Below are 209,057 nucleotides of genomic sequence, written 5' to 3'. Positions count from 1 at the left end.
CAGCCTTTTCGCTGCCCCCAAGTGGTAGAAAAAAATAAATGATTGCAGTTTTAAATATAGTTTGTAATGCTTCTTATGCAATGCAGTATGTTTGCATTGGGGTACTGCTATTTGTACTTAAGTGAATGGTCTTCTTCCAGCCCTGCAGCTCAAACGTCTACAACAATGTGTATATATATATATATATATATATATATATATATATATATATATATATATATATATATATATATATATATATATATGTTACATGATATCAGTAAATAAGGTGCAACCTTTCTCCACTTAAATGACATTACATAGATAACAAGTTCAAGGATAACATAATTCCAAAAATATTGAGTGTTTGGAAAACGCATTTGTGCATGTCAGATTGCTAGTACCGACTGTATTGCGTGGGACACACACACACACACACACACACACACACACTGGTGCAGCTGGCGTGCACTAGCCAGCCTCCCTGACACCGACGGTCATGCAGCACATTGTCCTTCTGAGAGGTTCATCAATCTCTCTCATGCAGCGCGGCGCTAAAGTCGGCCCATAAAACTGCTAAAACACAGAGTGGCATGTGTGTTTTTCCCCAGAGGAATTTTTACTGAGCTTTCCTTCTGAAAGACCAAATCCCTGCCTTCACTTTCTTTACTTACCACCTCTTTAACACAACCCCCCCCCCCCCTTACCAATACACACACACACACACACACACACACACACACACACACACACACACACACACACACACACACACACACACACGCCGACAGACACACGTCACCTGTCACAACGTAATGTGCTGAGTACCACTGGAGGGTTTTTATCAAGTCCTTTTGCAATGTGACAAAAATGGCACCGGGAAAATATTGAGGTTGAAACATGAGGTCACAGAGCTCTGACAGTTTCCACATAAAAGGTTAAAGATCTCTCTTGAGGGACAGATATAAAAATGAATGCGAGCCCCCCCCCCCTCCCCCATCCTAACGCTCGGCACTGTTTCACCCATGCGGCCTCGGGGAGTCAAGGGGGAGAGATCATGGAGGAGCTCAGTCCAGGAAGACGAGGCGGTAGAGAAGGTACATGAGGGACTACAAAAGGGTAGGTGGGAGGGGTCTGAAGGAGACTGATGAACCCCTCACAGAGGCCCAGTGGGTCAAAAATAAAAGCCATGAATACATAAATGATGCATCTGCTGTTTAAGCCTCTTAAAGTTATGCTTTTGATTCTGTGATCCAATGTGGGATGTAGCAGTTTATTTACAAAGACTTTAAATGCTATCAATAAACCGGCAACAGTTAATCTGCTTTGCAGCTCAATAAATATATGATCATTTCTGTAAATAGATGCAATGCTATCTGCTCCAATCAAATCGCGTCGGACTGGAGGTGCTGTGGGCCATCAGAAGTCTGGGGCTGCAGGAACCAGAGAGGTACGGTTCTGTCAAAAATGACATGACGTATTGCACTGCTGCTCTTTTGTCATGTGGTGCTTTTAAATTTGCTTTAAAAACCCATTTTCCTCTGACTCAGATGTTACATTTGAAAATGGAATGTTCCATTCCCTCTCCCCATGTTGTACATCTCTATAAAGGCACGTTAACATGTATGTAGCGCCACCAGCCCATATAAAAAGGGCAGATGAAGTGGTTCGGCACTGGAAAACGTGAAAGAGGGGGATGTGGAAGAAGCAGGTCGGTAAGCAGGAGTGGTGCCAGAAGGAACACAAGTCAAAGGAACACCAAACAAAGGAGCGCTGCAGCCTCACAGAAGGCTCCTCTCTCCTCTCAGTGGTCCAGTGAATGAGTCGCCTCTTCAGCCTCGCCTCACTGAAACCTACTGCTGCCCATGTCAGAAGAGGAGGAGCTGAACAGAACGAGCATCCGAATCCCTCAGAGCAAATTCACATACATGAATACAAGACCTCTAACTTACTGCTGACGTCTCAATCTATCTATGGACACCAATCCATATCAACGAGCGCAAGAGGTATTATTATATTATGTTTGTGTTTATCTAACATTATGATTCTGTCCCCCCCCCCCCCGGCAGACGGTAACAGTTTTGTAACTTGTGCTGGAGCTCACACTTCTAACACCACAAACATAAAAACCACATCTAGGCGTTTGGCAGAGTCTTATCTTTCTTATCACTGTTTACTGTAACGTTTCTTAATCAGTCTCCCTGTAACACCAGGTGCGTCATCACCATGGCAACCAGTAACACACACACACACACACACGCTCTCTCTCTCCACACACGCACACACATGACTTGGAGATATTCTGTCAAAGGCATTGTTAGACCTCCTGTCTGTCTCTCTGTAAGTCTGTCTGTCTGTCTCTCTCTGTAAGTCTGTCTGTAAGTCTGTCTGTCTGTCTCTACACACTCAGTCCATCTATCTTTCTGTCTGTCTGTCTGTCTCTCTCTCCCAATCACTCAGTCCAACTGACTGTCTGTCTGTCTGTCTCTCTCTCCCAATCATTCAATCCATCTAACTAGCTCACATTTTTAACACCACAAAGAATAAAAACCACATCAGAGTGTTCAGCAGAATCTTGTCTCTCTTATGGTCCTCATATTTTATTGATTGGACTCATGGTTTTGGTATAAAGTGCATATGTTTGAATGGTGGTTTTGTTGAAAATCCCTGTTTACTCTAATCTCTCATAATTAGCCTCTAACGTATGGGGTCAGATCAGTGTCAATAATTGCAAATGCACACAAACTCACAAATGCGCACAGAACAATTCACAAATATGTTCAATTTACAAATGCACACAGAAGGATTTACAAATAAATTTGACTCACAAATCCATGCAGAACAATTCACAAATATATTTCTGCATTTGTATGTATTTGTGTGTAGATGTTTTCTATTTGTTTGTGGATTTGTATGTAATTGTTTGTGGATCTCTCCACATTTGTTTGTGGGTTTTTTGAGACTCCCCTGCTGTGGCCGGATTCACAAATACGTTTTTTTCAACATTTGGCACGTTTGGAGCGGCGCGTTTGGAGCGTTTGGAGCGGCGCATTTAGAGCGGCGCGTTTAGAGCGTTTGGAGCGTTTGAGGCGTTTGGAGCGTTTGGGGCGTTTGGAGCGTTTGGGGCGTTTGGAGCGGCGCATTTAGAGCGGCGCGTTTAGAGCGTTTGGGGCGTTTGGAGCGTTTGAGGCGTTTGGAGCGTTTGGAGCGTTTGGGGCGTTTGGAGCGTTTGAGCGTTTGAGCGTTTGGGGCGTTTGGGGCGTTTGGAGCGGCGTTCCTCCCGTCATCACTGACGTCCTGTTGTTGTTGAATCAGGAAGTACAAACTGTAGCCGTCTGTGTTCACCCAGAGCTCTACAGGGTGTGATGATATGTGCTAAAAAAATAAGTAATTTCTGTATGATTCCAATCATTTCAAGCATTTGTATAATCAAAATCGCTGAATTAGCGCATGTCCTGTTCAAACAAAGAGGAGACAGTGAGGTGAGGCAGCAAACAGCTGTTCCTCACCTCAGATTGTGAATCCTCACTAAGTGGGTTGAGCGCGTGCCCTTTGCTGTCTCATTCCTGCACACACTGTAATATTTGTACACACTTTTATTATATGTCCTTTCTTTCCATATAATAGGTAATGTATTTCACGACTGTGTAGAACATATTTAGTGTTGCTGATCTGACATGAAACCGCAGTGAAAAAGCACAGAGGGGAGGCAAACACTACTCTGCCTTAATTAATGACGGGTGCGCGAGAGCCCACGGCTCGGGTTTATCGCGTCAATTTACACAGAGCAGATCGACCCAGACAGGAAGTCAGACACCGATAAGGGATATAGCATCCGGTAAGTTTTCAAAATAAAAGCGTCAGCTCCCATCATTTCCAAAGGCTTCTCAAACAAAGATCTATATCTCCAATACAGAAATGATGGGAGCCATTTGTGGACTGTCCATGACGAACACAAGATTCAATCCAAGAGTGTGAATCTAAAATGCAGAAAAGACTTTATGCAAATTATTCTGTGCCAACGCACTTGTGTGTTATCCAGACTTTATGCAAGTTGTCTTTCTGTCTGTCTGTCATTGGTTTAACTTTTTCAAGAGTATGAATCTAAAACGCAGAAAAGAGGGAAGCGTTATCTCAATTGAACCTCAACGATACTACCGGTAACATCGGCGTGTATATTTATATTGCGACGTCTTCGGGCAGTAGAAGCCACACTGTCAAAATTAGCTAATGTTAGCATGCTAAATGCTAATTGCGTGTGTGGCCCCACGCATTATGTATTGTGAAAAGTTGCCTTCTCCTTTAAGCCCAACAGACCCAAATCCGGGTCCGTCGTGCGCAGATTAGTAGCATAATACCGTCGAAAAAAGTCCATTTATGCATGTGTACAATTTATGAATGTGTACATGTTATATATCAAAACAAATAAAAATTCTGGGTAACACAAAGAATCTAAGACATTTTTACAAACTCCAAACACAATTCTACACAACTAATATAAACAACTAAAATATTTACCACAATATCACGTATTTTTAGCCATGACTCGGCAAGCTACCGCTCCTCTCCGGGATACCATCACAAAGCTAACGGTTAGCACGTTAGCACGGACAACCGAGATAGCAAACAGCAAGAGAATTCGACACAGATTCCAGAGATAACTTCAGAATTTCTCTCCGGTAAACCCTCACAAAGCTGTGAGCAAACAAACACCAGAAGCACAAACCGCAATATCCTTCAAAATCATACAAAGCTCCTTACCTTTTCGTTGTTCTGCTGTAAATCTCCGCTTAATTCCATCGAACACATTTCTACGTGTGTCCTGTGCGTCTCTGAAATGTTCCCGTGTAGAAACAAGGGTCTTTCTAACTAGGTCTTTTTTCGGCGAATCTTTACGCTCGTTTCAGGCGGAGCGCCACGTTTTTAATTTTGACTGGCTAACGCTTCTGTCAATCAAAAGCACGAGGGGTCTGTTCAATAGCCAGGACTCAGACGCTTCTAAGGAGGGTCATTGACTGAAATCGACCAACCATAGGCTGAGCTAGGAGACCTGGACTGGAAGCCAGACGAGAAAATCCCATGGATGACAGACATAAACAGGCTCAGAGAGGATCCAGGCTCTCTAAATGATGCCAAACTGCTGCATATGGATAGATTGAACACTATTAGTGATAAAAGAAGTGAAATATATAATTATATACTATATAAAATTACAATGGAACAGCTGGAACAAAATGACATTTTGGTTGACCTCGCCTGAAATCTCTGTACTTTAACCTCTCTAGCTCTTGAATGCTTCACTTTATCAAAGAATACATTGTGCAGAGAGACTCTCAACCTATTGGGCTATGATCTGGAGAGGTTTAAAGCTTTCAACTACAACATTAAAAAATAATATTGAATTAAAATTGGATTATTTTATCGGCGGAAATCCAAATCTTCAATTTGTGCTGTGTTCCATCTTAATTTACTCTTAACCAGTAACGTATATACTGATATTTACAAATCTGAACAAATCTCACAAGTGTTTTATTAAAACACCAAAACTATTAAAATACACCTTGTAGTTAGACGAAATACGCTCTCTTTACTATGGGTATGCAATGTTCGAGTAGAGACCTACAAATAGGCTTAGGGCTTAAAAGGCTAATAATTACGAACGGTTAACCTGATGAAAATGTTATACAATTCATCCTGAGGGAAACACGAATGTCGGTGCTTGGAACATTTTTGTTCATGGCGTGGGGCCGCGCTGCCAGCTTGGCTGAGAACAGCGTGGAAGCAAACTGTTGAGCTACAAGGATTATTCTCCCAGCTGAAGTGTTTGATGAGCTGCGCCAGACGCATGTGTACATTCTCCGAGGGGACAAACAGGACATCGCAGGTGAGAATAAAGCTCTCGTGTGTGTGAAGCACAGCCATTATATGACGTGCGATTCGTCATCCGCTAACTCCGCTCAGTTTGAAGCCATTAATGAAAGACAGTCTGGTCTCTGACAACGTGACTCACCTCACATCTTTGTCTGCTTTTTGCACACGGGGGTAAAACAAGTGAGAAATGGAGATCACGTGTGGGGCATTTATTTCTAGCAAACACACGGCGAAAGAGAGATATCAAAGCTCCGAGATAAAAAGGTTTCGCTCTCGTCCCTGAGAGTAGCCTTCACCCAGTGAGCTCATTCCTCAAATTCCAGTCAGAAGCAGGAGCGAGCTCATTTGGCGTGATTGACGTTATTTGCTACCATTAGCCGCTAGTATGCAGTTGCCCTCTGACCCTCTGGCAACCATGTTGTTTGAAACAACTTTAAGCAGTACGGTTTAATCTGCATGGGAAAAAAAAAAAGAAGCTTGTGGAACCCGCCTGTCCTGGGCCACTTAGATCAATCAACAATTAGAGGTGAGATAATGGTGGCCGTATCTCCGGGGTCAATGATCGTACGCTCTCCTCCCAGACCAGCCTGGCTTAGCCGAGGGACTCCCTCCTGCTCCGTCACCACAGTTGTGGAGGTTATAGATGCAGGGGTAGTGTGTTTTCTTGAAGCGGTTTTGACGCTAATAAAAGCAGAAACGTTCTACTTTTCTCTGAGCGACAGAAAAAAAACCCGTTTTGAGCCAAGGAGAAGTTCCTTCGTTTGCAGCATGGCGGCGAGGCAGAGCCGGCTTAAAGCGTGAGCTATGCACAGGAGCACTTTGATTGAACAACTTGATCCACGCGACGAAAGCTTGTTTACCATCCACTGTGCGGATGTCTGTGGCGGCGCTGAGACATTTACCCTCAATAAAATTAGTTACAGTAAGTTGACGGTATCATAACACAGTTAAATGAAGGATACTCCAGCGACTGTGACGGATTTACTGTGCCACGCAGTCAGAGAGGTCTACTTCAGGAAAGACTCGTGGTATTTTGTAAGAGGAATAAAATGCACAATATGGATTTTTGACGAACTGTGCAGCATTTCTTCCAACAGTAACTCCCTGTTTTGAGTGACCCCTCTATGTCCCGACTCGGAAACATGTAAGTAAGGCCAGTGCATGTCCATGTTAAAGGGGTGTAGAAGTGAAGAACACCTGAGGTATATTAAGTTTGCAACAGGCTGAACTGTGACCCTCCCGTATTGAGCAGCTGGTGTGAAACAAGGGTTAACAACATCTAAACCCCCCCCCCCCCCAAAAAAAAAAACCCATCTTCCCCCCTGGTGAGGAGCTGTGGCCCACATGAGGCGAGGAAAGGGGACCTAAGAGAGGGGGCGAAGAGGACCCTGTTTAAAAGCTAACAATAGCTGCTACAATGTCATCTGTGTCAATGTAATTAGAGGCGATTTCATTTCTCAGAAGTGTTCTAACATAAGGAGAAACCATCCAGGTGAAGGCTTCTGAGAAGACTTTCCCTGACATGTGATATCGATTTGCTCTTGTCTGTCAGTAAAGTGAGTCATTGTTTAACTTCCTCTCCAACACCCAAAGCCGTCTCTCCACGGGACGAGGAATGTTTGGATGTTGAAGGATGAGAGTTCTACTGTTGGTAATAATCCTCCTCGCTGTGTTGGGCTGCACAAACACATCGGACATATCCGTGATGACAGCTCCGAGCCACACTGAAAGTAAACATATGATGCTATTGTTCCAGTCAAAAATTCAAACTATTTACTTTTTTTTTTAATGTCTGGAGTGGTGGAATGCAACATAGTACATTTACGCAAGTACTGGCCTTCATTGTACTGGAGTGTTACTGCTATAAACTACCTAATATTCCAACTCTAGTACATTTTTCAAGGGGAATACTGTCCACTACGTACACACTGTATTTAATAACTTGAGTTATGAGTGATAATTCATGTTTTAAATACCAGTATATATAAAGTAGTTAAAAATGAGATCCACTTTGACCAACTACAACGGTAGAATGTCCCTTAAACATTATTAATGATCCAACAATATGATATATAATATGACTCTCACTAGGACTGTTCTTATTTTTGAGTGCACTGCTAACAATACATCTGCCTTTTTTGCTTTACTTATAAGTACAATTTTGAATGTAGGACTTTTTTATAAACTTCTGTTTATTGGAATTTTCGAATGCGGAGCTTTTACCTGTATTGTACATTGTGGTTACTTGAGTGAAGTATCTGAGTACTTCTTTCACCACTGAAGTACAGTATGTCACACTGTGTCCACATATTGCTAACTGTGTCTTTACCTATTGTACTCAGCCAGGGAGCATCTCCAGCACAAACAGAGATGTTAACATTAAACGAGGTAATGGTTAACGTAACCGTAGTGTCCCGCTGAGACAATCAGTAACACGTCTTTGAGACATTTGCCACGATTCTCTTCGGGAAATTCTCAAAATACATTGTTAACGTGAGATACATCAATCCGGTTTTCTTAAAATGCGATGAGCAGCATGCGAGAGATCACATGTCACAAACTAACAACGAGAGGCGCTTCTTACCTTGATTTCGTCAAACAACACCCGCTTCAATGAGTAACTACTTTCCATTCACACTGCACCGCATGAAGAGCTTGAGGCTGTTGTTTATGTCATGCTCAACATGTTCCCTCCTTCGGGAATCGACACATTTTCCTGGGCAGTTTAAGCACTGCAATTTAGGATGCGTCTTTATGCGCCATGGACTTACGGTAGCCTGATAATTGTTTAAATGTGTTTTTTCTCCAGAGAGCCCTTTGCCTTCTGGTGTGTGTGTGTGTGTGTTTATGTGTACTATAAGGAGGTTAATAAAACAGCATTTCCTTACTTCAGGGAACATTCCCTGTCGAGGGAAGTGTTAATAAGTGCACTTAAAACCTGCAGAGCCTTTCCAGAATGATACCAGGCAATAGCTCAGCATTCGGCCGACCGTGCACAACAGCGTGGCCCTTTTGTATATTGTTTTGTGCTTGAAGCTGAAAAAGTCTTCGACGTACGGAAAATGTAAGTAAAGCATCACTCTGACACAGAACCGTTCCAGGTCTTACAGCTGACATGAGGACTTGTATACAGTAGTGGGTAGTTGCTGTGAACACACGTGTCCCGCTTCAGACCTGTTTGTCTCCTCTCTCTGCGGTGCCAGATGCTGCACTGATGTGTTCTTCCATATGGAACCACTCGGCTAAGCAAACAGAGAGGAGGCTGGATCACCACAGTGGGAAGAGAACCGTCCCTCTGAGTAATAACATTGAAAAGTAGGCTAACCATACGCCAACGATCCCACATTTACAGCAGTCTCTCTCCCTCAAACCCTTCCTGTCTGCTCCTTACCTGCCATAATGCATAACAGGTTCACAACAAGTGCACTGAAACTATTGGACTGGTGTGGGTTTGTGACAGGCTATGTGCATTGTTGGTGCTATTTTGTACCAATATTGAAAAATCTATATTTAATAGATAATTAGTTATTGTCTGGCTCAGCCTTAGAATAAAAAAGCAAGGCACGTTTATAGGTATGTATTTGTTTATTTGATAGCAATAACAATTTGGGAAAAATGCGAGAGAAAGCGACTAAGTACATGATTTAATTAAATATGGAGAGTGTAATATAATATATGCTCTAAACAAAAGTCCCTTACAATTCACCTGAAATCCAGGCTGCAGTTTGTGAAAGTTAGGAGAAGATCCTGGTCATGCAGCTGCGCTAGTGGTGCTGTGTGGCTACACTCGGTAGCGACTAAATGCTAACGTCATCATGCTAACACGCTGCGGATTAATCCGCTGGGCAACCAGGAATGTCTGTATCAAATTTTTCAAAAGATGTCAAGATATTTTACTGGATAAGTGAAAACATGAACCTACTGGTGGCAATAGGGGGAAAGTCAGGGAATGCCAAAAGTCATCCTCTGGGGACCATGAAATCAATGTGATTGCACATCGGGATGCAAATCATGGTCTCAGGGGTCAGAATCAAACACTTGGAGTGTTTGTGGCGATACAACATTGTCATGGTGATTCTACATTAGCCTTTACAGGAGGATGGTCATTATATCAGGTTGCCTTTATCAACAGGATGATGACGAAGGGATGTTGGTTTTACTGGTCTCATATTTGTCCAGTGTGAGTGTTTTACAGGGTTGCATAAGCCTAAAGGTCATGGACTTTCGCTCAACTTGTGCTCACAGATGAGCGTGTAATTATTCAACTGATGTTAAAACCTAGAAATGCGCAGAATGAGAGCTTCTATGTACAGACGCACACACAAACACACACACTGGCCTCATCGTGATCTACTTTACAAATGACGATACAGTAAAACAAACTCAATTCCCCGTGGCAGCAACTCTTTGATCAGAGAATTGGCTTCTTTCAGCCCCTGGTGACACATATTTATGTGTGTAAGTGTGTGTGTGTGTGTGTGTGTGTGTGTGTGCGTGTGTGTGTGTGTGTCTCAGTCTGCTGCCTTGGGGGTCCCCTGGGGTGAAATTGAGACGGCTTCATATCAAGACATACACACCACTGCTCTCCTAGCCAACGGTCCCTCTATCCACCTATATTACAAAATGTGATTTATAGCCCCTAAATACAGCAATGAGGTGCTTTAATAAGACAGGGAGCTTATAAAGAGGGACGTGTGATTAAGAGCAGATCCCTGATCCTCTTGGGTCAATGAGGAGCATATAATATGGTTTTGGGGGGGGGGACAGGACAGATGTACAGAGCTCTGGAAGGTAAGGCCATGAGATCTCATAGGCTGTTGGACACAATCCAGCCAGAGCACCTTACCACTCTGAGCCCTGCAATGATCCTCCTCTATGGTAGGAGATATTACAAAATACAAAAGGAATTCTCCTTTACAATTAGAGTGGCGGTATTTATCTCCTGGTGTAATGAACAGAGACGTAGAATCATGTGCAGGGTCAAGGATTTCTACTAGACCGCTGAGGAATAAATAAAGCCTCTCTGTACGGCCGCTCCTGACGGAGCGCTTTACAAACTGAGCTTGTTTTACTCTGAAACAATTACAAACGCACCGTGTGATATGATCCAGGCTGCACTTGCACTAATTGTGGCATTTTAGTCAAAGGGTGGGGTCTGTGGGATCCTACGTGAGGCTAGAAGTACACACACACACACACACACACACACACACACACACACACACACACACGTGTCTATCCCTCCCTCTGCTCTTTACCTACAGGGAACAGGGTTGAGCTCTGGCTTCAGTCAAAGAGCTGGACCCAAACTAAAGGCAGTGTCCACCCTGTGCTGCCTGTGTTGTATGTGGACAAACAAAAGCACAAAGATCTAAGAGCCTGATCTGGACCCGGCATGCCCAAGGTAAGAAATAGGCTGTAGTATACAGCCGACATCGTCGAAAATATTGACAACAAGAAGTCGAGTTTTGCCCCAGCCATTCAGGCGAGTCAGCTTTAATAAACATGAAATCAAAACTGTCTGGTTGTTGCATGTTTGATTGTCACAATACATATTTTAACAACAGACTCAAGTTCTAAAGAATTCCAACAGGATCACAACTGTTTCAGAGAATCAGGTGTTTCAGTTTAACAAATGAGCGCGTTAACAGGTGACTTTCAGCCGAATGAGTCCGTGGTTGCTTGTAGTGACTGACGTAAACGGTTGGCATAGATAAAGAACACGGATGAGTCTGTATTCAAAATTGATTGGAGGCTTCTACAAGGACACCTACATGTTCTGTTGTTGGTGTTTTCAACAGGTGTCAAGAGACTGAGAGTCACCAGTTAACACGGTCACTCGTTAAACTGAAACACACTACCACTGGAATGATAAAAAATGCTTGCGTTTGTAATGCCCATTTTAAAACTGAATAAACTAAAAACTCATGGTATTTGACGTTCTGTGCATGACCACAGATAACGTAGTTGGAAGCATCTTCCAAATACATGTAAACATGTATATATCTGGCACTACACTTGCTAATGTTCTACCTTCTCACTAACAGCATACGGATCTGGAAAGTCCAATTCATTAGTTTGCATTTACTATCTTTGGTGATTAATGCCCTTACATAGCTTGACAAGATATTCCACTCCGCTGTACTTCCGTTGCCAACTATTATGCCAAACACATTGGAAGTGCTCAGTTTTCATTTGTAGTCTGAGTGTAGACTCTTAATGTAGACTCGGAATCCATCAGCCATCGTCCGATGAAAACTTTTTATAAGCTTGGCAAAGTTGGCTAATTGTCAAACAGTCCGGTCGTATCCATAATCCGGATATTAATTAAGGAATCAAGACAACCAGAAAAACTATATGAGAAATAAAGCAAATATTTGGTCTGCATTCCTTCTTTATAGAAGCGTTTAAGTGTCCAGGTGTTTTTACATCAGCTTATATGAGTCACTCACTTGTAATGCATGGACATGCATGGACATACTGAAGTTTATGTGCCATTAAGGGCAAACAGTCTGTAAACAACAGCATCTCTAAGTGACACTCTTCTTTTTTTATTCGTCCTTTTGGCTTTTGTTTTTCCAGTGGCTGTTACTAAAACGAAAAGTCGTGAAAAGGAAAACTTTAATTACATGAAAAAACATTATTACCAGGGGGCAAACATATTAAATGCTTTAATTCCGCTGCTATTTTACCCTGGATGCTCTGTCCCAGTTCAGCCGTGTCCCAGACTCAGCTGTGGAGCTGGGGAAGCCATTAGCATCAGAGAGACTTTAACAGAGACGTCCCTGCAGCTCAGAGGTCTGCTGAAGTCCAGGCTCTGACTTGGATTTCGACCGAGGCGTGTGGCAAGCAGGCAAGGTCTCATCATCACCACCACTCACTCTCTCACTCTCGCTCTGTGTGGTCCAAAGTGTTGACCATCTGGGAGAGATGGAAGAGGAGGACAGGCTCCCAATCCAACTAACTCTGTCAGCGAGGCAACACGTTTTCCCGCCGTCTGTCTACGAAAGACAGAGAAAGGAAGAGAGAGTGGTGTGAGACAGAGAGAAAGAGGGGAGCCTGTCCTCTCTCCGACTAGTGTCTGCGCACTGCTAACCTCCCCAGGTCCTGCATTGCCTCATCCTATATGAGCTCAAAATGGGCTGGGACCCATGTGTCAGGGGTCGCACTGTGGGGACTAGGCTTGGCCTGAAAGCCTGGGAAACGTGTAGATATTTGGCCATATACATTGTAGCTGCCAAGAGCAAATACTGCATGCATGCGTGCTCGTGCACAAACACGGAAATAGACACACGCTACATTTAAAACACATGGCTAAGCAAGTGGGTGCAAAACTATGAACAAAAGGGAGGGAGGGGCCTGCTGTAGGTAAACAAGTCGGGAGCATCGTGGTTGTGCAGAGGGGAAAATCCCCCTGCAGGATCCCATCCCCGTGTTGTCCTTCCACCACACACACCTCACAAATCATAGCAGAACTCAGCAAAGTCCACATTCCTCAAGATTCAACTTCATGAGAAACATATGGCTGACGTGAATCACGTTATTCCTGATTAAGTGAGTATTGGGGGGGAAAAGCATCCTTAATAAGCATTTTGGGTATTCAACATGAATTCATTAGATTGCTACAGTGCATTGTAGAGTAAAAATAACGCCCTGCCACAGGTAATGCACTTGGATGGGGTTTTACGTTTCCTGGCATGGGAACAATACATTGTTCCAAAGATGGTGAGAGATAAATGCAAACATAACATTTATGAGGCATTCGGGTTCCAGGTGATACTTTCCACAGCATCAAAGAGGGGGAGAAAGAGAGCTTATGTCACTTGTAATAAATAAAGAGCTTTTATACAAAAATACAAATGAAATAAATTACAGGGTCAGAACCGAACAGTGGGCAAGAGGATAAGAAGCCACTAAAACAGAGAGGGCCCTGTAGGCTCATTACAATGTACAACCAAAAATAGCACTACCAGTCAAAAGGGTAAATATAGAAAAAAAAATTCAATTTGTTGCAGCTGATGGTGTAATATTTTAATATCAGTGGAGGCTCTCGTCATGGTCATGTCCTTTTCACAAGCTTTAGTAACCCAGCACTGTAATAATCGTTCAACACTCCACTTGTATGCAGATGACACTATAATATTTACAAACGCAGACACACATTTCATTGAAATACTGTCCATTGCAGTTTTGACTGTATACAAACATTGCATATCAATCTGAAACACAGTTCATAGCAGTGTACCCAAGTGCACCACAAAATATCTTTTTAATGTCAAACAGTGTAAAATAACAGTTTGTTCTTCTTTGTACGCTCAATATGTTCCATTCCCTCCTATTTTTTCAGTTTTTTTCTCACTTAGCGTTTTCTGTTGTTAACCCATTCCTCGTGTTTCTAGTTTGGTCCCCTGTTTTTTCACTCTCTGCATGTGTGTGTGTGTGTGTGTGTGTGTTTGTTTGGGCGTGGCACTTTGTCTCACTCCTGCAGCCAATCCACCGGCACACCTGTGACCCATCCACTCATCACAGTAACACCAAACTCCAGTCTTCGCCAGGTAATTCCGTTTGCCAGCGTGGTTCCAACGCCGCGACCGGTCTCTGGTTTCAGTCAGTTAAATCCTTGTGTTTGCCTGAACTCTGTATAATCTTGTATTTTCCATTATCCGCCTGCCTCGCCCAGTGCCTCACCAGTCTGCTTCACAGCTCAGCTCTCTCTCTCTTTCTGCTACGCTCCCCTGCAATCCCTCTGCATCAACTCTCACCACACATTTCTTAAATAAAGCTGCTTGTTAACTTTTACAAACCTCTGTACGAGTTCTACCTTTGGGCCAAAAATCCACTCCATACAACAAATACACAACTTAGTTATTAATTAAAGAGCTTATACAGCATCGACGTACAGTATTTATTGAAAAGAATGACAACGCCCATTGAAATTGAAATACACAAAGCATTTATTGCAAACACATACCAACGGTTTCTCTCTCCCAACTCATCAAAAAAGGCGTCTTGTTTAGTGGCCGTACCTTACGTAACCCAGCCTAAGTAGCACACCTACGAAGGCTACATTACGTATGTCTTTAAATGAGCCAACATTGACATTTGGTTTTAACACGAGACACACTGGTCTGCCCGGTGAAAGTCCTGTGTTTTTGGGACCCAACAAAATGCTTCCTTGCAGCGTTTACCTACGATAAAAGGTGAGTACTTATGCTTTGACTTGTCAGAAATGAATCACGGAGATTAAATAGTGTCGGAGATGAGGCACAGCCAGTCTGTTTGGCCTGCAGGGACGTCGCTGAAGGCTTCAGGAGTCATTACACGAAGAAGAGATTGACGTGTAAGTGATGGCGTGGCATTTGGTCATTGAGCGCGCTCTACCCTCCAATTCACACCATCCCACAATCAGCTGAGAACACAGATGAAAGGAACAAGACAGTGACAACACGGCAGAGAGGGGGGGGGGGGGGGGGGAAGATGTATCGAAAGAAAACACAGACGGGGGAAGAAAAAAAAACTCCTGCAGCAAACATTGGTGGAGGATAATTAGAGGGCAGGATCTTGTCATGCCATGCGATTACTCAATTCCTGTGATATCCTGAGAAGCTCCAGGCAGCTCGCTCTATAATCTAAAGCTCAGCCAGAGGACACTGCAGAGGAAGAAGACGGCATAGGAGACAGACGGATGCAGCGGGAGAGTTCACGATGTCACCAGTAAATCATGACTATAAGAGGATTTCAGGAGGTGTTTTTCCTCATATTTTGACACAGAAGTTCATAGTTACACCTCAATCACCACAGAAATTAGAGCATAAGGTGTTCAGCATTATATTAAGCCAATATTTAACAGAGCGATACAAACCAAAAACGTGTTCAGTGCATGACTCATATTGCCCCTGGGATGATGGGAGTATGCAACTTTATTAAGAGCCCTGTAAACCCGGGGCACCCTTTGATTATTAATTACCCCAAAAAGAAGCCATCTATTACTGAAAAACACGTCATTCTGCTGTTGGCGGAGAAGCCAGCCAGTGATTCAGAACGGTGAAGCACAGGAAACTGCTCCGGCAAAATTACACAGAGGGCAGGAGGAGTGTGAAGCATGTATAGAGGAAAACATTGTCCAGCCTGCAGTCATTGGGACCGGGTGAAGCGGGGTCATTGCAAAAGAACCACGGCTATATTATGAATACTACTGTCACTGTCGTCCTGTCGCTTCAAATGCTACCGCCGTACATTTGATGTTACCACTCCTATTTAACGTGTGGCTGATATGACGATGTTGATGACGTTTTTCTTTGTGAGTAATAAATACTGGTCTGCCCAACAAGCCCATTTATACTTACAAGACACTTATTTTCATAGTCATTGGCAGTATTTCATTAGTTATGAGATGACATTACTCACTATAGTGTTGGAATACAGGGTGCAACATGTCAATAATGATGAGCGGTCACATGATCTAAACCATTTTATTTGGTAGGGAAACTCTTAGTAAGCCAACCTCCTGCAAAATGTTGAAGGAAACATATTTCCTGCCGCATGGCGCTCGCAGTTGTGAACCGTTTTTTAACACGTCGTTAACGTAAATTGAAACGACAAAAAAAACCCTATTTTGTTCAGTTTAGTAGAAAAAATTTAATTGGCTTAAAATGATTGTTTGTTACATTATCTAAGCCATAGACGTAAATCAATTTAAGGCAACGTTTGCTTTGCTTTTCGCACGCGACACAAACTGCTGTCTCCTGTGTGACAGTCTTGTGTTTGTCTAAATGTTTCCATATATTTAAGTAGGTTTTTTTTAGATCATTTTCCATGTTTCTGGTCCTCTTTTCACACATTAGTGTCAAGAGTAACCACATTGCATTTTTTTTTTTTGTATGTAAGTGACAAATAAGAGGAAGGTAAAGTAAAATAATCAGTTGAGACCTGATGTATTTTTGTAAGTAACAGAAAGAACAAATAAAGAAAACAATTGGAATCGAGCTCCGCTTGTTCACCAGTGACAGCCTCTTTTATAAATCTGCTGGTTTGATCCAGAACTTTTCGACCTCAGTCGATTAATTAGCACTTTCCCTGAGTAGCTGCTGCATCCGCTCCGTCCGCCTGGAGATTTATGTCTGAAAGAGGGAAAGACAGCGAGGGAAAGCACTCTCTGATTTCAGACTCTCTTTTTTCTTTTTTCTTTCCGCTTCCTCCTCTCAGACCGAGTCCCAGCTCCTCTACCCTCCTACTGCCGCCCATAACAGCGCTGATCTATGAAAACATACAAACATGACACTGAGCCTATGATAAACACCAGGTCTGTATTTGGGGAGTAGAGGAAATCAACTCCAGTTCAGGATGTGACCACTACCTCTGCCCAGATCAATCATACTCCAACAGACCTGCATGTGGGGGGCAACCATATCAGTACAAGGGGGGGGTGTACACACACACACACACACACACACACACACACACACACACACACATATAGACACACACATACAAACAAAGGCTCTGGAAGTCTCTGTGCAGTGCAATGCATACATGGGCACAGCACACACAAAGTTAACAAGTCTCCCAGGCAGGCAGGTAAAGAATAAGCCCGCTGCAACTGGATTCCAGGGCATTGGTGCTGGGTTTACACTTTCAACTCCCCCTTCCTTATCTCCCAGATTAGCTCGATAAGAGAATTATGAAGCCAGACGGACATCTAAAGCTTCCTGGGGGGTCAACGGTGTGATGAGAGACAGCCCGCGAGGGGAGACCGCCGCCTCTGAAACGCTTAACCCTCCCACAACATACATGCGCACACACACACACACACACACACACACACACACACACACACACACACACACACACACATGTGCACTTATATGCACAGACCCCCACTCCAGGGCTCAACTTATTCATTGCTCCATCATCCCTTCTCCCCTTTATCAGAAAGAGAAGGAGCGGGAAACAAAGGAGGAGGGAAGTAAAGGAAGGGGGTGAGTACAGATAGCCTTGCTTCTGTGACTTCCTTCCTGAGCATTCCAGGTTTTGTGACCCTCTTTCAAGGACAAAGAGCTGAAACTCACTTCCCTCCTTCTTCTCAAAATCCAGGGGAAAAAATGAGAGTTCCTCCCCAAGTTGCAGGAAGTAAAGAGCGATAAATTATGGAGGTCAGGAAGTCACCTGGTCACAGGAGCGACTCAGCACTGTGCAGGTACGAACATCTGGGTATGGAATGTCCATGAAATGGGGAAAAACAGGGGGAGTGAAATATTTTTACAGGTTTTTGGAATCGACATTGACATTTTATTTCTGCAAAAGAGCAACTTTTTTTTAATGCAAAAACACAACACAACATCCATTTTTGGAAAAAACGACAAATTATGCCAAAATCTCAAAGTTATGCGATGGCAGCACTTTTGAAAGCATCGTTAAATAGAGTCAATGAACTGCTTGTAGCTGTATTGCCACACAGTGATAATGCACTAACACTGAGAAGGTTTAAATGTCTTTGGAAGTCAACGTGTTTGTGTGATTTGCAGTTCAAGTTGGAGCCGTAAAAGCGGCGTCGTTTAAAGTTGAAGCGCAACAATAGTTTGAAGTATCAGTTGAACTGCAAGAAGTGAAAGGAATTGAAGTGCTAGAGCTGAAAATAGTTGAAATCAATTGAAGTGCAGTTGCGGAAAGTGTGTGAAAGCTTAGTTTAAGTCTTGTAGGACGCCGAGTCGTCAATTTGTAGCTCTGAAAGTAGTCGAATTAACCGCTGAAGAGTAAGACCTGAACGCAGCCGGTTAAACTTTAAACAATGAAAAAATGTTAAAATGAATGTACATGCAAATGTAAATTATTGTTTATTGTGATGGCAACCTGTCATGTCAAGGTTTATGGTTATACTTGATAAATATACCAAATTGAAGTGAATGGAATTATGTTTTTGTCTTGAAAGTAGGGAATTAAAAAGCCTTATCAGCAATAATATTAAGGATTTGGAAAGTACGGCAAGTATTGGATTTATAGTTAAGGGCCTAAAACATGCAAACCCACATACAAAAGTAGTGTAGGATTACAATAGAGCATCTTGATTTTCATACTAAATTCTCTATAAACAGTGTCCTCTAACTGTCCAGCCACCATAGTCCAGATGAGAGAAGATCCGAGTTGATGAAGAAAAGGTTCCTACACACATTTGAGTCACTCTGCCGTGTTGTCGCTGTCGTGTTCCAGTTATTCTCATGCACTCAAAGCAAGGAGCTTGACGAGCAGCAGTGAGTGTTTTGCAGACTTTGTCTCCCTGGGTTTTGTCTCCAGGGGCGACATACAGGCTGGTGAAGGTTGCTGGGGCTGTGTGCCGCCTGAAAGCAACGTGAGACCCGAGACACAACTCAACGCTAACCAGCTTTGTGTTCTGGTTAATAAGACATCAGGCAAAGCACCCTGCTGTTTGTAGTAAAGATGCAAAATATATCATGATGTCATATCAAGTATTAGATCTACGACGGAAACTAAAAATGATTTAGGATGGCATAGCATTTTTTTTTTATATTACTACCATAATAATAATAAAACTTCTTTAAAGGTACATGCTAGATTATTTTAATGTATATAAATGAAGATAATAAATAGCATGTAGAATATATTCACCCATACGTTTGGTGTTTTTCCTTCCCACACAGGGTTTGCTGTTGGCAGAAGGGAATCTGTGCCCCCTCACCGATCGCACATCGTCCGTCGGGCGAACACCTACGTGATGCCAGAACCTAAGAGTCTCAAAGAGGCTTTAAAGGAACAACAAGCACTACCCCAACCGCGCCCCAAACCGCTCCGCGTTTCCCCCGCATCTCAAAAAAAAAAAAAAAAAAACGGCGAGTCTCGGCGTCCATCCATCCCATGATTCATCCTCCAGCTCTGTCATCTGTGACTGGTGACGCACCACGCTGCCCGGGGCACAATGAAACCTCTTGCAGAGATTGCAGCAGCTGCGCCGACACTTCCCCTGCCATCCGATCCCCTGCTCTGGTATCATCCTCACCTATGAACAGCGCAAAAAATTGCCCCCGTGGACCCCTTAATGCAGACCTCGTTCACACTTGTGCCCTCACCCTTGGCTCAGGCCGGCCAACCTCTCATGCCATGCTAATTTAATCCAAAAACACTTCCTATAGCAGCCTGTTAATGTCAGAGTAGATTTCCTCCGCGTTCTCCGTAAGCCAGAAAAGAGCACCACCCTGCCACTTTGCCAGGACCCTTCCTTGGTTTAGTGTTTCCCAACAAACGGCAAATATGCTTCAAAACCAATAAACCTACCCCTGATATTTATTAGGCTGTTATTCAAGTATTCCCTGCCTACTCGGCCAAATGGAGACACACACACACACACACACACACACACACACACACACACACACATGCAGGCGGTCACACACCTTTCGTCAGCTGCAGACGTATTAGTAATTCTAATGAGGAGCAGAAGATTAAAGAGTTGCGTTGTCTTGGGTGTTACAGTACGCGTCTAGCCTTACCAAGAGGACCAGAGGTCAAGAAGAGGAACACGGAGGGAAGAAATTGAGAACATTTCTTGATTAAAGGCCTCTGGAACATCTAACCTTTGACAGACTCGCCGCTGCTCCGACTACATATGCTGCCTGGCCCAGGTCGGGGTTTTTTTTGTGTGTGTGTGTGTGTGTGTGTGTTATAGGACCTGGTAAAGGAAAGAGGATAAAGGATTATATTCTAGAGCTCACATCGCTTGCCCAGACATCTGTGGACAAACTGGTAAAAATCAGCAGCCAGCTTGGCAGCGGCGGTCATTGTTTGGCTCATGTAGAATGACACCGGCATGTAAAGACTGCTCTGATTTTGTATGGAAACAACAGGCACGCACTGAACATTACATTTCCTCCTTCATGTCCCTGCTAATGCTTGCAGAATTATTATTTTTTTGAGGGGGGAGTATTGTGGATAAGTGTTTTTCAAAACGAATAATTATTCTGAGGAGCATGTGATGCACTCACGTCAAACACAATTTGAAAAGGTAAAGCACTAAGTCTAGATTTTAACGTGTGATTTTAACGATGTTGAAAACAAACAATTCCCATGCTGAAAACAACTTTATGGGGCGCATCTCCACCTTTTCCTCTCATTCATTCAAGCCACTGTTTCCTCCTGTCCCCTGACCTTACAACTGCCTCACCCCCACCCAGCAGTTTGCTTATCAATCCTCCCTCAGCTCCGTCATCAATCTCTCAGTGAAAATCTCCTTGTTTCTGCCAGTTGTTTCCTCCACTGCCAGCGTATTTGCTAAGACCCTGCAAAAAAGCTCCCCCTTTCCTGCCGGGTGAGGCTAATAAAACTGTCTTGGTCAGTCATGAGACACCCAGAGAGAGAGAGAGAGAGAGAGAGAGAGAGAGAGAGGGAGAGAGGGAGCGAGAGAGAGAGAGAGAGAGAGAGAGAGAGAGAGAGAGGGCTGGTGGGGGGGAAGCAGGGTCACGGCTCAGAACAGGCTCAGTCGGACCTTACTGGCTCAGCCGAGGGGAGGTTCTCGCTTTTTAGACCTCCAAACCTTGAGGATGATAAATGGCATTTAAAGGAGACAGTAAAACACAACTTTTTGCATAAAGTCATCAGTTAAAGTTAATTACAAAATATATGGGGGTTTGATTGAATGGGTCCCCGGGGAGTGATCAGGGAGAGAAGCTGCAGGCGAGCCGTAGACAGTCGCCCGATGAGCGGCAGTGACTCACACACATTCCCTTGAAGTGGAACCTGGTCTGTGTAAAGGACTTCAGTGAGCCGGGATGATTCATCCGGGGCCGCCATAAAAGCCAAAAAAAAACACGAGCGAATGTTGATCACCGCCACGGCGATCCTTGATGAGGAACCTGGAAACATCCCGGCATCCATTTAAAGTCATGTTTTGTATTTAAAGCTGCAACGGTAAGATTTTTATGTGACTTCCAAGAGCAAAATCCTACACTTGTTTTTAAGAATGAGCGTGGAAATGACTGTACCTGCTTCATCAACACCACCCCAATCAAGAGGAAACTGAGGTCCAGTAACATTACACTTTACAGACGTAATACATTGTATCAGGTTTCAGTTTGCTCTCGCTTTAACATCAACAGATTCAGGGTTGCAGGCTTTCTCTTACCTCTGACAGGCCTGAAGGTTTCAGGCGTTCCCACTAGCTTAAAGTTATATCACAGCAACATAGTTGGTTGCATTCAATGATGGAACATAAACAAACTCAATACGGGCTGTCATTCCCCGGACAAGAACCTTGATAAGAACATTGAAATTGGACAATTCTGCAAAAACCCCAGATCACAATAAGTAAAATCTTTTTTACATCCAATCCTGAACGTCCAACATGCATGCGTGTCTGTCCTTACCCCAAGCTCCCGCCACAGGAAGTAAATTATGAACTACTGATTGTTGACATTGGACATACTGTAAATTGGGAGGTGTGGAATTGTCAAATAAGGACATCTTTCCTAGCGATACTGCATCGCATTCGTGAACGTTAGAGGAAGGGCAAGTCGGACGCCTTTTACGTTTTCGTCCTGTTGCATCTCATGGTTTGAGTTCATATGTGCTAACGTGGCTTTAGGGACAAAAAAATGTATTTAATGATCTCATGCAGCTTTTTAAAGTTTAGTGAAAATCTGAAATTAACACATGAATGTAAAATGTCTTATTGCAGGTGACCATTGTTTCCTTGTAATGCACACAAGGCCAATATTATTAGATTACTATAATTCATTATTATAATTATTGCACTGGATCAGCCATATGGAACAAAAGATTATTTACTCAAAGTCATATAACATATGCATATAGAAAACCTGGGAACAGTGGTATAGAGGTTAGTATGCATGCTTTATGTAAGTGGTCACGTCTGTGTTTGTGTGTAGGTGTGTGTGTGTGTGTGTTTAGTGGGATCTGTTACTTTTCAGACAGAGGGCTTTGTTACTGCTTCTGAGTGTTGGGGTGCAGCCGTGCATTCAATCAGTCTGTGTTTCTTTATCATTTTTTCAATCATTTTTGGGCCTCCTATGCCTCAGCGCCAAGTCACCGACACGATCACACGTTCTCAAAAACGCACACACACACACACACACACACACACACACACACACACACAGAAATGCAAAAACAAAAACACTTTTGTACACCATTCCAAGCAAAATGATTTAAGCCAGCTCCTCATTCAACCAGCAGACGCCATGTGTTCCTCATGTTGCTCTGATGTTTTACTTCAGAGTAAAAGTGACAGAAAGACTATTCTCTTTGTGTCATGTTATAAAGTACAAATCACAATGAGGGGAAAATGCTGGAAAAGAGAAGAATTAAAGGTGTGTGTGTGTGTTGCAGGGCTGCTGATGGTGGTGGCGATGGTGGTGTGTAAATCTTCATGGGGTTTGCAGGGAAGGAAACTCTTATGCTGAGGAACAAGAAGCACATGTAGCGAGCAAGCTACCAGGAAATTGGTATAGTCTTGTATGATTTTATAGGGATCTTGGGCATGCCCTTCACATTAATTAGGATGTGGAGTGCTGAGGTATTTTTTACAGGAAACTAAGTATGGAACCCCTGCTGTCTGCCTCGGGGCTCCTGAGTCTAAAAAGCTAGAGGACTCTGTAACCAAAGTAAAGCAGGATAATGCAGGTCATATGCACACAAACACGATGACACACACCAACGCGGCACAAACACACACATACACAGAAACATCCTGTAGGATCGCAGGAGGGACGCAAATATTTGTCGGGAACAAACAAATGAGAAAATAAGCTTTTGGAGGTTTTAGTGCAGATACTGAAATTTTAAAGTAAATCTTTTCTTTTAGTAATTGCACGACGTTTTTTTTTTTTTTTTACTTTGGAATCATGTTGTTAAGAAAAGTTTGCTAAGCTCTACTACTCCACAGTGGCAAGAAATACTTTCATTTGGGTTTACTTAGTGTGTACTCTTTTTTTTATTTTACTGACATTGTGGGGACTATGTTTGCATAGCCACGTTATGAGGACTCGTTTCCTATTTGGGGACAAAAAAACGTGATAGACACAAGCTGAACTTGCATTCTAAAGCTGAAACACTTACCTCAGATCTGCATTCCCCTTCTTTTCCCCTTCCCCTATTTTAGCCCAGCGTGTGTGTAAGTGTGTGAGTACGGACTGCCTATTTGCAAACTCCTCTCCTCTGCCCACCCAGGTAGCTCTTCAAAAGTACACCGTGGTAACTTCATCCTCTTGTCTACTTGAATATGGCACTGCTGAAATGCCGGCGTTCATTCGCCAACCTAAACGAAGACCAAAGGGAACTCAAAAAGATGTCCTCAAATTGTATTTAACACCCCAACCTATGTGGATATGTATTTCTGTATCCAGACTGCAAAATAATCTCTGAGTTCCATAATTTTTTCCATAATTCTCTGAAATTTACTCCTTTAGGTTAAAATACTAAAGATTATCATGAAATCAAACCCACTTTTTGACGCTATTTATGGTCAACATTTTCTTGCAATAGTCATACAATACAGTTGTATTCTGTAATGAACTTTAACTACCTCTCTATAAAGTAGTCTCCATTGATGTAGGTGGAGTCCGCCTCTCCCGCTCTACATGAATTTAATTATTTGCGCACAAGGGATTCCCAGGAAATGATGCAATGGGAAGCATGAAATAAGGTTGTCACTGCAATTATTATTGACCAACTTGGTTATCAACACAACAGGAATGTGTTTGCCGCATAGGAAATAGTTCCACCGCTTATTTCTAACACAATAGCTGCTCATCGAGTGTTTTCCGTTGTCTTAAACCACACTTGACGTCACCAGATCAACCAGGACTGAAATCCTGAAAAGGATTATAGCTTTATTAATGTCACATTACAAGAACAAGTGAAAAAATCTGCTAGCGCACAGAAATTATTCAAAGTGATCTCACAGAAATACGTGAAATGACCACAACCTCTTATTACGTGCCACCACCACGGATACAACTCAACGTTAAGTTTAGGTAACAAAACTACTTGGTTGGCTTTAGGGAAGAAAAGTTGGTTTGGGTTGGAAGACTGTTACATAGCTTCTTATGTAGGCTACGTATCCAAAACAGCTCAATGTTGAGTTTTGGTTTCACACAGGACACAAACATCTGACTGCTGGGTGAGAGTCCTGTGTTTGACCCACCTGTTCACCCCGACTTCCTCCATACAAGGACTTTGATTAAAACTCATTTCTGTTGAACCTGGGAATGTGTGCATCCACCACGACAAAGGATCTTCATTTACTTTTAATTTGCATTGTTTCCATGGGGCCAGTACGTAATTTGAACACATTATGTGCCACAACCCTAATGTGCATTGTCCTTTTTATGCTTCAAGAAATGTAAACGGACCTTTTTGTTTTAAGGTATGATTTCTAGTGGACACAGATTGAAATATGTTTCCTACATTGTCGTTTAAAATGAAAAATAAGGATTTTGAGACTTAATTTAGACCAACATTTATAGGATGTCCATATTTAGCAGCATATATGCATTCATTCATACTTTGCATTGTCGACAAAAATGCAGTATAGCAGCGGTTCCCACCTTGAAGATTTTGCTTGACAAGAGTCATCTAATGTTAAACAAAATACATATATTTCTGATATACAAAGTAATGCTTCTTCTTCAAAGACCTTCTGCTAATCTTTGCCTTTTCTCATAAGATACTGATCTTTGAGGCTTTTTCTTTTTTCAGTTGAAACGGTCACAACCACATGCAACCGATGACAAGTTAACAAATAGTAAATGCTTTGTCGGAAGGCGGCACAAGCCAAAAATGTGGGGAATCACTGCTCTGTCGGTGTGGGAAAAAAAGAAGAGAATATCCCACTCTTAATCCTCTAAATACTTTGCTATTTGCTTTTATTCCTGACCGTTTGCACTCCCACACAGACAAACCAGAGGTTAGACCTGCAGTTCCCGGGGAGTGTGTAGCACAGTGTCAGGACAAGCTGTGTCTAAACGTCTCGATGTATGTTTACACAATCTAATGCACAAGTTCAAAGGTGAAGGGGAAAAGGCCTTTTAATGTTTCCGGGTTTATTTGTTCAGCCTAGTGTCTGGCTAAGAGCTAACTCCCTCCCACCCTCACATCAGGCCCTCCCACAAGGGTTCCCACTTCAAATGACATCGCGAAGCTCGCGATATGATTGGTGAGGAGCACAATGTGGTCTGTGTGAGAGAGGGAGGTAAAAAAAAAAAAAAAGAAAGAAAGGAGCTGTAACTTCTATCCACATGTTTTCCAAGGCAAGTTAAGTACACACAGTAGTATATAAGGGTGATAAATCAGCAACAGTCCCGCTCATTTCTGCAGAGGGACTAGGGAGGTGTTGGGGGGGGGGGGGGGCGGTGCTATGTTATCAATTTCAAATAGCTCATGTAATTTTCTTTACAGGCACAGGGCCCTTTTGCTTTATTGATAAGTTAAGAAGAGAAGTGAAATCTGAATTATGTGTGGAAACTTGTCCATCTGTAATGCGTGTGTGTGTAAAAAAACTGAATGTTACTCTCACTCTGAGCAGATGTTCAAACAAGTATTAAATGGGCACACGCACACACACGCACACACACATATGCACACACACGCACACATACGCTATAAAAAAAACAAAAAATTGCGTCAGGTAGGCAGACGCAGAGTGCCAAACTTTAACTGTTGTTCCTGTGAGCAGTCAATCATAAACAGTTGAGCCATTTTATTTGGCCAACTCGCTGTTAGTGGAAAGTGTTGGCACTCTGGCCAGAGGCTCATAAAATTGACATGTCTGTAAATTCATGCATTTATTGACACAAATTAACAGATGCAATGCCTTTCTCCGCTTTTTCACTCCGCGCGTCTCTCAACCGGTCGGACGGTTTTTTGGATGAGGTTCCCAAAGTCTAAGGGAAGTGCTTTTTTCTTCTTCTATTTTTTATTTTTTGTTTAAAAATGTTTTAGTTGAATGTCGTGGCCAGACTAAACAGAAAACAGAAAAGTTTACTGTGCACAGATGCACTCAAGTTCAGTTTGAGTCCAGGAACTCAAGCCAAAGAGTCATGGCTGGCTGTATATTATGGCTATCAGGGGACTCTCTTCTTCAGACAAGGACAAACCATTACATTATGCAGGGGAGAGAACTCTTTTTTTTGGAGTGGGACAGTTTGATAGTCACTGCTGGTGCTTTCTGCGTGGAGTCTGCATGTGTTGTCTGTGTGGGTTTCCTGCAGGTGATCCGGTTTGTTTCCCACAGTCCAGACACATGCAGGTGAACTCAGAAGTTCAAATCCAACCTTTTAGTGACGCTAATTAGGAAAAAAGCAGGTGTTGAAAATAAAGAACTAAAATAGAAATATGCTTTTGGAGCGAACTCCTCCATGTATATCTAATATTAACACTATTTCAGATCTAATTTATTTTAATCGTGTCCTCTTTAACAGCTTAAAAAATCTGGTTTATGAGTTTTCCTAATTATACAAGAACTGTCAACTAAATGTTTCAGAAGTCCACTACAGGACATGATGCATTATGTAGTTCTGTTTGGGGCATTAGAGACCTCAACTGTTAATCAAAGAAACATACAATGAATCCTATTCTGTATGTGTGTGATTGGTTTTCACAGTATTTGTTATAAAGCACCACCTACTACTTTGATTTATGTTATTGGACAAACTTCATTTCTGTATTTGTTGCAAAGGAACATTTGACCTTTTCGATACGTTTCTCCATGCTGGGTTTTACCGAGGTCAGAGAAAAACAAAAAACCCATTTGACAGAAAAAAAAAGAAGTATTTTTACAAATACATCAGTGAGGCCTGCGTGACCCCAGTCAATGAGGAAGAAAGGCCGATGTCAACAAAACACAAGGGTTTAGAAAACACTTATTTCTAAAGTGTTTCTGTGGGGTATGTCCAGCTGTACAAGAACACAACAATCTGGATTCTGATCCACCGGTGATCCCACCCAGAGACAGGAAGCACTGTGCGTTATGGGTTCAATGTGCCATGAATTATGGGTTAAGGTTTTAGGCCGGAAGACAGTCTTTTAATGTCCCAGATAGCTGGGCAGTGAGGGAAGGAATGGCTCTCACGTGGCTTTCATTGATGAGTTATGGTTCTTCAGTAATTTTGCTGATTTAAACCAACGCAAACAGGCTGCAGGCTTGAGAACAAAAAGAACAACTAACTCTGCTTTTTCTAAATCTAATTTTCTCAATTTCACCCTCTCTCGTCCCCTCCTCCCCGCGCTAACGAGACGTGCCAGTCACGGGACACCCTGCTGGCTGCAGAGAGCATTGCCGCTGTGGGACAGGTCCTCACCTGTCCCACAGCGGGCTTTTGCCGATCAGCCTGGCTGGAAATCAGGAATGCCCTCCTCCTCCTCCTCCTCCTCCTCCTCCTCCTCCTCCTCCTCCTTCCCTTCCTAATGGCTCATACTAAACTCACCAGGAGATCTGTGACCGCACCATCCCCGGGACCACGTGGAGACCGGCCACCAACTTCCCCTCAGCGGTGGAGGATTATGAGCGCAAATGCTTTGCATCTGTGCTCTTTCTATCTGTGCATGCCAGACTGCTATTTCTACAAATGCTAAATGTAATGGGAGGCGGAGGCATGTCCCCAGAGGTCGAAGTTCCATGCAGAGAGCGCCGATGTTTCCGATTTGCGAACAGAACAAGACGAGATGCTCAGAGATGCTATTCATCTCTCAGAACGCATCTGGCGTTTCCATTCATAAACTATTGATTATAGCCTGTGGGGAGGCACTGGCCCAATTTGAATGCCGTCATACACAAGTGAATGGCACTCTGTCATGAAACTGTATCCATCAATGCATGCGCTTGTTAAGAGGTTTTTATTAAAAAATGCTGAAAAGATGTTTCACTACTGTTCTGGTATTTTTATTATTTTATTTTTATGAGAACATATTTCTTTCCTCCCTTTTCCGTTTTGTTTCTTTGCCTCGGTTTACATTCTCTTTACCGCCTCTTCGCCGGAGTTCAGCTGGAAGTGCTCTGTTTTCTCCACAAGAATTTTATGACTCTCTCTAACAGAGTGTTGAGACACAAAACACTTGAGCAGCACTGGAGAAGACGACGGGACAGGACCGACAAAACAGGGACACAAAGCCTTGAGGAGGAATGAGGAGGAGAGGGATGGAGGCAGACAGGAAGAGAGTGTGTGTGTGTGTGTGTGTGTGTGTGTGTGTGTGTGTGTGTGTGTGTGCAACAAATTTCAGCCTGATGACCAAGCATTTCTACTTTATCATTTAAAGTCATTTCCAAATCTCACAGGAAGCGTGTATCTGGCTTCCAGAGGACATATGGTGTTAAATGTACCTGCTCTGCCCAGTTGTGCTCCAATTTTTTTGACGTTGATGAGCCACATCTCACGTGTTTAATGGTTCGCAGCAGCCCTGCACGCATCTGTTCAATGTCCGTCTGAGGGTGGATACACACTTTTAGGGCCAATAAGTGCACGAGTGACAGGGGTGGATGGAATAGTTCGGCCCAGATTAATCGGATTCAGTGCAATAACCCTGCAATCCTAGAAGTCTGAGGAGAAACCCTGGATCTTAATTCAGACTTTTCAGAACCCCTCTGAAGTAGACAAAAGGGGTAATTTGCAAAAGCATCTGGATCCGGTGGCGAAGCCGGGCCGAGCAGCGGAGTGCACGTTCCCATCCACAGCCCCTCTCCCACAACCTCCTCCCCCCCCCCCCCCCCCCCCCCCCCCCCCCCCTCCCCGCCACAACCCCCCTTTTTCCCCTCCAACCACCACCCTCGTCTGTTTATCATAGGATCTCCAACACACAATCAAACATGAAAGGATGAGTGCTCGCGAGAGCCTTTTTAGATTTTGTGGAAATGTGACATCTCTGGAAACATTTAGCCTGTCATAGCTGCTGCTGCTCTTCAAAGAGCGCGGAGAGGAATAGATTAATGTCGCTTCTGTAACAAACCTTCTTCCTGTCTGTCCTTTCCTACTAAACACGCCGGCTCCCTATATCTACTGGAACCATTCACAGAGATTACCGACTGTATAGTAATAAGGCAGCAAATCATTTGAAGATGTGTGTGTGTGTGTGTGTGTGTGTTTCAACATTGTACCGGCTGAGATTTCAAACTGATAAGGCATTTGAGCTTAATTCTCATATCATGAAATGCTTGCTTCTGTAGAGCATGATGTAATCTAGATTTAATGTAATCTATACGTCTTTGAGTTACTCAAACTAAATAGGAAAGGCATGTGAGCACATTCTGTACGCTTGTATGTCATAAGGGGAGGCAGTCTGCGTATTATATACTGTATGATTTCTGCATCAGCACAGGAATTGTACGTAAACATTGTTTTGCTGACTCTCTAGCTTTTCCTGAAAGATTTAGCGTGTCACTTCTTCTGAGTGGAGACGACATCAGATATTCACATGGGCGAATCTCAAATAGCAGCCCATGTGTGTGTGTGTGTGGTTTTTTTTGCATTGGATGTGTGTAATCCAAAAAAATCAATATCCCTGTCAAAATGTTTTCACCAAAATATTTATGCGACGTGGACTCTTACTCCCAAGTCATTCAGCTTAACTGACTTTTCGACTCATAGGAGACTCATACAAGCAGCGTTTTCTGCACACAACATCTGTATTGTTGGAAAAGGGTGCAGACTGTATTTGACTTTAATTCACATGACGATCGCACACATTTCTTCATCAAATGCACCTGAAATAGGTACATAGTTGTTGTTTTTTGTATTCAGGAGGCTGGTCAGAGGTCAGATGAAGAAGTGGAAAACAGGCAGCAGATACAAACTGGGAGGCGAAGTGCTTTTGCTAATATAGACAGACTATAAGAAAGACGAGAGAGAGAGAGAGACAAAAATAGGAGGCAGAGAGGGTCAGACAGAGAGAAAGGAATGCTGTTTACTCATTGCACTCATCCATAAGAGGGCTCCATCTCAACAGTCAGTCAGCCGGACGTTGCCTTGAGTTCAGCACCACATCCAGACAACAGCCCCCCTTCTCTCACCCCAAACCCCCCCCCGACCCTAAACCGCCACCACTTTACCAACACAAAAAGATGCAGCACGGCACTTTCCTTTTCACCCTAGCATGCAACTCCCCCCACCCCACCCAACACACACACACACACACACACACACACACCCCTGGCCTCCCCCTTTCCCACCTTTGTATCAGTTGAAAGGCATATGGTTACTGCCATCCGATTCCCCTCGGCTGAAAGTGCCTTTCACTTTGCCGCAGTTCACAAAGGGGTCAGACTACGGCAAACAGAAATATTGTGTGTGAGCTCACTTTTTTTTTTTTGTGCCTGAGCTGAGAGATGTGAGAGAGACAAGAGTAGCAGGGGAGAGAGAGAGAGAGAGAGAGAGAGAGAGAGAGAGAGAGAGAGAGAGAGAGAGTCCCTGATAAAGTTACATCTGGTCAAACAAACCTCACTCCATTCCTCATGCCAGAGCGGGAGAATTTACGTTGCAGCGAATAAAGAGCGGCATTCAAGCGAGTTGACGGGAGCTAACATGGAACAATGGTCGGCCGTCCATCCTTCATTTTCCTGATGCGGCTCAAAACAGCTGCGGCAGAAGTTTGCAGTTTTGGAGCCACGACGGTGTCGTTTTTTGTTTTTTTTTACAAAAAAGTCAAATCACGAGACAAGGGGCGACTTGTCCGAGGTGACCGTCACAATGAGAAAGTCAATCATTCTTGGGCAGGTAGGGCTGATAGGAGCGAGGTGTCAGAGGTGTCACAGTGGCCCGGTGTGTGTAACACGATGAGGCGGTGTTTCAGTCACAAACCCCTGGGTCCTCTGGGCTATCTAGTCTCTCCAGCTCTCTTTGTGCTCCTCCAGTAAATCATTAATAATCACTGTTCCTCTGCTGACCTTGTTTGTTCGAAGACTTGTTCCTGACAGCTTTCCACAGTTCGTGCACCGAATGAAAACTGTTTCCGACGCAGACAGGGACCTACTCCTATATCCCATTTGCACGAGTCATAGAATAAATTGAGCTCTTTGAAGCTTTCGCGATCTCTACCCCAGCGTCCCTATTGTTAACCTTAATAATTGTAGCCATGAGTTGAGCATACATTTTCAGTCCGCAGCCCTGTAATTAGACTGCCTGTTCAGGCACCAATTTATGGCCGATATTTTTCTTGGCACAAAAGCTACTGAGCTTAAGACTTGATTTCCAAGCGGGAACTCCGGGGGAACCACACCAAAACAGCCTCTGGAAAGAAACCGCACAGCCAAAGAGTCTTCAGCACTTCAAACACTCTACTGCCAGCGAAAAAGAGATTCATTCTGAAAAGCTAACCGGTGTTTACTTTGCCCTTTATGATGGTTCCCTTCAGCAGGATAACATTTGGTGAGAAAGTGTCAGACTCGGTTTTACTTGAGGCCAGCCGCTTCCCCCCCCCGCAGACCAGGGACTCTTCGAGAAGATCTTCCCCCAGCAACCCCCCCCCCCCCCCCCCCCCCCCCCCAACCCCTTGGGTAACAGACTGACGACCGGCCTGGAAGTGTGCCTTGTTCCGCGGGGGCCATCAAACATTTATTCATCACATAAGCTGCTGCCAACAGCCTCACTCACAGCCGTGGGCACTGCGGTGAGCTGAAGTGAAGGCAGGTCAGGCTCACAGTTGTGACAGTCATGCAAAAGATAATAATGCAGTGAAGTTATGTGCATTTCTGTTTTTCGGTGTGTGTTTGTGTATTAGGGAATGCGGTGGTGAGGTTTTTTTTTTTTTTTTTTTACCCCTGAATGGAAGACTGCCTTGCACCATAAATCTGTCCCTCATTGGGGAGACAAAACGAAAATGGCCCCCGTCATAAAACATCTGTAATGGCTCCATCCACCACCAACACATAATGGGGCAATTACCAAGAAGGGGGCTGGGACAGCATGAAGCCGTTAGCTCTCTTTGGTACACCACACAATGCTTTGGTGTATGTGTTTGTGTCTCATATGCATATGTCTGTGTGTATGCATATGTTGGCGCTTCATTCCAGCTCAGGACCGTAATGTGAAGATATTGAAAGAGGCGCAGAGCGAGGTCCATTGCACCCCCCCCCCCCTTTTACCGGCTCATTGAACCACTCCGTCCATTCGGCACACTGACAGACGGGCACATCTAATCTGAAATTGCATTATTGATGCCTGATCTTTTGCACCGGGCCCTGCGTCTTCCACACCTCGTAATCAAGCATAATTGAGGTTAACTGTACGGCACGGCTGAAACGCTAGACAGGTAAGCCGCAGCCTCTCATGATTAATGTAGTGCGTTAGTGTTCTGGGCTCTGACCTTTTGAGATAGGCCAGGCACCATTTTTAAGTGAAAGCTCTGCCTCTGCCGAGCTGCGGAGTTGTCCATCAAGTCCTCCTGCACCCCGCCGCCCTCCACCCTCCGCCCTCCGCCCTCCACCCCAACGCCATCCCTCCTTCCCAAGTCAGATCCTTGTCTTGCTGCCTCATTGCCCCTGACCCTTGTTTGTTTGCCTACATGTCTCGCTTTACAATACAGAACCGAAACCTCGTTTTTTTTTTTACCACCCAGCTCCCTCTTTAGATTTGGGTATGTTTTGTATATTGAAGAGAAAAAGTTAATGGGCATTGATTGAGGAGAGAGAGAATTGTGCCTTTGACTCTTGAGATTCTGGGGTTTTTTTCCTCACTTTTAGAGCCGTCCCAAGCTACCGTGGAGCGGCTTTGCTATTCAATTTCAGTTTTTCCCTTTGACACTGCGAGCCAAAGCATTCACTTTAGTCCTAATTTGTCCTTCTCGCGGTCCGAGTGCTCAGACCAGTGAATGCCATTGTCTGGCCCCTGTTGGTCAACGACCCTCCCTCTCTTCTCCACAAGCCTCCGCGGATGTGAATGGGCAGCGAGGTCATGTCCTCGCCTTGCTCCCAAACACGAGCATTGTCAGAGTTAACTGTGTAAATTTACTTTTGACTCGAGCTCATTCAGACCCTCACACAAACACACAAAAAGATGAACTGCGGGCATATACAAAAAGACGAGCTTCCTTTCTGCGGAGATTTGCAGGAGAATCTAAAGGTGTACTTGTTAATCAGGGATGGCGAGGACCCGGGTCACCATCTGTAACATAGACCAGGGGCAGTAAATGGATGAGGAGGGGTGAAAGGGCACCCTCAGACATTCCTTTAGAAAATAAACAGAACAAAAGCAGGCTTCTCTGGACAGGTATTCCAAGCAGATCTATCAAGTTGACTTGAGTCTTTGCTGTTTTCCAAGTACATAAATGCATTTAATGCATTTTTTTTCCCCCCCAATTACAAAATCACATTAAAGTTTCTAATGCAATGGGGGGAAAAAAAAGCAACACGGCTTCATCCTCACATTTCAAACGGCCATTTGGGAGTGAGTTTAATGCAATTAGCAGGTTATCTGTGGTGAAGTGGAGGTGTCCGCTCTCTTCCTGTTACCGTATGGTCCGACAGGAGGGAGGGATGGCTTTCTGTGGGACCACAGAGGAAGAGACGGGCAGATGCCCCGTTAGAGGAAACACCCTGATCTTTTGTTACACTATGGCTGCTGTGTTTGGCCTTTATTATCTGTCTCTGCTTAAACAGCAGCTGCCAAGTGCAACCAACCGCCACTCTCTTAAAACGTCTTTTCAGTTTTGGTTCTCGTTCGACAAGTACTTTTCAAAAACATTCTACGAGGCACATCTTTGATTTTTTTTTTTTTTTTTTTTCAAATCTGACCGCAGAAGAATAGAAAAAAAAGACAGTGACCTCTGGCATCAAGGCACAAGCAAGTGTATTTAATGTTTGGGGCCGCCCCTGCCTTTTGTGTTGAAGCCAGTGGTTCAATGAAAGGCGGCAGTAGGGGTCACTTCAGGCATCTGCTGCTCTCCTGCACCACTCAGCTGTCCATCTGTGTACGCTGCTGCCCTTCTGTCCACTCATACGCGGAAAAAAAAAGAAGCATACAGAAAGAGAGAACGCTCCTTAATGTTGCGTGTGAATGTACTGTAGGCACGCACGTCTGTCAGGGTGGTTTTTGTTTTAATTCTGCATCTGTTTAGCGCAGAGAAGCACCACCTTGCATTGGCCCGTGTTCTTGGCCGGAGGAAAGGTGTCAAGCTTTATTATGGAGGGAACTGCAGTATCTGCAAACCATAACGGTGGGAACTAGAAGAAACCAGAGAAGGAGGGACCCCTCTAGAGGCAAAAAAAAATTAAAAAAAACCTACGAGGAGAGAAACAGTCACAGAAAAATAAATAACTTCTTGCTGGATTATATCAGTAGCAGTTTGAAAGTCCGGCCTTGGCAGCGTCCAAGGCTTCTCTTTTCTCTTCCCCTCTCTACATTTAAATTGCATTCGTTCAACAAATCAAAGCACAAGATCTAAATCCTCGCGATAAATTCTCTAATGCTCTTTTAATGCCGGTTTGACAAATTTCTGCTTGCTTCGAGGTCCTCGCCCGTCTGAAAGATTCAGCGCGATTTATGCCTTTCCTGTCGCTGATGAGGACATCACTGATAACGGAGCGGTTAAGTATGAGGATCAGTCGTGCCTCCGTATGAGCCAAGGCCTTCTTTTACACCTTGGAGAGGCTCCCGGGACCTTCCTCTCGGAGCAACACCTAGTAGATCTTCACTTATGCAGCCTCGCCGATCTCTAAATAGGAGCCTCCAATGCACAGATGTGGGGTGTCAGGACTATTTGTGTTTCTGATGAAAAGGACCCGTCTCTTTGCCAACTTCGGGTCTGCTTAGACTAATATATTAGGGCCGAGTTTCAAATAAACACGACTCTCTGCTTTTGCTCTCTCTGCCTCGGCGTAGAGCGGAGGGACAATAAGGCGGTTGTGATGAAGAACTTTATAGGAACATTTAACTTGAGAGTGAGGGATTGAAGCGGGTAAACAAAGCATTCCTTTCCCTTTCATCACCATTTAACTGTTCCCTTAACATTCGGTCTCACCTCCAGGCCAGTGCCCACCAGACCGGGGGAACTTGTCAAATAAATATAAATCAAAAAAAGGAAAAGGTTTATCCCACGACGTACATGAAGCTGCTTAGAAATGCAGACTCCACTGTGCAACATTACAGTGTTTCTAATCTAGAATCAGCCGCTACAGTGGTGCACAGTATATCTCCCATGGTGCACTTGTGAGCAGCAGGGATAGCGTGGCTCGCTGCAGCACCCCGGCGATGGTGCTCCAGACACATAGCCCGGAGGGCCATTTGGTTACACTCAGGGGAATGGTTGTTGTGTCAGTCATTTGCTGCGACCGCTAAAGAGTGCACTTAGCATCCTCTGTTTCCCCCTAGCAAACATGTGGGGAGTGACATGATACTGTACAAGAGCCTGGACAACATATACCATTTCAAAGCAATTTCCTAATTGTTTCCAGGCCAAGGTCGATAGACGATATGGAAGCAATCCCTTCTTTCAAACTTTTTTTTTTTTTTTTTCATCCACAGATTGGGAAACATTAAAGTGTTAAGTAAACTTGACCCAGGCAGGCTAATTCATTGGGAAATAGCTGGGGTTCGTACATTCGCTGCCATATCAATGACAGTCAGTCAGTGGATTTCTTTCTACTTGGATGGCCACCATATGTTTATATGGCGCATACCCAGCCAGTCACTGAATGATGACATTTGTTGTCTATGATGAGAGACTGTTTACAAAAGGGAAGGATAGATTAGCTTGCATACCTGAAGGCACCATATGCGCATTAAACACATCTTATTGGGGAATTCTGGTGTTGATTTTGAAAACCTCAAGTTTAGAAAGTCTCTATAACTACGAGGAATGGTCTTAAATTGACAGAATATAGTCTTTTTTTTTCTTTCTTGAAAGGCTGTTCACTATGATTTTAAAAGCATGTGTTTTTAAGTTCTGTGTGCCATTCAAGCATAATCATCCAGGAAGAAAAAATATTCTTTTTTGAATGTTATTTGGGCCTACATAACGTATTTATAAATCCATTGATTAAAAAAAAGTATTTCTTGGCCTCTTATTCCCTCATAAAGAAATATGATACTTCTTTTTTGTGCTTTCTGGGGAAGTGAGAATATCCTCAAAACACTTGAATGTATGAAATGAATGCCAAAAAAAGAGTTGCATGAATCATCAGAAGTACCAGGCTGGTAGACTTTGTTTTGAATTTTATTTGTACAGTAATGGTGTGGAATATTATCCAGTAATATATGTATATAAATGATCTTATATATCATTGTAAAAGCTCTTTACACTCTAACTGAATGCACCTCAAAACTCAGATCCTATATGCAATTATGAGGTAGACATTAATAATGGTATTTTCCACCCTCTGCAAAAAAAAAAGACAATATCGAATACACCTTAAATTACTCTTATCAATGTAAGAAATATATGATTATCATGGAACTCTGTACATCACAAATAATAAAATAATTATAGAATAGAAATTATACCGATTTGAGTGCATTTTGTATATTTACAAAGAAATGCCTTTTTCTCATTTCTTCATTCGTTGCACTTTGTAAAGTTTTCGACTGTACAAATATTTACAGCTCAAAAAAAAAAGAAGTAATGAACAGCAGTGCATTCAAAGCTAATGTGCATTTAAATATCGCCTCGTTTGCGAGTCTTTTTTTTTTTTCTTCTTTTTCTTATGTTCGTCATCAGAGAAGACAAACTCTCTCGCTGACCCTGACCACGTGTCCTTGGCGCAGTCAGTTGCGGAAGTGCATTTCGTAAAGATGCAGACTTTTGAGCAAAAAGTTCGCCTCAGTAATGTGTGCTTTTTTCTTCTTCTTCTTCTTCTTCTTCTTCTTCTTGTTTTTTTTTTTTTTTTTTTTTTTTACAAGAGGGCTCCAGTCAGGCACAAGTCTGGTTTTGTGTCCTTCCTGTCCACAAAGGCGCATGACGCCTCTCAACTGGTCTCCAGTAAGGCAAAAAAAAAAAAAAGAAAATCTCTTGAAGGCATTACCACCACATCTTATCTCCTCTCCTCAGGCCAGTGTGTGTGTGTGTGTGTGTGTGTGTGTGTGTGTGTGTGTGTGTGTGTGTGTGTGTGTGCGTGTGTGTGTGTGTGTGTGTGGTAGATTAGACATTCACCCCCTTGATTTGGATAACAGGGCACTAGCTCTGGCCTGTAATGACTCCAGCTGGACGGTGGCAATTACGGCCTGGATGCACATACCCAAAAGAGTCCGGCCTGTGCTGGCAGCATCACGCGGCAGAGCTGCAACAAAAGCCGCTGACAGGCAAAAAGCCCGCTGTCCTCTGGCCTCGGCACGAACAGGTGCACGGTCGGACTCAATGGGCCCCCATCATCTCGCCTCGTAGAGAGTCACCCCCTCGTGCCACATGGACACGGTCTCGCTCTCTCTGGGGAACAAAAGCCTGTTTGATGAGCGACGACTTGTTGCGTGGATGGGACTGAAGGCGTAACACGTTAAGGCAGAGAGTGTGAATTACTGTGACTGTATTCGTCTGAATAAATAGCAGGTATCGCCTTTGTGTGCATCCCTTTTGAATAAAGACGAGGCGCGTCAAAGAATCTCAGACCTGCGAGGGCTTTATATCTTCAACCTGGGACCCATCGAGACTCATCTTTGATTTTTTTTTTTTCTGTCTTTTAAAGTTGTTGGTGTTGTTGTTGTTGTTTTTTTTGTTCATGCGTAAGAACCGCTACCTGCACCCGCACTGCTCCACCACCATGTCCTCGTACTGCTTGTACACCACGTTATTGCCTGAGTCTATGTACAGGATGCTGATGGGGCTGAGTTTGGTGGGGACGCAGCAGCTGGGCGGGGTGCTGTTGGGGTCCATGGAGTTCATGAGCGTCTGTATGATGGCGTGGTTGGTCGGCTCGAGGTGCGACCTCAGGGGGAAGTCGCACACCCCCTCGCAGTGGTACGCCTCGTAATCCAGGGGCGCGATGATCCAGTCGTCCCAGCCCAGCTCCTTGAAATTCACATGCAGCGCCTTTTTGCTGCACCTGGATTTGGACTTCTTCCCGTGCCTCTTGCCGTGACGGCTGCTCAGCGCGGTCCTCCGCCGCCGCCGGGGGCCCTCCCCCTTGACCCCCCTCAGCGACACCCCCTCCTCTCCCGCCGCCGCCGCCGGCTTCGCCGCCTCCTCCTTCTCGCCGGCCGACCTTCGCGACTTGATCTTCTCCTTCATCTCGTTGAACAGGTTCTCCCTCTTCTTGGAGCGCGTGTAGGCCACCAGGATGGCCTTCTCCTGCTGGGACCGGCCGCTCCTGTCCAGCCCCAGCTGTCTAAGGTCCACCTCGGTGTCTGATTTGCGGAGAGTTACGCGCAGCTGGAAGCAGAGCTGGTTCCCCTGCTGAAAGTGTTGCTGGTGGTGATGATGATGGTGAGGGTGGTGGTAATGATGCTGGTTCGCTTTGAACATGTCCCACGCGTCCAGAACCTCCCAGCCGGCCTTGGTGGAGTCCAGCGGGTCCAGAGACCTGGAGTCCAGCAGCCTGTCCGAGTGGCAGGGGTAGAGCTGGATGTCGTAGAGGCCCGTCGTCTGCAGGGAAGTCTGCAGATTCCCGGGCGCTCTCCTGAATATCCTTAATTCCGCCCCGACCAGCTCCTCTTTGTCTGAAAGGGTTGAGACATCAAACAGATACTTTTGTCTTCGCAGAGGAGAGTGCAAAAGATCGTCTGCAAGGATAAAAGAAGAAAATAATTGCAGTCAGATTCACTTAGGGTGTACAGTGTTCAGAGGGGTGGGGGGCGCATTCTCCCACAGAGGCATCTCTCGCTCTCTCGCTCTCTCTCTCTCTCTCTCTCTCTCTCTCTCTCTCTCTCTCTCTCTCTCTCTCTCTCTCTCTCTCTCTCGCTCTCTCTCTCTCTGCCTCTTGTTTTTCAAATGTCCACCCTGAACCTGCCTGAAACAAACTACAGCTGACAAGTCCTCAATTTGGATATGAATGGAAAATAAACACGTTAATTATTGATAAAAAAAAACTGACTAAATCCATGATTATATTATACTTATAAATCCAGTATTTCCCTCTAATTTGATTTGATTTGACTCCATTCAAACAAAATTATCTTGATAATAAAATATGTTGTAATACTTAAGGATATGTGAGGGTTAAGTTCAACCTGCTTTACGGTTTCTTAATTTAATTCCATACATATTTGTTGCTTGAGATTGTATTGTGATCTTCATATATATATATATATATATATATATATATATATATATATATATATATATATATACATTTTTTATCCACCTGTTATTCCAGGGCTGAATTCGTTTTTTGATATTGCAGTGACAATAATCCAATAACATCTGAGTAAAATGTAATGCCACGTCACTTTTAATCAAGGCAGGATGTTTTAATGCAAACGGCTCTGCTTTCATTCCACTTGATGACAGATTGATTACTAATTTCAAGCTCTTTGGCAGAGTGGAAGTACAGTTTTTCCCTTCTTTGCGGTCTCAAACGGTCTCAAGAAGCAGTCAGAATATCACAAATGTGTTCTCGCAGCGTCGTAAGGCGAAGAAAGAAAAAAGGAAAAAAAAAAACAAGGGGCCTAGTGATTTGTAGGCCCCTTGGGTGCTGCCAGACACAACGGACCAAAGGCGACATACTGTACACTCAACTGAACAATACACAATTAATGCATTATTCTCTGCTGGAGACCGAGGAGGTCTGCAAATATTCCATCAATGAGACTGGAATATAACACTGTGGGACAATGCATGAAAAAGAGTTAGCGTTTGCAGAACACGCTCTATGTCTGCATTTAAGAAGTCCGAGTGTTTTTTTTACGGAATGCATGTTTGATCAGAATCATTTATGTTTGACATGTGTTGTCGTGCATAGAGAGCTGTAGCTTATTAAAGTAAAGACGCAATTAAAATGTTCTTGGTTTTGCTCCAATATCAACTATAACAAGTTCTTCTTTTTTTGTATCATTTTCCGTTTATATCTTTTTCTCTCGCGTAAAACGGAAAGAATTCGGCAAGTAGGAGTGAAACCATTTTTGTTTCCTGCGTTTTTCCCTTTTTTTCCCGAGATTTTGATAAAGTAAATGCAGAATGTATCAAGGAAATGTATCAAGAAAATTGCATAAAATTAAAAAAAAATCTTAAAAGGTGTATTAAGGGATAAATGAAATCCTCTCTTTTAAACGTCACATTTTCCACTCATCAAAAACTACAAGGATTTAAACCTAAAAAGCGGAATTAAATTGCTTGTTGAGATGAATGATGTGTGGTCTTTTCTTTCTTGTAAAATAAAAGCATGTCGCCTCGATTGATTGTCTCCATTTCTATCTGACATTTAAACAAATCAAAGTGGCAAACCTAAATCTCAGAACCCCTGTCATAAAATGAGTAAAACTTGCTCTTAAGAGATATTTGAATCTAGTTGTCAGTTTCCCTCCGTGAACCCTGCCGAGTGAAACAGTAAAATCAGATTGAAACCTTGTGCTCGTTTCAGTGACTTTGCCCGTATGGTCTGCATTAGGACTCTTTTTTTTTTGTTATAAGACCTCAAACAAATCGAATGCAAGTTCACCAAATAATTAACAGTTCTGAATTCCCAACTTCCTCATTAAAGCACTTCCCCTCTTATATTTCATCTCATCCTGCCAACGACAACATTCCCCTTAAAACGCGCCTGCACGGACCGACTGACTGACTGCACACACTGTTGGAATTATTGAGAGATATTCGTGTTGACAGTTAAAAAAATGTAGAGAGTTTTCTTAATTTCATTATTATGTAAAAAGCCATTTTTTTTCCATTACGCGTAAGATGCTTGACGGCGGATAATTAGGGAGAGAGTGCGGTGGACTTTATTGCTTGGTCAGAATGGCATCCTGTGCACTTTAGTTTGACCTTGTTGCTTGTATTTGATCCAATGCAAAACATATTTTTGTCATCTATGCCTCTGTTTAGAGAGAGAGAGAGAGAGAGAGAGAGAGAGAGAGAGAGAGAGAGAGAGAGAGGCCGGGGTGCACCATCTGCGCTTTAATGAGTTACCCCAAGTGCCAAAACGAATTTTGTAATTCGGGTTATTCTTTTCTGATCTTGCCATTTCTGACCTCCAGGAAACACCCTGCCTGGTTTTACAAGCAAATTCCATTTACCTACAAAAGTGCGAGAGCCGAAGAGGCCGTAGATCATAGGTGCACTCAGTAAAACCTGTCTCTGCGCGCATGAATAATGCGTAAAAGACGCAAAACCTGTTACTTTACGCGTCAAAAAGCTGCCCCCGTGTGCATTTCTATTCCTGATGGAGGCGGTTGAACTAACGAGAGCTCCCAGCTGAGGTCCATTCTGCAGGTTCATGCAATACAACACTCAGAGGATGCTGGGAGGAATCCCACAAGAAACCAAAGGCGCTTGAGCTGAAAGAACGAGAAGAAAAAAATAATTTTCCGTAATTAAAGTGGCGCTCGCAAAGGGAGGTTCCGCAGTAAAAAAAACAAAAAAACACTTCACAGCGGAGGAAGTGCTCTTTCATTTTTCGCCCCTCGTCGTTTTTTTGGTGATGTGCCCATCGTGGCCGAGCTGGGTCATTATGGAAGAATAGACAGTGTTGGATATGTTATGACATGAACACTCAATTAGATCACCGAGTTCAAATACTCCAATCAGCCGGTCGATGCCAAGCAGCTCTCAGAGGGTCCAGCTCGGGGTCAGGGCCAGTGACACATCACATCAAAATCACAGGAGAAAGTGAGGCGTTTTTCCTATCAGATCAGTTCACACTGCAAGAAATGGCCCCACGGACGAGCCTTTTAGCTTTATATTCAGTCTTTAAACGTTTCTGTGAAAACGAGCAAGTGAGAGAGAGAGAACACCACATATATAAAATATAGGTTGTTGGGGGTTTTTTCAGCAAAATGTATCAAATATTATTAATCAACTGTTCTAAATTACATTTCACTGTCTTGAAAAATAAGTTGCGCGCTGGATATGTCTGCAGTTGCACCTCACCATGTAGGCAGATGACAAGTGGATTCAAGCAGCCGACTCCGGACTAAATAAGTCGTGATGATGGATATTTTTTGCAGCGCACAGTCTCGGAGTGTTCCAGACCGGAGGGAACGCAAACAAAGATAGCTTTTATTTCTCCTGCAAAGATTAACTCGGCTTATGTCCCTTTGTGTGCGCTGGATGTGTTTGTGTTTATCAGATTGTGTTTGTCCTCGCAGGCCGAGTCAAATCACTTGGTTACAACACGTTAACTGACCCAAACACCTGCTTCTCACACCGAGCCGCTCTGCCTTGGCCCCCAACTCCCTTTGTCAGCACGAGTTGGCCAAACCGGACAGCATAAAGGCAACTGATGGGTTTTTGGGGATGTTAGCCTCTGTTAGTATTTGAAATGTTTTGGGGATTTTTTTTTTCACTGTCTGCGTTTGTAAATGAAACAACAACTGAAGTGAAAAAAAAAAAGATTCCTCTGTATTCACGTGGAGGGAGCAGATCAGTTGTTGCTGCAGTGTCCACTGACAGTGATTTACTGCCTTCATTTACAGAGCGCCTTAATTAGTGTTTTACTGTCGTGTTATCTAGAGGTTAATTTAAGTGTAATATAAGTAAATACTTGGAACAAGTTACGTGTTTCGGCGGCTGTGCGGTAAATTGATCCCAATACAGTCACAACAGTGCTCATGTACAACATGTAATCCTGCAGCGTCCCAACCTTTCTTTTGATTAACACTTATTCGTATGTTTTATTGATGTTTTGTGCGCGTAAAAGTGCGCTTTCACATTATATTTGCCTGCTCTAAAACGTGCGTAAAAGTTGCCGCTGCGAGCTTGTTTTTCTGTACTTTAGTATGCGTGACTGTAGTTGTAAGCCACAATTCATGAACATCTATACAAGAGAATATTAGACCAGAATGTTAAGGAAAAACTGTGTCACCGAATTATGCAAGAATGAGCTGATGGAGCTGGCAACGGACTGAAACCAACCTGTTCCTCTGTCCACAAAACTTGTTATGGTGTTGGCAGATTTAGAGGAGCGGAAAAAGCTTGCGTTTAGTCCGAGCTTCTCTGCAGCCGAGTATGTCCTGTATATGGAGAGCATGTATTCATGCGGCACAATAGCGTCCTTTAGGTCTTCTTTGTGATGGCCCACGACAGGGTGCGTAGACGCGAGGATGTCTTTTAGGATCTTGGATGACCTTTGTCCGTCCCGATGAGAGATCCGGGCTCCCCGGTTTCTCCTCGGCGCAGAGGGAGAGATAATAGCAGCAGACTGGAAACACGGTATATTCCCAAGGAAAGTAAGGAGCAGGCCCAGATATAGCGTCACGAGTCGAGATGCGTCCATGGCTGGAAGAGTCACCGGGAGATGTTAAGAAACTCCCGCTTAGTAAAGTTGGATTCGTGGGGCCGCCGGAGTCGGAGATGGTGTGCGCGTCAGGGTCGGAGAACTGCTACTTTTGCGCCCTCCGGTCGCACCAGAAGAAGTGCGTTTTGCGCTCTGGACTCCACACAAGAGCGGAGACTGTTGGGCCGAGGGAAACACGCCCACATGGTCGCTCAGTGCAGGGCTTCTCAAACCATTTCATGTCACAGACCTCCAAACAGACGCGCTCGCGAGCCAACAGACCGACACAGACACGACAGTGTCCGTTTTTGTTGGTGGTGGTGGTGGTTTAACAGCCAATTGCTGAACTCATCTACACCGTTCAGAGAATTGTGGTTCCCTTTCATTTCGGATGACAATAATTCAGATTGTGACGTCTATTAGTAAACAATAAAATGAAACTGTTTTGCTCCTTCCTCAAAGAGTTATTTTGGACAAATGGTTTAGGCTAAAAGCACATCTGAGCAGCATAGAGATACTTCCGTTACTGCAGGTGTATAAAGTTTACCAAAGATGCAGGTCCAAACAATTTTCAGAAACACTTGAACAGAGTTAAAGTGCTCCTTATCACAAAGTCGGAAAGCTTCCAAGGACACGTCAAATCAGATTAGATTAGATTTTACGCACAGATAGACTGAAAACACGCAATGTGCACCAGGTGATCATAAAGCAGCGGCTTTTTTAAAGAAACATGCCTTGTTTTCTACTCGATTTAATGCATGTATTTGAGGAATACTGAATAATATGATTAATATAACGAATCAGGTGAAATGTCAGTATTGCTATTGTGTTGAGCGGATAGCATTTTAAGAGGAGAGAATTAACGGAAGGGCAGAGGTCTCGTGCATTTTAATTGTAACTCAGAGGTGACCACAGTAAACTCTCAACATGTTAGCCTAAATGTTGAGTCACTCAAATGCACCAAACATGTTTTAAATAACACTAGTGACCTCTAGTGGACATTGTCTTTTATTACAACCCGATGTGAACCAGAAAGAAACCAGGACAAATGCTGCATTCACGTCCTCTGGGAAAATCTGATTGCTTGTCTGATCATTTGTTATACTGATTTCAAGGTGATCATGTAATTCCCCCAAACTTATGTTCAATGACCAGTTCTGACAATGACAGAAATATCAAGTAGGAACATGTTATCTCCATGTTACCTGAATGCATCATCAAGGCCAGACGCGCGTGCCACCAACCAACAGATTTGTACTTTTGTGATTTCCCAACTCATAGTGCGTTTGGTGAACTATTTCTGTTTCTCTGACTCTTTAAAGTAACCGGACCATATGAAACAGCTTCATATTGTACCGCATGCAGTCACTTGCCATATTACACGTGTTCGTAATATTTTGTCTGCTCCTAAACAACTGAAAGAAGACACAATGACGTGAAAGATCAACAAAGAAAGGTAAATCATAAAACATTTAAGTTGATTTGCATTAAGACCAAATAATATATGCATGGATTTAAAGTTGTGAGTTTGCGATGATTCGGGTCATAGTGATGGCGGTCTTTATGTCAATCCATTTAGTTGCGTTTAACTGTGTGACATTATCTCGTTCCAGCAGAGGGCCTCAGTGATAAGAAGACAAACTGCAGCTCATAAGTCACATGCTAACGTTTGATCCAGTACCAACCAGTGTCCAGCGCTTCTTCGGAACCCAATCTGACGCAACGGTGAACACCTCCGCAAACACGACACTAACGTGTGGCCCGACGGCTGCGCTTCAGAGAGATGCGTGGCACTATTTGCTTCCCGGTGGCGCTGAATATAAACGGCTATAAATTGGGAGAGGAACCGCGAGCGCCTCCCTGATTTCAGCACCACGGAGAGCACAAACTCGCAGAGAGGAAGTCAACACGCGCACATGCCCGTCTCTGTACACACAGACCCCCTGCGTGTGTTCAACACACATGCTCGGCCTCTATGTCACGTGTTTACAGCTGGCATCCCATAATGTGACTCAGTCAGCAACATAAGAATTTAAGACATTCTATCCACAAATCCACGCCAGAGCCGCTCGGATAAATATTCTGAATATTTAAAATGAGGATATGTTCATATCATATTAGAACGTGTATTTATGAACAATATATCGAGGCGTGTGTCATGTGGTAAAATGTGCATGTACATTTATATCAGGTGTGTCAGTTACATGTTGATCATATGCCAGATTGCCAAACAAACATGTCACTGCATATAGCCATAGTATACGTCAGCAGCCGGCTCTATGTGATGGAGGGGAGTGAGTGGTTAAGTAATGCCTCTCGCGTTATGTAACACCCTCGGGATGGTATAGTCATATCGCGCGTGCACTGTCAGTGGTCTCGCTTCCTGTCCAATCGTGTGTGTCCTCCTCTCTCCGCACGCAGCTCTCTCTCTCTCTCTCTCTCTCTCTCTCTCTCTCTCTCTCTCTCTCTCTCCTCCACCCAACATACAAACAGCAGATCGGAGGCTGCCACCACCGGAGCACCAGCACAAGCAGCGGAACGATCCTTTTGTGCTTCACCGACCGACGCGCATCCTTCTGCGAAGAAACCACCGTCACGCATCCAGGCAAGCATGTCATTAATTATTCTTTCACGAAAGATCATTTCTAACCAATCCATCATTACCGGTGGGTTAAAATTAAAATATATAGACACATTCAAATTAAACTGTTGACAGGGTGGGAGCAGGTGGGCTGAGGAGAGGAGGGGTTGTTTACAAGTCCAGGAACGAGTCTTTTGTCGAATCACCCACATGTACGCACTTACCGTCACCCGTGTTTTGGGTGGTTCTGGGTGAAATGAGGACACGCGAGGTCTGAAGTTGGATGTTTACATCACCTCCATTGGTTACACTCACATGTATAATTCGCGTGCCTTTTATTCTAGAGGCATAAAAAAAAAAAAAAAAAAAAACATTCTCAGGAACTGTGGGTGCGTCAGATGAAACAAAACCAAAATCCCCAATCGCTGCCTACGTCATGATAGAATATAACACAAGCCATTTGAGGGCAGTGTGGGAGAAGATGTTGTCATTGTCAGAGGATATCAGGAGTCAGAAACCTGAGTCTTTATAATGAGAATGGCTTTGAAGTGAGATGTGGAAAACAGAAGGGAGGACATGTAAACATGTAAACATGTGGGAGGGACTTCTCAATGGATGGAGCAGGTTCTAATTCGGTGGGTGATATTATTTGTTGAATATAGTTTATTGTGAGAATTGCAAGTGTTTTTAAAAGGGTTAAGCACCGTAAAGGTCCTGTGTGGAACCATTTGGTGCGAAAACAGAGAGAATGATGACATAGGGTGTAATCATAACAGTCAGCTGTTTATGTATGAACCTAATGAACATATTTTGGACTATCAGGAATCCATTTTATCAGTGTTGGCATTGGCTTCACTATGCTTTCTGCTCCCTGGGATGATCACTGAAAGTCAAAGTGATTACTCAGTCTTGATGTCATGCAGTGATGACTGTTTAAGGGCTTGATGAGCTCCGAAAAAGAATGACAAATGTCCATTTTCAGAGCACAGGCTTCCTGCGTTTGGACATAGATGCTCAGTTAAGATCACACAGTGTGCGTCCAACGTCGTCAACACTGACATTACACAACTTAACAGATGGAGTGATGGGGTTAATGTCAAATTGGAATAAACAGCTTTCACATTAGTCCGTGTGCGTTATCAACATTAAAAAGCACATAGACTGGGATGGATTAAGGGGAATTTATCATTCACGCCCACGCCATGCTGTTTTAAAAGCAGACCATCTGGACACGGGAAATAGATTCAGCGGAGGCTTAAAGTCTTGTTTACTAGTCATGTACACATGATCTCAGCATCCCACCGACATGCATGTATCCAAGTCTACCTCACCCCAGTTCATCTACTTCCTAATCAGGTAGATTGGAGCAGTTCTTCATGCTCAAGAGAGCTGAAAATCCTGTGTTTGCAACTAAGATAATGCTTAGCCTGTCGCCCAGTGGGTAGCCAATCAACATTGTCTGGAGTCATGCAGAGGATCCGGGTGCATGATCCTGCTTTACGTGGGCTAGTCCAGACACAAGGGAGACGGGCACAAAATGTCACCACAGCTCAGATGCATGGGCAGGCGTCCGCATCCAAATACCTCAGGGTTTCATGTCACAAGCTGACACTATTGAGTGACTTTCAGCATATTATGAGTACAAATAACATGAGGCGATTCCTTTTTGAATGATTTGGCTCATTGATGCCACAGTCTGATCTCTGACGCTTCACTGCATGAAGCCTTTTGCATTTCCTTCATAAGGGTGCTTAGTTGCATGAATTTATAACAAAAAAAAATCACTTCCTAAAACAGAAAAACGCCATTCTCTCCTCTCAACCACACCCTGTTTGTTGAATTATTTCTGCACCTGTTCATTCATTTGCCTCCGATCTCATTTCTAATTCTCTAGTTTCTTTTCTTTCCTGAGCTCACAAACGCTCGCTCAAGGACACAATGTTCATTCGGTGTGAGAAAAACACAGTACGGCTGAATGGCGAACACCCCCACACCACTTCGGCACACTCGAGATATTTTCTCAGTGAAGGACAGCGTCTCAGGATGAGCAGCAAAAGTCTACAGTCTTTTGCAGATTTACACGTAATTGGTCCCATCTAGCTGGAGTCCTTCGTGCAGCGCTTTGCCCTCGGTTGCTAAGACTGTTGCTAGGGCACGGCTGTGGTTGCTCTGCCCTGTTTGGTGCCTATAATCTGATTCTGCTGTGCCAGTGCGTCAGGCAGCTGTGCAATGCCTCGGTATGGTGATACTGTGGATGCCTGGAAATAAAAGTGAAAATTTAGGCAAGGCGGTGCTGGCCACACGGCACGCAAATCTATTTTTGAGTCTGATTAAAAAAAAAGGAGGTTTGAGTTTGATTCCCAGGAGCCTCTGCTCTATTTTTGCAATCCTCTGTGGTTTGAAGAAAGAGGATTTTGCACGAGTCTAGGCTGCTCATTCAGGGTGCGTGGCTTATATTAGGTCAAGCGGTGATATCATTCTGCTATCGGCAGGAGGTTGTTTGGGGAATCCAGATGATCGAGGCAAAATCTTATAAAAAGTATACCATCTGGATGAAGCAAGTGTTCGGGTTCACCGACGCGGCAGCAGCACACAGGCCTCGGGGTCAATTACATCATCCCCAATGCAACAAAAAAAAAAAAAAAAAACACATGGATGCTGTTACGCAACTGACCCCCTTAAGCAACGACGCTGAGAGGAAATCAACAGGCGAGAGGACGTGAAGTGATTGTATAAAGTTTATTCAAGCGTGAGAGAAATTCTGCATTATTTAGCTTCAAAGCATCAATAAGATATGTTTCTTCCTTGTTTGAATTTGCATTTGCGAAAAGTTTTGACAAGAGTTCACCACTACTTTGGTCTCTGCATGAGACCCTTTTTTTTTTTTCCGAAGAGGATGTCCTATTATATCGCTCCATCGTCTATTATATCCCAATGATAGAGGCACTTTGTAGCTTTTGGCCGGCAGCCCCACAGTTTTGGCACAGGAGGATGATAAGGAGAGTTAGTGCAGCGCACTGAAATGGGACACCTTTCATCTAGCATTGTGCTGCATTTGATCATCTGAAACCAAGATGGCTTTGACGAGAAGCAAGAATATGAAACGATTAATACCAATCTTTCGCCTTTATAGCTGTATCTGTGGCGACTCTGAACTCCACATTTGCATTTGTCTTATCTCTTATTCGGTTTTTAGCCACGCTATCATGGCTCTGTGGAAATCTATTGGTCGGCCCACCACTTTGGTCCAGACTGAAAATCCCAACAGCTGGTTGATGCATTGCAAAGCAATTTTGCACAGACATTCATGGTCCCCAGAGGCTTTTCCTCCAGCACCACCACCATGTTGACATTTGTAATTCAGAGTGAAATATCTCAACAACCACTGGATGGATTGCTGTGAAATTGTGTACAGACACACATGGTCCCTTGAGGATAAACCTGAATGACTTGACATATTAACTTTCATCTAGTGCTACCAGCAGGTCAACGTTTTCATTTCATTCAGGGTTATATCACAACATACACTTGATGGATTGCCTTGCAATTTTGTACAAACATTCAAGGTCCACAGACGATATATATCCTATGAGTTGGAGAAGCCCTGACTTTTCCTCTAGTTCCCCCGCAAGGTTGACATTTCTGTTTATTATTGAAATATGTCGACAACTAACCAAATATGTGCAAAGGCGATGACATTCCAAGCAGCCTCAGCTGTACGGGCGTGCTAACAAGCCGAGCTAAGACCTGCTAAACGTCAACATGCTAGCATTGTCATCACTGCGAGCATGTGAGCATGTTAGCACTCAAAGCACAGCTGTGCTTAAGCCACTAGCGTTGCTACGTACTTGTTGTTATGTCACATTTTTACACCTTCTTGTTTGTTTTTGCTGTTAAATGTATTTGTCTTCATTTGACAGTTAAAGGACTTGACACATTCTGATTTTAAAAGGTTCTTGGCTGTTTATTTTTAGGGTTGACATGTAGAATTTCTCCCATAAATTCAGTGTGTGTTGGTCGTGGCTGGCTCTGGGCTTCTTGTGCCGTCTGTACCAGGCAGGATGTGTGTGTGTGTGTGTGTGTGTGTGTGTGTGTGCGTGAGGGGTCTAGTGGCGTAACAGAGTTCAGACAGAGGGCCCTTGTTTGTAAAGGGTTTGAGCGCCACGTCGAAACGCTGCCACATACACAGACCACAGAAAAAATAACTTTGCTGATATTTCTCCTCGTTTTTCATTTGACAGAGGAAAACGCTGAGTGAAGCACAATGGGACCGTTCCAAGAATATGAGGTATGTCTTATCAATTACTTCTAGTCACTGTTGACAGATTTCTGCACGTTGAAATGAGTTTTTTTCCCAAAGAAAAGTGTCTTTTTTTTTAAGCGATGCAATAAAGAAAACCATGAATAAAACGTGACCTTACAGCTGTCATCATGAGGCACACAACCAACAATAAATCAAAATCCAGTCTTTTATTAATTTGAAAACAAGCCATCGTGAAAAAGAAGGTCCACTGAGTGAAGGTGGGTGGCTACAGCCCTGCCTGCAGCTCTGACAGATGTTGCTTCGAACAGGAAAAGAAGTCGCCGGAGAAAGGAAGCCCCCGCAGCCGCATCCCACGTTTGGTTCTCCATCCCTTCCGACCAAAGGACAAAGGTTCGCCTCTGTCTGATTCGCCGTTTTCAGAGGAGGAGGGGAAGGAGTGTGACATCAGCTCAGACCACTCCAAAAGGACCATCAGCACCAACAGCTTTTGCTCTGGTAAGAAGTTCAGCTCCAGTCTGAGGACACCAGATGCTTTGAACTTTGAATTTACAGGCTTGCAGGTGCAAGATTGTATCGGTTGGTTGGGAAAACGTGAAATCCTTACTGTATGTGTGATGAAAGGTATTCAGGTCCTTTACTTGAGTAAAAGTATCAGTGCCACAGTGTGAAAATATTCCAGTAAAATAGTAAAAGTACAGAAGTGTCATCAGCCAAATGATTTTAAAGTATTACAAGTAAAAGTACTCATAATGCCAAAGGGCACTTAGAGTGTTTTCCATTTGATCATGTGTGCATAAACATGTGAGCAGCATGTTGTTGTTAGCTGATCAAGGTGGAGCGGATTTTAACTGTTTTATATGATGATCGTTTTGTGATTATTCCCTAAAATGTATTTCCTGAGTAAATTAACTGAAATACTTTCCTGCATGCTGGATAATACGACCTCAAACTAAAATAGTGAGGTTTTTTTTTTTTTTTAACAAACACAGGAAATTAAAGACATACAAGGCTACACTCCAGAAAATGCCTGGGTAAATGTGCATGTGTGTGTGTGTGTGTGTGTGTGTGTGTACACTGTTAAAACAACCACGCAACAAGCACACTGACAACTTTCTGAGCAGCCGTTGTGAAATTTGTCAGATCTTGCTATCTGTCAGATAACAGCCAGACTTGAACCTTGAGCTCTGACTGCCTGTGTTCGCTGCCTGCCCCGCGCCGCCTGTTCTCGGCTATTACTGTCTGTGTGCCTGTCTACAATAGATGACACCGGCTGCCCCACTAGTCAGTCTGTGTCCCCCTCCAAAACCCCGTCAGGCTCAGAGCGGAGTGCCCACGGCTCGCCGACGCTGCCCGAGCGCAAGACCAAAGTGAAGAAGGTGAGGGTGATGGCCGAGTGGAGCGGCGAACCACGGAGCGCCCCGAGGCACAAGAGGGAGCTGAGGTCGGCCATGAAAGCCAGAGGTAAAGGGGAATGCGCGGATGAAAGATAAACGCATGAATATGATTTAGGTTTTTCAGAAAAAGCAGAATGAGTATCAACAACATTCTAAACCTTACCTTGGGCCTGCACTACCATGATCTGATCCTATAATAAGAAAATCATTTGATTTGGGTGTGTTGATTCTTGCATACGCACTGACTTATACACAGCACACTGCATATATATATATATATATACATATATATATATATATATATATATATATATATATATATATATATATATGTATATATATATATATATATATATATGTATATATATATATATATGCTTGCCAGTGTTTCCCCAAAGACCAAATTACAATAACTTAGTTTTTGTCGCCGGGAAGCAGCTGCTTGCCTAAAAGGAGAATAATAACTGGAGTGAAACCGTTATCCCCAAATCTCCCCACTTTAAATTTGAGGAAAGAGAAGAAGAAGAAGAAAAAACTGCTTGATCATGAGTCAAGATGAGGAGGACAGCTGATTGGTTGAGGAGAAGGTTTGGGAGCTTAGCCAATTAGGCTGATTAGCAGGAGGTTAGTTCACTGGTTGAACGTGCGCCGAGCAGCAGTTTGACTCACAAAGTGGTGGCGGAGGATCACATTGGTTTCGAAATATTTTCCGTGTCACAGTCGTCACAGGATTCACTAATATGGTTTTGTTTGATGGTAAAGGATGCTGCTCAGGTACGACTTTGAATTTCTTCTTTAATAATTTCATCACAATAAATTTACTGAGCAGTTTTTCTCTGCTTAAACAATTAAGCTGGACATGTTCTCGGCTTCTGCATTGTGCCGAGGCCTCTTGCATACAGCGTCTGTTACACACAGTGACTGGATGTTATCGGCTAATTCTGCAGCGTAAATGGTATTCGTAATGAACATGAAGGGGTTTACCTGTATGTCCCGCTCTTCAAAGGTTATATTATGGGATGTAGGCCATCCAAAAGCTGCTGTCTTGAGAATGTGTCAGGCTGTTCTAGTTGGTCCCTTCCATTAGGGAGACATGATGGAAGTCATCTTTACAGACACTGTAACATGATAGTCCTGCTTTAATCTGCACTTGATCCTAACAGACGTAGACGGTGCTTAGATGGAGAAAAATAAAAAATTGAAAAGGAACGTTTGTGTTCATGTTGGGCTGAATGTTGAGGCTTAAAAGTAAGACTAAAGCTTTTCTGAACCGCAACCACTGAGGGGTGGTAGAATCAGACCACAAGCAGGCGCCAACAAATGTGCTTCTTTTAGTGAAGCACATTGTTTTTCCTTTGCTTCATACATTTTTAAATACTCACTCGGTCACACCCGACCAAGTGAGGCTGCAGCAGGAAAAACCGTGTGTGTGTGTGTGTGTGTGTGTGTGTGTGTGTGTGTGTGTGTGTGTGTGTGTGTGTGTGTGTGTGTGTGTGTGTGTGTGTGTGTGTGTGTGTGTGTGTGTGTGTTGAATTGAGCAAGGGTGTTTTATTTCTTATGAATTCAACTTTTTTTTAATTTAAAGAGGAAGGTTGTATGACATCACCTTTTCAAAGTGATGTAGTGTCGCTAAAACACTGATGGTTCTCCCTGCAGGTAGTGAGGCCGACTTCAGCTCCTCCAGCAGCACAGGCAGCCTGAAGACCAGGGAGGGCCTCGCCTCCATTTCAGCTGGAAAGAGAGCTCCTTCACGCAGGTATGAGGTTCATCCGTATGGTCTGCTAGAATAAGACACTTCTAGCTTAACTTAAAATCATTTCTTCCTCTTTCCTTTTCATTAACAAGTCAGTGACTTATTTATTTTTTTGATTCTCTAATGCTTTCTTTTATCAAGTCGCGGCTCCCACACCAGACCGCTCCCAGTGTTCAAACCACCCGGGAGCCCTACAGCCAACCGCAATGCAGAACTCTACGCTCCCTACAAGACTCCACCCAGAGCCGCCTCCTCAACCAACAGCAGCAGCTGCAACTCCAGCCCCACCTCCAGGTATACCAAACACGGCTCTCACGTCAAGCAGAATAACAATGGTGGGGGGGGGGAGGTTTTGGAGTTGAATCCTGGTCATGTCTGACCTTTCCACATTTCTCCTACTTGGATTCATTACAAATCCAACCTTCCCTAGTTGAAACAAGTGGATTTTTGGAGAGATTTGGACTGTGGTTCATGTGCAGCATAACGATGAGTTAGTGGGTGAGTGAGTGAGTGGGTGGCTGGATTAAACTCGGATTGTTTTTATCAGTTCCTCTCTTGCAGCCGTCTGGGATTATATCGGCCATGATTTGGCTGTGGTTGGGATTAATGAGGATTTAATATAGCAAATGTCTGAATATGGTAACCAGACAGTGACCCTGCGGACTGCATCCCATTTCTAACAGGATTACAGAGATCGCACCTTGGTTTGGAGGAGAGAACGGGGTCATAAATATTTAAAAATGCCAGAATTGATGAGTGAACTGAATAGCCTGAAGCTCCAAAGTGAAGCCCATTGATTTCTGACATGGTGCTCCAGGCTCTGCATTACTTGTAAGGTTTACTTCTTAGGTCTGTTGGCAGCTCCGACCTGCATACGGCTCACCCTGAAAATCCTCTCTCAGCAGTATGAATGACACAAACTTTCAACCCACAGCCTTGAGTTTTTATGCAGTAGCGGAATCTGCCCTCTTTATCTCATGTTTACAGCGCCCCATAAATGCATCATAACCCTCCACTCTTGTCACTTCAGGGCGCCGTGCTGTCGGCTTCTCTTAGAGTCATGTGACATCTTTTCCTCTGGCATGCTACCTTCTCCTGGGCTGTTTCTATTTCTGGCAGGGAAGCAGGGCTTCGAGTATCCCAGGTTGCTAGGATATTGTGCTAGTGGAAGAAGGGGCTTACATGCTGCTTTGCATATTGTCCAAATCCACCCACTCATCCTGGGGGGGGGTAGTAGAGAATCACGAATCCTTTTATCAGTTCTCTTTGACAATGATGAAACACAGATTGATGAAACGCAGATCAGGAAATGCAAAGGGCATTTGAATGCAAATGCAATTAGCATCTAGATTAAGGTGTTTTTTTTTCTTCTAGTAAGGTGATTTCCTTGCCAACTGTGCTTGTATTTAGATAAACCAGCGTTTTAGTTGTTTTTTTCCCTCTAGTCTACATGCCAGTAATCCTGTGTCAGACAGTAATTCCAGGCTTCAGAGAGCTTCTGCCCTGACAGCACTCTCTCTCAGCCAGACAAATTACCGTCTGCAGGGAGCGATTTTACCTTTTTAAGCGCCAAATTGGTTTTTCTGCCGTTTCTTGGAAACTGATGGGGAAACCGTTGGTTCTAAAGGGGTAAACTTTGCCTCTTTTTTATTTTATCTTTTTAATCAACCTAATGGTCTCTTTCACCAACAGAAGAGTGAACCCGGGCCGCTTCCACTCCTGCGGGGACAACCATGGCATCAGACCCCCGAACCCTGAGCAGTATCTTACCCCTCTACAGCAGAAGGAAGTGGCCATCAGACACCTGAAGACCAAACTGATGGAGTCTGAGAACACAGTCCGCGACAGGTTAGTTCAGCTTTAGCAGCACAGAAGCTCCTGGGATTGTATCTGTAGCTTTTTTTAAAGAATTTGTTATGGTTCTGAGGAATGATGCCGGTGGCCGTATTGATGGAGGAAAAGGTGAAACCATGGTTGTGACGTAATGCCTACATACTGCAGCCCTGCTCAACTATTCCAATCCTCTGGATTGTGAACCCACTGGGAAATTACTATTATGTCATCTGCATTGATGCTACTTGCACAAAACGTGCACTGTACATGAAACGCACAAGGCAACTTATTTAAATCTGATTTATGAATTACTTTCTTGCCGAGAGTTGGGTGAAAAGATCGATGTCCTTCTCACTTCGAGTGGCATCAAATTCCTCATCCAACTCTCGGCAACAAAGGGAATACCGACAAGCAGATTTTTCCAAAATGTCAAACTATTCTTTCATTTCCTGTGGACATTTTCTTCCCCTCTTCGTTAGAGAGACGGCGGTCGAGGAGCTTAAGTCCCAGCTCGGCAGAATGAGGGAAGACTGGATCGAAGAGGAGTGTCACCGGGTGGAGGCTCAGCTGTCCCTCAAAGAAGCTCGCAAAGAGATCAAGCAGCTGCGCCAGGTGGTGGAAACGATGAAGAGCAGCCTGATGGAGAAGGATAAGGGAATACAGAAGTATTTTATCGACATCAACATCCAAAACAGGAAGTTGGAGTCCCTGCTGCAAAGCATGGAGCTTGCCCAGAGCGGCGCCAGCCTCCAGGACGACAACACCTTGGACTTCATCTGCGACAGCCCCAGCGGCTGCGGGAAGAAGCTGTTGGGGGAGGAGGAGGGTGGAATAGAGCTGGGTAACCAGGGGGCGGAGGCGTTGGCGGACAGCGGGCTGCTGGTAAACGATGAGATGGCCAACAGGGCGGACATTTTGGAGCAGGTCTTCATGTCCACTGCGGTGGATTTTAGTCAGGACTGTAGTGGCAAGCTGGGTGCGGGGACGGAGTCTGGGCCCGGGGTGTCTGCGCTGTCAGAAGAGGGACAGTTGATCGATGAATCTACTGCACCCCCAATGGCTCCACCAAACACGGCTTCCACCACCATCGACATCGCCTCGAGCGTGCCCTCCCAGCAGAACACGGAAGATAAAGGAATCCAGACTGACACAATGTCCATGTCTCCAGACGTGCAGACCGTGCTCCTCCAGCTGCTCAAGATCCATGGGGCAAAAGGGGGGGACACGGCTCTGTCAGCCCCCAGCAGTCTTCTGGGTCTCCCAGACCTGCACACCTCCACTTCCACCACTGCCAGTCTCCCCGACTCAACACCTCCCCCACCCAGCGTGCCCGGTCCTGCTGCCCCAGAGAGCCCCGACATCTCCGCCGATTCCGGCCTGTGCTGCTCGGAACCCGTGGAGAGCCGACGGTTCATGGAGGAGCTGGATTTCAGTGTCGGCAAGGAAGAACCCTGTCTGTCTCCGGGACTGGATGTGGTCGGCAAGCGCTACTGGAGCAACAGCTTCCTGGTGGATCTGGTCGCGGTGGCAGGCCCTGTGCTACCGACGGTGGCCTGGCTGTACTCGCGGCACGGCGTGGACGGGAGCGCTCCGGTGTACAACATCGCCGCTCTCATCAGGGGCTGTTGCATCATGGGATTGCACTCTCTTCGTCACGTCACTCGCAGGCCGGATGCGTAAAGGCTTCAACCCCGCATGCACACGCCTGACCTTTGAACTAAAAAGCACTTAAGCATCTTTTCAGTATTTGCGAGATTTATTGCGCTTTCTGTTAAACACTCGGTATTAATGCGGTAATTTTTCTTTTCCGACACTGTTACTTTTGCACTGTACAGTTACCATGAGTTGAAGCAAAATGGTGACATGAAAGGGATTATTTATGAAGAGGGTTATTTATATATTATCATTGACATGTTAAAAACTGATCATCTGGGTAGATGGTTGTGTGTTATCATTGTCGTGTGGTGTCCCTAGTTGTCCTTGTGTATAAAAATTAAAATTAAAAAAAAAAAATTTAAATTATTATTAAAAGTTCTTTATGTTCGGATGAGATTTTAGGGTGAAAGATTGAATGTTAGATTCTTTTGGATGGGTTTGGAAAGTCAACAGTTTTGAGTTATTGTTCTAAAGAAACCTTCAGCCAAAGCTTTAATGTGAGTTCACTGCTGTTTTGTGAAGAAGTGTGTGTGAATATATGTATTTTTTTATTTATTTTTTTTCCTCCCTGGGAGTAGAGCTTTATTTGGTACAGCCTGTGTGTATTGTTCATAGAAATAATCTGATGGGTTAAGAGCAATTGACACTTGTTATGTGCCTGAACTATGTGCAATACTGGTCATGTCCTTGTATCTTTATTAATAAAGCATGATAAATTCTGGCCACGCATTCTGACTTTTTTATGTCGTTTTAATTTGGGGAGGAAATGACTCAACAGGGACAATTGTTAAGTTTGACTTATGTAAGACTCCTTTTTAAAAAAAATGCTAGTGAAGACTGGGAGAGCCCAAGTTTCTTCATTTGCACAAGATGTTCACATGAATTAATAAAAAGCAAAACTATCGAAGCGGAGTGCAACGAAGCGGCGTTCTCATGACGGCTCAGCTTACGTAAAAGCTTTCCTGGCCTGTGTTTGCAGACGTCCCTTGGGTTGTGGAGCTGACAATGTGAAGTGCATTAGATCCACTTAACTGGGATCTCTCGGCTGTAAAATGTCATCTGTGCCTTTTTTTTTTTTTAATACTAGTGAAAACTGGGTCAGTGCCAGAGCAAATGTTAGCCTGCAAAAACTACCACTGCTTTCTTTAGTCATTGCATAACATATTCCCATTTTCACTGAAATCTGGGTGGGTTGGGGAAAAAAAAGTGAATTAAGTCTAAATGAACTTGGCGTTTTTTGCCGTGATTACTGCATATCCACACAGCCATATGGTGATGTGTCTTAAATTGCATAAGCGTGACCTCTCGGTTCAAAAAGCATCAGACTAGTGAGTCGTCAGATGGTGTAATCCCCGCACTACGTGGTCCGTGGATGCTGGAGTGGGAAGCGGTGGTTCTAAGTGGAACCAGCTGAGAACACACCGGTTTTGTACCATCGGTATTCTCAAAGTCTTTCGGGACAATCATTCAGCCGTTTAGCTCGTCTCCTTTCTGAAGACTAATGACGTGCGCTATCCGTTTCTGAAAGTGGGTCGGTCTCTGAGAGGTTTTGGCAGACAGGCAGTGGCCCCTGACAGATGGGAGTGACATCATTATGATGGGGGGGGGGGGTCAGATGAGTGACGGCAACATCCTGTCAATCCAAATTAAAAGGCCACATTGGTGTTACAGTGATATGAACAAGTCTAGAGTGTATGGTTACAGCTCTGAAAGGCTGTACATGGAAGCTGTACTGCTTCAAGCTAAATGCTAACATCAGCATGCTAACAAGCTCACTATCAGTACGTATGTTTGTGTGTCTGTACCAAATTGAATGGCACACCGTCCAAGATGTGTAGAGATATTTCAGTCTGAGTGTTTGAGTGACTGACTAAAAACCCTGGAGCCACATCACTAGCATAGCTGATAAAAAGCCCAAAACCCTTCTGTTGTAGCCAAAGGGTACCTTATGTTGTCACCCTATTGTGACAACACTTCATCTAGTGTTTCCCAAATTGCACATCAAGCAGCAGACGCATGACCAACGCGTTTCATCTCTACGAGGTATGAATCAAATCAGTTTATTAAAAACATGTCGGACTGATACAGCAGGTGTACAATCTGCCACATCCTTCTGGATTGATCGAGCTTACGGTCCTCATTGGTGCTCAATCATGACAAATATTTTAACATGAAGTCTTACACATGAATGGGGAAAAAAAAGAAAATAAATGGGCGAGAAACTGATTCATTTTTGTAAAACTGAAATGTGCAAAAAGACAAAACTTGCAGCTTTACTCCATGACAAATAAGTTGGACAAATAGTTTGCCAAATTCCCTTAAAAAAACCCCACTTTCAATTAAACCTGATCATGCACTAGTCATTTAATCATTCAAGTTTCAACAGAGTATGTCATTGCTTGAGAACATCAAGCCATCAATTAGCTTGTGAAGCATTTACTTTTGGAATATTCAGTATAGAAATTCACCTCCTCTATCAGGAATCATTGTCTATACACATTTCAATTTATAGAAATGGCCTTTTTCCACCTTCCAATGTTTCCATGACAACAGCTTGCCTATTGGCAGTGGTGCCGATTTGTTTCCAACACTGACTGGTAAATTCATTACGACGACGCATAACGGGATGATCAGCGAAAGCCGTTGTCATCTAGTTATATCGACGAGGTAAACGCTCAGAGACCGCACTGTGATGATCCGGGTTTCAGAGAGACGCCGTCTGTGCAGTGAGAGTAACAACTATTTAGGAGCACAGTAACATTCCCACCACCTCGAAAAAGAATTAAAATCCCCCCCCAAAAAAATGAAAGCAGTGATCACTGGAGGTTTTTCCTTCAATATCAAAAGCTGACAAAGGAGGAGAATAAATGGCAGATCAGTAGCCATGAGATTACCATAGGAACCCACAGCTAACATTTACAGTTGGGCTAGATTCTAGTCTATGGTCCTTCATCCTTATACTCATAATGAAAATCTTCAGCCTTCATTCTAATAGAGATGTCCAGTGTACGAAGGGCTGCACAGCACAGGGGGGTAATGTGAAATATCGAGCAATATTCATTAGAAAAGAAAAAAAGACAAAGAAAAAAGAAGTTTTCAGACAGTGAAAGACATGAATATAAAAACACAACAATCAAGCAAACCAAGCGATGTCACTGGTATACAGTGATGCTTAAAATTAATTTAACGCCTTTGTCCTTTGAGATTATAAATACGACAAAGAAAGGGATATGTACTCCCTATTTGGGTTTCAAAAAAGGTAGGTACCTGATTATTTACAAATGTTCCTGGGAAAGAAACAAAATAACATTTTTCTACGCTACCCAGCAGATGTTAATCAGAATCTAAATGGTACCCGCTAATGCCGCATGTGACCTTTTAACCTCAGATGAACCGGATCGCATGAATACGGCGCTCCCCTCGAAGACCAAAACGACCTCGCCGCGTGAACAGGAGGAACACCAGGGAGCGATATCTGACCTCGAGAGTGATGCGTCTCACGCTGCTGCAGCTGGGAAACAGACTAAAATGGCTGCTGCTGGAAACAGGGTGGCGTAGGACAGATTGGCTAAGAGATAAGTAGTGAAGGGTGGTAATCCTGTTTGGTATGATGACTTCAAAGACAGAGTGACGATTGATTCAGTGTCCTTGCGCGCCCCCCCCCCCCCTCCCCCCTCCCATCCCTTTGGCTCAAAACTGAGCATTTCTAATAATGTTACGAGAGCTTGACGGCAATCTTCTGCTCCTTCTTCATCATCCTCTGAACATCTTTCTCCATCTTCTTCCTTTGCTGCTCCATGGACCTCTTTTCTCTCTCAGCCATCTTCTGTTGTCTGTTGGATAGGAAGGAAAGGCAAATTGCAAAGCAATGTCACTACAGCACATCAACAGACGCGAGGCCAGCTGGGAGTGGGGAAAACAACATCTTGTTACTTGCTGTGTTGTAACAATGGCCTACACTGCCACCCGCTGGTCCGTGTGTGAACCTGCATCCCCTCCAACACAAAAGGGAAAGGGAGCTTACAGTCTCGTCATCATTAGAAAAGGTGGCCAGGACGCCTACTGTAAGTGGTCTTTTCAACAAGAGACGAGCTGACCAAGTCCTGTGTGTTATGGTACACTGATACCAATACCGGATGGTTGCAGACTGCCTTATGTGAGAAAGCTTAATAGTCGTTATTTCCCCCCTTCGTCTTACATACAAAACACACAACTCGTGCAACTGTTCCTTTAAATGACTGGTGCATTATTAATGATGAACAATAAATTTGGGCAACTGAAAAATGCTGACAAACCGGTACTGGTGCGTGTCTCCGTACTGTGTATAGGCGGGGGAACTTCTTGAAATGTTACCTGAGCACCACCTCTGCCTCCCACGCAGCATCAGACTCGTCCTCCCAGGCGTTCGAGTCCCCCTGCCAGGTATCCATTTCTCCCAGTTCAGCCTGCACACACGCATTTACAGATTATACCCACGACTACAGCGTTTCTACTGCAGGAGCTACACTTTCGGGGAACTGGGCCAAAACTGCCTCTTAACTAAACAATTGTTTTGGATGTCTCCTCTAGCTTTGCCAGAGATGAACGATCTACAATTCACATTGTTGCATCTCTGCTACTTCCCAATGTAAATGTCCTAGTTCAGGTAATCACCCCTTGACTGTAATCACCACACAATCTAACGGGCAAGCATGACAGGGAGATGAGTTAGTGATTGACCTTCTACTGAAAAAAGACAAAATTCAGATTTTGTATTTTAAATCTCTGGTGCATTAAATAAATGTAATGGTTATGAAGCTGTAACTTACTGAGGGGGGACTGAAGGTCATCATATCCTGAGAGGCTGCCAGTCTGCTGGAGAAACCTGCTGAGCCATCAGGCACCAGGTAGTTCAGAGGCTCCCGCTTCTTCAGCACTATCTGCAACACGGGACCCAGAGAGACAGCGGCTGAAACTTAAACTGAAGCACTTTGTGACGCATTACAATCCCACTCGGATCCGTCAAATACATTGACTAAATTCAAGCAAATTATAATGTAAATACATACGATTTTTTTTACTATGCAGATACGCTATGTCATGCGCTTATATGATATCTATATAATGTCTTGTTATTATATGCATCTCAAGAAAACTTTCCAGAAAAAAAGAAAGGAAAAAAAAGGTGAGGACAGGAGCACTGCAATCAGTCAGCTGATATATTCCTTTTACCCACTGGTCTAACCTCATATTTCAATAAAAGTTCTAGAAACAGAAAATGCAAGTTTAGTGCATTATGGTCCATGTTTTTATGTAAGCTATCATTGCAGAATCATTTTTGTTTACTTCTTTGGAAATGTGTTATTTGCCGCCGAGCGGTGTTTTACAGGCGAGGCCTGAAACCAAGACCAACTCCACTAACAACATGGAGACACTTTTATGAAATAAAACATTAACCTTAAGGAACAACGAGCGTATGCACTATTTCAAACAGGACCTGCTGCACCGTCTGCGGACATACCTTCTGTGTTTTCCTGATGGTGGGCGTCATGTCTTTGAAGTAGTCGGGCTCTTCGTCCATCTCGTTGCCTGTGGGGGAAACGTTTCCGTTGCCACCTTCGATCTTAATGCTTGTAGGAGCCTCTTCATCCCAAGAGCTCCATTCTTCAATCTCTGGCTGTGCAGAATAGACGATAAAAACACTGTTTGAGGTCAAATGCATACAAGGAATTCAAGAGCAGGAGTTTGTGTAGTTTATAAGCAAATATAGCACGGTCTGGAATTGTTGTTGAACGCTTATATCTTTAGTTAGCGTTGGCACAATGTTGACTGTCTGACGTTCTCAGGGCAGGTTGATTTGATTGATACTGACCTGTTTTGGTACCGAGGATGAAAAATCCACTGTTGTCGGGAGAGTTATTTGATCACCGCTGAGCTTGCGACCCCGTCCGGTCCTGGAAGTCAAAAGGTAACAAATTTAGCATTGGAAATAGCAGCAGCAACGTTGCTACCAAACACTAAGGCCAGATCGCTTTAGTGTAGAGAGATTGATCCACTGACAGGGATGTAAACTCTGCCAATTACATTTTCAGCATGCATGTGACCCACGAATCCAATGATCCACCAAAATGATGAACAAGCACTACATATTAAAAGTTAACAGCTATTTGGTTGTGGCTCAACACTGATCAGTACATCTTGTCAATTGTTCAAAGGTATTTGGTTAGATTGTTTTGACGTTTTTATGTTTGCATTGACAAGATCTTCATGAAAAGAGAATAGCGTGTCTCGGGGGGTACTTGTTCAGTTGTGCTCACCTGCATATCAACCGTTTAAAGAAAGACAGTAAGGTGGCTAGACATGTGCAGATCTTGAAAAGACGGAACTGAGTGATGGCCATGATGAAATTGAGCTGGTGGGAAAGGAAAGAGAATATATTAGGCATTTGGATTCACAACCATGACTTGTTTTGCGCCAAAGCACCAGGATGTATAGTAAAGCAAGCCTCCAGTAACGCTAGACCGATTAATATGCAGGGTAGCATGAAATTGAAGATAGTCTGCCGGGAATCAGTCCTTAAAAAGAAACGTGCTGGCGTACGTGAACGTTACGTCCCAATAACGAGCCATATTATCCATCATGTGGAGAGCTGAGACACTAGCATCTTATTCAAATGCTGCTTATGGGCACACGGATACACTTAGCTAGCTCGTAGATTGCATACAAATGTTAACGATAGATGCAATGAACATACTTAAACACTAATATATGCAATTATACTGACAGATACGCGATTTTCACCATACAACAAAAGATAGACCTAAGGTTAACGCCAACTGTTCGCTATAAGACAAGTTCTGCCAACATTTAGCTTATGCTAAATTAACGCAACAGCGTAAACGTTATGCCTTCACAACACATGTTGGCATTAGATTCGCTAGCCATCACACAGACACTCACCTTGCAAAATGTCAACACACCGTATGCCGAGCAGCTGCTTTCTTCTTGTGTGGCAGAAGAGGCAAGTTCATGTATTTGCTAACCGTTGCTTGCTAGCTTAGCCCACAGAAAAACATGATATTTCTGAATCCTTTAATTGACTTGGTGAAACGACACATTGGCAGTGACAAATTATACCGCTGTCATTTTAAAACCATGCATGTATCAGCTGTACCCCCCATGCGGTTTCATAACAAAACTCCTAAATTGGTGTCGTCTCTCATCTCTGTCCCATGGCTGCCATCTTTGAGCTGGGAGGAGCAGGAACCAAGGAAGCTAGAACAGGGAAGTGCAGCGTGGAGCTGCTGCATTCAAGTACTGTCGGAATATGAGCGTGCAACAACTTTACTTAATCCCCATGGATAAATCAATGACAGAAAACCTTTACATTTGTGTCTGAATATGTTATACACATTATCATTGTCATTTTAAGATGATCTTTGTTTACATTTTTTTGTGAAATCTTTTAATCTGGAAAGCACGTCGTGCTTAAGCTTGGAAAATAAATATAAATAAAGTTATCATTATCATTGTCACGCTGATATTATTATTAGTTTATTTTATTTTTACAATTATGGGAGGTTCATGAAAAACAGTCACTGCTGTCATTTTTCTATCGAAAATAATTAACTTTATTGATAGAAATAGAAAACCTGAAGAATGAAAATAAACCATAACGTAACTCTAAATATATATAATGTATTATGATAATTAATTGTAAACTATGTATTACACATATTAACGTGACTGTGTGGAAACGTGTCTTGTGTCTGAGGGTAAGCGCTAGTTTGTAAACACAACCAACGCTGTCGTCACCACAGACTATCCAATCAACACACGACTGGGACGGAAGTGGCATATTTGAAAACTGGCAGTTGAAGGCGAACCTTTTTTCGTGCTCCAGTGAAACAGGATTAATATCATCGTAAACAAGGTGAGGTGTTTCTCAATAATAATAATATTCCTTTAATGTGAATGAATGTCTTTATACGTGTTTCTTTATACTTCTTGAGTTTGCGTAGCCCATAGTGGAACCAAGTCGCTACCTACTAACACGCTAACAAAAGCGTTAACAACATGTAGCTAGCTAGCTAGCTAGCTAGCTAACTGAGCTATTGTACACACGAAAGAGTAAATTCGTTTGTAAATCTAGAACGGTGTCCTATAATCTATCTTGCATATGTCAGTGGAACTCTGACTTGCTTCGCAGCGATTATAAATGCCAGGTATTTTAAGAAAGTTAGTTAATACGTGAATAAATAAACGGTCCATAAAGCTGCATGTCATTGTGGTAACGTGCAATATATTTATTTAGTTCTCTTAACGTTACTCAGTTAACCCACATCCTGGCTGATATGCTAAATGTCACTTATAATGTTACCGGTTTAGCAGAGTGTCCTATTAAAAGGTCTAAAATCGTGTCATCACATCACTTATGCACTTTGTCACCATACCAAGTAAGGAATCATTAAATCCTCGTTCTTTAAACGGGGTTTGGCGTGCTTTCTGTTCAAGACAGCATGCATATCCGGGCTAATGTTACGTATCTGCTTCTCAATTTCAGATGGAAGAAGAGGAGCATACAGACAGGAAGCAGCGGTTTGCCATGCTTTTTCAAAAGATCAACAACATTACAAAGGATCTCCATAAAGGTAACGACCCAGTAGTCCCGTCACTGTAAGCTCCATATGCACCAGTATCCATATGTACATACTTCATCAAATCATAATAACACCTTGCACTTGTTACAGATGACACAGACAATATTAAACAGGTTATCGGCTCAAACTCGCCTAAGTCGTGCCTCTCCTATTTGACGGACCTGGAGAAGAAAGGGGACCCTCACTTGGATCGTAACCACCTCACCAGACTTATTGACTTTTATACCAGAGTATTCTCCAATATGCCGCTGGGAAAACACTGTCAGAATGAGAGCTATGCCCGATTGTTGGTCAGATTTGCAGAGCTAAAAGCGTGAGTAACCACGTTATTACTTCAATATACAATACCTTTATCCTTCTTCTACTTTTTAATTCTGTATTCATCAGTAGATTGATTAGGCCGGATTAAATAAATCATCTGTAGGTTGGACATTTAGTCTGTTTTTCCTGTTTTTTTTTTAAAAATTAGAATTCAAGACGTCAATGAGGCAGAAGCCAACTTCAACGTGGCAAGATCTCACAGCCAGAACTTTGCATTTGTTCACATTGCACATGCGCAGTTTGAACATTCTCAAGGTAGGTTTGTTTGTTGGTCTCGTGCATATAAGCACATTCTCCTGACACGTTCTCTGGGGTATTTCAGTGTCTGCTATATCATCTGACCAGGCAACACAAAGAGAGGCATTTACATATTGCATAATGCTATTGAACTGGATGCCAAACCAAAGGAGCTGCTGGAGGCTGCCTTGCAAAGCATGCAGACGGGGAAAGCACTATTATTCTGTTCAGAGGATAAGGAAAATGTACTACGTGAGTTTTTTATTTATTCCATGGAATTACATTGATTGCTTGACTGCTGTACAGCCGTTTCCAAAATACTGTTCCAATACTTCTCATTGTCTGATTCTCTGATTTTTTTGCTGTGTTTTCTTCCTGCCAGAGTTGTCGAACAGTAATGTCCACGGTTCTGTCAAAAAGGGCTCAGTATTCCAAAAAGTATGCAGAACATCGGACGGCACGGGCGACTTGCAGCTCTCCAGCATTTTTGGTTCAGGGTAAGAATAAAACGCCACTTTCCAGCATTTAATAAGACCTCAGTTTGATTTAGGAAGTATCACATCTCACGTCGATCTCTGCCCTGCAGGACGGAATCCCTCGGTGGATCATCAGATGACCAACTACCAGGCTGGAGATCTGGATCTCATTGCAAGAGAGTAGTTGGCATGGTGAGCGTTCCAGTTCATCCTACTTGTGTTCTTACGCATGCTTTTTTCCCCCCTGTGTGATCCTTTAACCATGTTTTTTTTCCTTCCAAAGATCGTATGAAATTCACTACAGAATAACCCTTGAAGTTTTAGCGTTGTAAGCTGTACTTTTGTACTCCAGCCAGGGAGAGTTCCCGTAGTACCTTTCTCTATCCCCGAAAAGGATGATGATGACGACATTAATGAGAAGCCCTCAAAGAGAAATAATGCATCAATCCACACCAGCATGTCCAGGTAATTCTTTATACCGACATTTATTTGCAGATGTGTTTTAATTGTGTTATGTCTTGAGGAATACTGCATGAAAACACTGTTGTCGCCAAATAAAATATGATATGCCTCCGGTTTCATTCTTTTAAATGGCCACCAGGGGGCGACTCCTCTAAATGGAAAATGAAGTCTGATGTTTGTTTATAAGAGAAAGACATTGATCATTGTAGATATACCTGTCACTTACCACGTTCACTTTGGATGCAAATTCTTAAATATTTCAAATGTGTAATCATTCATTTCAAGTGTTGTATGTGTTACCGATACTTCATTTGTTTCATTTTGTCTCAGGCAAACATCTGGTTCGAGCGTGAACCCGCTATTTGGGCCGTCGTCTTCAAAGAAAAAAGATGTCGATCGTTTATACTATAGAGTGAGTAAAAAAAAAAAAAAACGAGCTGCAGAAGTTTGGGTCGAGCAATATCCGAATCATCACAACATTGAGTTAAAGAAAGAAGTGTTCTCTTGTATCGCTGTGTTCCCAGCCACCAGCTGTCAGTCCCGAGCATTGCCCCTGGGAGGACCAGGCAGCTGTGGACTCCACCACCACACTCCTTCACACACACGACACGAGGGACGCCCCGAGAGTGGACGGTACTACACTACTTGTTGAGTTGCCAAATAAAACGTTCAGAGCCGTGGGAGCAATGTGCATTTAGTGTTTTGACCGTTTCGATGACATTTAGTTTTTTCTCCCCCCCTCCTCTCCCCTCACCTGGCAGATGTGACGTTCATCTTCGACCAGGTCGTCAATTCAAATTCCCCCGAGTCGTGTTGGACATATCTGATGGACCTGGAGAGCAGAGGCAGCCCTCACACGGACATCAACCTCCTGAATAAGCTCAAGGACTGCTGCTCTAAAATCTTCTCCAGGCTGCCGATAAGACAATTCAGCAAAAACGCCAGCTATGCCAGAATACTGGTCAGATATGCGGAACTCAAGGGGTGAGGAGAACAAACGTTAAGATTGTGATTCACAGCATTTTATCCATCAATGTGTGTAATCGCGATCACTTAAAAATGCACGGTAAAAAAAAAAGTTTTCAGCGATTCACTTGAAGCTCAGACTCTACTTTTTAATTATGTATTGAAGTTTTCTCACGGTTGAAGATTTTTGGCAAACCTTTATTTCTGATCATTCAGAATCATTTAAAATCAGGGCATACAGCACTTTAACCCTCTCAAATAGAGTTGTGGATTTTAACATGTTTATTCTAATAAGCTTTGTCAACCGCTTTGTCAACCGCTTTGTAAAGTATAACCACATTTCTGTCTTTTTTTTTGTTTTGTTTTGTTCCTTTTGCAGGATTGAAGACCCAGATGAGGCCCAGGACCACTTTATAGTTGCGAGATCCAACTGTAAAGCCTTTGCCTTTGTCCACATAGCACATGCCCAGTTTGAGCTTTCTCAAGGTAGACTGGCTTTGTATTTTACTTTCCATAAATCTCATCTGACACGGACCAAATGCACAGATTAACGCAGTTATGAGTTCACGTTTAATGGAATACATGCGGGTTTACATTTGGCAACATTCATGTGACGAACTTTTAAATGAACTTGAGTTGTTTGTACAGATGTGCCAGTGTCCTAATACTCGTACAAGCTCTGACTTTATTTTACAGAGAGGTTGACTAGACTTTACTGATTAAACAGTGAAATTACAACAGTTTTTTTCCTCCTTTCCTTTTAAGGTAATGTGATCAAAGCAACTTCGATTCTGCACAAAGCCCAGGCGTTAAATGCCAGGCCAGCAGAGCTCCTGGAGTTGGCCATACGTAACCTGAAAGCTGGGGAGAACCGGCTCGTGCTCACCAGGGAGGAGGAACGTCCCGCAGGTAGAGATTAACTGAGGAGAGTTAATAAAGTTAAAACACTGAGATGGATTGTAACTGAAATGGTTTTCATTTCTACGGTCTTTTCTCGTAGATTTGCAAACATTTGCTGCGCTAAGTGCGTCTAGTTGTGGGAGAAACCCGGAACTTCAGCTCCCTGCTCGGGTCCCTGTGAACCGGTCGGCTGAACAGCCTAAAGCTGCCAGCAAGGAGCCTTCATCCGAGTGGAAGATGCCAGCTCTCATCAACATCAACCGGCACGTGTCTCCAGAGGTCTGCTGACACTCGTTACTGCTGTTTTCTGTGCAATGCATTGAGAGCAAATGTGTCAAATGTTTCATAAACTGCTCTTTCTTCCCGTCAGATTTGGGGACTAATAACTACTTTCCCTTATTTGTCAGTGTTTCCTCCAAGTTTGCCGTCTCCATTCCACTTTTTAAATTGACCACTTCACATCATTTATTTATCAATTGTAGTCTCATAAAGGTACCCTGGCGCTCATCAAATCATTCCAAATTATTTTCCTCCTAGGATAAACGAACGACACCTCCTGACCCCAGACCTGCTCCCCGTATGCTTGAGTCCCTCCCCACTCCATCCCTCCATCTTCCTTCAAGAATGAACCCACAGACAGTCTGTCAGACACCAAACGGCTACAGGAACCCCAGTGCTAGCAGGTATTATCTTGACCTGGATGTCTGCTGGTCTGGAACCTAATCAGCTACCAATAACACCTTCTCCATCTCCCTCCCCCCTCTCAGCTTTATTACTCCTGTCTTAAAGAGAGGCCCTGAGGCGTCTTCCTCTGCAGTGGCAGCACACAGAGCTGGACCCGTTCAGCAGCCGTGCACACCGCTAAACCAAGTGCCATGCTTCCAAACTCCACAGGTACGACATGTTCATGCCCTACTTTTGCTCTCATCTTGGATACTAAACTAATTATTTATTTTTTTTAGGCTCAGAGGACATACTGCATGTGTCCACAATGTTTTCCGTGACACCAAGCACCTGTCGTAACAGATTTGTACTGTTTATACAGCAGAGATGAAATGCACGATACATCTGTACATGTAAAGATGAACCTAGCTTGTCTTGAAGTATGAAAAACGTTTTCTGTTTGGAAATGGCCGACACAATCATTTGAAACTAATGACATGATGAAATGACTTTTGCTTGAATTCAATTCTAGGCGTCCCTCTCTGCGTTTTCAAACGAAACCATTACCATCAAGGGCAAGCAGTTCTTCATACTCAAGATGATTGGACGTGGTGGATCTAGTAAGGTAAAAGAAATCAGTCGGAAATTCATATTCTGTTGCAGCGATCATCGGCTTTGTTTGCAACTCTAATCGGCGGGCGTTGTTGTTCCGCTCGTTCCAGGTCTACCAGGTCCTTGATCACAAAAAGCAGCTGTTTGCTGTGAAATACGTCGACCTCGAGGAGGCCGACGCCCAGACAATAGAGAGCTACAAAAATGAGATTGAACATCTGAACCACTTGCAGCAGTACAGCGATCAAATTATCAAGCTCTATGACTAGTAAGCACATATCCAAGTCACCTTGAAACAGTTTTTTAAGTCACATTTGTATACAAAATAAAGAAATATAATGGGTCATATAACCATGACGAATGTTTGCGTGTTTGCAGTGAAATAACCAACAGCTACATCTACATGCGGATGGAGTGTGGAAACTTGGATCTGAACACTTGGTTGCGAAACCGCAAGACTGTGAATCCGCTGGAGAGGAAGTTCTACTGGAAGAACATGCTGGAGGCCGTCCACACCATCCACAAACACGGTCCGCCTTCCTCCAGAGCTCTCACGTCTCTTCCCTCAATCTCAGTGTTGTTTACTAAATGGCACGCGAATGCGGTCTTCATTTCTAACAATCCCCCAAATATACTAAATGTCCTCTTTGTGTCTTTTTTATGCAGGCATTGTCCACAGTGACTTGAAGCCGGCAAATTTTGTCATTGTGAACGCTTCGCTGAAGTTGATTGACTTCGGCATCGCCAACAGAATCCAGCCAGATGTTACGAGCATTATGAAGGACTCTCAGGTAAGAGTTCTGAATGAACACGACGAGTCTCTCGCTTGTTGTGTTAACATGCAGCACTCGTGATTCGATTGGTATTAAATGTATGGAAGTGAAAACACATAATCGGGCTGTATTGGATCTATACCCCGGGTGGAAAGGTCTCCACACATGTAACGCATGGTCGTTTGTCAAACGCAGGTCGGAACCTTGAACTACATGCCCCCTGAAGCCATCAAAGACACCTCGTCCCAGGCAGGAAAAGCTCGCTCAAAGGTACCAAGCGTAGTCGATTAAACATTCGGAGCGATCCTTTCTGATTGCAGCGCTGTTGTGAAAACACTTTTTCTCTTTTTTGTTTCTCCCAAAGATCAGTCCCAAAGGTGACGTGTGGTCCCTTGGGTGCATCCTGTACTGCATGACTTACGGGAAAACTCCATTCCAAAGCATCACCAATCAGATTGCCAAGCTGCACGCCATCATCGACCGGTCTCATGGGATTGAATTCCCCGACATCGCCGAGAAGGATTTGCTGGATGTGTTGAAGGTGACTGAACTATATTAGTGTGAAGTGAACACGAAAGATACATGTCAAGTGTTTAGAGTTGTTGAAGTGATGGTAAACTAGCTCATTGTGGTTCCATAGTGGAGGTAACCCTGCTGGTATACAAGCTTGCATGTTAGTTGTGCTTCCACTGTAGTGACCATACACTCATGGTAAATGGACTGTACTTGTATACTGTAGCTCTTTTCTAGTCTCTCGACCACTCAAAGTGCTTTAACACTTCATGTCATTCACCCATTCACACCCATTTGTTCACTGATGGTAGGGGCTACCGTGCAAGATGCCACCTGCCCATCAGGACTAACTAATATTCACACATCGTAGGACACAGCTACGGGAGAAATTTGGGTGTCTTGCCCTTATGTAGTATACAGTGCAGATAAATGTAGGGTGCAGGTCAATCTTTAAATGTTTTATTAAATTAATATTTATCCTATCAAATACATTTGTTTAAGGGTTAAACATACATTCATGTATGTTACAGGTTGAACTAATAATATTGATGTCCATAGATTAAAACTGGCTACTTTAGAAGTGCTGTTGAAGTGATGTGAAATACAAATCAGTTGTTTTTATCTGGTTGTTTCAGAGGTGCTTGGTACGAAACCCCAGAGAGCGAATCTCTATTGCAGAGCTGCTGGAGCATCCGTACCTGCAGCTGAAGCAACAAGCATCACCTGGACCAGGTATGTACACACACACACACACACACACACACACACACACACACACACACACACACTCTCATCAAACTGTATTTTTGCCGTTCACCATGTGACGCCGACCCGTACTCGACTCAGCTGTTTCAGAATGTCCGAGTAACCGTGATCTCCAGAAGATCCTGACGGACCTCGCAGCCCTCCGGTCTCCAAACAGCATCGTCCGAGCTGCTAACGTGAGATTTACGAGGCGTAACTTTAGATCTTTGACTCCGTCCACGAGTTTCTGAAATAATAACTCTTGCTTTCTGCTTTTTCACAGAATCTGGCCAAAATGTGCAGCAGCGGCAGGAAGTTGGATGTGGCAGAATGCGCAAAGTCCTCAACCTTTAACCCCTGTTAACCACTTCAGTACAGTAACAGTACTTTCTGTGAGATGTAGAACTAACACATCTATGTTTGTATGTTTGTGACTTTGAAACAAAGTCATTATATTGCTTCATTTTTACTCCTGTCCTCTGATAATAAATGTAAGCATACACCACAGTCAAATAGAAGTTCTGTATCCTTCGGACTTGTTCATTTATTTGTCTCCACTGAAAAGAAGGATGGGCAACCTGACAAGGTGTGCTATTTCAACGCATGTCTTTGTGATAGGAGAAGGGTTCATAATGTTGAGTTTATCAAGATAGTCACTGATTTCATACTCAAACACTTGTAAAACTGACATGAGGTAAATAAAAGGTTCATGTTAAACATTTTATCAAATGAGCCAAAGTGATTTTAGATAAAACAAACTTGAAGAACTTGTAAATACATGAGAAACAAATTGATAGTCATATGAATTTATGTGAACAATAAGTTTTAAATGACAAAGCAAAACTTTCTCACAGTGCAGCTGATTGTAAAAACAGAGCAGAAGTCAAAGGACAAAAACAATAAACTCAGGAAGATCAAGTTATTGACGCACACCGGTCTTTTGACAATCAATACAACTGATTACATGTTAACAGGTGAGAGCAGAACAATCCTGGGACATAACGGTGGAAGTCACATGACTATAGACTGACTAACGGGTTACGTGACTGATTACGTTTTTACTTGTGAACAATATGGTTATGTTTTGCAAACAAATTTTAAATGTAAAAATACACCTGACACACAGAGATGACCAATGAGAAACTGGTTTGAGTTTCAACGTGTCAGGATGTTCTAAAGGTCAGGGGTCTTCATTGAGAGTTCAACTGTATCACTCTTTCTTTTGTTTCATGACTTTTTGCATTATGGCTACTTCTCCTGTTCCTACTCCTATTCCTACTACTGCTGCTACTACGGCTCCGACTACTGCTCCTGCTCCTGTCCCTGCAATTAAACCTACTACTGCTCCTACTACTACTACTGCTACTGTTCCTACTATTGCTCCTGTTCCTACTCCTTTTCTAATTACTGCTCCTATTACTGCTCCTGTTCCTACTATTGCTCCTTTTACTGCTCCTACTACTGCTCCTACTATTGCTCCTATTACTGCTCCTTTTCCTGCTCCTGTTCCTACTACTGCTCCTACTACTGCTCCTACTACTGCTCCCACTACTGCTCCCGCTACTGCTCCCGCTCCTGCTCTTGCGATTGCTCTTGCGATTGCTCTTTTTACTGCTAATATTGCTCCTACTACTGCTCCCACTACTGCTCCCACTACTGCTACTGCTGCTGCTGTTCCCACTGCTCCTGCTCCCACTGCTGCTCCTGTTCCTGTTCCCACTGCTCCTGCTCCCACTGCTCCTGTTCCCACTGCTGCTCCTGTTCCTGTTCCCACTACTCCTGTTCCTGTTCCCACTGCTGATGCTCCTGCTCCCACTGCTCCTGTTCCCACTGCTCCTGTTCCCACTGCTGCTGCTGCTGCTCCCACTGCTGCTGCTGCTGCTCCCACTGCTGCTGCTGCTCCCACTGCTGCTGCTCCCACTGCTGCTGCTGCTGCTCCCACTGCTCCAACTAATACTGTTCCCACTGCTGCTCCTATTCCCCCTGCTCCTGTTCCCTCTGCTCCTGCTCCTGTTCCCTCTGCTCCTGTTCCCACTGTTGCTGCTCCTGTTCCCACTGTTCCTGTTCCTCCTGCTCCTGTTCCCACTGCTCCTGCTCCTGTTCCCTCTGCTCCTGATCCCACTGCGGCTGCTCCTGTTCCCTCTGCTCCTGATCCCACTGTGGCTGCTCCTGTTCCCTCTGCTCCTGTTCCTGATCCCACTGCGGCTGCTCCTGTTCCCTCTGCTCCTGTTCCTGATCCCACTGTGGCTGCTCCTGTTCCCTCTGCTCCTGTTCCCTCTGCTCCTGTTCCTGATCCCACTGCGGCTGCTCCTGTTCCCTCTGCCTCTTTTCCTGTTCCCCCTGCTCCAGCTCCTGTTCCCTCTGCCTCTGTTCCTGATCCCACTGCTCCTATTCCTGTTTCTCTTCCTTTTCCCACTGCTCCTGCTGCTCTTGCTCTTGTTGCCACTGCTACTGCTCCTACTACTGTTCCTACTGCTACTGTTCCTGCTCCTGCTACTGTTCCTGCTACTGCTACTGTTCCTGCTAGTCTTCCCTCAATCAACAAATAAGGCCTGAATGTTTTCCATACTGTTTCTTTCACATCACCACCGTCAACATTCTGGTTCCTTGCTTCCCTTAAGAACGTCTCAGCCATCCTGAACATGTCATCAGTGAAGTGTTGTCCACCGTTAGCTGTGACCATCTCATCTACTTTATTCAGGAAGGTTCTAACCTGCTCTCTGTTTCTTTTTGCTTTGTTGTCAAACACACAGTATCTACCACCACACAAGGAGACCAGATCTGACACCTGAGGGTTAGACTGGATCAAATCCTCCATGTTCTGGTCCTTCAGCTCGTCTCCATGAGTAAAAAGGACCATGGAGTACCTCAAAGCATCACTGTTGAACAGTTTTGTAAGCTGCTCAAACAGTTGGATGTCAGCGTTGGTGATTCTGCCTATTTTGACCACAATGATGAAGGCATGTGGTCCAGGACTGACTGTTATTGTCATCTTCATGATCTCCAGGTGCAGCTGTTCAGGAGTCAGAACTTTATCAGTGACTCCTGGATTGTTAACCACTGTGACCTTACAACCCTCTACGATGGCTGACTTAGAAACACTCTCAGTAGTGACTGAATCAAAGCCACAGCCTGATTTGAACTGATCTGATCCCAGGATGGTGTTGCCTGAGGAACTTTTTCCAGCTCCAGGTAGACCGAGCAGGACGATCCTCCTTTCTTTGGAGACATCAGCTAGAAGAAAGAAAACATTTAAAAACAGATGAGTTTACCTTCTCATTACTACAGTCTGCAACATGGGAACATGTCAGTGAAACATCTCCTCAACAATAAAGAAATGTTTCTGAAACACGTTTAACCCAGAGACAGACACACATCCAGTGGACATGAGGGTTAAATACATTAAATCAGAGTTGATCCAAACAAACTGTGGTCAGTGAGCAAGAACACATCAGGCTAATAACATGGTTGCTATATTGACCACCTGCCAATGTTCAAACCTATTGTTCTATTGTTGTTCATTGTGTGAGATGAAGGCTGTAACTCCAAACACCACCAGCTGTGAGAGTTCATTCTTATCTCTGACAATGAGGACGCTTTATGTCAATCACTACATAACGTCATCCAAAACCCCGGCATTACTTCAGATAAATAAATGTAAGAATTAGATCACACGATACCTGGTGAATCAGGTTGTTGCTGTGGTGTGAGGTGGCCAGACTTCAGCAGCAGCTCTCTGACTTGTTCTTCATTGTCATCCTCATTGTTGAAGAGGTGACACGCCCCCCCAAACCATTTAACAACATCTGGAAGCATTTCTTTATCTTGAAAGATGAATTCATCCAGTGACTTGTTTTTTAAACCATCACCACCAGTGAAGAGCAGGTAAGTATTTTTCAACCCCTTTTCCCCGAGGACTTCCATGGCTGTCTCCACAGACTTCTGGTCTTCCTTTGTGAACTGTCCAACTCTGACCACCACCAGAAACAGACAACGTCTGCCGGACTGCAGGAGCTCCTGACAGTACTTTTTAATCTTTACCTTATTTTCCATGGTGTCAAATATTCCCGGAGTGTCGACCACTGAGATCTGTTTCCCGAAGACATTTCCTTTTTCTTCAGAGATGTCTTTTGTAACTGGTGCCAAGGCATTCTCTGACTCAAATGCTGGTCGTCTCAGGATGGTGTTCCCTGAAGCACTTTTACCAACTTCTGCTTTTCCAAGCAGGACAATGGTGAGATCTGGATGCTGATCAGGGTTCATGTCTGACGATGAGAAAACCTGCTGGAGAAAAGAATCAGATTCAGGAAGTTAAAAAGGTTTAAATTGTATTTTGTGTAAATCTCCTTAACTGGTTGTTACCTGTCTGCTCTGATCATATGGAACAAAACATAAGAATATGGAATTACATTTAATATTTTCAATGGAGAAACTTCAACCATTGTTGTTGTTGTAACATGTAATGTGAGATGGAGTGGAGTCAGCCGACCCTGTCAGGCCTGAACAGTGGCTTCAATCAGATCCCCCAAGGCTGTAAATGAGGATCAGGTACTTTGTGACAGAAGTGGGGAGGTAACACAGTGGTGCTTTTTGGAGCTCTTCACTACCAAAACATGAATACTTCTGGAGTTATTTTAACCCAAACGAGGATCTTTTCTAAAGTTGGGACTTCACCATGTGGCTGAAACAAAGAAAGAGGCCTAAAATGAAAAAGTCTGAACTGGTTTAAACCACGCTAACCCCCATCAGGTGTCACACATAGGTGAGATTTTAACACCTGATGGGGGGGGGGGGGGGGGATCTGCCTTGTTTTGAGTGCTTTCATCTTCAACTAACACACACACACACACACACAAACATTATTTTGTGTGTATGTTTGAGTGTGTAGTGATGATAGCTGGTTGTTCAAACCTAACTGGGTAGTTTACTGAAGAGTTTCATAATACAATAATATACATTATGATCACACATTATACATACATATATCGGATACATGGATACATCATCATGGTAGAAGAGTTAAATAAGATGAAGAGTTAAATACACAAATAAAAACTAAAAACACACTAAAACTCACCTCATGATTCTACTAAGAGGTGGAATCTGTTATTTGGACTTTAGCTGAAAACCAAATAGAATTCTGAAGACAAATCTTTCAAACGTTTCACTGACAGCTGATTTCAATAATTCACATTCATTACATTTTTTTGCTGTGTCACTACACTCATGACCCCGATCTGCACTTATTGATCCTGTTTGTGTGGAACGACTGCAGGTATTTAATGGACAGATTAAAAGACTAATTAATCTATCCTGTTGAACCATAACTGATGAAACATTTTGGACAAAAGAAGCACAAATTAAATGTACATGGAAGGTGTTTGTAATGTTTATGGATCAGATGAAACATGAACTGATCCATAAACAGTGAGTTGATCTGATGATCAGATCCTCTAGCTCACTGAACCGTCAAGGAGTGTCTCTATGACTTCCTGTTGTTTGGTGAGACGAACATTTACGAACCCTCAGAACATTTAATGACATCATTCTTTACATGTATCATTACATCAAAGGGTTTTAAAAATAAAACACACAGGCAGTCAGTGACAGAAGTGAACATGAGACGCTGCTATATGTACTTATTGTAGTAGTACACAGTAATATGAGACGCTGCTATGTGTACTTATTGTAGTAGTACACAGTAATATGAAGGTGAAACAAGATAAAACCTTTAATCACAATCAGATGTTTGCTTCATAAAAACATAAAAACATAAAAACAGCTTTCAAAACTGAAAGTAAAGTACACAGTGAAAAAGGAAAAATAAAAGAATAAAAAGTAATAAAACATTCATATATATGATTTATATGATGACATATTGTTAGATTTACCTGCTCAGATGTAAAAACAACAGAAGAAGACTCACCAGTAAAACAGCAGCGACCACGTTGACGATGTCTCTTTCTCTTCTGAACTGCTTTCTGTTTCTCTCTGAAGTGATGTGAACATATACAGAACAAGGTTACCTTTCAAAATAAAAGCACCATACTCTAAACTCACTGTTGGGATGGAATATTTTACTCAAGTAAAAGTGCTTTTGATAAAAGTTCAGATGAAATGTGATCTGAGAGGAACAGAGAACAACAATTTACAACAGATTATTTACATCTGATTATCATCTATGAATAAAAACTGTTACCTTGTTTTGCTTTGTTTAAGTTTAACTGAACTATTTACTGTGTCAGTGTGTATTTTAAAGATCACTGAGTCCCGTTCACTGTTGTGCATCATAACTGTTGCGCTTGTTGCTGCTGTGCTTTGTTGTGTTTAGATCCACCAACATGAGTAAAGTCAGTAAACTACTTTATTAGTTAAAGGTCCAGACTGCTGAACCAGTGATTTGTGTGATGAAGTGACTGTTACTGCACCAGTGTTTGGTTTGAACCAAATCTCACTCATAGGAGAGATTTCAACACCTGATGTGAGTTGTCTTGGTTTAAACCAGTTCAGACTTTTCTTTTTACATGTAGACCTCTTTCTTTGTTTCAGCCATTTATTTATAGTTATAGCTATGTACTTCATGACGTGATTACTTCATGTGATAACGTCCTCTCTCTCTCTTTCCTCTCTCCTCCTCCATTAAGTCTAGTGTGGCGTTATCACTGATGAGACTATGTCTGCCATCTTTCTTTTTTTCTCTGTCCTCCCCTCCTACACACACGCACACACACACACACACACACACACACACACACACACACACACACACACACACACACATTATTTTGTGTGTATATCACTGTGGATGATAAAAACAGGATCAGTAAGATGATCAGGAAGGATGGCTCAGTGATTGGCCTTACCCCAGACTCACTAGAGGTCACTGTTGAAAAGCGAACAAGGGCCAAGTTAAAAAGAATTGTTTATTTTGAAGGTCATCCACTATACAGTGTTTTTAATGGACTCCGAAGCTCATTTAGTGAGAGACTCAGGATGCCTCAGTGTTCTACTGAACGACTAAGAAGGTCTTTCGTTCCAGCAGCAGTTTGATTTTTTAATGAACACCTTTAGAGGTTTTTATTATTCTTTCTGATGTCAATCATGTTTTATATTGAATTTTTTGTGTTATTTATTCTTTGTAAAGTGGTTTTGTCTGTTGTGCACTGTGGACTGTGTCTCTTGTTGTTTGTATGAGTCTATCGTTGTTTGTATGAGTATATTGCTGTCTGTAAAAGTTGTGGTTGGCAAATGAGTTTCCCCACTTGGGGTTAATAAAGTTTTCTAATCTAATCTAATCTAATCTAATATGTGTAGTGATGATAGCTGGTTGTTCAAACCTAACTGAGTAGTTTACTGAAGAGTTTCATAATACAATAATATACATTATGATCACACCTTATACATACATATATCTAATACATGGATACATCATCATGGTAGAAGAGTTAAATAAGATGAAGAGTTAAATACACAAATAAAAACTAAAAACACACTAAAACTCACCTCATGATTCTACTAAGAGGTGGAATCTGTTATTTGGACTTTAGCTGAAAACCAAATAGAATTCTGAAGACAAATCTTTCAAACGTTTCACTGACAGCTGATTTCAATAATTCACATTCATTACATTTTTTTGCTGTGTCACTACACTCATGACCCCGATCTGCACTTATTGATCCAGTTTGTGTGGAACGACTGCAGGTATTTAATGGACAGATTAAAAGACTAATTAATCTATCCTGTTGAACCATAACTGATGAAACATTTTGGACAAAAGAAGCACAAATTAAATGTACATGGAAGGTGTTTGTAATGTTTATGGATCAGATGAAACATGAACTGATCCATAAACAGTGAGTTGATCTGATGATCAGATCCTCTAGCTCACTGAACCGTCAAAGAGTGTCTCTATGACTTCCTGTTGTTTGGTGAGACGAACATTTACGAACCCTCAGAACATTTAATGACATCATTCTTTACATGTATCATTACATCAAAGGGTTTTAAAAATAAAACACACAGGCAGTCAGTGACAGAAGTGAACATGAGACGCTGCTATATGTACTTATTGTAGTAGTACACAGTAATATGAGATGCTGCTATATGTACTTATTGTAGTAGTACACAGTAATATGAAGGTGAAACAAGATAAAACCTTTAATCACAATCAGATGTTTGCTTCATAAAAACATAAAAACAGCTTTCAAAACTGAAAGTAAAGTACACAGTGAAAAAGGAAAAATAAAAGAATAAAAAGTAATAAAACATTCATATATATGATTTATATGATGACATATTGTTAGATTTACCTGCTCAGATGTAAAAACAACAGAAGAAGACTCACCAGTAAAACAGCAGCGACCACGTTGACGATGTCTCTTTCTCTTCTGAACTGCTTTCTGTTTCTCTCTGAAGTGATGTGAACATATACAGAACAAGGTTACCTTTCAAAATAAAAGCACCATACTCTAAACTCATTGTTGGGATGGAATATTTTACTCAAGTAAAAGTGCTTTTGATAAAAGTTCAGATGAAATGTGATCTGAGAGGAACAGAGAACAACAATTTACAACAGATTATTTACAACTGATTATCATTTATGAATAAAAACTGTTACCTTGTTTTGTTTTGTTTAAGTTTAACTGGACTATTTACTGTGTCAGTGTGTATTTTAAAGATCACTGAGTCCCGTTCACTGTTGTGCATCATAACTATTGAGCTTGTTGCTGCTGTGCTTTGTTGTGTTTAGATCCACCAACATGAGTAAAGTCAGTAAAGTACTTTATTAGTTAAAGGTGAACCAGTGATCTGTGTGATGAAGTTACTGTTACTGTACCAGTGTTAATAAAGTTTTCTAATCTAATCTAATGTGTGTTGTGATGATAGCTGGTTGTTCAAACCTAACTGAGTAGTTTACTGAAGAGTTTCATAATACAATAATATACATTATGATCACACATTATACATACATATATATAATACATGGATACATCATCATGGTAGAAGAGTTAAATAAGAAAAAGAGTTAAATACACAAATAAAAACTAAAAACACATTAAAACTCACCTCATGATTCTACTAAGAGGTGGAATCTGTTATTTGGACTTTAGTTGAAAACCAAATAGAATTCTGAAGACAAATCTTTCAAACGTTTCACTGACAGCTGATTTCAATAATTCACATTCATTAAATTTTTTTGCTGTGTTTCTACACTCATGACCCTGATCTGCACGTATTGATCCAGTTTGTGTGGAACGACTGCAGGTATTTAATGGACAGATTAAAAGACTAATTAATCTATCCTGTTGAACCATAACTGATGAAACATTTTGGACAAAAGAAGCACAAATGAAATGTACATGGTTTTTCAAAATAAAACACAGAGGCAGTCAGTGACAGAAGTGAATATGAGATGCTGCTGTTTGTACTTATTGTAGTAGTACACAGTAATATGAGACACTGCTGTGTGTACTTATTGTAGTAGTACACAGTAATATGAGACGCTGTTGTGTGTACTTATTGTAGTAGTACACAGTAATATGAGATGCTGCTATGTGTACTTATTGTAGTAGTACACAGTAATATGAGACACTGCTGTGTGTACTTAATGTAGTAGTACACAATAATATGAGACACTGCTGTGTGCACTTATTGTAGTAGTACACAGTAATATGAGACGCTTCTATGTGTACTTATTGTAGTAGTACACAGTAATAGGAGACGCTGCTGTGTGTACTTATTGTAGTAGTACACAGTAACATGAGACGCTGCCGTGTGTACTTATTGTAGTAGTACACAGCAATATGAGACGTTGCTATGTGTACTTATTGTAATAGTACACAGTAATATGAGACGCTGCTGTGTGTACTTATTGTAGTAGTACACAGTAATATGAGACGTTGCTATGTGTACTTATTGTAATAGTACACAGTAATATGAGACACTGCTATATGTACTTATTGTAGTAGTACACAGTAATATGAGATGCTGCTATGTGTACTTATTGTAGTAGTACACAGTAATATGAGACACTGCTGTGTGTACTTAATGTAGTAGTACACAGTAATATGAGACACTGCTGTGTGCACTTATTGTAGTAGTACACAGTAATATGAGACGCTTCTATGTGTACTTATTGTAGTAGTACACAGTAATAGGAGACGCTGCTGTGTGTACTTATTGTAGTAGTACACAGTAACATGAGACGCTGCCGTGTGTACTTATTGTAGTAGTACACAGCAATATGAGACGTTGCTATGTGTACTTATTGTAATAGTACACAGTAATATGAGACGCTGCTGTGTGTACTTATTGTAGTAGTACACAGTAATATGAGACGTTGCTATGTGTACTTATTGTAATAGTACACAGTAATATGAGACACTGCTATATGTACTTATTGTAGTAGTACACAGTAATATGAGACGCTGCTATGTGTACTTATTGTAGTAGTACACAGTAATATGAGACGCTGCTGTGTGTACTTATTGTAATAGTACACAGTAATATGAGACGCTGCTATGTGTACTTATTGTAGTAGTACACAGTAATATGAGACGCTGCTGTGTGTACTTATTGTAATAGTACACAGTAATATGAGACGCTGCTATGTGTACTTATTGTAGTAGTACACAGTAATATGAGACGCTGCTGTGTGTACTTATTGTAATAGTACACATTAATATGAGATGCTGCAATATGTACTTATTTTAGTAGTACACAGTAATATGAGACACTGCTATGTGTATTCATTGTAGTAGTACACAGTAATATGAGACGCTGCTATATGTACTTATTTTAGTAGTACACATTAATATGAGACGCTGCTATGTGTACTTATTTTAGTAGTACACATTAATATGAGACGCTGCTATGTGTACTTATTGTAGTAGTACACAGTAATATGGAGGTGAAACAAGATAAAACCTTTAATCACAATCAGATGTTTGCTTCATAAAAACATAAAAACAACTTTCAAAACTGAAAGTAAAGTCCGCAGTGAAAAAGGAAAAATAAAAGAATAAAAAGTAATAAAACATTCTTATATGATTTATATGATGACATATTGTTAGATTTACCTGCTCAGATGTAAAAACAACAGAAGATGACTCACCAGTAAAACAACAGCGACCACGTTGACGATGTCTCTTTCTCTTCTGAACTGCTTTCTGTTTCTCTCTGAAGTGATGTGAACATATACAGAACAAGGTTACCTTTCAAAATAAAAGCACCATACTCTAAACTCACTGTTGGGATGGAATATTTAACTCAAGTAAAAGTGCTTTTGATAAAAGTTCAGATGAAATGTGATCTGAGAGGAACAGAGAACAACAATTTACAACAGATTATTTACATCTGATTATCATCTATGAATAAAAACTGTTACCTTGTTTTGCTTTGTTTAAGTTTAACTGGACTATTTACTGTGTCAGTGTGTATTTTAAAGATCACTGAGTCCCGTTCACTGTTGTGCATCATAACTATTGAGCTTGTTGCTGCTGTGCTTTGTTGTGTTTAGATCCACCAACATGAGTAAAGTCAGTAAAGTACTTTATTAGTTAAAGGTGAACCAGTGATCTGTGTGATGAAGTTACTGTTACTGTACCAGTGTTAATAAAGTTTTCTAATCTAATCTAATATGTGTTGTGATGATAGCTGGTTGTTCAAACCTAACTGAGTAGTTTACTGAAGAGTTTCATAATACAATAATATACATTATGATCACACATTATACATACACATATATAATACATGGATACATCATCATGGTAGAAGAGTTAAATAAGATAAAGAGTTAAATACACAAATAAAAACTAAAAACACATTAAAACTCACCTCATGATTCTACTAAGAGGTGGAATCTGTTATTTGGACTTTAGTTGAAAACCAAATAGAATTCTGAAGACAAATCTTTCAAACGTTTCACTGACAGCTGATTTCAATAATTCACATTCATTAAATTTTTTTGCTGTGTTTCTACACTCATGACCCTGATCTGCACGTATTGATCCAGTTTGTGTGGAACGACTGCAGGTATTTAATGGACAGATTAAAAGACTAATTAATCTATCCTGTTGAACCATAACTGATGAAACATTTTGGACAAAAGAAACACAAATTAAATGTACATGGAAGGTGTTTGTAATAAATAAACATAAAAAAACATTAAACAGTAAACAATAAACATTAAACACTAAACATTATTCATTATACATTATACATTATACATTATACATTAAACATTTTACATTAAACATAATAATTAAATATTATACATTATACATTGAACTATACATTATACATTACACATTAAACATTATACATTATACTTTGTATATTAAACTTTAAACATACATTATACATTAAACAAAAGGTAGATTAAAAATCAGCAGCATCATTCACAATACAAAGAACCAATGTGGTGCTTTTATTGTGTAGGTACCATCCCTTCTTCCGCCGAATGTAACGGTTCAAACCGTTACCTTGATGAAGTTTGTGAAACAAGGAAGAATAAAGGGAAAGTAACACCGACGTCGCGCTGTTTTCACGTGAGTTAATCGATATATTCACACACACATATATGTATATATATATATATGTGTGTATGTTTATATATTTTATCTATATGCATATATTTATGTATATTAACCAAGGAGAGAGAGAGAGAGAGAGAGAGAGAGAGAGAGAGAGAGAGAGAGAGAGAGAGAGACAGACAGACAGACAGACAGAGAGTTGGTTTCCTCTCTGACTTCTGGATTCACAAACAACAACAGATGTAATTAATATATAATTTATATTATATATATATATATGTATATGTCCGCTTATTATTAGTAAGTGGTCATTTTTAACTCAAGAACCGCAGCGTGCGGTGTGTGTGGCGTCTCTTGCTGCTGCCCCCCCCCGGGGACACGCCCGGTCCGGAATCCCCCTTCACTCCGTCACCGTCGTCCCTCCTGTCTCTCTCTCACACACACACACACACACACACACACACACACACACGCGCGTGATCGTCTCGTTACAGGATCAAACGTGACAATATCAAAATACATATTGTCGTGTTTTACAAACATATAAGCACGTGAGAACAAACTGCTCTTAAGTGAACTCTTTATCAGCATAACTTCCACATGCATGTTACTGCCACGGTACAGACTCCCTCCAGGTTCTATGATTCACCTACATTCCCCTGGGTCCTAAGTCCCTTCCGTACAGTTTCTTATCACCCTCTATATACCAACGTACATTTATAGCAAATACCACACATATTACACGCTAATCAGTGTTGCATATGTGTCTGACCCAAATACCAAAAAAAGCAAAAATAAATTATTCATTTAAATAATTTAGAGTTTTTAACGTGTTTTTGTTTGGAATATGTATAATAAGCAAATCATTTAGTTATCGCTACTGAGAATTTAACAAACATAAAAACATGACGTAGATAGGTTTACAGTATTCAAGGTGTATATTTCAAAGTGCATCTATTACACACATGAAAATAAAGTTGTGAACACCGGCTGAATATCTATTATCAGATATTAATGATCTGGATCTTTATTACTCCTCTATATCTTTATATAGATGATAGTTATTGATCAGATATTAATGATCTATATGTTTATTACGCCTCTATATCTTTATATCGATTATAGTTGTATCTTGGTCCCTGTGAATTAGCTACAGAGCCCGGAAGAGTTCTCCTGACGTTTCATTTCTTCAATCATGCTTGTTGGATATTCGTTTGTTTCATTACAGCTTTTATGATCAGTCAATAATGTGAGAACAGAGATCAGAGTGATCACTGTCACTCAAATATTAACATGGTGGATTCACCATCAGCTCAGAATCAAATCTTTACATCGTCCTTGATAACTCTGAGTCTGTGCACATTACTGCAGTAAAAGTCTGCATGAAGCTTTTGACACATGACACGCTGATCAGTTAATAATTATTCATCATGACGTGATTGATTGGACTGACTCCTATCATAGTTACCATATTGATCCATCAACCATTAAGTAAATTCAAGTCTGGTTAATGATGAATGAGTTATTGCCTCTTTTCTTCAACTTGGATTCTTTCTCTGCTGTTTTTTAAATGTTAGAGTCAGAATACACACATTGATATTTCTGCTCTTGACATGTTTACCTGTTGCCATGGTGAGTCGTGCTATCGAAGCTCCATTGATGATGAATATTTATTTCAGTGTCTCTTCTCTCTTGTCTCCAACAGGTTTATTGTTACCCAGCCATGGATCCAAGTCTCACCATCGTCCTTCTGGGAAACACAAGAGTTGGTAAAAGTGCTTCAGGAAACACCATCCTGGGACGACCAGCGTTTGAGTCAAGACAAGCCTTCAGCTCGGTGACAACACAAATCTCTGAGGCCACTGAAACTGTGTTTGGGAAACAAATCTCAGTGATCGACACTCCAGGAATATTAGAATCTGAGAGGGAGATTCAGACATGGTGTCAGGAGCTCCTGCAGTCCTCCAGACCTTGTTTGTTCCTGGTGGTGTTCAGTGTGGGACGGTTCACCAAAGAGCAAGGGAAGGTCCTGATAGCAGTTAACAGAGTCCTCGGGCCTCAGGAGTTTAAAAAGTGTTTCCTGCTCTTCACAGGTGGTGATTCTTTAAAGGACAGGTCTTTGGAAGACTTTATCTTTGAAGATCAAGAAACAAAATCACACGTTGCATCATTTTCAGGGAACTATCATCTGTTCAACAATGAAAATGGAAAACGGGAACAAGTCAGAGAGCTGCTGATGAAGTCAGACCACCTCAGACCTGATTCAACAGGTATCATCTTAAATTATTTTCACATATTTGTCTTTAGCCAGAGCCGACAAAGCTACAAAGTAATTCTCTTTGTAGTCTTCTTGAACCTGAGAGAGCTTGTTGAGTAACGTTTTGGCAATGAACTGCATTTGGGTCACCACAAACATCCACAACACGATTTTCTAGCAACATGCGGCCTCGATAGCTTCATCATACTTTTTTGGTGATTCATTGTTACATTTGTGTTTAATTTAAGTACACTTAATTGAAGACATTTTTTAGCTCCTCCAAGAACCAGCACCTAAACGTTGTGGAGGGGTTTGGGTGCCTCTTTGACAATGTGTTGTTGGGGGCAGTAGCTCCTGGTCTCCCAAGGCAAAGTGCTCCAAGGGGAGGGGCCAGATTAAGTGTGATTCATCAACCCTAGATGAAATGGCCATAAAAGAGCTGCAGCACCTTTCCTGGAACAGGGAAAACGAGGTCCCCTCCTGGAGCTAGACCTGGGGGGGAAGCCCTTGACACATAGAGCTGGTTTTGCACAAACCAAAAAATCTACTTGGTGCCGCTGCCCTCTGGGTCCACCACCTACAGGGATAGGCTTTGGGGTCAAGTGCATTGCCAGCCAGGCGGTAGGTGGGGACCAAGGTGTGCTGACCGCTGTCATCACAGAGTGGCTCTCGGGATGTGGAACATCACCTCTCTGGCTATATTTGGATATGGTTGGGCTCACTCTTTCCCATTATGCTTATAGACTCTATAGTGTAGCTGGAGTACTTCAACAATCCCTTGGGCAACGAGGGAGAAACCTGGAGGAATGACCTGCCTGATCTGAACCAGTGTGGTTCTTTGTTATTAGACTTCTGAGCTAGTCATGGATTGGACATAACAAACACCATGTTCCAGCATAGGGCAATTCAAAAGTGTACTTGGTACAAGAAAACCCTCGGCCAAAGTTCTATGATCGACTTTGTGGTCATCTCATGAGATCTGAGGCTGTATGTCTTTGACACTCGGGTGAAAAGAGGAGCAAAGCTGTCAACTGATCACCACCTGGTGGTGAGTTGGATCAGATTGTGGGGAGGCTGCTGGACAGACCTGGTAAACCCAAACGTGTAGTGAGGGTGAACTGGGAACGTGAGGCCCATGTCTGCGAGATATAAGGTCCCACCTCTCGAAGAAGAAGGCAGAGTTTTAAGATTTTGGAAAAGACTCACCCAGAGGTCACTGAGGTAATTATGAAGCTCCTCAGCAGCAATGTGCCAGAGTGGATGAGATTTGTCCTAAAATGCTGAAGGACATAGTCAGGCTGTCTTGGCTGACATTCCTCTTCAGTCGCATGGGGGTCGCAGACACTGCCTGTCAAGAGGTTCCCATTTTTAAAAATGTTCTAAGGTGCTGGAAAGGAGGCTCCGACCGATTGTTGAACAACAATTCTGGTTGTGGAACAGTGGACCAGTTCTTTACCCTTGAAATGGCGGTTGCAGGTTTGCCCATTGAGTTCACATGAATTTTGTAGACTTTGAGAAAGTTACAGGTTACAACAAGGAGCTATCCGGTCCTTGTGTTTTGTAGTGAGAGCTGTGTCCATATTCTTGTCAGGAAGTCAAATGTTTCCAGTGGGTGTTGGCCTCCACCAGGGTTGACACTTGTCACGACAGAAAAGGGGTTTGGGGGAACTCCGAAATGCATTTCTGTGTTTGTGGTTGTGGTTCTGTTGGCTCCTTCAGACCTTGACCTTCAGCAGTACTGGGGCGGTTTTCAGAGAGAGTGAAAAGGTCGGGATGAGAGTTAGAACCTCCAAGTCTGAGGTCATGGTTCTGCACCAGAAAACTGAATTGCTTCCTCTGGAGTGAGTCAAGGAGTTAAAGAATCTCAGGATCTTGTTCACCAGTGAGGGTAAAACAATGCATCAGATCAACAGGCAGATTGGTGCCATTCTAGTACTGGACCGATATAGTTCAGATCATGTTGATGTGGTTCAACATCTGATCAGGATCCTCCTGGGCGACCTCCCTTTAGAAGTTTCCCAGGTATTTAACCTCATTTAACTGTCTATCAATGGGACCGGCGCCAGAAAAGAGGCAGCAAATGTATAGAAAGACATTTGTTTGTAATTAAAAACTGCTGGTGTTTCAGCATCTGGACACTCACTGTGTTTTCTTTCTTCCAGCTAATGCTTTCAGAGAAAGGAGGGTCATGCTGCTCGGTCTACCTGGAGGAGGAAGGAGTTCATCAGGCAACACCATCCTAGGATCAGATCAGTTCAAATCAGGCTGTGGCTTTGATTCAGTCAGTACTGAGAGTGTTTCTCAGTCAGCCATCGTGGAGGGTTGTAAAGTCACAGTGGTCGACACTCCAGGATTCACTGATGAAGTTCTGAATCCTAAACAGCTGTATGAGGAGATCATGAAGATGATAGTAACAGCCAGTCCTGGACCACATGCCTTCATCATTGTGGTCAGAATAGGCACCATCACCAACGCTGACATCCAACTGTTTGAGCTGCTTCCAAAACTGTTCAACAGTGAGGCTTTGAGGTACTCCATGGTCCTTTTCACTTATGGAGATGAGCTGAAGGACCAGAGCATGGAGGATTTGATCCAGTCCAACCCTCATGTGTCAGATCTGGTCTCCTTGTGTGGTGGTAGATACTGTGTGTTTAACAACAGAGCAAAAAGAAACAGAGAGCAGGTTAGAACCTTCCTAAATAAAGTAGATGAGATGGTCACAGCTAACGGTGGACAACACTTCACTGATGACATGTTCAGGACAACTCAGTCAGGCGGTCGTGGTGGTCGCAGTTTTTTCAGAAGATGGGAAAGAATCTGGCGTTTTGTAAAGATTCATAAAATCAAAAGTTTATCACTGTTTCTGATTGTAGTTGCACTAATAGGCATCAATCAAACAATAAACATTAACACTTGAACTGTTTAAAACAGTTAGTGGGCAAAACTAAATCATTGTGTTCTCAAGTAAAAAGTGAATGTAATGGATAATAAATAATGCAATAGTAACAGAGGACACAATAGATTCCCAAATCAAAAGATTTTATTTCCATTCCTGCAGTTATTCCAACATGTATTCTATATGTAGCTGCATTCACATTACATCTGGCTCCAACTGAAACTAAATTAAAACTAGCAAACACAAAACTAAAATTAAATTGAAAAGTCAAAACTTAAACTATATAACAGAAATTAAAAGTCAGAACAGTTACTACCTCAGTGACAGCTGAGGTCGACACTTAGAACAAGTGATATCATATTTAAACAACATCACGTCTCCTCTCACTCTACGTTACGTCTTTTCTCAACTCATTTCTCTCAGACAACACGCTGTACAAACCAATTCTTTTGTAGTTCAACCAGTAACCACCAGAAACCACTAGTAACCACCAGTAAACAGTAACCGCTAGTAACTGTTTTGGAAAAACTTCTAATTATAAATCGGGAGAAGAGTTTTGTTCACAGATTCAAAGAAAATAATGAAGTCCTCAAATGATTCAAAGTTGTCCCCTTCTATTTTATTTTGCTTGCCAGGGAAAGATGCACCACAGCCACCTCAGTCAGTGTCTGTGGTGAAAAGTTCAACATCGTACAAGATACCAAACCATTTTATGCACACATGAGTTCACGCCCTGGGATAAATCATAGACAAGGAGTAGATGTTCTCGTACCCTGGCTATCGTTCTTATCTAACCACACGCCAAGTGTGTTTACTGGGAATCAGTGATGGTTTTATGGTCTGTCTCAAACTTGTCAGACACTGTGTCTTCACTTCCTCTGTCCGAAGTGGGAATGTGTGACCAGCCGTGAGAAACAAGACACTGTGTTCAATAAAACTGATTAACTACTTCTATAGGACTGCTGTGTTATGTCAGTATTTGTGTTCCTCACCTTACCTTTCAGTTTTACATCTTTTAAAACATTTCATGATATAAGAATATATTTTTTCCCATTACATAACCACCAGTAACAAGTAACCACTAGTAACCAGAAACCACTAGTAACCAGTAACCACCAACCAGTAACCACCAGAAACCACTAGTAATCACCAACCAGTAACCACCAATAACCAGTAACCACCAACCAGTAACCACCAGTAACAGCTCTGCTCTTATAATTAAACTTCACTCTACATTACGTCTTTTCTCTCCACGTTCACAACTCATCTCTTTCAGACAACACGCCGTACAAACCAGTTCTTCTGTAGTTCAACCAGTAACCACCAGAAACCACTAGTAACCACTAGTAACCACCAGTAAACAGTAACCACAGTAACCACCAGTAACCAGTAACCACTAGTAACCAGTAACCACCAGAAACCACTAGAAACCAGTAACCACCAACCAGTAACCACCAGTAACCACCAACCAGTAACCACCAGTAACCAGTAACAGTTCTGCTCTTACAATTAAACTTTTTTTTCTTTTCTCTCCACGTTCACAACTCATCTCTTTCAGACAACACGCCGTACAAACCAGTTCTTTTGTAGTTCAACTAGTAACCACCAGAAACCACCAGAAACCACTAGTAACCACCAGTAAACAGTAACCACTAGTAACCACAGTAACCACCAGTAACCACCAGAAACCACTAGTAACCACCAACCAGTAACCACCAGTAACCAGTAACCACTAGTAACCAGTAACCACCAGAAACCACTAGAAACCAGTAACCACCAACCAGTAACCACCAGTAACCACCAACCAGTAACCACCAGTAACCAGTAACAGTTCTGCTCTTACAATTAAACTTTTTTTTCTTTTCTCTCCACGTTCACAACTCATCTCTTTCAGACAACACGCCGTACAAACCAGTTCTTTTGTAGTTCAACTAGTAACCACCAGAAACCACCAGAAACCACTAGTAACCACCAGTAAACAGTAACCACTAGTAACCACAGTAACCACCAGTAACCACCAGAAACCACTAGTAACCACCAACCAGTAACCACCAGAAACCACTAGTAACCACCAACCAGTAACCACTAGTAACCACCAATAACCATTAACCACCAGTAACTAGTAACCAGTAACCACCAGTAACCAGTAACAGCTCTGCTCTTACAATTAAACTTCACTCTACATTACGTCTTTTCTCTCCACGTTCACAACTCATCTCTTTCAGACAACACGCCGTACAAACCAGTTATTTTGTAGTTCAACCAGTAACCACCAGAAACCACTAGTAACCACCAGTAAACAGTAACCACTAGTAACCACCAGTAACCAGTAACCACTAGTAACCAGTAACCACCAATAACCAGTAACCACCAGAAACCACCAGTAACCATCAACCAGTAACCATTAGTAACCACTAATAACCAGTAACCACCAGTAACTAGGAACCAGTAACCATCAACCAGTAACCACCAGTAACCAGTAACAGCTCTGCTCTTTCAATTAAACTTCTTCATCAAAAATAAACCAAACTCCTCCGTCAGTGGCATGTGAACAACTCCAATAGAGACTAATCAGCCAATCAGCACCTGTTGACTCCGCCCCCTACCTGTCCAGGATTGTTCTCTTCTCATCTGTTAACATGTAATCAGTTGTATTGATCATCAGAGGACCCTGTGTGTGTTAATAACTTCATCTTTATGAGTTTGTTTTTGACCTCTGCTGTTCTGCTTCATCATTTAAAACTGTTCACATCAATTTGTATGATGAATTATGAAGTTATTGATTTGAGCTTCTATTGAAATGAATGATCCGTATGAATCAATGAATTAATAAATGTTCATTTTTTAGATGTTTATCTTAATTAGTTTGTTTGATCTAAAATCACTTTGGCTCATTTGATAAAATGTTATTTTCCTCATGATGTCACTTTTTATGAGTGATGATGTCATCACAACATAAACAATGTCAGATGTTGATTATTGATAATTTATTGGATGAAATCTGATGACGTTTCTGATTAAATATAATAATTACATTTATAATAACATAAAAGTGAAAGTGTTTAACTTTGTATTCTGTTCAACATGATTCTGATAATAATAAAACAAACAAACAGCAGCTTGATGTCAGTCTTTATGAAGTAAACACACATCACAGAGATCAGATGTTCAACGGCACTGAGGAAGTCCGGTTCACTGGGAATCAAACCAGCAACCTGGTTTAGGAGCCTGAGAACTACTTCCTGTTTAGCTTTTAAAATAACATTCAAGTAAATAAACGAAGGATACTTTAACGGGATAAAACTGTAAATAATAAAAGAAAACATATAATGAATATAGATAATGAAAGATAAAATATTAAAAGATAAAATAATAAAGTAAAAGATAATATATGATCAAATATAGAAAAGTAAAAAATGGTGAAAGACTCATAATGTGATGTAGTATGAATTCATATTTAACAACATAATTTATATGAAGACGTTCCACACTTTATATTTAACATGATCAATAATCTGTGAACCAAATGAACTGTGACTGACCCGTTAGTCAGTCTATAGTCAAGTGACCCGTTAGTCAGTCTATAGTCAAGTGACCCGTTAGTCAGTCTATAGTCACGTGACCCGTTAGTCAGTCTATAGTCAAGTGACCCGTTAGTCAGTCTATAGTCACGTGACCCGTTAATCAGTCTATAGTCAAGTGACCCGTTAGTCAGTCTATAGTCAAGTGACCCGTTAATCAGTCTATAGTCACGTGACCCGTTAATCAGTCTATAGTCACGTGACCCGTTAATCAGTCTATAGTCAAGTGACCCGTTAATCAGTCTATAGTCAAGTGACCCGTTAATCAGTCTATAGTCAAGTGACCCGTTAGTCAGTCTATAGTCATGTTACCCGTTAGTCAGTCTATATTCACGTGACCCGTTAATCAGTCTATAGTCAAGTGACCCGTTAATCAGTCTATAGTCAAGTGACCCGTTAATCAGTCTATAGTCATGTTACCCGTTAGTCAGTCTATAGTCAAGTGACCAGTTAATCAGTCTATAGTCAAGTGACCCGTTAATCAGTCTATAGTCAAGTGACCCGTTACTCAGTCTACAGTCAAGTGACCCGTTAATCAGTCTATAGTCACGTGACCCGTTAGTCAGTCTATAGTCATGTAACCCGTTAGTCAGTCTATAGTCATGTTACCCGTTAGTCAGTCTATAGTGACGTGATCCATTAGTCAGTCTATAGTCATGTTGCCCATTAGTCAGTCTATAGTCAAGTGACCTGTTAATCAGTCTATAGTCATGTTACCCGTTAGTCCAGGGGTCAGCAACCTTTACTATCCAAAGAGCCATTTTGCCCTATTTTTCACCAAAAAAATTTCGTCTGGAGCCGCAAAAATCTATTTGATATCACAGCTTATAAAGTTATATATTATATATATACAAAAACTATAGTTTGTTGTATTTATGAAATTATAGAACAAGCATAAAGACAATTCTTGACATTTTATTGCTATTTCACCTGTTATAATAATATCAAACTCTTATGAAGAGGAGAAAAAACGTGCTTACATTATATATTAAACATTATACATTTAACATTAAACAAAAGGTAGATTAAAAGTCTTCCCAGTGAAATTTAAATTACATTTTTCAAGATGTTGATTCCTGTAAATGTTCATATTTAGAACATATTTGATAAATGATGATATTTAGATGTTTTTCATTTGTTTTATTTAAATTGTTATTGTTTTTCTTTACAGTCATCATGAATTATGATATGTTATTTGAGCAGTAACATCTTTAGACTCCTGATGAAATATGGAGCTTCTGTTTCTCTTTGTTGTGGATGAGCTTTACTTAGAAAAGTATGATAAAAAATTTCAAACAGGAAATCCTCCCCTTCTTCAGCCTCCTGTTGCTGAGGATGGTGATGATGATGAAGAGCGTGCTGATGCTGACGAGGGTGATGATGATGAGGAGGTCCGTCCTATCCCAGCGAAAAAAAGTCTTCCAGGCCAGGACTTCTGAAGACATCTGAGAACCAAGCAGGGTTGTCCACACCTTCAGCCTCTTCTCCCTCATCTTCGTCACCGGAGGAGAGAGGGGCGATGCACACAGCGTCTTCATCTTCAGCAGGGTCGTCCACTTCTGTACCTTCAGGGTCCTCACCTACAGGAAGAACAACAACGTCAACTTCCTCATCATCAGAGGAGACATACATTGGGAGAGTCTTACCGTCGTGGTCATAGTTGATGATCCTGTGCACCTCAGGGATCCCTTCAGCTGCAGGACGTTCAACGACGTGCGAAACACCTGAGGAAAAAGATGAAGAACAGAAAAACTGAAGTACTCCTCATTACTGTAATTATTAGTGACTCAATAAATAATAATCAAAGCAAATGTGTTTTTAGCTATGATGTTGAAAATACCTTAAAAATGACTTAAAATAACTATATAAAACCTTTAGCCTCTTCTCCCTCATCTTCATCACCGGAGGAGAGAGGGGCGATGCACACAGCGTCTTCATCTTCAGCAGGGTCGTCCACTTCTGCACCTTCAGGGTCCTCACCTACAGGAAGAACAACAACGTCAACTTCCTCATCATCAGAGGAGACATACATTGGGAGAGTCTTACCGTCGTGGTCATAGTCGATGATCCTGTGCACCTCTTCTGCACCTTCAGGGTCCTCACCTACAGGAAGAACAACAACGTCAACTTCCTCATCATCAGAGGAGACATACATTGGGAGAGTCTTACCGTCGTGGTCATAGTCGATGATCCTGTGCACCTCAGGGATCCCTTCAGCTGCAGGACGTTCAACGACGTGCGAAACACCTGAGGAAAAAGATGAAGAACAGAAAAACTGAAGTACTCCTCATTACTGTAATTATTAGTGACTCAATAAATAATAATCAAAGAAAATGTGTTTTTAGCTATGATGTTGAAAATACCTTAAAAATGACTTAAAATAACTATATAAAACCTTTAGCCTCTTCTCCCTCATCTTCATCACCGGAGGAGAGAGGGGCGATGCACACAGCGTCTTCATCTTCAGCAGGGTCGTCCACTTCTGCACCTTCAGGGTCCTCACCTACAGGAAGAACAACAACGTCAACTTCCTCATCATCAGAGGAGACATACATTGGGAGAGTCTTACCGTCGTGGTCATAGTCGATGATCCTGTGCACCTCAGGGATCCCTCCAGCTGCAGGACGTTCAACGACGTGTGAAACACCTGAGGAAAAAGATGAAGAACAGAAAAACTGAAGTACTCCTCATTACTGTAATTATTAGTGACTCAATAAATAATAATCAAAGAAAATGTGTTTTTAGCTATGATGTTGAAAATACCTTAAAAATTACTTAAAATAACTATATAAAACTTTTAGCCTCTTCTCCCTCATCTTCGTCACCGGAGGAGAGAGGGGCGATGCACACAGCGTCTTCATCTTCAGCAGGGTCGTCCACTTCTGCACCTTCAGGGTCCTCACCTACAGGAAGAACAACAACGTCAACTTCCTCATCATCAGAGGAGACATACATTGGGAGAGTCTTACCGTCGTGGTCATAGTTGATGATCCTGTGCACCTCAGGGATCCCTTCAGCTGCAGGACGTTCAACGACGTGCGAAACACCTGAGGAAAAAGATGAAGAACAGAAAAACTGAAGTACTCCTCATTACTGTAATTATTAGTGACTCAATAAATAATAATCAAAGAAAATGTGTTTTTAGGTATGATGCTGAAAATACCTTAAAAATGACTTAAAATAACTATATATCCGTTTAAAAAAAATGGATAATTATTCACAGGGACCAAACAGAGGCATCACAAGAAATAGTACCGGAACCGAGTTCAACAATTTGAATGATATCACAAGATTTGATATTTGAATAATATCACAAGATTTGATATTTGAATAATATCACAAGATTTGATATTTGAATAATCACAAGAAGGTTTTTTACATATCAATACCACTAGATTTCACCATGACTAATATAACATGAATCATACACGTAGTATTATTAAATAAAGGTATTGCTGGGTGATAATTAAACGTGATAACCACATGAAATTAATCATAATTTAGTTTGTCTTACCAGGCTGTTGCTGTTCTTCTTTGACTGGTGCCATTTCTCCAGTAGTTTTCGTTCCTTCCTTCTTCTTCTTTTTTGGTGTTTGACTCTCTAACAAGATCTCGTGTTTTTTCCGGATGCTTTCAGGCGTCAGAGCTCCATACAGTTCAGCTTTCCAGCGATCAGGTTTTTTGCAGGTCAACTCTTGTGAAGTCCAAATGCAAAGTGAGAAAGTGCACAGATCTGCTGAACTTAAGTGAGCTGTCAACCTCGTCAGTGATGTCAGGGACGTTCGAGGAGCGTTCTGCTTGAACGTCCCTGACATCACTGACGAGCTTGACAGCTCACTGATGCATGTGTCTGTAGCCTGTATATATATTTTCATAAGTAGCCTAATAAATGATACAAGTTGTCCGTCTTTTGTTTCTATGGGTGTTTTTTCATGTAGCTAATCATTGTCCATACAGAGAAGAAGCTATTGTATCTTCTGCTGACAATATGTCAACTTATGTTCACAATATATTGATCTGTCTCGCGCAGGAAGAGTGTAAAATCAAAATTAGAAATCATCTTTCAGGACGTGCAGCACCTGATGCGTCCATACTGAGCATGAAGGCATCATGTTGAGAAGAGCCATCTCAAAATGAACCACGTGTTAACGCTGTGTGACTGCGCAATAACGGTCCGTGTACGTTTTCATAGTTTGTTTTATCGCTTAATTGAAAACAACGAAAATACATAAATACCATGGACAAGCACAGCCGGTTTTCTGTTTTTGTTGTCTGAATCCGAAAACGAAAATAAGAGACAACAAAACTCAAATAACGAGCCGATTTTGGTTTTAGCAAATCCCTCTTTTGTTTTTTCTTTTGAAGAGAGACGTCAAGTAAGATAGTACGGAAGTATGAATATGTCAAAATAAAAGTCAAGGCAATAGAATGACCGTATGCGAGAACAGTGTTAGTCTGTGATGCAAGTACATACCTAACATTAGAAGATAAATACATATGTATAAATAAATAAACGTGGCTGATGGGAGTGTGTTAGCAACAGTATTTGACTACATGCAGTTTAATATGCATTTATCCACGTGCACAGCAAGAATTAGGTTTTCGATTAATCGGTGGATTGTTTGATGCGATACAGTTCATAATATAGTTTAATCAAAGTCATTCTTGTGCACAGAGTTGTTGCTGTTAGCACTGATGGGTATTGTTCCACCGTATTGTGCTGTTGCTTTAGTGAACGCAGAGCACAGACTGTAAGGAGACGCAAAGTAAAAGTGTTTCCACCAGTAGATGGCAGTATAGGTGTATTCAAACCATAGATTTAGTCATATTCACCTGTGCCTTTGTTAATTATCTGGGTTATTGATACAGATGTATTTAATGCAGTTTATTTCATCTGATATTTGATGTTTATGGTTAATTTGTTATATACATCACGTATTTACTTGTTATTTTTATGTCAGGGAAGAGTGAGCATGTGTAGTTCATGAAGCAATAAATAACAATTGAACAATAAAGAGACATTTGGTTCATTATTATTAAACACTAAGCATAACTTTCCTACCTCACTGATTTACTGTAACATCCACTGCCTATAGTCTTTGTGACGTGTGACAGTTTATTAAAAAACATGAAATCTACTCAAACTGAGGATGGATAAAACGTCCACGGACGGCGCTGATGCTCACTTGTCATAGTATGAACGTAAACACCCGAGAATGAAGCTGCTGCTTGACAATGACGTAATTCGGCCACTGCCATTAGAGTGCGCTCTAACTGTATCCAACACCGCCCTCCTTTTTGACCAATCACGATCTGCGCGTGGAGGCCGGCTGGCATAGAGAAAAAGCAACAGGAGGTCTCACTCTGTCACTATTCCTGGGTATCACAGAGTACCGAAGTTCCTTCTCTTCCGAAACTTCTCTTTCCACTTTTCGATGGTCTTTCGGCAAGATAAATGGATTTCTATCCCCAACCATCGCAACATGTGTGCTTTAATACAATACAATTTTATTTCAAAGATATTGAATTCAATTTAATTTGCATAGTCTAATAAAAAAAAACACAAATTAGCATTAGAGGGCCTTCTATCTATGTGATGGATGTGTGATAGATGTCATGTGTGCAGAATGAACAATACAAATAAAATGATATCGTCAATCTATATGTCAGAAAGGATACATATAACAAGATTAAAAGCAGTAGTAGCACAAATATTAATTTTAATACAATGATAATGACAATAAACGTAGCAATATATGTTACAAAATATATTGTTCATGGGACAAAATTGTTGAATAATGACAAAATATTATTATACTTTTTTGTTTTTATCCGGTACAGAAATATAATTTGTGAATTTAATTTTGAGTACTGATAGAAACCCCGTGTATCGTGCGTCAGGTGTAAAAACGACTGTGGGCGGATAGATAGCTTCTGTTGAGAGTGATCTCCTCGCTTTAATAGACGATCTTCGCACTTTGCCCTTCCTGGTTAGTTATAACAACAGCGATGGCGGCCGCTGCACGGTTCTTCATCCGAGGTGCACACTCGAAACTTTCCATCTCTGGCGTTGGCACCGGCCCTCAGAGCTCTTTTGCAGCCACCCTGCTGAAACTGTCGCCGGGCTCCAGCTCCCGTACAAAAACACAACGGAGACATGTCGCGCACTTTACCTTCCAGCCTGACCCCGAAGCCACACAGTACGGTGAGTGGCTGGTTAGCCGGCTAACGTTAGCTACTATAACAGGAAATACTTCGTGTAGCGCTGGAGGCTCTTCACAGTTCAATTGTTAAAAAGTAAAGCGACTCGCCAGCATTGACAACTAGATATGAAAGGGTTGTACTTGCGGTATTTACTCAGCTGTCAAACCGGGAAAGAGACACAGCTAACGCTTTGTGGAGACAGCTCCTCTCCCTATTTCAAGATGTCAAGTTCTAGGTGAATGCGCATTGTTAGGTTTTAAGTGTCCTCGTATGAGTTGCACGTTAGACCACTATTGTCTCCAAACTATCTGTGATGTCACAAAAAAAAAAATCACCAAACAGGTGTTCTATTTCAATTCAAGGTGAGCTCAGAGAAACCTCCCCCCCCCCCAGATGAATGAATGTGAAAACATCCCTCTGCTGTCAAACTCTTCACGCGCATCATTCTGCTCAGTGCAGCTCACACAAGCTCAAAGTAACGACAAGCTAAACACCGCGCGTTTTGACTGCAGAGGGAAGTATTTGTAACCAGGGTGCATGCTGCTCTTTGTAGCAATGATGGTGAGCTGTGGCTAACGTCACATTCTGTCTTCAACCGAGAGAGAGAGAGAGAGAGAGAGAGAGAGAGAGAGAGAGAGAGAGAGAGAGAGAGAGTGAGAGTGTGTGTGTGTGTGTGTGTGTGTGTGTGTGTGTGTGTGTGTGTGTGTGTGTGCGCGCGCGCGCCCGCTCATAGTGTGAGACGGTCCCATGAGCTCATTGTTTTCTCTACAGTTCAGTCGACCAGGATGTTGGCACTCAATACATTGTTACTGGATCCAGTCAAACAACCTATTGGAATGTCACCTGTTCCTTTTGAATAACAAAGAATTGTTTCTTTGATTGAAGGCAGTTTGCCAACAATGTTCTTTTTTTTATTTTTTTTTCCCAAATGCAAAATAATGAATTGTTGCTTGTGTTAAGTCCTTTTCTTTTTCTTTTTTTTTTTTTTTCTTTTTTTTTTAAAGAAATGTGTTTTCTCTTTCTTAAAACCTTTTCTAGGCCCCACCGAGAAGATGAACTTGTTCCAGTCGGTCACAAGTGCTTTGGACAACACTCTCGCCAGTGATCCGACAGCAGGTAGATGTGTTCTAGTGTTTATTAGATGGACATCTGTGAAGGGTCAACCCCTTTTGACCTCAGAACGCTTTTTAAATCATTCTCCTATCCTTGTAAGACGAGACACGCGAGCCATGCAAAATGCTGCGCTACAATACGATGCTTTAAATTTGAAGGCTGGAGATATCTAACAAAATATTGCATCTTTAAAAGACTTGATTGTCTCGCTAAATGAATCTGAATCTGTGTCACAATGACAATTCTTAAAATGCATTCTCATAGTAATGAGGTGAGGATACCATGGCTACCTTTTCTTTTGGATGACTTAGCTGGTCAGCACTAGTTATTTTTCCCATTCCTTGAATTCAGCAGGTACTTTAATCCCACTGCTGACGGTGTTAAACTGTATTTTTTCCTTTTATGGATCTCTGAAAGCAGGACTAAAATCTGTTTTTTCTTTGGTGCCATGTTCATGAATGAAGACGTCTAGACGTACAGGACAGGACGCGTACAGTACATGGTATTATTGAGGGTTAATTGTGCTTATTTACAATTCTCGTGAGCGTGAAGTCATTTATGCATTCATAATGTTCACACAGTTATCTTAAATGAGGAGCGTTTATCCGACATGGCTCGCTCGTACGAGCCCGGCATACGAATAAAAGTAGGAGAAAGTTAAGATGAAAATGTTCTCGCATGATGCCCAATGTGTTATGAGTTCTTCATGAAGGGTGGATTTGTAGATCAGTCAGTTCTCTTAAGTAAAAAATAATCCTCATTTTCTTTTTATCCCTTCTCATGTGACTTGCATTTTAAACCGTTGACTTCTTCATTCTGTTCTTCAATGCTGGAGAAGAGAAGTTGACATGCTGTGTTGTGTGTTTCCCTGCAGTCATCTTCGGGGAAGACGTCGCCTTCGGCGGAGTGTTCCGATGCACAGTGGGTCTGAGAGACAAATATGGTGAGACGATCCGTTCTCCGCCTGCATTCGAAGAGTTTTGCCACTAGGTGGCAGCAGAGGACCGTGAACAACCTCGCCACTTCCCCTCTTGCAAGGTCACATTACTGTTCACTGTTCACCTAGAGGACCAGAAGGATCCGTTTGCACTTATTTGAGGAATGTCAATGCCCACGTCTGGGTTTGTTTTAGGAAGCTGCTTCTTATACTCTGGTGCTCAAATGTTGCTAAAATCAAGCCCACCGAACTAGTTTGCATAAATCAAGTGTTCCTTTTTTTTAATATGCCTCCAAAGGGCATATTAAAGGGTAAATCGGCTCTGAGTTGCATACAGGAAAGACTGCTCTGTTCTCCATGGATCCATTCTTTCCAGCAGGTAGCAGTCGTGGCACATATTGGCTTATTACAGATGGATCAGAATTGGCGCATGTGTCTGCTAACGAGTAGCAGGAAACGGCAGTGCAGACGTGCCCCGAGATGCGTTTGAGTTCATTTGGGCCTTTTTCACAGCAGACATTTTGACTTGTCACAGTAGGGGAAAGCGCAGGTGCTAATTATAGATTTAACAATGGCTCCGTTCCATTCAAGTGTCCCCGAGCAAGCGGTGACATTGAGCCGGCGTGCCCGATACCAGGAAGCGGAAGCTGAGGCAGCTAAATGGTATTCAGCCATCACACACCTGCGCTTCTCCCATGGTGACGTGTTAAAAAGGCGTTTCGGCAGTGAGCTGCTACTTCTGGAACCCACAGAGAGCACTGCATCGGCAGTTTGTTCCATTAGTAGTTTGTGTCTTCCTGGTTTTTAGTCGGTGAGGATTTTCCCTTCAAAGGAAACTGGCAGTTCCAGTTGGAGGCACCGACACCATTTTTTTTTTTCAGACCAATTACAAGTACTTACATTTGAGTATTTTTCAATATGAGTACTTAATAGAATGACTTTAAAAAACATGTTTTATCAGATGTTCCTCACTTTTCTGACTCTTACAAATTCAATTTACAACAAGATGCTGTTGCTGATATTTTAACATCCAACACTGAGTTGAAACAAATCATAGTTCTTTGCATTAGGGGTGTTAATAATTAACCGCTGCTATCGGAAAACAGTTACAAGAAATATTAGCGATGAACCCGCTTCACTTCAATCAGCTGGCTGACGAGCAAGACGCGGGAACTCGGCTTGGGTCTCCTCCCGATTCTCGAGGAGCAGTGGCATTTATTCACCCACAAACAAACTGTACACACGCCGCACCGCTACATTCACAGCTGTGACGTTACTTCACACGAGCGGACGCTCCCTAACGCTAAAGCTTGGGGTTGCAATAACGATTATGCCGGGCAGACTCCCAGCTGACAACCTCACAGCTCATTGATGAGACGCTGCAGCCGGTGAGAAATGATGGATACAACCTGTTTGTGCATCAGGCCGTGGTTACAGCAGCTCATCGGGCTCAAGTGACGAGAAGTTAGGGTCACATTGCTGTAGAGGTGTCGGGGTGCGGTTGTGTCGGATGTAGTTTTACAACCACGAGCACAGTATCGAACCCCGTTACCCAAAAACTGGTATGTGTTGGTAACCAATTTTCTCTTGATTTATTAAAAAGTCTGTTATGTTTCGACCCAAATGATTTTTGTATTCAGTAAATCTGGAAACAATCATTTTACAGCCCAATGCGTCTTCAGCTACATTCAGATCCTCTAAAACTAGATCCTATTTTGAGTGTGAGTGTGTGTGTGTGTGTGTGTGTGTGTGTGTGTGTGTGTGTGTGTGTGTGTGTGTGTGTGTGTGTGTGTGTGTGTGTGTGTTTTCTTCAGTCACATGGAGTGTCATAACCACCCCACAGTAGCTGGCTTCGCCTTTTGTTTTCATTGACGTCAGAAGTGTTGACCTTTTTGGAGAGGGATCATTATCTTCCATCTCGTCCTTGTTGTACAGTGACGAGCGCAAATCTGTTTTTATCCCTCTCACCGCTGAAAGGGATGGCGCACACCTTCGCCACTCACATCCATTATACATAACGGAGGTTAATGCAGGGCGGACACTATATGAATGGCTTTTTTTCTTTTTTCTTTTTTTTCTTTACGAGGCGGATGCTTTCGCCTTGGTGATCCAGCCTTCCCGATGCTGACCGCCGGCTGTTTCCCTGAAATCAACAGCACAGATTGACCCCCAAATGCTCACGACGAGCTCTGCCTGATGTGTGCAGCCCTTCTTTTTTTTTTCACTGAAAAGCAACGTTGCCCAAACATTTTGACTCAAGACTCGTGTGAACAGCTGTAAGCGTCACCCCAGCGATGCACGTGACGGTCACGTGTTGTTTACGTCCCTCGGTCGTGTTTTTCTTGTCATTAACTGATTTATTTCTCATTGCTTTGATGACACACACACACACAACCACACACAACCACACACACACACACACACACACATGTTAGTTGCTGTCACTTTCACATGGAGCTGCATACTTGAGGCGAAGCACGGCGTTTTGATCGCTTCATTGATCGTTCCTCCTCACAGGGTTTTGGGTGCTAATGGAACCGCGGGGCAGAGCAAGGCACGTTAAGGGCAGAGCTTCACCGCTGAGGAGACGGAATCTTCCCAGCGAAACAGAAAAAGACCGGATTAGCAAATGAGATGAGAGCAAAAAATAACAACTCTCGACCCAAATTTAGAGTCCCACTCTTGCGGCTCTTTTTCAGATTATAGGGTGGAGGATGGAATTTTTAATTTATTTCTTTTTGTATGTGTGTGTGTGTGTGTGTGTATATGTGCGCATCACAGGCTTGGTTAGCTACAGCCGAGGAGGAGTCATCATTTGTCGCTTCATTTATTTTCGTCATGTTAAGAGAGTGTTCTCTGCGTTGTCATTAAGTGTGCCTTGTTCCGTTTTAAGAAGACCGCCTGTTATTCCTTAGACACGCTCTAGAGTTGTGGTCGGTGTTCTCAATTACACGATGAAATCCAACGGGCCGTTTGGTGATCCCAGCCTGCAGTGATCGCTTCCTCCCTCACCCAGTAGCCACAGGTCCACTTCCACTGCTAGTACTTCATTTACTTACACGTTTTCTCCCCCCCCCCCCCACCACTGTCTCCCCCCCCCAGGTAAGGACAGAGTCTTCAACACTCCCCTTTGTGAGCAGGGGATTGTGGGATTTGGTATTGGCGCGGCTGTTGCTGGTGCCACAGCCATTGCCGAGATCCAGTTTGCCGACTACATCTATCCTGCTTTTGACCAGGTAAGTCTAACGATCAATCTTTTTTCGATTTTGTATTTTTTTTTTATCGGTCTCTTTGTCCGTCAAATGTCTGTGGAAAAACAAAAAAATGTGAAAAGTGCCATTTTCTTCATTTCTTAAAGCCCAAGGGGTCAAATGTCAGCAGTCTAAAAAATCTAAAGATCTTCACTTTACACGATGACACAGAAAATGTAATTTCTTTCACATTTTGGAAGCCCAAACCACAAAGCCCAAACAAAAAGTAACAACAACAAAAAGTGACTGAAACGATCTAATAATCAAAGTAGTTAAACTTCCTGTAAATCGATCAATCGTTGCAGCTCTACAGGTTCATGCTATCGCAGATTAATACAGTGCAACACGAGAACTATTGACGTCGTAGAGACAAGAAGTCCCCTAGATATAACTACACGCTGCAAAGTAACTCATGAAAGTAGAAATGTAATTCATAGGCACCTTGTGCTTGTTTTACTGGCGATGAGGTCCAGGAAGAAGCTCTCTCTTTGCAGTGGCACGTTGCACGCATTGTCGTTAAAGGGCCGGGTTAGAGCGGTGGAAAGTACGCTGACGTAACTCCTAAAGCCTGCCTTGTGCATCACAATCCTCCTCGCGGTCATGACTTGGACTACGAACTTGGAAAACCTGGACGCGCAGACATCATACAGTTATTGTTGGATCAGAACACTCTTGATATATGATATCGCTCAAGGAAGAAATTAAATATAATGGAGCCCCTAAAAAACCTCCGATTATATTATTTAATGAAAAAACAAGAAAACATCCTGTTTGCATCCCCCAAAGCATGATGACGACTGCATTGGCAAAAATCAAAATATATGAATCACTAATGGGAGTGGGAGAGATGAAAAACATGAGTGGAAAAAAAACACTGAACACATTTTATGTTGGTACAAAGGCTAAGAATAGCCCATCTACACGGTTATTAGATATAGTTCCCTCACACGCTAGATGATGGCACATCCGAGTGACCTAACTATTCCTATAAAACACCAGCGGGACGGCTAGCCAAGACACTGAGTGACTGCGCCATAGGCCAGTGTAAAAGCAGCTTTTTTTAAAAGGCTGAAAATGTCAACAGGAAAACACTGTGGCAGATGTCTCTGAAGAAGGTTTTATATTTACGTGTGAACATAGAGCTGAGCTGTTCTCTTCATACCTGCCTGGTCTGTAAAGGCGCTGGACTGAGAGCAAACAAACAGTGTTATCACTGAACCTGAACGGCATGGTCCGAGTCGGTAAAGAATATGGTTATGTAATACATCTTTGCTTTGCGTCCATGTGACTCGTACCAGACCAGTCCTATATATGTGATGACCCCCCCCCCCCCCCTATGCAGATGTAGGTTTATTTGCATAGGAGGGGGTGAGGCTTCCTTGCAAAGGTTGCAAAATTCAGTATCTACAGAAACACTTGGAAAAAAATAAATAAATTGTCAAAAGCAGAATGTGGCGTTAGCAGGCGGAGCAGGACGTTGGGCGGCGCTGCTGTTTTACCGTTCACCAGCACACATGCTGACACTCGTTTCATTCCGAGTATCCTTTGCCCCTCCACAAGATGAATGGGAGAGCCCCCGCTATGTCGAGGCAACATAACAGAACGTGTGATAATGGGGCCAGTTTCTAAGAGAATCCTGCTGCGATGATCCAGAGCCTCAGTAGATCAAATCTGGTGCCGGGTCTCTCTCTCTCTCTCTCTCTCTCTCTCTCTCTCTCTCTCTCTCTCTCTCTCTCTCTCTCTCTCTCTCTCTCTCTCTCTCTCTCTCTCTCTGCTTCTGTGTTCTCGCTTAAGAACCGGCGCTGTCCAAACTGACCTGAGAGAGGCATAAAAGCTGAATTAACAGCCCACCTGAGTTTCAGGGTGGAAAACTTGGGACACCTTTTTTAGGTGGATGCCCAGTATCAGAAACTGAAGAAGTAGGGTAAAAAACCAGACACTTACTTGAGGTTATTGTACTCGTTAAAAATAATACACGGTTTGTAAAAGCTTTAAGGGGAACCGCAGAGAGAATGGCTCGCCACATGAAGTACCCACAGGTGTAGGGTTTTTATTCATAAAACCAGAAGAAAGCTTCTCGGGGACTTTTTGCTAAATAGATCTGCAATTGATTAAACCAGCATACAGTTGAAAGAACCTCATAATGTTTACAACCCAGATGTCCCATAAGGATCAGTAACGTTTCTTCTTCTTCTTCTTCTTCTTATGTCAACCAATAATGTGTGGTTGTGTTAACCTGAATTGCATTGGTCTCCTTCCAGATCGTCAACGAAGCGGCCAAGTACCGCTACCGGTCTGGCAACTTGTTCGACTGCGGCAGCCTCACCATCCGCGCTCCGTGGGGGTGCGTCGGCCACGGGTCGCTTTACCACTCCCAGAGCCCCGAGGCCTTCTTCGCCCACTGCCCCGGCATCAAGGTCAGCCACGTGGTTCATTCCAGACTCTCTTTTCTATTTGATTTCCTGTTTTTATCGAATTTTTTTATTTATTTTTTTCCTATTTTTGCAAACGTCTTGCTCCCAAACATGTGGAAGAAGGTATTCTGGGAGAACATCAAGGTGTATCCGGCGCTCTGTTTACATTTGTGAAGCGCAGTCCCAATTTTAAGTCCTCAGTTATAGCCACAATAACACAACCACGATACTGAAAGCTACTCGACAGAGTAAAATACAGAACGGGGCGAAATAAGTACGATCAATTCTAATTATATTGAACGTCGGTGTTCCAACAAGTAAAAACACGAGAAGAATGTCTTCAAGCTGAAACAACAAGTTCCTGGTTTCTCATTCTTGTTCACATATTGTTGGCACACAAAGAGGAAAGCTGCTGAGCGTTCGGAAAAAGTGCTTCTTTTTAAGTCCCCTGCAACATCATTATCATCCACAAAAGACATTTTGAACCGTAGAATCAGTTTTCACTACAGTTCCTCGTTAGTGCTGTCCACTCAACCGTTCATCCCCTGCAAAACTCCTCCAGACTCAAATACTGGAAGCGTGACAGGGTGTTGTTAATTGCTATTAACAAAACCTTGAAAGAATATTTTGGAAACGCCCCACGGCAACTTCCAGGTTCAACATATCTTATCTGGAGACGACCTGTCGTGTTTGTTTTCATTTGCCAATGGAAGCTCAGCTGATTTCTGCGCCAACTAAAGCTAAGTCAAAACTAGAGGAAGAGCAAAAAACGATATTTAGAAAGGGATCACCCGGGGACAACGGGGTTGTGCACCATTGTACTGGCAGCTGGAGAAAAAGAGCTGTCCAGTCACTTAAATATAGTTGTATCTTAACTTCACACTCGCCGCTAAACACACCCGTAAGAGAGCCTGCTGCTTTGATTCTGTGCGAGAACAATAACTCACTCACACACAGACATCATAACTTCTCATAGAGGTTTGATGCAGGATACGGTTTACTCTGCTGTTTCTCTGAGATGTGCTCCAAGTAAACAAGTTTGAATGTCAAGATATAAATTCCCTTCCTGCTTTTAAAAAAAAAAAAAAAGGGAAAACTAAGCATACATATAATCATCATCAGAGTATCTCGCTCGCCACAGAGCGGGAATGACTGTATGGTTTACAGCTCCAGTTCATCCACTGTGAGTAACCACCACCGAGAGCAATAAACATGTTGTCTGGCAGCAAATGTCAGGCTGATAAATGTTAATATTTGGGCAAACAATCGGCTCTGTTCGCTCCGTCTGGGAGTCGGTCCCACCACACAGTCTGACGGGCTTGATGCAGCTTTGGACCAGTGTTGTCCCCGATAGCCCGAATATACCATTAAGAGACTTAATATCTGACACGTTGATGTGAAGAGTTTAGTCTTAGTCCACTCTGTACATGAAGCAGTTCTTCCTCTGGAGCCCTTCTACGTTACAACATCCGAGTTGGTTATTTTTCACACATAGCAGTGTAACTGAGATTGTTTTTACATCGTTACTGGGTCTAATACAGTGTGTCTCGTGTGTCCCTCAGGTTGTAATACCTCGTAGTCCAGTGCAGGCCAAGGGACTGCTCCTCTCCTGCATCGCTGACCAGAACCCCTGCATATTCTTTGAGCCCAAGATCCTGTACAGAGCGGCAGGTAAGCTTCACCTGCGAATTAGATGATTTTAATCAGCAGATCTGTAAAACTGAGTCTCTCCGCAAACAATCGCCTAAAAGCACCGCTCTAAATCCGGTGTTTACCAGAGATGTGCTCACGGCTTCCTCGGAAAGCCATCGCGACCTCGCTGGACTTCGATCCGTTTGCGCAGAAACCCCTTATTGAAATGTTCGCCCCCCCCCCCCCCCCCCCTTGCGAGGCAGGAAACCAATCAATATGCCTGACTGCAAACAATGCGAGTTACATCAGCGGGACCACGAGTGCGAAGCAGGCGCTCTCAATGGGCTGTGAAGTGTTGACGGTGCCCAGCTGAATCCTCACTCTCTGCGGAGGGAACGTCAGCGTTGAGGCCAGCATGGCTCTGGGCAGGCTGCCTGGCGAAAACGGTGTCCAGCAAAGTGGTAATAAACTCTTTAACGGTCGTCGGCAGCTGTTGCAAAACAGCGCTGCCTTGGCTACAAGATGTTAATTTGGTATGTATGATTAAGACAGCGTTGGAGGCTCCTAGATGATGACCGAGTCTGTTGCGGTAATGAAAGACAGAACTAGAACAGATTGGTACTACCAGCCTCCAAGCAGAAATATCAGTTTTCACAAGTTTTGCTAGTTTTCCCGCTTTCATAAAAGCCAGATGAGATTGGGGAATATTGCAGCCAACTGCTGCGATTGTTTCAATTATGGCACGAGGTTGGTGATCATTGTCCAAAACATTTCTCATGTCACAGTGCAATCGGATATTAAAACCACTCCTCGGCTCAAAGGGAGTGACTCCAATCATCGCGTCTCCTTAATTTTCAGGGGGTTTTTTTGTTGGTTTTTTTTAATCAAAAAGCAACATGATGTATAACTTTTAAGGCCCAATTATTGCTGTTGCAGCTTTCCCGAGAAGCGCTGATCCAAACGACTTCACACTCGACACTGAGCTTCCTTGGGTCCTCGGCAACACACGGGCCAAGTTTAAAGTCGATCGGATGAACGGTTGTCGAGAAAATCACTAACAAACATGTCCCGTAGATCTTAGGTCCATCTGGCGTTCAGAATGTACTGTAGTGAGCGGCGGAGAGCAGCCATTAGGAAGAGTAACAGTGATCAGAGCCCTCTCTCTCTCTCTCTCTCTCTCTCTCAATACACTACACAGTGTACATAAAGCATCTCCGTAATACTAAGTATGTACTTCCTTGTGTCCTCTGCAATACATCCGCCAAGTGTGAAGTCGATCGGATGAACAGTTGTCGAGAAAAGGCCGGACATAACGACAGAGACTCCTTCCACTGTAGTCGGATGTGTTCGTACTCCAGAGAAGCTCGATGAAGACCGGATCGTTTAACAGAGATAATAAGTTGCGATAGCCTTCATTTTTTTTTTTCTTTTTCTTTTACTTTCTGGCTCCCCGTCCCCTCAAAGGTCAGCACCGTTTAGACAGCTTGCTGTGGATCAGTGTTGAACTGGAGGATTTGCTTTGCACCTGCGAGCAAATACGTATTGCAGTGAGTTCTTTGGGATCAATTTATTTTGCTGCGAAATTTCTGCAATTTAAATTCCTGTGTGGCCTTTAGATTTATAGACTAATAGTTACATGGTAATAGTAGAAAAAAAGGCACGACATCATCTGTTACGAAACACAAAGTGTAGCAGTAGAATATATGAGGAAACATAAAGGCAGACGCTCGATGTCTTTAATACCTCACAGCTGCGGTGGACTAATAGACTTTGACTAATCTGTCAAAGCCGTGTATGATTCAGAGACTGGAGGAAAAAAAAGAAAAGAAAAAGAATGAGCTGTCGTTTGATTGGTCCATTTGTGAAAATGCACAGCACGGTGTCCGAGCGAGTCACTGGGCACGATAATACGACACAAGAGCGATGCCTTGTGCCGATGTGGTTCAACGAGGCAGCAGAGAGCAGGTGTGAGTCCTTGGCAGTGTTTTTGTTCGTATTGGCGCTCGGTTGATGTGGATCTTGTTTTATTTGCCCCTCGGGAAGCGATGAGATAGCACATGAGTAATATGCTGTATGTAAGAGAGGGGCTTGCCTGCCAGGTTATTCCTTCCAGCGTAGAATGAACATATCACTTAATGCTTAACATGTGGTTAAAGGTTTTTTTATGTTTTGAAAGCTGTGTGACAAATCACTCATCCGTCTGACACAGGGGGGGCTTAGTGCTGGTAGCGTTTCAGGAGTTACTTTGGTTTCCTTGTGGGGCAGAGCGAGCCAGGTCCACATGCCTGTAATGATCTCTGCCTGGATTATGAAGTCATGCTCTTAATTGCAGCGGCCTCTCTCTTTTCCCGTGCAGAAGAGGATAAAAAAAAAAACACACACACACACATTTGTCTCGTCAAGGCCACTCTGTTTTAGCAGGGCCTGAGGTTCCACTTATTAAACCGTAACCTAGTTTTCATGATTCAATTTTGACGTTTCTGCAAAATGCTATTATTCCACTCCGAGGGCCTATTTTCTGTCTCGTCTGGACGCTTAAATACAGGAGTTGCGTATGATTCACGCGAACCCCCTTTATGTTGTTTTAATACAGTCGTCCGCACGGGCAATTTTTCTTTCCTCTTCTGAAGTCATTCGAGGTTTCCAGAAAGGTCTCAAACCCAGCGTCTCCCCAGAGCAAAACGACTCCGCTTGATTGTAAATTGGACTTCATGCGTTGCCGTGTAGGAATGCTTTCAGCAGTTCGGCTCGAAGTCCTCTCACACTTGAAGATCCCGTGCGCTGCGTGTTTTGCAAGCCAAAGCCGTAATGGTGAATGAGATTCAAAGATGGTTTTAAAATGCTTTAGTGATAATATGTTGTCTTGGCACCGTGAACGGCGCTAATGAGCTGCATGTTTAGAAGCGATGGCAGTTTGAGTTTACGATAAGTTTTTGCATTGTAATCATTTCCATAACCGTGCTTCAGTTTTCCAAGACATTATTATTGACTATTATTGAAACCGTAGACTTACATGCACTTTGTCTTGGACTCCGGATCAAAGAGAGGCTGGCTGCGAGGCCCCCCCTTTTTGGACCGAGGCCCCGTTTATGTGGCCGCTTCTCTGATTGATATCCCGTCCCACCGATGTTTTGTTGTCAGGATTAATCAGGGTTAGGGGCTCGCAGCTGGCAGAAGACACCGTTGGGTCATGCATCAGATTGTGCCGATAAAAGCACACCATGTCTTTCTGGTGAGGGACGAGGTCCTGGAAAAAGCACGAGAAAGCATTTGTAATAAGCCAGATCCAGTGTTCTAGAGTGGGAATTGTGTTCTTTGGTGAAATGACAGACCGTCGGTTTGTCATCTAGTCTATCATTTAGGATCCGGTCAGCATGAAAACCGCCGGGGTGCATAGTGTTCAGAATCGACCTCGGTTTAGTTTTGCGTGTGAGCTTGCATGTAATGTGTTTGCACGTAAAGCGCTGATGGAATACTAATCTGTCATTGAATATGTGTGTGTGTGTGTGTGTGTGTGTGTGTGTGTGTGTGTGTGTGTGTGTGTGTGTGTGTTTCCTCAGTGGAGCAGGTTCCCGTGGAGGCCTACACCATCCCTCTCTCGCAGGCCGAGGTCCTACAGGAAGGAAGTGATGTCACTCTGGTTGCCTGGGGGACACAGGTAGGCGTTCTTGCGTATTACATTGTCATCTATCTTTGGATCATTTTCCATGGCCACAGGAAGAAAAAAAAAAAAGGAGCCTCATCTCCGCTAAATGCCGTTTAAAGCCACAGAGGCGAGCGGTGGATTAACTTTAAGTCCACCAGAAGCCCCCTCTGTCTCAGCCGGCGGTCTTCGGCCGTATCTGCCCAGACATCTCCACATCATCAAGGCTGTTCTCGTCTCTCTTTTGTGCGTCAGCGCCGCATGTCCGCCGCACACTTTCCATTGTCGCCCTCCTTTTCATCCGAGAGGTTCTATTTTCTGCAGCTCTGTATCAAGCGGCCTGTAACTCAGCAGGTGTCCTCCCCGACTTTGATTGAACCCGGCCACTTTAACAGGCTTATCCAGGCCGTAATGTACCCGGAACACGGGAGGGGGGTCGGAGGGCATTGAAGGAAAAGGTCTCCATCAAAGCCAGCATTATCGTTGAAGGGTGCACTGAGAAGAACGGGGATCCAGTGAAGTAGTGGTATTTTTTGAAATACCACTCTTCTCTCCTTTCACCTCATTAACCCCCCCCCCCCCCCCCCCCCCCCTCCTGTCTGTCTGTCTGTCTGTCAGGCCTTTGCGGACGAGAGTAAAGAAAACAACTTTTACAAGTCGGAGTGAAAGCTTCAGTTGCCAATCCGCAACTTCTGATCACCCAGAAAGAGGAAGTTATTCCCCGTAGTCTTAACAGTCCCTCTCCCTCTCTATCAGCTGGAAATAACGTAATGGCACCATTCCATCATTAAACTAAACCAATAAAGTTATTGAGCTTATTTCAGTGCCTGTATCTTTCACACTGGCTTGACCGTTGAGTGTTGACGCTCTAGTTGTGATGATTCAGATTGATCACAGTGATCGTTATTTAGAAGCTACAATGATGCCTGCCATGAACTCAAGTACTTTACTAAACAAATGATGAATTAATGGGAATAACTTGCATTCCATGTTTTTAACTTTTAGTTCATTCGGCTGTGATCTGAAAGAGGCTCTGCGATCCTTAACAGCAATTATAATAATGAAACGATGCTTTATCGTTATTATTTTTGTTCTCGCTGCGTACCAGCGGAGCATTTCAAAAAGTAGCTAATGTGACTGTTACGTCACAAAATACCAGTTTGTTTTAATATCCTTTTTTTACATTCAAACTTATTATTGCTCTATTTAATTATTGATTTATCTATTTGTTATGCACACACGCTAATATCTTTATGTGTAATGCAGTGCCAATACTTTACCGTGGATATAGTTGGAGCAATTCTACAGCAGTTCTGCATGTCTTTGATTGTCCAACTACATAATTGCTTGTTTGCTTTTTTTTTGGGGGGTGGATTTTGCAACAGCATCTCGAGTAGACCGCTTGGGTTCTAATAAATATCGCAGCATCTGGAGGTAATCAATCCCACTAGATATGTTAGTGCCTATTGGAATTGAAACGCGTATAATGCACAATAGCTGTTGGACTGTTTATGTGGCAGCAGGCATGACATCCTTGATAAATTGCAAGCCGCGTCAGCTCATTAGATTCAGAGGTGTTCTTTTTCTTTTCTTCCATTTAGATCCACGTGATGAGGGAGGTGGCCAACATGGCTCAAGAGAAACTGGGAGTGTCTTGTGAGCTCATCGACCTACAGACCATCCTGCCCTGGGATGTTGAAACGGTCTGTAAGGTAAGAAAAGCACGCATGCGATCACAAACACCGGAGAGCACCAGCAAAGGCTAATCCACAAAGACTCATTCTCGTTTCATTTTTGTGGCATTTCTTACCACTGTTCTCCATCACCCTCCTACCGTAGATGTGTTTTGTCGTGGTACAGAGGCAGGACTCCGTGGTTCTCTTTGGTGCTTGAAACTGGATTCCTTCCGCTGTTGGCAAGACTTGACTACTAGTTTATGTTGCCTCAGCTTAATGGCACTCACCAAAACAACATATTTAACTTGGGAGGGCTTTGAGATGCGTTCCAGTGGATAGTCCTTATTTATTATTGTTAGGGGGGAAAAGGAGCACAATGCAAGGCAGTTTAAAGAATAGTGGCATCTTTTCTGGTCACCATTGGCGAGTGTCAGAAGACCAAAACAGCAGGAGAGAGTCTGAAGTTTTGAAAACCAAAGTCGTATCTACATCCTCTTAGAACACTGCTTTTTTTTTTTTTTTCTTCCCCCAACGGTCCTTGAACGTGTCACGTTCTGTCAAGCAATACGTTTCCATTTAACAAATGCATCGTCCGATTTTCACGCTCCTCTGGTGAAACCTACAATGTTTTCGGTGAGCGCCGCGCTGCTACCGGCTGCTACCGGCTGCTACCGGCTGCTACCGGCTGCTACCGGCTGCGGAGCAAACCTTCTAACCAACAGTTAGAGCGCAGGGTGAAGCTGCGGTAGCAGAGTAGTAATTTAAGAGGGACTCAATTGGAACGGATGGCGGAGACTGTAGTGTTGCGCTGCCGCTGAAGGATTTGCAACTCAAAGTGAGCAGTAGTCAGTTACACATTGTTTGCTCAAAGAGGAGACTTGAAGTGAATGTGGTGATTTTAGTTTTTTGTTTTTTTTTTGTTCCCCATTAAAACCACTGCCATGAAATTGAATAGAGTGTTTATGTGCTGCTCAGTGGGCCTAATGCCAGGCCTGCCACCTCGGGCTTGTCAACAACATCTCTCCTTGTCATTTCCTCCAACCAAATGCCCTCTTTCCATGTCAAACCCATAAACCAGTTTCTCCACAACCCTGCTACACACACACACACACACACACACACACACACACACACACACACACACACACACACACACACACACACACACACACACATATATGCACTCACTCGCATCCTGTGCCCTCTTTTGTTTTTGGCAGCTAAGTCACTGTTGCATTACACCGATACGCCGGTATCCCTACAGTATTCTTATTTTTTTGTCCCCCGTTGAGACCCCCCTTTTTTTTCCCCGGCACGTTCTGCCGGGCCGAGCAGAGAACGAGCCGCTTTCATCAAGCTATTATCAAATCTCAGCGAAGGCACCATTTAATTCTAGGCTGAATCATGGATGGTTCTCATCACCCCCAGCTAATGCACAGGAATACACATTAAGGGCCTTATCTTTTAATTGATCTGAAGTGTGTCGACAAATAATCCGGACGAGCATTAGTCAGAATGAAAACCAACGTGAACGCTCAGTGCTGTCAATGCAAAGAAAGGTGTCTGAAGATAACCTCCGGTGTCCAAAGGTAGACAGGTCTGCCGTTGTTCATTTGCAGCGCTCGGCATGAACTTCGCCTGACACCTCTTGAGAATGAATCCACGCGGGTTACAGATGCTCTTTGACGCGCATAAGAAGGGTTTGTTTTTGTGCTTCATGTTTAGCCTGTTTACAATACAATGGAATGAGTTGGATCGGACACAATTGGTCCATTGATTGCCTTGTCAATGAACAGAAACGTAATTGCAGAAGAATTTGTGAAATGACCTTCAATTTTGTGTGAATTATTTCTCACACATAAATGTCTTCCAGCTGTGAATCGGCTTAATTTCTCTGTATATTTTAAAATTGAATATCTTCTTGTTTTGGACTGTTAGTTGGACTCGGCCCCGGGAAATTGTGATGGGTATTTGTTTCTTTTTTTTTTCATGAATTTCTGACAAATTATAGACCAAAAAAAATGAATCGATCAATGGGGGAAATAATAATAATGAATAATTGTTCGCTGCAGCCCTAGAATGAGTGCAATCTGCTTCGTTCATACAGTGTATTTCTTATGTATACTTACTTAAAAATGTACCACACTGATTTATATTCTGTCATTTAAAAAAAAAATATTGTTAATGTATTCAAGGATATACTCCAAATGGACATTAGTTGCAAGAATCGCAGCCGTGTGTGTGTGTGTGTGTGTGTGTGTGTGTGTGTGTGTGTGTGTGTGTGTGTGTGTGTGTGTGTGTGTGTGTGTGTGTGTGTGTGTGTGTGTGTGTGTGTGTGTGTGTGTGTGTCTGTCCTCAGTGACCCTTCACAGTGGTGCCCTAACTACTGGGTGCTGCTGCTGCTCTGGGCTGGCATCTGGTTGGTTCTGTGGCTGCAGCTTTGCTGATGCTCAGACATTTTAGAGCTTTGTCATACAGCAACCCACCCATGCAGATACACTGCTTTAGGTGGAATAAGCTATATGCAGCACCATATTTCCCTTACAGTCAATTTATTGCACAGTCTGATGGTAGTTCATTGATCTTTTACTCGTACCCACTCCTTGACGTTGAACATTTTTGACACTTTCTGTTTTTTGATTGACTGATCTCATCAGTCCTACAGAGTTTGTGTGTCAGGATCAGTGTTGAGCATGTATGACTTTTAATATTTCTTGGGACATGTTGTAGCTCAATATGGGCCATGTTTTATCTTTTTACCTTTGCCTCTTTGGCTTTGTAAGTAAGGAGTTTGTGGAGGCTTTTGTAAAGGTTGCTATCTTCTGATGAATACATTTTTAGTGCGATCCTGAGCCGTAGAACGGGAGTAGCCGAAACATTGCGTCAACTTCTTAATTCAAAAGATTGGACACCTGGTGTCAAGCTTTTACCGGCAAGCACACGTCCCTGTAGAGCTGGCCTTTTTTCTTTTTCTTTTTTTTTTTTGGCGCTTATTAACCGTCCGTCAGATGCGGTGAGTGTGCAGACAGTGAGATAGGCCACAGACACGCATCCGGCCGCTGGCAGCCAATTAAAATTCCATGCGAGTCACATTTTACCTTGTGCGTCTTTCAGTCAGGGATGCGTGTGCATGTGTGATGAGCTGGTTTCTATGTCGCCGGCGTGTTGTTGTTGTTGTTTGAGCGTGGTTCATGTATCGCGTGAATGAAGAACGATGAGTCGTTCAGCATGAGGGATCATTAAGGAGCACGCCACCTCTCTGTTTCCTGAGGAATCCATTCAGCCACCAGCTATACTTGGATCTAAATACATCCAACCCTCTGGGTGACGAGGGGGAGTCACGGGCAGAAGTTGCCTGTAAACGTGGAGAAAAAGTGAGTGACTTTTCTTTTGACGCGCCGTCTAGAGCCGAGCGGTCCAGCGAATGTAATAGCTGTTCTTTTTGGGATGAACAAAATGGCTGGTTTACCTCTGCCAGACCAATGGCTCAGATGATATGCAGTGGAAAGTCTCCCTGTGTAAAGATGCTCTCGGGCGCACATGGCTGCACAAGAGCTTTTTGATTCCTCACAGAGTGGTCTGCTTCACTCACTGTTGGTTCATGGCTTTTATTGTTGTTCAGATGCCTGGTGAGCCAACGTTTCCGTCCGTCAGATTTCTAGCAGTTGGCCAGTCAGCAGTATAAAAACATCTCTCATTACTGTATTAGTCCATCGCTGCTGATTCAGCCTCATTCTCAGGTTTTCCAGATTCCAGATCGGGTTAGTGAAGTATCGGTGGCTCACCGGGGCCGGTCCGCAATACAGTCATCGGTTCCTTAACGGCGACTCCCTCTGCGCCACACACAGGACCCACTGGGCAGCGGCTCGTGGACCTCGACAAAAATAAAGAATAAAAAGCTTCTTATTTTCCCGTCGGTGGTTCTCAACCGTCTGTAACTTCTCGACTATGTTCCAGCTGTAGCACATCTGTCCTGCTAAACATCGCCCCTTCAAAGACAAACCCACTAGCGTCTGTTGGCTGATGTAGCCAAGTCGAAGTTGCAATACTGGGGAAAGCCCCACAGAAGGCTCAATACAACCAATGCCAAAATCTTTCATTCTTTGATTTCACCAGAGGCTTGTGGAGGAGTTGGATTGTTTCCCAACTTAGTCATTTTTTTTCAAAAAGTCATGTTCGAACAAATTGTAACTAATGCGTTAATCGTTCAGACCAATTTGAATGAAACCCATGTAGCTTATTCTGACAATGGGTCCCGAGGATGAGCGTGGAAAAGTAGGCGGGTCTATTGAGAAGTACAGTTAACGTCGCTCCACTCATCTCCGTTGCCTCACCTTTTTTGGCAGCCGCCGGGCGAGTAATCAGATTTGTTGTTTTCGTTGAGCGAGCAAGCTGCTCCGTATAAAGTGGGCAGACAGCCTCGTCTGTGTTTGCTGTCTGCGGCGTAGAACCCAAAATGCTTTCTCACACTGCTTCTCAGTTGTTTTGGTGTCGCGATTATCCGACCGGCATGGCATTCCTTGCTAGTTTCCTCTATTTTATTTACTCTCTTAGGTCAACCGATAGTTCATGCAATATGTCCAGCTGAGCATTTGAAGAACGCCCTTTTGATATTAAAGCAAAAGATAAATAAATAATAATAATTCACAACTCATACATCACCATTTGTACAAATGCATTGTCATATTTTGACATGTCTTGATGACATTCACTCAACTTAGCGTTTTAGAATGGAAATGTGTTTTTGGTTGCTTTTGGCCTACTTCACCAGCGCTCTCCAGTAGATGGCGGTAATGCAACATGTATGGATGCCAACTGCTGTTAAAAACTTAAAAAACTTTATTTACAGGGCTGCCAACTTTTCAATTTATTTGGAGCGAGATCCGGTATGAGTAGGTCCTTCTGGTTCCCACGGCAGGAGTCGAGGTCGTCACTCCTCGACCCCTGGGAGTTTAGTTTCAAAGGCTCACCAAGCAAATTCTCAATGATCATGGTCAATGATGAATAAGCCATCGTAACCTCGTTAACTTAAGAGGTTGTTACCGGCAATGGAGAATCATCAGCTAAGTTACGTTTTTTTAGTAAAATGTGTGTATATGCTAACGTGCTGAATTCTGTTTGGTGCGTCGCGATGCTTTCCCGTCATTACTGTTTCACTAATTCTATTTGATGAAATGGATTTATGACGCACGCTGATTGCTGCACGAACAGAAACTTTAATTTGCAGACAGGAAGTAGTTATGTAATTTGTTAAATTTACCAAATTGTTGTGACGGCAACATTAACATTTACAACATGGTAATGCTGTGTTTTAACCATGGCATGGCATTAATACCAGCCAAGCAGAATACATTTATTTATTAATAATTAGCTGTAATATTAAGTTTCAGATCTGTCATCTGTTCACTCAAACCATGAATGCCCGTGCATGTAAGCTGTTGCATGTACGTATCCAGCCATAGCTACTGTCAAGCTATCGGTTATACGTTTTTTTCCTCTGCGCCATCACGTGTGTGTGTGTGTGTGTGTGTGTGTGTGTGTGTGTGTGTGTGTGTGTGTGTGTGTGTGTGTGTGTGTGTGTGTGTGTGTGTGTGTGTGTGTGTGTGTGTGTGTGTGCGCAAATGGTAATATACAGCGTAAATAAAGGGCTCAGATATAGATTTTCAGATACAAATCACTCATTTATTTTTGCATCGTGTTTTACAAGTTCCATAACTTGACATTTGTTTGTTTTTAACAGCACAGCTCTCTGCTGGACTGCATGACAAAGGGCATTACAGTTGTGATATTACATTTTTTCCCCCATGTTCAAATGAAAGTTGTAATATCAAATGTACGGTGACAACCCTAATCCCTGTTTCTCAACGTTTTGCAGTGCTGAGAGTGAGCTATAAACTCTGCATGTGTGCAGTATTGTACAACCACCTTACAATAGAGTCGAAAGAGTACTTGTGTTTCTTCTTTTTCTTACTTTGATGCATTCAAAGGGTCAACTTTACGTCTCTAAAAGGTCACTGCACCAGATGCAGTGAGCCCAGAGTCTGTTACTGTAAGGAGTGGTACAAAAAACATCTGGTTTTATAGCCTCTGTTGTGTTGGTATCTCTTAGTTACTCGATGAGCACAAAGCTCGGCCCGTTTTTTTTTTCTTCCTCTTCTTTATTACCTCTGCCTTTCACTCTCAGCGTTACTCATCCCTCAGATTGTTGTTCACGTTGAACCACAGAAAGTCGGAGCATGTCCTCTGAGCAAGTCCGTGCGAGCCTGCGAGTGTGCAAGTCCCATCTGCGCCCATAAAATCATAATCCATCAAAAAAAAAAAAAAAAAAAATCCACCTTAAGTATTAAACACTGTTCCCCTGCAGACTTGAAAGGTGGATGGTGAACACTGTAGTTTGTATCCCTGCACCACATCACAGCCATCATGTGGTAAGCAAACAAAAACCTCACCAAGCCAAACAATGGCTGCTTTGCTTGGGACTTGCAGCTATTGTTAAAAACCTGTCAAGATGAATGTCACGTCAAAGCAGTTTCTGAAGTCGTTTAAAATCGTGCCGCAGTGCGTTTCATTAAATGTTTGGCGGTGGGACATCTCGATTCGCTCAGATGTATATTTTGGAGCAGTTCTCACGCTATTCTATCAGGACTCGAGCTGGCCTGCTGGGTCCCTGGTGCGCCTGGTAACGGTCCTCCAGCTCACGGTCTTCTCTTAACCGTCTGTGAAGCCCCCCCCCCCCCCTCGATAGATGTGTCTCCTGGCCTCCTGCGCTCCAGCTGAAGTCTCGTTGTGATTGCAGCGCTGCCTCGCCGTGATGCAATTTGGCCGAACCTGTTCAACCCTTTTTTAAAAAAAAAAAAAAAACACACACATGCAGAAGGGAGTCGCCTAAGGACTAGAAGTGCACCAATATGTCAAGTCTTACAGCATAATAAGAACCACGTCTGTCTAAGCCAGAAACAAAGGCAGAGTTTAGTGGATGCGGGGGTGGTAGTGGGGAGTGTGCAGCATCTGTTCTGATTCTTGAAAGTGGCGCAGGTTGCAGTGTCTGCATGTTCTGAGTGCCGTGGAGTCAGTTGACTCACTGTACAGATAAGACCTCCTTATCAAGGCCCACGCTCACCCCTCTCACTTTCTCGTAATGGGTTCAAGCCGTAATGTGTGTCCCGAGCCCAAAATGGCCCGGTGAGTAGAGTGTTCTGGAAGCAGACGGGAGTCGGGGCGGGACGCGGAGCGCACCGGACGTGTTTGTTTGTCGTGCGCCGAGGTGGAAACGGGACGCGAAAGCAAACGGAGCCAGGCAGCCGCCAGCGACTTGTGCTCAATGTCAAGTTCAACCTGTTGTTTTAGTCCTGACGGCTGTGGTTGTTATTCTTTTAATACCACCTACCATAATTATATGGGGGGAATAATCTGTCACACGAGGTTGCCATTGAGAGATTTTAGCAGAGCAGTGCCCCATGGGCCGACGGAAAATATTCCAAAAATTGCTACCAAACCACAGATGGTACATTAGAACACATTTGATTGTCTGTATTTATGCAAAACTGATTCAGGCTTCCTCAGATGGAAACAATCTTTTGATAATGAATAAAAACTTGCTTTTAACATTCAAACCATAATTTAAATATTTATGACCGATAAAGTAGCCTGTCTGTTGCTTTCAGAAGGAAAATCAATAGTGATGAGTTTTACTCTCCGACCTCACTCTTCTCAACCTCGTCTGAATATGTTTTGGAGAATTTGATGTAGTATTAAAATGTTCAAGTGTCGGGAGTTATTGTGGTGAAGTGAGCTTTCAAATTGATGATTAGTTTTCCTTTGGAGAAAGAATCTGCCAGGTTTTTTTTTTTCAGTCCCCCCCCCCCAAATTTTGACACAGGATTTGTCTGGCACATCTGGCAGTAGCGTTTTTTAATAGTAAACATCAAGAGTTCTGCTCTGTTCATAAGAGACCCTGAGCTCCGTTACAGAGTCAATTATGATGGCTACGATTTCACAACTTGAAGCATTTATTTTTTGTCATTTGGTCAAGTGTGATTTTATATATATTTTTATTTTTTTTTAAATTGATTAATAAGCCAGATAATTTTTTTCAAGGACTGGATACTTTCCTTTATCTCACCACTCTGCTTTGACATCTACCTCATAGCAACCTCATTATCCTTGTGCTTTAGCTACAATCATGTTGAATTATGAAAACGTGTGGCGCTTTTCCAATGAAACCAAGGTTTCTGAACGGCCACGTGGAAATTGAACCAATTGAGTCCACTGGCAAATGCTGGTTCAGAGCACACTTCCAGGTTTGCACGTTTGAACGTGGCACAGCAGCTTTTCTTTAAGACGTGACCACACTTGAAAACACAACTTTTGAACTTGTTCGCCGATTGTACTCCACCAGCAGAGATCAATCTCTCCTCGTCGGTGAAGATGCGGCAGTGTCCCATGACATAATCACTCCTCATCCTTGTTTCAGGCACAGCTTCCTGTGACCTTTACATTTCAAACTGAAGAGCATACAGTAGAAATGACTTCCAGTCCTTCTTGCCTCATTTCCCAGTAAGAAAGATGAGCCTTGAGCTTTGTCATTGGCATCATGAACATATTATGGCTTCCAACAGGTGGTCTCCAGATGATGGCCTAGGAGCTGCCTGTTTCTGCTGTGAAGAAGAAGAAGAAGAAGGTTTACACTGAAATCTAGACTAGTGTTATTCAAATAAGAGCAAGGCTACAGCAAAAACGATCTGGACAGTAGCAATGGCAAAGTAAATGAGCTTCAGGGAAATTTGAAGCATTAGTGTCTGATACAAAAAAAAAATTCTTGCAATAATTGCTGAGAATTATATAAATAACAAAATAATTCATTGCTTTAATGTCAATCAAATCAAAGAAAAACAAGTAATGAGGAAATATGAAATGTTTTGAAAATTGTGGATACGTTTTTTTCTTTTCATTTTAGTATTATTTTTAAAGGCACTGTTGGTAATCTTGAGAAACTAGCAAGATTACACTAGATTAAAAAAGTGATCAAACCTAAAATCAAAGTGTTGACAACTCTTTTCCAATGAAAGCTTGCAATGCTTGCTCCTAAAGTTGCTAAATCTAGCAAGACAGGTAGACAGGCAGGTAGACGGACAGGTAGGTAGACGGACAGGTAGGTAGACGGGCAGGTAGACGGACAGGTAGGTAGACGGGCAGGTAGACGGACAGACAGGTAGACGGACAGACAGGTAGACGGACGGGCAGGTAGACGGGCAGGTAGACGGGCAGGTAGACGGGCAGGTAGACGGGCAGGTAGACGGGCAGGTAGACAGGCAGGTAGACGGGCAGGTAGACGGACAGGCAGGTAGACTGACAGACAGGTAGACGGGCAGGTAAACGGGCAGGTAGACGGACAGGCAGGTAGACTGACAGACAGGTAGACGGGCAGGTAGACGGGCAGGCAGGTAGACGGGCAGGTAGACGAACAGGCAGGTGGACGGGCAGGTGGATGGGCAGGTAGACAGGCAGGTAGACGGGCAGGTAGACGGACAGACAGGTAGACGGGCAGGTAGACGGGCAGGTAGACGGACAGGCAGGTAGACGGACAGACAGGTAGACGGGCAGGTAGACGGACAGGTAGACGGACGGGCAGGTAGACGGACAGGTAGACGGACGGGCAGGTAGACGGACAGGTAGACGGACGGGCAGGTAGACGGACAGGTAGACGGACAGACAGGTAGACGGGCAGGTAGACGGGCAGGTAGACGGACAGGTAGACGGACGGGCAGGTAGACGGACAGGTAGACGGACGGGCAGGTAGACGGACAGGTAGACGGACAGACAGGTAGACGGGCAGGTAGACGGGCAGGTAGACGGGCAGGTAGACGGACAGGTAGACGGACGGGCAGGTAGACGGGCAGGTAGTCGGGCAGGTAGACGAACAGGCAGGTGGACAGGCAGGTGGATGGGCAGGTAGACGGGCAAGTAGACAGACGGGCAGGTAGACGGGCAGGTAGACGGGCAGGTAGACGGGCAGGTAGACGGACAGGCAGGTAGACTGACAGGCAGGTAGACAGGCAGGTAGACGGGCAGGTAGACGGACAGGTAGACGGACGGGCAGGTAGACGGGCAGGTAGGCGGACAGACAGGTATTCCGTCCAGTCATTATTTGAATTATTTAAATTGATTTATTGATTGCTATCAGGATGTAATGACAATTTCAACAAAAATATCAAAATCTATTTTTGAAAAAGATTACCCACCCTGCCTTTAATGTTGCATCTGAAGCTATATGAAAAAAAACAATAACACAATTCACTATTTTTGCTGCTTTGTTCTCATCTTACGTTAGTAAGTTTAGTTTTAAGCTTTGTCAGGCCGACTGCACACAACACGCCTCCCAACAAGCTGTTGTAACAACTTAACAGCTCCTGCTGTGATAAAGAGTCTGGTAAACTAGATAGCAATAGAGTGCAAGTAGAGAAAGGGTTGGAAATGCTTTTGCCACTCCAAGTTCTAGCGGCACCAATGGCAGCTTGACCAAGTCAGCCGGGTCGAAAAAAAATGAGACTAAGCATAAACACGAGCAGTTACAGGATTCTGTACGAAAAAGGCTTAGTAACAATTTCCATTTTATGTTTTTAATGGTATTAAATAACGTCATGTTTGAAATCCGTTCAAAAGAACACTTTTGGAACATCGTGGTTTGTGTTGGTTAAGTGATAGTTGAGCTCATCTCACAGGACTGTGGAGATACATCGGACAAAGACCCCATTTCCTCTGAGTTACTTCATGCTCCTCCAATAGAGTAACTGCTAGGTACTAAGTAGCCACTCACCGTCTGATTGTCTTAATGCATCTATGGTCCGTCTCCTCTGTCCATCCTATGTTCATTGGTGGTTGACCATAAATGTCTCATACTCCTGCATCTGTGTGCTATGCGTTCTGTGCTTGCATCCTTTGCACACGGCAGGCATACGTAGCACCGCGGCAGACATGTGTAGCAGCATGTCATTTCTTTTTGTTTTGGACCTGTGGTTTTTCAAATTCTTTTGTCAAGCGGTCTTTGATTTATTCGATAGGCGTGATTCAATAGTTCCATACAAGTTCGTCCCAACACAATTCCAGGGCTGGAAAGAAATTATGGATGAGTTGGATGAGTTGGAGAAGCTCTTTTGCCTAGAATGAATAAGATGGTGGTTGTTGTTGTAACAGGACGGGAGGTACTTATCCAGAAAACCCATCTCTGCGGCTCCGCATACTTCTGCGCAGGCTTTTTCCTCAGAGGCATGAATTAGGCATTAGCGTCTAACGACTGTTCTCAAGGTTGGCTATTAGCACGTCAAAAGCTTGCAAATTCAACAGATGAGAGTTCGACATAGAGAACGCTGTAGGTCTGTAGGATGTTGGAAATGGAAAGGAAAAATATTTCTTGAAATGATGGGAACCCCTGCTGTGTGCCAGAGGATCATCCCAGGAAAAACAGACCAGACAGTGGTAGTTTGGTGGGAGAATCCAAAATGGATTTTGTCATGGAATTGTATTGTGCGCCTACATTATATTTAGATTCCCCAGCCTTGATTCGACACCCGGCACGGTGGTGAGCAGACGTTGCCTTTATCGGAGTCTGTGGTCTGCAGCCGGGCCAGGGATGGGCCAGGCAGCCTGCTAGCGATTAGCACACAGACGGTCCGGGCTCCTGCCTGTGTTGCCCTTTTAAGTTGTGGCTACTCTGCCAGTATCTGCTCACTGGCCCACCACAACACTCCTAATATCTTTGGCCCGCTGTCACACACACACACACACACACACACACACACACACACACACACACACACACACACACACACTGGAAACAATCTAAAGCGGAAGAAAATTGGCACAGGAAGAAAGTGGCCAGAGGTTTGGGCCGCACTCCCTGCGTTCTTATTATTGTAGCCCACGACTGTAATTACAATGTTAACACGGCGTTCTTTGGACCAGACCCGCAGGACTTTGTGGAGAGAAGGGAAGAAAACATGGGGCAAGAGAAACCCGGTTAAAGAATGAAGTCATGAAGGGGGGGATTTTGGGGCAAATGGGGGGGGGGGGGGCATATTGGCCAGTCAGTGTGTGAGTGCGTGTGTCATAACTCTGTCATGTGTCGTGCCGCAGCGCAGTGTTTCGATGGTTATATCAGTGGAAAATTACTCATGGTTGTTTTTCTGTGATGGGTCCAGCTCCTCTGTCTGTCTCTGCCGGTGTCGCTGGTGAAAAGTATGGCGTAATGCAACACTGCAAAAAGAATAAAACCTTGACCAGCACTTCAGTTTCCAGTCATTTATCTAGGTTAGATGTGTACATCACCAAGTGGACGATGAAGCCCATTTGTGGTTCACCCCAACGTTTTAAGGTAGAGTAATCTCCCCCTCTGTGTCGCCTCAAATCATCCCCACCCCCCACCCCCTACTTGACTGTCTGCTACTGACTTCTTTTCCATTCTTCCTCCTGGCAGTAGCTCGTGCTCACATTCCACCGCTAGGCACTGGAGATTTCTCAAATTCTTCCCCGTGTCACTCACCGGAGAAATGTGGCCAAGCCCACACCTCCTCCACGCATTGAGAAATCATATCGGCTCACGACGGACCGCTGACAAGTAGGACGCATTGTTAATATTAGCCAGGGTTGTTTTTGTAAGAGACACACTAGCCAGTGATTACCACACATCAGCGCCCTGTGTCACTCATCTCAGGCCTCCCATACAGATCAAACAGATGATATTAATTACCAAACACTGTTGAAAATGGGCTGAAACATCAAAATGAGGCAGAGAAATCACGATGAGGTGATAATGGCCAAACACAATTTTTGGTACCACATGATAATGATAATGATGATGACAATGATAATGATGATGATTTTGATTATGACAGTGGCAGTCGCAGTTTTTGTTATAAATCAATCTCTCTAAAAGCAAAAAACTCACTTTGGATTGGACCGTTTCTTGTTTTTTTTTTTGGGCCAGATCGTCAGTTTTCCACTGCAGAGGACGGGTTAGTTAAGGAGCCTTGGCCGGAGGTGTGGGCAGATTGAGATCATCGAGGTCAGCCTGTAGGCCGATAGCAGGACCGAGTGGAAAAGTCAGTGTCTGAAGTCACGAGGACACGGAGACATCCAAGAGGTCCGCACACATACCAGCGGATAGATCTGTTGCCCAGGGATTCTCCAGGTCCTTTTTATAAATCATGGAGTCTGTTGCCTAACCTGAAACCAAACCAAAAAGTATTAAAGACTTTTATCATTCTTAGGAGTTTTTTATGTTTATCTTTTCACGGCGGCTCTTAAAATGAATGGAAAACACATTTTTGAATGCGTTATGCATTTCTTTTCATGCAATATTTTTGAAATTTTCTATCAAAATTAATCATTGGGAATTGGTAACAATTATTTAAACTCTCAATTCTTTTTTTTTTTTGCTGTAAATTTACGGTGGATTGAAAACGGTATCTTACAGTATTTCATAATACATACTATATAGACATATATGTATACATACATATATATATGTATATATATATATATATATATATATATATATATATATATATATATATGTGTATATGTGTGTGTATATATATATATATGTATATGTGTGTGTATATATATGTATTATGAAATACTGTAAGATACTGTTTTAAATCCACTGTAAATTTACAGCAATTCATTAGTGTATTTTGTAAACACAGTTTTTGGACGTCTTGTTGTAAACCATAGGCCTCCTGGTGAGTGTTTCCCACAGCATCTGGTGACTGACATTTTAGAGCGATTGTTTTTAGGAGATGCCTGTCAACCATTTGTCCTTTTGCAACATTTAACATTTGGAAGGACCAATTGTTTGGATAAGTCTGTTTTCCACAAAGTGGAAGCTAGCCAGCTAGGCTAACTAGCTTCCACTCGGAAAGATGAAGCAATTCAGCCTAGCTTGCAAACATTTGCACTGATTCCCACCAGATGTTACTTTTCGAAGAAAACAAGAGAAAACAAAACAAAGCTCTGCTGGCTGAGCGGGAAAATTGTGTCGAGCCAAAGTATTTGTGCTCTTAAGTGGAGTGTATCATGTCGTAGCACCTACTGCTCTGCAGCTCTTGCATTGTGTTAAATTGTTGTCGGCATTCGTCAGACCAGGGTTTGTCACTTTAGAGTATGAGATCTGTGTGTAATTTCTGCATTCGTAGCCAAGTCCATCACTGGATACGGCTGTGATGAATGCAAATTAGTAGAGAACACTCAACCTTTTGACATACTGTATAAAAAAAATAAAAAAAATAAATTATTCCCAAAAATGCATGGTAAATTAGTTAGACGGCTTTGCAACTGTCACAACAGAATGGATTAGTAGTCACTGTTATAAAAGAGATTAATAGATTTGGGACATGAAATCCTTTTTTCCCCCCTGAAACCTCACTTTGCACAGTATTGATGGCAGCCAGATGATGATCTGTGATGTCCTCATGCTCCTGTAGGAATGCCACAGGCACTGGGACCCATTTATCAAGCTTCCTGTTGTGGAGGTTTGTGTTAGTCTCCATAGCTTCCTCATATTGTGTCTTGTGGTGACTTTTGAGGTGGTTTAATGAAATCGTGGTGTTGTATTTGGATGCTACTGCCACCATAAAGCGCCACTGTATGCTAAGTATTTGCTTTCGATTATTGTTTTTATTCCCATAAAACGTCCTTCTTTTCATTATCCAACACTGTGTTATGAGTGCACAAGCAGGAGACATTCCTTCCTTATCTTCATTTGTACAAGGTCAACAAAGTCATGAGCTGCAAAACCAAAGCAGTTTATGATGGAAAATTGTACAATATGATGTAGGCTCGTCATCGTTGTAGAATTTCTTACACCAATGCAAGTTCTATCTCTTCTGATATCCTCAAGGCAAAGAAAACGGTCTTTGCCTGTAGACTTTCATATTTCAAACAGAAACACAAGTTTCAAACACACAAAAAGGAAAAGTTACCAGAACACAGCCAACCACAGTTTAATATTTCTTAGAAGGTGATTTCTAACAACTGAGACTCCGCAGATCGAATAACCACAAGCACTAACTGTCAACATCGATTAAGTGGCTGATTATTTTCTCAAGCTCTATGAAAGGTAAGGAAACAGTGATTTCTTTCCAACGGTACATGACCCAAAAATATTCAATGAAAAAAAAAACGTGTCAAAGTGAGCGAATCCTCACTTTGGAGAAACTGGAATTTAGAAAACGTCAATTAATTATCTTCGTCTAGTCAAATCAACACTGTCACATGACTTTAGCACAACTTGGCACTATAAGCTCCACGTGGGTCATTTGTACTGTAGGGCTGCGGCAATGAATACTCAGGGACAGAAAAAGAGTTTGTTAAAGTAATATTTTACTCAAGTAAAATGAAAGTATAAACGTTTCTGCATTACATAATACAAAATATTACAAAGCCAAACCAACAGTGAATTCCTTCTCTGTAGATGGCACCCTGAGCATACGACTGATACATTATGAACAGCCTTCCTCTAGAATTATCCAGAAAAGGGTACAAAATCACACAATCAAACAAAAAAACCCGACAGTAGATGTTTATTATTAGTTTGGGGGGGGGGGGGCGTGCAACAAGCAATATAATCTAAAGAAATGAACAGCATAGAAATACCAGCAAAATAGATAAATGATTCACTAAGGCAGCCATCTCAGAGACGTGTAAAGGATATAAACTCAACAGCAGATGCAGCCGACAAAGTCAAAATCAAAAAGTCTTTTTGCAAAATCAAAAAGAGAGACTACAAGTTTTTACTTTGCTTTACAACTTCTTTGCTTATTAATTTGCTCATTGACATTTTTAGCAGAATTAGCATCCTGCCGTATGCTTTTGCACTTTTTGACACGGCCGCCCGAACCTCTGATATTTTCTAGCAACCACCGACGCGTGAGGTCAACTCGCTTATTTCTACTACTATACATGTAGTACAGCCTATATATTTTGCCATATATCAGTTTTATGTATGCAGGGCCACTTGGAGGAGGGCCTCTGGCCCATTGGTGGCCCGCCGGCCTCTAATTCAATAGGCATGGTTTAGACCGTTTTACAGGACCTCTGACAGTAATTGAACGTTTTTTACGACCTTACCGTCCGCTCAAAACATGCAGCGGAGCTGTCACCACGCTGGAGAGTGTGCAGTAGCAGTCGTGCGTCTGTGTGTACACACCGATGCGGCGTGGTCGCAGGGCGTAAAGGTAGAGAGTGCGCGCGTGTGTCGGGGAGTAATTGAGATGAATTGGTTTTAATGGGACTTTATGGGATGTTTGGAGTTATTTCTGTCTGAGGTCTCCTCTGGCGTCCTGGCTCCTCTGGAGGATGGCTTGGCCCTCCGCCTAGCGCCGAGGCTGTTCTACCCTTTCTGCTCTGCTCTGCTCTTTCATCCTTGCACTCTCTCTCTCTCTCTCTCTCTCTCTCTCTCTCTCTCTCTCTCTCTCTCTCTCTCTCTCTCTCTCTCTCTCTCTCTCTCTCTCTCTCTCTCTCTCACTGGTTCTCACTTTCCTTCTCTGTCGTGAGAGAGAGAGAGTGATTGTATGGCAGTGAGTAAGTGAGTGTTTGTGTTTCCTCCCACCCTGCTTCCCTCCCAGCACTGTGATTTTACAGGGCCTCCGGTTCGCCGAGCACTCACCCCTCTCCGCTAATCGCAGAGTGCCACTTTAAAGGCCCCAGCCAGTAGTCGAGCCTCGTCCCCGGCTCTCATTTGTCACGGAGATCACATGGTGGCGCATGAGTTAGGACCCTGTGGTGGTCACGCAATTACAGGGTCGGCGGAAAGGAGCGAAGCCAGCGGATCCAGCGGCAAGGACGACTCCTCGGTGGCGGCACAGAACTTCAACTTCCTCCTCGTGTTGCGTTTTTGATGGACAGCCTGGAGGGGAAAAAAAAGGAGGAGGCATACTCTATGGGAAGGCGGTGTGTCACTTACAGTCTACGAAGTGTGTGCGTGCGTGCACCGGTACAGTACAAGCACAGAAGATTTTGTTTTTGTCATCGCCGCTATTTTAAAGTTTTTCTGGACCAATTTAGTGGTGTAAAAATACAGATCCAACAAATAAGTGTTGGCAACTTCTTCTGGAAGGAGTCTCGTGTGTTTTGAAAACTTTGAAAAGCACGTTATGGGATTCTGCACCAGTCAAACCGCGGCCCAGTTTAGCCCCAATTATGGACTGTTTTTATTCACTTCTCGTCCCCGTAGTCTCCACACTCTACAGTGAATTAGTGCTCTGTATATCATACACTCCATAAATACGTCAGGTTTTTATTCCCCTTTATGTACGCGTCTCCTTTTTTCCTAAGATGACACCTCTATGCCAAAATACCACAAGGGCATTAGCAGCAGGAAGCAACCTGTGAAAGTAACTCGCTGTCACTATCGCAAAATGTAAATCAATCAATCCTGAGCGAGCGCCATGTATGAAAAGCATTGTGTGTCTGCTCCTGTGGTGTACTTGAGAACACATGCACGTGCATATGTGGCTGTGTGGTCTGTGCGCACAGCTGCACTTGTGTGTGTGTGTGTGTGTGTGTGTGTGTGTGAGAGAGAGTGTGTGTGAGTGAGTGTGTGTGTGTGTGTGTGTGTGTGTGTGTGTGTGTGTGAGTGTATATATGCCATGGGAGAGTGACAGCTCTGACTTGAGCCTCTGAGGTCATGCCAGGTCGTTGGCCGCTGGCCTCCGAGTGGTGAGGACGCATAGTGGGGAGCACTGGGACCGGGAGCATAGGCTTTAGAGCAGAAGGATAAATGGAGGGTTTCAGGGATGGATGGATGGAGGAGCAAAGAGGGAAAAAAAACGTATTGATGAGAATGAGACAAACCACAGCACGGAGCAACGACGGAGTCACGGGGAACGGGCCGGAAGGAGCGTGATGGCGGAGGAGACAGGTGTAGAGTAGGTGAGGACGGCGTGTATGCAGCAGGACGAGCTCTACGTCGCTCATTACGTTTGGGTGTGTGTGGGAATGGCCGTAAACATGACGTTTCCTCTGCAGCCAGCGGAACAACTCTGGCATGTAATGACAGCCCTGCGGCACAAAGAGCAGTGAAGCTGCAGCCACCAGAGCTGTCGCCGGGCCAAACTACCACCAGGAGCCACCAACCAGGAGTTTTGACTTGGAGCCCGGGTCAGGGAGGACGATGTCTCGAGCCAGCAGCTTACAGAAGCGTACATACAGAGTCGTAGCTTACCTCAAATATTCCTCCGACCAGGAAAAGGGTACAATCGACATAAAGTCAGATGCTGAGTGAAGCAATTACAAGTTTATCAACTTCCTGGCAGGTGTGCCCCCCCCCCCCCCCCGCCCAGTGAAAATACACTGGTGTCACTGAGGAGATGCCACAGTGTCCGAGCTGGCACTTAAATCAGGCAAGGCTCTGGGTGTGTATCTTTGTTTTGTCATGTAATTATTGTCTGGGGGGAAAAAAGTTTAGTAGTAAATGACAAGTTGACTAATTTATGGCCTGACTTCCTCGGGTTTTGTTGGCTTTTCTCAGAAGCGAGACAGTGTTAGGAAACATTCAAAACTGATGCTTGACTCAGTCCAAGAATATTGTGCGGTACAGCAGATTAATCCAAAAGTAATGAAAGCTGAATCAAACAAACCAATCGATTGTCCAACAGAATTAGAACATTGTAACAACACTAATCAGTTTCCTATCCACTGGAATTGCACAACATGGCAACTAACACCACTTTCTCATTTCCCAATTCCTCCAAGTCATCACTCCTTACTTTTACAGTAAAAAGAAAAACCACACCCTTTTCCACTGTCACTATCTACCTTTAATATTGGTGCATGGTCAGCTATTTTCTCTAATCACTGCTCCAATTTCTGTGAGGGAATTCTCACTGGACACAAGTCACTCTGTGACAAACTCATCAGGCTCGAGGCCATGGTGTAAAACCATAACAGAGAGGTCCCCCTTCCAGCACGTCTTCCCGAGGTTGCGTTGAAAGATTCATGACATCTTTTAATTGTTCTGTTCTCCCTCAAGACATAGCATTTCATTGGATGCATCGAACCGATCATCTCCTTACAGTGTCCAATGTACTGACATGAAAGGTTGCTGTCGTGGGCAAAAATATGACTTTTCAGAAAAGGGTCAAACCCAACAATGGGAGTAGATGGTTCTGTCTCCTGAAAACCCATCCGGCAACCTGAAGCAACTGGGTTAAAGACTACAGCCACGATTACTGTGTAGAAGACAGTCGCAGAAAGTACTCTGTGCGAGATCGTCTTTTCTTTGTTTCTTGTGTGAAATCGAACCTCAGGCGGTGAGGTGAGTTGAATGAGTTGGACAGTTTTGGCGTAAGGCCGGCCATGAGCAGGTTACAATCTGCCAACAGAAGCCATTACAGTTGCCCTTTTTTGTTCAGACTGGAAATACATTGAAGTGGACAGACAAATGTGTTCCCCAAGCATATTTCTAGAGACGGACAAATGCAAAACCGATATCCATGACTTTGTGCATTTGTGCTTTTTAAGTGAAGTGTCTCGACACTGGGTGGATCGCCATGTAATTCGTTGCAGATATCCATGCTGCCCTGAGGATGAGTCCCAATGATTTTGGTGAACCCCGGACTTTCCATCTAGTACCATTAATCAGGTCAAAATCGTTATGTCTCCAATACTGAAATATGTTCTCATCAGCCTACCCTGCACTTTGTGTTGGGCTCTAATTAGCCAATGTTCACATGCGGACACACTAAACTAAGACGGCACACCTAATAAACCGACGCATCTTGGCATTTTCAGTTTGTCACAGTTTTGTCTTATTTCTCTGTGACTGAAATGCAGTTACTTCAACTCGCCATGTGAGCTGCATTACCTACTGTACTAGTGCACCAGACGGCACATTGCTGTCACAAAACATTATTGCATTTTACCATTTTTTTTTTTTTTTTGGAACATAATACTGCCCGTTTGGTACAGTATTGCTGCTGGCAGTGTTGTTGGGGACAAGTGGCCATTCGGAAAACACATGCCTGTTAGGGATGCGAGGATTGCTTTAACCCCCGCCGGAAGAGCTGCTTGCAAAAAAAAACGACAAAACCACAACCGGCAACAAAAGTGAACACGACCATTGACGCTTCGTTCCCTCCTGGCGTACAGCCCCGGATCGCCAGTGACGTAGTCGGGTTGCGTTTCTCCAGAATCAACTTCTGGAGAAACCGCTGCAATTTTCTCCAAAGTATATTTAATATTGAACAACATGTCTACATTGCACGTCCTTAAGCCCCCAGCATTTATTGAGATATGCAAAGGACAGACACATACGGACTCCTTGCTTTATAGTTCACTTGTCATAATATGCACTACTTACAATAGCCTACTGAACTAGCGCCAGCAAGTGGGCACTTTGCCAGAGACTGTCACTTTTGTTTAAGCAGCAGGGTTACGGGTCAAGTCTATTAACCGGTGCACAAGCTTTCCCCTCACCAGGCCTCAGAGTCTGAAATTCTATCCCACAGTATTGTAAAAACAGTAGCGGGCTCCTTTTGTGTCCAAAGCATCTAAAGAATACAATCCTGATGCAGCGAGCAGTATGTCGGGGTCTCCCCTCTGGGAGATGAGCCACAGGGGTATCAGGGTTAAGCCGGTGTCACAGTGTAAATTGGAAGTTATGTTGACAGTCTTTGTGTGTAGTGCGTCTGTACGATGAGGACCGGGTTCAGCATCGGGGCAGGGTAGAGGGATCGGGCAGAAACGGCACCTGCGTGAGTCATCGCGCTGAGGCGAGCCTGACAGCAACGTGTCATATCAAGCCATCGCCCTGCTCTCAACCCCTCGCTTGATTCCTGCTCACTGTGCCGATTGCCAACTGTTGTCATTGTCTTCCAGTGTTTTTATTAACTTCCACATTCCTGAAGATAGTGTCATATAATCAGTGATTTTCGCGCACTGAACTCATTCACCTCAACTGGTCATAGATTGCTGAACACGGAGCGTCTGCCAACTGACATGAGCTTTTCTACAATAATGTTTTAATGGAAAAAAAAAAAAAAACCTTTTAAAGAATCATTGCGTTCCAGCTTCTAACTACAAGCTTCTCCAATTTGTCCCACCAGTAAGAGGCATGCTGGCTATGCATCAAGTATTAGTTCCCTAGAGGGACACAGTGCTGACTCATTTTAGCCCCCAATACTAGTGTGTGACAGTGGTACAGTTTGCAACAAGTATTTAGTGCCTCACAGCCAAAACCCGGGACCTCAGCAATGTAAACATCTTCCTGTGTAGCACGAAGCCTCGGAGTGACCCCGTGTTTGACACTTTGTGGTCTGGCCTAATTTTTTACAGTGCCATATGGACATGTGATGCTTACTTTCAGTGGTTTATTTAGTGTTGGATTTGTTTGCGGGCGTGAGTGTATGTAAAGTCTGATATTTACCCCACTGTGTTCACGCGAAGAGCGTATTGTTCAGCGCCGTTACTTCAGTGGAAAATGAACGCATATTCCTAAACGTAGACCACGGATTTCCACTCACACATATTAGTCTCTTCACACGTATCTTAAATCCTATTGAAAGTTTCAAATTCTCAAAATAACGTCGAAAACAACTTTGCCCGTTGCTTTCGGTGCTGATTCCGAGTTGAGTTTTAAGAGGTGTTTACCCAATTTATTGCTGGGAACAAATAGAAATCCAACAACTGGACAGAGGTTTGCTGAAGTTGCATAGAACAGACATAGCTTTGGTCTGGACCAGTGGCAAGTGGATGAGATTATAGTATAGTATTGGTTTTATGCTGTGGTAGATAACGGGTGGAGCAGCAAGAGGCATCCTTCTGCTGTAATGTCAGGTTGCAGAAAACCCAAATGCAAATGTCTGGGAGGCTGAGACCTCTAATGTCCATGATTGTCCCGTTGGCGCTGTATACCAGCCTAAATCAGCCCTCCAGCTCTTAGTCTTGTGTCAGATCCATTTTGTACATGCACACACACAGCGACACAGCCAGACATGCATGCAGCCTGAGGGCAGCAAGCAGATATAGCATACCGCAGTAGGCAGAATGAACCGTTCCTGCTGGGTAACCGCTACATTGCAGAGACTGCTACTTGTCCCAGGTAGCTGTCAGAACATTCATCCGTCCAGATTAGCAGTGCAGGCGCTGCTAACAATGTTGAGTGTGAACTCCGATGTACATGAATCGCCCTGTTTTATTTTAGCAGATGATGTCCGCCACATGATTTAAAGGTGCTGCTTTTTGAAACGGTGGAAAAAGGGGAACGCCGAACCTTCTTTAATCGTCTCTATGTGTCTGTTGTTTTTTCAGTCAGTGGTGAAAACCGGACGCTTGCTGATCAGCCATGAAGCGCCGATAACCGGAGGCTTTGCTGCTGAAATTAGCTCTTCGGTACAGGTAAGTGTGTGCCGTCTGTGTCTCAGAACACACTGTGTCTCTCGAGGGGGTTTATTGGGATCTGTGGCTCCCAGGGGTAGGAGGTTCAAAGCTATTGGTCTTAATAGGTCGCAATGGTTTGAGCAATAAAAGTCCCACTTTGTAATAAAGCTGAAATAGCCTTTCACCGAGTGCCCCTAAGCAGTGGGTCTCTCTGGGGAGGGCCGCAGGAGAGTTGAAGGGAGGCACAGAGGAAGAGATGTGAGTCAAAGATTCTGAGTGAGTTGAAAAGGGCCGGTGAATGTCAGTATTAAAAAATGAAAGAATCGTACTCCTTGTTTGAGCTGTACCTCAGTCAAATCTGAAGACATGGATATATTATATCTTTGATGTCCATTGCGGAGAGGCTGTACCAGTAGGTCACTGGGATGTTTCTGTATCATATAAACTCCTGACGCAATATAGGCATTTTGCTCCCTGCTGGTCCGGACCCATCGACAATAAGCTGAGCAAAAAAAAAAAAAAAAAAGCTAATGATTCAAAAAGATGACTGTATACTCGAGGAGTATATGAGTTGTCTATTTAGCCGCACAGAGGATCTTTTGTGAGATCTTTTGTGAGTTTATACTACTCATAGGAGGTTGTTGATACAGCGGGTCTAGCTCTCCATATAAGGTTTACCAAATATTGCTTGTTGCTGGCAGTACAACAGGCCTGGACACGGTAACCAACACATGCCAGAGACAGCCGATGACAAATTGTGAGCTAAATGTGATGCATGACTAAATGAAAAGACTTCCACGTCCCCTCGTCTCAATTATATCTGCGAGGCTCTCGGCAGTGGGTTCGTCTCTCCAACTCTCCAGTTCGTACCGGTCTCCCCACAAGTCATCGGACTAATTGTCTGCACGACACACAATGTGGAGCAGTGTCCCGCGTTGATGTTCATTAGTTGCAGCAGTAAAATCAATCGATCCTCTCCACTTTTACTGCCAGTCAGATGTTGCTCTCTCTCTCTCTCTCTCTCTCTCTCTCTCTCTCTCTCTCTCTCTCTCTCCCCCCTGTCAGTGAGGTCTTAAATGGCCGATGACTCATCCCCCCCTCATTTCCATGTTTCCATGTTTTCACATTGTGTACGGGTGATGTAAGTTGTTGGTGAGTTCACTGATTCCCTTGATCTGCAGTTTTCACATGTCCTCGGGAGATTTGGATACGCTCTCTGGAAAGAAAAACCTCGACTTGTTCATAGTTTTATAAGGATGCAGCTTGACCTACAAGCCTCGGTCACACTGTTAAACCCGACATTATATTACAGATATCACTTCTTCAAAGACGAAGGAATATGCAAGGTATGATTGGCGCACAGTAGCCTACATAATGCCCGATAAGCTATTCCTATTAACTGATGTGTTTACTGCCATTAATGGTTTTAAATTACAGCCAGACACCAGCACATTTCTTATTAATAACCCATCTGTGTTCTCTTTTTAGTCGATATCGGGCTTTGCGTTGTGCCAATACCGTACGGATGAACGTGTCTGGTTAATGCGAGAGCCTCGTTCTCAACTGAAGTTGACAGTTTCAGCCCAAAAGTATGTGTCCTGCATCAAAGGGTAATGAGTGGCTGACTCAAACAGAAGTGCAGCCATAGTTTGGCAAAACTGCTGATGTTAAGCACACAATAGTTTTGTTTTTCCCTCACCATGAAACTGGGTCACCATTGGAATCTATTGTTACCGCCGTCGAACCGAGCCGACTGCAGCCACCACAATGTGCAGAAGGACCAAGGGCTGCACTTTATTTGTGCGCACGCACACACGCACACACACACACACACACGCACACACACACACACACACACACACACACACACACACAGAGGGAGAGTGAGTGTCAAAGGACGTCCTCCTTCTCTTTGCGAGCATCAGTCGCCTCTCACCCTTCGCTGTGTCAGTTATTCAGTAAGAGAAACAGATCTCAGTCAGATATACTGCTGCTAAAGAGAGATGAGGGCTTCAAATCTTTTCCTATTTATTGAAACAAAAATAAAAGTGCAATAAGAGACCTGGCTTTGTTGAGACTTTGTCCGTCTATCGAATCTGAAAACGGTACAGACGTTCTGACACATACCGCAGTGTATGTGCCATCAGACAGTGATGAATATCCATCTTCCATAAGCAGCCTGAAACCGTCCATCAAGCCGTTAGCTAATGAGCGCTACTCATTTTTAGTTTTGTAGGTCAACTCGGATGCAGTCTTTTCACACTGTGTGGAGTCTGACTGTCTGAGCCCCGGAATAAGCCAGGACGTGTGTTGCATTACTACGACAACCGGCAGAGTTGTCGTGTCAATAGCTGCGGCAAAACTGCACATTAAACGCAGTTTTCAATATGGTGATCTTTATCGTTATATAGGTATGAAAGTGCAACATAAAACAAAAAGTTTATGTAAGTGTAGCAGGGTTTTTTTTTTATGTGATGAAACGCACAACAAATAAACGATGATATGCTAAATCTTACTTTGGGAGCAACTGCTGTAGCGCAGCCTTCTCATTGGTCGATGGTTACATGCTTGGTTGAATGAGCTAGCTTGGCTAACTCGATGTCTGGACGCCATGCAGCAGAAATGGCAGTTTTAATTTTGATAGTGTTGCAATCCCACTGGGAAGCTAGTAAATATGTAGCTTTGAGCAGGAAGAGTCTGAGACCAATTCAGCAGTGTGGTTGTTAAAGGCTCTAACTTGTACCACGCCTTCTTGTTTACTAGTACGGCCTTCTACCCCTCCCAGGCTCAAATCAAGGGACAAAAAGAGAAACTAGTTGTCAGTAAACCTGTATAGTCTAGGCACTGTTGTCTGAGAGCGCTTCAGTCTATTCATTTGTGAGAGAGTGGCTTTACCTCCTAGCTAACCACCTCAGGCCCTTCCTTAAAGATCCATTTATCTCTCCTTTCTTTTTCTTTTTTTGTTCTATGAAGAACAGAGGGGAGTTTAGTTGGGCTTGGCAAGTTTCCTTTGTCAAGCTTTGGCTTCAGCCCTAGTGATATAATAATGTGTCATTGGCTGGCCCCGTCCTGAGTGTTTGGCAGATGTCCTGACGGAGAAGGGATGAGATGTGGAGGAAGACGATGCTTTCATGGACCTCAGGGATGCACAGAGAGAAATGGTGAATCACCCTCCTCTTAACTCCAAACTACGACCGACTCCGCTCTAGTCTATTCACATTCCAAAAAAGGACACACTTCGGCTGATCATTTGGATTTAGAAAACAAAGTTGTTAAAGTAATAATGAAATGCTGTTTAACTGCAACCATAGAGCATTACAAGAATGTTTAGCTGCTTTGAACAATCATTTAAAAATGTGCAAATGACATACCTGGTGTACAATACAGTATACTGAAGATACAGTTTATTCTCTAATCATATTCTACATTGCATTTAATCATATCGCATTGTCACTCAGGGCTCTGTGAGATCGTCTGCTGCCGCTCAATCCCGTCAGTTCCCAACAGGCCAAAGCCTGATTCACTCATTAGCCGCGTCTTACCTTTATGTAACTGCAAGCTGTTTTGTAAACTTCTGACATAGTGCGTTTGAATTTGAAACCAGACTTATTATCGAGCTGCACTAGCCGCCCCATGGGTTGTCGTCATACACGAGACAAGATAATTGAATGTGTGAGAAATGAAGGGAGAAAGTTTTTTTGGGTCAGTGGTCGGGACATGTATCAGAAGTGTCCACCATTTCATATTTACACTGGAAAAATACCCAAGGGCCGGTTAATAAACAAGCAATAATGCTTATTAGATACAATGAATAAACATCAATAGACCCACAACTCATCAAAAATAGGGGAGATTTTTCAGTCAAGCCTACACAGAAGCAAAATTATAGAAAACGCGTCGATTGTGTGTTGATCTAGACCTGCAAAGACAAAACCTGTAATATGCAATTCCATCTATCTGCCTGTCAGTAATTCAAAGAAGATGACATTCACATCCAGATTTGCTCCAGGCCTATTCAAGCACACTCCTGTTCAACCTAAACATTCTTAAGTGTGTGTTTCCACACTGAACTCAGCCCCCCCCCTCCCCGAAATCACCTGTTGTTACCTTGACTTAGCCTTGGCATGTATTAATGAAGTTTAAATGATCTTTAGAACAGGGCTGAACCGTTTTAGTGAGTTCATGGGTATGAAATCTGTCCTTTTTAATACATTTATCATCCACTTCTGAAGGTCACGACCCAAAGAAACTTATGACACAGTCATGGTGTTGCCATGCTGGAGGCTATATGTGAGCACAGAAACACAGAACACGTTTGAAGATGTGAGGCTCATTGAAGAGGGATGCTACGTTAAGTCTCAAAGAAACTTTTCTGAAAATAGAACCACGAGCTCTGTTTTTATTTTTCTACTCGCATGTACTTTTACTGTGCTTCATAGACCCTAAGGCCATGGACATTTGTCAGCACATGAAAGCGATGGGAAAATGTTGAAAAATGCAAAGATCAGGCGTTATCTTTAGTGGTCCGGTGGCTGTTGGAGAGAATCCCTCTTGGGTTGTTCTGAGTTCTACAAAGACGGAGGAAATAGAGCAATGAAGAGGAATTGAGAGAGAACTTTATGATATATTCCTAAAAAAAATGTAATGCTATCAAACCCCTTTTTTTGATGCTATTTATGGTTGGCATGTTTTCAGCAATAACTATTTATTATTTATGAATTACCTCTCAAGTTGCTTTCATTCCTGCGCTGGATTTGAATGGCCCTCATACGAAACTATGCAGCTCTATAATGTAATTCTATTTCATTGACATTAGCCTCACTATTAATATATTTGATTGGATTTTTTTTTTCCTTCTGTGAAATAGTTAAAAGTACTAGAGTATTAGAAAATACAGTGGAGAAACTGAGAACAGCAGCGTAGATACGGCATGGCTACGCTACATGTTAATGTGCCGTGAATTCTCAGAAAAAGCCAGAATTCAAATGATAGCCAGCGCGAATGAATAAAAGCTGGTCACTAATGAAGACCAGTGGAAAAAAAAAAAATGGGAAGGAATAACTTTTTAATGGTCTGGCTCTAAGACCACAGCAAGTGTAGGCCAAATGTCGTGCGAGTCATTAATTAAGGGCGGTAAGGGAAGCGCACGCTGAAGATGAACTTAAAGGTTTTACTGAACAAAGGTCGAACTACTTTAACAAAATGTGAATCTTAATAAGCGATACTGGCAGGAGAACATACTGCAGAGTGAACCGAGGTAATACTAAATGAATAGATGCATATATACAAATCAAAAAGTCCAACCTAGCACAAGGTGGTGCCAAGGGGAAAGAAGCCCTCAGTTCCTAGAATGGGGCGGGTGTTATCGACTGGAAACGGTGGAAGCTGCCTCCAGATCCTCGATGGCCTCGCTCTCCAGCCAACCAGGAAGCGGGAACACTAACGGACAAACACGAGTCCTGGTGGAGGTCCCTGGGACCATCACACCTACTACAGCGGTTCACAATTCAGTATAACTTATAGAGGTTTAGAAAAATGTCGAGGTAAAGCTATCCTCGGCCCGGGTCTCGGTTGAAATCAGGCCGGTTTGGATGCCTGACATTGACTTCCTTCGTGATATTTGCGCTTTCTCACCCATCTGACTGCAACCCCAAATCTGTGGGTGTTTCTGACAAACTGCGCTTTTTGCGTGACAAGAGACACAACATTGCCACAGCAACTCCTAAGCCCCCGCTGCAAAGTATTTTAAACGAGCGTTTTGGCACTGCCAGGTTGACATATTTTTATTTCTGACATTTAAGTATATTACATATAATGATGCACTTCCCGAAAGATAAACACCGATTTGAATGAAATCTGAGTTGTGTGGCCGTTCTCTTGTCCAGCTGTGGTGGCAGGCAGTCGGGACTCCTGTACTTTTCTCCCACTTCCAGTGAATGTATTTAGAGGAGATTACAGATGTGATCCAGACAAAAGAACAAACTCCCTGCTACTGTCTGACTTGTGGTCGGTAGACGGGCAGATAATATATTTTTGAAGTTGGACTAATGTCAGTGGACGAGGATCATCTTATTGTCACGTTCATCAATAAATCCTTGTTTCATTTTAGTGGTAGACGTTTCCATCAGAAATGTTCACCATTTCAAAAAAAGTACCCTGAACAAAAGCTCATTCACTGCATGTCATGTTATCAAATGAACGCTGTAAAACAGGGATAATTACTTTGCTTTGCCCTGAGGCCAGGAGTCATTTTATCTGAATGTTATACTTGGAAGTCAAACTTTTGTTTTGCTTCGTGTGCCACTGAGCAGGGCCCCACCTGTGTTACATTTTTCTTGATACATCCATGCTTAGCACAGCCTTATAGAACATCTAGCGTGGCTGTAGACCCGTAGTCTTGTTCCCGTTTCATTAAGTGCTTTCTGAATCCATTCTTGGTCATTCTGGATTTTGTCTTCCTGCTCGACAATCCTTTTGAATTCAGTGAAGCAACCCAAGACCCGTCGTCCAGGCGGTAAAGTTCTCACTGTAGACGTCACCTCCGCAGAGCTGCAGTCTTTCTGCCTCTTGATGTGTTTTCTTAATTTTTTATTTTTTTTATACGCTGTAAAGGTAGCAAAGCACAAAAGGCTCCTCATCAAGTTTGACGTTCCCCTGGATTCTTCCAGGTGTTATATAAGACGTGAAAACCATAGTGTGAAACATACGTGTCCTGCGCTGCCAAATGCCAACGGCAGATTTCTGGTGGCTTCGTAATGCGGGATTACATGGGCGGCTGAGTGTGTGCGATGCCGTCGGTGTCGCAAGAAACGGGTCAGAATCCGTTCGGTGTCTGTCAGAGACGGACTGACAAAGAGGGTGCTGCGCAGCTTCCTCGCCGTCGCCTCGTAACGCTTTTCCGTTTCGGCCGCTTGGGTTGTTTTGCGGGTCACTTTCCTCTGAAAGAGGCTACTTCAGGTCTGTTGCTGCAAATCTGTGCTTGCGTCCAAGTGTGTTCATTTAACTCATTAGGGGGCTTTGTCCCAGTTGGAGTGTTTTTGGCCAGCTTCTTTCCGCTTTGTCTCCATGGGGAGAGGTCAGAAGCCAATATAGAGACACGAGTCGTGGCTTGTTTTGCACTCCGGAGCGCCGGCCTGCTCTGAGGAGCCTGAATCAACCAGTTTCACTTGAAGCATCTAAGTCAGATATGGCAATACAAATGATGTTATCCAGTTGTTTGACCAGTTCTGACCCGTTTTTTTTTGTTTTTTTTCAATCAATACCTTATTGATAGTGTTGGATATGCCCAAGCATTGAAAAGCATTGAACCAAACCAAGCAGGCTGGTGACATGCAGCTGCTTATACGAAGCGTCTTCCAAACACCAGCGCTGTTGTAGTCTGAACATGTTTAGCTTTGCTTCGCTGCCTTAAATGAAATATGTTTGAGCAATGCAAGCATTCACCCAATAATGAGAGTATTTGTCCTCATCTGTGTGTGCCCCCCCTGCAGGAGCAGTGCTTTCTTAACCTGGAGGCTCCCATCAGTAGGGTCTGCGGTTATGACACCCCCTTCCCTCACATCTTTGAGCCCTTCTACATCCCAGACAAGTGGAAGTGCTTTGACGCAATTAAGAAGATGATCAACTACTGAGCCCCTGTCAGGTAGGACAGATCTGACGGCCTCCTTTTGAAGGAAGGAATTATGTCATTTTCCAACACTTAATGTATATTACGGGCCTGTCAACCGTAACCCTATAATCTGCATTGTATATTCCAGTAATGTAGTTATGAAGATATGGAAACAAATAAGGACCTGCCATCAGTAACAACTATCATTACAGAGAAAATGAAATTGCACTTCATATCTTTTCCTACGCACTCTTTTACTTAGCTGTCTAATGTAATCCTCTGCTAGACGTATGTAGTTCATTCTTATCCAGACATCAAAGGCTAGTGCTCTGTTCAGACACGGTGTCTTTTACATCCCACTCTAGTAACCAAGTGGGATTTCATTTTATTTCCCAGCTCACATTAAATTTGATCGGATGGCTTCATCATATACCTAAAAAACGATGACGGTAGCAATTTGCGTACAGGCTACAACAACAACGAGAACTGTGTTGGTGTTTCAAAACGTATGTGGTCTACAAATATGAATCATTGTGCTTATGCGGTGACTTTTTGTTTATCCACCAGCAGTGAATAATATTTAAAAAAAAAAAATGATTGAAGTTTCTGGGAGTCATGCAACATGCTGTCCAGAATCCAGCATAATGGACTCAAGCACACCATTAAAGGATTTATGCAAGATGGAAAAATCAAATACAATTATAGGATAAAGGAAAGAAAATAAGTAGGGCAGCACAAAACAAAAGGGATCAACTTTGTTTCTGCACTTAAAAGTACATGTTTGAACTACCATTAATGTAAAAAAAAAAAAAAAAAAAAAAAGTTTAAATTGGTGCTCTAGAAAAATATAATGGCCATTTTCACGTTTTTCTGACTCTATAGACTAAGTGATGAATTGATAAAGAAAAAAAATCAGCAGATGAATCGATGGAAATTGTTGGTTGTGACCCTAAGCCGATCAATCATTTTGACCGGTTATCAGAAACAGACCTGGTCTGACTCTTCTCTTCCAGTGACTGAGAACAGTCCGTGAAGCGCCAATAACGCTCGCCGGTGCAAGTCCAACGTTTTGTTTCGGATACCTGGTGGCACAGTAGCACAGACCTGGCTGTCTCTAATAAGCACAACTGGCAGCTTGAGGATACTGAAGCATCTGTTGGGGCTGTATTTAGAGCTGTATTTAGAGCTGCTGACCTGTAATCAGACCACCCAAGACTTAATGTAGTGCAAAGTGTTTACTTTACTTGCGTAACCACATAGTGCTCTCTAGCGCCGTAGATATGTTGTAGTCTATCATTGGTTGCAGACGTGTTGAATAATCCTCTGATAGGAAAGACTCTTTCGTATTCCCTTAATTGTCATCTTGAGTTATAGCCGTATTAAATGTTGGCCTTGATTAATAAGGGGGAAGGAGCCGTTAATAAAATATTTTATTTAATCCAACACGTCTGCTCTCATCCTCACTGCTCAGCATCTCCGTCCAGCTCTACTTTTCCTCCTCATCTGTGGACCGCCAAGTTATTCCCTTCAACTTATTGAACCTCTCTCCTGTTGCAGAGCCAACTTCTGGTAGCCCTGAACTCCACGCTCTCCTTTTCCTCTTCATTTATCAAATCAGTGGAGCGCATCCAGGAGAAGACACTTTGTTGACCATCCAATCAGGAAGCAGTATCCAGATGGGCTCCATGTCCCTCACTGTCTTCCAGCTAAAAGACTGTTACAGCACCTCTGCGTTAGGGGGAAAAAAAATGACGAGATCCACTCTATATGGTGAAACGCTGCTTTGGCATCGACACAATGCACATAATTTGACTTCCTCTTACATAAGTGTCGGATACTTCGGGGAACACTGTCAGCGTATTTGGTTGAATTTATCGTATTTGACTGCCTCTCTGTGCTGTTTCCTTTGCTCTAATCTTTATTTAGTTTGACCTTAACTGAACCGTGTTGTATTAATATAGTTGATCTGTGGTTTTTATGGAAAATAAAGTAATCCGAATTGGTGAAAACATTTGGTCTGTTGGTTTGCATTGCTTTATTGGGATTTGAAATGTGTACCAGAATCGTAAAGTCTACAAATTTGATAAATCATCTGATGAAGTTTGGCAATTTTTTATAACGCCCGAATATATTTTACAACCTTCTGAACATATTTATTGCATTATATTTAGATTTTTAGGCAAAGCAGAAAAACTAAATTGTTTCCTTTATAGTAGCACTTTGATTTAAAATTGTGTGACTACCGAAAAGACACAGGATGTTACATCATGGCCACTGTGCAAACTTTTGTTCTGCTGTGAAGTTTTAAGACTTTTCCATTATATCAGTGCTTCCATGAGAAAATTGTCTTTCCTTGTTAAACGTCTCTTACCATCTAAAAGTTTGATATGGAATCAATCTGGGCCATTGTTGGAACCCTGTGGCCTTCTAATGCACGTTTGAGAAAATCGTGAGTCATTGCTCAACTATTACCTTAACGACGATGAAGACTGCACATCAAAAGTTGGAATTCTGCCCGTGACTCCATTTGGAGACGGCGAGAAACGATTGTGTCGTCAACCGTGCTGACAGTTGGTGTGTGCGATGGAAACGCAAGTGTGTCGTGAGTGAGATCCTGGGTAAAACATGCTGACCTCTAGACTAGGGGCTACAGAGTCTACCACATGGTGACAGAATTAGATGGAGTCACTACATACTGGAAAGAGTTCTGGAATTCTTAGAAATGAACAATTACAGTTTGACCCTCAGGAGAGCAGGTCACAGGATCCCAAAGGACTCTGACTACTGTAAGATTTGACAATTACTTGTGTCCAAAATGCCAAAACTCAGTAGGGTTCATCGTTTTTGGATCGGGGTTATTGAAAGCGAAAATGAAGCATAACGGCCATTAAAAATCAGCCATTCATTTGTAACCTGCCTGGTATAGAAGGTCAGAATTTTGGCTAACCACCAAGTTGGACAGAGTTCTTCTGGGGACCATGAGAAGTGTCCAGTAAAACTCATGTGTAATCTGCTAATTATGTTTTCAGGCATGTTAAGAATGCCCAAGTTAAACCAAAATCCTATTTTGTGTACAAAATGAACAATACCACCTGAAGGTGTTGCTAAAGAGAGGCTCAAATCAATGAGCTGAAAGAGGCACAAAAAAGTCTCATAGAGCGGGGTTTCATTTCAAGGGGAGATGTTTGAGTCGGTGTTGAAATGAAAAATGATGCTTAAGCAGAATGATTTTTATTTTTATTTTTTTTCACTGCTTTGGGGTTAGCAAAACAAGCTGTAACACAAGATTGTTGTACAGTATTATCACTTTATAAGGTGCTCATGACTAACGTTAGCTAGCTGGTGCCTTTTCACAAATCCAGCAGATACAAAGCAAAGTTTGTGTGTCCAATATTCGCCTCTCCTCCACTCTTTTCCAGTGCCTGAGAGAACTGTTGGGCTCTTCAGCTTGTAAATGCTCCACCAGCTTCGCTAGCTAGTCCGCTAGCTAGTCGTTTACGTGCCTGGCTGCCACGCTGGGTAGAGAACACTCATTGAAGACAGCTGCCTGCTACTGCTGGAGATGGTGCCGATGAAAGTGAACTATATAAGCTGAAAAACGTCAAAACACTCCGGAACATGTGATAGAAGAGTGCAATGCTGAATGGTAACAATTCAATTAAATCGTCAGACTCAACCGAAACACGGCATAAGACCTAGCATTGCTTTTTCACCCCCAAATAAGTTTAGCACTAAAAGGTGTGATTTTTTTTATAATTACTCTACATAATGACATTTCTCACCCAGTTGAGGCGCAGCACCTCGACCCACACAATACTGCAGCTATGTCATATTTCTGAGTTCTCCTTCACTTTTCAACCACATACTGACGGCGTACAACAAAACACAAACGTGTGGAAGCATTTTGTGAAATGTAAACCTTAAATGACTTGTTTATTCCTTATTGTGGTATTGCCCAATTTATTTGCCAGTTTTTGCCCAAGCATGTTAATTGCTGCCCTTTTGCTCTTGCTGGTCATTTATTCCTCAAGCGGTTGTAAGCCTGTGGGGATGGGATAACCAGCCTGCTAATGAAACGTTTACAGTGGAGCCACGAGACGGACTAGAGCAGATGGCCCCGTGCCTCGAGGCCCTTTGCTTTTAATTTGCGCCTCAAGGGCTGAACTCAACCCATCAGTTGAGTTTAGGAGAAAGGTGAGAATGACTTCAAAGTGTGACTAATGATCTGACATGGCTTTTGAAGAGCAGTGGGGTACAGTACACACAGTCCTGACAGAATGACTCTATTTCAGATCTGGACACCAGAGAGAGAAACCATCCGGAAAATCTTCAGATCAATTCACAAACATTACAAAGTTTGTACTCATGGCTATTTCTTGTGTGTTATTTGGAAATATTTTACAGTGTGGAGATCAAGATGTGTGCCGCAGTGCGCTTGACTTGCTCTTTTTTTTTTTTTTTTTGAAGCAACTGCTTTCAATATGTCACACTGTAAACAATTTGTGAATGTGATGGGAAGGGCTTTGAGTGCAATAGAAGAAAAGTGTATCATTCATGTTTTGTTGGGTATCCAAACCAAATAAAACCAGTTGGCAGCAGGAATGTTGATTTGTGGCTCGTAAGAATAAATACATCTGGAATGGTTGTGATAGAACTGAGCTGTTGAATTTCATGGTAACAATGACCAGACCTTTTCTGCTGGGCGTACGCCGGCCTATCACAATCTGAACTTTCAAAGGGAGACATTTGTAAATGTCTTCCTGGATTGGCTCAAAGCTGGAATGTTCCTCGGCGCCAAATGCTCTCCCTGTTGCTCATAATCGCTTTTTTACGTTGGACTCCCTCTCACCTTTGCCGGTGTGACACCCATCGTAACTTTTGGGCAGCCGGAAATCGGAAGTCACAGACGAATGAAAGCAAAGATGAGATGGTTAACCCAATGTAAAAAACAAAAACAAATATGTAAACAATACCACTAATCCGCGTGTATCTGCTAAATCCTTGTAACGGTTCAGATAGGATTCTCAGCGCTCTCCTCCACAAACCCTGGTCAAAAAGCAAAGATAAAATCGTGTCTGTCATTTTGGTCTGGGTGAAAGCAGTGCCTTAAACCACGGTGGTGAGGCGGCCCCTCTTTTGGGCGGGGTGGCAAAGATGACCTCTGCTTGGTAGGATGGCCATAATAGCATCTGTGTTCTGACAGTGTGTCATTACACACTATATTTACATGAAACGCAAAAACCAGGGGTGGTAGGTCACGACGCGAAGCAACATGGGGATGAAGATGCTCTGGTGCATGTCGAACCGTACAACCGGAGATTACCGAAGATTATAGAACCGCTTAGCCTGTAATGTGGCCTGTTGTGCATTTTAATGGTTGTCGGGCCACGTTTTACAGCATCATTACACATTGGTAGGATTGTATTTATTCAACATCCATCTGATGTTTTATTTTGATAGTTAATTATAATAGGTACAGCCTGGGATAGTTTGTCCTGTGGTCAAAGTGGAAAATTATGATGATGGTAAAACAAATGACGTGTGGTGGACAGAAAAAATATGCTAGTTCAATTTAGTTCAGCATCACTGAGGCTTGTTTGCCTTTTTCTTACATTGTTGCAATAATTGAATTAGGAACTGGTTCCTGAAAGACATGTTCATTTTCACTGATAAGAAAAACTGTATTGAAATGAGCAGGTGAGCAGTCCACCGTATCACAGCTTTGGACAGCTCAGATTCCCGTTACCATATTTGTGTTCAGCATACCTACATACAGTAATGCCTGCTGGCACCGGCTGATAGGTGTAACTGCTGCGCAGAACACGATTGTTCTGTGGTTTCCTATCTTTTAAGTTGTCATCTACTGGCTCGCTAGGTTGATTCTGACAGCAGTGACGAGCTCGGCGCACACGGACGACCCGAGGCAGAGTCCAGTTTAATGAAACACACGAGTGTGTATGGTCAGGCACATACAACTTCCACCCTACAGCGGTTGAGTTTAATGCATCGTTTTCACCCATAAATTGTCATTTTTGGTAGTTATGCTAAAGTTTGTGATGCCAGTGTCTTCCTGTTTACATAGTTGGTTGCTTTTGATTGGACAGCAGCTAATTTACACATCAAGTCAAGTTTTTAACTAACTCCATTTAGTAAATCGCTAGTTTAAAACCACTTAGTAAAGCTAGTTTAGTACAAACGTAGTAATGGCTTTAGGAATTGCTGGTGCAGCCCTACAATGACTACAACTTATCCTTCTTGTCACCCTAAAGACAGAGTCTTGTGGTCTCAGTTCTCACAATCCGGTTCCGATCCGGAGGTTTGTGGAACTTCAACTTAGGACACACTAACGCGAAACAGAATGTGTGCTTTAATACTTCCTTGTGACGGGGAGATATGATGCGCAGTCTTTGTTGGACTTAGAAAAGAGGCCTTTTTTTTATTAAGTTCATTGTACTGTGGTCTATTCTTCACATTGTGTTTTGTAGAAAAGAAAATCATGATGTGTTATTAATCTTGAACCCGACGCGCCAGATGTTTGTTTTACACAGAACCATCTGAGAAGCCATCGCTGGAAACCGTTTGGAAAAGGGCGGGAGCTTTCAAAAAAGGATATGCGGCGGGGGGGATTGGATGAACCATCTGTCAATCAAACTCTTACCAAGCAAGTTGTGAGAAGAGCAAAAACAACTTTTAGATTGAGAAAAGCCTTCATTGCTGTTCTTTGCTCCTCTTTCAATGAAGTTCTGAAGAATTCTGACATAACGTATGCTAATGCAGCATCTACGCTTACCAGAGGAGCAGCCATTGTTGTTTTGAACAAACAGTCGTCTCTCCATGTTGCCTCGCACACACCTAAACTGTCTTTAGCGTTTTACAGGATGCTGATTGGACACAAACGCACTGCTTAAAGCTTGACGAGATGGATTTTCCGTGTCCTCTTTTAATATTGCGAGAATCCAGCTGTTGTGCAAGGTGATCCTTCAGGGCAAAACTTCAAATCTCTCAGAAACACCAAAGATTACATCATGTTGATTGTGCTGTACATGTCCTACTGCTGTTATATGATGTGTTTTTGCCTTTAAAAACACAGACTCCAGTGTTTGTCTACTCGAATCACAAGGGACGGATGGAGAACACACGGCTGCTTTTGTTCCGTTTACCCAAAGCTTCATTACCCCATCAAACATTTACCTGCAAGCGGTGTGCTGTCACGAGTTCATGCACACACATACACACGCATAAAGTATGCGTTTTGCATTAGTCCACTGATGCCATAAGAGTGAAAGAGCTGCACAGCATATACTGTTAGGGTTTCCAAGCTGTGGTCCACTGCCTCTTTAAGCCCAAACAGAGCACTCACAGCAGCGCTAAAACACGAAACACATGTAGGCTACATCTGCCTGTCTGACTATTAGAGCTTTCCCTCACACAGAAATTAGCTGGATATTATGAATTTGTATTCCTTCTTAATCAGAATCACATTTCTTTACAAAAAAAAAAAAAAAATTGATTCTGACTGTTGTGGCCGACAAACGGTTGCTAAGGGAAGAGGGTGGGGGGAGAGAAAAACACTCTTGGGCCAACGGAGGTCATTTTGCCGGGCCGCCGGCTTGGCGGGGTGTTTGTGTACCAATGACATCCTGTTCAACACGGAGGGTAGTTCAGTCTGGTGACGTAAACGGTGCTAATTTGTGTGGCAACGGAATAATTTCCAGCCCTAATTGACGGAGCATTGCATGTCAGGCTCGCACTCTTTCACCCTCCATGGCAAACGGGGAAGTCTATTCCTAATTCAGGGAAAAAACTCAGATGGGAGGAACTCGTTATTGTCTGTGAAAGTTGATACGACCCGAAAGCGTACCATCTGTCCACGTTCTGACTGTGAAGGGAACGTGATGTTTGTCAAGCTCAAGCTCGCAGTTGACTTTTGTGCACCCAAAAAGCTTTTTGGTGAAGGAAACATCATAGTTATTGGTGAGATTATGTCATCGTCGGTTGCAAGAGAAACTAGATTCTGTTCTATTTTTGAGCTGGGTTCTTTGGGAGAGATCGTTAAAATGCGGATAGATGAGCGGCCACATTGCTGCGTGCTGTAGGCTACCTACAAAGGAAAACATGCAAAGCCTCTGGCTGCTGGCTTCTTGAAAGCAGCTTTTCAAGCAAAGCTTTTTAGAGTTGGTTTCATTTCCTCTTCCCAGTACTTTCATTTTACCCATCTTGTAAATGCACTCCTTAGAGAGCTATACAAATGAGTTGATTAGTAGATTAGTAAAAAAAAAAAGAAAAAGAAGATAAATGACTTAACCCTTTAGGTTCGGTTGAAACAGACTCAGGACCTGTTTGTTTGGGTTGGTGTGACAGCTGTGGATCGAACCCTAATGCGAACCAAACACATGAACCGATCTGCCTGAAAAGGTCCACTTCCAAGCGGACTCTGGTGCAGTTTGTTTGTGGTGTGAATGCAAACCAACCAACCACAGGATTTTATGATAGATGTGATTTAGTGTGATTTCAAAGGCTAAACTACTAATAAATCCATCAGCTGATCGTGAAAGCTGTTAGTGTTTGTATAATTAATCTGTATAAGTCCTTGTGTATAGGCCTATTTGTACAAATCTACACGTATGCACATCAATGTGGGTATTTTTCCTTAATGAATTAGTCAAAACCTGTTGGAAAAAGCTGTGCTTGTATCCGACTCTGTGTACCTTGTCAGTTCATTAAGTCCATTAAGAAGGGTGTGACAGCGATCCCACTCTCTTGTCTCTACCCGTTGGTCATTATTCATAACATCCGGTCGATTTGCAGACTAATTCTATTTAGATATTTCTTTGTGAGGTCTTGGCGACACCAAAGAACATAACTATACTCATCGGAAGCATTAAAGTGCTGCATAAAGTTCTGTCAGTCACCGGAATTTGATTTCCCCACGTGGGTCCTGATGATGCAGGATTGACAGTAGCCAAAACTGTCCAATCAAGGAGCTCCCTCTCGGTCTGTACGACTCCATGTTTACCCCTCTTGGTTAGTTCATTAAAAGTCAGTGTAAACTGGAAGCAAACCAGAACTAAAAATTCCAAAATATTGTTTTTTTTTTCTTTTAGTTTGGACCAAATTAACCACGACTACAGATGTGGAAGCACCCAAAGTTGCGTTTGAGTCGGTGCGTTACACACAGAACCAAGTCTGCGTGGTATTTTCCACTTGGCACAGCTTTTGTTTGCCTGTGGCAGTTAAAGTGATGTTGGATATAACCTCTAAAATAACATTTCACTATAAGACTAAGATCACAAATCGTTGGTGTGTAAACAGAGTTTCCGTGTTCAATTGGAAACGAGTAGGATTGGGTTTCAAAAGCCAATTCTACTTTGTGACGCTGTTCTTGGTTGGCAAAATACCCAGATTCACTCTTTTAAACCTCTCATCTCTAAAAGTAATATACACAACAGTGCATCTCTGCAAGCCGGTGATTTTACTGATATTACTCGGTCGAAGATAGTTTGTGGGGAAAAAAACCACCGACAATACGACAACTAATGGCTCGTATTTTAGGAGTCCAGCGAGAAGAGTGTTGCGTCGTTGCATGCAACGTGTGATGCAACCCAACTTCAGCATCGGTTAGCATTTTAAAACTCCTGTAGTCTGAGCCGGCTTTATGTGTTCAACAGGTTCACCTCAGAGACTTTATAAGATTTAGGAGACTTCCACTGGGCGGAGCCAGAGCTGGAATTTTTTTTATTTTTTTATTCTTCGCATAAGGGCTTTAAATCTGATACTGTCTCAATCCGGTTTTCCTACATTTTCTTTTCCTTCCTTTCTGGCCACTTCAACTTTCTTCTTTAGACACACAATGGTTCCACCACAAGTGCTAACGTCTCAACTTTGGGTGATTGATGAACTGAACTCGGTGTAAAGATGTAGTGGGGTTTGCCCATCCTGTGGGAGATCCCTTTTGGGATAAAACTATTAAATGTAAGTTATGCTTAGGTCTAGAGTTTCAGCTGGGGGGGGGTTAAGTGCTAGTGAATAAATGTAGTGTCTGTAAATGTAGTGCTGCCAGGTTTTAAGCACATTAACATTACTGTGTGTACAAAGCGTACACGGTCACATGCAGTATCTGCTGTGTGTGGTCAGCTGGTTCAGGCTCTGCTCAGCAGCTGGTTGGAAGGAAGTTCAAGATAAAGGTAAGAGTGCGTGTGTGCTCTATCAACTGGGTCCACTATGCTTCATCCCCATCCAACACTTTGATGTCCATCTGTGGTAAGTCTCACACTGAGATGGGCAAGTGTAAACTACTTGTATCACTACTCGAAATGCGTTTTTGATTGCAGTTGCACGTCCATGATTTCTATTTGCCGATGAACGAAGCATACATCTGTTTTTTTTCATAGAGCATTCCAGAAGATAAAGAGCTTCCTCTGTGAAACTGACTCATTTTGGAGTGTGTGTAGTTAATCAGTTTACGCTTTATCGACAAAAAAAAGGGGAAAGGGTGTGGTGGGGAATTTGGTTAGCAGTAGCTCTAGACAGCAGTGCTCTCACAATGCAGATTTTTTTTTTTTATGAGAAATTTGAACAATGCCCAGTAGTCATCGCTGCAGAGAATTTATTTGCTACAATATTGATAAGTAGCGACACACTTCGCCATCAACGCACAACACCTTGGAGTCAAAATTTAGAAATATGCAGTTATGCTTTGTAATTGTTGCTGGTCAGATATTTCCACAGTTTTGAACATGCCAGTGCGGGCTTGTGGCATGGCTTCCATTCTTCAGACCTTCACACACTCTCATTTTTCAGAAACACTTGTAGACACAGAGTACTTAATCCGCTCTTGGTTCTCAGATGTGTCAGATGTGCCTTTGAGCGGCGGTGCCGAAGGATCTCAAGGAACGTTATTTTGCAGGGAGGCAAGAGAGGAGTCATTTGAGTTCAGCGAGGGGGAAATGTGTGAACAGTAAAACATTTCACCTTCCTCGAGGCTGAGTCAGAGCACTTCTTTCTGAGCTAGGAGCGACGTAGGAAAGGGGTGAGGGGGTGCTGGTGAAATGTTAAAAGTGATGACAATTGACTGACCAATGGCACCGCTGGAGGAGTAAATTACATTATTACCCTTTTGGTACTACTGAAAGACAAAAATGTTAACAAAACGGATACTTGCATGCTTTTATGCCGGTATTATTGCAAGATTTTGGTCATAAAAAAGTAATTGCATAGTATGTCGGAAAAAATACCCTATATTGAAATCGTATAGTATCTCCAACGTAGTATAGTACGTCAAAAAAAAAAATCATTAAAAAGTCATTGTATAGTATGTCGGAAGAAGTCATAAAGAAGTCAGAGTATAGTTTGTCGAAAAAGTCTTAAAAATTCATTGTATAGTGTGTCCAAAAAAAGTCATTAGAATCGGTGTAGTAATGAAAAAAAAATAAAAAAATATTTTTAAATAAAAATATGTGTTGAAAAACCTTGCAATTGTCATAGTATTGCATGTCGAAAAAAATCACACTATAGTCATAGTTTAGCATATCAAGAAAGTCAAAGCAATGTCTCAGTATATTATACCGAAAAAAAAGAGTATAGTATGTTTTTACACCTGCCATTCCATATGGTATGTCGTAAAAATCATTAAAAAAGTCGAAAAAAAGTAATATAAATATCATAGTATACTATGTTGAAAACAGTCCGAATAGTTGTCGATAAAAATCATAAAAATGTCATACTATATTATGTTGAACAAAGTCTCAAAAAAATCACAGTATAGTATGTCAAAAACAGTCAACGAAAAGTTTTAGTTTAGTATGTCGAAAAAATAATGAAAAAGTAAAAGTATAGTATGAAAAAAATCATTAAGAAGTCAAAGGGTATGTTGAAAAAAGCCATAGTATAGTTTGTAAAAAAAAAAAAAGTCTCAGTAAAAGTATGTTGAAAACAGTCATAACATAAAACACAACATTAAAAAGTTGCTGTCATCTGGGGAGAAAAGAAGACAAAGAGCACATAATAATTTAGATTATGATTCATGTACAGCTGGGCCTCCTAAAAAAACGATGTAAAACTGCTACTGCGGGGTTTCTCAAAGTGTTGATGTTATGACAAATTATGTCATAACATATGAACAACTATGCTGTAACATTTTTGACATACAACACTATATTTTTAATGGCATGCTGTACTATGATATTTTTATAGCATTTTTATTGCATTCTATTTTATATTTCTTATAACTGTATTATTTTTTTTACGGCCAACTAGACCACATTTTGCTGCCTTATGATACTATGACGTTTTTAAGGATATACTGTATTTATTTTTTTATAGCACACTAAACCATGACCTTCAAGGACTTTCTTATGACTAATGAAATGATGAACGAGATCGTAACGGATTCTGTTACGTTAGCCTCAGGGTGCTCATGTGACGACGTCCGATTTTCAGAAATAGGTTTCAACAAGGGTGTATACAAAATACATATCTGGAAATAAGATGACAGGGATAACACTCAGAGGAATAAACATGTTAGCTGTGTCCTTTACAAATTTAAATGAAAATATTTATTATTGTTATTTTTTTGAGGGAAATAGCTACATTTCTGAATACTTGAGGTGCTATTCAAAAAATACTGCTCCATAATTCCTAAGAATGATTGATATGTTTGACTTCAGGACATCTTTGACTGAAATGACTTGAAATGTAATTTAAAAAAAATTAGCTATTTCATGGTAGAATAGTCTTGACTTTTCTACTAACTTTGGAAAATCTCTGAATTGATAAAATTCCTGATTTTGTGTGTGCAAGTAGTCAGAGATGGATTTTTTTTGTAGCAACCAAAAATCAAAGACTAAAGACATTTCCCTCACAATTTAGTGGTATATTATTTTAGATTTATTAGGGACACGGGCAACATGCTTGTGAATACAATCCTTTTCATTGTATTTCCATATATAAACCCTTTTTAACACCTTTTTTTTGAAAACCCGATGTAGTGACACACGTATCCTCTGCCCTCCGTCTGTCAGCTCGTCTGGCCCGTTTGTGTAGATTTATCCTCGGAGGATTTGACCCAAACATTTTAAGGAATAAGGCGAAATGACCTTTTGTTGTCTCGTGAAAACACACTAATCATCTTGTTATCTCGTAGGAACAAAGCTTGTTTTCTCAAGATATTTAACAGAAATGTTTTCAGTGTTTGAATCATGACGGTTTAGGGCTTCCGTACATCTACAAATACTACGTCCTTTTTTTGTGTCACGCTATATAACTACTGTTTCATGGCATATTACACATGTTTTATTATGACATACTTTGCTATGTACTTTTTACACCTTACTGCTCTGTGACATTTCTATGGCATATTGGGTTAAGACATTTTGAAGGAATAATGTACAATGACTTTTTCATGATATTTTGCATTGCTTACGATACTATATTGTTTATGACATTTTTATGTGACCCGTCAGTGCTCCTCCTGCTGTCTTTTTTTTTTTTTTTGCACTTAGAGATGGGCGGAGCCATCTAATGTGATGTCTTACACCTGGGCCTAGATTATTTAGGTTGACCTTCATCATCTACCCTTTTGGTTTAGTTTACTATACACATACTATACTATGACTTTTTTTTTTATGAGACACTAAACAATGATCTCTTTTATGAAATTATAATGCCAACTACACTGACATGTACTATTCTATAACATATCATTGTACGACTTTTTATTACAACTACTGTCAGTAACTACTACTGCTACTGCAACAGCAACATTACCATGAATACTACAGCTACTACAACTGCAACAACCAGTACTACCGCTAGTACTACTAGTTGACTGGATAGTTACCAAATCTTTGTTCCATGCGCTCCACTTCTTGTGTTTACGAAGCATGACAAAATAGGATGGGATTTTGTGAGATTGTGGCGGGTGGACCTCAGACCCTCTTGGGGGATCCGAGGGGGACGCTGACCTTGCAGGGCAGTTGGATTCTCGCAATGTCTCTAGGTAACGGGAGAACTGTGGGATCACATATCACATGAAAATCCATCTTTAAGTGATGCGTTCGTGCCCGGCAAGCCAGTGCATGGACCAATCAGCATCCTGTGAGCTCTACTGGCAGCTACGGGCGTGGCTTAGGTTTGTGTGAGAGGACACGGAAAATGCAACCGTTAGTTCTAAACGGCTATGGCGGATCCAAAAGAGGTCAGCGCAGATGCTGCAATAGCATCAGTTATGTCAGAACTGGAGAGCAAATAACTACTCTGAAGGCATGAACATGTTTTCGCTCTTCTCCCAACTGGCTTTGGTAGGAGTTTGATTGACAGATGGTTCATCCAACCACCTGACAATTCTTTTTTTTTTAAATGCCTGCCCATTTCCAAACAGTTTCCAATGACTGCTTCTCAGATGGTTCTGTCTTACAACAAACCATTTGGCGGATCAGGTGAGGGATCAGGCATGCTCCCCCGAAAGAAAATTTGGTACATTTTGAACCGCTCTTGCAAACAACGTTGTGCTCTATATCATTTAATCAAAATCAAACTGGTTGTATAGTTATGAATGGTGGTGACACGGGTGGGACGCTGACATCGGCGCAGACCCCTGATGCACTGAGGACGGTTGAGAGTCGTGCCGGGGACCAGGAGGCCCCGCCCCTCCCCGCAGGGAAAGAAGGCACAGCGAGCACTTAGTCCAAGGCCCCGCAAAGCTGCAAGGAGTAGACAAAGGGTGCTGTGAAACTCACGGCCTCAGCATCACAAAACAATGTCTAATGTCCTCCGTCTTTTGTCAGACATTTCTTTGACCTTTGACCTCTAAATTGAGCCGTTGGATAACAAGAGGAACGTCTGTTTCTTGTGTCTAATTTCTCCAAGTTGCTTCCTCTGCAATACCTATATATTCCTATTCCTATATTCCTATATATATATATATAGATATAGATATAGATATATATATATATATATATATATATATAGATGGAATATATATATATATATATATATATATATATATATATAGATGGAATATATATATATATATATATATAGATGGAATATATATATATATATATATATATATATATATATATTCCATCTATATATATATATATAGATGGAATATATATATATATATATATATATATATATATATATAAGGCTCCCGCTCCACAATCACATTCTCAAAGCTTGTGACCAAACCTCCGACTCATGTCACCGCCGCTCTACCGCTTCAATAAAACCAACACACAAAAAGTCACCTTTCCAGTTCCATTTACTTTTTTTTTTTCTCCTCTTGACTTTGTCTAAATCTTTATAATTTTCCGTTTGGAAACTTTGTTTTTGTTTTGGTATATTTAGCCATTCCTCGTCCTGGGCTCAGTGCCTGCTTGACAGACAGTCTCTAATTAGCCCAGCAGAAATACATATTTAGAGCCGTGCGGCTTTGGTGACTCTCTTTATTTAAGTCACCAGGGAGAACAATGGTGGAAACAATAGCGGCCTGCAGCAGGCATGGTCTTCACATCACTGAACCAGTGGAGATCTTTTCAATAGGAGAATTCAAATTGAGATACTGTAAAACAACCCACTCATTGCAGATGCTGAAAAAAAATGTTTATTTTCTCCGGTGACAGGGAGTTGATTGTTGTGCCGCAGGGTTTTACACACAATATAAATAGTTGTGGTACCATGTCTGGTAAGGATTTAGTTTAAGCAAATGTTGTTGGCACATTTCTTCCATAAATAATAATGAGTCATAGCTTAAATGATGAATATTGTGGCTGCTTGTAATTAAGACAAGTGTTTGTCCCCCCCCCTAATCATGGGTAACACGGGTGATTTATGGCATAATAATCAACATTTTGTGAACAAACTGTTTCAGTCTCCCTGTGGCAGCGTTGATAAGAGGAAGCTGTGTCTCAATAGCGATAGCTGCTTTGGGTTTGAGTCCTCTCTGCAGGCAGGCTTGTGCGGGAGCGTGTGGGTGCGGCTGGCGGACTTTTCCCTTAGCTCCCTGTTAAGGCTTCTTTAAAAGTGAAACTTGAATCAAAGCCTCTACACATTCACTTGTCTGCAGCTCACAAATGAGTAAATGAGTAAGCAGCAGGGGACTTTGCTTCTACCGCACTATAATTTTGGGTAATATTCACATCCAAAACTGTATGGCAGCTGTACAGTAAATGATACCCCAAATTAGAGCTTAGATTTCACCCTGAAATAAAAGGGTGTCAAAATACGCCAGGTGTAGGTGGCTGCATGACAACATTATTCTTCATTGAGCAGTTTCACATGCCCGCTTTGGATTATTATGATAATTATTATTATAGAGAAATCATTGCTTTTTTTCCTGCTCTATACGTACTTGGAAAAGCTAAGAAAGTGAGTTAGTGGTAGAGCTATTCATGGTGATGGCACTGGAAGAGAAGTAACATTAGTAGGATTAGTCAGATTCACCTTCTCCTCCATGAATACGTGCCAAATGTCTTTGCAGTCAATCCAACAGTTGTCAAGAAACTTCACTCAAAACCACAAATGTCAACCCAATGGTGGCGCTAGAGCAAAAGTCAGGGGATCACCGAATTTGTTAGGCTTCATTCATAAACACATGTACCAGATTTCATGGCAATCCTCCCACAGTTGTTGAGACATTTCAGAAAAGAAAAACCCCACAAAGGTGAAGCTAATGGCGCAGGAGGAAAAGTCAAGGCACTGCTAAAGTCATTGAGATTCATGCTCTGGGGACCATGACTGCCTGTACCAAATTCCATGGTAATCTATCTAACAGTATCTAACAGTTAAGATATTTCAATCTGGCGAAAGTGGTGTAACTGCACTGACATAGAAATTCCAAGGGCTGCTGTTAATAAGACTCAATGCAGTCAATCTGATCCGAGTGGATCCAAACTGCGGACAACTCCAACAGAACCAAAGAGAGAGAGAGTGAGAGAACAACAACACTGGTAGCAGAATGACGCGCCATCAATTCATTCAGATATTGACACACAGACTCTGCGTGTATAATTTATACCTGGTCCAGATTCGGGTCCCAGGTCAGTTTATCTAAAGTATATGTTGGGTGTGTGTCTGTGGACCGAAATGGCAAAAGAAATACAAAAATATACGTTGCTGATGGCAATAGATGAGGTCCAGTCCCAACCAATGCGTCAATGAACCATGCAGCACCTTTAAAATCACCAAAGATCTTTTTAAAGATAATGTTGGGGTTATGTTTGCCTTTGTTAGATATTAGATTGTAGTGCAGCCAAAGATGCAAAGGAAAGAAAGAGGACATCAAGCAGCAGAGGGTTCGGGGGGACTCGAGTCCGGGCTGCCGGTACGGGGCAATGAGGCGCGCGCTTTACCAGTTAAGCTACAGGGACACACTGAGAATAAAAGCCTGTATGATAGAATCATAGAAGAGAGTACTATTCTTAAACTTTCCTGAACTTTTCATCTGCACAAGCATGGCGTCAATCATTGTTTGTTTCATTCATCGTCCATTTATTTAAACAAAAGCTGTGGTATTTCCTTGATAAATAACCGTGATATAATTCGATTTGAAAAAGTACACGGTATACACTTCAGTGTTCATCGGCTGCCACTACACCTCATGGACTACATGTGTTTTCATCCCTGACTGAATGCGCTTGTCTGTATTGACCTGCTCCCATTATATTCTTCCACGTTCCCCGTCACTCAGCAGACGGCGGCGCGGCCCAGATGTGTAGGTGTAAACATTGCTTGTAATTAGGCCAGAACTCGCTCTGATCTCCTTTCAAAGGCACTGACTCGCTACAGACACCCTCTCTCCCCAAAACCCCAACACCCAGCCACTGACCAGCCCTACACCCAAGGCAAATATTTGGGGAAATAGCAATGAACCCTACACACACACACACACACACACACACAGTCAGTACTGGGCGTTAGAGAACTGAGCTACTGTTCCTCCCGGGGAAGGGTTGCCCGCACCGGGACTTGTCCATCACCATTGATGATACCGTGGTGACCCCAACCTGGAACCTGGGTGTGACCCTGGATGACCAACTGTCATTCTCGGCAAACATTTCATCCGTCACACGCTCCTGCAGATTCCTGCTCTACAACATCAGGAGAATTCGTCCCTTCCTGACTGACGAGACGGCGCAGGTTCTCATCCAGGCTCTTGTCATCTCCCGCCTGGACTACTGCAACTCTCTACTCGCCGGAGCCCCGGCGTCGGCCATCAGACCTCTGGAGCTTTGTCCAGAAAGCCGCAGCTCGCCTGGTGTTCAATCGCCCCAAGTTCTCCCACACAACTTCCTTTCTCCGTTCTCTACACTGGCTCCCTGTAAGAGCTCGCATCCAGTTTAAGACTCTGGTGCTAGAATACAGGGCAGTGAAAGGAACAGCTCCTTCCTATCTCCAGGCCATGGTCAAGCCTTACACCCCCGCCCGACCACTTCGCTCTGCTGCCTCGGGGCGATCGGTTGTCCTGGTGGCCGATCGACCCGGTCACGGCTGTTTTCTGTCCTGGCCCCACAGTGGTGGAATGAACTCCCCACTGACGTCAGGACAGCGGAGTCGCTGCCCATCTTTCATCAGGCTGAAAACCCACCTCTTCAGGAAGTGCTACCCTGAGCCTTCCACTCAGCACTTATTGTATTCATACTAGCTTGTTGCACTTATTGTATTTGTATTACTTATAGCACTAACTGTTTTTCTTGTTTCTGCACTGTACTTTGGCTCTGAGTTATGCTCTGCTTCATGCTCTTAGATGCTTGTTTGGAAAAGGAGATGGACTTATGACTTCTGGTGACTAGTAGTTCTTTTGATTACCAATGTTGAATGCACTTATTGTAAGTCGCTTTGGATAAAAGCGTCTGCTAAATGACTGTAATGTAATGTAATGTAATGTTATGATTCACAACGCCCCATGATCCCTTAAATCGTATTATGCCACTTATGACCCATTATTATATTATAATAATTATGAATTATAACTACGTGGGGCAAATTAGAAGAGAGAAATACATTGACTGGGAGAATCCACCAAATTTGTGTGCATTATGTTTCATGATGTCTCTATCAGCTCAGCCATATAGTGGCTGTAGGGGTGGAAATGCTGGTCTGTTTGTCTGACGTTTAGTCAGAACCACAATTATTTTGGTGATTACCTGATTTTTTTTTAAGCATGTATAAGCAAACACGCACACTGTATTACTGTGCTAATGATTGCACTAAGCTCAAAGCAAAGCTGAGGAAGAACAGCTGATTTAAATCACAGAAGGTAACAACAGGAACGCGGTCCCTGTCTCAGACTGTACTTTCGTTTTACCTCTTTAGTTTGCAGTGTTGTGTTACCAGCAATATCAAAGTTAGCAATATGTTCCCATTCTTCCACTAATGGGTCAAACTTTTCACTTGTTTATGTTTGTGGTGACAGTACCGCAAAACTCCTGACCAAATTCAACTCCGCTTCAGCTGTCCATTGAGCTTCATGCTAAGATTCTGTACCATACTGATGTTAGCATGTCAACGCCATGCTAAATTTTGCAAGCTAAAGCAAGCATTTGTATCACGGTAGGTAGCATGTTTGGTAATTAGCATCTTAACAGGCTTAGCATCAGCTTAGCATTAGCATCATACCTCAGGGCAGACGTTACATATTTTTGCGTTTTTTTCCCTGCAGGAGCAAGAATAGCAAAAAATGCTACTACACAAGTGAGGACAGAAGAAGAACACATTACTGTCCGTACAAGCATGTCTGTGCGAGCAGCTCCTCGCTGTGGGTAATTATTCATGGTATTAAGTGAAGCCTTGCGGTGTTTCCCCTAACAACGGGGAGGTTCGGTGTCTCCGGAGACGCTCGCCAGTTGAGCTGCTTGGTATTAATACCACTTGAATGAGGACATGTTGTTTGTGATTCTACATGGAGGATGAAAAAAAAAAAAAATGGCTGAACCAGGCAAAGCACACTGTGCCAGTTTGAAGCTCAAGGTGCTGAAAAAATGAAAATAGAAGCAGATGAGAATTTGTGAATGTGGGGATGAGCTCTGCAGATTTTTTTTTTAGCCAGATGCTTTATATGCCTTACAACTTTTGCAGTTTTCTTAGGTAATATGTATCTATATTGTCAGTGAACTTCTTTCATGACACATACGCTTAAAGTGGACATTCTTACAATATATCATAAGATCAATCAAATCAATCAAATCCCAAATAAACTCAAACCATTTACCCGTTGTCCCATAAATAAATCTATATGTTTTGCTTGTTCAGTTGCACATGCAAAAAGCAATGCGATTATGCTCGCAATCTGCCTATGATGCCCCACAGTGCCTTATGAGCACTGCTGTTACCGTTTCCTCCGAAAGCAGAAGCGAGTGAGCCAAGCCACACGTCAGCAACCATCGTACATTATCAGCCGTTACCGCAGCATGAGCACGGTGCGGAGTGGCAGCAATTAGCCAGCCAGCGAGGCATGAAGGGAGGAGCTCACATGCGCTAACATGAATGTGGGGCCGCGCCAAAGAACAGAGAAGCTGGCTTACAATACACGCAGGCCATGCACCTTCCTCTCACTTCTCACTCCCTGGACCTGCCGTCCTTTAACCATTCACCAGATGCCCTCAGACTCTCTTGCCAGAGCTGCTCACCTGACATCTCCTCTCACCTACAAGCCATTGACATTCCCCTCACCGGCTCTACCTGGCCTTCCCCACCTTCACTTCCTAAACTGGATCGTCACACACCGACGTTGTCAGATCACCTTCGTCATCGCTGTGCAGTTTCTTGTTACCTGCCTGCTGTCCTGCCGCCTTACCGCAAATTGAATCACTGAATTCGTCCGGCTGCTACGTCATCTGTCTGCAATCTTGCAAAAATGAATGTTCTGAATGTTGCATACGCAAACGTTAACATTGGCCCTTCTAGTTTAAATTCTGTGTTAGGCAGAGGTTTTTAGCCCGGACTTCTCACACGTTTGTCAATTTCTTTTCTTTAAAGTAACGTATGTTTTAATATTAATAAATATACATTTTGCTGCTCTCTGTCTTTGACCTGACAAAGATGCATTCAGGTTTCAAATGCTGAATTGAGTCAGCAGTTTGCAGACTCTTATGTGTATGTCTTTATCCAGTGCATTATTTATTTATCACCATCAATGTGTATAGCCAGTGGATGTTTCACTTGTAAACACTGGGCTTCATACTGCGTTCTAGAGAACTTCAATGCTGGACGCAGCGGACGGCGTTCAGACAACTATTTACAAATGATGTTCGGCTTCGGTCTACTTGAAGTTATTTTTACAAAAAATATAGCATAAAAAGAAATGATAATGATGGACCCGCTGTCTGTGAATGTGTGATTTCAGCTGTTCATCACCAATTCACTGCTCTTGATGAGAGAGTCTACTCCGTCTCCTCAGACGGAGTGTGCTGAGTAACTACATTCAAACAGCGCTCCACACAGTCCAGTCTGTGTCCGAGTGCACCCCGGCCACACAAAGGGCTTCAGCTTACATTAACAGCGTCGGTCTCGAGTTGGTTTGGACATAAAAAACTGAACGTCTGCAGGGTTCGGGTCGGGCTCAGTTACCACTCTCTTAGACTCGGTCTGGGTTCGGACAGAAATAACCCGCACCTGAATCATGACATCATTATTTACCCTCTCATGGAGTCTAGACTCCTGGCGATGGAAGAACAGTCTAGCTGAAGATCTGGACCTGGATAAGCTCACTGGTAGGGCCCATTGGACAGCTGATTCTGATAGAGCCGGAGGTGGGTTTGATTGAGGGGGAACTGAAATGACAGCAGCAGAAAAAACAATCAAGTTTGGCAGCAGCAAGATGATTGGCTCACAAAGGTCGTTTTCCAAATTTGATTAGTCGAACTGAAAAGTGTGAACACCCGTAGTCGGCTGATTGAGTTGGAAGCAGGAAAGGAAAAAGAAAATCCAAATAAATAGAGTAACCATGGCCATAGTCTCCATTTTTCCTGCTTCAGTTTCAGGGTCCAGGTTTTGTGGTGGCGGGGGTGACCAAAAAAAGTGTTATAACCAAAACATAAGAAAATATGCTGTTTCCTCTGTTATATACACATATTTATATAAATATAGCAAATAACACATCATTATGAAACTGGTTATTGGGCTTCCTAAAGTAATGGTCGTCAAATACAAGAAATAGAAATGCTACTGTATGTAAATTGTGGTATTATTACACGAACCAAGGGGAAGATTTTAGTATCGGAAGCATTCTGGTTTCCTTTTGTAGTCTGAGAACTATAAACCAATCACGTTTGAGGACCCATTGGATGTAGGTAAATAGTCTGTGTGAAGAACAACAAAGGCGGAACACATTGGCCAAAATGCATTTTTGAAACCCGGTCTGACAGTGATTTAGCTTTTTAAAAAAAAAAAAAAAAAAAATGTATCTGCATTCTTATGCAAATATCTGTTTAGAGAAATCAGCCGAAAAATCCCTCTCATCTCCAACTTTATTCTTGGGTCTCAAGTTGCTAAGTGTAAACAATGGCCGGCACATATATGACAAGGGTTTTGATTGTGGACCTCAACCAACCCAAGGCAATTTATAAAAATGTAACTTATTGCAGATGAACGTGTCGACTTGTTGACCAACTCCTCTCTTCTCTTAGATGTAGTACAGATCTAAGTGAAACAATATAACAGTAAATTAGATCATGATCGGTATTGTTACTTTCCGGGCTATTGGCATTCACTTGCTGCATGATCTCCTTCCATATGCCATCGTTTTGAGAGGCTTTGAAGTCGCTGCTCGTGAAGAAACCCACTCTTTTCTCTGGCACATCACTTAAGATTCATCATCATTTCGGTCTTACAGACAATACGTTTCCTGGTTTGTCTGCAGCGGTGCCATTGTGTTGTCTCACAGTAACCAACCTTCTAAATATACGCACACGTTTGATTTCTGCTTTTTGTAACTCAGTCCGCTCATTCTGACTTTCAATGTATTCCTGTTTGTCTTTGTGTTTGCGTGTTTATCCGCCCATTCACCAGGGTTACTTGCACCGAAGGCTGTTTCTCTTCTCCTCTTACGCTGTTTGACAGATGGCTAAATACAGCTGAGCCACTCTGCACTTATAACTCAGCGCTTTGTCCATCGACTCCCTCGTCTGTCCTTTACTTGTCTCCAAACTTCCGCTAACTTCCTCTAATCCTTTAAAGGATTCACATGAAAATTAAAGTAATTTGATCAAAGGAGATTACGCCGCGTTTTGTCCCGCAGGTTTCTTTTCATTTTGAAATTTGATTGTCAGTTGCTCTTAAAAAGTGTGATACCTGCTAATACACAACGGGACACACGTTTGACATCCAAGCATTCATACTGTGCATTAGCGCCGACCACACACACACTCATAATGAATGTCTGTGTGCAGTACGGTTTGATGTTGTGGTGACATCAGCACTTTCCCAGCAATAAGCGAAAGCCTCTCTTCACAGGACCTGATATCCTAAAATACTTTATTCATTAAAGCAGGGAAAGAAAAATACAGCTTCCAAACATTCTCAGATCTCAGTCTTTACTACCAACCGAGAGGTTAATGTGAAACAATTTTTTAACATACTCTGTGATTTAGTTTATAGTTTTTTTTCCCTGACCTTCCCATAAATTTGTGTACGCCTCCCTCGCAAAAAACTCTCCAAGTTTCCCTTAATTGATTCTCAGCGCATTCCAGCAACCTGCACGCCAAGCAGCCGACCTGATTAAGAGGGCAGGTAAGAGCCAGGACATAATTCAGCGCTGTAGGTTTGTGAGAACTTGTAGCTAAGATTTGGATCTGTGTACTGAGCCTTTACGGCCGGAGCAGCAGAGGAGCGTTCAGTATCAGCTGAAGACAAACTCACTCAAAAAAAAAAAAAAAAAACTACAATTCAAAATGAAATCTTGGCAAGATGATTAACCCGTGACGTCACAAATTAAAGACAGCCACGGAGGAAAATTTGAAACCAGATGCCGAATCCCCGGCTTAAAAAAAATTGCCTTGCTCCAGCCACAAACAGGCCAAGTTCCAGCGCGATTCATTATTATCAGATTAGCATCATTGCATTCATAGATTGGAAACCCCGTCAAAATCAGTGTCCCGTAACTGCAGTATCTCAAGTCATGGCAGCCGTGTTTTTTTAAAATGAAACCATTTTTCCAACCCTGATGGTATGGCATCAGGGTACGAACACAGACTAACAGGAGGCACATACGGCGGCAGCAGATCCTCACTCTGTATCTATGGTTCCCTCCTATTACTCACAAGGCGGCCTGTGAGACATGACATCGCCCTCTGCTCTCACTTCCCACAGGAAGCGTTTCGCCCGGAGATCAATTGAGAAAAAGATATGAAGACGGTATTTCACTTCGCGGATGTTTATACTCGACATGGTGCTGCAGCCCCTGGTTGTTAATTCATAGATTTTTTTTTTAAAGATGAACACCAGCCATTACAACCAAACAGCTTTTGCCTTTGACTCATCCCTCTGAAATGATTGTGAGTTCATGAGACCTTGAATAGCACCATGCTGTGCCAGCCTCGTGTGACCTCAGCAGTGCCGGGGCGATATGGCTTCAAAGGGCATGGCATTGATGTAATTACACATCTGCTGGCATCTGGTTTATTTTTTATCCTCCTTTCATCCCTAATTCCCCTTTTTGCCATGTCAAATATTTACTTAGGTCGGTCATAATCACAGTGTCACTGGTGTGGACACTGACCTACACACAGCTTACCACATCCCCGGAATCCAGCATATCATTTTGCTCCAAAGACGTAGTCAAGATACATCCGTGTGTCGTCTTTGGCTTCGGATTTGTGGATGAGTGGAAAAACCGTGCGGCGCTAGTTCATGAGAGGTTTTGGTGTCATCTTCACTTCTTCTATAGTGATGTGTGCACCCTATCATTTAACCCCATTCCGAAGATTATATCATGTGAAACTGAATATAGGTCTCTTTCCTGTTTTGTGCAGTACGTAACAACTATGTGCTACATCCTCTGTATATTGTACTTGTGTTACGAGGCATGCAGGACAAAAACAAAAAGAAAGCCGTCGTTTCGTCACAGTAACCTGCCTGCAGTAGCTTTTCCCACACACATTGTTCAAACCGGACCTGGAACTGCTCATGGTCAAGTGTGCGGAGAGCAGCCCAAGTCAACGCTATACAGTGAAAACCTCAAGTGCCTTTCCACCCTGTGTGTTCCTCGTTAAGTCCATGTCGACCCGTCCGAACCGGGCCGACAGCTGCACCTTCGCTCTCTCTGTGATTTCAACCTCAGGACTCGACCATGAACTGGGTTCCCATGTGAAGGAAAAACGACATCCGCCCCGTGCCGACGTAAACCCCTAATTACAATTGATGTTTTTCCATGGATTCCGACCAAAACGTTGCGCTGCAGACTTTACAGAGGGACAGTAATGACAATTTGCATCGGCCGCAAATGTAACCCAAACTCCTAATGGTATTTTAAAGACAAATCCAGTCCCAGTAGACGATACGAGTCTGCTTAGAATTATCAGACTTGGCTTTCGAGGAAACCTGCATCCCTGTCATCAGCCTTGCGTTCTAAGTTACAAAACTCATCAACGCTTTTATTTTGAAAAACATTCTGAATGTCTTTTCTGTGGATTTACTTTCTCAATTCATCTTTTTCTTTCCAGTCATCCAGCATTTTAATCTTTCTGTATTTGTTTAAAGCGGCACTAATCAAAGGTGCAGACGATAGTCACATTAGTATGTGTGTTGTTAAAGAGGTCACCTCACCCGAAGAGAACTATTGCTCGACTGCTTTTGGTTTTATGGCACACATATTCGTTTTGGTTCTTTCTCACAGCTCTCATCGACTTTGTTTCCTGTTGCATCCTCTCAGAAAGAGCTCTGATGAAGAGAGGAGAGGGATGTGAACAGGGAAGCACAAGTGAGAGACAGGGGCGCTGATGTGGCCGTGAAAAAAAATAGCTAAATCGAATGTTCTACAAATTCAAATCGGATCTTTTTTTTTTATTCTCGTGTAATACCATAAAACCTTTGGGCCTTTAGCAAAGCCTGGTCAAGCCTGTGGTACATATCCTGGAGGGAAACACTGTGTGAGGGATTTAACTCGGGGCAAAAATGTCGTTTCCTTCCCTCATCCCCTCATCCCCTCATTCCCTCACAGTTGCTCGTTGCTGCTTTATATTGCCCTAAAAAAAAAAAAAATCCTAAAAGCCTTGGCTCTTACACAAACAGATTCAGATGACTGATATGTTCTCCTCTGTTCCCAGAGTTCAAGAGGATTTCAGACTCTCCCGAGGGCAGGCTTTATAGCGCATGAAAAGCTACTGTGGAGTGATTCATGCCCATAAACAGACGTCATGAGGGCTGATCTTTGGCTGACGCCGTCGAGCCATGGGGGTTGCATGTCTCCGACACAAGCCGGCATTTATTAATTCCTGTCCCCTGATCTTTGACTCCCCGAGTGACGTCTTGTGTCGCAGGCAGGGCGCTCTGGTGTCGGCTGGCTCAGCGTCATGAATTTGTGACGACGTGAGTCACAGGCACAGTCGAGCGCTCTGAATTCAGGTAATCAGATGCCGTGGTGTTGAAGGCAAGAACCGAGGATTACTCATCATTCAACATAATGATTAAGATGAAATGATTTAGATGTTAAAACGTGTGCCTGGCCAAATTGCTCTTCTAACCTTTTGTTCATCCATTAATTTCAGTCTCATGCTGAAGAGGAAAACAGGTTGTTTTGATACTTTTAATCAGGACTGATTGAGCTTTTTCCTTTGAATCTGTTTCTTTCTTTCTACGGGTAATTTCTTCACGGCGATCAATAAAACGTCAAAGCATGATTCTGTAATTGTTCCTTGATGAAAACATTGCGTTACCGCGTTGCCTGACCGAGGAAACATATAAGATCCATATGCTTTCACGTGGTCTTGGTTATGTCCACATGGATCTCATACTCCACACTGCATGACATCGTCCACCACTTCACTCCGTTCCATAGTAAAAAAAAAAAAGAAAGAAAAGAAGAGATGAATAAATAAATAAAAGTTCAAAAAACCCAATATGCTGTCTTTATTAAACAGTGATTCTTCCCGCCTGTTCTTTGATGTTGATATTTCATGTTGAGTTAATATTGATGCTCCCACAGTGTGATGATAGTGAGTTATGACTATTCAAACTCCTCAGTCTGATGTCAGGTGATACAGGCCTTTCAAACATACTGTTTGTATCAGCAAAGCACCAGGTGGATGTAGGCCAGATACCGCCTCAGTATAAAACTCACCCAGCAGCAGATCGTCAAATCATAAGAGGGATTTACTGTAAAAATGTATTTAAATCAAGTCTGAACCCAATTCATAAACATTTGATGGAAGTGATAACAAAAACAAAACGACTTCTAATACTCTGTCGTTCATACCCTCATCGACCCCCTTTCTGTCATGAGAGCACTTAATCCTAAATAAGGGACTCTCTAGCCTGTGCAACAAAGTGCACCAGCGGCTATAGTGCAGATGAAACATCCAGAGAGTGTGACACACATGTGACAAGGCCTTCATCCAAACACAATAATGATGTGCTGGCCTGAGCAGAGGCAATGGAAAACAGCTTGTTCTGGTTAGATGCTGACCGATGTGTGCCCCCCCCCCCCCCCATTGAAGCCAGAGCCGTATAGAGTCGCACCGCTCGCAATATGACAATAAAATACTTCATCCATCCCCTCGGTCTCCAGTCTCCAAAGTGGTAATCAGGCTCAGAGCAGCAGCAGCTGCAGAGTTTGCAATAGAAAGCATGGACGGGCCTGAACAACAAAGCAGACAACAGCTGGGCACGCTGAAAAAGACAGGACAGTTCTGTTTTGTCATGTAGAATCCTATCAGTATTTTAGGTCACTTGAGGACAGAGGCAAGCACACCGGGTTGTGTGTCTTGAACCTTTCACACGAATGATGTAAGTAAAAGCAGATCAGACTTTTCACCATATGGATCACATATTGCTTGAGTCGTGACTTAAAACCACAAAAATGCTGTTTTGAGCCCAAACGCAGACCTTTATTTCTCCCCAAACCAACCCCGCAACATTAGCGCACTGAAGACGTGTAGCATTTCAAACCCAAAAACCATATAGTGTTTATCACATACGCATTCAAACATATCATTAAATGTGTTTTTGTCCTTTAAAAGTAACCGACTACTCACGATTTGGTAAAAATCCCCCAATCGAGATCCAGATTTCACGTTGCTATAGTTACCAGTCAGCAAAGAATAAAGACGTTCTATAGTCACTGATTGAATGATTGCTATCTATAGCAAAATTATTTGCTAATTCTACATAAACTATAATAAAAAAAAATATTAAATTCAATGAATAATGTCTTTCTTTCTTAACTTCTTTGGTATTTTTTGTCATATAAAGACATGCAATGATGATTGTTGGGTAATTTGTATATTGTACCTGTCCAATATCAAAGTTCTGGTAGCTTCTGTATTTCTCACCACCCTTCACTCCTCAGATAAAAAAACAAAACATCCTCAGCCTGACTCCAATGTAGTCGTGCCTGTCAGTCAAATTTCCACTTGCCCTGGCTGAGTAACTGGACGATGAAGTTGTAAGCGGTGGCGATGTGTTGTGTGGTGTAACGTAGAAGAGATTCACAATAACTCCGAGACACAAAAGAAGGTCGTGCATTCAGTTGGTGCAGGACGCCACCTTATGAATCAAGTCTGTTGTGAGAGGTGAAAAAGAAAAGATGGAGGTGGAAAAAGGAAAGTGGAGTGTGGGAGAGACGGGCTTTCATTGTCAGATCAAACGCCTCATCAATCTATCTGAAATCATAGCCAGAGATCAAACAATTCTCCTTCTGTGTTGGCTCACGTCTTCTTGGCAAAGATACTGATAAGATGAAGATAGTCTTTGAACAGAAATTAAAACGCTCTGCTAAAACCTTGGATGGTGATGAGAGCTTCCTCGGAGGCAATCAACGGTGAGGAAGACAATTGAGATGATCACGAATGCAAAGCGACCGTCAATTGCATTTGATCGCAACGACGATGTGTTTTTAGTGTTAGCTTGAATGACGAAGTTTTAACAGACAGCAACGGTGCAGAGATAGCCTTGTACATTTTTAGTTTTAGTTTTAGTAGATGTGAAAAAGTATTATGTATATTGTATATATACCATGTAGTCAGTGTATTTGGTACGGGTAGCTAATGCAGTCCAGTCCAACCTTCGAGCTAGAATGCTAATTGTGGCACTTGATTTTGAATTAGTTTTACTCCGGGTCTTTTGAGTCAGTAAATGTCAGCACAAAACTGCTGCTTGTATCTGGAGAGCTGTGATTCACTGCCATTGGATAATTGTTGTGCAATTCTCTATGTATATGTATTTATCCCTTCCAAAAAAAACCAACATGAAATTAAATGATCAAATTAAGGGAAAGATTTAGATGGTTGACAACCAAATCCTGGACTCATTCCTACCGATAGACTTAAAGGACAGTCGACTGAAAGCAACGTCAACCCTTGTTCCAGCTGTTGTTGGCTGTTCCTCTGATTTTCAGTGGGATCTTGTGAGCATTTACATAAATCTGCTACTTTTATGCCAAGAACCGGTAACATTAGCACTATTAGCAGAGACATGATGCTACTGAAATGCATGATGCTCCTTATTATTGCAAACAAGTAGTAGCCTGATCAACTTCTGAGGACGCAATATTTTTGTGCAGAAGATACATTTTACAATTAGGGAGCACACAATGTGTGCATTAGTAATTAGTCAACAGATATCCATCAACATTAAGTCTTGTTTTCCTGGAACAAAAAATGTAAATGCAAAGAATTGAGGAAGTTACCACTGCCACGTATTCCAGTTTGGGACTGTCTAAGATGTTTACCATTGACCTAGACCCATTAAAGTGTCCCAGTAAGCCATGACAGCATGACAGTGAGGCAACACACACTCTTGCACGACCCTGAAACTGAAGCATGATTCATTTAATATTGATTCATTTCCAAAAGGTCCAACAATCAAGGCTAAAGAAGCATCTTGATACAAATACGTAGCCTATTTCCCAACTTACCCTCATCACAGAACACCTTCTCCACACATGCAAGAGAACCCAAACATCAAATGATTAGAAAAAAGAATTAAAAAGCCAAGACAAGAAGTATATACATATATTATATTATGTATAACAAGGGTATTTAGGCATAATGACGGTATAATGGATTACGAAGATCTACATGGTAGGTCTATAGAGACCACACCAGTCGGTCTGGGCTCCGTCATCTCCAATATAGACCACAAAGGGGTCCCGGATGTGAAAAGACTTTAAAGGTTTGTCCTTGAGCCAGAAGCTCATAACTTCTGAAGGGATAAGTAAGGACAGAGTCGAAAATCCAGTGAAGAAACAACACATGTGCTTGCAGTAAAAAAACAGCACCTTAAGCAGTGAAGAGGGGCTAATGTTCAATTTCTGGACACACTTTGACCCAGAAGTTATAATTAAAAAGTAATTTTATACTTATTACAGTATTTTGAAAGCAATGGATTAAAGTTGTTGCATTTCATTGGGGTAATTTGAATCCTGTATATAAGCCTGAATTCCAACTCTCTGGCTTTGTTGGTAAATAAGCAACCTGAAGAGCTTGACCAGACACGATCCCACTCATCATCCGGGAAAGTCTCTCTGAATCAGTTTCAGTGACACCTGGTAGGATCTGTGTATTCATGGTTTGGGACTGACAGGGTCCTATGAAGCCTGTTGATAAAGCACCAACTGCCTCCAACATGACTTTGAAGCTGAAACAACACCGCTTAACTAAACTTTACAATGAATATAAACTTATAATATGAGTATATTAGGCATTTCTACTCAAGGTTCTGTATGTGCACACCATCATTAGCTAGAAGCTTCTTTGAGGTGTGTGTGTGTGTGTGTGTGTGTGTGTGTGTGTGTGTGTGTGTGTGTGTGTGTGTGTGTGTGTGTGTGTGTGTGTGTGTGTGAGAGAGTCTGTGAGAGTTAGCAGTATCTGGATGAATAAAGTCTTCTCAGCACTCCTGCATGCCAAACGTTCCTCCATTGATTACTACGTCCTCTCTCCTGATTAAAAGGATTAAAAACGTCCACACCCACTCTGCTATTAACCTATTAACCGTCCAAGTCAGACATGTCAAACTCAAGGCCAGCGGGCCGAATCAGGCCCGCCACGTCATTTTATGTGGCCCGCGAATCCGCCAGCAAAATAAAAAAATGTTTAAGTTTGACCTGAAAATAAAAATATCGAAATTATGAGATAGCTTGTTGTCTGTGTGCCGACATTTAAAACTATCACAACAGGTGGACAGGAGAGGCAACAGCCCCTGAAGCGGTTTTCCAACAAGTGATCGAGTTGAAAATGATTGACAAATAATCCCAAAATGTCCACGAAGAGAACAATTGATGCAGTGGGAAGAAAATGTAATGAAAGATGGGAAAGAATTTGTGCTTCAAGCTTGAAAACGGTCTGTCTTCTGTGCTATGAGGCAGTACTGTGACGAAGGAATACAATCTACGTCGGCAATTTTGACACAAAACACGCAGCTAAATTTAGCCTCCAAGAAAAACATAGACCGAGTTCAGGAACTAGCAGACAATCTAACAACACAGCTGGCCGAAGAGACGAGCAGGTACTTGTCTTTTTCATTAGCTGTTGATGAAAGCACAGACAACACAAATACATCATACATCAGTGTTTATAAGAGGCTGAAGGCAGACCTGACCGTCAGTGAGGAGCTCTTGGATGTAGCTACCATGCAGGGACATTAGTCCCTGCATGGCTAATTAGACATTAGTGATGCAGAGAGTTAATTTATTACATTACATTACGGTCATTTAGCAGATGCTTTTATCCAAAGCGACTTACAATTCAGTATCTATCTACACACCGTAGATAGAGGCAGCTACGGCATTTTCTTTAAAAGTTTGATCTTTGATCGAGTAATGTGGGTTTCTTAACCCTAAATTAAAATGATTTATTTTATAATACCAGAAATGTGCTTAATTAAATATAATTTTTTAACTGCGTGTACAATCTTTTTACACTTGAATAAACAATAATCAAAAGCAGAGACCGTTATTTAACAATATGTTAGGCAGTAGTTACAGTTATACAGCCTTACAGTTACAACGGGCCCTTTGAGGGAAACCATGATGCTGATGTGGCCCGAGGAGAACATTAGTTTGACACCCCTGATCTAAGTTAATACAAAATAGTCTGCTTAATTCAGCGAAGGTGAATTGCTATACTGCTATCAACATTACTGTCACAGATTAGTGGAGCGTTAAAGAAATGCTAATTGGTTGAGGATGGGGTTTATAAATATATTTATTTCTGACTCATCTTAAGCAATGACCAGATACTGTCAAATGCATTGATTGTAAACAATAATTTAAATAATATATGGTCATCAGGATGTCGCAAAAAAAAATTGATGAACGAGGCAAATGTGTTTATATAAAGGTGTTATGTATTTAAATGACTTTGCTCCAGTGTGTGTGTGAAGAAGGATAATTTAGGGAGGAGCTACCAAGTATAAAATTATGATTACAAGATAATAATGGGAAAATAAATCTCCCCCTATTAATCTTATCATCAGTTGACGGAAGACTTCAGATCTCTGCGCTAGGACATCAGTAACAATGCACAGGGAAATAAGTGGCTAAATACAAAGCCAAATGTAACAGCCCATGGGCATATAGTGATCGTTCTCACGTGACTTGTTTGCACACAATCTGTCGGCGGCCGGCGCCAAGGTCTCGCTCACAACCCTGCGGTTGAAATAAAACTACGACGCTGTTTCCCATTTCCTCATAGCCTATCAAAGTCTAGTCAAGAGCACACCAGCTGAGCAGGCAACCAGATGTCTTGAACATCACAACAATGTGGTGGAGATTTTACTAAAAGGAAACAATTATTGTGTTGCCCCTCAGTTTGGCGGCGTACTTGAGCAGAGCTCCATCAGAACGCTGGTGGTTCTGATGTACTGCTGTGTTGTGTGACAGGATATTGAAACACGAGTCAGCGCTCCTTCACAGAACACAGCAGCAACGGCCTGTTCTGACCAGGGTCCGACAACCATCCGGCTCTGCTTCATAGACTCGAATCCCATGGCCTCAGATTTTCTTCGTTTTCAAGCTGGTTTAGTGGATTTATTGTGCTAGTCATGGTCTTTCATAGTGACGCTCGTTACCCGGTGAGGTTGGAAGGAGGTATACGTTTCTGAAACATTATGTTACTTCGTAAAAACCTGTGGAGCTAGCATTTGCAGAGTACGTTAGCACAGCATAAACTAGCATTAGCACTTCTATGCTAAACTGGCTACAGAAGGTACACATGTTGCTTTTGCTTTTCCATGCTTGTAACAGTGAATAAAGATCTACCCGGCTTTACAGGAACAGTGTTGTTCCTTGATTTCATTGCCTTCTGTCTCGTTTGCCAGGTGATGTGGTGGTTCACTTTAGGCTTTAACTTCTATATTTTTTTAAACTTGTTTTCGTTGCCGAATCAGTTTGACATCCTGGCTATATCCTTCAAATGTGTATTGTAAACCTTTCTGCCTGCTTCTCTCTGAAATTGCTTTTCCTAAAAATTAGATCATTTTTATTCAGGCAGTGCAGTTAGTGACAGTGTGGGCTCCACGGTAGCTCCGACAGCTTGATGAAGTGGCAGTAGTCAAGTCAATTGTTTTGTTGTCACAAATGCCTGAGAGGTAAATAAAATAAATTTGGAAACAAAACTTGTAAATGTCACCAGAAACTCAATTGTTCTTTCATATGATGGATGCATTTTGCAACCCTGACAGTTCCAGTACCCTGATCTGCCCCATCAAACTGCAGGATCATCTCAGCGTCTGCTGCATGCAGCAGACATTTCATTAAACATCACCTGGGGGTTCATGGACTGTTGCCCAAGCTCACAGAGTAGCGTTTGGGATTGGAATTGATTTGCTTGCCCGTCCCCAGAGGCAGCTCCACTGCAGGTGTGAGCTGAGTCTGACACTTTCTTATGAAATGTATAAAGTAATAACCCAAAATGATATCATCGGCTGAACTGACATGTATGTGATAGCCAACAATAACAGAAAAAAATGTATCTACAGACATGCTAGTGGATCTGTGAGACTACTTAAACACAGCAGAGATTTAGCAAACTTTTCGCTATTTCGCTAAAATGCTAACAGTGATGATGCTAAAGTTGATATTAAGCAGGTGTGTTGTTCACCACGTTCACCAAAGTGGTGGTGCTTTTGAGAAGGCTGTTCAACAACATGGCACCCACAGGTACCAGCTTATGAATTCATCATTACCTACATAAGTTTGAGTGGATGTATTATACCGAATGCAGACATAGTTGAGGGGCAGTTTTGGTAGTGGTAGCAATACTAGAAGTTGTAGTATTTGGCAAAAGCAGTAAGAACTTATTATTCAATTACTTAATATTATAATTGTATTGAAATACATTATTATCAGCCTTTACCAAAGGGACCAGACCCAATAATAATATGACAACAGATTGTAAATGCCACAATTCTTTGGCAAACGAAAAGCTCAGACTTTTTTCAAAATCCATTGTAAAACGATATGTTGGTATGTTTTTCAGATATCATGGAAAGACGAAGAGAGTAAAGCGCATAGAGGCCAGTGACAGCTGAAATACAGCAGGATATTTGATTCTGAAGAAGCTTTCAAACTTAGTTTTTACACAAATTCCATCAGGTCATCAATCAGCTATGCTAACAACCCCGCTGGTGAGCCCCGGCCTGCTTACTGTAGAAAACACTTCCCAACACATGCAAACATGCCAGCACACACACAGACACTCGCACTCACAGATGTTTAGTCAACAACTTCCCGTTTTTGGTTTACACTCTTCAGGCTGACCTGCCAGTCCTCGTTTCATAGGAAACCTCCTCTTTAGCTTTGACAGGCTGTGTAATTATGTCAAAGATGCTTTCAGCCTGCTTCACAAGATGCCTCTAAAACATTTACACTCAGCAAAGGTACATAATTAGTGTCCCACACCTTGCGACATTCACACACAAACCTGCTCACACACTCGCTGAAACTTTACAGTAAACCTCTGCCTCGAGCCAGCCCCGCTCAGCCCGCATCCTGTCATCCTCTCCCCACCGCAGGCAGGCTCAAACAGACTTGGAAATGTGCTGTCAATGTTCCATGGAGCATTCCCCAAATTCTGCCTTTATGGGAATGTTTGATGTGCTGGTCCACAAGGAGCAATCTATTAGCCCCACACCTATATACAGAGACCCAACTGTTTCTCTTGGACCGAAATGTTAGTTTATTGGCGAGCATGTGTGTACATGAGTGTCTGTGAGTCTACTTGCACCTGCTCTTCTATATGAATGCACATATTGTTGTAATAATTTTCCCTATGTCCACATAAAGACAATGATGGATTCATTTAGCATGTTTGAGCGGCCACAGGGTAAACAAACTGTAGGCCTTGGCAGCGGAGGTTTCCTGCACAGTAAATGCGCAACCCCAAGATGGACCTCATGGCTCGGGGCGAGCCTCCCTCCTCCATATTTAAAAAACCGTGGTTCACAGCTGCGCTTCAAAGGATGACATGCTGTGCGGGGTCTAAAGTAGAATATGCTTTCAGTTATGGCCACATTTTGGCCATTGAGCCCTGTAAAGACTTTTCTCGGCATCCAGTTTTTCCGAAACAGGGGTATTTACCCCAGATGGTATTAATGCAGTTGCCAGGGGGAGTTCATTGGATATTTCCATTTTGTTTTTTAGTTATGATAAAAATAACAACAAAAAAATGTGTTAATCTCCACACATAGGAAAATAACTATCCAATTTGCATTTAAAATGGTGTGATGCCAGTGGTGGGCCGTCAGGGCCAGCAAGGCCTTCTCTGTTGGCCTAGACCAGGGGTCGGCAACCTTTACTATCCAAAGAGCCATTTTCCAACAAATAAATTTCGTCTGGCGCCGCGAAAGCTGGCGTCAAAATGAGGTTATGAGGAATTGGTTCAACTGTAGTAGGACAGCACTGAAGACCCAGATATTAAATACACGGCCCGCCACTGTGTGATGCTAACCAGTCAGCTCCTGGCAACAATAGGCTGACTGCACATTACACAACTCCAACCAACCTGAGTGTTCTAACGCCTTAAAGCCACATATTTCCAGTGTTAGCAACAACTGGGCTTAACAAAAGCGCATAGCAATACATCTCCAACTTTTTTTCCTCTTGAAGTGTGTTGCCAACATTTCTCAGTTAATGTGCTCTCATGTGGGTGGCTTTCTGGAAATACGTTGTTTAGTCTTTATGTGCGGTATTAAAAGGGTATTTAGAGCCCGTCATCAATACAGACGCTCCGCTTCCTATGAAGCTGTATTGATGTGATGTTTTGTAGAGCACAGCTCCCACCACAAGAGGTCTGTCTCTATGGTGTAACGGGCGGCTGAGATTAAGTGTTTTGGATTTAGTCTTCTTAAAATTCCAGTTAAAATTCACATGATTGTATTTAACTGCCAGCTTGCCAGCACCACCGGCATATCATTCACCGCCGTGTGAGGCGTAACATTAGCAAGTGTGCGGCCGAGAGACGAAGAGCGAGAGACAGAGAGAGAATTAAGTAGTCAGTAGCGTGATATGAGCGTGGCAGCGCAGTGTGTGTACAGTTTAGGCTATGAAAAAAAACTCCTGTGATGTGCTTGCCACCTGCTGATTTAAGTGCCGTTAGTGCAACTTACGTAATAGCATCATCCATATGCAAAACGGCACATGGAGTAATCTAGCGACTTTTTAATTGGAAAAGTCCAAATATATGCATAAATAATTTAAATAGTAAGTGAAGAGGGGATAAACATCTGAAATAATTAGACAAAAGTAGATGACTTCATGGATAAATAAGTGAAATAGAATGAAATAGCTAAATTGTTTAAATAGTTCTCTGCTTTAGCAGGGAAATTAACATGCTAGTTTGTATTTTGCGCAACCACATGGCATTGGTAGGAAATTCATAAAAGCTCTTAAGAGACACTAAATTGTATTATTTTCTTTTCTTTGGCAGCCCTGATATTCAAAGCGCTTTCCAGCAACTGTCCACACACCCGTGTGCCTTAATATGAATTTGTCTCACAGGATTTAGTTCCTTCCCGCACAGCTAGTACACAGCAGTGAGGCCAGTATAGTAAAAACCCCTCAAGGATCCACTGGTACCCCATGATGTCCACGACGTCCACGACCCTGTTGATCATCAGCAAATGGCCGTGAGAGAACAAGAGTCTGAACATTCCCTACCTGGGCCAGTGTTACATGATGTGCGGTACATCCTGTCTTTTTCTCGGTCTGACAGAAATGATTGGAGGTACTTGCAGAGATCGGGACTGGAAACATAGTATGACTCCCAGTGCTGCTGCTAAGTTACTGGATGCCATGTAACAAGACAGAGAGGCAGAAAAAAAAGCATCCCTTACTGCTGCACACCAGTTTTTATTTTTGCAGCGATGAAGAGTCAAAGACGGCTTCAAAATAACACATGAACTATTGCCCCCAAAATATGTGCAAACACAAATATTGGAATGTGAGAAAGTATTGCCTAAGTGAAAATTGTGTTCACATGGAAATTATTTGTAATGGCATTTAGCATGTGTTGGGGTACATTCTTGTGTAACCCACCAGATTCCATGATTAGTATGTAATAATATTGTTTCGTACTTGAGACATTCAAAGTCATGACTCATCAGAAGCCATTGAGTCTTACATAAAATGTTTTGTGGGCCTTGTCCTGAGCAGCACAGCGATCATGCCATATAGACAGTCTCTTACACGTCATGACAAACATCTGGGAAGTGTTTCTGCTGCTTCAGCATGTTGTTTTGCTTTGGGATGCTGGAATGGTAGTGGAGTCTTGTTTATAACTGTTTTATTTGGTAAAGCCCAATAGAAGAAATGTTTGCATCTTGGTGGGTTGAATGCTGCCAGATGTTATCAATACTCTGAGCAAGGACATAAAAGTAACACCAATGAGCCGTGGGGATCACGATCTTGCTCAACAAAGGCTTGCATTTCATAAGCATAGCGGATTGTGAAAGTAATAGAAACACACTCTGATTAGAGAAGAGATGATTAGCATCTGGGGATTTTTTATATATATATATATATATATATATATATATATAGTAGTGAGTAGAGGTGAATCAGTGGGCATGGATGCAACACAGATGAATTCTGGGATTAAATGGTAGCAGCGCAGCCACTCATGTGGTTTCCATGTTTCTTGGAGAGCTAGTAAACGTTTGTTAGCGAGCGCAATGACTTTGAACTGTCTAAGCCAATTTCTGCTCTGGACTTAGATGATGTTCTCTGTCACTACAAGTTCTATTTTTGCTTATTTACCACTTTGCGTTTTTTCCACAACATGTAAGCCAAATGGAAAGACCAACAAACAACAGACCTCAGGAAGAGGCATGCTCTCGCTATTGCAGATAAATCACTGAATGATTGTGCTGCTCCGATCATTTACATCTGACAAAGTCTGAAAATGATTAGGATGCTCAGCAAGCCTGCAAGCTTACATCTTGTGTTTATTTACCAAGTAAATATCACGTCTAACATTGGCTCATTCCTGCAGCCTTACAACATTTTAAAGTCAATACAAATGGTCATACATTAAGTTGATCGTCGTATGTAAATAGCTGCTCGTTATGCGACCTGGTGAGCAGATGATGCGAGGGTAAACACAATGATAGGTCCCAGCTTTAACCAGTGTTCATTATTACTGTAACTTTATCAAGACTGTTTCCAGGCAGCTCTGATGTTCTTTTCGTTTTCTCTTACTGGCCATGATGTGTTTGTGCATGATGGAACAAACAATTTGACATCAAAGCTTGCTGCACACCCAGAAACTGCTTCTGTGATGGCAGCATTGTGGCTGTGAACCTCTGGATATAAGTCTGTAAATATATAGAGTGTGCGTATACAACCTTGTTGGGACCACATAAATAGAAAAGGAGTTGAACAGACATTGTAATTCAAATCCACGTAGCGGGATGGTTAGAGCGGCGGCCATTTTTATGTTTACTGTTGCCATTGCAGCCGTCGTAGCGGGCTAACTCACAAATAAACTAAACCAACTAATGGAAAGTCACAAACTCATTGAGGTGAGGTTTTGCAGTAATGACTAAAACCATGAAGTAACGTTACAAACCAGAGATCCAGAGTAAATGAGTAAAATGATTCCTCCACACAGCGTAGGAAAGCACATCGTTAGCGCCAGATGCATGCCAACTTTGTTCGGCTTATGAAACCAATGTAGCATTAAAGCATGGTGTAATTAGCAAGCTAACTAGCCACTGAGCGGACAACTAGCTAGCTTGCTATTTCCCCCATCATTTAATGCTGTACTTTTTATAGAAAATGAGCCAGATGGTGAGCTGGTGGCTAGCGGAAGCACTGGGTCTAACAATCCCTCAGCCTCACTCCCCACCCCACCAGAGAAGGACAAGCTAGCTCGCTAACTAGCCAGCAATCCGTCTCCGTGGCTGCGTTCGCTCTATTTCCCAGCAAGCTGCAACAACACTTTACGGCCCCAGTGACGTGTGAAAAACGCTTTGATAAAGTGCCCAAAAAACACTTTTACCAAATATTTAAACTAAATTCACATTTATTTAATTTGATATATATATATATATATATCTGCTAAGAACTTAACTATTTTTTGTACAGATAAGCATTTGTGCTTTTCTCAGTTTCATCCCGTCAACACAAAGCCATGTCGAGACCCAGATATTTTGCACACATTTGATATTGTTCCATGGGAGGGTGTGAAATTTGAAGTGCAGAGCCAGAACTGTCCTGCCTGGCTGGATGAGGTCACATAGCAGCTTAAATAGCGTGGAGTAAATTCTGAGTGCTGCGTCAGCCGAAGTTTTGATCTGAGATGTGAGCATGGTGATTTAAATTTAACCACCATATTTTTTTGTAAGTATTTCTAAAAACTGTTTCCTTGTATCACTACACAATGAGGTTTTCCTCACAAACAATCTTTTCTCTTATTTTATTTTCATTTTATCATCTTTGCTAAACACAAGAAGGATTCAAACGAAAGCTATGAATGAGTGTCTGGAAGGTACTGAGGATATGGAGAAGTGTGTTAAGATTAAGGAGAGGTTTGAGAAGCTTCTATGGATGTTGTTATGCCTTTTTTTTGCCATAAAACTGGGTCAATTCATTGTAAGTACTGCAAATCCAAGCTGACACAGCCCAAGCTCTCCACCATAAACATTTTAGAGCCCCCTTTCAAGTCTATACAGGGATTAATGTTTCATACATTAAAGTTATAATCCTCAGGATTTTAGTTTTGTTTGATTTGGAAACACTTGAGGCCACTGGTAGTAATGGTCAATGCATTAAAATGATTTAGATTCTAGAGTTTTGTTTGAAATTACGCTTATAATTATTAGTCAATTTCCTGTGTCTGTGTCACATGGGTTTCACCACTGAACCTTTCCTTTACGAGACTAGCAGCAGGTCCTGAGTCTATTAGCTCCAATGGGAGAAGTAAACGGGAACACAGATCCTGAGCGATTCTGTTGCTATCAAGCCAAGTCAATATTGGACCCAATTTTCACAAACCACATACCTACAAAACATTCTGACACAGAAATGGCCTTTTCAGACCGACAAATCCTGGGAAAATGAACTTTGTTCCAGACCTTTCTTTGCATGTCATGACCACGCCCACTTCGGAGACATGAAGTGAATACCACTTCAAGCCATTGGCGGAGTTTGTAATGCTGCATCTTTGTTATATCTTTGCTAATATTGAACACATATTGACAGACTTTGACCGTGACAAGGCGAGAGTCCTACCTGGATCGCCGAGCTAGCACTAAGCTAATCTGTTAGCATGTTTGTAGCTGACATCAGCTAATATTTCTCCAGTTGTAAACAGAGTTGATGGAAGTCTTTTGTTACATTAAATAATCTGTGATAAAGCAATATGTAATAAGTTATATTGAGCAGTGGGGTCTTTCAGTTCGCTTTCAAAATCAGATTTCACAGGAAAGGCTGACCAATCCAGCTATATATTGAAACATATACTGAGACCATTAGCAATGGTTATAGTGAAACTAAAATGACAGTCATGAGTGGTATCAAAAATGGGGCTTTGATATAAACCAAATCGCAAGGATGTAACTGGGAATGGAGAAAGGATTGAAAAGCACAATGGCCTGCTCAGCGTCGAGCATCAACATCTGGACTCAAGCAATAATTAAATCTGGAGTGTGCAGTAAATCTTAATGTAGCATTCCTCTCATATCATTTAATCCAGTTCAGAGCAGAACTCGCTTCTTTTCACTGGAATCAGTTCCTTTTTCCTGACTGTCTGCAGTTTCCCAGTAACTGATTTCTGGCCTGCTACTCTGCTAAATCTATGAAAGCTGTCATTTCTATGGCAACCTGCTCGCAACCTGCTCACATCAACCATTGACAACAGACAGATAAATGCCATTCATCATACGTAGAATGACGGGGGCGTGTTTATGTGAGAGAGAGAGAGAGAGAGAGCGAGGGAAAGACACAGGATTAGAGGGCATATTTACAGTATAAAGTGAACACATTATGCCCCGGTGATGTACTATGTGCGAGTGTGCGCCTGTGTTTCCGAGCAGCGGAGTAGCGAAGCGGAGGCTGACGTCAAGCAGCTGACCTTGGGTCTTAATGTGTTTACTACTGTGTGAAGTGTCTGGTCCTGCGGTACGGCGATGCAGCCCATGGGTCTGGAAAACGTTGCTGCATTTGTGCGAGGCCACGCCGACTCGACATGCCAAGGGAGCACAACACACACTGCCACCGGCCTTGTAGGGTGTCACACTGACGCCTAATTACGAGCAGATGGAAATAGAAAAACACAAAGCTACACACACACACACACACACACACACACTGTCATATTTCACACTTTCAGCTGGAGTCACACAGCCATAAATTTCCAATTACCACCACGGCTTTGTTTATCTGTTGATCATTAGGAGAGAAAAGTCTTCCTTTCCTGCTGAAACTCTCTGTTGTGTTACATTATTGATGACTGGGTGGGCGGCAGTGTGTGCCAGTGGGGTTCTTGTAACTTATATTTATGATGTTGTGTCATTCCGTAGATTAACCGCTCTCTCGTTGCTGTTTAGTTCCTTCAGGTGACATCACTGGAGACATTGTCAAGTCATTGAAGGTGGCAGCTCTTTCTTTTTTCCTTGTTGCTGATCTACAGTAAAGAAACAAAAACACTTTTCAATGCAGTACAATAGCCCTGCAGCAAATATCAAGTTGGTTAAACTTGTGATATACACTTTTTAAATGCTGAAAACATTCAAATAAAACATGGAACTATAAGGTTTCACCAAACAGGTGAGCGTTTGTTTTTTTTCATGATATGGGACTAATGTGTCAGTATGGTCCATTTCTGCCTCTGTACTAAAGATGAGTCTCATGATAAGGCCCTCCTTAGTCACAGCCAGCGGCAGACTAAAGCAGGCTCCTCATTTCTAGTCAGCAACTTTTTGGGTGAAATTACAACTGCTGGCAGATTTCAACAGCAGCGGCAAGTTGGCTGATTGAGCTAATTGTTTTTATTTTTGAAACATTAAAAAGTTGCCGTCTTTTTAATACAGAATTCCATGTTTTTGTATCTATCGCAGCTCAGCATGGAAAGATTATCCTGGGAAACACGTAGAGGGAATTCTATACTAAAAAGACTTAAACTATGAAAAGACACTAAAACTCACATTAACTTCAGCTAAAGTTTGGAATGTATTGTTGCACAAAACGATGGCTGAATTTTGACCACCCATTGTTTACATTGAACCTGACTAAGGTAGACCTGAAAAGCTGTGAATCCATCCTTTAATTCACATCTTCACTTTGTCTCTTACACACACTACAGTACATCACTGGGAGATTATCCGCCTCTTCTTCACAGTCATGGAAATGCTGATTGTCCTTACTGGGTCTTTACTCAGAGTGAGAAAGTTTCCCAGACTGCTTTCAGTCCCGGGACACTCTGGAGTCATTTAAAAAGGAGGTTTGGGGTTTTCTGGTCATATGAAAGTGTTTTTACTGAATCCATATAGAGCTGACATTCTGGAGATGCCGAACTCTCTGTTCCTTCTTATTTTATATGTGTTTCTGCTGGCATGCAGTGAATGCATTGCTGGCCAAAGCTTCTCCATGTGAGAAACATGATTCTGGCAAGGCTTGGATATTTGGCTTTTTGTCTCGCTGCAATCTTTTTTATGGTTGTTTGTTCAGCTTTGGGGGTATACTTTTGACCCTGAACATCTTGAGAGAAAAAAGTCCACCCTTGCGTCAATCTGTGATGTTCAGTACAAACTGTACGTATCTAGAAACACACTTCATATTTTAAATGCGTTCTATTGTTAGCAGATCTTCGTGTTCACAGTAACACTTTGTCGGGGTTCTGAGTAGCACAAAGCAACATGTACGGAAAATGTCGGCCTAGAGAGCTCAAATTAAATTAAGAAAACACAACCAAATCAAAAGCAGTTTGTTTTTTTACAGCTGCAGCTTGACACTATGTATATTTGTGTGTTGAGCTCTCAGGGCCTATACTATAGTAGTCAGTCCGTGTTTTGTGGCCACTGCTCAACAATAAATACATTTGAGAACGTTATCTCAAATCAATTTATGTCAAGCATGTTTATGCCTCTGACAGAGAGATGCTCTGACAATGAAAACCTTCCTTTAATCCCCCCCCCCAACTTTCTCGGCCCTTCTGTGTTTAACATCAATCATCCTTTAAGAACCAAACAGTCTCTCGGCTCACAGGAATACGATGAATCACACCCTCGAGAGTGGATAAACTGTTTCGAATCAGACGTATGGGCAACTGCTAAACTTCACCAATGAGTCATGAGTGATTCCTACTCCACGCTCCGCACCTCTCCCAGACTAAACACACACACACACACAGACAGAGAGGCTGGAAGGTATGAGGAATCCTGGGAAACTTTCTCTTCCTGTTGACTTTATGCTAAGAGGGGTTTCCATGTTTCCGTGATGTCTGAGAAAGAACTCTGTGTAGCCACAGGAGGACAGCATGGTCTACACCTGGACATTTTCCTATAACTTACAATTGACAGTACATCGCACACAAGCGACCTTTGACGCTTACATTTATTTGACAATATGCGTTACTAGTGGAGCTATTTTGTAGATTCAGATGCTTAATAAAAAAAAAAAAATACTATAAAGTTATTTAGTATATTAAAGTAGATAAAATGAGCTCCACCTGTACCAATACCAATACAAGTGATCATCATTAGTTATAATCCAATGGTATAGGCCTACCGTAAATATAGTATTTGAAATTGGCTTTTCTGCAAAGTGAGTACACTTTTACATTTGGTACTTAAAAGTATATTTTGATTCTAATACTTTTTTTTACTTGTAACAGAGTATTTTTACACTGTGCTCTAGTAAATGATTGAATTATAAACACATCCGTTGAAGCGATATGAACGATGACAGAGCAAAAAAGTCACTTTGGGAGTCGAACTAGAGCCGGTTGCTGTGCACCGCTGCGGAGGACATGCGCCTCCAGAGGGCCAGCGAGCCCACCGGTTGAGAAGTATAAAAATATCTTCAGTTTGTTACGAAACTGTGGCCTTACAAAATAGACTTTGGCGGGTCGCCAGAGTCTAGGTTTTTAATGGGAAACACTGAAATGGAACAGTTCTTCTGATTCTGTGACAAGCTGAAAGAAGTTTACTTACTTACTGTGCACTGCACAATTCAAAGGAGGTTTGGATCCTCCATTGACCTAAAAGAACGGATCCAAACCAAATCAAATTAATATATATATAATCTAGCAAATCAGTTAACCGCAGATATCTGGATTTATGCTTAGAACAACTAACTTTTGCAGCTTAGAAATGAACTATGCACATCTATTGAGCAATTGGTTTTAAATCACAAAGATCTATCTGGCAGCGGCTGACTTTGTTGCTCAGGGTTTGACTATTTATTCTTAACTTTGTTCTGGCTGCAGCACTGCAGTGGAGCAGGCAGCAGTCCTCCGCTGCACTCGGAACGCGGGGTCCTCAGAGCCCAGGGAGCCAGTCTGCTGAGCCGCTGATGGGTCCACACTCTTCCCATCACCTCATCACTCTGCTTCCGTGAAAGCACGGTTAGAACAAAAACAAGAAAAAGCACGGGAAATCTCTGCTGAGATTGTATTCTCCACCTTAACAATGATGCGCGCTCATGTCAAGTATGTTTTGCTGCTGCTTGACTACCGTAGCTAAGAATAAAACATTTAAATCTGTTGCTAACCAGAGATATAGATGGATAGGTTTTTTTGGGAATATGTCATTCAGCAAGAAAAAAAAGCTGACAAAGAGCTGTAGTAGAATTCATCCTCTTGGGCCACAAATTGTACAAAAATGATATCGTTATCCTTCCTTTAGTTGCTGAGATGTCATTGTGGATCAAAGTGGGGGACTGACAAACAGAGCTACATGGCTGGACTGGCTAAAAATCTGACCAGGTCATCTACTGGAACAACTAAATGACAGCAAACAGTCTAACATTTTAACATATTTTTATTGCCTTTATATAAATGTTATCTGTTAGTAATTTTAAAGTCATTTTGAAGTATTGTTTTCTTTTCTCTTTGATGCTGCCGTAAACCAACAGTATGTTGTGGGATTTGATCCTCTTTCACCAGAAGCGGAGCGTTACAGCATACCGTAAGGTTCAGAGCGGCACCCATAAAAACTTTCCTGGACAGCCACTTGCTCTTCCATTCCCACAGCTCTCCTGTAGCAGGCCTGCTCTCTCTCACTGATGTGAGCCAGCCATTTTTGTCTAAAAGCAAATTATTCCTCTTCTCATGAAAACCTTTGACACTGCTGTCTGCTTGTCTCCTTTAAAAGAGGGAACACATCAATCATGCGTTTCACATACTAACTGAATAACTGTGACCTATTGCAGTTAAGTTGGCAGCATATCCCCTCAGCAGGCAAACACAAAAGCCTGTTTCTTTATAACAACATGTCTACAATGTAATAATGTACTGCTGGTTTCATTGCTGGCAAACTCGGCGCTGTCTTGTTTTATTATGCGAGAAAGAAAACAGTACAAGACTGGTATCCCATGATAAAAATGGGAAATAATCAACCAATTGCAATCTGGACTGAACTTGTAATTGTGTGCAAATGAACTGAGGGAACTATTCAACATCATGTGACAGTAAACGTAGTGACCTTTCGGGACAACAATGCAAATGGGGCACATGGGACAGCTGGCTAAATAAGTACAAAGACATTCAACTATAGGCCGGCGTAGAAAAGAAAATGGGAGGTTTTGTGCAGACAGAGTGACCTCTGCATGATCAATCTGGCTGTCCTGTTCATGAATTTGTTCTTTTTCCTCACAGTTTGGCCTCACTACCTTGTCTCTACATGCCACATAGTTTGAGCGTGCATTTACTTTGTGATGGAAAAGAGTCTCATTCCCAGGTTTTTCTTCTAGCTTTTAAAAAGCAGACAGCCGTACTTCAGCGTCTCAGGGTTTGAAGTTCAAGTTTGAGTATGGCCTATTTAACCCTCCCCGAGTGTTCACTTCCTTTAACAGTTGACACCGCTATAGTTATCTCTCTGTCGGAGGCAGCTACAGCCCCCTGGAGGAGCCTATTTCCTGACCCTGAAAATGGGTTTGACTTACAGCTTCACTGAGGGACTTCCTTGGGTTTCCAAAGCAGGTCCACGCAAGCTGCAATTGACTCATTCTAACTCAAAGAAATCAGGTGCTGCTCTCACAAAGAGTTATGTTTTAATAGCTGGAAGTGAGCATGTTTGTATCTGAAGTGATACTTTTGAAGATATTCTGTGATGCACCAAACGAAAGTGTATTAAAGCTTTTGCTCCGATATCCCAGTAATGCTCAGCCAGTTGAAACACCTCTGGCCAGAATAAACTTTCTCATCCACCTGGCTTCCTGGCAGCAGCCGCTTTGGAAATCTGCATCTGTATTTTCACCAGTAGCTCCCCCTAATTTTCAGGGAGTGACTGTAGCAGGCTGCGATTGATGTTGCTGTGTTTTCCCGGTGTCTATGGACTGTAAAAGTTCTTCTTCCCTCACCTACTCTATCACGTCAGCGGAGCGGCGCAAAGGCTAAGTGTGTTTGCACTATGGAAGAAATGCAGTTATTAATCCTGTAGCATGTGGTTAGTTTCACCGGCGCTAATGGAGGATGTCACGTTATCGTTGACAGAATTAAAGTTCAGCCAATGAGATTTGTAGCCAACAAAATGGAACCATTTGTTTTGCATGGTCGCCATCCATATAAGAGCTGTGTGCAGGAATATGTTGAAAATGTGATCTGAGGAAGACGGCTTGAAAACTACGAGTGCAGCTCCGACATCAAAATGTGTGAGGGAGATTTTCACTAAACTGTAATGTTTACAGAATTACCCAAGCAAAGATGCACTTCACTTGTACTCGCCATCCATTCTATACATTCCCATATTTTCTCTGATAGATGATATTACTCCTTTTTTTTTCAAATCAAGGACCTCTGCATAGACGATGCAAGCTTTTTAAACCAGATTAATCAGTGGATTCACAGCATATTGCCTGTCCTGATATTAAAGTTGCTGTGAGGATCTTTAACTGGTTATGAAACAGTCCCAACTGATACCGATGCCTCTATATGACTTGCATAGGCAAACAAGACCATCAGCAAGGAATTTGGCTATAGTTAATTGTAATGCTCGTCATCGGTGCCACCGGATCAAACCACGCAGGTTCATCAAAAAAAAATCCTTCAGCTCAGACAACAGTTGGGCCTCTGGCAGCAACCAGTCCGACAGATCCAGCTTCGCTGCCAACCTTGGACCTGCAGCTCCGCCAGGAGGAGGAGAACTCAGCGCCGGCAGCAGGAGCTGAGCCGAGCCACCGACGCAAACACCAGGCAGCCAGAGGATTGCTGGTACGGGAGAACCGGAATCAGGACTGAGTGTAAAAAAATAGAGGTTTTCTAAAGGAATTCTGGTCCTCTGAAACCACGTTTGTCCACAGGGGCCGCCGAAATCAACACAAAATGAAAGCAGCTTTAAATATTTGTACCACAGCCAAGACAGGCAGGTATACACAAGTGCATTCATGCGCATGTGCACGGCAGTGATATGATACAGTATATGTACAGGCATGTACTGCTGCAGGTGAGTGTGAACATGTTCTATCATAGTGAATTGTGAAACTATAAGCTCAGTGATTAGCTTTTATTTATTAGACAACCAAACTCCGTATGGCATCGCTAACGTTACCTGCAGAGGACGAGGACGGACGGCTTCTCGCCAAACAGTGGAAAACTGTGCATTTCTGTAGATTTATGTTCTACTTGTTGGCCAAATGTTCTAATAAATTGCTGTTATTACCTTGTCTTACCTGTGAGAGTTTTATTGCATTTAACGAGAGTTATTAGCATCTTGAGTCAAATGTAGCCACACTGGATCTTTTTCTTCTCTCTGCCATGATGTGTATCTCACGCTGTACTGAGCCGTAATCGGGGTGTGTGTGTGTGTGTGTGTGTGTGTGTGTGTGTGTGTGTGTGTGTGTGTGTGTGTGTGTGTGTGTGTGTGTGTGTCAGAGGAAAGCACAACTCTGCAAAGACAGTCTTAGAGACAGAGACACAAGGTGGACGACGCTGCAAATTTCCTCCGAGATCTCACTTCGTAACTCATAAAGTACCGATAGCAGATCCTTAACGATACTCAGGTATTTTACTAATTTGGAACCGGTTCCCATTTAGAACAGAGTTTCGGGGGGGGGGGGATCCCTACTCTAAAGTCATCATTTTAAACGCAAGGATTGAATTTTGTCCGCATGTACTTTTCACACTTCAGGGACGCAGATGTGGTTGGCTTTCCCAGGGAACCCCAACTCCCTACAGCGCTGCAGCAGCAGCATATTTCCAATTTAATTTGAAAGCTTCTGTTTTTGGTGCCAGGATTCTTATTGCACAAGTACCTGACGGAGAACCAAGAAGCTGTCTTGATTGGCTGATTGTTAGCGCTAATGTCCTCGGTTTGGAAGTGTCCTTGTTGGCGCTGTCTGTCAGCTCCGTCTGGCCACCGTACTATCATAAGTATTAGACAATTCCTATGTTTTTTGAGACGTCTCCAGGGGCCAATCCGCGAAGCTGCTGCCATGTTTTACAGAATTGGATCCGTGAGACTGAGAGTTGTGATTGGAGCCACGGATTCTGTATTGGTTGGCTAATTGTAGGTGATGGCGTTTCGCTGGCTCGATCGTAGCGCAGGGTCGTTGCGTTCACGCCTAATAAGAAGCAGAATTAGATTCCTCGCATGTGGAAAGGAGTCATACGTCATACGGAGGAAGAGGTAGACGGAGAGAAGGGTAAATTATAACAGGTCAGTACAAATACAAATATTGGCGTGAAGAGGAGAAGTGCGGCGAGGCATTGATCCCTTCATTGTTTCAGCAGAGGAGCGTTCGGAAGCCTTAGACAAAAGCTCCGCGGTAGGCCTAAATGTCTACAATTACAGCCCCGCTTCATGAAGGAGGGGAGAATTATACGAGCGGTTACACATGTCAGGAGAGATGAGTACAGTGCAGCATCCACCTGTCAGATATATGTGACTGTGGTTATTGCAGGTATTATCGCTGCAGTAGGAGGCAGTCCGTCGACGGCTGTTCTCACTCCGCGGTGGTTAGAGCGGAGGGAGTGGTGTCCAGCGGCACTATTTCAAAACGCATTCGAGATGAGCCGGTGGCCTTAAGGCACGGTGCAAAAAAAACACCCGGAGAAAGTCTTTTCCAAGAAAAAGGAACAGCCTGATACCTCAAAAGGCCCAATATTATCTTTTGTCTTCACTTTTTTGTTTAACTTAACTCAACACGCAGAGTTCTTTAGAAATTCTCAAGCTTTTGGAAGAACACTCTGCCTGCTGTCAGAGAGTTTACACTGACATCGTTTCAGAGTCATGGCTTTTATTCAGAGTCTACTTGAATTAATGGGCCTGTTAGCCAGCAAACGCTCCACACACTATGATCATCCTCGCAGGCTGAACCATGCGCTGATCTGTGAGGCAGAAACTCCAAACACCAGAATAAATCTCAACCCCAAAAACTGATAAAACGCTTGTTTAGCTCTTGGCATGGCAACCACAACCGGACAAGATTTGGACTCCGCTGGCTCTCTCTCTCTCTCTCCCTTTCTATTCTCTCTCTTTTTCTCTCCGTGTAGAGGCTTGTAATCTTTTTCTCTCCCCCTCCCCCCTCCCACTCCCCCGGTTTCACTTTCCAGATTTTTCTCTGGAGTTGTCAACATTTGGGCAGTTGAGGGCCGGCACGGCTGGATCTCAGAACAACAGCAACATTCACATGAGGGCCTCAGCGTGAGCTGGACCGGCCCGTGACCCTGAGCGGACTGTACAGTAACTCAGATACAATGACCTCATGAAGCACAGGGGAGAAGGCCTGTTCTCAGGCAAAACAAACCACTTACAGCACTACGCAGATACTGATATCATCTGAAAACAGCTTTAAATGCATTCAAAAACACACTTGGCTGCTTGATGCTGTTGACTTAAGAGATTGTAGAAAACGTCTGTGACTTCTGTCTGTTAACAGGGATGAAAGGAATAGTTTGACATTTTGGGAAAAATGCTTTTTCAAATTAGATGAGAAGGTCGAAACCCCTCTCCGATGTCAATGCTATAAGTACGGTTTCCTCATCCCCTATGCTCCCTAAGCCCTATGCTCCCTTATTGTTGGAATGTTCCCTCAAATACATTATCAAAGGCCCTATTTTGCCTCAGTTGAAATCGCTCCAGTTCCCTCAAAGCAATGTTCAAAAATGATTAACTCTTGGCCCATTTTCTCTCAACATAAAAAGCAACATCAAAATATACTTAAATTATATTGGCCTAAAATACACCAAAAACTCCAATAAAGTTGTGTTGCAATGTTTCAATGAACAAGATTCAAAGGGGTTGTAATAGTTTTAATATAGCTCTTGAGCATAAGCTTTTATTCAATCTGCATTGCCAACAATGGAATAACAAATATAGACATTAACAAAATGCATAAATAACAACAAAGGGTGTTGTCCTTTAATTTCTTACTAATAACCATAGCCACAGAGTCGAATGCTACCCTATTTACAGTGCCACTGGATGTTATTAATGGGGACCAATAAACTAAACCAGACTTCATTACCTCCATATTGCATTGGTTGACTCCTCTCCAATACGATTACATGCACCTATTGCCATGGCTGCACTGCCTTCTCAGTCAGATCAGCTTGGCCTGCCTCGAGTCCAATGAGGTGTCACTAAAGGGTTCGGGGGTGACCTCATGACTCCAACCATGACCTTTGTGTTGGACTGCAGGAGGTTCAGAGGAAACATAGACACAACTGTCAGCAAGCTCTTTCATACGCTGACATGCAATGCGTAGAGGAGGACAAGAACAGCTCCTGAAAGCTCTCCCCATACCAAGAATGAAAAAAACATTTTCCGACCCGGCGCTCAGTTTTTTCCACAACCCCTTAATGGCGTGGAAGCATCTGTCATTTGAGTTGAAGAGTTGTTGCACTGCAGGAGGGTTGTATTTACTTGCGCTGGGGCAGGTGTGTACGGCGCGGCAGGGATTCCGCTAGCACAGGTATGACGATGGAAAATCTGATAATCACTGTCATCGCTCTCCCAGGTAAGTATAGCCGTGGCTCAGCGGTTCTAGATCTGAGTGTTGCTCCATCATCGGAGCGTGGAGGCTTGTCCAGGGAAACAGGAATGGCTTTCACTGTCAAGCTGCTGCGATACGGAGGTTTATAAGCCTTTAACTGGTGTAATTTTATCTTTAATGAGCACTTGAGGAGAGAGGTATGTTGAAAATTGGTAGTCCGTGCCAATAAAACATTAAAACAATGTTCCTGGCAGCCCTTATAACTCTCTAAGTCTCCGTCGTTGCTCCGCCTGTAGGCTTTTCAAGTGTAACTCCTTCACTGTGGTGGTCATATTGTGGGTGGCAGTGCTCGCTGTCCTGTAACTGAGCCTTTACGCCCCCAAACATGCTGTCATTTAGCTTCTACAGAACACGATATTAAGTTGAAGAGCTGAGAAAAAAAAAAATGATTTCATTATGTCGGGATGCTGTGGTAGACGTAGGGGCTGAAAAATATTCACAAAGGCAAATTGACTGGTGAGTTCATTAAAAGTTTGGAGGGGAATTAAAGGTTTGTAAAACTAATCGGGTGTCGTACGGCAAGACCTAACAGTGAAAAACAGCATGTTCTTGTTTGACCGTCGCTGACCTTGTTTTATATGTTCACGGTTTTGTCAGTTGGTATGTCCATCACACAGAGCACTGCTGAATTGACAGAGGAAACTGATCTGAAAGACATAGCGACAGCGAAGAGTTATCGGAGCAAAAATCATCAAAGCCTCCCGTAACCGAAGGACTTGACATTGCATCTCCAAAAGATGAGCTTTACAGCAGCTGGGAGAAACAGTTTTATTGTTTTTTTTCTTTTCAGCCCCAATAAGTCAGATCAGTGTTTCGTAGGGCTAAGAGGCCAGAGAATTTCCCCCAACCCACAGAGGATCATGTAATCCTTCAGCTGCAGGGAAACCATGAAAATCACCTCTGTTGATTTCATGAGTTTTTTTACTCACATTCAGTGTTGAGTGTTGGCGAGGGGTTTTCATCGCGTCAACACCGAGGCGAATGCACCGACGCTGCTGCACCATCTGGGGGGAAATCGCCAAAGGGCTCCCCCCCCCCCAATGACCTCTCCAAGAGTCCGGTTAAACATCCTGTCTACAAATGAAGGGCAAGAGATGGTGTCCAAACCGAAGCGGGGGCTATGTTACAGACTATCCTCCAGAGAGGTTCTGGGTCATGCAGACAGGAAATGAAATGGAAAATGGTTGTAAAACGGGTTCTGCACATGACTCATCGAGAGACCTGGCACTCAGAGCGGAGCAGCCTGGAGCTCGTCCCTCAGCTTGTTCTGACCTGGACTGTCTTGTAGTGCCTTTACTTTAATTCAGTCACATGTTGAAAGACAACACACACACACACACACACACCCACCAAGTCTCAACAAAGTTGCTTGGCTGATCTACCTCCTGTCACGAGGCAGGTTTGATCCGTACAAGTGTGAAAGAAACAAACGTCACACAAATGTCTTAATAAGGTCCACCCAGCCCTGAATAAAGAATCTTCTCTTTTTTTTCCTGTTTACTTATGTTAAATGCGATTGTTCATGACAGTGTCATCAGAGCATTTGTCGGAGTATTAACTCTATAATATAAAGTCTGCCATTTTTACTACAGGCTGCATTCAATGATGCTGATGTCAAGTTGTCAGAAAAAAAACTGAAATTGACATTGAAGACATCTAATTATGTCATTAACACTGCTAAAGTTCAACTTGTGTTTCTTGGCCAAGCAAGCGGTGGGGCGGTAAAGATAGTAAAGTAAGGTCTGTCCACCACTTTTGACCAGACTGAGATATCTCAACAACTATTGGATGGATTGCCATGGAATTTTGTAAAGACATTCATGGTCCCCACAGGATGAATACCACTGACTTTGTGATCCCCTGACTTTTACCCTACTACTACTACTACTACTACGTAATCATTCATCTAGCTACTTCATCTGCACACAATTTGTCCGGTATGTCCAATCATTTGGTTTATGACAAAATGACCTGCAAAAAATGATGACATTCCGATCAGCCTCAGCTGTACTTATTTGTAATTAGCGGATGTAAGCATGCTAACGTGCTAAACTAATGTGAAAATTGTTGATGTTACCTGCTACACATGTTGACACGGTCATGTTCGCATGCATGCGGTTGCAGATGTGTGGTTCTGACTAAAATGGAATACGAACTTATTTGCGGATTTAAACTTTTATTTTCAGTGCTCATACAAAATATCTTTGATCTTGACTAAAAAATATTGTGTAAGTGCATTTACCATACGGATCAATACTGAAATACGGATCAATTCCAACTCTAGTTAGCAATAGAGATTGTACTGCATAGACAATAATTCAAGCAGTATCCCTACATAAATTGGTATCTGAACTGAAAGAACAAATCAGGTTTATGAAGACGTCAAAAACACTGAATTAAAAATACAACTCAGTTATGAGTGTGCTGGAGTTTCATTTTACGTATTCTTGACTTGACACAGGTGGGATACAACTCGAGGAGACTTGTGTTGATTTCTGGACCAGTGCTGCTCTAATGGTTCAAGTCGCTGGCATATGTGTCAGCACTGGGCTTTTTTTTTTTTTTTTTTTTCGGGAAAACTTCCAGCTGGCCCTGTGTGTGGAATTACACCCCAGGATCCAAGGAGGGCCGGCTCAGAGAAAAGAAAACAGCTGTCAGACAATGAATTACTGTCCTGTGACCAGACAAGTGCTTTTCTGAGGAGTGGATGAGGAAGCTGGGAGCGTGTCAAGAGTCACACATATACACACACACACACACACACACACACACACACACACACACACACACACACACTCTCTCACGTACACATATACGCACATATTGTATGCATACTCGCTCACATCCAGGCACTCATGAGGTCACATGCGTAGAAAAGCAACAACTGACTGACCACTTGTTGAACCACTCTGCCTACTTGTAAACTCTGCAATATTTTATACTTCACAGCGTCAAATACTTAATTCTGTACTGTAAACATAACATGAACCTAAACAGAGAGATGGGGGGGGGGGGGGGGGGGGAAGAAAAATCTCAGACTTTCCCAAAATGTTTCTGGTGAGGGCTCTAAAACGGTCCGTCGGCTCACTTTTGGCAGCAGCGTGGCTTTGCAATGCAAACAGCGCACATCCTCAGACTGACCCCTGTGAACCGAGTCGGCGGCTCCGTTCAACAACCCCCTGAGCCTGCGGATCTCAAAGCATCCTCAGTCTCACACATGACTGAGGCACAGAGGAGGCTCTTATGTCTGTGTAATGGAGTTAAGCGGATTGTCAGAATATGGGCTTGAATGTCAGCCAGATCTGGTTATCGTGCAAGGTTAAGGGTTACATATTTACTGTCATCTTATCAATGCAAACTGATATGTTCACTGAGCAGTGCGCAGCCCGCTGCAGCAGCTCCCCCGCCACTGTCTTACCGAGCACGTCTGGGAGCATGCTCCCCCAGGAACAAAATACTGTACATTTTAAATGTAATGTTTCAATCTGGTGCACTTGTGACAGAAAAATGAAGAGGCTAGATCTATGAAGAGCTTTGTGCTCTTGTAATCTTATGATGTACTGTTAAGTAGTAGGCAATATAACTAGTGCTATATGAAGTAGATACAATTAGCTCCACCTTTACCAGCTGCAAGTGAACAACACTTAATTGCATCAATAATTTGAATCCAATGATATACGTACGGTAAATATTAGTAGAGGCCCCATTCTTTTGTGTGTTTTTGCAAATATTACGACGTGATTCAAAGAGAAAGGACTTAACAGCTTTAGATTGTATTTTCATGATGCTGCAAGACACGTGTAGGTATAAATAAACCTGCATCTCGAATATACGCAAGGTGTAGAGCATCTCTCTACAGTGTGTGTGTGTGTGTGTGTGTGTGTGTGTGTGTGTGGGAATTGCATTTAACGGTAATAATCAAATCTGCGCCCAATCTCAGGCGACCTCATCTAGTTGCATTGTGCAGCTTTCAAAAGAAAATCAATCTCTCCTTCCAGGGGGTTCTCTGCATGTCTCCTCGCTCGCAAGACTCTCCTCCGAACCAATCTGATTTAATTGGAAAGTAATGAAATTTCTTTTTAAGGAAACGACACAAGTTTACGAGGATCATCTCGTTGGGGAGACATAGGATCGCCTTATCTCGGTTTGGTTTTAGGAGAAGTGTCTAGTCCTTTCACAATGCCCTTGTATGAAATGACCTTGCTTTTATATCAGCTCTACCATCTGGGTCCTATTACCTCAGCAACTGATGAGCCAGCCTAAAATGGTTTCTCATTTGTACTTTTCTCCTATTGTAAATGCAAGGCTAATTTAAGTTTATGTTGATAGTAGAAATGGTAATGGGAATCTTTAAAATCCTAAACATGGTTTGCTGAGGAGAATATGGTATATATTTGTATCAGTGTTTGGGAATTTGCAGTCGAGTATGTCAAGACAGAGTTGTAAGGCTGCAATTAGTGGTCGGAAGAATGCATATTCGCATAACGCAGCTGGTCCGTTCAAAGCAATGGCTTGTGCCAGGACCAAGGATGCCATCGGTTTCAGGGGGAAGGCAGGATGATACATGACAGCCAGTCAGAGATGCTTTACTTGGCTTGATGTTAAGTGACCACAGGAACCACGGCAGTACAACGCCAATAATATAGAATCAAATAACTGAAGATAAACTTTAAATATATCAGATCTGCCAGCTGCTGTGGGACGATGACAATAATCCGCGGAGCCGTTTCAGTTCAAACTATCGTGATCACATGAAGAGCAATGTGGGTCTGTTGGCCAACCGCTTGGGTCCAGGTTTCAATATTCATTGCCATTACATTTTGTAGAGACATTCATGGTCCCCAGAGGATGAAGCCTGTGGGGATCCCCTGACTTCTCCTCTAGCCCCACCTTGAGGTTGACTGCAGCAATGCTAACAGCTCTGTGAGCGAGATAAGGCGCTAAATCATTTTTCTTTAGCAAATGTATATTTGGTGGCTCATACAACAAGCGGAGGACAAGACGCGCTGATTTAGATCTGTTCTGGCTTTTAGTCATTGTTACCATCTGCTTATGATAACAGTGTTTAGTCAAATAGGACACCTTCATGAAACCAAAAATATTACATTTCTTTCTGATTTTTTCTCAAAGGAGAACACAAGTGACTTAAAAGAACAGACAATATGCTCTAGTAGACAATTTTTTAAAAATTTTTGTTAGACTGAAAAAATGTATGACTTTCCCAATGCCTCCAAACTGATGACATGTTTAAAACATATCAGCATATGTTAGGTAAATTAGATGGTGAACTTGAGCACATTAACATACTATTCTGACGTAACTGCATAGTATGTGGATTTGTTTCGTCAGCGAGAAATGGCCAAATGTTTACTAGATTAGAAAGAGTTTCTGAGTTTGTGGCTTGAGCTCAAACGCAACGGCCCCAAAATGCATTGCAGCTCTTCAGGCTGTCCGACGGCAGACTGCGAGGCAGATGTCTCACATAATTACCCCGCTGAATCAAATATTTACGAATGATGGCCAGTCACGTTAAGGTACAGTTTAGAGGAAAAAGCACAAGCTCACAAATATATATATATATAAAAAAAAAAATGTTGGCAAACACGGGAAGCCACAGGAAACCAGACACTGGAAGAGAAACACAGACATGGAGGTCAACAGCAGGAGTCAGTGGGAGCGACGGGGAGCTGATGGCTGTTGTTTCTGATGTCTGAAGTGGGATTTCAGACCATTTCTTATTGAGTGTGGATGTTCCATTCAAGTAGCTTCATGACGCATGCAGGTCTTACTTCTGCAGGCCATGAAAGCGGGCTCCCTGCCAGCAGCACATCTTCTCGCAACCACAAATCACAGCGCAGAATCCCTCCACGTCGGTTCGGTTTTAGCTCAGCACCGACTCGATCCGTGGCTGACATCAAAACTGGCGATACGACGGGGGAGAAATTACGATCGCATGAGGTCGCAAACTCGTCAGATAATCGACGTGTTTTTACTGTAAAACTAAAACCTGATTCGCTGTCCCTATACTTCTCTTACACACATAAACATGCCGGCCATGCACAGATGCACAGCCGCCCATGCAGCCCAAACTATGCGCTGTGCTGATGTGGGTGCAACGTTGTTTACTCTGGCTGTGTGACAGGGAGTCATTTCCATGACTCTCTTGTCAACAGTGGTTAACACAGACCGCCCATCACATGCAGGCATCATATGAGAGACCTGTGCGGTGGCAACTTGCCTGCTCCCAACAGCTACACAACCACATCACACACACACACACACACACACACACACACACACACAAAACAACACTCGCAACATGTGCGAGAAACAAGAAAATCTATATATTAGGTTGTTTGGTTGCATGGAGCTGATAAAGGGACATAGGGGAGCCAGTTACACCTAGATAAAACTAAATATAATAATTCAAATGTTTCAGGCAAACCTCTGCTTTATTCCTATTCCTTACAATGCAGACCTGTGTGTCAGACTTTAGAGTTTCCAAGTAATGCTCCCAATTGGCTCCGGTGTCTGTGTGTGTCTTCTTTATAGATCCCTGACAGAGAATAGTTATTACAACTCCAGTAAAAAAAAAACTTTCTACGACCGCCAATCTTACTGCAATCATCCAGCTGAATGATGTCGGAAATGATTTGTATCTGTTGCGTCTGATCGCCCGGCTATGTGATATTGTCAGATCCAATTTCCATACAAACAGAATCAAATGTGTTTTTACTGCATATGGTTTATTCCGATGGACTGCGGACTCTCTCTCTCTCTCTCTCTCTCTCTCTCTCTCTCTCTCTCTCTGTCTCTCTCTCTCTCTGTCTCTCTCTCTCTCTCTCTCTGTCTCTCTCTGTCTCTCTCTCTCTCTGTCTCTCTCTCTCTCTCTCTCTCTCTCTCTCTCTCTCTCTGTCTCTCTCTCTCTCTCTGTCTCTCTCTGTCTCTCTCTCTCTCTCTCTCTGTCTCTCTCTGTCTCTCTCTCTCTCTCTGCCCGAGTTGGTGATTGAGAGAGGACGTTCATCTGTCCAGCCGGTTCTTATAAGTCTTATAAAAGATAAACCTGATAACCTCAATGACACTAATCTCTGAGAAGAGAGGATCATCTTCCCTCCCTGCACTCCCTCATCCTCTCTCTCTCTCTGTCTCTCGCTCTCTCTCTCTCTCTCTCTACACATAAACACCTCTTTCATGACCCACTACATTTGTGTCTATACACACTATTATTTTTTTCTATTCCTCCTCTCTTACTCTCAACCCCCCCCCCCCCCCCCCCCAACCTCGTCCAAGATCCATGAATCACTAAACGCCACTCAGTTGTTTCAGCTCTGCATTTCCTCATTGATGAAGCTGTCGGCTGCTGTGCACTTTTACAGAAGTCAATCAGTCTCAAAGATCAGAAACAACAGCCATCAGCTCCTCTGACTCCTGCTGTGGACCTCGATGTTGTCTGAGTTTCTCTTCCAGTGTCTGGTTTCCTGTGCGTTTCCTGTAAAATGGTTACCAACAGGTCAAGACGATACTGAAGCAACAACACGGAGATGTTTTGCGTTACCATTTGTTTTACACGCCTTTTGCTACAAAACCTTTCCCAGGTTGGCTCATATTTGCTCCAAATCTGCTGGAATTTTTTTTGCTTGCTGTGGAAATGACGTCACAGTTTGTCCTGTAACTTGTCACTGGGCTTCTTTTTATCGTGGGCCTACTTGATGAATGCTGCTGCTGCTCCAATAAATAATATTGCAATTCATTTGAAATCACACTGATTACAAAGTGCATCTCTTTATAAGCGACGCAAACTGAGGCGGCGTATGCAGTGAACTTTCAGCGAGCAAGAGAAGAAGAATTCGGCTTGTGCCCTTTATAATGCCATTTTTAGTTGTCCATTGAATTCAACTTTATTTACCCTTTCAGCAGAATTGAATCAACAAACAAACTTGATTTTTAGATTTAACTTCAATTCGGTTGAAATTCTAAATAACTACATATTTAGAATGGTTACGCCGCTTTAGTAAAATGTCATTAAAATGACATTACTTTCACTTAAGAGGGTAGCTCTGTTTTGATCCCCACCAAGTCCGTAGAGGAATATCTGGCTCATTGTGGTCGCCAGCTAGCCGCTAACTTTGCTAACTTCGCTAACTTTGCTAACTTTGCTGCTGGGCAGGAAGTGTACAATGTTTACCAGAGCTTTTTTTGACAGAAAGACTGCTTAAAGCTTCCTGATGGAAACCGTAGTAAGCTGATATTTATCCGTGGGTTTGTCACTACCGGCGACACATGACACATTCAACCCCATACAAAAATATTATAGTGCAGCTTTGGGCAGGACCTTTTCCCCAGCAGTAATTGTTTAAGCAGGTGAAAGCTACAGTGAGTGAATTTAACAAGGCCAGTTTTGATACAAGTCTCTGCTATAACCATATAAATCCAAGCGGTCTGGAATGGTGTACACAACCTTATTGTCAATACAAGGCCAACCATCATCCAGCCAGTAATCTCAGACAGATAGCAGTCTGAGATGTATCTGCTTAAGTAAGGGAGTTCAATATGTCTGAGGCATGTTGTTGTTGTGAGGCTCGGTGAGAGCAGAGGCCCAGACCGCTTCTGAAGGGGTTTTACTAAGAACAGTAGTGTGCTGTAGGTCCAGCTGCCTGTGCCCTGCAGCTTTATCTCCCTCGGCCGTTAACATGCATGATGAATGTCCCCTTACTGTTTGTACGAACTCACCCGTTTGGAATTTGTTTACAAGCCCGGCTCGATGCGTGGTGTTCTGCTCTCTTGCTGTCTGCTCTGTGTTATGCCACACTCCTGAAATAAGTGAAATAATATAATAATGAGCCGCTCTTATTACTGAGACTAAGCCACATTGTGAATTGAAACAGTACGTTAGCTTGGCCATAGGTCACAGCGCCCCACCAGCGGGCTGGACTCTCTGCACCAGTCAGTTTGGTCGCCCCCCCTCCCTTCCAAACGGTTCCCGCTTATTCCATAAAAAAAACGTTCATCTGGAAAAAATTCTTCACAGCGATGGAGAAAGGGAAAGGGGAGAGAAATCCCGAAAGCTTGCAGTGGAAAAGCCATTACAGAGCAGCTGAGCTCTCGGACAAACGGGAGGGATGAGTGACAAGTGTCTAAGCTTTTACTCAAAAGGTAAACAGGTTATTATAAAGACATTCACTGGCAAATGCAGCGTGGATTCACTCTGTGGTTCGGCGTTAGCTATCGCCCTCTGCCAGCTGGCTACTGCGGGAAGAGTCTTTCACAACTCGCTCTTTAAACTTCAGAATCAAAGCTCCCTTAAATTAAGAGGGCCATTTTCGTTTGATGCCGCGTCTCAAATTAAGGACCCGATGATTTAGGCCCTTTGGCGCCGTTGTTACGTCAGTCTGACTTCTTTACGGCGAACCACAAATGAAAAAGGGTTCTTTAGAAGAGATTAAGTAAAATCACGTTTGAAATTAAGACTGAGACTAGAAGCAGCCACCAGGTATGAGGCGTAGCAAGCAAAAGCATACCTGCTGGCTGCCGGGGAAGAAGGTGGGTGTGATGTTGGATCACCAAGCACGACTTTGATGTCATGATGGTTTTAGTGTTTGATGATACTAGCCTCTGGTGATAAGAATGCCAGGCTCATTGTCACTCATGAGGTCTTGCCCTGATTAGCGCTGTACAGTACAGCTCTATACCAAAATCCTGTATCGTGGTTCTGCTCATTCTGGCATTTGAACCTGACACCATTTTGTATACAGTTAAAATAGGGAGTGCAAACAGTTGCACACCCGAGCAACTTCAGCATTCGTTCAGAGTTGTTTCAAATATTCACTTTACTTTCAGCTCTGTTTTTGGTCTCTACCAAATCCTGAGGGGAATAAAGGTTCACTAGGATTAACCAGAAACTCAGACAATTAAAGAAAAACGATCGACAATTAAATAAGATGAGCTGAGGACACTTAAACGTCTCTTAGCATCACCAGTAGAACAAAACATCGCCAGAGCAGACAACGTGGACATAAGCCATATAAACAGTAACACACGTATTACAGGTCACAAACACATCGTGGGTGTGTCTCGTCGGTTGTGCATTAAATAACTCATTAATCAAGATGGAAGCAACATTTATTTTGACTATGCTGAGTCACGCTTATTATAACCACGCACCATTCCAGCTCCTTAATTTGATTGTGGTTTGAAGTGACCTAGGCCCTGTGAACGCAAACATTTGTGACGTATCATTTCCAGATGTGAGGAGTGTCTCACCTCTGGGCGCAGACACACCTGCAGCTTCTTCTGTGCTGCAGCTGCTGATTTACCTCATTTCTTCTGTTCCAGCTCCACACCGTTTATTAGCACTTTTGATTTTACTCTGTCACGAATGTAGCAAAGTACAATACTTGTGTTTTTTTTTTAATAGTCTGCTAAAAGAAGAACACAGAAAAGCACAGAAGCACAAACAAAAAAAAAATGACTTTGTTACAGAAACAAACAGTAAATTTGTTACTTCAAACCCTGAGAGAGCTGAACACGAGTCCATGTAAGATCCAACATGTGCTTCCACGGATGGCTGGAAGCTATAGTGTGATACAAATGCTGCTAAATGTAACTTATATCGCTGCTAAATGGAAGATAAGAGTTGATGAAGAAAGCAGGCCACTCATTCAACACATTTTTATGACATCATAGAAGCAAAATCCAACTTAAATGCCGAAGTGGGAGCATGGCTCAGGTAGTCGTCCAAAAGCAGGACATTCCTGCATTAGCGTGCATCGTGTGCAGACTTTTAAGGATAGGTTCACATATTTTCAAGTCTGTCTCAATACTCACATGTCCATATGTACACTGAAAGTGTTTGTGGTTGCTGCAGCTGTTCCCCCTTTCCATACTGGCCATTCAAAGAACCCTTACGAATGTGGTTCCAATGCAAGTGATGGGGGACAAAATCCACAGTCCCTGTTCATCAAAGTTCAGCTGAAGTAATATGGGGCTTCAGCGGCCTGCATTAGTCAAATCAAGTGGCCAGCCTCCGAAGTCATAGTCTATTTCAGACTAAATTCCTACTACTCTTTCAATGGAAATATGGGAATGCTAGTATTGTTTTATGTTAGACTTGAAAAATGATGATCCTGTTCTTAATATAGAGCATTTGCTCACACGTTTGCATATATGGCTGTATGTGCGTTTTATGTTCAGCCTCAACTTGTCAGTCATTCCCTTAATGGCTCAGATTAACGAGCCGTAAATGCGCTTAAGTGAAAGCGATCCTAATCACGTCTGCTATAAATGGCACTGTGTCGTACACCTCTTACTCATTCTGCGTCTTCCTCTCCGTGTCCCTCCGTATCTAGGACAGTGTGACAGTCAGCTCTGCTGCGGTCGAGTTTTGCTTCAGCCTGACAACCACGAGACAGCCGGACTCTGGTCCCCTGCAGGCCTTTGCCCCGGTCGTCACCGCATTGCTGTCGGAGTACGGGGGGGCGGGGCCGTGAACAGAGAGAATTTGATGAGCAGGCAAAGATAGTCACTCTACGAAAGCGTTGAAGTGGTGGATGCAAATCCCCCTCGCATTCAACAACAGCTCTTCTCTGGCAGCAGTGGGCCAGTTCTGGACGGGTTTCTGGCCGGGCCTGTTGGGCCCGGCAGGGATTTGAGTGAGGGACAGGGAACTGCTCTGAAAGCCACTGAATGGCTAACGTCATGTGAAAAGAGACCGCTCTCTCTCTCTCTCTCTCTGTCATTTAAAACAAGAAGCCTGAAGTTTATCGACTAATAAGCATCTTCTCATGTTTGGAAGTTTCTTTCTGGAGAAAAACCAGAGCAGTGGACTTGATTTAGACTCAAACAAATGAATAACGAGAGACCGAGACAAATCTGGTTTTCAGATATTTTATTGATTGAAAACATCCTAAACCTTTTTGACCCATTGGACACGTAACATGACATAGCAAAAAAAGCTATTGAGAACATATCCTTTGAAGCCCGATCACAGATTCAAAAGCACTGCAACACCGGCAGTGGTACATTTATTACAAAAAAAAAATAACAATCATAAAAAATATACATACAAGACAAAGATCTTTTTTTTTTCCATCTCTTTTCAAAGTGTGATTCATAAAAGACTGCATGAACAGAAACAGGTATTCGAGACAACGCATACAAGACAATGCAGTAACCCACAATCTCTAACTGACAGGCACAATCA

General features: G+C 42.7%; 8 protein-coding genes across 21 annotated transcripts; 4 read left to right on the top strand and 4 right to left on the bottom strand.

The window, feature by feature from the left end:
• Nucleotides 1–37,056: 37,056 nt before the first annotated feature.
• On the bottom strand, nucleotides 37,057–44,272 carry gdf6a (growth differentiation factor 6a). Its single transcript, XM_068730019.1, has 2 exons — nucleotides 43,792–44,272; nucleotides 37,057–39,506 (listed from the first exon to the last, which is right to left on the bottom strand). Exons 1-2 carry the CDS (start codon nucleotides 44,150–44,152, stop codon nucleotides 38,521–38,523), a joined length of 1,347 nt encoding a protein of 448 aa, XP_068586120.1. The 5' UTR covers nucleotides 44,153–44,272; the 3' UTR covers nucleotides 37,057–38,520.
• Nucleotides 44,273–46,611: 2,339 nt separating this feature from the next.
• sybu (syntabulin (syntaxin-interacting)) lies at nucleotides 46,612–58,354 on the top strand. Of its 2 annotated transcripts, none has more exons than XM_068730024.1 (8): nucleotides 46,612–46,757; nucleotides 50,975–51,021; nucleotides 51,306–51,492; nucleotides 52,312–52,458; nucleotides 54,048–54,147; nucleotides 54,286–54,438; nucleotides 55,837–55,992; nucleotides 56,457–58,354. In XM_068730024.1, exons 2-8 carry the CDS (start codon nucleotides 50,998–51,000, stop codon nucleotides 57,655–57,657), a joined length of 1,968 nt encoding a protein of 655 aa, XP_068586125.1. In that variant the 5' UTR covers nucleotides 46,612–46,757; nucleotides 50,975–50,997; the 3' UTR covers nucleotides 57,658–58,354. The 2 variants fall into 2 exon arrangements, with proteins under 2 accessions (XP_068586125.1, XP_068586124.1); XM_068730023.1 differs by having other exon boundaries at nucleotides 46,613–46,757; nucleotides 52,258–52,458.
• A 1,307-nt stretch (nucleotides 58,355–59,661) lies between these two features.
• On the bottom strand, nucleotides 59,662–64,866 carry ebag9 (estrogen receptor binding site associated antigen 9). The gene is made up of 7 exons (XM_068730075.1): nucleotides 64,573–64,866; nucleotides 63,930–64,024; nucleotides 63,485–63,566; nucleotides 63,134–63,289; nucleotides 62,442–62,552; nucleotides 61,987–62,078; nucleotides 59,662–61,466 (listed from the first exon to the last, which is right to left on the bottom strand). The coding sequence occupies exons 2-7, from the start codon at nucleotides 64,010–64,012 to the stop codon at nucleotides 61,349–61,351; spliced, it is 642 nt and encodes a 213-aa protein (XP_068586176.1). The 5' UTR covers nucleotides 64,013–64,024; nucleotides 64,573–64,866; the 3' UTR covers nucleotides 59,662–61,348.
• Nucleotides 64,867–65,485: 619 nt separating this feature from the next.
• ttk (ttk protein kinase) lies at nucleotides 65,486–73,446 on the top strand. The gene is made up of 25 exons (XM_068730016.1): nucleotides 65,486–65,545; nucleotides 66,176–66,263; nucleotides 66,363–66,585; nucleotides 66,742–66,848; nucleotides 66,939–67,082; nucleotides 67,213–67,327; nucleotides 67,417–67,498; nucleotides 67,659–67,771; nucleotides 68,099–68,180; nucleotides 68,293–68,401; nucleotides 68,530–68,752; nucleotides 69,114–69,220; nucleotides 69,500–69,643; nucleotides 69,735–69,913; nucleotides 70,172–70,317; nucleotides 70,402–70,528; nucleotides 70,830–70,922; nucleotides 71,020–71,177; nucleotides 71,288–71,439; nucleotides 71,576–71,700; nucleotides 71,878–71,952; nucleotides 72,047–72,223; nucleotides 72,831–72,927; nucleotides 73,042–73,136; nucleotides 73,223–73,446. The coding sequence occupies exons 2-25, from the start codon at nucleotides 66,176–66,178 to the stop codon at nucleotides 73,301–73,303; spliced, it is 3,042 nt and encodes a 1,013-aa protein (XP_068586117.1). The 5' UTR covers nucleotides 65,486–65,545; the 3' UTR covers nucleotides 73,304–73,446.
• An 8-nt stretch (nucleotides 73,447–73,454) lies between these two features.
• On the bottom strand, nucleotides 73,455–84,112 carry LOC137887204 (uncharacterized). Its single transcript, XM_068730017.1, has 3 exons — nucleotides 84,053–84,112; nucleotides 76,620–77,220; nucleotides 73,455–76,173 (listed from the first exon to the last, which is right to left on the bottom strand). The coding sequence occupies exons 2-3, from the start codon at nucleotides 77,200–77,202 to the stop codon at nucleotides 74,150–74,152; spliced, it is 2,607 nt and encodes an 868-aa protein (XP_068586118.1). The 5' UTR covers nucleotides 77,203–77,220; nucleotides 84,053–84,112; the 3' UTR covers nucleotides 73,455–74,149.
• A 1,330-nt stretch (nucleotides 84,113–85,442) lies between these two features.
• Nucleotides 85,443–93,474, top strand: LOC137887232 (GTPase IMAP family member 8-like). Its single transcript, XM_068730068.1, has 4 exons — nucleotides 85,443–85,487; nucleotides 87,178–87,565; nucleotides 87,650–87,742; nucleotides 89,892–93,474. The coding sequence occupies exons 2-4, from the start codon at nucleotides 87,196–87,198 to the stop codon at nucleotides 90,644–90,646; spliced, it is 1,218 nt and encodes a 405-aa protein (XP_068586169.1). The 5' UTR covers nucleotides 85,443–85,487; nucleotides 87,178–87,195; the 3' UTR covers nucleotides 90,647–93,474.
• A 1,838-nt stretch (nucleotides 93,475–95,312) lies between these two features.
• On the bottom strand, nucleotides 95,313–98,880 carry LOC137887213 (uncharacterized). Of its 13 annotated transcripts, XM_068730042.1 has the most exons (9): nucleotides 97,721–98,880; nucleotides 96,970–97,253; nucleotides 96,776–96,853; nucleotides 96,602–96,709; nucleotides 96,376–96,453; nucleotides 96,253–96,309; nucleotides 96,079–96,186; nucleotides 95,853–95,930; nucleotides 95,313–95,786 (listed from the first exon to the last, which is right to left on the bottom strand). In XM_068730042.1, the coding sequence occupies exons 3-9, from the start codon at nucleotides 96,785–96,787 to the stop codon at nucleotides 95,475–95,477; spliced, it is 753 nt and encodes a 250-aa protein (XP_068586143.1). In that variant the 5' UTR covers nucleotides 96,788–96,853; nucleotides 96,970–97,253; nucleotides 97,721–98,880; the 3' UTR covers nucleotides 95,313–95,474. The 13 variants fall into 13 exon arrangements, with proteins under 13 accessions (XP_068586143.1, XP_068586144.1, XP_068586142.1 ...); XM_068730043.1 differs by lacking the exon at nucleotides 96,253–96,309; XM_068730041.1 differs by having other exon boundaries at nucleotides 95,523–95,930; nucleotides 96,079–96,453; nucleotides 96,602–96,853; nucleotides 96,970–97,109; nucleotides 97,176–97,253.
• Nucleotides 98,881–100,193: 1,313 nt separating this feature from the next.
• Nucleotides 100,194–147,070, top strand: bckdhb (branched chain keto acid dehydrogenase E1 subunit beta). The gene is made up of 11 exons (XM_068730067.1): nucleotides 100,194–100,411; nucleotides 101,449–101,526; nucleotides 102,398–102,466; nucleotides 105,563–105,696; nucleotides 107,973–108,128; nucleotides 109,688–109,796; nucleotides 113,318–113,415; nucleotides 115,002–115,112; nucleotides 137,382–137,468; nucleotides 144,941–145,092; nucleotides 146,617–147,070. Exons 1-10 carry the CDS (start codon nucleotides 100,216–100,218, stop codon nucleotides 145,079–145,081), a joined length of 1,179 nt encoding a protein of 392 aa, XP_068586168.1. The 5' UTR covers nucleotides 100,194–100,215; the 3' UTR covers nucleotides 145,082–145,092; nucleotides 146,617–147,070.
• The last annotated feature ends 61,987 nt before the right edge of the window (nucleotides 147,071–209,057 follow it).

This window comes from Cebidichthys violaceus, unplaced genomic scaffold (genome assembly GCF_023349555.1).
Source record: "Cebidichthys violaceus isolate CVI_PGR_0920_01 unplaced genomic scaffold, fCebVio1.0.p SCAF_49, whole genome shotgun sequence".
Lineage (NCBI taxonomy): Eukaryota > Metazoa > Chordata > Actinopteri > Perciformes > Stichaeidae > Cebidichthys > Cebidichthys violaceus.
The sequence above is the reverse complement of the archived record's forward strand: the minus strand, read 5'-3'. Positions and strand labels throughout refer to the sequence as shown.

Coding starts and splice junctions, on each gene's coding strand:
- ebag9 (XM_068730075.1), bottom strand. CDS start 64,012: ATGGCCATCACTCAGTTCCGTCTTTTCAAGATCTGCACATGTCTAGCC. Junction 63,567..63,929: donor TTTAAACGGTTGATATGCAG/GTGAGCACAACT, acceptor TTTGACTTCCAG/GACCGGACGGGGTCGCAAGC. Junction 62,553..63,133: donor CCATCAGGAAAACACAGAAG/GTATGTCCGCAG, acceptor CCCGTGTTGCAG/ATAGTGCTGAAGAAGCGGGA.
- gdf6a (XM_068730019.1), bottom strand. CDS start 44,152: ATGGACGCATCTCGACTCGTGACGCTATATCTGGGCCTGCTCCTTACT. Junction 39,507..43,791: donor TTTTGTGGACAGAGGAACAG/GTTGGTTTCAGT, acceptor TTATCCTTGCAG/ACGATCTTTTGCACTCTCCT.
- sybu (XM_068730023.1), top strand. CDS start 50,998: ATGGGACCGTTCCAAGAATATGAG. Junction 51,022..51,305: donor GACCGTTCCAAGAATATGAG/GTATGTCTTATC, acceptor TGCTTCGAACAG/GAAAAGAAGTCGCCGGAGAA. Junction 54,439..55,836: donor AACTCCAGCCCCACCTCCAG/GTATACCAAACA, acceptor TTTCACCAACAG/AAGAGTGAACCCGGGCCGCT.
- ttk (XM_068730016.1), top strand. CDS start 66,176: ATGGAAGAAGAGGAGCATACAGACAGGAAGCAGCGGTTTGCCATGCTT. Junction 69,221..69,499: donor CCAGTTTGAGCTTTCTCAAG/GTAGACTGGCTT, acceptor TTTCCTTTTAAG/GTAATGTGATCAAAGCAACT. Junction 73,137..73,222: donor GCATCGTCCGAGCTGCTAAC/GTGAGATTTACG, acceptor GCTTTTTCACAG/AATCTGGCCAAAATGTGCAG.
- LOC137887213 (XM_068730031.1), bottom strand. CDS start 98,081: ATGAAAATATATATACAGGCTACAGACACATGCATCAGTGAGCTGTCA. Junction 96,454..96,601: donor TGAGGGAGAAGAGGCTAAAG/GTTTTATATAGT, acceptor CTTTTTCCTCAG/GTGTTTCGCACGTCGTTGAA. Junction 95,931..96,078: donor TGAGGGAGAAGAGGCTAAAG/GTTTTATATAGT, acceptor CTTTTTCCTCAG/GTGTTTCGCACGTCGTTGAA.
- LOC137887232 (XM_068730068.1), top strand. CDS start 87,196: ATGGATCCAAGTCTCACCATCGTCCTTCTGGGAAACACAAGAGTTGGT. Junction 87,566..87,649: donor GTGTTTCCTGCTCTTCACAG/GTGGTGATTCTT, acceptor CATCATTTTCAG/GGAACTATCATCTGTTCAAC. Junction 87,743..89,891: donor CCTCAGACCTGATTCAACAG/GTATCATCTTAA, acceptor TCTTTCTTCCAG/CTAATGCTTTCAGAGAAAGG.
- bckdhb (XM_068730067.1), top strand. CDS start 100,216: ATGGCGGCCGCTGCACGGTTCTTCATCCGAGGTGCACACTCGAAACTT. Junction 100,412..101,448: donor CCCCGAAGCCACACAGTACG/GTGAGTGGCTGG, acceptor AACCTTTTCTAG/GCCCCACCGAGAAGATGAAC. Junction 137,469..144,940: donor AAATTAGCTCTTCGGTACAG/GTAAGTGTGTGC, acceptor CCCCCCCTGCAG/GAGCAGTGCTTTCTTAACCT.
- LOC137887204 (XM_068730017.1), bottom strand. CDS start 77,202: ATGAACCCTGATCAGCATCCAGATCTCACCATTGTCCTGCTTGGAAAA. Junction 76,174..76,619: donor GCAACAACCTGATTCACCAG/GTATCGTGTGAT, acceptor TCTTTCTTCTAG/CTGATGTCTCCAAAGAAAGG.